At 46.0% G+C, this 286,685-nt stretch overlaps 8 protein-coding genes across 17 annotated transcripts; 4 read left to right on the plus strand and 4 right to left on the minus strand.

The window, feature by feature from the left end:
- The first annotated feature begins 55,463 nt into the window (after window positions 1-55,463).
- LOC115108275 (transcriptional repressor p66-alpha-like) lies at window positions 55,464-87,975 on the plus strand. Of its 6 annotated transcripts, none has more exons than XM_029632419.2 (11): window positions 55,464-55,703; window positions 78,122-78,434; window positions 81,109-81,238; window positions 81,382-81,513; window positions 81,602-81,676; window positions 82,169-82,303; window positions 82,885-83,064; window positions 83,210-83,477; window positions 83,649-84,058; window positions 84,213-84,438; window positions 84,902-87,975. In XM_029632419.2, exons 2-11 carry the CDS (start codon window positions 78,130-78,132, stop codon window positions 85,039-85,041), a joined length of 2,001 nt encoding a protein of 666 aa, XP_029488279.2. In that variant the 5' UTR covers window positions 55,464-55,703; window positions 78,122-78,129; the 3' UTR covers window positions 85,042-87,975. The 6 variants fall into 6 exon arrangements, with proteins under 6 accessions (XP_029488279.2, XP_029488280.2, XP_029488281.2 ...); XM_029632420.2 differs by having other exon boundaries at window positions 82,888-83,064; XM_029632421.2 differs by having other exon boundaries at window positions 82,169-82,288.
- A 948-nt stretch (window positions 87,976-88,923) lies between these two features.
- Window positions 88,924-89,727, minus strand: LOC115108276 (testis-specific serine/threonine-protein kinase 6). The gene has a single exon (XM_029632423.2). It carries the CDS (start codon window positions 89,725-89,727, stop codon window positions 88,924-88,926), a length of 804 nt encoding a protein of 267 aa, XP_029488283.1.
- A 1,424-nt stretch (window positions 89,728-91,151) lies between these two features.
- On the plus strand, window positions 91,152-172,204 carry LOC115108277 (yjeF N-terminal domain-containing 3). Its single transcript, XM_029632424.2, has 6 exons — window positions 91,152-91,424; window positions 158,159-158,267; window positions 164,332-164,442; window positions 166,805-166,918; window positions 167,136-167,286; window positions 171,465-172,204. The coding sequence occupies exons 1-6, from the start codon at window positions 91,369-91,371 to the stop codon at window positions 171,659-171,661; spliced, it is 738 nt and encodes a 245-aa protein (XP_029488284.1). The 5' UTR covers window positions 91,152-91,368; the 3' UTR covers window positions 171,662-172,204.
- Window positions 172,205-179,746: 7,542 nt separating this feature from the next.
- LOC115108278 (cartilage intermediate layer protein 1-like) lies at window positions 179,747-206,824 on the plus strand. The gene is made up of 10 exons (XM_029632426.2): window positions 179,747-179,977; window positions 189,891-189,989; window positions 191,074-191,343; window positions 191,588-191,770; window positions 192,628-192,786; window positions 192,916-193,233; window positions 196,985-197,093; window positions 197,235-197,392; window positions 199,149-201,565; window positions 201,651-206,824. The coding sequence occupies exons 1-9, from the start codon at window positions 179,914-179,916 to the stop codon at window positions 201,551-201,553; spliced, it is 3,765 nt and encodes a 1,254-aa protein (XP_029488286.1). The 5' UTR covers window positions 179,747-179,913; the 3' UTR covers window positions 201,554-201,565; window positions 201,651-206,824.
- A 31-nt stretch (window positions 206,825-206,855) lies between these two features.
- On the minus strand, window positions 206,856-210,729 carry si:ch211-212d10.2 (uncharacterized protein LOC557710 homolog). Its single transcript, XM_029632427.2, has 3 exons — window positions 210,389-210,729; window positions 209,784-209,899; window positions 206,856-208,899 (listed from the first exon to the last, which is right to left on the minus strand). The coding sequence occupies exons 1-3, from the start codon at window positions 210,570-210,572 to the stop codon at window positions 208,801-208,803; spliced, it is 399 nt and encodes a 132-aa protein (XP_029488287.1). The 5' UTR covers window positions 210,573-210,729; the 3' UTR covers window positions 206,856-208,800.
- Window positions 210,730-251,156: 40,427 nt separating this feature from the next.
- Window positions 251,157-255,697, plus strand: si:ch211-212d10.1 (mast cell protease 8). Its single transcript, XM_029630789.2, has 5 exons — window positions 251,157-251,287; window positions 253,716-253,878; window positions 254,545-254,674; window positions 254,895-255,122; window positions 255,266-255,697. Exons 1-5 carry the CDS (start codon window positions 251,230-251,232, stop codon window positions 255,395-255,397), a joined length of 711 nt encoding a protein of 236 aa, XP_029486649.1. The 5' UTR covers window positions 251,157-251,229; the 3' UTR covers window positions 255,398-255,697.
- A 4,669-nt stretch (window positions 255,698-260,366) lies between these two features.
- On the minus strand, window positions 260,367-267,923 carry LOC115108280 (cold-inducible RNA-binding protein B-like). 3 transcript variants are annotated; one of them, XR_003860329.2, is made up of 8 exons: window positions 266,771-267,923; window positions 265,738-265,852; window positions 265,512-265,618; window positions 263,785-263,938; window positions 263,019-263,109; window positions 262,737-262,771; window positions 261,940-262,046; window positions 260,367-261,408 (listed from the first exon to the last, which is right to left on the minus strand). XR_003860329.2 is itself a non-coding variant. In XM_029632428.2 (7 exons), exons 1-7 carry the CDS (start codon window positions 266,876-266,878, stop codon window positions 261,389-261,391), a joined length of 630 nt encoding a protein of 209 aa, XP_029488288.1. In that variant the 5' UTR covers window positions 266,879-267,923; the 3' UTR covers window positions 260,367-261,388. The 3 variants fall into 3 exon arrangements, 1 of the variants encoding a protein (XP_029488288.1); XR_003860330.2 differs by having other exon boundaries at window positions 266,803-266,853; XM_029632428.2 differs by lacking the exon at window positions 261,940-262,046.
- Window positions 267,924-268,015: 92 nt separating this feature from the next.
- Window positions 268,016-275,499, minus strand: cirbpb (cold inducible RNA binding protein b). 3 transcript variants are annotated; one of them, XR_003860331.2, is made up of 8 exons: window positions 275,393-275,498; window positions 274,275-274,384; window positions 272,434-272,540; window positions 272,211-272,346; window positions 271,916-272,105; window positions 271,687-271,754; window positions 269,142-269,209; window positions 268,016-268,445 (listed from the first exon to the last, which is right to left on the minus strand). XR_003860331.2 is itself a non-coding variant. In XM_029632430.2 (7 exons), the coding sequence occupies exons 2-7, from the start codon at window positions 274,372-274,374 to the stop codon at window positions 271,240-271,242; spliced, it is 615 nt and encodes a 204-aa protein (XP_029488290.1). In that variant the 5' UTR covers window positions 274,375-274,384; window positions 275,393-275,498; the 3' UTR covers window positions 270,290-271,239. The 3 variants fall into 3 exon arrangements, 2 of the variants coding, with proteins under 2 accessions (XP_029488290.1, XP_029488289.1); XM_029632430.2 differs by lacking the exons at window positions 268,016-268,445; window positions 269,142-269,209 and adding an exon at window positions 270,290-271,253; XM_029632429.2 differs by lacking the exons at window positions 268,016-268,445; window positions 269,142-269,209 and having other exon boundaries at window positions 271,260-271,754; window positions 275,393-275,499.
- Window positions 275,500-286,685: the final 11,186 nt, after the last annotated feature.

The following is a 286,685-nucleotide window of genomic DNA, read 5'->3' on the forward strand; positions in this document are numbered from 1 at the left end:
GCAGGCTACTGGAGTGCAGTCTACTGGAGTGCAGGCTCTGCACTGGAGTGCAGGCTACTTGAGTGCAGTCTACTGTGAGTGCAGGCTACTGAGTGCAGTCTACTGGAGTGCAGCTACTGAGTGCAGTCTACTGGAGTGCAGTCTACTGGAGTGCAGTCTACTGGAGTGCAGTCTACTGGAGTGCAGGCTACTGGAGTGCAGGTCTACTGGAGTGCAGGCTACTGAGTGCAGTCTACTGGAGTGCAGTGCAGGCTACTGGAGTGCAGTCTACTGGAGTGCAGTCTACTGAGTGCAGTGGAGTGCAGCTACTGCACTGGAGTGCAGTCTACTGGAGTGCAGTCTACTTGAGTGCAGTCTACTGGAGTGCAGGCTACTGGAGTGCAGGCTACTTGAGTGCATGGAGTCTACTGGAGTGCATTCTACTGGAGTGCAGGCTACTGAGTGCAGTCTACTGAGTGCAGGCTACTGGAGTGCAGTCTACTGGAGTGCAGTCTACTTGAGTGCAGTCTACTGGAGTGCAGGCTACTGGAGTGCAGGCTACTGAGTGCAGTGCTGCTGGAGTGCTACTGGAGTGCAGGCTACTGGAGTGCAGGCTACTGGAGTGCAGTCTACTGGAGTGCAGGCTACTGAGTGCAGTCTACTGGAGTGCAGGCTACTGGAGTGCAGTCTACTGGAGTGCATTCTACTGGAGTGCAGGCTACTGAGTGCAGTCTGCTGGAGTGCAGCTACTGGAGTGCAGGCTACTGTGAGTGCAGTCTACTGGAGTGCAGGCTACTGAGTGCAGTCTACTTGAGTGCAGGCTACTGGAGTGCAGGCTACTGAGTGCAGTCTACTGTGAGTGCAGTCTACTGAGTGCAGTCTACTGGAGTGCAGGCTACTGAGTGCAGTCTACTGGAGTGCAGGCTACTGGAGTGCAGGCTACTGGAGTGCAGTCTACTGGAGTGCAGGCTACTGGAGTGCAGTCTACTGGAGTGCAGTCTACTGGAGTGCAGTCTACTGAGTGCAGGCTACTGGAGTGCAGCTACTGAGTGCAGTCTACTGGAGTGCAGGCTACTGCTGGAGTGCAGGCTGGAGTGCAGGCTACTGGAGTGCAGTCTACTGGAGTGCATTCTACTGGAGTGCAGGCTACTTGAGTGCAGTCTACTGGAGTGCAGGCTACTGGAGTGCAGTCTACTGGAGTGCAGTCTACTGGAGTGCAGTCTACTGGAGTGCAGTCTACTGGAGTGCAGGCTACTGGAGTGCAGGCTACTGAGTGCAGTCTACTGGAGTGCAGGCTACTTGAGTGCAGTCTACTGGAGTGCAGTCTACTGGAGTGCAGTCTACTGGAGTGCAGGCTACTGGAGTGCAGGCTACTGGAGTGCAGTCTACTGGAGTGCAGTCTACTGGAGTGCAGTCTACTTGAGTGCAGTCTACTGGAGTGCAGGCTACTTGAGTGCAGTCTACTGGAGTGCAGGCTACTGGAGTGCAGTCTACTTGAGTGCAGTCTACTGGAGTGCAGTCTACTGGAGTGCAGTCTACTGGAGTGCAGCAGTGCAGTCTACTGGAGTGCATTCTACTGGAGTGCAGGCTACTTGAGTGCAGTCTACTGGAGTGCAGTCTACTGGAGTGCAGTCTACTGGAGTGCAGTCTACTGGAGTGCAGTCTACTGGAGTGCAGGCTACTGGAGTGCAGTCTACTGAGTGCAGTCTACTGGAGTGCAGGCTACTGGAGTGCAGTCTACTGAGTGCAGTCTACTGGAGTGCAGTCTACTGGAGTGCAGGCTACTTGAGTGCAGTCTACTGAGTGCAGTCTGCTGCACTGGAGTGCAGTCTACTGAGTGCAGTCTACTGGAGTGCAGTCTACTGGAGTGCAGGCTACTGAGTGCAGTCTACTGGAGTGCAGGCTACTGGAGTGCAGCACTGGAGTGCAGTCTACTTGAGTGCAGTCTACTGTGAGTGCAGGCTACTGGAGTGCAGGCTACTTGAGTGCAGTCTACTGGAGTGCAGGCTGGAGTGAGTGCAGTCTACTGGAGTGCAGTCTACTGGAGTGCAGGCTACTGGAGTGCAGTCTACTGGAGTGCAGGCTACTGGAGTGCAGGCTACTGGAGTGCAGTCTACTGGAGTGCAGTCTACTGGAGTGCAGGCTACTGGAGTGCAGGCTACTGGAGTGCAGGCTACTGGAGTGCAGGCTACTGGAGTGCAGGCTACTGGAGTGCAGGCTACTGGAGTGCAGTCTACTGGAGTGCAGGCTACTGGAGTGCAGGCTACTGGAGTGCAGGCTACTGGAGTGCAGTCTACTGGAGTGCAGGCTACTGGAGTGCAGGCTACTGGAGTGCAGGCTACTTGAGTGCAGTCTACTGGAGTGCAGGCTACTTGAGTGCAGTCTACTGGAGTGCGCTGCTACTGGAGTGCAGTCTACTGAGTGCAGTCTACTGAGTGCAGTCTACTGGAGTGCAGGCTACTGGAGTGCAGGCTACTGGAGTGCAGTCTCTACTGGAGTGCTACTGGAGTGCAGTCTACTGGAGTGCAGTCTACTTGAGTGCAGTCTACTGGAGTGCAGGCTACTTGAGTGCAGTCTACTGGAGCTACTGGAGTGCAGTCTACTGAGTGCAGTCTACTGGAGTGCAGTCTACTGGAGTGCAGGCTACTGGAGTGCAGGCTACTGAGTGCATTCTACTGGAGTGCATTCTACTGGAGTGGAGTGCAGTCTACTGGAGTGCAGGCTACTGGAGTGCAGTCTACTGGAGTGCAGGCTACTGAGTGCAGTCTACTGGAGTGCAGGCTACTGGAGTGCTACTTGAGTGCAGTCTACTGGAGTGCAGGCTACTGGAGTGCAGGCTACTGGAGTGCAGGCTACTTGAGTGCAGTCTACTGGAGTGCAGTCTGCTGGAGTGCAGGCTACTGAGTGCAGTCTACTGGAGTGCAGGCTACTGGAGTGTGCAGTCTACTGGAGTGCAGTCTACTGGAGTGCAGTGCAGGCTACTGGAGTGCAGCTACTGAGTGCAGTCTACTGGAGTGCAGGCTACTTGAGTGCAGTCTACTGGAGTGCAGGCTACTGGAGTGCAGTCTACTGGAGTGCAGTCTACTGGAGTGCAGGCTACTGCTACTTGAGTGCAGTCTGGAGTGCAGGCTGGAGTGCAGGCTACTGGAGTGCAGTCTACTGGAGTGCAGTCTACTTGAGTGCAGGCTACTGGAGTGCTGGAGTGCAGGCTACTGAGTGCAGGCTACTGGAGTGCAGTCTACTGGAGTGCAGTCTACTGGAGTGCAGGCTACTGGAGTGCAGTCTACTGGAGTGCAGGCTACTGGAGTGCAGTCTACTCTACTGGAGTGCTTGAGTGCAGTCTACTGGAGTGCAGGCTACTGGAGTGCAGGCTACTTGAGTGCATTCTACTGGAGTGCATTCTACTGGAGTGCAGGCTACTTGAGTGCAGTGCAGCTACTGAGTGCAGGCTACTGGAGTGCAGTCTACTGGAGTGCAGGCTACTGGAGTGCAGGCTACTGGAGTGCAGTCTACTGGAGTGCAGGCTACTGGAGTGCAGTCTACTGGAGTGCAGTCTACTGAGTGCAGTCTACTGGAGTGCAGGCTACTGGAGTGCAGTGCATTCTACTGGAGTGCAGGCTACTTGAGTGCAGTCTACTGGAGTGCAGGCTACTGGAGTGCAGTCTACTGGAGTGCAGTCTACTGAGTGCACTGGAGTGCAGGCTGGAGTGCACTACTGAGTGCAGTCTACTGGAGTGCAGGCTACTGAGTGCAGTCTACTGGAGTGCAGTCTACTGGAGTGCAGTCTACTTGAGTGCAGTCTACTGGAGTGCAGTCACTGGAGTGCAGGCTACTGAGTGCAGTCTACTGGAGTGCAGTGCAGTGCAGTCTACTGGAGTGCAGTCTACTGGAGTGCAGCTCTACTGGAGTGCAGTCTACTGGAGTGCAGTCTACTGGAGTGAGTGCAGTCTACTGGAGTGCAGTCTACTGAGTGCAGTGCAGTGCAGGCTACTGGAGTGAGTGCAGGCTACTGAGTGCAGCTACTGGAGTGCAGGCTACTGGAGTGCAGGCTACTGGAGTGCAGTCTACTGGAGTGCAGTCTACTGGAGTGCAGTCTACTGGAGTGCAGGCTACTGGAGTGCAGTCTACTGGAGTGCAGTCTACTGGAGTGCAGGCTACTGGAGTGCAGGCTACTGAGTGCAGTCTACTGGAGTGCATGGAGTGCAGGCTACTGGAGTGCATTCTACTGGAGTGCAGGCTACTGGAGTGCAGTCTACTGGAGTGCAGGCTACTGGAGTGCAGGCTACTGGAGTGCAGTCTACTGGAGTGCAGGCTACTGGAGTGCAGGCTACTGGAGTGCAGTCTACTGGAGTGCAGGCTACTGGAGTGCAGGCTACTGGAGTGCAGGCTACTGGAGTGCAGGCTACTGAGTGCAGTCTACTGGAGTGCAGTCTACTGGAGTGAGTGCAGGCTACTGGAGTGCAGTCTACTTGAGTGCAGTCTACTGGAGTGCAGGCTACTGGAGTGCAGTCTACTGGAGTGCAGTCTACTGGAGTGCAGTCTACTGTGCAGTGCAGGTCTACTGGAGTGCAGGCTACTGGAGTGCAGGCTACTGTGAGTGCAGGCTACTGGAGTGCAGTCTACTGAGTGCAGTCTACTTGAGTGCAGTCTACTGGAGTGCAGTCTACTGGAGTGCAGCAGTGGCTACTGGAGTGCAGTCTACTGAGTGCAGTCTACTGAGTGCAGTCTACTGGAGTGCAGGCTACTGGAGTGCAGGCTACTTGAGTGCATTCTACTGGAGTGCATTCTACTGGAGTGCAGGCTACTTGAGTGCAGTCTACTGGAGTGCAGGCTACTGGAGTGCAGTCTACTGGAGTGCAGCTGAGTGCAGTCTACTGGAGTGCAGGCTACTGGAGTGCAGGCTACTGAGTGCAGCACTGGAGTGTGCAGGCTACTGGAGTGCAGTCTACTGGAGTGCAGGCTACTGGAGTGCAGGCTACTGGAGTGCAGGCTACTTGAGTGCAGTCTACTGGAGTGCAGGCTACTGAGTGCAGTCTGCTGGAGTGCATCTCTACTGGAGTGCAGTCTACTGAGTGCAGTCTACTGGAGTGCAGGCTACTGGAGTGCAGGCTACTGGAGTGCAGGCTACTGGAGTGCAGTGCTGCACTGCTGAGTGCAGTCTACTGGAGTGCAGGCTACTGGAGTGCAGTCTACTGGAGTGCTACTGGAGTGCAGCTCTGCAGTCTGGAGTGCAGCTAGTGCTTGAGTGCAGTCTACTGGAGTGCAGGCTACTGGAGTGCAGGCTACTGGAGTGCAGTCTGGAGTGCAGGCTACTGGAGTGCAGGCTACTGGAGTGCAGAGTGCAGTCTACTGGAGTGCAGGCTGGAGGTCTACTGGAGTGCACTACTGAGTGCAGGCTACTGGAGTGCAGTCTACTGGAGTGCAGTCTACTGGAGTGCAGCTGCACTGGAGTGCAGGCTACTGGAGTGCAGGCTACTGGAGTGCAGTCTACTGGAGTGCAGTCTACTGGAGTGCAGTCTACTGGAGTGCAGCTGGAGTGCAGTCTACTGGAGTGCAGTCTACTGGAGTGCAGGCTACTGGAGTGCAGGCTACTGGAGTGCAGGCTACTGGAGTGCAGTCTACTGGAGTGCAGTGCAGTCTACTGGAGTGCAGTCTACTGGAGTGCAGGCTACTGGAGTGCAGTGCAGGCTACTGGAGTGCAGTCTACTGGAGTGCAGTCTACTTGAGTGCAGTCTACTGGAGTGCAGGCTACTTGAGTGCAGTCTACTGGAGTGCAGGCTACTGGAGTGCAGTCTACTGGAGTGCAGTCTACTGGAGTGCAGGCTACTGGAGTGCAGTCTACTGGAGTGCAGTCTACTGAGTGCAGTCTACTGGAGTGCAGTCTACTGGAGTGCAGGCTACTGGAGTGCAGTCTACTGGAGTGCAGTCTCTGGAGTGCACTACTGGAGTGCAGTCTACTGGAGTGCAGTCTACTGGAGTGCAGTCTACTGGAGTGCAGGCTACTGGAGTGCAGGCTACTGGAGTGCAGTCTACTGGAGTGCAGTCTACTGGAGTGCAGTCTACTGGAGTGCAGTCTACTGGAGTGCAGTCTACTGGAGTGCAGGCTACTGGAGTGCAGTCTACTGGAGTGCAGTCTACTGGAGTGCAGTCTACTGGAGTGCAGTCTACTGGAGTGCAGTCTACTGGAGTGCAGTCTACTGGAGTGCAGGCTACTTGAGTGCAGTCTACTGGAGTGCAGGCTACTGGAGTGCAGTCTACTGGAGTGCAGTCTACTTGAGTGCAGTCTACTGGAGTGCAGGCTACTGGAGTGCAGGCTACTGGAGTGCATTCTACTGGAGTGCAGGCTACTTGAGTGCAGTCTACTGGAGTGCAGTCTACTGGAGTGCAGGCTACTTGAGTGCAGTCTACTGGAGTGCAGGCTACTGGAGTGCAGGCTACTGGAGTGCAGGCTACTGGAGTGCAGGCTACTGGAGTGCAGGCTACTGGAGTGCAGTGCAGGCTACTGGAGTGCAGTGCAGGCTACTGGAGTGCAGTCTACTGGAGTGCAGGCTACTGGAGTGCAGGCTACTGGAGTGCAGGCTACTGGAGTGCAGGCTACTGGAGTGCAGGCTACTGGAGTGCAGGCTACTGGAGTGCAGGCTACTGGAGTGCAGTCTACTGGAGTGCAGGCTACTGGAGTGCAGCTACTGAGTGCAGGCTACTTGAGTGCAGTCTACTGGAGTGCAGGCTACTGGAGTGCAGTCTACTGGAGTGCAGTCTACTGGAGTGCAGGCTACTGGAGTGCAGGCTACTGGAGTGCAGGCTACTGGAGTGCAGGCTACTGGAGTGCAGGCTACTGGAGTGCAGTCTACTGGAGTGCAGCTACTTGAGTGCAGTCTACTGGAGTGCAGGCTACTGGAGTGCAGTCTACTGGAGTGCAGGCTACTGGAGTGCAGTCTACTGGAGTGCAGTCTACTGGAGTGCAGTCTACTGGAGTGCAGGCTACTGGAGTGCAGGCTACTTGAGTGCTGGAGTGCATTCTACTGGAGTGCATTCTACTGGAGTGCAGTCTACTGGAGTGCAGTCTACTGGAGTGCAGTCTACTTGAGTGCAGTCTACTGGAGTGCAGGCTACTGGAGTGCAGGCTACTGGAGTGCAGTCTACTGGAGTGCAGTCTACTGGAGTGCAGGCTACTGGAGTGCAGGCTACTTGAGTGCAGTCTACTGGAGTGCAGTCTACTGGAGTGCAGTCTTACTGGAGTGCAGGCACTTGAGTGCAGTCTACTTGAGTGCAGTCTACTGGAGTGCAGGCTACTGAGTGCAGTCTGCTGGAGTGCAGTCTACTGGAGTGCAGTCTACTGCTACTGGAGTGCAGTCTACTGAGTGCAGGCTACTGGAGTGCAGTCTCTGGAGTGCAGGCTACTGGAGTGCAGTCTACTGGAGTGCAGTCTACTGAGTGCAGGCTACTGGAGTGTCTACTTGAGTGCAGTCTACTGGAGTGCAGGCTACTGGAGTGCAGTCTACTGGAGTGCAGGCTACTGGAGTGCAGTCTACTGGAGTGCAGTCTACTGGAGTGCAGGCTACTGGAGTGCAGCTACTGGAGTGCAGTCTACTGGAGTGCAGTCTACTGGAGTGCAGTCTACTGGAGTGCAGGCTGGAGTGCACTGAGTGCAGGCTACTGGAGTGCAGCTGCAGGCTACTGGAGTGCATTCTACTGGAGTGCAGTCTACTGGAGTGCAGGCTACTTGAGTGCAGTCTACTGGAGTGCAGCTACTGGAGTGCAGTCTGCACTGGAGTGCAGTCTACTGGAGTGCAGTCTACTGGAGTGCAGGCTACTGGAGTGAGTGCAGTGCTACTGGAGTGCTGGAGTGCAGCTACTGGAGTGCAGGCTACTGGAGTGCAGTCTACTGGAGTGCAGTCTACTGGAGTGCAGGCTACTGGAGTGCAGTCTACTGGAGTGCAGTCTACTGGAGTGCAGTCTACTGGAGTGAGTGCAGGCTACTGGAGTGCAGGCTACTGGAGTGCAGTCTGCTGGAGTGCAGGCTACTGAGTGCAGTCTACTGGAGTGCAGGCTACTGGAGTGAGTGCAGGCTACTGGAGTGCAGGCTACTGGAGTGCAGGCTGGAGTGCAGTCTACTGTGCAGCTGCAGTGCAGGCTACTGGAGTGCAGTCTACTGGAGTGCAGGCTACTGAGTGCAGTCTACTGCAGTGCAGGCTACTGTGAGTGCAGTGCTACTACTGAGTGCAGTCTACTGGAGTGCAGGCTACTGGAGTGCAGGCTACTGGAGTGCATTCTACTGGAGTGCAGTCTACTGGAGTGCAGTCTACTGGAGTGCAGCTCTGCTGGAGTGCAGGCTACTGGAGTGCAGTCTACTGAGTGCAGTCTACTGGAGTGCAGGCTACTGGAGTGCAGGCTACTGGAGTGCAGTCTACTGGAGTGCAGGTCTACTGGAGTGCAGTCTACTGGAGTGCAGTCTACTGGAGTGCAGTCTACTGGAGTGCAGGCTACTGGAGTGCAGGCTACTGGAGTGCATTCTACTGGAGTGCAGTCTACTGTGAGTGCTGGAGTGCAGTCTACTGAGTGCAGGTGCAGGCTACTGGAGTGCAGTCTACTGGAGTGCAGTCTACTTGAGTGCAGTCTACTGGAGTGCAGGCTACTTGAGTGCAGTCTACTGGAGTGCAGGCTACTGGAGTGCAGTCTACTGGAGTGCAGTCTACTTGAGTGCAGTCTACTGGAGTGCAGTCTACTGGAGTGCAGGCTACTTGAGTGCAGTCTACTGGAGTGCAGGCTACTGGAGTGCAGTCTACTGGAGTGCAGTCTACTGGAGTGCAGTCTACTGGAGTGCAGTCTACTGGAGTGCAGGCTACTTGAGTGCAGTCTACTGGAGTGCAGTCTACTGGAGTGCAGTCTACTGGAGTGCAGTCTACTGGAGTGCAGTCTACTGGAGTGCAGTCTACTGGAGTGCAGGCTACTGGAGTGCAGCTGCTGGAGTGCAGGCTACTGGAGTGCAGTCTACTGGAGTGCAGTCTACTGGAGTGCTACTGGAGTGCAGTCTACTGGAGTGCAGTCTACTGGAGTGCAGGCTACTGGAGTGCACTGGAGTGCAGTCTACTGGAGTGCAGTCTACTGGAGTGCAGGCTACTGAGTGCAGTCTACTGGAGTGCAGGCTACTGGAGTGCAGGCTACTGGAGTGCAGTCTACTGGAGTGCAGGCTACTGGAGCAGTCTACTGGAGTGCTGGAGTGCAGGCTACTGGAGTGCAGGCTACTGGAGTGCAGGCTACTGGAGTGCAGTCTACTGGAGTGCAGTCTACTGGAGTGCAGGCTACTGGAGTGCAGGCTACTGGAGTGCAGTCTACTGGAGTGCAGGCTACTGGAGTGCAGTCTACTGGAGTGCAGTCTACTGGAGTGAGTGCAGTCTACTGGAGTGCAGGCTACTGGAGTGCAGGCTACTGGAGTGCAGTCTACTGGAGTGCATTCTACTGGAGTGCAGGCTACTGGAGTGCAGTCTACTGGAGTGCAGGCTACTGGAGTGCAGTCTACTGGAGTGCAGTCTACTGGAGTGCAGTCTACTGGAGTGCAGGCTACTGGAGTGCAGTCTACTGGAGTGCAGTCTACTGGAGTGCAGGCTACTGGAGTGCAGGCTACTGGAGTGCAGTCTACTGGAGTGCAGGCTACTGAGTGCAGTCTACTGGAGTGCAGGCTACTGGAGTGCAGTCTACTGGAGTGCAGGCTACTGGAGTGCATTCTACTGGAGTGCTGAGTGCAGTCTGCTGGAGTGCAGGCTACTGGAGTGCAGTCTACTGGAGTGCAGTCTACTGGAGTGCAGTCTACTGGAGTGCAGTCTACTGGAGTGCAGGCTACTGGAGTGCACTGGAGTGCAGTCTCTGGAGTGCACTGGAGTGCAGGCTACTGGAGTGCAGACTGGAGTGCAGGCTACTGGAGTGCAGTCTACTGAGTGCAGTCTACTGGAGTGCAGTCTACTGGAGTGCAGGCTACTGGAGTGCAGGCTACTGGAGTGCAGTCTCTGCACTGGAGTGCATTCTACTGGAGTGCAGGCTACTGGAGTGCAGTCTACTGGAGTGCAGGCTACTGCAGGAGTGCAGTGCAGTCTACTGAGTGCAGTCTACTGGAGTGCAGGCTACTGGAGTGCAGGCTACTTGAGTGCAGTCTGCTGGAGTGCAGGCTACTGAGTGCAGTCTACTGGAGTGCAGTCTACTGGAGTGCAGTCTACTGGAGTGCAGGCTACTGGAGTGCAGGCTACTGGAGTGCAGTCTACTGGAGTGCAGTCTACTGGAGTGCAGTCTACTGACTGAGTGCAGGCTACTGAGTGCAGCTACTGGAGTGCAGGCTACTGGAGTGCAGTCTACTGGAGTGCAGGCTACTGGAGTGCAGTCTACTGGAGTGCAGTCTACTGGAGTGCAGTCTACTGTGCAGTGCAGGCTACTGGAGTGCAGGCTACTGGAGTGCAGGTCTACTGGAGTGCAGGCTACTGGAGTGCAGTCTACTGGAGTGCAGTCTACTGGAGTGCAGTCTACTGGAGTGCAGGCTACTGGAGTGCAGGCTACTGGAGTGCTGGAGTGCATTCTACTGGAGTGCAGGCTACTGAGTGCAGTCTACTGGAGTGCAGGCTACTGGAGTGCAGTCTACTGGAGTGCAGTCTACTTGAGTGCAGTCTACTGGAGTGCAGGCTACTTGAGTGCAGTCTACTGGAGTGCAGGCTACTGTGAGTGCAGTCTACTGGAGTGCAGTCTACTGGAGTGCAGTCTACTGGAGTGCAGTCTACTGGAGTGCAGGCTACTGGAGTGCAGGCTACTGGAGTGCAGGCTACTGGAGTGCAGTCTACTGGAGTGCAGTCTACTGGAGTGCAGTCTACTGGAGTGCAGTCTACTGGAGTGCAGGCTACTGGAGTGCAGTCTACTGGAGTGCAGGCTACTGGAGTGCAGTCTACTGGAGTGCAGTCTACTGGAGTGCAGGCTACTGGAGTGCAGGCTACTGGAGTGCAGGCTACTTGAGTGCAGTCTACTGGAGTGCAGGCTACTGGAGTGCAGTCTACTGGAGTGCAGTCTACTGGAGTGCAGGCTACTGAGTGCAGTCTACTGGAGTGCAGGCTACTGGAGTGCAGGCTACTGGAGTGCAGGCTACTGGAGTGCAGTCTACTGGAGTGCAGTCTACTGGAGTGCAGGCTACTTGAGTGCAGTCTACTGGAGTGCAGGCTACTGGAGTGCAGGCTACTGGAGTGCAGTCTACTGGAGTGCAGGCTACTGGAGTGCAGGCTACTGGAGTGCAGTCTACTGGAGTGCAGGCTACTGGAGTGCAGGCTACTGGAGTGCAGTCTACTGGAGTGCAGGCTACTGGAGTGCAGTCTACTGGAGTGCAGGCTACTTGAGTGCAGTCTACTGGAGTGCAGGCTACTGGAGTGCAGTCTACTGGAGTGCAGGCTACTGGAGTGCAGTCTACTGGAGTGCAGTCTACTGGAGTGCAGTCTACTGGAGTGCAGGCTACTGGAGTGCAGGCTACTTGAGTGCAGTCTACTGGAGTGCATTCTACTGGAGTGCAGGCTACTGGAGTGCAGTCTACTGGAGTGCAGGCTACTGGAGTGCAGTCTACTGGAGTGCAGTCTACTGGAGTGCAGGCTACTGGAGTGCAGGCTACTTGAGTGCAGTCTACTGGAGTGCAGTCTACTGGAGTGCAGGCTACTGGAGTGCAGGCTACTTGAGTGCAGTCTACTGGAGTGCAGTCTCTGGAGTGCACTACTGGAGTGCTACTGGAGTGCAGGCTACTGGAGTGCAGTCTACTGGAGTGCAGTGCAGTCTACTGGAGTGCAGGCTACTGGAGTGCAGTCTACTGGAGTGCAGTCTACTGGAGTGCAGTCTACTGGAGTGCAGTCTACTGGAGTGCAGTCTACTGGAGTGCAGCTACTGGAGTGCAGGCTACTGAGTGCAGTCTCTGGAGTGCAGTCTACTGGAGTGCAGTCTACTGGAGTGCAGTCTACTGGAGTGCAGTCTACTGGAGTGCAGGCTACTGGAGTGCAGTCTACTGGAGTGCAGTCTACTGGAGTGCAGTCTACTGGAGTGCAGGCTACTGGAGTGCAGGAGTGCACTGGAGTGCAGTCTACTGGAGTGCATTCTACTGTGAGTGCAGGCTACTGGAGTGCAGTCTACTGGAGTGCAGCTACTGGAGTGCAGTCTACTGGAGTGCAGTCTACTTGAGTGCAGTCTACTGGAGTGCAGGCTCTGGAGTGCAGGCTAGTGCTGGAGTGCAGGCTACTGGAGTGCAGGCTACTGGAGTGCAGTCTACTGGAGTGCAGTCTACTGGAGTGCAGCTACTGGAGTGCAGGCTACTGGAGTGCAGGCTACTTGAGTGCAGTCACTGGAGTGTCTACTGGAGTGCAGTCTACTGGAGTGCAGGCTACTGGAGTGCAGTCTACTGAGTGAGTGCAGTCTACTGGAGTGCAGTCTACTGTGCAGTGCACTGGAGTGCAGGCTACTGGAGTGCAGTCTACTGGAGTGCAGGCTCTGGAGTGCAGTCTACTGAGTGCAGGCTACTGGAGTGCAGTCTACTGGAGTGCAGTCTACTGGAGTGCAGTCTACTGGAGTGCTACTTGAGTGCAGTCTACTGGAGTGCAGGCTACTGGAGTGCAGTCTACTGGAGTGCAGTCTACTTGAGTGCAGTCTACTGGAGTGCAGGCTACTGGAGTGCAGGCTACTTGAGTGCAGTCTACTGGAGTGCATTCTACTGGAGTGCAGGCTACTGGAGTGCAGTCTACTGGAGTGCAGTCTACTGGAGTGCAGTCTACTGGAGTGCAGTCTACTGGAGTGCAGTCTACTGGAGTGCAGGCTACTGGAGTGCAGGCTACTGGAGTGCAGGCTACTGGAGTGCAGTCTACTGGAGTGCAGGCTACTGGAGTGCAGGCTACTGGAGTGCAGGCTACTGGAGTGCAGTCTACTGGAGTGCAGGCTACTGGAGTGCAGTCTACTGGAGTGCAGGCTACTTGAGTGCAGTCTACTGGAGTGCAGGCTACTGGAGTGCAGGCTACTGGAGTGCAGTCTACTGGAGTGCAGTCTACTGGAGTGCAGTCTACTGGAGTGCAGTCTACTGGAGTGCAGTCTACTGGAGTGCAGGCTACTGGAGTGCAGGCTACTTGAGTGCAGTCTACTGGAGTGCAGTCTACTGGAGTGCAGTCTTCTGGAGTGCAGGCTACTTGAGTGCAGTGCTGGAGTGCTGCTGGAGTGCAGTCTACTGGAGTGCAGTCTACTGGAGTGCAGTCTACTGGAGTGCAGTCTACTGGAGTGCAGGCTACTGGAGTGCAGGCTACTGGAGTGCAGTCTACTGGAGTGCAGGTCTACTGGAGTGCAGGCTACTGGAGTGCAGTCTACTGGAGTGCAGTCTACTGGAGTGCAGTCTACTGGAGTGCAGTCTACTGGAGTGCAGTCTACTGGAGTGCAGGCTACTGGAGTGCAGGCTACTGGAGTGCAGTGCAGTCTACTCTACTGGAGTGCAGTCTACTGGAGTGCAGTCTGCTGGAGTGCAGGCTACTGTGAGTGCAGTCTACTGGAGTGCAGGCTACTGGAGTGCAGGCTACTGAGTGCAGTCTACTGGAGTGCAGTCTACTGGAGTGCAGGCTACTTGAGTGCAGTCTACTGGAGTCTACTGGAGTGCAGTCTACTGGAGTGCAGTCTACTGAGTGCAGTCTACTGGAGTGCAGGCTACTTGAGTGCAGTCTACTGGAGTGCAGGCTACTGGAGTGCAGTCTACTGGAGTGCAGTCTACTGGAGTGCAGTGCAGGCTACTGGAGTGCAGGCTACTGGAGTGCAGGCTACTGGAGTGCAGCTACTGGAGTGCAGTCTACTGGAGTGCAGTCTACTGGAGTGCAGCTGGAGTGCAGTCTACTGGAGTGCAGTCTGGAGTGCTGGAGTGCAGTCTACTGGAGTGCAGGCTACTGGAGTGCAGGCTACTGGAGTGCAGGCTACTGGAGTGCAGTCTACTGAGTGCAGTCTACTGGAGTGCAGGTCTACTGGAGTGCAGAGTGCAGGCTACTGGAGTGCAGGCTACTGGAGTGCAGAGTGCAGTCTACTGGAGTGCAGTCTACTGGAGTGCAGGCTACTGGAGTGCAGGCTACTGAGTGCAGTCTACTGGAGTGCAGTCTACTGGAGTGCAGGCTACTGGAGTGCAGTCTACTGGAGTGCAGTCTACTGGAGTGCAGGCTACTGGAGTGCTGAGTGCAGTCTACTGGAGTGCAGTCTACTGGAGTGCAGTCTACTGGAGTGCAGTCTACTGGAGTGCAGGTCTACTGGAGTGAGTGCTACTGGAGTGCAGCTACTGGAGTGCAGTCTACTGAGTGCAGTCTGCAGTGTCTACTGGAGTGCAGGCTACTTGAGTGCAGTCTACTGGAGTGCAGGCTACTGGAGTGCAGTCTACTGGAGTGCAGTCTACTGGAGTGCAGTCTACTGGAGTGCAGGCTACTGGAGTGCAGGCTACTGGAGTGCACTGGAGTGCAGCTACTGGAGTGCAGGCTACTGGAGTGCAGTCTACTGGAGTGCAGGCTACTTGAGTGCAGTCTACTGGAGTGCAGGCTACTGGAGTGCAGGCTACTGGAGTGCAGTCTACTGGAGTGCAGGCTACTGGAGTGCAGGCTACTGGAGTGCAGTCTACTGGAGTGCAGGCTACTGGAGTGCAGTCTACTGGAGTGCAGGCTACTGGAGTGCAGTCTACTGGAGTGCAGTCTACTTGAGTGCAGTCTACTGGAGTGCAGGCTACTGGAGTGCAGTCTACTGGAGTGCAGTCTACTGGAGTGCAGGCTACTGGAGTGCAGTCTACTGGAGTGCAGCTACTGGAGTGCAGTCTACTGGAGTGCAGTCTACTGGAGTGCAGGCTACTGGAGTGCAGGCTACTGGAGTGCAGTCTACTGGAGTGCTGGAGTGCAGTCTACTGGAGTGCAGGCTACTTGAGTGCAGTCTACTGGAGTGCAGCTACTGGAGTGCAGTCTACTACTGAGTGCAGTCTACTTGAGTGCAGTCTACTGAGTGCAGTGCAGGCAGGCTGGAGTGCAGGCTACTGAGTGCAGTCTACTGGAGTGCAGTCTACTGGAGTGCAGGCTACTGGAGTGCAGTCTACTGGAGTGCAGTCTACTGGAGTGCAGTCTACTGGAGTGCAGTCTACTTGAGTGCAGTCTACTGGAGTGCAGGCTACTGGAGTGCAGGCTACTGGAGTGCAGTCTACTGGAGTGCAGGCTACTTGAGTGCAGTCTACTGGAGTGCAGTCTACTGGAGTGCAGTCTACTGGAGTGCAGGCTACTGGAGTGCAGTCTACTGGAGTGCAGTCTACTGGAGTGCAGTCTACTGGAGTGCAGTCTACTGGAGTGCAGTGCTACTGGAGTCTACTGGAGTGCAGTCTACTGGAGTGCAGTCTGCTGGAGTGCAGTCTACTGGAGTGCAGGCTACTGGAGTGCAGTCTACTGGAGTGCAGCTACTGGAGTGCAGTCTACTGGAGTGCAGTCTACTGGAGTGCAGTCTACTGGAGTGCAGTCTACTGGAGTGCAGCTACTGTGAGTGCAGGCTACTGGAGTGCAGGCTACTGGAGTGCAGTCTACTGGAGTGCAGTCTACTGGAGTGCAGTCTACTGGAGTGCAGTCTACTGGAGTGCAGGCTACTGGAGTGCAGTCTACTGGAGTGCAGGCTACTGGAGTGCAGTCTACTGGAGTGCAGTCTCTACTGGAGTGCAGTCTACTGGAGTGCAGGCTACTGGAGTGCAGGCTACTGGAGTGCAGGCTACTGGAGTGCAGGCTACTGGAGTGTCTACTGGAGTGCAGTCTACTGGAGTGCAGTGCAGGCTGCTGGAGTGCAGTCTACTGGAGTGCAGTCTACTGGAGTGCAGTCTACTGGAGTGCAGTCTACTGGAGTGCAGTCTACTGGAGTGCAGTCTACTGGAGTGCAGGCTACTGGAGTGCAGGCTACTGGAGTGCAGGCTACTGGAGTGCAGGCTACTGGAGTGCAGGCTACTGGAGTGCATTCTACTGGAGTGCAGGCTACTGGAGTGCAGGCTACTGGAGTGCAGTCTACTGGAGTGCAGGCTACTGGAGTGCAGTCTACTGGAGTGCAGGCTACTTGAGTGCAGTCTACTGGAGTGCAGGCTACTTGAGTGCAGTCTACTGGAGTGCAGGCTACTGGAGTGCAGTCTACTGTGCATGCTACTGGAGTGCAGTCTACTGGAGTGCAGGCTACTGGAGTGCAGGCTACTGGAGTGCAGTCTACTGGAGTGCAGGCTACTGGAGTGCAGTCTACTGGAGTGCAGGCTACTGGAGTGCAGTCTACTGGAGTGCAGGCTACTTGAGTGCAGGCTACTGGAGTGCAGGCTACTGGAGTGCAGTCTACTGGAGTGCAGGCTACTTGAGTGCAGTCTACTGGAGTGCAGTCTACTGGAGTGCAGGCTACTGGAGTGCAGGCTACTGGAGTGCATTCTACTGGAGTGCAGGCTACTTGAGTGCAGTCTACTGGAGTGCAGGCTACTGGAGTGCAGTCTACTGGAGTGCAGTCTACTTGAGTGCAGTCTACTGGAGTGCAGGCTACTGGAGTGCAGGCTACTGGAGTGCAGTCTACTGGAGTGCAGTCTACTGGAGTGCAGGCTACTGGAGTGCAGGCTACTTGAGTGCAGTCTACTGGAGTGCAGGCTACTTGAGTGCAGTCTACTGGAGTGCAGGCTACTTGAGTGCAGTCTACTTGAGTGCAGTCTACTGGAGTGCAGGCTACTTGAGTGCAGTCTACTGGAGTGCAGGCTACTGGAGTGCAGGCTACTGGAGTGCAGTCTACTGGAGTGCAGTCTGCAGGCTGGAGTGCAGTCTACTGGAGTGCAGGCTACTTGAGTGCAGCTGGAGTGCAGTCTACTTGAGTGCAGTCTACTGGAGTGCAGTCTACTGGAGTGCAGTCTACTGGAGTGCAGGCTACTGGAGTGCAGTCTACTGGAGTGCAGTCTACTGGAGTGCAGCTGCTGGAGTGCAGGCTACTGGAGTGCAGGCTACTGGAGTGCAGTCTACTGGAGTGCAGTCTACTGGAGTGCAGGCTACTGGAGTGCAGTCTACTGGAGTGCAGGCTACTGGAGTGCAGGCTACTGGAGTGCAGGCTACTTGAGTGCATTCTACTGGAGTGCATTCTACTGGAGTGCAGGCTGGAGTGCAGCTACTGGAGTGCAGTCTACTGAGTGAGTGCAGTCTACTGGAGTGCAGTCTACTGGAGTGCAGGCTACTGGAGTGCAGGCTACAGTGCAGTCTACTGGAGTGCAGTGCAGTCTACTGGAGTGCAGTCTACTGGAGTGCAGGCTACTGGAGTGCAGGTCTACTGGAGTGCAGGCTACTGGAGTGCAGTCTACTGGAGTGCAGTCTACTGGAGTGCAGTCTACTGGAGTGCAGTCTACTGGAGTGCAGGCTACTGGAGTGCAGTCTACTGGAGTGCAGGCTACTGGAGTGCAGTCTACTGGAGTGCAGTCTACTGGAGTGCAGTCTACTGGAGTGCAGTCTACTGTGAGTGCAGTCTACTGGAGTGCAGGTCTACTGGAGTGCAGTCTACTGGAGTGCAGGCTACTGGAGTGCAGTCTACTGGAGTGCAGGCTACTGGAGTGCAGTCTACTGGAGTGCAGTCTACTGGAGTGCAGTCTACTGGAGTGCAGGCTACTGGAGTGCAGGCTACTTGAGTGCAGCATTCTACTGGAGTGGAGTGCAGTCTGCTGGAGTGCAGGCTACTGGAGTGCAGTCTACTGGAGTGCAGTCTACTGGAGTGCAGTCTACTGGAGTGCAGGCTGGAGTGCAGTCTACTGGAGTGCAGGCTACTGGAGTGCAGCAGTGCAGTCTACTGAGTGCAGTCTACTGGAGTGCAGTCTACTGGAGTGCAGCTACTGGAGGAGTGCAGTCTACTGGAGTGCAGTCTACTGGAGTGCAGTCTACTGGAGTGCAGCTCTACTGGAGTGCAGTCTACTGGAGTGCAGGCTACTGGAGTGCAGTCTACTGAGTGCAGTCTACTGGAGTGCAGGCTACTGTGCAGTGCAGTCTACTGGAGTGCAGTCTACTGGAGTGCAGTCTACTGGAGTGCAGGCTACTGGAGTGCAGGCTACTTGAGTGCAGTGCTGGAGTGCAGGCTACTGGAGTGCAGTCTACTGGAGTGCAGTCTACTGGAGTGCAGGCTACTGGAGTGCAGTCTCTGCAGGCTACTGGAGTGCAGTCTACTGGAGTGCAGTCTACTGGAGTGCAGGCTACTGGAGTGCAGTCTACTGGAGTGCATTCTACTGGAGTGCAGGCTACTGGAGTGCAGGCTACTGGAGTGCAGGCTACTGGAGTGCAGGCTACTGTGCAGTGCAGTGCTACTGGAGTGCAGGCTACTGGAGTGCAGGCTACTGGAGTGCAGGCTACTGGAGTGCAGGCTACTGGAGTGCAGTCTACTGGAGTGCTGGAGTGCAGGCTACTGGAGTGCAGGTCTACTGGAGTGCAGTCTGCTACTGGAGTGCAGGCTACTGGAGTGCAGGCTGGAGTGCAGGCTACTACTGAGTGCAGTCTACTGGAGTGCAGGCTACTGGAGTGCAGTCTCTACTGGAGTGCAGGCTACTTGAGTGCAGTCTACTGGAGTGCAGGCTACTGGAGTGCAGGCTACTGGAGTGCAGGCTACTGGAGTGCAGGGAGTGCAGTCTACTGGAGTGCAGTCTACTTGAGTGCAGTCTACTGGAGTGCAGCTACTGAGTGCAGTCTACTGGAGTGCAGGCTACTGGAGTGCAGTCTACTGGAGTGCAGTCTACTTGAGTGCAGTCTACTGGAGTGCAGGCTACTGGAGTGCAGGCTACTGGAGTGCAGTCTACTGGAGTGCAGTCTACTGGAGTGCAGGCTACAGGCTACTGGAGTGCAGGCTACTGGAGTGCAGTCTACTGGAGTGCAGTCTACTGGAGTGCAGTCTACTGGAGTGCAGGCTACTGGAGTGCAGGCTACTGGAGTGCAGGCTACTGGAGTGCAGGCTACTGGAGTGCAGTCTACTGGAGTGCAGGCTACTGGAGTGCAGGCTACTGGAGTGCAGTCTACTGGAGTGCAGGCTACTGGAGTGCAGTCTACTGGAGTGCAGGCTACTGAGTGCAGTCTACTTGAGTGCAGCTACTGGAGTGCAGGCTACTGGAGTGCAGTCTACTGGAGTGCAGGCTACTGGAGTGCAGGCTACTGGAGTGCAGGCTACTGGAGTGCAGGCTACTGGAGTGCAGTCTACTGGAGTGCAGGCTACTGGAGTGCAGTCTACTGGAGTGCAGGTCTACTGGAGTGCAGCTACTGAGTGCAGGCTACTGGAGTGCAGGCTACTGGAGTGCAGTCTACTGGAGTGCAGGCTACTGGAGTGCAGGCTACTGGAGTGCAGCTACTGGAGTGCAGTCTACTGGAGTGCAGGCTACTGGAGTGCAGGCTACTGGAGTGCAGTGCAGTCTACTGGAGTGCAGGCTACTGAGTGCAGTCTACTGGAGTGCAGTCTACTGGAGTGCAGGCTACTGGAGTGCAGGCTACTGAGTGCAGTGCATTCTACTGGAGTGCAGGCTACTGGAGTGCAGTCTACTGGAGTGCAGGCTACTGGAGTGCAGTCTACTGGAGTGCAGTCTACTGAGTGCAGTCTACTGGAGTGCAGGCTACTGGAGTGCAGGCTACTGAGTGCAGTGCAGTGCAGGCTACTGGAGTGCAGTCTAGCTACTGGAGTGCAGTCTACTGGAGTGCAGTCTACTGGAGTGCAGGCTACTGGAGTGCAGTCTACTGGAGTGCAGGCTACTGGAGTGCAGGCTACTGGAGTGCTACTGGAGTGCAGGCTACTGGAGTGCAGTCTACTGGAGTGCAGTCTACTGAGTGCAGTCTACTGGAGTGCAGGCTGGAGTGCACTGGAGTGCAGTCTACTGGAGTGCAGTCTACTGGAGTGCAGGCTACTGGAGTGCAGTCTACTGGAGTGCAGGCTACTGGAGTGCAGGCTACTGGAGTGCAGGCTACTGGAGTGCAGTCTACTGGAGTGCAGGCTACTGGAGTGCAGGTCTACTGAGTGCAGTCTGCAGTGCAGTCTACTGGAGTGCAGGCTACTGGAGTGCAGGCTACTTGAGTGCAGTCTACTGGAGTGCAGCTACTGGAGTGCAGGCTACTTGAGTGCAGTCTACTGGAGTGCAGTCTACTGGAGTGCAGTCTACTGGAGTGCAGTCTACTTGAGTGCAGTCTACTGGAGTGCAGGCTACTGGAGTGCAGGCTACTGGAGTGCAGTCTACTGGAGTGCAGGCTACTGGAGTGCAGGTCTACTGGAGTGCAGTCTGCTGGAGTGCAGTCTGCTGGAGTGCAGGCTACTGGAGTGCAGTGAGTGCTACTGGAGTGCAGTCTACTGGAGTGCAGGCTACTGGAGTGCAGGCTACTGGAGTGCAGTCTACTGGAGTGCAGTCTACTGGAGTGCAGTCTACTGGAGTGCAGTCTACTGGAGTGCAGGCTACTGGAGTGCAGTCTACTGGAGTGCAGTGCTGGAGTGCAGCTACTGGAGTGCAGTCTACTTGAGTGCAGTCTACTGGAGTGCAGTCTACTGGAGTGCAGGCTACTGGAGTGCAGTCACTGGAGTGCAGGCTACTGGAGTGCAGTCTGCTGGAGTGCAGTCTACTGGAGTGCAGTCTACTGGAGTGCAGGCTACTGGAGTGCAGGCTACTGGAGTGCAGTCTACTGGAGTGCAGCTACTGGAGTGCAGTCTGCTGGAGTGCACTGAGTGCAGGCTACTGGAGTGCAGGCTACTGGAGTGCAGGCTACTGGAGTGCAGTCAGTGCAGGCTACTGGAGTGCAGCTACTGGAGTGCAGTCTACTGGAGTGCAGGCTACTGGAGTGCAGTCTACTGGAGTGCAGGCTACTGGAGTGCAGGCTACTGGAGTGCAGGCTACTGGAGTGCAGGCTACTGGAGTGCAGGCTACTGGAGTGCAGGCTACTGGAGTGCAGTGCAGGCTACTGGAGTGCAGTCTACTGGAGTGCAGGCTACTGGAGTGCAGGCTACTGGAGTGCAGTCTACTGGAGTGCAGGCTACTGGAGTGCAGGCTACTGGAGTGCAGTCTACTGGAGTGCAGTGCAGTCTACTGGAGTGCAGTCTACTGGAGTGCAGGCTACTGGAGTGCAGTCTACTGGAGTGCAGGCTACTGAGTGCAGTCTCTGGAGTGCAGGCTACTGGAGTGCAGTCTACTGAGTGCAGTCTGCTGGAGTGGTCTACTGGAGTGCAGGCTACTGGAGTGCAGGCTACTGGAGTGCAGTCTACTGGAGTGCAGTCTACTGGAGTGCAGGCTACTGAGTGCAGTCTACTGGAGTGCAGTGCACTGGAGTGCAGTCTGCTGGAGTGCAGGTCTACTGGAGTGCAGGCTACTGGAGTGCAGTCTACTGGAGTGCAGTCTACTGGAGTGCAGTCTACTGGAGTGCAGTCTACTGGAGTGCAGGCTACTGGAGTGCAGTCTACTGGAGTGCAGGCTACTGGAGTGCAGGCTACTGGAGTGCAGGCTACTGGAGTGCAGTCTACTGGAGTGCAGGCTACTGGAGTGCATTCTACTGGAGTGCAGGCTACTGGAGTGCAGTCTACTGGAGTGCAGGCTACTGGAGTGCAGGCTACTGGAGTGCAGTCTACTGGAGTGCAGTCTACTGGAGTGCAGGCTACTGGAGTGCAGGCTACTGGAGTGCAGTCTACTGGAGTGCAGGTCTACTGGAGTGCAGTCTGCTGGAGTGCAGTCTACTGGAGTGCAGGCTACTGGAGTGCAGTCTACTGGAGTGCAGGCTACTGGAGTGCAGTCTACTGGAGTGCAGTCTACTGAGTGCAGTCTACTGGAGTGCAGGCTACTGGAGTGCAGGCTACTGGAGTGCAGTCTACTGGAGTGCAGTCTACTGGAGTGCAGGCTACTGGAGTGCAGTCTACTGGAGTGCAGGCTACTGGAGTGCAGTCTACTGGAGTGGAGTGCAGGCTACTGGAGTGCAGGCTACTGGAGTGCAGGCTACTGAGTGCAGTCTACTGGAGTGCAGGCTACTGAGTGCAGTCTACTGGAGTGCAGTCTGCTGAGTGCAGTCTACTGGAGTGCAGGCTACTGGAGTGCAGGCTACTGGAGTGCATTCTACTGGAGTGCAGGTCTACTGGAGTGCAGGCTACTGGAGTGCAGTCTACTGGAGTGCAGGTCTACTGGAGTGCAGTCTACTGGAGTGCAGTCTACTTGAGTGCAGGCTACTGGAGTGCAGGCTACTGGAGTGCAGTCTACTGGAGTGCAGTCTACTGGAGTGCAGTCTACTGGAGTGCAGTGCACTACTGAGTGCAGTCTACTGGAGTGCAGGCTACTGGAGTGCAGTCTACTGGAGTGCAGTCTACTGAGTGCAGTCTACTGGAGTGCAGGCTACTGGAGTGCAGTCTACTGGAGTGCAGGCTACTGAGTGCAGTCTACTGGAGTGCAGGCTACTGGAGTGCAGTCTACTGAGTGCAGCTACTGGAGTGCAGGCTACTGAGTGCATTCTACTGGAGTGCAGGCTACTTGAGTGCAGTCTACTGGAGTGCAGTCTACTGGAGTGCAGTCTACTTGAGTGCAGTCTACTGGAGTGCAGGCTACTGGAGTGCAGGCTACTTGAGTGCAGTCTTCTGGAGTGCAGTCTACTTGAGTGCAGTCTACTGGAGTGCAGGCTACTGGAGTGCAGGCTACTGGAGTGCAGGCTACTGGAGTGGAGTGCAGGCTACTGGAGTGCAGGCTACTGAGTGCAGTCTACTGGAGTGCAGTCTACTGGAGTGCAGGCTACTGGAGTGCAGTCTACTGGAGTGCAGGCTACTGGAGTGTGCACTGGAGTGCAGGCTACTGAGTGCAGTCTACTGGAGTGCAGGCTACTGGAGTGCAGGCTACTGGAGTGCAGTCTACTGGAGTGCAGGCTACTGAGTGCAGTCTACTGGAGTGCAGGCTACTTGAGTGCAGTCTACTGGAGTGCAGGCTACTGGAGTGCAGTCTACTGGAGTGCAGTCTACTGGAGTGCAGTCTACTGGAGTGCAGGCTACTGGAGTGCAGGCTACTTGAGTGCATTCTACTGGAGTGCATTCTACTGGAGTGCAGGCTACTGGAGTGCAGTCTACTGGAGTGCAGGCTACTGGAGTGCAGTCTACTGGAGTGCAGTCTACTGGAGTGCAGTCTACTGGAGTGCAGTCTACTGGAGTGCAGGCTACTTGAGTGCAGTCTACTGGAGTGCAGGCTACTGAGTGCAGTCTACTGGAGTGCAGTCTACTGGAGTGCAGGCTACTGGAGTGCAGGCTACTGGAGTGCAGGCTACTGGAGTGCTGGAGTGCAGTCTACTGGAGTGCAGGCTACTTGAGTGCAGTCTACTGGAGTGCAGTCTACTGGAGTGCAGTCTACTGGAGTGCAGTCTACTGGAGTGCAGTCTACTGGAGTGCAGGCTACTTGAGTGCAGTCTACTGGAGTGCAGGCTACTGGAGTGCAGTCTACTGGAGTGCAGTCTACTTGAGTGCAGTCTACTGGAGTGCAGGCTACTGGAGTGCAGGCTACTTGAGTGCAGTCTACTGGAGTGCATTCTACTGGAGTGCAGGCTACTTGAGTGCAGTCTACTGGAGTGCAGTCTACTGGAGTGCAGTCTACTGGAGTGCAGTCTACTGGAGTGCAGTCTACTGGAGTGCAGGCTACTGGAGTGCAGGCTACTGGAGTGCAGGCTACTGGAGTGCAGTCTACTGGAGTGCAGTCTACTGGAGTGCAGGCTACTGGAGTGCAGGCTACTGGAGTGCAGTGCAGGCTACTGGAGTGCAGTCTACTGGAGTGCAGTCTACTGGAGTGCAGTCTACTGGAGTGCAGGCTACTGGAGTGCAGTCTACTGGAGTGCAGTCTACTGGAGTGCAGGCTACTGGAGTGCAGTCTACTGGAGTGCAGGCTACTGGAGTGCAGGCTACTGGAGTGCAGGCTACTGGAGTGCATTCTACTGGAGTGCATTCTACTGGAGTGCAGGCTACTTGAGTGCAGTCTACTGGAGTGCAGGCTACTGGAGTGCAGTCTACTGGAGTGCAGTCTACTGGAGTGCAGTCTACTGGAGTGCAGGCTACTGGAGTGCAGTCTACTGGAGTGCAGCTACTGGAGTGCAGGCTACTGGAGTGCAGGCTACTGAGTGCAGTCTACTGGAGTGCAGGCTACTGGAGTGCAGGCTACTGGAGTGCAGCTACTGGAGTGCAGGCTACTGGAGTGCAGTCTACTGGAGTGCAGGCTACTTGAGTGCAGTCTACTGGAGTGCAGGCTACTGGAGTGCAGTCTACTGGAGTGCAGTCTACTGGAGTGCAGTCTACTGGAGTGCAGGCTACTGGAGTGCAGGCTACTGGAGTGCAGTCTACTGGAGTGCAGTCTACTGAGTGCAGTCTACTGGAGTGCAGGCTACTGGAGTGCAGCTACTGAGTGCAGGCTACTGGAGTGCAGTCTACTGAGTGCAGTCTGGAGTGCAGGCTACTGAGTGCAGTCTACTGGAGTGCAGGCTACTGGAGTGCAGGCTACTTGAGTGCATTCTACTGGAGTGCAGTCTACTGGAGTGCAGGCTACTTGAGTGCAGTCTACTGGAGTCTACTGGAGTGCAGCTACTGGAGTGCAGTCTACTGGAGTGCAGTCTACTGAGTGCAGGCTACTGGAGTGCAGGCTACTGGAGTGCAGCTGCTGGAGTGCAGTCTACTGGAGTGCAGGCTACTGGAGTGCAGTCTACTGGAGTGCAGTCTACTGGAGTGCAGTCTACTGGAGTGCAGTGCAGGCTACTGGAGTGCAGTCTACTGGAGTGCAGTCTACTGGAGTGCAGGCTACTGGAGTGCAGTCTACTGGAGTGCAGTCTACTGGAGTGCAGTCTACTGGAGTGCAGGCTACTTGAGTGCAGTCTACTGGAGTGCAGGCTACTTGAGTGCAGTCTACTGGAGTGCAGGCTACTGGAGTGCAGTCTACTGGAGTGCAGTCTACTGAGTGCAGTCTACTGGAGTGCAGGCTACTGGAGTGCAGTGAGTGCAGTGCAGCTTCTACTGGAGTGCTACTGGAGTGCAGTCTACTGGAGTGCAGGCTACTGGAGTGCAGGCTACTGGAGTGCAGTCTACTGGAGTGCAGTCTACTGGAGTGCAGTCTACTGGAGTGCAGTCTACTGGAGTGCAGGCTACTGGAGTGCAGGCTACTGGAGTGCAGTCTACTGGAGTGCAGGCTACTGGAGTGCAGTCTACTGGAGTGCAGTCTACTGGAGTGCAGTCTACTGGAGTGCAGGCTACTGGAGTGCAGGCTACTGGAGTGCATTCTACTGGAGTGCATTCTACTGGAGTGCAGGCTACTGGAGTGCAGTCTACTGGAGTGCAGGCTACTGGAGTGCAGGCTACTGGAGTGCAGTGGCTACTGGAGTGCAGGCTACTGGAGTGCAGGCTACTGGAGTGCAGGCTACTGAGTGCAGTCTACTGGAGTGCAGTCTACTGGAGTGCAGCTGCAGTGCAGGCTACTGGAGTGCAGGCTACTGGAGTGCAGTCTACTGGAGTGCAGGCTACTGGAGTGCAGTCTACTGGAGTGCAGTCTACTGGAGTGCAGTCTACTGGAGTGCAGGCTACTTGAGTGCAGTCTACTGGAGTGCAGGCTACTGGAGTGCAGGCTACTTGAGTGCAGTCTACTGGAGTGCAGTCTACTGGAGTGCAGTCTACTGGAGTGCAGGCTACTTGAGTGCAGTCTACTGGAGTGCAGGCTACTGGAGTGCAGTCTACTGGAGTGCAGTCTACTGGAGTGCAGGCTACTGGAGTGCAGGCTACTGGAGTGCAGTCTACTGGAGTGCAGGCTACTGGAGTGCAGTCTACTGGAGTGCAGGCTACTGGAGTGCAGTCTACTGGAGTGCAGGCTACTGGAGTGCAGTCTACTGGAGTGCAGGCTGCAGGCTGCTGGAGTGCAGGCTACTGGAGTGCAGTCTACTGGAGTGCAGTCTACTGGAGTGCAGTCTACTGGAGTGCAGTCTACTGGAGTGCAGTCTACTGGAGTGCAGGCTACTGGAGTGCAGGCTACTGAGTGCAGTCTACTGGAGTGCAGGTCTACTGGAGTGCAGGCTACTGGAGTGCAGGCTACTGAGTGCAGTCTACTGGAGTGCAGTCTACTGGAGTGCAGGCTACTGGAGTGCAGTCTACTGGAGTGCAGCAGTGCAGTCTACTGGAGTGCAGGCTACTGGAGTGCAGGCTACTGGAGTGCAGGCTACTGGAGTGCACTGGAGTGCAGTCTACTGGAGTGCAGTCTACTGGAGTGCAGCAGGCTACTGGAGTGCAGCTACTGGAGTGCAGGTCTACTGGAGTGCAGTCTACTGGAGTGCAGTCTACTGGAGTGCAGGCTACTTGAGTGCAGTCTACTGGAGTGCAGTCTACTGGAGTGCAGGCTACTGGAGTGCAGGCTACTGGAGTGCAGGCTACTGGAGTGCAGTCTACTGGAGTGCAGGCTACTGAGTGCAGTCTACTGAGTGCAGCTACTGAGTGCAGTCTACTGGAGTGCAGGCTACTGAGTGCAGTCTACTTGAGTGCAGTCTACTGGAGTGCAGGCTACTGGAGTGCAGTCTACTGGAGTGCAGGCTACTTGAGTGCAGTCTACTGGAGTGCAGGCTACTGGAGTGCAGTCTACTGGAGTGCAGGCTACTGGAGTGCAGGCTACTGGAGTGCAGTCTACTGGAGTGCAGTCTACTGGAGTGCAGTCTACTGGAGTGCAGTCTACTGGAGTGCAGGCTACTGGAGTGCAGGCTACTGGAGTGCAGCTACTGGAGTGCAGGCTACTGGAGTGCAGTCTACTGGAGTGCAGCTACTGGAGTGCAGTCTACTGGAGTGCAGTGGCTACTGGAGTGCAGGCTGGAGTGCAGGCTACTGGAGTGCAGGCTACTGGAGTGCAGTCTACTGGAGTGCAGGCTACTGGAGTGCAGGCTACTGGAGTGCAGGCTACTGGAGTGCAGGCTACTGGAGTGCAGGCTACTGGAGTGCAGGCTACTGGAGTGCAGGCTACTGGAGTGCAGGCTACTGGAGTGCAGGCTACTGGAGTGCAGGCTACTGGAGTGCAGTCTACTGGAGTGCAGTCTACTGGAGTGCAGGCTACTGGAGTGCAGGCTACTGAGTGCAGTCTACTGGAGTGCAGGCTACTGGAGTGCAGGCTACTGGAGTGCAGGCTACTGGAGTGCAGTCTACTGGAGTGCAGGCTACTGGAGTGCTGGAGTGCAGGCTACTGGAGTGCAGGCTACTGGAGTGCAGGCTACTGGAGTGCAGCTACTGGAGTGCAGGCTACTGGAGTGCAGTCTACTGGAGTGGAGTGCAGTCTACTGGAGTGCAGTCTACTGGAGTGCAGTCTACTGGAGTGCAGGCTACTGGAGTGCAGGTCTACTGGAGTGCAGGCTACTGGAGTGGAGTGCAGTCTACTGTGAGTGCAGGCTACTGGAGTGCAGGCTACTGGAGTGCAGGCTACTGAGTGCAGGCTACTGAGTGCAGGCTACTGGAGTGCAGGCTACTGAGTGCAGGCTACTGAGTGCAGGCTACTGGAGTGCAGGCTACTGGAGTGCAGTCTACTGGAGTGCAGGCTACTGGAGTGCAGTCTACTGGTGCAGTGCTACTGGAGTGCAGGCTACTGGAGTGCAGGCTACTGGAGTGCAGTCTGCTGGAGTGCAGGCTACTGGAGTGCAGCTACTGGAGTGCAGGCTACTGAGTGCAGTCTACTGGAGTGCAGTCTACTGGAGTGCAGCTACTGGAGTGCAGTCTACTGGAGTGCAGGCTACTGGAGTGCAGGCTACTGGAGTGCAGGCTACTGGAGTGCAGGCTACTGAGTGCAGTCTGCTGGAGTGCTGGAGTGGCTACTGGAGTGCAGTCTACTGGAGTGCAGGCTACTGGAGTGCAGTGCAGTCTACTGGAGTGCAGCTACTGGAGTGCTGGAGTGCAGGCTACTGGAGTGCAGTCTACTGGAGTGCAGGCTACTGGAGTGCAGTCTACTGGAGTGCAGGCTACTGGAGTGCAGGCAGGCACTGGAGTGCAGTCTGCTGGAGTGCAGGCTACTGGAGTGCAGTCTACTGGAGTGCAGGCTACTGGAGTGCAGGCTACTGGAGTGCAGGCAGGCTGGAGTGTCTACTGGAGTGCAGGCTACTGGAGTGCAGGCTACTGAGTGCAGGCTGCTGGAGTGCAGGCTACTGGAGTGCAGCTACTGGAGTGCAGTCTACTGGAGTGCAGGCTACTGGAGTGCAGTCTACTGGAGTGCAGTCTACTGGAGTGCAGGCTACTGGAGTGCAGGCTACTGGAGTGCAGGCTACTGGAGTGCAGGCTACTGGAGTGCAGGCTGCTGGAGTGCAGGCTACTGGAGTGCAGGCTACTGGAGTGCAGGCTACTGGAGTGCAGGCTACTGGAGTGCAGGCTACTGGAGTGCAGTCTACTGGAGTGCAGTCTACTGGAGTGCTGGAGTGCAGGCTACTGGAGTGCAGCTACTGGAGTGCAGTCTACTGGAGTGCATTCTACTGGAGTGCAGGCTACTTGAGTGCAGTCTACTGAGTGCAGGCTACTGGAGTGCAGTCTACTGGAGTGCAGGCTACTGGAGTGCAGGCTACTGGAGTGCAGGCTACTGGAGTGCAGGCTACTGGAGTGCAGGCTACTGGAGTGCAGTCTACTGGAGTGCAGTCTACTGGAGTGCAGGCTACTGGAGTGCAGTCTACTGGAGTGCAGTCTACTGGAGTGCAGTCTACTGGAGTGCAGTCTACTGGAGTGCAGGCTACTGGAGTGCAGTCTACTGGAGTGCAGGCTACTGGAGTGCAGGCTGGAGTGCAGTCTACTGGAGTGCAGTCTACTGGAGTGCAGTGCAGTCTACTGGAGTGCAGTCTACTGGAGTGCAGGCTACTGGAGTGCAGTCTACTGGAGTGCAGGCTACTGGAGTGCAGGCTACTGGAGTGACTGGAGTGCAGTCTACTGGAGTGCAGCTACTTGAGTGCAGGCTACTGGAGTGCAGTCTACTGGAGTGCAGGCTACTGGAGTGCAGTCTACTGGAGTGCAGTCTACTGGAGTGCAGGCTACTGAGTGAGTGCAGTCTACTGGAGTGCAGGCTACTGAGTGCAGTCTACTGGAGTGCAGGCTACTGGAGTGCAGGCTACTGAGTGCAGTCTACTGGAGTGCAGGCTACTGGAGTGCAGTCTACTGGAGTGCAGGCTACTGGAGTGCAGGCTACTGGAGTGCAGTGCAGGCTACTGGAGTGCAGGCTACTGGAGTGCAGGCTACTGGAGTGCAGGTCTACTGGAGTGCAGGCTACTGGAGTGCAGTCTACTGGAGTGCAGGCTACTGGAGTGCAGGTCTACTGGAGTGCAGGCTACTGGAGTGCAGCTGCTGGAGTGCAGCTACTGGAGTGCAGGCTACTGGAGTGCAGGCTACTGGAGTGCAGGCTACTGGAGTGCAGGCTGAGTGCACTGGAGTGCAGGCTACTGGAGTGCAGGCTACTGGAGTGCAGGCTACTGGAGTGCAGGCTACTGGAGTGCAGGCTACTGGAGTGCAGCTACTGAGTGCAGCTACTGCAGTGCACTGGAGTGCAGTCTACTGGAGTGCAGTCTACTGGAGTGCAGGCTACTGGAGTGCAGTCTACTGGAGTGCAGGCTACTGGAGTGCAGTCTACTGGAGTGCAGTCTACTGGAGTGCAGGCTACTGGAGTGCAGGCTACTGGAGTGCAGTCTACTGGAGTGCAGTCTACTGGAGTGCAGGCTACTGGAGTGCAGTCTACTGGAGTGCTACTGGAGTGCAGGCTACTGGAGTGCAGTCTACTGAGTGCAGTCTACTGGAGTGCAGTCTACTGGAGTGCAGTCTACTGGAGTGCAGGCTACTGGAGTGCAGGCTACTGGAGTGCAGTCTACTGGAGTGCAGGCTACTGGAGTGCAGGCTACTGAGTGCAGTCTACTGGAGTGCAGTCTACTGGAGTGCAGTCTACTGGAGTGCAGTCTACTTGAGTGCAGTCTTCTGGAGTGCAGGCTACTTGAGTGCAGTCTACTGGAGTGCATGCTACTGGAGTGCAGTCTACTGTAGTGCAGTCTACTTGAGTGCAGTCTACTGGAGTGCAGGCTACTGGAGTGCAGGCTACTGGAGTGCATTCTACTGGAGTGCAGGCTACTGGAGTGCAGGCTACTTGAGTGCAGTCTACTGGAGTGCAGGCTACTGGAGTGCAGTCTACTGGAGTGCAGTCTACTTGAGTGCAGTCTACTGGAGTGCAGGCTACTGGAGTGCAGGCTACTTGAGTGCAGTCTACTGGAGTGCAGGCTACTTGAGTGCAGTCTACTGGAGTGCAGTCTACTGGAGTGCAGTCTACTGGAGTGCAGGCTACTGGAGTGCAGTCTACTGGAGTGCAGTCTACTGGAGTGCAGTCTACTGGAGTGCAGGCTACTTGAGTGCAGTCTACTGGAGTGCAGGCTACTGGAGTGCAGGCTATTTGAGTGCAGTCTACTGGAGTGCAGTCTACTGGAGTGCAGTCTACTGGAGTGCAGGCTACTGGAGTGCAGGCTACTTGAGTGCAGTCTACTGGAGTGCAGTCTACTGGAGTGCAGGCTACTGGAGTGCAGGCTACTGGAGTGCAGGCTACTGGAGTGCAGTCTACTGGAGTGCAGTCTACTGGAGTGCAGTCTACTGGAGTGCAGGCTACTTGAGTGCAGTCTACTGGAGTGCAGGCTACTGGAGTGCAGTCTACTGGAGTGCAGTCTACTGGAGTGCAGTCTACTGAGTGCACTGGAGTGCAGGCTGAGTGCAGTCTACTGAGTGCAGGCTACTGAGTGCAGTCTACTGGAGTGCAGTCTACTGGAGTGCAGTCTACTGGAGTGCAGTCTACTGAGTGCAGTCTACTGGAGTGCAGGCTACTGGAGTGCAGGCTACTGAGTGCAGTCTACTGGAGTGCAGTCTACTGGAGTGCAGGCTACTGGAGTGCAGTCTACTGGAGTGCAGGCTACTGGAGTGCAGTCTACTGGAGTGCAGGCTACTGGAGTGCAGGCTACTGGAGTGCAGTCTACTGGAGTGCAGGCTACTGAGTGCAGTCTACTGGAGTGCAGCTACTTGAGTGCAGACTGGAGTGCAGTCTACTGAGTGCAGTCTACTGGAGTGCAGGCTACTGGAGTGCAGGCTACTGAGTGCAGTCTACTGGAGTGCACTGGAGTGCAGTCTACTGGAGTGCAGTCTACTGGAGTGCAGGCTACTTGAGTGCAGTCTACTGGAGTGCAGTGCAGTCTACTGGAGTGCAGTCTACTGGAGTGCAGTCTACTGAGTGCAGTCTACTGGAGTGCAGTGCTACTTGCAGTGGCTACTGGAGTGCATTCTACTGGAGTGCAGGCTACTTGAGTGCAGTCTACTGGAGTGCAGACTACTGGAGTACAGGCTACTGGAGTGCAGTCTACTTGAGTGCAGTCTACTGGAGTGCAGGCTACTGGAGTGCAGGCTACATGAGTGCAGTCTACTGGAGCTACTGGAGTGCAGGCTACTGAGTGCAGGCTACTGGAGTGCAGGCTACTGGAGTGCAGTCTACTGGAGTGCAGGCTACTTGAGTGCAGTCTACTGGAGTGCAGGCTACTTGAGTGCAGTCTACTGGAGTGCAGGCTACTGGAGTGCAGGCTACTTGAGTGCATTCTACTGGAGTGCAGGCTACTGGAGTGCAGTGCAGGCTACTGGAGTGCAGTCTACTGGAGTGCAGCAGTGCAGGCTACTTGAGTGCAGTCTACTGGAGTGCAGGCTACTGGAGTGCAGGCTACTTGAGTGCAGTCTACTGGAGTGCAGGCTACTGGAGTGCAGTGCAGGCTACTGGAGTGCAGTCTACTGGAGTGCAGTCTACTGGAGTGCAGGCTACTGGAGTGCAGTCTACTGGAGTGCAGGCTACTGGAGTGCAGTCTACTGGAGTGCAGGCTACTGGAGTGCAGTCTACTGGAGTGCAGTCTACTGGAGTGCAGTCTACTGGAGTGCAGGCTACTGGAGTGCAGGCTACTGGAGTGCAGTCTACTGGAGTGCAGTCTACTGTGGAGTGCAGGCTACTGGAGTGCAGGCTACTTGAGTGCAGTCTACTGGAGTGCAGGCTACTTGAGTGCAGTCTACTGGAGTGCAGTCTACTTGAGTGCAGTCTACTGGAGTGCAGGCTACTTGAGTGCAGTCTACTGGAGTGCAGTGCAGGTGCAGGCTACTGGAGTGCAGGCTACTGGAGTGCAGTCTACTGGAGTGCAGTCTACTTGAGTGCAGTCTACTGGAGTGCAGTCTACTGGAGTGCAGGCTACTGGAGTGCAGTCTACTGGAGTGCAGTCTACTGGAGTGCAGGCTACTGGAGTGCAGGCTACTGGAGTGCAGGCTACTGGAGTGCAGGCTACTGGAGTGCAGGCTACTTGAGTGCAGTCTACTGGAGTGCAGGCTACTTGAGTGCAGTCTACTGGAGTGCAGGCTACTTGAGTGCAGTCTACTGGAGTGCATTCTACTGGAGTGCAGGCTACTTGAGTGCAGTCTACTGGAGTGCAGGCTACTGGAGTGCAGGCTACTGGAGTGCAGCTACTGGAGTGCAGGCTACTGGAGTGCAGTCTACTGGAGTGCAGTCTACTGGAGTGCAGGCTACTGGAGTGCAGTCTACTGGAGTGCAGTCTACTGGAGTGCAGTCTACTGGAGTGCAGTCTACTGTGCAGTGCAGGCTACTTGAGTGCAGGCTACTGGAGTGCAGGCTACTGGAGTGCAGGCTACTGGAGTGCAGTCTACTGGAGTGCAGGGAGTGCAGTCTACTGGAGTGCAGGCTACTGAGTGCAGTCTACTGGAGTGCAGCTACTGGAGTGCAGTCTACTGGAGTGCAGGCTACTGGAGTGCAGGCTACTGGAGTGCAGGCTACTGGAGTGCAGTCTACTGGAGTGCAGGCTACTGGAGTGCAGGCTACTGGAGCTACTGGAGTGCAGGCTACTGTGAGTGCAGGCTACTGGAGTGCAGTCTACTGGAGTGCAGGCTACTGGAGTGCAGGCTACTGGAGTGCAGGCTACTGGAGTGCAGTCTACTGGAGTGCAGTCTACTGGAGTCTACTGGAGTGCAGGCTACTGAGTGCAGTGGAGGCTACTGGAGTGCAGCTACTGAGTGCAGTCTACTGGAGTGCAGGCTACTTGAGTGCAGTCTACTGGAGTGCAGGCTACTGGAGTGCAGTGCAGGCTACTGGAGTGCAGTCTACTGGAGTGCAGGCAGTCTACTAGAGTGCAGTCTACTGGAGTGCAGTCTACTGGAGTGCAGTGCAGTCTACTGAGTGCAGTCTACTGGAGTGCAGTCTACTGTGAGTGCAGGCTACTGGAGTGCAGTCTACTGGAGTGCAGTCTACTGGAGTGCAGTCTACTGGAGTGCAGGCTACTGGAGTGCAGGCTACTGGAGTGCAGTCTACTGGAGTGCAGGCTACTGGAGTGCAGTCTACTGGAGTGCAGGCTACTGAGTGCAGTCTACTGGAGTGCAGGCTACTGGAGTGCAGTCTACTGGAGTGCAGGCTACTGGAGTGCAGGCTACTGGAGTGCAGTCTCTACTGGAGTGCAGGCTACTGGAGTGCAGTGCTACTGGAGTGCAGTCTGCTGGAGTGCAGTCTACTGGAGTGCAGTCTACTGGAGTGCAGCTACTGGAGTGCAGTCTACTGGAGTGCAGTCTACTGGAGTGCAGGCTACTGGAGTGCAGGCTACTGGAGTGCAGTCTACTGGAGTGCAGGCTACTGGAGTGCAGGCTGGAGTGCAGTCTACTGGAGTGCAGTCTACTGGAGTGCAGCTACTGGAGTGCAGTCTACTGGAGTGCAGGCTACTGGAGTGCAGGTCTACTGGAGTGCAGTCTACTGGAGTGCAGGCTACTGGAGTGCAGGCTACTGGAGTGCAGGCTACTGGAGTGCAGGCTGGAGTGCAGGCTACTGGAGTGCAGGCTACTGGAGTGCAGGCTACTGGAGTGCAGGCTACTGGAGTGCAGTCTACTGGCAGTGCAGGCTACTGGAGTGCAGTCTACTGGAGTGCAGGCTGTACTGGAGTGCAGGCTACTGGAGTGCAGGCTACTGGAGTGCAGCTCTGGAGTGCAGTCTGGAGTGCAGTCTACTGGAGTGCAGGCTACTGGAGTGCAGGCTACTGGAGTGCAGGCTACTGGAGTGCAGGCTACTGAGTGCTGGAGTGCAGGCTACTTGAGTGCAGTCTACTGGAGTGCAGGCTACTGGAGTGCAGGCTACTGGAGTGCAGTCTACTAGTGCAGCTGCAGTGCAGGCTACTTGAGTGCAGGCTACTGGAGTGCAGGCTACTGGAGTGCAGGCTACTGGAGTGCAGTCTACTGCAGGCTACTGGAGTGCAGTCTACTGGAGTGCAGGCTACTGGAGTGCAGGCTACTGGAGTGCAGGCTACTGGAGTGCAGGCTACTGGAGTGCAGGCTACTGGAGTGCAGGCTACTGGAGTGCAGTCTACTGGAGTGCAGGCTACTGAGTGCAGTCTACTGGAGTGCAGGCTACTGGAGTGCAGTCTACTGGAGTGCAGTGCAGGCTACTGGAGTGCAGTCTACTGGAGTGCAGGCTACTGGAGTGCAGGCTACTGGAGTGCAGTCTACTGGAGTGCAGTCTACTGGAGTGCAGTCTACTGGAGTGCAGGCTACTGGAGTGCAGGCTGCAGTCTACTGGAGTGCAGGCTACTGGAGTGCAGGCTACTGGAGTGCAGTCTACTGGAGTGCACTACTGGAGTGCAGGCTACTTGAGTGCAGGCTACTGGAGTGCAGGCTACTGGAGTGCAGGCTACTTGAGTGCAGGCTACTGGAGTGCAGGCTACTGGAGTGCAGGCTACTGGAGTGCAGTCTACTGGAGTGCAGTCTACTGGAGTGCAGTCTACTGGAGTGCAGGCTACTGGAGTGCAGTCTACTGGAGTGCAGGCTACTGGAGTGCAGCTACTGGAGTGCAGGCTACTGGAGTGCAGGCTACTGGAGTGCAGGCTACTGGAGTGCAGTCTACTGGAGTGCAGGCTACTGGAGTGCAGTCTACTGGAGTGCAGGCTACTGGAGTGCAGGCTACTGAGTGCAGTGCAGGCTACTGGAGTGCAGGCTACTGGAGTGCAGGCTACTGGAGTGCAGTCTACTGGAGTGCAGTCTACTGGAGTGCAGGCTACTGGAGTGCAGTCTACTGGAGTGCAGTCTACTGGAGTGCAGGCTACTGGAGTGCAGTCTACTGGAGTGCAGGCTACTGGAGTGCAGTCTACTGGAGTGCAGTCTACTTGAGTGCAGTCTACTGGAGTGCAGGCTACTGGAGTGCAGGCTACTTGAGTGCAGTCTACTGGAGTGCAGGCTACTGGAGTGCAGTCTACTGGAGTGCAGTCTACTGGAGTGCAGTCTACTGGAGTGCAGGCTACTGGAGTGCACTGGGTGCTTGAGTGCAGTCTACTGGAGTGCAGTCTACTGGAGTGCAGGCTACTGGAGTGCAGTCTACTGGAGTGCAGTCTACTGGAGTGCAGTCTACTGGAGTGCAGTCTACTGGAGTGCAGTCTACTGGAGTGCAGGCTACTGGAGTGCAGGCTACTGGAGTGCAGGCTACTTGAGTGCAGTCTACTGGAGTGCAGTCTACTGGAGTGCAGTCTACTGGAGTGCAGGCTACTGGAGTGCAGCTACTGGAGTGCAGGCTACTGGAGTGCAGGCTACTGGAGTGCAGTCTACTGGAGTGCATTCTACTGGAGTGCAGTGCAGTCTACTGGAGTGCAGGCTACTGGAGTGCAGCTACTGGAGTGCAGGCTACTGAGTGAGTGCAGTCTACTGGAGTGCAGGCTACTGGAGTGCAGGCTACTGTGAGTGCAGTCTACTGGAGTGCAGGCTACTGGAGTGCAGGCTACTGGAGTGCAGGCTACTGGAGTGCAGGCTACTGGAGTGCAGTCTACTGGAGTGCAGGCTACTGGAGTGCAGTCTACTGGAGTGCAGTCTACTGGAGTGCAGGCTACTGGAGTGCAGGCTACTTGAGTGCAGTCTACTGGAGTGCAGGCTACTTGAGTGCAGTCTACTGGAGTGCAGGCTACTGGAGTGCAGTCTACTGGAGTGCAGGCTACTGGAGTGCAGTCTACTGAGTGCAGTCTACTGGAGTGCAGTCTACTGGAGTGCAGTCTACTGGAGTGCAGTGCAGGCTACTGGAGTGCAGTCTACTGGAGTGCAGGCTACTTGAGTGCAGTCTACTGGAGTGCAGTCTACTGGAGTGCAGGCTACTGGAGTGCAGTTCTAAACTGAGTGCAGCTGCTGAAAAAGAGCTACTGTATATATTGAGTGCAGTTTTTTTGGAGTGCAGTACTCGAAAAAAATCAAGAGAAAAGTGCAGACTCACTAGAAGTGCAGGAACAAACAAAAGACAGCTTTTGAAGAAGTAACTATTTTTCATAAAATTGTACAGTATCTTAGCTAGCTGATTGCTCAGTCTACTGAGTGCAGTTTACTTGTTGCTAGTGCAGTTGCTACTGGAGGACTCTCCTGGAAGAAGCTAGCTAGCTTACAAATAATAACAACAAAAAATATCTAGTTAACAGAAGAAAGGAAGACAGGCTAAGGACAGAAGAATAAGGAAAAGAAAAGGAGTGAAACCTCTAAAGAAACAAGAGACCATAATACTGGAGTGCAGAAACAGCACTATAGAGAGATAGAACAACAACAACGCAGCCACTGCCAGCTAGCCTACTTCAGCAGTACTGTATCATTTGAATTATTTTAGTCAATAAGATTCCTGCTACTGGAGTGCAGTCTACTGGAGTGCACTTTCTGAGTGCATTCGAGACGTGTAGTCCACTTGAATCTCCTTTGCATTAGTAGCCTCTTCTGAGTGTCAACTATGTGTCTGTCTATCCCTGTTCTCTGGAGTGCCTCTTGAGTCTGCACAGTACAAACGAGTGCACAGGTGCAGGCTCTAGTGCATCTGGTGGAGTGCAGGCACTTGAGTGACCCACGTGGAGTTCCAGGTCTCCGGCAGTCTAGTGCCTTTGCTCTGCGTGCAGTCAACAAGGCAGAGTTCATCTCAGCTAGTGCCTCCCTCCAGTCCTCGACTTCTTGGCACTGACGGAAACTGGATCACCACAGATAACACTGCTGGAGTACTCCTGCAGGCCACGTGTTCTCTGAGCTTCTGGTCAGCGGGGTGGTGGCTACTGGAGTGCATCTCTCCCTGTGAGTGCATTCTCTCTTGAGTGCCTACCCATCAGTCTACTGGATTCCATGCTGTCACAGTTACCAGCCCTTTCAGTGCTTAACATCCTTATCATTTATCGCCCTCCAGGTGCTGGAGTTCATCTGAGCTTGAGTGCCAGGCTTTCCTGAGGACGGCTCACAGGCTGCTGGAGTGCAGGCTCTGGAGTGCAGTTCTGGCAGACTTTAACTGGAGTGCACGTCTACCTTGAGTCATTCCTCTCTGCCTCCTTCTTTCCACTGTGCAGGCTCTTTTGACCTCACCCTCTCACCTGGAGTGCCCTCTCTCACTGGAGTGTACGAGTGCAGCTCATCTTTACTAGATGTGCTTACTAACCTCACTGCAACTCCCCTGCAGTCTCCGACCACTACCTTGTATCCTTTTCCCTCTTGCTCTCATCCAACACTTCCCAGTGCACTGCCCCTACTGGAGTGCAGTCCCTATCTTGGAGTGCAGGCTACTCTCTCCTCTTCCATCCTATCATCTCTTCCCTGGAGTCTGCTCAAACCTTCTCCAACCTATCTCCTGATTCTGCCTCCACCTTGAGTGCAGTCTCCTGGAGTGCTCCCTTTCTGCATCCCTGATTGCTATGTCCCCTATCCTCCAGGCCGGCTCGGAGTGCTCCGTGGCTCGCGACTCTTGAGCTCACAGTCAGGGCTCCGAGGCAGGCTAGCTGGAGTGCAGGAAAACTGAGTGCAGGCTCCCTGCGGACCTGGCATCCTTTCACTCCCTCCTACTGAGTGCTCTACATTTTCCTCTTCTGTCTCTGCTGCTAAAGCCACTTTCTGCACTCTAAATTCCAGTGCATCTGCCTCTAACCCTAGTGCAGCTCTTTGCCACCTTCAGTCCCTCCTGGAGTGCAGGCTACTGCAGTGCAGTCAACCATTTTGGAGGTGCATCCGAGGCTAAGTGCAAACTGGAGTGACAGTGCAGTTCTGCTCACACTGCCCTAGCTCTGACCTCTTTCTACCCTCTCTCTCCAGATGAAATCTCTGAGTGCAGTCTTGTGAGGCTACGGCCGCCCAACAACCTGAGTGCATTCCCTCTACTGGAGTGCAGACCATTACTGGAGTGCAGTCTACTTACCTCACCTGAGTGCAGTCTCATCCCTGACCGCTGGCTTCGTCCCTTCTGTGCTTCTACTGTGAGTGCAGGCTACTGAAAAAAGTGCAGATCCCTGGAGTGTCAACAACTACAGTGCAGTATCCCTGAGTCTACTGAGTTTCTCTGCAAACTCTGCAGAACGTGCAGGCTCCTTGGTGCAGCTGCATCTCTCTCAGAATGACCTACTGATCCAAATCAGTGGAGTGCAAGACTAGTCATTCAACTGAGTGCTCTTCTCTGTATCACGGAGGCCCTCCGCACTGCTAAAGCTAACTCTCTCTCCTCTGGAGTGCACTGGGTGCCTTCTACTGTGAACCATGCAGATCCTACTGGAGTGCACCCTCTGGAGTGCAGGCTACTTGGGCATCTACTGGAGTGCACGCTACTGGAGTGCAGTCTACCTGAGGTCGCTCCTACCAGGTGGCGTGGTGAGAAGTCTCCTGCAGGCTCACCACTGGAGTCCCCCAGGGCTCTGTTCTAGTGCAGTCTCCTATTCTGCTATACACCAAGTCACTTGGTCTGTCATAACCTCACATGGTCTCTCCTATCATTGCTATGCAGGAGTGCACAATTAGGCTTGATGGAGTGCTTCTCCTTTCCCCTTCTGAGTGACCAGGTGGCAAATCGCATCTCTGAGTGCAGACTATCAGTGTGGATGACGGATCACCACCTCAAGCTGAACCTCGTGCAAGACGGAGCTGCTCTTCCTCCCGGGAAGGACTGCAGTTCCTGGAGTGCACGGCTGACAACTCCATTGTGTCCTCCTCCCAGAGCGCTAAGAACCTTGGCGTGATCCTGGACAACACCCTGGAGTGCAGGCTACTGGGTGCAGGTTCTTACTAGGCATGCTCTACAACATGAGTGCACCCTGCCTCACTGGAGTGCAGCGCTACTGGAGTGCAGGCTACTTGTCATCTCCCGTCTGGATTACTGCAACTGCTGAGTGCAGGCTACCTGCCTGTGCCATTAAACCCCTACAACTCATCCAGAACGCCGCAGTGCCGTCTGGTGTTCAACCTTCCCAAGTTCTCTCAGTCACCCCGCTCCTCCGCTCTCTCCACTGGCTTCCAGAGTGCAGCTGGAGTACAAGGCATGGTGCTTGCCTACGGAGCTGTGAGGGGAACGGCACCTCAGTACCTCCAGGCTCTGATCAGGCCCTACACCCAAACAAGGGCACTGGAGTTCATCCACCTCTGGCCTGCTACTCCCTACCACTGCAGTGCAGTCTACTGGAGTGCAGCCCAGTCAAAACTGAGCTGCCCCCAACTGGTGGAACAAACTCCCTCACGACTGGAGTGCAGGACAGCGGAGTCAATCACCACCTTCCGTGCAGACACCTGAAACCCCACCTGAGTGCAGGAATACCTAGGATAGGAGTGCAGTAATGGAGTCTCAGGCCCCCCTTGGAGCATTTAGATGCAGGCTATTGTAAAGTGGCTGTTCCACTGGATGTCTTAAGGTGCATTTGTAAGTCGCTCTGGATAAGAGCGTCTGCTAAATGACTTAAATGTAATGTAAATGTAAATGAGTGCAGGCTACTTGAGTGCATTCTACTGGAGTGCAGTCTACTGGAGTGCAGGCTACTGGAGTGCAGGCTACTGGAGTGCAGGCTACTGGAGTGCAGGCTACTGGAGTGCAGGCTACTGGAGTGCAGGCTACTGGAGTGCAGGCTACTGGAGTGCAGGCTACTGGAGTGCAGTCTACTGGAGTGCAGTCTACTGGAGTGCAGTCTACTGGAGTGCAGTCTACTGGAGTGCAGTCTACTGGAGTGCAGGCTACTGGAGTGCAGGCTACTGGAGTGCAGGCTACTGGAGTGCAGGCTACTGGAGTGCAGGCTACTGGAGTGCAGTCTACTGAGTGCAGGCTACTGGAGTGCAGGCTACTGGAGTGCAGGCTACTTGAGTGCAGTCTACTGGAGTGCAGGCTACTTGAGTGCAGTCTACTGGAGTGCAGTCTACTGGAGTGCAGTCTACTGGAGTGCAGTCTACTGGAGTGCAGTCTACTGGAGTGCAGGCTACTGGAGTGCAGGCTACTGGAGTGCAGGCTACTGGAGTGCAGGCTACTGGAGTGCAGTCTACTGGAGTGCAGTCTACTGGAGTGCAGTCTACTGGAGTGCAGGTCTACTTGAGTGCAGGCTACTGGAGTGCAGGCTACTGGAGTGCAGGCTACTGGAGTGCAGGCTACTGGAGTGCAGTCTACTGGAGTGCATTCTACTGGAGTGCAGGCTACTGGAGTGCAGTCTACTGGAGTGCAGTCTACTGGAGTGCAGTCTACTGGAGTGCAGTCTACTGGAGTGCAGTCTACTTGAGTGCAGTCTACTGGAGTGCAGGCTACTGGAGTGCAGTCTACTGGAGTGCAGGCTACTGGAGTGCAGGCTACTGGAGTGCAGGCTACTGGAGTGCAGGCTACTGGAGTGCAGTCTACTGGAGTGCAGGCTACTGGAGTGCAGTCTACTGGAGTGCAGGCTACTGGAGTGCAGGCTACTGGAGTGCAGGCTACTGGAGTGCAGGCTACTGGAGTGCAGTGCAGTCTACTTGAGTGCAGTCTACTGGAGTGCAGGCTACTGGAGTCTACTGGAGTGCAGGCTACTGGAGTGCAGGCTACTGGAGTGCATTCTACTGGAGTGCATTCTACTGGAGTGCAGGAGTGCAGGCTGGAGTGCAGGCTACTGGAGTGCAGGCTACTGGAGTGCATGCTACTGGAGTGCAGGCTACTGGAGTGCAGGCTACTGGAGTGCAGGCTACTGGAGTGCAGGAGTGCAGGCTACTGGAGTGCAGGCTACTGGAGTGCAGGCTACTGGATTGATTCATCTCCAGATGTGCAACAGGACTTTAGCTCCAGTGATTCATGTTTTTAATGTACTGCTATTTCTGATGGTATTTGTGTGTATCCTTCAAAAGCAACACATGTATCTCCTTGTGCAATTGAAGCCATTTCAGAAGATGATATGTATGTTTTGGATGATTTTCCACCATTCCATGTAAAGTATTCCTAAGATTTCAGAGTATTCAAATATGCAACTCTGAGCTGTTCTCATCTATTGATGTTCTGTATTATGCCATGTTTGTGTTTTGTGTGGACCCCAGCAAGAGTAGCTGCTCCTTCAGCATCAGCTAATGGGGATCCTAATAAAATACTCAAATGCTAATACTATCATCTCACCAGTTATTTCCTACCATAAAAAAATATGTACTGTGTCTGTACAAATAGGTCTATCTTGAAATCATTGCTCCTTCATTGCAGAGCCATGTCAGGGCAGAGAGTCAAAGGAGGTGGTGGCGGACCATCCTGCCTCTCAAATCAAATCACATTTGATTTGTCACATGCTTCCTAAACAACAGGTGTAGACCAACAGTGAAATGCTTACTCAGGGGCCCTTCCCAACAATACAGAGATAAACAAAATAGAGAAATAACAGAAAAGTAAAGCACCTCATAATAAAAGTACTAATAAATACACAATGAGTAATGATAACTTGGTTATATACAGGGGTACCATTACCGAGTTGATGTGCAGGGGTACAAGTTCATTGTGGTAGATATGTACAGTACATATAACTACGAATAATAATACATAGTAGCAGCCTATGTGACTTCAAAAAAGTTAGTGCAAAAAGGGTCTATACAGATAGTCTGGGTAGCTATTTGGTTAACTATTTAACTAACTATGTAGCAGTCTTATGGCTTGGTGGTGGAAGCTCTTCGGGTTCCTGTTGGTTCCAGACTTGGTGCATCGATACCGTTTGCTGTGCGGTAGCAGAGAGAACAGTCTATGATTTGGATGGCTGGAGTAGGGCCTTCCTCTGACATCGCCTGTTATAGAGGTCCTGGATGGCTGGGAGCTTGACCCAAGCGATGTACTGAGCCATATGCATTACCCTCTGTAGTGCCTTGCGGTCGGATGCCAAGCAGTTGCCATACCAAGCGGTGATGCTGCCAGTCAAGATGCTCTCAATGGTGCAGCTGTAGAACTTTCTAAGGGCCCATGCAAAATCTTTTCAACCTCCTGAGAGGGAAGAGACATTGTCAGGCACTCTTCACGACTGTGTTGGTATGTGTGTGGACGATGATAAATCCTTAGTGATGTGGACACTGAGGTTGAAGCTCTCAACCCGCTCCACTACAGCCCCGTTGATGTGAATGGGGGCTTGTTTTGCCCTCCATTTCCTGTAGTCCACGATCAGCTCTTTTGTCTTGCTGACGTTGAATGAGAGGTTGTTGTCCTGGCAACACACTGCCAGGTCTCTGACCTGCTCCCTATAGGCTGTTTCATCGTCGTCAGTGATCAGGTCTACCACTGTTGTGTCATTGGCAAACCTAATGACAGTGTTGGAGTTGTGCATGGCCACACAGTCTTGGGTGAGTAGGGAGTACAGGATGGGGGTGGCTCGTCAGGAAGTCAAGGATCCAGTTGCAGAGGGAGGTGTTCAGTCCCAGAGTCTTTAGCTTATTAAGGAGCTTGGAGGGCACTATCGTGTTGAACGCTGAGCTGTAGTCAATGAACACAATTTTCACATAAGTGTTCCTCTTGTCCATGTGGGAAAGGGCAATGTGGAGTGCAATAAATATTGCGTCATCTGTGGATCTGTTGGGGCAGGGTGTCTGGGATGATGGTGTTGATGTGAGCCATGACCAGCCTTTCAAAGCATTTCATGGCTACAGATGTGAGTACTACTAGGCGATAGTAATTTAAGGAGGTTACCTTGGCGTTCTTGGACACAGGAACTATGGTGGTCCGCTTGAAACTTAGGTATTACGGACTGTGTCAGGGAGAGGTTGAAAATGTCAGTGAAGACACTTGCCAGCTGGTCAGCGCATGCTCTGAGTACCCTTCCTGGTAAATCCACCTTGCCCTGTGGCCTGGTGAATGTTGACCTGTTTAACAGTCTTACTCACATCGGCTAAGGACAGCATGATCACAAAGTCATCCGGAACAGCTGGTGCTCTCATGCATGGTTCAGTGTGGCTTGCCTCGAAGCGAGCATAGAAGACATTTAGCTTGTCTGGTAGGATTCCGTCACTGGGCAGGTCGCGACTGGGTTTCCTTTTGTAATCCATGATAGTTTGCAAGCCCTGCCACATCCAATGAGCATCAGAGCCGGTGTAGTAGGATTCGATCTTAGTCCTGTATTGACACTTTGCCTGTTTGATGGTTCATCGGAGAGCGTAGCGAGATTTCTTATCAGTGTCTGGATTAGTGTCCCGCTCTTTGATAGAGGCAGCTCTAGCCTTTAGCTCAGCACGGATGTTGCCTGTAGTCCATGGCCTCTGGTTGGGATATATACATAAGGTCAATGTGGGGATAACGTTGTCGATGCATTTATTAATGAAGCCGGTGACTGATGTGATAAACTCCTCAATAAATCCCTGAACAGTCCTGTAGCTTAGTATCCGCTTCATCGAACCACTTCCATATTGAGTGCATCACTGGTACTTCCAGATTGAGTTTTTGCTTGTAAACAGGAATAAGGAGGATAGAGTTATGGCCAGATTTGCCAAATGGAAAGCTTTGTATGCGTTTCTGTGTGTGGAGTTAAGATGGTCTAGAGTTTCTTCGCCACAGGTGACATGCTGATAGAAATCAGATAAAACAGTTTCACTGCATCAATTTGTAAGTCGCTCTGGATAAGAGCGTCTGCTAAATGACTTAAATGTAAATGTAAATGCATCAAAATCACTGGCCAGAGGCGACGTTATGAGGAGGCAGCACGGCAGCGCGGCTGGAAGCCCGAGAGGCAGCCCCAAACATTTATTGGGGGGGGCACACGGGGAGTGTTTCTAAGGCAGGTAAGAGACCTGAGCCAACTCCTCGTGCTTACCGTGGAGAGAGGGGGACCGTGCTATGCCCGGTGCGATACATAGCAGCGCCTCGTATCGGCCGGGCTAGAGTGGGCATCGAGCCAGGTGCCATGAAGCCGGCTCAGCGCATCTGGTCTCCAGTGCGTCTCCTCGGGCCGGGGTACATGGCACCAGCCTTATGCATGGTGTCCCCGGTTCGCCAGTACAGCCCAGTGCGGGCTATTCCACCTCGCCGCACTAGCCTGGCTACGGGGAGCATTCAACCAGGTAAGGTTGGGCTGGCTCAGTGCTCGAGAGCTCCAGTGCGCCTTCACGGTCCGGTCTATCCGGTTCCACCTCCACGCACCAGCCCTCCGGTGGCAGCCCCCCGCACCAGGCTGTCTCTCCGTCTCCTTCCTACAGGTGCTCCCGCCTGCTCAGCGCTGCCAGAGTCTTCCTCGTGCCTAGCGCTGCCAGAGTCTCCCGTCTGTCCTGAGCTGCCAGAGTCTCCCGTCTGTCCTGAGCTGCCAGAGTCTCCCGTCTGTCCTGAGCTGCCAGAGTCGCCCATCTCTCCTGAGCTGCCAGAGCCGTTAGTCAGCGAGGAGCTGCCGGAGCCGTCCGTCAGCCAGGAACTGCCGGAATCGCCCTTCACTCCGGAGCTGCCGGAGTCTCCCGCCCGTCCAGTGCTGCCGGAATCTCCCGTCCGTCCGGTGCTGCCGGAATCTCCCGTCCATTCGGGACCCGTGGCTTGGGTCCCCAGTTCGAGGTCGGCGGCGAGGGTCACCGCGTTAAAGAGGCCACGAGGCGGGTAAAGAGGCGGAGAAGGACTATGGTGAAGTGGGGTCCACGTCCCGCGCCAGAGCCACCACATATTATGTCTTTGTTTTAGTATGGTCAGGGCGTAAGTTGGGTGGGTTGTCTATGTTCCGTTTTCTATGTTGTGTTTGCGTTTGGCCTGGTATGGTTCTCAATCAGAGGCAGGTGTCGTTAGTTGTCTCTGATTGAGAATCATACTTAGGTAGCCTTTTCCCACTTGTGTTTCGTGGGTGTTTATTTTCTGTTCTGTGTTTTATTTCACCGTTCAGGACTGTTCGTTTGTCGTTTTATTGTTTTTGTTTCAGTGTTCACTATTCGTATTAAAAATCAAGATGAACACATACCACGCTGCGCTTTGGTCCTCTCCTTCATACGACGACCGTTACAATTGTCTACAACTTATCATGAAGTATTATAACTCAGGTGAGCTGAACCTCAAGACTTCCTTAATATTACAGATTGAGCACCAGGTGTTTTTAACAAAGAGACACACACCTCCACCTTGAGCTTACCGGGCGATTCCGTTCTGTCTGGCCGATGCATAAAAAAACAGCTTGATGCATATGATCCATGTCCTTGTTCAGCCACAACTCAGAGAAACATAGGATATTACAGTTCTTCAGGTTCCGTTAGGATAGGATAGCCTTGAACTGCGCTCATCCAGTTTGTTCTCCAGTGATACGTTCGCCAATAGAATGCATGGTAGAGGCAGTTTATGCACTCACCAACACATTTTTGCGCTGTTCTGATGTCCAGAAGTTCTTTCCGGTCATAGGAAACAATGGCAGAAACCTTATTTTCAAAAGAAGTTACAATCAGTGCAAAAAAACACAAAATAACAGAATTGGTCAGGAGCCCTTAAAAAGGCTGCTATCCATTGCAGCATCACTCCCGTTCCCTCCTGTCCAAGCGCTGGGGACAAGGCCACTATCCTGTGCTCATAGCCAGGAAGTACAGGAGATAAATGGTGAGGGAGGTGTAAACTCCTCTAAGAGTGTCAAGACATTCCTCAATAAACCGGTGAGGTTTCAATCAAATGTATTTATAAAGCTGTTTTTATATCAGCAGACGTCACAAAGTGCTTATACAGAAACCTAGAATAAAACCCCAAAAAGAACATGTAAAGCAGATGTAGAAGCACAGTGGCTAGGAAAAACTCCATAGAAAGGCAGGAACCAAGGAAGAAAAGAGGAACCAGGCTCTGAGGGTTGGCCAGTCCTCTTCTGGCTGTGCCGGGTGGAGATTATAAGAGTACATGGCCATTTAAGCCAGATCGTTCTTCAATATGTTCATAGATGACCATCAGGGTCAAATAATAATCACAGTGGTTGTAGAGGGTGTAACAGGGCAGTACCTCAGGAGTAAATGTCAGTTGGTTTTTCATAGCCATTCAGAGATTGAGACAGCAGGTGCGTTAGAGAGGGAGAGAGAGGGTCGAAAACAGCAGGTCCGGAACAAGGTAACACGTCTGGTGAACAATTTAGGGTTCCATAGCAAAAGGGCAAAGCAGCAGACCAGGTGGACTGGGGACCGGGCCTGGAGTCGTCAGGCCAGGTAGTCCTGAGGCATGGTCCTAGGGCTCAGGTCCTCTGAGAGAGAAGAGAGATACGAGAGAATTAGAAGGAGCATTCTTAAGTTCACACAGTACTCCAGATAAGACAGGAGATTTACACCAAATCGGACAGACTGACTCTAGCCCCCCGGCACATAGACTATTGCAGCATAGATACTGGAAACTGAGACAGGGGTTAGTCGGGGACACTGGCACCGTCCTACAATACCCCTGGACAAAGCACAGCCCCCACACTGCTAGAAGGATATCAACAGACCACCGACTTACTACCCTGAGACAAGGTGGAATATAGCCCACGAAGATCTCCCCCAGCTGGAAGGTTTGGAGGCCATTTTCATGAATGTGTTGAGAAATACAGGATAAAAAAAACTTGAGTGTCTCCATTGATCATACGTCCTGTCAGTTCTGTGCAGACTCAGGACAACTGAGTTTTGGAGAAATACGCATATTCAAAGAGGAGTCCGTAAAGATGCTGCTCTAAGAATGGACCATTATTCTCATACTAGATACCTCTGTTCCATGTGATGCTGCTGCCCCAGCACTGCGATAAAAAGAGGAGAGAGGAGTCTGACTCTTCTATTGTTGAGGGGATCCAGGAACATCCACCATCCTCAGCATCCTCGTGTCACAATGCTGTTGGCAATGCTGATTCCTTTGCCGAAACCCAGAGAGCAGTGGAGGAACCATCCAAGGCAGGTGATAAGTCCAACCTCAATAAACTGGTAAGGTTATATTTATATATATGGGTAAAGATGTATTTAATTTGAACTAAAGGTAATATAAGGAACCTCTGTTTCATGTGATGTTGCTGCTTTAAGAAGTCTGCCTCTATTGTTGAAGAGGTGCAGGAGAAGTCTGCCTCTATTGTTGAAGAGGTGCAGGAGAAGTCTGCCTCTATTGTTGAAGAGGTGCAGGAGAAGTCTGCCTCTATTGTTGAAGAGGTGCAGGAGAAGTCTGCCTCTATTGTTGAAGAGGTGCAGTAGAAGTCTGTCTTTATTGTTGAAGAGGTGCAGGAGAAGTCTGTCTTTATTGTTGAAGAGGTGCAGGAGAAGTCTGTCTTTATTGTTGAAGAGGTGCAGGAGAAGTCTGTCTTTATTGTTGAAGAGGTGCAGGAGAAGTCTATCTTTATTGTTGAAGAGGTGCAGGAGAAGTCTGTCTTTATTGTTGAAGAGGTGCAGGAGAAGTCTATCTTTATTGTTGAAGAGGTGCAGGAGAAGTATGTCTTTATTATTGAAGAGGGGCAGGAGAAGTCTGTCTCTATTGTGGAGGAGGTGCAGGAGAAGTCTGTCTCTATTGTGGAGGAGGTGCAGGAGAAGTCTGCCTCTATTGTGGAGGAGGTGCAGGAGAAGTCTGTCTCTATTGTGGAGGAGGTGCAGTAGAAGTCTGTCTCTATTGTTGAGGAGGTGCAGGAGAAGTCTGTCTCTATTGTGGAGGAGGTGCAGGAGTAGTCTGTCTCTATTGTGGAGGAGGTGCAGGAGAAGTCTGTCTCTATTGTGGAGGAGGTGCAGTAGAAATCTGTCTCTATTGTTGAGGAGGTGCAGGAGAAGTCTGTCTCTACTGTGGAGGAGGTGCAGGAGAAGTCTGTCTCTATTGTGGAGGAGGTGCAGGAGAAGTCTGTCTCTATTGTGGAGGAGGTGCAGTAGAAATCTGTCTCTATTGTTGAGGAGGTGCAGGAGAAGTCTGTCTCTATTGTGGAGGAGGTGCAGGAGAAGTCTGTCTCTATTGTGGGGGAGGTGCAGGAGAAGTCTGTCTCTATTGTGGAGGAGGCGCAGGAGAAGTCTGTCTCTATTGTGGAGGAGGCGCAGGAGAAGTCTGCCTCTATTGTTAAAGTCCAGGAGAAATATACCGCCTTCTTTGACTCAGTCAACCACAGTGTGGAGAACATGTCCAATAAGGGAGGCGACAAGAGCCCCGGTTCCTTCCATCCCGCAGGACACTGGTAATAATCACCATGCTGTTCTTAGTGTGAGTAAAGAGGATCTTAGAATGGCCACATACATGAGATACAGGATGAGATACAGTTAGAGCAGTCTGCCTCCTCTATCACCAAGGAGGCCCACAAGCAGTCTGCCTTTATCATTGAGGAGGCAGAGGAGCAGTTTTCCACCATTGCTGAGCAGATCCAAAAGCAACCTGCCTCCTCAGCATCATCCTTTCACAATACTGATGGCAATGCTGCCTCTTCTGTCCAAAGTCAGAAAGCAGAGGGAAGTGACAAGTCTTCCCTCAATAAACAGGTAACATTTAATCTACTACACTTACAGTGGGTGGACAAACATTAATTAAATGTGGCCCGTACAAATATTTGATGTTTCATGTGATGTTGCTGCCTCAGTTGTCTGATGAGGAGTCTCTTCAGAGTATTCCTATGGGCATCCAGGAGCAGCCAACTAGTGTGATCTTAGTGTGAGTAAAGATCCAACAAGACAGGCCCCAGCTGCCACATTAATGCTAGATACCTTTGTTTCATGTGATGTTGCTACATCAGGAATCTAATGAGAAGTCTGTCCCTGTCATTGAGGCCCAGAAGCTGTCTGCCTCCTCGAGGAGCAGTCGTCCTCTTCCACCTTCTCTGACTTCTTTGCTTCAACCAGGTACAGTGTGAAGAACAGGCCCATGACAAGGCCACCCATTCCCTTCCATCCCTCAGGACACGGGTGATAATCATTTTTATATGACTATTTTAATGTGAGTAAAGATGCTCAAAGAGTGGCCACATACTGATACTAAAATATCTATGTTTCATCTGGTGCTGCTGCCCCAGGAATAAATGCAGAGAAAGGAATCTACCTCTATCATTAAGGAGACGCGTGAGAAGTCTGCCTCATCTATTGCTAACACGGTCCAGGAACAGCCTGCCCCCTACACACTCTGTCTTTACCAGCTCAAAAAAAGTATGCTGAGGAAGGGAACAAGTCATCTAGGTCCCTTGCACATCCATCCCATGGGGAGGATTCCGAGATGGCTGCACTGAGAGAGGCTCTGAAGAAAAGGGGGGCAGCTAGCTGTTCTACAGGCATCACTGGACAAGGAGCATTGCACAAGCATGAAGCTTCAAATAGCTTCAGACCTCAAGATGGAGCAGAGCAAGATCAAGAAGCAAGATGAGAAGCTGGAGCTGAGCGCAGGAACAGAGTAATCTCTTGCCTTCTCTTATGCTGAAGGCTGACCAACTGGCCTCTGAACTGGCAGAGGAACACGGCAGGAGCCAGAAGCTAAAGTTAGACGTCGAGGCTGCCCTCTATGAGCAGCAATAACCTCTGGAAGAGTGTTTCCATCTGAGGCAGGCCATGGTGATAGAGATACTTAATCTGCAGATAAAGCTCAAAGTGAACAGTTAAATGAGAGAGCCGAAAGAGAGAGAGAGCCGAGAGAGAGAGATCTTTGAAAAGCGAGATCAGAGCTCCCAAGTGCAGGACCTGAGGGTTAAAGTGAAGGCCTTCCTGGAGGTCAATGCAGAAATGAGTCTGAGCGCTGTCAGAATGACAGAGGAAAAGATCAGGACACAGAAACTCCAGGCTGACCTGGAGGCTTACCTCGAGGCTGCCCTCTCCAAGCATTAGATTGAGCTGGAGGAGCGTCAAGAGACCAAAGCTATCTGCAGTGACTTGGAGGAAGCTGTGGCCTCAGAGATGGTCAAGGCTGAGAAATTCCGTTAATTTTGCAAAGAGCAAGCAAGAACAGAGTGACCTAGCTTCCAGCCTGCAGGCCGAGAGCAGTCGCTGCCACCGCCTATTTGTGGAAGGTGAGGCCATGGTCAAGGAGCTGAAGTCAGCTTTGGACACAGTGAAGGTCCACAGTGCTCAGCTGAGTGAGAGGCTGCAGACAGAAAGCTCAGCATGTGAGGCTCAGAAGTCGCTGCACCAAGCCCTGATGTTGCAGCACCAAGCCCTGATGTTGCAGCACCAAATCATCAGAACCAACCACTGGAAGTTCATCACCAGGCGCTAGAGGGGGAGCTTCAGGAGCTCCTCTCAGATCATCACAACCTCCTCGCTGAATACCAGGAGTTCATGTCTGAACATAAAACCATGGTCTCTGAACATGAAACCCTCCTAGCACAGCCTGCAGTCTAAGCTCCAGGACGTTGGGTTAGACTACCAGGGCCTCCAGACCAAGCTCCATTCTCTGACAAGTGAGTACCGAGTCATGTAGACAAAGAGCAAGGCCTTAAAGTCGCCTTGAAGTGCAAGAGCCTCTACTCTGACCACCATTTTCTGATATTGGTACACAAGGCTGTCATCTCACAGCAGCAGCCACTCCGGTCAGAGCTTCAGGAGCTGCACCATAAGCTGCAGTGGCAGCAGCAGCACTGCAGAGTAGCTGCAGCCCTATCCGAGGACTAGCATAACCTGGACAAAGTGCTGCAGATGATGCATGACCAGCTGACAGCTGACAGAGTGCTGGGCTAAATGCAGAACAGTGAAATTGGAAATTGTTATTAAGTTGTGGTAAACAGTTTGGTTTACTTTGTACAAATGTTATTTTACTTATGCACTGAATTTACTGATACAATTATGCAATTGCTGCTGCTAGTCAATTCCTGAGGATTTTCACAACTAGGCATAATTTTCTAGCAGAACGTTCTTTTGAATTCAGTAGTAAGGTTTGCATTTCAAGTGCAGTTATTTATTGGACCAGCAGGTGCCCCTTTTGAGCTGTGTTTTGATAAACCTGCTTTGAGACAGCAAACTTCTGTAACATTTGGCCCCTGTCATAAATACACATGTTCCTTTTTGATTATATACAGCACCAGTCAACATTTTGGACACACCTACTCATTCAAGGGTTTTTCTTTATTTTTACTGATTTCTACATTGTGTAATAATGGTGAAGACATCAAAGCTATGAAATAACACATATGGAATCTGTCACTCCCTGATCTGTTTCACCTGTCTTTGTGATTGTCTCCACCTCCCTCCAGGTGTCGCCCATCTTCCCCATTATCCCTGTATATTTATACCTGTGTTCTCTGTCTGTTGCCAGTTCATCTTGTTTGTCTAGTCAACCAGCGTTTTTGGATCAGCGCCTGCTTTTCCCAGTCTCTCTTTTTATCGCCCTCCTGGTTTTGACACTTGCCTGTCCTGACTCTGCCTGCCGGATCATTCTGCCTGACCCTGCCTGCCAACCTGCACCTCTGGATTATTGACCTCTGCCTACCCTGAGCCTGCCTGTCGTCCGTTGCCCCACCTCTGGTTTACTGACCCCTGCCTGCCTTGACCTGTCTATTGCCTGCCCCTGTTGGATTATTAAACCATTGTTCATTCTACGTTGTCTGCATTTGGGTCTTACCTTCATACCTGATATAATCATGTTATAACCAAAAAAGTGTTAAACAAATCAAAATATATTCTATATTTGAGATTCTTCAAAGTAGCCACCCTTTGCTTTGATGACAGCTTTGCACACTCTTGGCATTCTCTCAACCAGCTTCACCTGGAATGATTTTCCAGCATTCTTGAAAGAGTTTCCACATATGTTGAGCACTTGTTGGCTGCTTTTCCTTCACTCTGCAGTCCAACTCATCCCAAACCATCTCAATTGGGTTGAGGCCGATGATTGTGGAGGCCAGGTCATCTGATGCAGCACTCCATCACTCTCCTTCTTGGTCAAATAGCCCTTACACATCCTGTAGGTGTGTTTTGGGTCATTGTCCTGTTGAAAAACCAATGCTAGTCCCACTAACTGCAAACCAGATGGGATGGCGTATAGCTGCAGAATGCTGTGGTAGCCATGCTGGTTAAGTGTGCCTTGAATTCTAAATAAATCAGACAATGTCACCAGCAAAGCACGCCTACACCATCACACCTCCTCCTCCATGCTTCATGGTGGGAACCACACATACGGAGATCATCCGTTCACCAACTCTGCATCTCACAAAGACACGGCGGTTGGAACCAAAAATCTCAAATGTGGACTCATCAGACCAAAGGACAGATTTCCACCGGTCTAAAGTCCATTGGTCATGTTTCTTGGCCCAAGCAAGTCTCTTCCTCTTATTGGTGTTCTTTAGTAGTGGTTTCTTTGCAGGAATTCAACCATGAAGGCCTGATTCACGCAGTCTCCTCTGAATAGTTGATGATGAGATGTGTCTGTTAATTTAACTCTGTGAAGCATTTATTTGGGCTGCAATCGGAGGTGCAGTTAACTCTAATAAACTTACCCTTTGCAGCAGAGGTAACTTCCTTTCCTGGAGCTGTCATCATGAGAGCCAGTTTCATCATAGCACTTGAAGTTTTTTTGCGACTGCACTTTTCTGGATTGACTGACCTTCATGTCTTAAAGTAATGATGGACTGTCATTTCTCTTTGCCTATTTGAGCTGATCTTGCCATAATATGGACTTGGTCTTTTACCAAATAGGGCTATCTTCTGTATACCACCCCTACCTTGTCACAACACAACGAATTGGCTCAAACACATTAAGAAGGAAAGAAATTCCACAAATTAACTTTTAACAAGGCACACCTGTTAATTTAAATGCATTCCAGGTGACTACCTCATGAAGCTGGTTGAGATAATGCCAAGAGTGTGCAAAGCTGTCATCAAGGCAAATGGTGGCTACTAAAATATATTTGGATTTGTTTAAAGAGGATGTGGTTACTACATGATTCCATATGTGTTATTTCATAGTTTTGATGTCTTCACTATTTTTCTAATTCTACAATGTAGAAAATAGTCAAATAAAGAAAAATCCTTGAATGAGTAGGTGTGTCCAAACTATTGACTGGTACTGTACATCCCAAACTCAGAACTATTTTTGAAATTGCCACAGTTCAGGAAGGTGTCCCATGTGGAAATGTAAAAATATATGGACACAAAGCTTGAGTACTCTATGCATGTGTTTTTTTGATTACAGTTTTTTTTTTTTTTATAAAAGTCTGAATAAACATTTTTTTTTTTTTTTTACAACCAAACTGTTTGGAAATGTTTGTCAGGAAGTGTACTTAGATGTTTATTATAACTTTTGTAAAGCCTACATGAATTAGAATTAGAACTATATTCATATTGTGTTGTGAAATTGTTTGGAAACAACTTCTTTGAGCTTTTATGATAACACTTTCATAAAGTACATTTCCCCCAGCTAACTGCACATTACAATACATGATCCCAGACAGAAAAGACACCTTGCTTCTTGTGGGTCTAATGTGTGATTCAAAGTTGAGTTAGTTTGGGTAGAGTATCATTCAGGCAGAGGATAGAGGAGGGTACCTTTTTAAACCACCCTTTCCCTTTGACTTGACGGATGAGTCTGATTTGTAGTCCTTGTGAGGTGTTCCTTATCCAGGGGAATGCTGAAGCCCTCCTGATGGTGAATTACTGCAGGGATAAATACTGACCTCAGGGTCAGTGTTGCAGTAATGGTCACATTTGACTAGTCCGCCATGCAGTTGTTATGGCTGTCTTTCCTTTGATATGACTTGCACACTCAACAAGTTTACAATTGCTGGACACCCAACAAACTACAATCGTTTTACACCAATCAGCCTCACGGTTTTGTACGTCATTTTAGAAAGTAATATGTTGTTGGATTTTGGCTATGTTCATAAGTGCTGTTGGGGCAGTGATGCTTGTTAGGTGATAAGTGTCAGCATAAACAGTTCTGAAAGAAGTTGCTTCCTGCCAAATAGTGAGTACTGTTGATCATGACAGGGAGGGGTACTTCCTGCATTGATACTGTACTTCAGAAGGGATTAAGTTAATAGTGCCTTGTTGTTTACAGCCAGTGTCACACATAGTCCATATATTTCCTTTGTACTGATTTGAAGCAATGGATTCAAACCATTTTCCTTTTCTCTAAAGGCCAGATTTCTGACACTTCACATATCGCTTGACATTTGGCCCCAAATAGAAAGGATTGAGCAGAGTGCACTGGTACTGTATAATTTCTCCTGTTTCTCTAATTTCTCACTGCTCCATCCAGGAAAGGGAATGTCATCAACTCGTACAGAAGAGGATGCAAGCTTTATGCCACAGGTGTTCTTTTGAACTACTCTTGAGTTCACACAACAAATTAGATATTGAGAATACAGTGGCTAGACAAGGGCATTGATTTTGGTGCCCTCAGCTATTTATAGTTGGATGTATGCTTTGTTTTTGGTCCAGGCATAACATGCACTTTTGGTCAATGTATCCAATTTCATGTTTTAATTTATAACTGATTGTTATGAGGACACCAAGGTTTGAAGACACTTCAATCAGCCTTATTCAGGGTTTCCCCTCGGGTCCTGGGGCCCCCCATGGGTACACGTTTTGGGTTTTGCCCTAGCACTACACAGCAGATTCAAATAATCAAAGCTTGATGATAACTTGGCTATTTGAATCAGCTGTGTGTTGCTAGTGCAAAAAAAACAAAATGTGCACCCAGGAGGGTGGCCCCAGGACCAAGTTTTGGAAACCCTGGCCTAGTTGGTCAGTATAAGGTTTGGTTCACTTCAGATTGAAATTAGGTTCACAGCATGACTCAGTCACAGGGAAGTATTGGGACCGCTGTGGTGGGATTGTGATATTGATAAGGTTAAATTATAGTGATATTCAGGGGTTGAATTTTACTTTTGAATTGGTGCAATTTAGCCCACAATCTGATGCAATCTGATCTAAGTTCTCACTTATATTACTTGCATCCCATTCCCAGTCTCTCTCAATAAGTCTGCACTGAGATACTGTTCCAAGATCTGCATGTCCCCAATGACATGATCTGGAGAAGTATTGGTATTGGTCAGGACTCATTGAAAGAGAGTGGAGACATCATATAGCACATTCATAAGTCTGGTATGTCCCACATTGCTATGCACCAGTGTTGTTGTTGTAGTACTGACTTTCGAGCTGCTCATTATTGTTTTGTGGAGATTTCAAACTAAAGCAATGACTTGTCATGTGCCATGATGACAATAAGAAATATTTACAGATCAATAACCGTTTTCAATGACTATCTATTGGCCTATGCTTTAAAAAAAATAATCTGATAGTTACTGCTTATATATATTTATGACAAAACAGCAGTGTGGTGTAGACTGTGATGGCAGCTATAGTATTCAAAACTAGATGGGGGGGCTAAACACTGCGATGACGAGACAGAGGATGCAACTGAAAACGGTGGACTTTTTACATGTATGATATGATCAGTGGTCCTAATGTATGCTGACTCGGTTGCCCCTTGTGTGACCACATGATAGTGAAGTGACGCCTTGTTCCATGTGTGAGAGCAGCTCATTATTTGGCAACCGGTCAGAGTGGCAGCGGGCAGGGCTGAAGAGGGGATCCCCGGGATTTATTCTTTTTGTACATCGAATTACGGGTGTAAATTGTCTGTCAAAACAAGTGAAAAGCAAAAGGGACACCTCTTCTCCGTAAGTTAAAATATAATTTCAGTTGATGGGTAAAAGTAATATTGATTTTTTTATTTAATTAAGTCGACAACTTGAAGTTTTTTTTTTCTAGTCGTTAGCTATCATAGCTACCTAGCTTACTGCTGAGTGAGTGCTAGGTAATGGTTTGTGTGTGCCTCGCTAGCTGTAATTAGCTAGCCACACACACCTACCTAGCGACTGCCAAGAACACACCGCCTCAAAAGTCAAAGAATGCATGTAAACTTGTACCGGTTGATGTTTAAAAAGTCGGAGACAAGTATTTTCTTCACAACATCCATCCAAGCAGTCTAAAAACTAACATTTTAGTTTCGACTCTCACACATCGATTGTTTGTGACCGAATCCGGAGTGTCTGTCTCTGTCTGCAAGTGTCCGAGGCCGGGAGTTCGTTAGCTAGCCAGCCAGGAGAGTGGATTTGGTGTCCGAATTTGGTCAATCCCTATGGTCATTGGGTCAATATCACCACTTGCTGTTTTAACATACGAATTATTCTACATTGTAATAAGAGATTTAACCCATACGATCTCAGGACGTCTTCAATTTTCATCACCGTATGAATCCAATGCAGTTATGCTAACTCGATAGCTTGCTAGCCCACGACCTGGCTATATGTTACTACGTTAGCTAGTCAGTTGGACTGTGGGAGACAGGTTGTTGTTACTGAGCGACGAAAAAAAGTTTTGGGTTTTTACTTTAACACTAAATAACAAATGACATTAAATAATAGTATATGTTAGTTGCAGCACACTGAAGAAGCCGGCATTCTCTCATAATCGCTTTGAGTGGTTTTTATTTTGATAGGAAATTGGAGGCGTACGTAATGGTGGACGATGGTAGTGTCCCTTAGTGTGAGACCCCACATGACTGCCATAATAAAAATACCCCATTTACCATTTTACCTAAATAGTTGTTTGGACTTTATTTCCTTTCTCCAAAAAAGTTCTGCGCAAGGCAAGCTATTTGCTCAAGTCCTGAGACAAGACTCATTGCCTGGTAGTTGTTCTAATTTGCAGCCTTTTTCGAACCTCTCATTGAGGACCACAGAACTAGCACACCTGATTTAACTCTTCAACTAATCATCAGGCCCTTGACTATTTGAATCAGGTTCAGGGCTACACCAAAATGCCTAAGGTGCATAACGATGGAGGAATTCAGATATGATGTCATTGTTTTAGCACTACCACAGAGTTGTTAAACTACTGCGTGCAACATGGTTCAATATGCAAATAAATTACTTTATTGAAGTCTTGGAAGTATAATTGGGATCAAGTTAACTGCTAATGCAGATACAAAAAAAGAGTAATAGCGAACACTCTATAATATGGCAAATTTAGCGAATGAGGCATGCAAGTACATGGGGGTCGTCATCTTTATTCTTGTCCGCCATTGTGAAATGTCTGGGTGTCCCAGAGGAGAGGTTTGAAAAAGGCTGGTCTAAGGTATTTATGTATATTATGCCAATGTATTACATTGCACTCCATGGCCTTGTGGACATTTTTGAAAGTGCTCTTTTTTTCCAGATGTAATTGCCTCTGTGGGGGTCAATAGCCTCCAGATTAGGTACCATAGCAGTGCACATTCCCCCTCCTGCCAAGCGGCCTCCATGGAGACTGGGCACCCTTGGCTAGTGGCGGGAGACATGTCACTTTGCATCTTGTGACGGGCCATAGAGCTGCCCGAGAAGCGGTGTCCCTTGTGAAAAACCCTTTAAAGAATGATGTGATCAGACAAGCATGACTCGGCTGACTTGACATCCACGGGTGCTGCATCAGGTTAGAACTTTAGAGCTAACTACTAGACTAGACCACATTGAGAAAGAAAAGTTTAAACGAGTAAAGGTTAGATTTGGACTCTTAGTTTTTTTTTCTACCCCTCCATCTACACAGTCCTCAGCTTTTCGAACTCCTGGATTTAAGATAAGCTTTTCAAAATGGAATTTAGGTATTGTGGCTCATTAGCCGATTTCTTTACAGACATCATTAGAGAAATTAAGCTGCATTGAACTTGTTTAGAGGATTGGATTGCACTACAGGCCTCTACCAATGCCTCAAATGGGGGATGACTTTCACTTTCATTACAAGTCAGTGTGTCTGTCTGCCAGAATTCAGTGTTACCACAAAGTAACTGAATGTCTGTTTCAGTGTGAATTGTTTTGTGGTGACTTTCTGAAGGGACTTTGTCTCATTGCTGTCAGTTGAGCCACCAGATTGGCTTACCTTTTCCCATGAGATTGATGAGCTATGGACACTATCGACCTTGTTATGTCATTTAACCTCCTTGGGTCTGGGGGGGGGGGGCTGGTATGGGCCTAGTATGTTCATCTGTTGTTTAGAAATGTTACAGAATGCATGGGATAGAAACATTTTGTGTTTAGTGCTAAGTTAGCATCCATTTCAGCACCACAGTTGACAGAGAGCAGAGAGCAAGCTGGATGTCTGATTTCACAGCGAGATGTCAGCCGCTCTTCAGCTGATGAATGAAAGGCGATTCTCAGATAGAAAAGTGTCTCTGTGTGATAATAAAATGTTCAGCTCTGCATCGGTCTCTTCTAATGCTCCTCAATTTAGAGTTCATTTAGAAGCCTACTGCACTCTATGGAGGGGTGAATATTGTTTCCATCCATCCACATGTCTGGCTGATGTATTGTCATAGCACAACAGGGAACCTTCAAGGACTACAGTGAGCGTTGGAACAGAGTGATTGTTGAACAGGTCGGGCTGTGGTCATCTTGAGCGATGAGGTTATAAGGGACAGAGAGATGAATATGGAATGGCAGCCGGTCAGATGAGATGGCGCCTAGCGGGCTGGTGTCCTCTCTCTGTTGATATTGCTGGCCAGGGAATTGTACGGCGTCGCAGAGTGGTAAACAGGAAACGCAGGAAGGCGACACGTGGCCCGAGTCAACCAGTCAGAGGCTTCAGTTTCCCTGAGACCAGCTTCCTGACACTAGGGAGGATGGGTTCAGATTAATGTTCTATTACTCGGCTATACAGGGCCAGTGCAGGCATTCAAATCAGGATGTGTAGTACAAGGTAGAGCCAGCCTAAAGATACACATGCTCATATTATCTTCAGAAGACACTTCATTAACAAATTTAGTGTGCATGTCACGACTCGAGCTCCAGGGAGTGGAGCAAATGCCAAAATGTCCCTATGATATCTCACATGATGTGGCGCTTTTCAATAATTGATAAAATATTAATTTTTCATCTCTGTTACATCATTTTCCAGAGGGGAACACGTCAGGTTGTCTCTTTTCAGATCCGTCCTGTGGTGATAATGTTGTGTACATTTCTAGGGCATGTCTTGGTGTCATCTTCAGTGTGTGAGGAGTACAGATCCTGTCCATCCACATGTTTTCCTTTGTACTACTAAGAGTATACGTACCACAGTATGAGTCATAATACCCATAAAACCTAGTGGTTAAACAAGGAAATGGTTCTAATCTTTTCCCACCATTCATTTTTCCCATAGGGGATTTTAGAAACACTTGTTTCTTGTAGGCTTACCCTGGCGTGAAGTTTTGATAACTGTGTAAATCTCTTTTGGACAAGGTGACGTATCAATTACTGAACCTCCATTCCACCTCGCAAAGTTTGCATTTCCTTCTCATTTAACTTCTCTTAGTATTTGCCATACTGGACTTCGCTGCTGTTTTTCCAAGTTAAGGATATTGAGATGAGCAAGATGCAACACTCCCCCTTCAACTCGCAACAACAAAGACTAAATATCGGTTCTGCATCTATGACAACGGGCAGTTTCATCTCGCTATTAGCATTTGAGGTTTGGTCCAACAAATGTGCCACGTGCATAAAAATAAACATTTTTTATATAAGGAATTGGCAACTCATTGTCAAATAAGCATCTTATCCAGCTAGGCCACTTGATTTCAACATCTAAACAAAGTGAACAGGCTATGTTGTTCCAACAGTTGGGGATGGACAGGAGGGTGGATTAATAAGTTCTTCCTTGTTATCAAGCAAATATATCCACTAAATATAAAGATTAGGTGGCTACTCACTGGCACGTGGGTTTGTGCTTGAGAGATTTTTTGAGACCTGTGTTAATGTTCTATAATGCTTCTACCAGAAGTTGGTCATTATAAGGGCATGTGTATTGTGCATGGTTACATTTGTAACCTAAAGGGCATTTTCATAGACATATTTATTGTAACAAAGCAGGTTAAACAATTCTGATAAAATAATTCAATTATTAGTGGGTCTTATGGTTGTGGAAGGCTTATTTAGCCTAGGTATAATTTTACAAACCCTGATTTTTATTTGATTATTCCTGACAGTTTACATTTTTTATTTTTTATTTCACATTTATTTAACCAGGTAGGCTAGTTGAGAACAAGTGCCCATTTACAACAATTTATTGAGTTGTGAAATGCAGTGTATTGACCTTTAGTTGTGCAACAAAGTTTATTTCGAGAAAACACAATGTATGTGTGAGTAAATTAGAAAGATAATTTTGTTGGCCATATCGCCAGCCCTAGTTGGACTTCATGTTGACTCAACTGTGTGTGGATGTCAAGTTGACCAATTCCTCATGTCAGGACCAGAACAGCTCTAGCACTTGAGAAATGCTGTGTTTGTGCTGGATTCCACCTTCATCTGGTAATCCAGAACAGATTAGGACTTTGGTGATCAGGTGAGTATAGATGTGAACTCTGAGCAATGACCCTTAGTATCAGGAAGAAGTGAGTACTCCACTTCTGGTGCGTCTCAACAGTATATTCCTCTCCTCGACGACTCTGCACTGGTTTGACAGGTGAAAGCAGCAGGACAGATTTCTACCAAGGAATTGCTTTCACTTGACCTATTATTTCAGATCAGGGAGGAAAGGAGGTTAGGAGAGAAAAGTAGTTTATTGAAATGCCCCCTTTGGCTGTTGATGACTGAGTTGTATACTTAGTGGAGGCCATCATCTCCAACATGGCTGCTCATTCATAGCCCAGGGGTCAACGGGCAGCTAGCTCAATTCAAGCATGGTTCCTCATTGTTGCCTTATTGTGAATTCACAAATGAGAGGCTCCTGTCTTTCAACATGGAGCTGTAAAGCTGGTCAGACATTAGGGGTCGGTGCTGGTATTCCATAGGGGATTCGCCACCTGTTAACCAGGTAGGTAGGCCATAGGGGCTCTTGAATAATTATGGAGTATCTTGTCTACTAATGTGCTATATATTTTATTGAGTTGTGACTTTTTATGAGAACCAAATTACTTTCCTGTCTGCCAACAGTTATCCTTGTGTCCTATTTTCACATGAATAATGCGTGGAGTTGTTTTTGCGACATCATACATATCGTCAAACTCCTGAAAACTGTTTCAAAATATGATCACACATACTTCTCAGGAATGCCTCGAAACATTGCCAATCATTTTCCGACTGGGTATATTAAGAGTCGTGGATGAAGAAGTGAGGGCTATGACATTGCTACATTATTCCAGTTATTCTAACAATAGCGCCCACTGTCTGTTTTAACTGGCCAGCTCTGACATGGCAACTCTGGAACTCGGTGCGGCAGCCACACGTATACAGCATCAAGGCACTCATCCAGGAGGGGTACCAAGCATCCAGATGCCCTGCTGGCTGCCTGTGTCGCAAGCATGCCAGCTAGATGTTTGCTGAGCTGACGTTACACTAGTGGAGGTGCTGACTGCTCATCATCTAGCACACCTATAGTGTGTTTGACCGTCACCGCTTCAGAGGGTGTTTAATTAAACATGGCTGCCTGCGTCAACGCTCAGGAGTGGGCTTCCAGGTAGATAATAGTACTGGAGGTCAGATACTGGTTTTGTTGGTAGCTGTTGATTTGGCACAAAATGAGTGTATTGTCTTTTGTTTGTTGGGATCCCCTCTATCTGTTCAGTGCTGTGGGAGAGATTGTCTGCTCAGATTTGGGTGTTTTTCTATGGCCACAAGTCCCCACCCCAACAGGCCATTTCCAACAAAAGTAATCTGGTATGACTAGGCAATTTCTGTGTCCGTATGGCTGTCTAGATTTTTGGGAGATCACTTGTAGGATATTCAGTGCAGATCAAGAAGCCCCTTTCACCAGGAACACGTGTGGTTTGAAGGTTAAACTCATTATTTGGAAGTTCATCTCAAGCAGCCTTGTTTAGTTACATTTTTATGCGTTGTGGCAATATACATTACCCTTGTTGGGGATTCCTTCAAGGTTTGATGTGAGATCAATGTTACTAAATAACTTGTTTGTCAGACTTAACAAATACGTGGAACTTTTGTCGAGTTCCCCTATGGAGTGATTTGAATTCCATGATTTAGAATTTGTCTTTGGATTTTGAATTTGAATAACATATTTGTTTATTTGTAATGCACAAATTGAATAATTTAATAAATTGAATGGACATTGCATATTTTAAAATTCAATTTAATTGAATATTCAATATTGATATATTCAGTTTCAATATCGTAGATATTGCATTCATTGTCTGTATCAAGTTTACAAAATATAATTTCAAGTTGATCAAAATGTAATATATTCAACTTCCCCAACGCATTCAGATTCAGTTTCGGTTATCTAAATTCAGTTTCAAAACCAGAGACAACATTCTAGTACTTTGCCAGCCAGGAAAGGTAGAGGAGAAAAGATGGAAGCTTCTGGCTATTTCTGAAGCCAATGTTGCCTGTTGAATTGATTTTCTTTCTACAAATTTGCCTCTAGCGTTTGAACCGTTTTCGCTATAAGCTATTATGACCCCATTCCTGAAAGCTAAGAGACTGGCGCATGGACATGCCTTCTGCTGCCCTCTGATGATCACAGGCTGTGACGGACACGTAAGAAGGGAGTGTCACCAAAAAAACAACAATTTGGCCACAATAAGATTATAGTTGAATAGCCCTTCTAAGGATAACCGTTCCAATCCATATTTAATCTTGCTCTTGTAACTGACTGGGATTGAATCCGGTCTCTTGCATGTCACAAAATTGTGTTAGCCCATATAGCTAAAGCCTATAGGGATAAGTTAATGTAAAGGACTGCTTACTTGAAGGGTGCTACTTCCCCCTGATTCAACTCATTCGGATACTCAAATTTAGGACACGTTGGACACTGCCTCAAACACACGTGACCACCCTCCTGAAGCATTCCAACCCATCGTAGTATTTAAAATGGCCTTCTTCAATTGCGCAAGGGGAAAGCAACACTTCAGGCTGAGGAGTGAGTTACCCAGATCCCCATCTGCTACACTAATACAATTCTTCAAGATCCAGCAATGTTACTCATCAAAATAGTGTGGTTTGGTTTGCTTATGTGATGAACAAACTTGCCTGAGACGTGTTAGTTTCAAGTCTCCAGAAATGGGTAGTCATTATAATGGTAATGTGACTGACTGGGTTGACTGTGTTAGCCTGCTGAGCTAAAACCTAGGCATTGCTCCTGTGACTTGGATGGGTCTCCTCAAGGAGGAGGTCAAAGGGGGGTGAAGTGTAACACCGGAGGTTTGGTGACTACGCTTGTGTGATGAGTGACTTTTCTGAGATCCTTCTGCCACAGAAAGTGGTGGTGTTTTGCAGTAGGCCTGGTTTCGAGTACAGTCAGTTATATTGGTGCCGTGATCTCTGAGTATGAGGTCAAAGGCGGGTGAAATGTAAACGAGGGGGTTCAACAAACTACACATTTAAAAAAATAAAAAATAAACTTTTTTTTTTTTTTTTGAAGAGTAACCTAACTGGAGACTTGTTAGCCCACTTAGCTGAAGCCCACAGGAAACTAACACATTCTTGTGACATGCAGTAGACCTTGTTCGAACCAAGTCAGTCACAAGAGCAAGATTTAAATAGGGAGTGGATAAGCTATCCTTAGAAGAGCCATGACGGGGCTATTAAATTATATTCTTATGAGAGCCAAATTGTGGTATTTGTTACTCTCAGTTCTAACATATACTGCTCGGCCTGTGAGCATTATAGAGGGGAAGCCCAAACGGCTCAAATCTAATTTTACTTGTCCCATGCGCTGAATAAACAGGTGTAGAACTTAACGTGAAATGCTTACAAGCCCTAAACCAACAATGCAGTTCAAGAAAGTTAAGAAAAGATTTACTAAATGTAAAAACAAAAACAATAAATGTACATAACTAATAACAAGGCTATAAAAAATAAATAACGAGGCTATATACAGGTACCGAGAACAATGTGTGGGGGTACAGGTTAGTTGAGGTAATTTGTAAAGTGACTATGCATAGATAATAAACAGCGAGTAGCAGCAGTGTAAAAACAAAGGAGGGAGCCGGGGGGGGGGGTTCAATGTAAATAGTCCGGGTGGCCGTTTTGATTAGTTGTTCAGCAGTCTTATGGCTTGGGGGTAGAACCTGTTCAGGAACCTTTTGGTCCTAGACTAGGTGCTCCGGTACCGCTTTCGGTGCGGTAGCAGAGAGAACAGTCTATGACATGGGTGACTGGAGTCTCTGACAAGTTTGTGGGTCTTCCTCTGACACCACCTAGTATATAGGTCCTGGATGTCAGGAAGCTTGGCCCCAGTGATGTACTGGGCCGTTCACACTACCCTCTGTAGTGCCTTACGGGCAGATGCCGAGCAGTTGCCATACCAGGCGGTGATGTAACCGGTCAGGATGCTCTCTGGTGCGGCTGTGGAACCTTTTGAGGATTTCGGGACCCGTGCCAAATCTTTTCAGTCTCCTGAGGGGGAAAGGTGTTGTCGTGCCCTCTTCACAACTGTCTTGGTGTGTTTGGACCATGGTAGCTTGTTGGTGATGTGGACACCAAGGAACTTGAATCTCTCGACCCGCTCCACTACAGCCCCGTCGATGTTAATGGGGGCTTGTTTGGCTCTCCTTTTCCTATAGTCCATGACCAGACCCTTTTGTCTTGCTCACATTGAAATGTTGTTGTCCTGGCACCACACTGCCAGGTCTCTGACCTCTCTATAGGCTGTCTCATCGTTGTCGGTGATCAGGCCTACCACTGTTGTCGTCAGCAAACATAATGATGGTGTTGGAGTCGTGCTTGGCCACGGAGCCGTGGGTGAACAGGGAGTACAGGAGGGGACTGAGCACGCACCCTTAAGTGGCCCCAGTTTTGAGGATCAGCGTGGCACATGTTGTTGCCTACCCTTACCACCTGGGGGCGGCCTGTCAGGAAGTCCAGGATCCAGTTGCAGAGGGAGGTGTTCAGTTCCAGGGTCCTTAGCTTAGTGATGCGCTTTGTGGGCAGTATGGTGTTGAACGCTGAGCTGTGGTCAAGAACAACATTCTCACATAGGTGTTCCTTTAGTCCAGGTGGGAAAGGGCAGTGTGGAGTGCGATTGAGATTGCGTGACCTGTTGGGGCGGTATGCGAATTGGAGTGGGTCTAGTGGGTGTGGGTCTTATGGCATGATGGTGTGGATGTTGAGCCATGACCAGCCTTTCAAAGCACTTCATGGCTAGTGACGTGAGTGCTACGGGACGGGACGGTAATCATTTTGGCAGGTTAACCTTAGCTTTCTTGGGCACAAGGACTATGGTGGTCTGTTCTGAAACATGTAGGCATTACAGACTCGGCCAGGGAGAGGTTGAAAATGTCAGTGAAGACACTTGCAGTTGGTCCGCCCATGCTCTGAGTACATGTCCTGGTAATCCGTGTGGCCCTACGGCTCTGTGAATGTTGACCTGTTTAAAGGTCTTGCTCACATCGGCAACTGAGAGCGTGATCACACAGTCGTCCAGAACATCTGGTGCTCTCATGCATGCTTCAGTGTTGTTTGTCTTGAAGCAAATATAACAGGCATTTAGCCCGTATGGTAGGCTTGCGTCACTGGGCAGCTCGTGGTTAGGTTTCCCTTTGTAGTCCGTAATAGTTTAAGCCCTGCCATATCCGATGAGCGTCAGAGCCGGTGTAGTAGGATTCAATCTTAGTCGCACGTAAGTTCTTTTTTTTTTTTTGTCCATCCACACCGGACACGGGAATTTGAAATATCAAAATAAACTCTGGGATATAAACATTGGTTTGTTATTTTGCCTGAAATGGACAAGGTCCTCTACTCTGACAATTAATCCACAGATAAAACTGTAAACTGAATTTTAATTTCTAGTCATCCCTCCTCGTTCCTTCATGCTTCTTCCTTTGGACTTTATATGGCGATTGGCAACCAACTTTAAGGTGCATTACCACAACCGACTGGTGTTTGGACTTCAGTTCAGCTTTCAATCACCCACGTGGGTATATGCTCCTAAAAACCAATGAGGAGATGGGAGAGGCATGACATACTAAATAACCAAGTTTTAGCGCCTGGCTTCACAGACGCCTGCGAGCAGTGTGAGTGCAATGATTTAATAAAATGTATGTGTATAATTATTTTGCAACGTGTCCTGTCTGGTCAGCACGTTAGACATTGCGCACCAGCAGTTATTGACAAATAGACACGCAACCTCGTCTTACCAGACATAGCTGCTCTGTCCTGCCGAAACACAGAGAAGCCAGCCATCTCTATATTATCCGTGTTCTCGTTCAGCCACGTCTCGGTGAAACATAAGATATTACAGTTAACGTCTAATTGGTTGGATGGTCTTGATCGTAGATCGTCCAGTTTGTTTTCCAATGATTGGGAAAGGGGGATACCTAATCAGTTGTACAGCTGAATGCATTCAACTTAAGAGTCTTCCGCATTTCACTCAACCACTCTGAATCATAGAGTTGCGGGGGGCTGCCGTAATTGGCATCCACGTCATCAGCGCCCGGGGAACAGTGGGTTAACTGCCTTGCTCATGGCCAGAATTACAGATTTGTACCGTATCAGCTCCATTGCACGTTGGCCAATAATACAGAGGGTAGTGGTGGTTTACCTACTCGTCAGCGAATTCTTGCAAGGCACCCCGCCCTACTCCCCCTTTTTTCGGGCAGTATTTCTCTCACGTCGGACTCATTTTAAATAAAAAATATTTGTTCAGTTCGTGATGAGTAATCGCTGTTCTGATGTCCAGACGGTAGCAGCAACATTATGTACAAAATGAATTACAAACAAAATAGCACAGTTGGTTAGGAGACCGTAAAAACGGCAGCCATCCTCTCCTGCGCCATTATTAATGCTTGAGCCAAATATATAGGAAGAAATAAACATGCCACATTGTCTTTAAAAAATCGCCAGAAATCACACTGTTCATACTACTAGCTTTGGTTTTATAACAGAGAGAGCGTTTGAATCTATCTGTTCTCTTCTACTTTTCCTGGCTGGCAAAGTACCAGGATGTTGTCTCTGGTTTTGGATCTGAATTTAGAGAACTGAATTTCAAAACTGCATCAGGGAAGTTGATTATGAAACTTATAATAAACTTGAAATGATAGTTTAACTTGATACACAGACAATGAATGCTATGTATGTGTGTAAAAATGCTAAATTGAATATTCAATACAATTGAACAGAATGCACTTCATTCAATACAGTTTAAAATCATGTAATACAAGTTACATTTATGAATTCAATGATTCAATATCCTAATACAAATTCAAAATAATGGAATTCAAATACAATTTCTGTTGGCACAGAAATTGCTCCATATTCCCAGAGGAAAATTAATCCCTGATGTTGCTAGATTATGTGTACTGTATGATTTAAAGGAATACTTCGGGATTTTGGCATGAGGCCCTTTATCTACTTCCCGAGTCAGATGAACTCATGGATACCATTTAAGTCTCTGCATCCAGTAGGAAGGAAGTTCGAGGCAAAATCCCATAGTATGACTTTAAGGGAATTTGCATCAGGATTCACAAACACCTTATAACAGTAGAGATTTAAAGGGATATTTTACGCAAACATATTTGATTATTTTGTTCATTAGTCCACTGTTGATATGATCCCATGTCAGCAGTAAGTTTTCAAGATGTATCACTTTCAGTACAAAGTAAATAGTGTGGCGATGTGTTATATGATTGGGATAAAATATCCCTTTTAAGAAGGATATTTTTCCATATACTAGGGTAGAAATTATTTTTAGGCTACAGGTAGCCTGTGCCAAAGAATAACGTTCAAGTATTGTTACCAGCATATTGCCTCAAGTAGGCTATGTGCTAGCCTGCAGGGGTGGGCAACTCCAGTCCTCGAGGGCCTGATTTGGTGTCACACTTTTTCTCCATCCCTAGCAAACACAACTGATTAAATCAAATTGCATTCTAAACTGAAGATCATTATTAGCTGATTATTGGAGTCAGGGCTGGGGAAAAACTGTGACACCAATCAGGCCCTCGAGGACTGGAATTGCCCACCCCTGTGACGGGGAAGTTCTTTTAAGTTTAGTTAGTCATTGTGTTCTCTGAGTCAGCACAGACCTATAATGCAACCCTTCACTTTGAGTTTTGCAGAATCATGGTCCAGGTAGTTGACCTATTGAGCAGGGTAAACCCAACTTCAACAGTGCTGCCATTCAAATTCATGACTTCAAGCTAAAACGAGTCTAGTCTAGCTGATCAGTTTATCCACTGGCAGTATCATCATGAAGATCACATGGTTAATGGAATCAGAGGTACAGCGGCTGGTATTTCATACTAATTATGATCTATGAACTAATCTGCTCTTAATGTCCCAATGCATGCTGCGGCTCGATCGGCCTGCATCGTGACTGCAAACACTAATGTAAAGTAGTCCTCTTCCTCTCAGAAACTGGGATTGTGTGTGTGTGCGTGCGTGCGTGTATGTTTGAGGGGGGGCAGTGTGCTTGGTGTTTGTGATTGAGTCTTTTCCGTACGTGCACATTCCTTTGTGCTCACGTGTAGGGGGCTGGCTGCACCTCTTGGGCTTTGCCGTGGGTCGCCGTCCGGTTGCTAAGGGGAATCCAGGTGGAGCCTCACTCTGGTAGATGCAGGGTTAAAGGCCTCCATTTTGTTAGGTAACACCCTAATGGCCTGATCTGTCAGTTGCGTTAAAATGGCAGGGCTTAACCCCTGGTGTTCAGGACCGAACCAGTAGGGGCACCCTCCCTGCCTCCATGCTGCCACAACCAATGGGAGACGGAGAGTGAGGACGCTGAAGAGGAAAAGTGTTTATCAGTGTACAGTAGATCTATGGCCAGCCACTCTACCCTCCCCCACCACCCAGTCAGCTGGCTCCCTCTCTTTCACTCTTCTTTCTATGCTCTCTCTCCCTCTCTGTTTAGTCTCCATGTACTCAGCTTGGTGGAACCAGATTAAGCAATGTATTTTTTGTCACAATCAGATATTCCAAAGAAAATGCAGCGGGTTGAAGTTTTACTTTCTTTCTAAATTCATATTAGGAGTTGATGTCATTCTGAACCTAAAACACGATCTGTAGTGCTTAAATGAATAATTAAACAAATGTATTTTGCGTTATTCATATCTAGGACGATATGCCGATTTTAAAATGTGTATCACAGGGAACAGATGGACACTAATTGCATAGGAAGGAGATTTAATAGCTTTGTGTGTAGCCCATTTATTGGGCAATATTATTTTGTCTCCCTCTCTCACTGGACCCAATAGAGCCCGTTTTAAAAGTGTCAGTGTGCTGTTAATGTTCTAGCTCGCTAAATCCAATCCCTAGGGAAGGTAATTTACATATCAGATAGAAGAGGTTAGCTAGCAGCCTGAGGAAATGGAGCATTTTGATTGATCCTATACCCCTGAAGGATTTCGTATGAAAATAGAATGTGCTCACAGGAGAGTCATACCAGGTTCTCCATATTGTTCTAGCCAACTGTGTAATCGATCCATTGTTTATAGCAGGAATCGCTTAAAATGGAATGGGCCTAAACTAATTCAAAAGTGGTAAATTAGCATGCTTTCTGTTTTTCTAAAACAATACATGTATTACTATATAACTGGCCAAGAAACGCGAGGGCAAAGTCACACTTTCGTAGACTTGTCAATTCGACCAACTTCTACATGTGGCCTTTGGATTAAAAAACAAATAGTTTGTGTGACCACCCGCCAAAGTGGCTGGTGAAATACATTAAAATCAAATGTATTAGTCACATGCGCCGAATACAACAATACAACCTTACAGTGAAATAGTAACTTACAAACCCCTAACCGACAGTGCAGTTTCAAAAAATACAGATAAGAGTAAGAGATAAAAGTAACAACTAATGAAAGAAGAACAGTAAAATAACAGGGGGGTGCCGGTACACAGTCAATGTGCAGGGCCACCGGTTAGTTGAGGAAGCAGTGATGTACTGGGCCATTCGCACTATCCTCTGTAGTGCCTTGCGGTTGGAGGCCGAGCATTTGGCGGGTGTAATTTTCCAACCCTGTTGATAATGGATAGAGTGCAATGTATGAGCACACGTCATTTAGAAACCTGAGGTGACGGTTTGCCTTTAGATTGTGTAGATTAACGCTGTACATTACAAAGCCAGTTATCGAGTCCAATTAAAGCATTTGTTTTCTGATACATACTATGTTACACTTTATATCGTGTGATGTGCTAAGAGCATTTTGTATTATTCTGTACTTAAATCTGAGACATTCCATTTTAGTATGGTATGTATTAATTTATGGATGTCCATCCATTTCATATATGTTTTAAGAATGACAATGTATTATGTTACGAATTTGCATTATGTACAGTATGTTACTAATTTTCCTAACGTATGTTACAAATTGTAGCTAGGTGGCTAACGTTAGCTCACTAACATTAGCTAGTCTAGAGGCTAGGTGAGGCAAACAAACTTTTGAGATGTCACACATGGTGTTTTGCTTGTTTGAAATGCATAGCCTACTTCAGTCGGACCTGTTGATTCTTTTACATGACAGGTGTTGATCGACAGATTGGGGTTATTTGTGAGATGAAATTGTCTTCCAAATTCCACTGTATTTTACTGACTCTCACTGGAGTTGCCAGATGGTGCCTAATGACACTCATTGATTCTAGATCCATACTTGGCCCTCTGCCCACAGCAAGAATGATCTACACTCTATTTCAAACTAAACATGTTTTTCAGTGTTTTGTACTGGCCATTTTCAAGTAATGAAAGAAATCCTGAACTCGTTTTTTCCTGTCTTTTCATGATGAAATGCTTTTGTTTTCTTGAATGGAGGGTCATTGACTGAAAGCAAGGCTCAATTCTCACAGCACAGTCTCCTGATTGACACCCTATAGTGAGAGGCAGAAAGAAATGTCATCAATCTGTCCTTGTATGGGCTCTAAGCACTCTCTTCATTCCACTCCTTCCTGGTACCTTCCTGCCATCACCTGCTTCCAAAGTACTCTCTCAGCCCGTGTCAGTGCAGATGACTGGTTGAAGTACTGTTGCTATGTTATTCCCCAGTCAATCCCTCTCACGTTACTTTGAATGGCAGTGAATGGATAAACTCTCACTTTCCTACTTGGCCTTTTAGTACATACGTTTTAGCTGTACTCTACTGTTTATTGCTCTGTCTGTTTTCCCAGAGGTTGTCTAATGCAACATCTCCTGATTTTTCTCACATAATCCAGGTTTCCATCTAACTGTTTTTATGCGAATAAATTACATGTCAAGACAGGCCTGATGGAAACAGACGAGGTGGGATATTTTTGTCTGTAAAATTAACTATGCTAGAAATTGCAGTGAAACGCCTTTATTTGCTAATATTTATATAATAACCATCTTGACGTAAACTTGGAATCGCAATCACATGGTGATTGACGCTTGGCTGACATTTGACAAATAAAAGTAATCTGGCTCTTTTGTCCATAATAATGTCATCATGTAGGTAGCCTACCCACACTGTATCTGAGAGCTGTTGGCTAGAGAGCATGTGCCAAGACCAGAGTGGGCACATTTTGCTATTATAACGCAGACATTTTTGTGACAACCATCAAAGTTGGAAACGCATTTGAACTTTTATTCAGTAAATGGGAATTTAACGGCAAGTTATTTGTATGTGCACTACGTTATCACGCCCAGCCTTTAGTCAATTTGGTGGGAAAATGCACATATTGTTTAATGCAGATTTTGGAATATTTGCATGAAAATCTGTCGCCAATTGTATGGAAACCTAGCTATAGATAGACATTGCTTGGTGAATAGCAAATGAGCTTCAACAGGGTGGTAGGTAGGCGATGTGTGACGTGACATTTGAGGACGGGCACATAAGTCTCTCAAATGTTACATCTTCATGATGCCATCCATCTACTATGAGATGAGTCATGCATGCCTGAGCTACAAACAAGAATAGCTCCCTTAGAGATGACTCTACTGGATGTCATCAGCGGGGAGGGAATTGCAGAGGCCATTCTGGCTCCTATGATTCACATGTAGACCTACGTCAAGAGCAGGTAATACTACACTGTGCTGTGCCACTCAGGCCCTGCGGCCATTTTGAGCCCTGCCTTCCCTGGCTGCATTCAGGGAGGACAGCGACCACCAGTTCCCTCCAGTGTTACTAAGTGTGTTTGTGAATGTGTGAGCTCAGGGCATGATAGTAAAGAGCTGTGTGCTCTGTGGTTCATGCATGCTCCACCCCCTTCAGATAGATGCCCTTTGTGCTCATGGATGGGTAGAAACGGGGCACATCTGTCCTTGTTATGTCGCAGTGCTCAGTCCCTCTTAGCGCAACAGTGTTTCCACCCCACCATTTTATAGGCAGGGTCCCTCTTGCCTCCACCTCTCGTGCCCTCCACCTCTCTTGGTTCTGTTATCATTGCTTGAGCTTCCTAAATCTGGCCTCTGTTTGTTTTAGTTGAAAATGCCATGCCTTCCTGGAAAATAGGCAGTTTTAGTGAAACATTGAGCAGATGTGGGGGATATTATGAATCACTATAGCTCTGTGGCAATGCAAGTGCTGAGTGGGCGAAAGAAGCTGAGCTGACCAGTTTCAGCAGCCTGGCCAACTGGTTCCTCTTAGGGCTGGGCGATATGGCCTAAGAATAATCTATTTGATTCGATTTTTTTCAAATTTATGGCGATTCACAATATATATCAATGTATTATATTGTCTCTAAATAAGCTTTTGTTGTACAATTTACAGGTAAAATACGCTGCATTTCAAACAGTCAGCAATAATCTAATGAAGTCAGGGTTTGTGAAATTATACATAGGCTAAATGGTACAGTAGTTTAATCTGCTTTTTCTTTGTAATAATCACTGGTCTGGCTTTCAAGTCTATGAAAATACCCTTGTTAGAAACGTTACCAGAACCATGCATCTCGTAGCAGGTATTGGCTGTAGAAAATGAACACAGTTAGGTCTCATAATCTATCTGTCATTTTTTATTTTTTTATTTTACCTTTATTTAACCAGGCAAGTCAGTTAAGAACACATTCTTATTTTCAATGACGGCCTGGGAACAGTGGGTTAACTGCCTGTTCAGGGGCAGAACGACAGATTTGTACCTTGTCAGCTCGGGGGTTTGAACTCACAACCTTCCGGTTACTAGTCCAACGCTCTAACCACTGAGTCATGCATAATTCCACATGCTAGTGAGTAGCCAGATAATCTTTCATATTTAAAATCTAGCCAACTTGGATCTATTTGCTGGTTAACATGGTAGAACAGTTGAATTGTTATGAACGCATCCTTCTGTCCGTCTCCAACTGTTTGAACAGCATGCTGGCCTGTCCACTTTGTTCAGATGGGCCACTTGATTTCAATATCTTATTTCTCAGAATGAGAACGAGGTGCCAATTCGTTATATAATAGTTTTTTATGCGCATTGTACATAAAACACAGACTAGACAGCTAGTATAGGTCTGTGGCTAAACTGCTACATTCATTTTCCAGAATCAATGTTCATTGATAGTCTGTTTTTAGGGGTCTGCTCTTCATGCAGTTTGAGGAGTTGAGACATAAAGACTATAGTTAGAAAGGTTCAGTTGTCCTCCATTATAGTGAAATTATGTCTCAATGTGTTTCGGTGTCCATGTTCGAGGTTGACCGATTTAATCGGAATGGCTGAATAATTTGGCCCGATTTCATAATAATCGGTAATTGCCATTTTTGGACACCGATTATGGCTGATTACATTGCACTCCACGAGGACACTGCGTGGCAGGCTGACCACCTGTTACGCGAGTGCAGGAAGGAGCCAAGGTAAGTTGCTAGCTAGCATTAAACTTATCTTATAAAAAACAATCAATCTTAACATAATCACTAGTTAACTACACATGGTTGATGATATTACTAGTTTATCTAGCTTGTCATGCGTTGCATATAATCGATGTGGTGCTTGTTAGCTTGTCATCGAATCACAGCCTACTTTGCCAATCAGGTGATGATTTAACAAGCGCATTCGTAAAAAAAGCACTGTCGTTGCGCCAATGTACCTAACCATAAACATCAATGCCTTTCTTAAACTCAATACACAATTATATATTTTTAAACCTGCATATTTAGTTAATATTGCCTCCTAACATGAATTTCTTTTAACTAGGGAAAATGTGTCACTTCTCTTGCGTTCTGTGCAAGCAGAGTCTCAGGGTATATGCAGCCGTTTGGGCTGCCTGGCTCATTGCGAACTGTGTGAGGACCATTTCTTCCTAACAAAGACCGTAATTCATTTGCCAGAATTGTACATAATTATGACATAACATTGACGGTTGTGCAATGTAACAGCAATATTTAGATTTAGGGATGCCACCCGTTCAATAAAATACGGAACGGTTTCGTATTTCACTGAAAGAATAAACGTTTTGTTTTCGAAATGATAGTTTCCGGATTTGACCATATTAATGACCTAACATGCTGACCAGACCGGACAAGTCACGTGCGTGAGTGTTGCAAAATAAATGTAGAAATCCATGTTATTCAATTATTGCACCCACACTGCTCGCGCGTGCCAACGAGCGTCTGCGTTGCCAAGGGCTAAAATAGAAGTCATTCCTATTTCTGACGCAAATCGCGCTGCAAGTCCTGCCTCTCCCATCTCTCCCATCTCCTCATTGGTTTATAGAAGCAGGTACCCACATGCCATCGCCTCATTGGTTATACCCACATGGGTGATTGAAAGACTAACTGTTTTGCCGGTTGTCGTGGTAATACTATGAAAGTGTAGATGCCAATCACCATATAAGTTCAAAGATGAAAAAGCCTGGAAGGAGGCGCGATGACTAGAAACGATTCGGTTGACCGTTTTATGTGTGGATTAATTGTCAGAGTAGAGGACATTGTGCATTTCAGGTAAAATAACAACTCGATGTTTATATCCCAGGATAAATTAGTTAGCAACAGCGAGCTAGCTAAATAGGACAAATTAGCTAGCAAGTGCAAGCTAACTAGCTAACTAAATTGCCATATATGTTTAATGCTTTTTGAGCTGTCCCCAAATTAATCTCATTGTCAGTTCGTTTTGATATTTTAACCTGCGTGTCGTGATCGCGTTTGGTGTAGGGGGACTAAATAAATGTATGCACAATGGCGCACACGCGCGCAGCCGGTATGGGTTCCGTGTAAGGCTCGTATTTCTGTGTATTATTATAATTAAGTCTATGATTTTATAGAGCAGTCTATAACTGAGCGGTGGTAGGCAGCAGCAGGCTCTTAAGCATTCATTCAAACAGCACTTCCCTGCATTTGCCAGCAGCTCTTCACTGTGCTTCAAGCATTGCGCTGTTTATGACTTCCATCCTATCAACTCCCGAGATTAGGCTGGCAATACTATAGTGCCAATAAGAACATCCAATAGTCAAAGGTGTATGAAATACAAATGGTATAGAGAGAAATAGTCCTAGAATTCCTAAAACATCTTACCTGGGAATATTGAAAACTCATGTTAAAAGGAACCACCAGCTTTCATATGTTCTCAGGTTCTGAGCAAGGAACTTAAACGTTAGCTTTTTTACATGGCACATATTGCACTTTTACTTTCTTCCCCAACACTTTGTTTTTGCATTATTTAAACCAAATTGAACATGGTTCATTATTTATTTGAGACTAAATTTGTTTTATTGATGTATCATATTAAGTTAAAATAAGTGTTCATTCAGTATTGCTGTAATTGTCATTATTATATATATATATTTATTAATAATATAATCGTCCGATTTAATAGGTATCAGCTTTTTTGGGTCCTCCAATAATTGGTATCGGCGTTGAAAAATCATAGCCGGTCGACCTCTAGTTCATATGAGCGATTTTTATTCGACCAAACCCTAAATGCAAATTAGTGAGTTGAAACCACTTGTCAGAGAGAAAGAAGTGATCTTTCATCTTTGTTGTTCTGAGTTGCAGGGGGAGGAGCTTGGTGTGTGAATGGGAAGGTGCAGTCACAGCAGAAAGAGTGAAGGAGATGAGAACAATCAGAGCTACATTCTTGCGATACAGGCATTTGGAATATCTTGCTAAAACATTAATTAGATGTAATGCCCAGCTGTACTACTTCTCATGTTTGAGAGTTTGGGGGTGTTTGAATTGGAATCATGTTTAGGTAGTCTAAGCATCAGTGCTAGGAGTGGCTGGTATTGGTCTCCTGGGGTGAAATGTGTGTGTGTGTGTTCAGCTACCAATGACTCACTAAAACTCCAAGTCCAAGCATCTGTTTTTTTCTTTCTTCTTATGTGTGCTTTAAGTCAAGTGGGAATTGAACTCCCAACCAACATTGGAGAATTTCAGACTGATCCACTCAACTCAGTTACAGGTCCAACAAACTGGCAATCAAGTGTTGTTGTTTTTTGTCACAAGTGAGTTTGTTGTCAATGTGTGAACTGCATGAATTTATGGGCCTTGTGAGCATCATCGATTTAGTTTACAGTCATCAAAGCAATTTACTCTACATGTTTATTCTTAACCTTGACTGGTGAATGTATTTTTGTGCTTGTGTCAAGATGATATTACAATAGCCATTTTGCAGAAAGTAGCCTGAGTGACTGAGGGTTTAGGCTGGCCTTGTACACACTCCAAGGTACACAAGTGTGAAAATCAGTTCCTTGTTTGACAGGCAAACCCGAGGTGTGGTTCACCCATTCAGCTGTTTTGATGTGAGCCATAGCAAAGATGTTTTCATGTGTACAAAGTTTGTAAAGCCCTGATTCTAATGTGCCAGCACATTTTATAGGGCACAGTTTATGACACTAATTGAACATGGCCAACGTTATGGTTTCCAGATGTGAAAGGGTAAACACGATTCAGAGCACTGGTGGATGTTTTATTCTACAGCATATTGTGTCACCACCTGAATTAATTGAACACAGATCATACTGAAATCTAGGCGTTCGAATCTCTTAAGTCTCCTTTTTCCCCCTCCGAATTAATCTATTGATTCAGTGTGTGTGTGTGTCATTGACAATCAATGTTTTAAGCAATTAGACCTAAATAAAGTTGACATGTTATGGACATGGATCACTTCACTATTGATAGTGATTGGTTCAGTGTTATAGATTGATTGCCATTTTGCATCCTTCAGTTGTCTCTGTACATTTTTCAGTGGTGTCTGTGATGCTGTCCGCCTCCTGTTCTCTGGCAAACATTTGTGTTTTGGAATGCAGGCGACAGCATCTCTGTGGCGTCTCCTGCTGCCAGTCGGTCTCTCTGGGTTAAAACCTGCTCCCTCCAGCCTCTTCTCAACCCTCAGACTGGTTTAAACCGGTTCTCATGGAAAGGCTTTGTGTCTCCCATAGAATCTTGGGAAGGGTAATATGGAGCTCTGCTCTGGTGATGTCACAGTGGATGAGAAAGACCTTGAGTCAGCCTTCTTTATCTGATGGTAGAAGTGTGTACACTCAGGTAGTCTATACAGTGGCGGCCCCAATGATTGTTTACAACCTCTATAAGGGGAGTGATGAGGCAATTATATTTACTTAAGGGGAGACGGCAGACTAGAAGTACTGGAGTCAGCAGGCTTGAAAGGAGATAAGAGTAGGCCTAATGGTCTTCCAACTCCCCCCTTCCCTGTACTTCAACTCTAGTCCAGAACACACACACACACAGTGTCAAGTACACACTGAGCTCTGATTCTTGTTTCAGTTCATAACCTGTGCGTCTGTGAGATGTTCATGTCTGTGTGAGTGTATGCTTCATCCATGGTGTAGTGCCATAGTTGTGGGTCAGGCTGATGTTCAAGCTGAGTGTGTCTCCCTCCTGCTCCATCCTCTGCTATTACTTTAATGATGGGGGATTTGGGTCAGCATCTGGGGAGCTGGCACTGAGGCAGGCCTGTGCTGCAGTCAGGTCAGTCAGACAGAGAGCCCCCCCCTCTCCAGCACAGCTGGAGGAATTACTGACCGGCCCGCTACCACACATCCACACTGATATGGTGCCTCAGTGAGCATTTAGGCCTAGATTTGTCCGGTTTTCATTGGTCAAGTGCCTCACTGTTGAATTGGTCCAGTGTTTGTTTATCTTTCCCCGACAGTGGTGTTTGCATTGCATGACCACTCATTATCAGCCAGTGTTCAACTTCCATCTCATCTTGGGGTGGTGCGATGCTACTTAAGCCTGCCCGCCGCTGACACAGACCTCTGTGTTTGTTTATCCATATCTTTAACCCCCCCTCTCTCTCGTTCTGTGTCGCCAGGTAGAGCGATGTCGGAGGAGGCGGTGCGTCTGACGCGCAGCCAGAAGCGGGCCCTGGAGAGGGACGTAGTGGCCCCTGGCAGCCCCGGGGGGGAGCTGGACATTAAGAAGGTGAAGCTGGAGAACAGTGAACAGCCACCTGCAGCAGACGGCCCTATAGCTCTAGTGGCTGTGGGGGGAGGAGATGTGGTGAAGACGGAGCAGGCAGCCAAGGTGGCCAGCATGAGCATCCTGAAGACCGACGAGGTCAAGGCTACCATCAAAGTGGAGGTGCAGACTGGGGACGGGCCTGTCGACATGAGCACGTCAAAGAGGTGAGAAGAACACTGATTATGCACATGGTCTAAGCCTACACTCTTTCTGGCTGTACATTTGAACAAGGCCTAACTGGACTGTGGTACCCTCAGACGTTGTCTATTTTTGTTAATAATAATATTACCATCACTCTCTGGATTTAGTTTTAGAACATTGCTCTAAAATGTTATTTTTTCCATCTGGCCTTTGGTGCATGTTTACAATATGATGGGTTGTCTTGGAGTCTGCACATGGTACATTTGTGACTAGGGAATGTAGTGCTTTGTTATGACTGGAAAGGGACATTTGCTTGGAAAGCAAGTTTTAAAAGTGGAACATTGTAAATCCAAAAAGGCAAATATGGGATGATGTTGATAATGTCCTGAATTGATTATCCAGCTGTTAAGGTTTTGGTTAATTTTGAAAGTTGTATGTCTCTACTGAGGCAGTATGTGAGAGCGGCCTTGTCCAGATCTTCAGATATGGTTGGGTTTAAATTAGTTAGGAGGGTATGCATGGATGATCATGTGCTGTTGTTGATGGTGGGGGGGTTGGTTGGTTATGGAAAAAGTTATTTTTTGACAAGTTGAAGCCTAGGCTGTTCGTGTGTGTGTGTTGCAACAACTATGTGTAGGTGTGTTTGAACTGCTGTCTGCGTTAGCTAGCGAGTGGGCTTCTCACACAGGAAGTGCATGTCTGTGCTCCCTCTGTTCATGGTGGCCTGCACCCATTTTGAGAAGTCTGAGGCTTTGGCTGACGGGCTCCATTTTCTCCAGCACCTGAACTCTGCCTCACTTCATACAAAATGAAGGCTATGTGTCACAAACTGGTTCCAGCCGGTCGTTGCCATGGTTTCCACTTTGGAAGGAGCAGTTGGGGAAAGGAGGGGCCGTTGTTGAGTGTGTGTGTCACATGACCAAATGCCTGATATCATGATGTGATCTCTTCACTTGGTAGAGTCATTAATATACACTGGAGGTGAGAGCAGTAGTACGCAAGGAAGATAGCCGCCAAGGAAGGGCTTTGCAGTTATGCATTGTAGTAGTTCACCCTCATGTCACCTTTGCCCTTTTCTTCACCCTAAGCCTGTGCTGCTACTGTTTCCATGTTTTTTTTGTAGAACTTTTAGTGTTTGCAGAGGAGATCTAGCATTTTGATCCAACTGTTTCAGAAACTGGGTGCCGAGTAATAGAATATGCATTGCTTTCCAATGTCATATAATTAGAAAGATATAAAAACACTTATTTTGGCCGGATAGACCTTTTTATAGGCTAAAGCAAACGTTTGATGACATTTGTCCATGTCCAGTTTCATGAATAGTGGTTTGTACTGGTAGGAATACCTACCTCCCATGAGTTAACTCTTTCAGGGGAAGTGTGAGTCAACAGTGCTGAGTATTCCAGAGAACTAACGTTAGTAGCTTGTAGAAACGGAAGCTGTGGCCACTGGATCTTATGTAACCACGTACTTGGCTTTTGTTTTTGCTTGTCAAATCAGCTTTTAGGGTGGAGATGATCACCTCGTCACCATATATATAATAACCCTCGCTTTGCCCATTGCCTGGGCTAGGAGTTACTCCTGGTTAGGTCGTGTGTGTGTGTGGTCCTATCCATTGGTTTACTTTTTGCCCTACTTGGTCCATTGCTTTACAAGCCCTCTGTATCACAAGCTGTGGATTGTGTGATTGTAAACCATAGCTACTGTATCTTTCTCGGCCTGCCCTCTAAACAACGAGGCCTCAGCCCTGTTACCACCGCAGGGCCCTGGGATGTTTTGCACCAACCAGGATGACTGTGTCCTTGTTGATATGCCTGTGTCCTACCCTCTGCACCGTAGCCCAAGACACACAGTCAGTCAGGGTGTATACAATAGGCTGTCTCCTAGCCATGTTCCCCTCCCCCACCCCTCTCTCTCCCCTCCAGTGTCTCCTGCGGGCCTCTGCTCTGCGACTCTGGTGTCAGCAGCTGGGAGGGGTGGGGCCGCAGGCATAGCTACTGTCCGTACAAAGCGTCACCTACCCACCTCCCAGCCTCACTCCCCTACTGGGTACAAGCGGGACGCCTGCTGTGTAGGGGCCAGCGAGTTATCTCCTCCATCGGCCTTTCACTCCCCCTCTCCGTCACAGGCTCCACGCTGTATACCGCTGCTCCTCTTTGTCCTCCTCAGGCTGGAGGAAACAACAGCTAGCTAAAGCCACAGAGGGAGCTATGAGGCCAGATCTAATCACACAGCCGGCCTAAGTCTGCAACTTGTAGCTCGGGCCTAGAAGCTCACGTATTTTGGCTCTGTTTTGAATGCATTCATTTTCTCCTCTTATATTCCAGTTGTAAGGAGTTGGAGTCTGCTTGTTATTCAGACAGGGCTCTGAACAGAGCTCCCACTCCACCATGACGGCTCTATTGATCTCAGATCAACTTGGGTGTCCCACAACTGCTGCTCACTCATAGACCACTGAAATGTTAGAATGTACCGCCCTCTACTGGACCCATCTTGCTACTGTATCTTTTTGCATACACGCCCAAGTGGTTCTCATTTGCTAGGTGATTAGTGTTGTATGATCACACTCAAATTAATTTCCAAATTGTGTGAGGAGAGGGATTGTCACTCAAGGGGGGTTTTGCTCTCCATGTTTACATTTTGCCTAGTAGAGTTTAGCTTATAAAGTAAATTGTTTGTTTCTCTCTCTTCTCCCAGTGACTTAAAGAAAGAGAGGCAGCCCCTGTCACCAAACAATGACGTCATAGTGCTGTCAGACAACGAGCCGTCCAGCCCCGTCATGAACGGCCTGAACCATTTCAGGAAGACAGACACTGACCTGCTCATGGTACGACCCGACACACACACACACACACACACACAGCGACTCCTCTCCTTTGTACTATTCACAATGTTTCTTTATCTACCACTGCTGCAAATACATTCTAATGTAGTTGTGTGTATGACCCTCTGCTGTCTTCCCTTGTGTAGAAGAGCAGGCCAGATGAGAGGGAGTGCATCATCAAACAGTTGATGGAGGAGCTGAGACTACAGGAGGCCAAGCTGGTGCTGCTGAAAAAACTACGACAGAGCCAGACACAGAAGGAGAGCACTGTACAGAAGGTATCTAAACACACACACACACACACACACACACACACACACTGTTTGCGCTAAACCCCTAGATTGCCATGGTCTCTCTCTCTTCCAGCCAACCTCTGGCTCTGTAGCCACTCCTCCACCTCTGGTCAGAGGCAGCATGACATCAGGCAAAGGAATGCTACAGGTACAGGCAGCTACTGCTCACCACCACTACACAATACAATCATACAGATGTACATTGCTGCTGTTGTGTACCATACATTCACGCTCCTTGTAATAGTATACCAGTGCATCCATTCAGCCACTAAGCACATTCAAGCTCTGTACTAGCTTGTTGTCAGTGTGTCATCTGTTCAACCATGCTGTGCTGTCTGAGGTAATCACACGCAGTTAGTGGTGACACACTACAGCTGATGTGAAATGGCTCTGTTTAGCATTTACTGTATGTGACTTGACAAAACGATTTTAAATATGACATGACAGGGACTGGCCACTTGCCAGCAAATGTCAACACTGATCATGTGACGCTTTCATGGGCAAATCTCATTGCCATTAAATCATGATTTAGCCAAAGGTCTGAGTTACACGTGTGGCTTTTGAGTTGGGAATTGTCCCTCATCGTATGGGTTCATCATGTGGTTGTGTTGCGTGTAAACCCTGTTGTTTTTGTGTCCAGGTGTCGTCAGTCCGTAGCTCAGGCACAGTGATCCCTCCTCCATTAGTCCGGGGTGGGCAGCATGTCCCGTCCAAGCAGAACCCCCAGACCACCATGCCACCCCTGGTCAGAGGGGCGCAGGTAACTTATACTCTGGTACTTACCTTTTTTAAACATACTTTTGTTGTTGTCTGTTGAGTATGCCCCTTTGGTACTTGTGCAATGTCAGTTATTAATAAGGCAGGTAGCCTAGTGGTTAGAGCGTTGGGCCAGTAACTGAAAGGTTGCTAGATCGAACCCACGAGCTGACAAGGTAGAGATCTGTCATTCTGCCCCTGAACAAGACAGTTAACCCACTGTTCCCTGGTAGGCTGTCATTGTAAATAAGTATTTGTTCTTAACTGACTTTAAAAATTAAGAAATACGAATTCTAACATTCTCTGCATATTCAGTGTATATTTTCACATTTTTATGCTGCTTTCTAAACAAATTCCTTGGATGTGAACTCTCTGCAACCAATAGACCAAATGCATAACACACACGCTTGTCAGTCTTTTCCAGTAAATTAATTTTACAATTATATTTTGCATATCTTCTCTCAATCTCTCTCTCCACACCCTCTCCTGCCTCTGTCCCTCTCCCTGTGTGTGTGACTCCCCTCTCCCTTATGTCCATGCCGTACCCTATCTTCCTGTGTGTGTGTGTGACGTTGTCAGCCCATCGCGGTATCTCCCCAGCAGATCGCGTCCCTGCGGCAGCAGCAGCAGCAGCACTCTGGGTCGGGCCCTCCTCCCCTGCTGCTGGCCCCCAGAGCCTCGGTCCCCAACGTCCAGGTGCAGGGCCAGAGGATCATCCAGCAGGGCCTCATCAGAGTAGCCAACGTCCCAAACACCAACGTCCTGGTCAACATACCACAGGTCAGACCACTATCACCCAGGACAGTCAGAAACACAGGTCACTAAACGTACTGGCCAGCATTTTACATTAAGACCCCTTCGACTTCCAACAGCATTACTTCTCCATCGCTTTTCATCTTGACTAATATGTGTCTCTGTTCCACAGGGCTCTCAGAAGGGGTCGTCCGTGACGTCCCAGGCCGGGATGGGCAGCAGTGTGTCTACGGTCCAGGCCAATGAGTCCCCGGCTGCTCGCCAGGCGGCTGCCAAGCTGGCTCTGCGTAAGCAGCTGGAGAAGACCCTGCTGGATATCCCTCCTCCCAAACCTCCCGCCCCCGAATTCAACTTCTTGCCGTCAGCAGCCAACAACGAGTTCATCTACCTGGTGGGCCTGGAGGAGGTGGTGCAGAACCTGCTGGACACACTGGGACGGGGTGAGTTAAAACTTTAATTCAGAAATATTGATTCCTTGCATCAGCAGTTTTATACGCTTTTTATGGTAGTATTAGTAGCTAATCTCTTCATTCTACCTCCCTTGCTCTATTTGAAAGCTGCTGGCATAAGGTACGTAATACTGGCATGTCCCTTTTCTGTGTTTCTCTCAGGCAAGCAGCAGGGTCAGTCTGTTGCCCCGGAGACCCCCGTCCCAGAGGAGCCGCACACCTGTGCCCAGTGCAAGACTGACTTCACGTCGCGCTGGCGCTCGGAGAAGAGCGGCCCCGTCCTGTGCGACCACTGCATGTCGTCCAACCTGAAGAAGGCCCTGAAGGCAGAGCACACCAACCGGCTGAAGGCGGCCTTCGTCAAGGCCCTGCAGCAGGAGCAGGAGATAGAGCAACGCATCCTCCATCAGGCCGCATCTCCTGTCTCCAAAACACCCTCCTCTTCCTCTGGGATGAAGAGTGAGCACCAGCAGCACGTGCTGGTGTCACAGCAGTACAAGCAGGCCAGAGCCCAACTTCAGCAGCAGCATAGAGGCACGCCTGTGGCCCGCCACCACTCCTCCATCAAGCAGGTCAGCACTGGGACGCAACACTACACACAACTAACTTGTACGAAAGGGGAAGCTTGTCTGTACATTTTGATACCTTAAAAAAACAGTGGCATCCTTTTTAATTATATTAACACATTGGTTACTAAACTTAATATTTTCTCCCTCCCCTTCTCAGAGCCCTGGTCAGCTGTCCCGTAGTGTGCAGCAGGCGGTGGGGTCTCGCGGTGTCAGTCACTCGTTCCCCACATCCTCTCAGCAGCTGCAGAACGCTGTGACGGCGGCCGCGCTGGCCAGTAGGCCAGGTAAGCATGCCATGCGCCCGGCGCAGGGGACAAAGAGCAGCAGCAGTAACCCCTCGGCCAACCCCAACGCCTGGAGGAAGCAGACCACCGGGAACTCAGGTAGATGAACCTCTACAGGACAGAGACAAGACCCTGTCCTCACCTGCTTCTCTTTTTCTCTCCTCTCCCTCTTTCTCCTCTTCTCTCTCTCCCTGGCGACCTAAAATACATTCTAGTGACACAAAAGGTTGTGGAAGGTGCATTACTACCTCAATGGGGTGACTGTATGCTTGCCTAGTTAAATAAATAAATACAAATGGGGTGACTTAGTCTGAGAGGTAGATAGGCTTTAGCTAGCTGACCCTTTCTCTCTCTTTGCCTTTCCTCTGGTGGTGGATCAGACTCATTTGTGTGTTTTTAAAATGTAGAATCCATTCATTCCAATAAAAAAGTGTGTCCTTGATTTTTGCTGTAATGGCTGCAGACAGGCTAAAGGATGGTAGAGGGTGTTTGAGATGTTTCCTGTTTGTGTCCCTGGTTCCAGTCCTGTGTACTCACTGCTGTGGTTATCGTCTCCTTCCAGGTGTGACCATGGCATATGTGAACCCCAGCCTGTCTGTGAACAAGACCACCACCTCCGCCAACCTGGAGCGCCAGAGAGAGTACCTCCTGGACATGATCCCCTCCCGCTCCATCTCCCAGACAGCCAACACATGGAAATAACACCACCCCTCTATCAACCCTTATTATTAATCTGAATAATAGTCACTCATTATCAATTTAACAAAGGACTCCTCTCTGGAAAACAATTTCACATAATCTACCATTGACCAATGAAATAAAAACTAAAACGCACCTCTCCTTATGTTCTCTCCCTCCACCATCTATCTTCCTGTGAGTCTTCAGTTCTAGTGTGGCGCACTGGTGTTATACTGGGAGACTACAGGGCTCTGAGAGATGCTACATCTAAAAGGGTGGCATGAACTTAATCAATCTCAAACATTTATGGTGCCTCGCTGCCTTTCCTGGTCAGTTTTGATCTTCACACATTCACACCGAGAGGGAGGGATGTCCCAGTCCAGCTGTGTCTGTGGCTCTGATTGGCTATCCAGGTGACGCGACCGTCAACATTGTCCACTGTGAATGATGCGCCTTACTTCATCTCCCCCTTCTACCTGGGAGAGCCAGGACCGGGTCTCTCTCTGGCCTCAGTGGTAGCCTGGCATGGCTGGAGGCACAAGACTGCAGACAGACAGATGTCGTGACAGGGACTGTGAGTGATGCCTCGATCACACCGACGGTTTTATTGCATTTTGTTACACCAGAAGTACATTCATTTCCAATGGAACGCTGCGTTTGCCTTGCAGCATTGCGTTGCAGAGGCAGTTTCAGTGCGCTCTGTGTGGTGCATACGTTGGATTTAACTTGTGCGTCAAACTGTATGCATAGACAGCTTGACAGAAATGGTAGCAGATGGTGAATGTTGAATTTTTGTTGCACACATATCCAGATGATGCTGCGTACTAATTTGCGCAATGACTATCGGTGTGATCAAGGTGTGAGCCTAGAGGACCATCCAAGGAATACTAAAATAGCTTCAGCTTTGCAAAAAAAAAAAAAAGAAGACTTTTGGAAGAAGAACAAAATCTATCCACAGAATAGACTGCCTTGTCTTTGAACCGACGGTGTGCAGAACAGAGGAGCAGCCCGGAGTGTGTCTGGTTATTTTGTATGGCTGAATGTTAGAATATTTTTTGTTTTTTTTATAAGTCAAAAGATTCTGCTCCCTTCTATTTTGGAACTGGACTCTTTTGTGGAGGTCTCTGTTTGTTTGAAAGGTAACGTTACTGTTGAGGTGGTTTTACATCTGTTGGTTTAGTGTTTCATTTTGAAAGACTGTTTTCTAAGCTGAAAAAGGATTAAGTAACTAACTTAACTTTTTTAATATGTACAAACACGGAACACATTGTGGGAGGACTATTCTTGTAAATGGTAAAAAAACACTTTTAAAAAACTAAAAATGGAGCCTTCCAAAGAAATAGTGCAGCCCAAATGATCCTTTCATTCTACTCTTGTTTTAAATCCTGTTGTTCAAAATAGACAGGATGTGCTTTTTTTCTGAAATGCAAAAGGGGAGGGGAAAGGGACTTCATTTTATGAAGCCATTTTGCTTTTAGTCATAGATTGTGGGACATTACTTTTCTTACAGACACATGCTGTGTCTGGGTATATTTATAGGGTCACTAGTTAAGATGTATGCTTATGCCCTCAGTTCCAATGGATCTCCACTTTAGATTATTTTCTTGTGTCCAGTGTTTTCTACGCGCCCATTCATTGGTCTAAAGAGCTGGACAGCTTTCAGAATGTAGTTATACGAAACCCTAGAAACATTTATACTTTTATTTCTGTTTTCTTTTACAAGGGAGAGTATGAGTTATGTCAGATCCTTTAATTAGCTAGCTTGCTAGCCCATCTGGTGGAAATGCCAGCGGTATTGCATTTATATAGGTGGTGCAGTACAGGGTAAGAAAGTGTTGAAATATGCACCATGCTTACAAAGCTCCCTCTCAGAAGGAATAAGACAGTGCTGTGTCAGTATGAGGTCTTATGAGGTCGAGCTTCTGTATCCAAACATGGTTCAGAGCTACACAACAGTTCAGTGGCCTAATAGAAATTAAACTGAAAGGAAATTATCAAACAATGCTTTGAATTTAGGTTCTATCTTGTTTATTTTTTCACCCCTCCAACAAATGTGGAGTACATGCTTTCCCCTGATTTAATACGTTTTGATAGCAGTGTGTGTGGTGTTCCAGACCTCCGGATAAACCAAGTGTGTTTGTGTTAACAATGAGACACCGTAAGTGTTAATTAATAAAGTGCTGGTTCATACAGCAACTCCCCAGCTTGTCCTTTTCATATGAATCCCATTGTTTTCTGTAACCACCAAGCAATTTGGCTAATCTCCCATTGTTATAGATTCCCCCCCTTCCATACCTACCCTATTATGAGATTTCAGAGAGATAAATGGGCTTTCATCTCTAACATATTTGCCATATAGTGCACTACGTAATAGGGCTTTGGGTAAAAGCAGTTCACTATATGGGGAATAGGGTGTCATTTGAGATTTGCCTGTTCATCTTCTGGAGCCCTGCTCAGAGCCATGATGGTTGGGGTCCTTGGCATGCGTTCCAGGCATAGAGAATGATCGAGGCCTCTTAAGTCGCCAAAAGGCTGTATTAGCATGCACAGCGCCATTGAGGGCTTCCACCATTTTAATGTAGTCAACTCAGTGGGACTTCCAACTTAATTGGCTGATCCCTCCTGGTGACATGTCCAACCGGGTTATCAGGAGGGATCAGCTAATCGTGAAGAAAATAAATTTAACTACTTCCAAATGGAGATGGCCTCAATGGTGCTTTCCATGCTATAATGGCACAGATAGAGGACTCATCTTTATATCTCTGGTTCCAGGCTGCAGGTGCAGCAGCCATTAGTGTGCTGTCCTGACTACTCCTGTTTGACGACTAACACCATTCCGTTTTATCTGGGGTGCTAGCACTGTTTACCGTGTAGCGCCTCACCCTAAAAAAAAAGTTCCTATTTGTTTAGAATTGTTTTCTTGCTCTTATCAAGTAAAAAATAAACAATTTAACCCCTTTTCCTTTTTAGTCCAGGCTTTGTTATAGATTTTATAATGTTGATTTGAATGACTTTTCCTGACTAAAATGTTTTAATGATTTTTGTAGGCCTATACAAAAACGAATTAGATTACCTTGTAGTTTAATTATAACATGATCAGGCTTATTGCCCTGCCCTTTTCAAAGCCATATAAAAGGTCATCCGGGATTTAATATGTGTTATACCACTCACATACGTCATTGAAATTGCCCAAGAGTCGATTCATAAATGATCTAAAGGCATGATTTAGAATCCACATTTCCATCAATAGTAAAACCGCATAGGTGTGCGTAAAATACTCGCCATTTTGGAGAGGTACGTGTTGGCCGTCTGGTCATGCCGCTCCAAAGCAGAGTATCTTTCCACTTGCCGTGCGTTCTTGGGTTCGCTTTATGAGCATGTTTCTGGCTCACGGTAAGAGACCTGCGTCTCTCTGTGCTCGACATTTTGGAGCTGTGGGTGTGGTGTGTGCCTGTGTAGACAACGCGGCCAGTGCATCTGTCATCCTTTTTGATTTACAGGTGTAAACGAACCTTCAGATATTGTTACCATGGAATTAGACCGTTTTCTGTTTCAACAGGACAGTTGCCAGGTTAACAGTTAATCAGTGAACGGTTTGCTTCATGTTTGTTCATTATGAACGGCAGAAAAAAATAGGCTACGGCAAAGTAGCCAGACCTACGAACTATTGAATGTTTTACTTTTAGATTGCAGCGTTTTTGTATTGTTTGAGAATATAAAATCACTGTCCGTGATGAATAGGCTACATGTGAATAGCATATTATCAGTATTATTAGTAGGCTAGACCTACAATATTTCCAGCAGCTGACCGCTAATAACTTTTATTAGCCTACATGGGGAACAAACGAAAGTCAGAGATGTTCAATTGCACATGATTTAATCACTCATATTGTCCTGGCCTCTTGTTTATTGCAACCAAGACTGCTCTGCCACCTGTTGGATTGTCGGGCGGTTAGAAGGGCTGAACTGCATCAGATATGCAATTAACTGCTGGCATGGCTCTTCCACGGTGACGTCGTCCGGGTAGACCAAGGCCTTGCGCTGAGCCCGCGGGAGTTTGCTGACATTGGAATCGTCGTACGGCATACACCCAGTGACCATGACATAGAGAATCACACCCAAACTCCACACATCATATTTCTTAGGGTCGTATGGAACTCCGAGGAGTACCTCCGGTGGGGCGTAGGCCGCTGAACCACAGTAGGTGCTGCTCAGCTCAGGGTAGCCCTTAGCAAACCTCCCAAAACCAAAGTCTGTGATCTTCACTTGGTTGTCCCTAGTCAGCAGCACATTCTCACATTTCATGTCCCGATGGACGATGTTGTTTTGATTGAGATAGTTCACAGCGCTGACAATCTGGGAAAACATGGTTTTGGCTTGGGCTATGGGGATGGAATTGACCTCTTGGATTTTTTGGAGAAGATCCGTCGCTGCCGCCTCCATCACTATGTATAGTCGGCCGTTGCAAACCTCAATGAATTCGTGCACATGTACAATATTGTTATGTCTCACTCCCCTCAAAAGTGTCAGCTCCCTGGGTAGAAACTTGTGGACGAAGTCGTGGGGAGCCTTTTTGCGGTCCACAATTTTTATGGCCACCTCAGAATTGTGTTTCTGGGAGCTGGCTAATTTCACTTTGGAGTAGCTTCCCTCGCCGATTGTTGCTCCCAACTTGTAGCCCATCTCGCGCAGAACTTTCTCTGTGTACATTTTCAAAAAGGTATGGTTGACTTACTGCTCTTCAAAATTTGTCTTGCTGCTGCTCCATCAGGGAATAAACCCCGAGTGGTCACAAGCTCTTCGACCAATTTGAGGAACGTTAGGATGTTTCTCAGGTGGCGGTGACAACGTTGTGATATACTAGATACACTTATTGATAAGGTCACGGGCGTGTTAGCGCTTGCATTATGACGACATTGTGACAAACCGTGACGACATTCTGAGGGTCGCTAAGCTTCAGTGGCAGGCCTAGGCCACTGTAGCCCTCCTCTCTTACAGTACTATATTCGTGTTATGATTTATTGCATCTGAACAATAATAACTAGATTTCTATCACCTTATTTGGACTATTTAGCTGTATGAAATTAAACAAAATGACAGTTCTATTCCATAATCTAGAGTAGACTTCCGATAATTGGATACTGTTGGCTGTAATGTCTTCATATTACCTCCGGATGGCAGACTGCACCAAGAATCTCCTTCGCCTTATCCACCTCTCTCTCTCTCTCTCTCTCTCTCAAAAAAATATACTGGTACAGCTGTTTGGGGTTCCTTTTTAACAAGGGCTTACATAACTCAATAGGAGGAACAAAAAGGATGTAGTCCAATCTAAATTGACCTTAAAATTGGTGTCCAGAAGAGTGTCTTCCCATTGTCCTGTCACTCACCACTCTACAAACAGACCAAAAAAACTGTCCTTTCAATTGTTTGTAAAATGAGCAGACTTTATAGAGCAGGCCTGCTAGAACGCTGAACAAACAGGCTAGAATGTTGAGCGCAGCACTGACCTTTCCTGAAGAATGTGAGCTATTGTTTGTTAACATGACCCAGTTAGGAGCTGCAGCTCTTGGCTTGGCAGCTATTGGCAAGAGTTGTGCAAATGAACTATACTATATACAATTTTGCTTATGGAGGTTGTGCGTGTGTCTGTGTCATACACTTGCATGCATAATGTGTGGCTGTGTGTATGTGTGCTGTTGGGGATTTCCCTTACATTTTTTAAAACTTCTCTTTGATGCTTTAAACACATTTAAACCTGTTGTCAAATCCCATCTATTTCAAGTTTCAGGCAATGCAGATGAAACCATAAATGAATTAAATGCAATACATTTATCTGGTATTTTAGAATATACTGTACATATGACATTGTGAATGTTATATTATGCTCAGTGCCAGCAGATATGTACAATTCTATCTAAATACATATGCATTTCCTGCCTCCTCTATAAAGTGATTGGCATTGTTATTGTGTGTGAGTGCCACTTGCAGAGCTTTGAGTCATTCCCCACTCTGCTCCAGTTTCTCCACAGAGGGTTTGTTGGTTCAGCCACTTTCTGGCTGACTGAGCTGCTATGACTCACCGAAGGCTGGGCCAATAAACTGGCTACTCCCGTGTCTCCCTGCCTCTTAATTGGCTGCCTCGTCTAGAGAAGGGCTACTGATACAAACAGCTAGCTGGTTTCATCACAGAGAGAGAGAACAGGAGCCAGAGAGAGAGAGGAAGGTTCTGAGTGGGAGATAGCGGGCAGTTAGAGAGAGAACAAGAGTGTATTCTGTAAAGCAGTGCAACTCATTCTTCCCTTCTTCTTCTTCTTCTTCTTCTTCTGTGCTGAATCCTCCCAGGCTGACAAGATGAACCACAGCTCGACTGAACCGGCGGAGACCATCGAGCCCCTGCGCTATCTCAGGTAGGCACCAACAAAATCAGGACAACACAGCTATTCCTGCTCTCAATTCACTTAAATTCTCCAATACCCTCAGTAGTTTACAACTTTTATTATGGCTTGTGAAAAAACTCTGTTTTGCACATCCTGCTTATAAATATGAACTGACCTTTGATCACTGATGGCGTATGAGCTCTTGTGCATGTTTTTATGTTGTAGACATAAAGTTGGGTGTGTGACGCAGTTTTTCCATCCAGAGAGGTTCTCTGTGTAGAGACAGGTGTCCAGAGCAGTCCTGCCAGCGGCTGCATTCATTCACCTTACTTTTATGCAACAGATAACGGAACCTGTTGCACCAACTCATATTTCTATCTCTGCCCTCCACATCAGTGTGTGTGTGTGTGTGTGTGTGTGTGTGTGTGTGAGTGAGAAAGAGAGCGCGTGAGGGAAAAGAGAGAGAGCAAACAAGACAGTGTCTGAGAAAGAGATCAGGGGCTCAAATCAAGGCTGCAATGACATCTGCTGGTGCTTGATTTTTCTGCCTGCCTGTCAGGTACTGTTGAGGAGCAGGATGTGTAATCCCCTGCCCGGCGATCCCTTGTCTGTCTAAGACAGAAGGCAAAGTTCCAGGCTGATTTGTAATTACCTACACTCTGTGTCGGAATGAAGGATGATGATGGATAAGATTAACGTGTGTCCACAAACCTTTGGCTCCTATTGTGATTTGACACAGAGGATGCATAGGCTACATTTACATTTACATTTAAGTCATTTAGCAGACGCTCTTATCCAGAGCGACTTACAAATTGGGTACAGTGCGTAGGTAGGGCTATAGAGGTGTTGCATGAGCAAATCCCCTAGGATAATGTTTTCTATCACTCACATTATAATGAATGAATATATGAATATCAAATGGTTTCTCTAAAGACAATATGCATACATTGATCTTTGAGCATTGCTTTTAGTACATGTTTTATTTTTAATTTCACCTTTATTCAACCAGATAGGCCAGTTGAGAACAAGTTCTCATTTACATTTGCGCCCTGGCGTTGACATTGATAAGACTTCGGCAGAGACTATGGAACCCCCCCCCAAAAAAACAGAAATCAATCCCAGAAAATCTGCTGCGAGTTTTCTAGCTAGGTCCATTCTCTCTCCTCCTTTCCTCCTTAGCGGGATCAAGATGCCTGATTGAATTATAATGACGGTTTCTGTGATTGAGTCAGCTATTCATGTTTAATTCAGTGTTGTTATGCTGACCATGTCCCTGCTGCCATCCTAATGTCATTTCGTCACTTGTAAATCGGCCCTGTTAGTTAATCAGTCCATTACATAACACCATGACAATGACAATGGTACCTGGTGGTGGGCAACACAGCAGGTTGCACTCAGCCACATGTCCTCATAGTCCACACAGAGAGGGCTTGTTCCTCTATCTATAGAGCAGGAGACAGCTTAGCACTGCCAAAATAGGTGTTTTGAAGGGGCTTCTCCTCACGCATACTTGCGCGAACACACGCTGCACATAGACACATACACGCAGAGACACACACTAACACAAATGCGCACACACACTGATTGACACATACTGGCACCATGCAGTCAGTGAGGAACATGGGGGGACTTGCTTCCATTCAGCCACAAGCATTAGTGAGGTCGGGCACTGATGTTTGGTGATTAGACCTGGCTTGCAGTCGGCGTTCCAATTCATCCCAAAGGTGTTCGAAGGGGTTGAGGTCAGAGCTCTGTGCAGGCCAGTCAAGGTCTTCCACACCAATCTTGACAAACATTTCTGTATGGACCGCTTTATGCAAGAGGGCATTGTCATGCTGAATCAAGAAAAGGCATTATGCATTGGGGCAGGTAGCGCCAAACCCAGATTCGTCCGTCGTACTGCCAGATGGTGAAGCGTGATTCATCACTTCAGAGAATGCGTTTCCAGAGTCCAGTTGCGGCAAGCTTTACACCACTCCAGCCGACGCTTGGCATTGCACATGGTGATCTTAGGCTTGTGTGCGGCTGCTCAGGCATGGAGACCCATTTCATGAAGCTCCCGACAAACAGTTATTGTGCTGAAGTTGCTTCCAGAGGCAGTTTGGAACTCGGTAGTGAGTGATGCAACCGAGGACAGACGATTTTTACACATTTCAGTGGTCCCGTTCTGTGAGCTTGTGTGGCCTACCACTTCACGGCTGAGCCCTTGTTGCTCCTAGACGTTCACAATAACAGCACTTACAGTTGACCGGGGCAGCTCTAGCAGGGCAGAAATTTGATGAACTGACTTGTTGGAAAGGTAGCATCCTATGACAGTGCCACGTTGAAAGTCACTGAACTCTTCAGTAAGGCCATTCTACTGCCAATGTTTGTCTAAGGAGATTGCATGTCTGTGTGCTCATATTTATACACCAGTCAGCAACGGGTGTGACTGAAATAGCCGGATCCACTAAGGGGTGTCAACATACTTTTGTATATATAGTGTAGCTGACAGCCCATTGATATGCATTACTTGCCATGCTGTATTCATTTAGTCTGCATTAGCATGTAATGAACTTGACTAGTGAGATTGGTTTACATTATCCTCACATTCACTAGTGTCAGTCTTTCAGCCTCAGTGATGTTGTCTCAACATTGTCCATGTCCCCTATGGTAAACCTAATTGCCACTCTTTCTAACACACTCATTGTAATGAGTCCTGTAGTGCCACTGCCTTCCAGGCGTGAGCCTCATAGAGTAGAGAATTACCCTGGAGAGAGAGCTCCAGTCTCACTGATCTCCCCTGGATGTTTGCTGCCTGTGCAGGATAATGCTGTTAATGAAGCTATATGAAGCCATGCCAGTAACAGATTACACTGCTTTTATACCTCTGGGCTTTAGGTATACTGCAGGGAAACAGCCACTCACATAACCATGCTGATGAGTGGTTCATTTACCAAACACCAATAACTCCCTTCATAATGCATAGGGATAGGTTGCATTATGTAGTGTGTGATGTATATTTGACATATGCATCCATTGTTTTCTGTATTATTATAAGATTTGGAGAGTTTATTAGTTACATGCACAGGGTTACAGATATAAATGCAGGGTACAGTGAAAACCTTGAAAACCTTAAGCTCCGAGGTACAACGGTGCAGGTCAAAGGGAAGTGAATGAAATAATAATAATATACTGTATTTACAACTGTAACATGATAAATGACCATTGGGGTGGGGGCAAGGAAGATGTCAGTTGAGGGCGAGGAAAACATTTCCATAGGGGGAGCAGCAGGGGGGGGAGCGTAGCGGTTAAGAGTGTTGGGCCAGTAACTGAAAGGTCACTGGTTTGAATCACCGAGTTGGCTAGGTGAAACAAATCTCTGTCCCCTTGAGCAAGACATTTAACCCTAATTGCTCCTGGTAGTCGCTCTGGATAAGAGTGTTTGCTAAATGACTAAAATGTAAACATTTTGATGACTAGGGTGGTTATTCAGCAGCCTGATGATCTGGGGGTAGAAGCTATTGGCCAGTCTTTCAGTTTTTACCATGATGCTCCTATACTGCCAGTGTTCTCCCCGCTTCCATCAGTCTGTGGCTGGGGTCCCTGATGACCTTCTTGGTCTTCCTGCAACACCAATTTCTTCATCCTCCTGGTGTCCATGAGGTTTGACCATTTCAGCTCCTCGGAGGATGGAGGCGTGCCCAGCCTGGTTCCTCCTGAAGTCCACAATCAGCTCCTTTGTTTTACTGATGTTGAGGGAGAGGTTGTTTACCTAGCACCACGCGGTCATAATGCCTCCTCCCTGTAGGTCATCTCATTGTTGTTGGTAATCAGGCCTTCTACTGTCGTGTCGTCAGCGAACTTGATGATGGAGTTGGACCTGTGTGAGGCCACTCAGTGGGTATACAGGGAGTACAGGAGGGAACTGAGGACGCACCCTTGTGGGGCCCTGTGTTGAGGATCAGTGTGGAGGAGGTAATGTTGCCTAAGGTTCAGGACCCAGTGCATAGGGAGGAGTTCAGTGCAGTGCAATGACTATTGCGTAGTCCGTGGATTTGTCGGGACGGTAGGTGAATTGGAGAGAGTCGAGTGTGTCGGGGAGGGAGGAGATGATGTGGTCTTTGACTAGCTTCTCAAAATACTTAATGATGACGGAAGTGTGTGCTACGGGTCGGTAGTCGTTCAGTTACTTTCCCTTTCTTGGGCACGGGGATGACAGTGAACGACTTGAAGCAGGTGGGGATAACGGCCTGAGCTAGAGACAGATTGAAAATGTCTGAAAACGCAACACAACAGCTAGCTGGTCAGCACATGCGCTGAGGGTGCGGCTAGGAATGCCATCTGGGCCAGCAGTCTTGCGAGGGTTGACATGTTTCAGTGACTTCCAGACGTCCTCCGTGGAGACCGTCAGTACGTAGCCCTCATTGTCCTCAGGGGCTCTCTCTCTCTCGGCAGTGAAGAGTCTTTTGCTCGAAGCATGAGAAAAAGATGTTAAGCTCGTCCAGTAGGGTGGTGTTGTTGTCCGCAACGTGCCTGGCGATCTTTTTGTAATCCGTGATCGTTAGAAGTCCCTGCCACATACGCCTCATGCCTGACCCTCTGATTTGCTCCTCCACTTTTCCCCTATACCTTTGTTTCGCCATCTTGATCGATCTGCGTATGTCGTATTTGTACTGTTTAACTATACAATTGTCCCCGGTCAACTTTCCATGTTTATCAGCAGCATCTCTCTCCTTCAGTTTCCCGACAAGACTGACATCAATCCACGGCGACCCAGAACATATTCCAGTCCCCCTGATCAAAACAGTCTTGGAGAATGGATTCTGATTGGTCGGACCAGCATTGTACAGTCCTGACCACCGGAACTGTTATTGTCATAGCAACTATCTTCGAGGATGGGACGGATATGTGATGGCAATGATATATGTTGTTTAGAGTGGAGTGTTGTCAGTGTAATCGGCTGGGCTAGTTCTGTCTCTCTCTCGGTCTCTCTCTCTCTCTGTGTCTGAGCCAGTCGACCTGCGTAACACTGCTGTCCCAGACAGCTTTGCCTGCCTGTCCATCAGTCTGTCTTGTCCATCTGTCTCGACTGCAGCAAAGGCCTGATTGTTATTCCTCTGGCTTGCCTCCCGTTCGTTGCCACATTGGTAGCAGCTCTGCTGTAAAGCTCAATTTCTCTGTGTGACTGAGGGGCGGCTGAGCTGAGGGGTTTATTTATAGGTGGTTCCAAACGTATTAATGGAGACTGAGGAGGAGGGAAGGAGGGTGGAAACTCAGAAAGAGGGATGATGTATCATCTGTAATGGTTGCAGGCCATTAAAGTCAAATTAGGTGTAACAAGCACTTGATTTATTGTGTTTGAAGTGAGAGGGTGTGAGGGGTGAGGAGGTGGGCTGTGGGGGTCTGGGTGTGGGTGGGCGCGGAGCTGCAGATAGGCCGGCTTTAATTGAAATACGGGAGTGAAAAAGGATGCCTTCTCTGATCTGGTTTTTCATACAGTCTCTGGTTTACTGTGGCCTGCTGATTGTGTGCAGGGTTAAGAGACCCGCAGACAGGGAGAGGGACACTGTCTTTGCCAACAGCAGTACATCCATTCTGGGCAGAGCTAGCTAGCCGTTCCCAGTCCCCTGGGCAGGGTGGAATGAGGGACACAGCTGCCCAACATTTTCTGAGATGGGAGCTTTTGTTCTTATGAATGTTTAAATTCTGGATAGTTCCTGTCTTCTTTAGCTACCCTTGACAGAACACTGCTGAGTCTGGTTTATATTCGACCCAAAGCTTCATTCAGCAGGGTGTCCAGGCTTTCAACTCAGTAGAACAAGAGAATGAGTGAGAGAGAGGGTGGGAGGGAGGGAGAAAGAGAGAATGAGAAAAGGGAGGGTGGCAGGGAGAAAGAGAGAATGAGAAAAGGGAGGGTGGCAGGGAGAAAGAGAGAATGAGAAAAGGGAGGGTGGCAGGGAGAAAGAGAGAATGAGAAAAGGGAGGGTGGCAGGGAGAAAGAGAGAATGAGAAAAGGGAGGGTGGCAGGGAGAAAGAGAGAATGAGAAAAGGGAGGGTGGCAGGGAGAAAGAGAGAATGAGAAAAGGGAGGGTGGCAGGGAGAAAGAGAATGAGAAAAGGGAGGGTGGCAGGGAGAAAGAGAGAATGAGAAAAGGGAGGGTGGCAGGGAGAATGAGAAAAGGGCAGGGAAAATGCTTTCTCTGTACAAATGAACTTGTTCAAACAGGCAAACATTTATTTTAGATTATTCAAATGACTGAGAAAAATCTTGTTTATCTGACCTCTAAATATCAGATTTTTTTTAATGATGCTCTGGCCAAAACACCTGTGTGTATTCTCTGTGGACACTGAGCTAGGGGTGTATGAAGGGGGGGTGTATGAAGGTGATTAAGGAAGTAAAGGGTGATGCTACTCAGCAGGATAAGTAAGATGGACAGATTCTCTTCTCTTCCGAACCCCTCTAATAAGCGTCAGTAGAGCCTAAGTCTGTGTGTGTGTGTGTGTGTGTGTGAGAGCTGTGGGGGACAGGTAGAGCTGGAGAGGGGAGGAGTGGGAATCAGAGAGATTGTTTGTGATGGAAGAAAAAAACTCAGTACAGGCTCTTCACATCCTGGAAAACGTAATGTGATTGAGATGCCCTTGAGAAAATGCCCTCTCCTTCCCAATACTCTCTCCATTGTTGTTGTTCTCTGTCCTCTACCAATCAGTGTCCTCCTCATTATTTCACTTTCAAGAGGCAAAGTACATGATAATGTGCAGAGCTTGGGACAATTTCACAGAGCTTAGAGGTAGGTGCCTTCCAACCAAAAATAATTTAATATTCCCTTTCACCCTCTCTTCGTATATTGGTACGGTGGGATACTTGAAATAGCATTATATATTGGTTCCATGGAAACTTGCAGACTAGATATCACATTTCTTGCTGTATTGACTGAATCAGTTGTTTGGAAGGAGAAGTGCAGTATTACCCCTTTTTCCTTGATCCTTAGCATGAATACGGTATGAGTAGTAGTGTATTCGCAGACGTTTTTGTACCTGAGTATGTGCGTGGACCCCTGCTAACATTACGCCTAGTGATAGGTGGGGTTAACAGGACAGGCAGGACCAATGAGAGCAGCTCCTTGTCCCTTTGATGCCAAGGGCTCAGGATAAAGCTTGGCAGTATTTACTCAGGCTACTGCCTGTGTAACAACCCTTGTGGAGGGTACGAGCAGCTCCCTCGGTGAGAGACGTTTTCTCAGCTCCATATCTTCCTGAGAGTGGAATGTATAGTACCGTCACGAGGGTATAAGAGATAGTGGGCAGGACTGAAGTGTGTGTGTGTTTCCGTGTGTACATGGATAGCATAGAGAGGTGTGAAGAAGCAGTAAGGGGAACAGTTTGATACAGATTGGGAGCGACCCCCCCCCCCCCCACACACACACACCGATTCTTTTTTTTCTTCCCATCTCCATGACAACAGGAGGCCAAATTCCAGCACGGTGAGCACAGGAATATTCTAGCTTGCCCAGGGTTCTTTTAGGGAGGTCTCTGAATTTCTTTTTACGTACCTCAGATTTATAATGGTGTATAACAGGGGATTGTTTTCTGAGTCTTGTACTCCAGGAGAAGACCAGAGTTTAACCTGGGCCTGAAGTTGATTGTCTTTTGGTTCCGTTTTGTTTAAAACATTGTCCCTTTTCAATATTCCATTCTAACAAAAACCGTCCAGAGTAGTGATGCTAGTCGGGCGGGCGGGTGCGGGCAGCGATCGGTTGAAGAGCATGCATTTTGTTTTACTAGCATTTAAGAGCAGTTTGAGGCCACGGAAGGAGTGTTATATGGCGTTGAAGCTCGTTTTGGAGGATTGTTAAGTGTCCAAAGAAGAGCCAGATGTATACAGAGAAGTGTCGTCTGCGTAGAGGTGGATCAAAGAATCACCTGCAGCATGAGCGACATCATTGATATATACAGAGAAAAGAGTCGGCCCGAAAATGTAACCTTGTGGCACCCCCATAGAGACTGCCAGAGGTCCGGACAACAGGCCCTCCAATTTAACACACTGAACTCTATCTGAGAAGTAGTTAGTGAAACAGACGAGGCAGTCATTAGAGAAACTAAGGCTTTTGAATCTGCTGATAAGATTACGGTGATTGACAGAATCAAGCCTTGGCAAGGTCGATGAATACGGCTGCACAGTACTGTCTTTTATTGATGGCGGTTACGATATCGTTTAGGACCTTGAGCGTGGCTGAGGTGCAGCTGTGACCAGCTCGGGAACCAGATTGCATAGTGGAGAAGGTATGGTGGGATTTGAAATGGTCGGTGATCTGTTTGTTCACTTGGCTTTCGAAGACTTTAGAAAGAAAGTGCAGGATGGATATACAGTTGAAGTCGTAAGATTACATACACCTTAGCCAAATACATTTAAACTCAGTTTTTCACAATTCCTGACATTTAATCTTTGTAAAAATTCCCTGTCTTAGGTCAGTTAGGATCACCACTTTACTTTAAGAATGTGAAATGTCAGAACAATAGTAGAGTGATTTATTTGAGCTTTTATTTCTTTCATCACATTCCCAGTGGGTCAGAAGTTTACATACGCTCAATTAGTATTTGGTAGCATTGCCTTTAAATTGTTTAACTTGGGTCAAACGTTTTGGGTAGCCTTCCACAAGCTTCCCACAATAAGTTGGGTGAATTTTGGCCCATTCCTCAGAGCTGGTGTAACTGTCAGGTTTGTAGGCCTCCTTGCTCGCACATGCTTTTTCAGTTCTGCCCACACATTTTCTATAGGATTGAGGTCAGGGTTTTGTGATGGCCACTCCAATACCTTGACTGTATTGTCCTTGAGCCATTTTGCCACAACTTTGGAAGTATGCTTGGGGCCATTGTCCATTTGGAAGACCCATTTGCGACCAAGCTTTAACTTCCTGACTGATGTCTTGAGATGATGCTTCAATATATCCACATAATTTTCCATCCTCGTGATGCCATCTATTTTGTGACGTGCACCAGTCCCTCCCTCCTGCAGCAAAGAACCCCGACAACATGATGCTGCCACCCCCGTGCTTCAGGGTTGGTTTGGCCTCCTGCAAGCCTCCTCCTTTTTTCCTCCAAACATAACGATGGCCATTATGGCCAAACAGTTCTATTTTTGTTTCATCAGACCAGAGGGCATTTCTACAAAAAGTACGATCTTTGTCCCCAAGTGCAGTTGCAACCGTAGTCTGGCTTTTTTATGGCGGTTTTGGAGCAGTGGCTTCTCCCTTGCTGAGCGGCCTTTCAGGTTATGTTGATATAAGACTTGTTTTACTGTGGAAATAGATACTTTTGTACCTTCTTCCTCCAGCATCTTCACAAGATCCTTTGCTGTTGTTCTGGGATTCATTTGCACCTCCTTCCTGAGTGGTATGACGGCTGCATGGTCCCATGGTGTTTATACTTGCATACTATTGTTTGTACAAATGAACGTGGTACCTTCAGTCATTTGGAAATTGTTCCCAAGGATGAACCAGACTTGTGGAGGTCTACATTTTTTTTCTGAGGTCTTGGCTGATTTTTTAAAAGATTTTCCCATGATGTGAAGCAGAGGCACTGAGTTTGAAGATAGGCCTTGAAATACATCTACAGGTACACCTCCAATTGACTCACATGATGTCAATTAGCTTCTATAGCCATGACATATTCTGGAATTTTCCAAGCTGTTTACAGGCACTGTCAACTTAGTGTATGTAAACTTCTGACCCACTGGAATTGTGATACAGTGAAATAATCTGTCTGTAAACAATTGTTGGAAAAATTACTTGTCATTCACAAAGTAGATGTCCTAACCGACTTGCCAAAACTACAGTTTGTTAGTGGTTGAAAAATGAGTTTTAATGACTCCTACCTAAGTGTATGTAAAATTCTGACTTCAACTGTCAACAAGTCCTTAACAGTTTGGGTCTAGTGTCTCCCCCTTTGAAGAGGGGGATGACCGCGGCCGCTTTCCAATCTTTAGGGATCTCAGACGATACGAGAGGTTGAACAGACTAGTAATAGGGGTTGCAACAATGGCGGTGGATAATTTTAGGAAGAGAGGGTCCAGGTTGTCTAGCCCAGCTAATTTACAGGGATCTGATTTTGCACCTCTTCCAGAACATCAGCTGTCTAGATTTGGGTGATGGAGAAGCGGGAGGGGCTTGGGCAGGTTGCTGCGGGGCTTGCTGCAGAGCTGTTTGCCGGGGTTGGGGTAGCCAGGTGGAAAGCATGGCCAGCCGTAGAGAAATACTTTTTGAAATGTTTGATTATCGTGGATTTATCAGTGGTGACACTGTTTCCTAGTCTCAGTGCAGTGGGCATCTGGGAGGAGGTACTCTTATTCTCCATGGACTTTACAGTGTCCCAAAACTTTTTGGAATTAATGCTGCAGGATGCACATTTCTGTTAGGAAAGCAAAGGCTAGCTTTTTCTAACTGACTGTGGGTATTGGTTCCTGACTTCCCTGAAAATTTGCATATCGCGGGGACTATTCGATGCTAGTGCAGTACGCCACGGGGTGTTTTTGTGCTGGTCAAGTCTGGAGTGAACCTAGGGCTATATCTGTTCTTCGTTCTACATTTTTTGAAAGGGGCATGCTTATTTAAGATGGTGAGAAAAGCACTTTTAAAGAACAACCAGACATCCTCTACTGACGGGATGAGATCAATATCCTTCCAGGATACCCGGCCAGGTCAATTAGAAAGGCCTGCTCGCAGAAGTGTTTTAGGGAGCGTTTGACAGTGATGAGTGGTGGTCGTTTGACCGCGGACCCATGACTGACGCAGGCAATGAGGCAGTGATCACTGAGATCCTGGTTGAAAACAGCGGAGGTGTATTTAGAGGGCAAGTTGGTCAGGATGATATCTATGAGGGTGCCCATGTTTACGGTTTTGGGGTTGTACCTGGTAGGTTCCTTGATAATTTGTGTGAGATTGAGGGCATCTAGCTTAGATTGAAGGATGGCCGGGGTGTTAAGCATATCCCAATTTATGTCACGTAGCAGTAAAAACTCTGACGATAGATGGGGGGGCAATCAATTCACATATGGTGTCCAGGGCACAGCTGGGAGCTGAGGGGGGTCTAGAACAAGAAGCAACAGTGAGGGACTTATTTCTGGAGAGGTGGATCTTTAAAAGTAGAATCTCAAACTGTTTGGGCACAGACCTGGATAGTATGACAGAACTCTGCAGGCTATCTCTACAGTAGATTGCAATTCCGCCCCCTGTTGTAATTGGGGATGGAAGTTTCAGAATTTTTGGTGGCCTTCGTAAGCCAGGAGTCAGACATGGCTAGGACATCAGGGGGGGGTGTACCTAATAAACTGTGCATAGCTGTTTGAACTGTTTTTGTCTTGTTGTAATGTGCTGCCTGCCTGTATTTCCTTAAACTGGTGCATGCTTCTGGACAAGGGTGTTAGCCACAATAGCAACTCGGTAGCAGCTAGCTACCTGCGAAGATCAGGTGTAATGGTCCAGAGCTTGCGGCAGGAATCCGGTGATGTAGTAGAAAAAAAGCAGTCTGACATGCTCAGGGCTGATATTGCGCTGTGTAGACTGGCAGGTATTATTATCCAGGCTATCTGTGCCAAAGCGGCTGGTGTCCGAGCTAAAGGTAAAGACCACTAGCAGTGGCTAACAATGACTAAATAGCTAGTAGCTAATTAGCTGGCTAGCTTCTGATGGCTAGCTGCTGATGGAGGTTCCAGTTGTAAGGTCTAGGAAATAGCAGATCCCTACCACATTGGATGAGGCGGGTTGCAGGAAGGTATATTTAATTCGAAAATGGAAAAAAGAGATTTAAATATAATGAAATGTATACAAAAAACGAAAAAGACCTGAATTTTTACATGGAACTAAAACAAACACGTCTCACTGCTGCGCCATCTTGGAAAATAGTTTTTCCACTCCTCTATTGTCCAGTGTTGGTCCACTGGAGACACCTTTTCAATTAGTATTTTCAATGTTCGGAAAATACATCTTTTAAACTGCCTGAAAAGCCTTTTTTTCACCTTTCATTCAGAACCTAGCTTCAATGTCAGCAAGGGCTGGAATTTGTTCTGAATGCTCGAACAGCGTCGTGTCTTCTGTCCAATGTGTGTTGATCTAGCTAATTAGCTAGCTAGCATGTGTACACTCAATGCAATGCACAGCGCTACTTGCATGTGCATTGGCTGGGTTTAGATTCAACGTAGCTAACTATTTCTTAGCAAGACAATTTGTTTATCAACTACAGTCTGTGTTGTGAGAGGCTGGTTTTGGTTGAGGAAATGTCGGCTAGCTAGCAGTGTTTGTACTGAAACTGACATCTGGCTGCACATGTAAGATAAAAGCTTTCTAGCTGAAGTATCATGCCGGAGTAGCTAGATGAGCAATGCCCATTGCATGTATCATAAGTTAGCAGCATGGCAGTTTCTCAAAGTTTGATGTTGATTATGAACTTTACTTAGTTAGCTAGCAAACTATGCTTTATGGAAGAATGTAGCTAGCTATGATATATTGACAACATTGAATTGTGGTTGGTGCACGATCTATACAACTATGGTACAGTTTCATTGGCTTGTAGCTACTAGTTGGCTAGCTAACTAGCAATAATAGCAGTCAAGGACGTTTGTTATCTTATTTGTTTATGCTTTGATTTATTTTACACAGATGACGTCAGCCATATGTAAAAATCGTTCCATAGCAAAATATACCTACATATCTAGCTTCCTTTGCTTGTAGCTTGCTTCTAGATGCGGTTAGAGTGTTGGGCTAGTAACCAAAATGTTGCTGGTTCGAATACCCGAGCCAACAAGGTGAAAATCTGTCTGTGCCCTTGAGCAAGGTACTTAAACATAATTTGCTCCAGTGGCGCCGTACTACTATAGCTAACCCTGTAAAACAATGCTTTTCACTGCACCTATCTAGTACTTGACAATACGTCATTTTTCTTTTTACTGGTGTTAGCTAGCTACTGTTGCTGATGCTCCCAGTTTTTAGAACTCTGAGATTCGCCTGAAAAGATGCAACAAAAAGGCAGCACATAGTTGGTTCTTAATGGACTGAAATGTGCATGTGAGAGCGATTTTTTTAAATTATTCATTTGTATCAAAACTGTTGCACTTAAACGTATTCAGTCCAAATGGATCCAAGTCTAATTGTCATTTTATGGACGCTGTAGTCTCGTTTTAATCCAACGTCTAGAATTTGAGCTAGGTTTGGGCAACAAATTGTATGACGACCCTAATGCTAACGACCCTGTCAAAAATCTGGTATAGTGGCTTTCGGTAACGGCCAGACGGATGATGACGAGGCAGGGATCTGTTGCGAATTTACATTGACATTGGTGTCATATTGGCTTAGATATGACCGTAGGGAGATTTGAATTGAACCTTGCGCTTCAATCAATCCCTAATATAGTCGTACCGACCAGCGCAACTATAATCCAAATGGGTCAAAAATAAATATGTCTGCAACAAGATGTTCTCATATTGACCGAATGAGAGCATTGACCACTGATGTACTGTGTAGCTGAGGTACCATCACACACGCACACATCGCACCTTCCCAGAGAGATAGGACACATCCAGGACATGAGAGAAGCAGGCATCAGTTAATAAGATCTGTGTAGATCATTTGTCAGCAGATGTCGTTTTCTTATGAGCTTTTAACACTTGCCACTCACGTGTTGTATTTGATTGAGTCACCATAGAACCGTGGGCGTGCAACCAGTTGGGTGGGAGAGGGAAAAGTAGGTTGTAAGTGTGATGTGTTTTCTCCTTTCATATTTCTATATGGCTTTTCATTATTTTGAGTCAAACACAGTTATTCAGTTTAAGATAAAAGCAAGTACGTTTTGTAAGAACATTGTGGTATTGTGTAATCTTCAACTGCAATGTCCAAGAAGACACGAGACAGTAGGAGGATATCCGTGTGTGTGTGTTATGTTGCAGTAGGTGCATACACTGCATTACATTTGCCTGTTCCGACTATCCTCTTTCTCTTCATCTCTCTCTTCTCTGCCCCTGTGTGTCTGTGCATGTGATTGTGTGTGTGCATGCACATGTGTGTGTCATTTGTGTGCATTGGTGTAAGGTACTTAAGTAAACAATACTTTAAAGTATTTTTGGGGGGTATCTGTACTTTACTTTACTATTCATATTTTTTTTTACAACTTTTACTTCCCTACATTCCTAAAGAAAATAACATACTTTTTACTCCATACATTTTCCCTGACACCCAAAAGTACTTTTGAATGCTTAGCAGGTCAGCGAAATTGACAAATTCACACACTTATCAAGAGAACATCCCTGGTCATCTCTACTGCCTCTGATCTGGCGGTGTCACGTCTACTCCCGCTCCTCCCCTCCGGTGTTCGACGTCGCCGGTATACTGACCACTGGTCCTGCTATCCATCATTATGCACACCTGGATGTCATCATCAGGCACACCTGGACTCCATTACCTCCCCTATATCTGACACGCCATTCGGTTCTTTCCCCAGTCAGTATTGTTTGTGTTTCATGTCTTAATGCCACTCGTGTTTGTTATATTGTTCAATGTTCCAATTATTATTAAACTCACCACCTGCACTTGCTTTCTGACTCCCAGGGTATACTTTACAGAATACTGACTCCAACAATGGAAGCAGCAGCAACACAGAATGTCTACCAGACGGTCGACGAGCAGGGATATCTTCTACGTCAACATCATGACCAGCTGGCACAACTGAAAATGGCTATGGAAGAGGTTCTTCGCAGTGTACAACGTCTCGAACATACCCGGGAGGCGTTGACGTCAACTAGCGCAGGGTACTCTACAGCCAGTCAACCCAGCGAGCCAGCACAACAGCCCATTCAGCAATGCGCTCAGGTCAGCAATGCCCGTTTGGCCCTCCTGGATAAATATGACAGTACCCCATCTAAATGTTGTGGCTTCCTACTTCAGTGCTCCCTCTACTTTACACACCAAATGGGAGCCCCCACCACCAAGAGGTCCAAGGTTGCCACGGTTATTTCTCTGCTCACTGGGCGGGCGTTGGAATGGGCCACGACCGTCTGGGAGACGCGTTGGAATGGGCCACGGCCATCTGGACCTCCTGCGCGAGATGGAACTGGCCTGTCGAGACGACAATCTCTCCTTGGACGCACTCATTGTGATGGCCATCCATCTGGATAACCTACTCCGGGAGCGTCGGTACTCTCATCGCTTCTCTCCCTCCCTCAGTGAACACTCTGGATCAGAGCCTGAACCCATGGAGGTCTGTATTGTGGTCAAGGAGGACACCAGCTCCAGCGGTGTCCGGCACTTCCCAATCCAGGATCCACAAAAGCAGAGCGACTGTCACATGATCTTCTACCTCCTGGGGCAGAAGTGAGTATTCCATCTTCATCACTTTCTGCTAAACTCTTTTTGGTGTCCATCACACTAGTTGACTGTCCCTTGTGTACTGTGTCTACAACATTATTGGATTCTGGTGCCGTGGCGAACTTTATTGACCAGACCCTTGCCTCCTCTCAACATCATCTCATACCTGTTCCCCTCTCCTTTCCCGGTTCAAGCCCTCGATAGTCAGCCATTAGGATCCGGAACCATCACACACATCACCCAACCACTCACTCTCACCGTGGATTTCATTCATTAAGAGAACATCCCCTTCATTACCAGTTCACAAGATCATCCTCTGCCTCCGTTGGCTTCAATGCCATAACCCCACCATCTCATGGTTGAGGATGAGAATCACAGACTGGTCACCCAAATGCCGGAGGACCTGCTTCCCCATCCCCTGATGTTCCACGTCGGTTGAGAGTACTATGGTTGCCCTTCAGTCCAACATCCCGGAGGTATACCAGGACCCGTGGGAGGTATTTTCCAAGATGCTTGCCACCTGTCTTTCTCCTCATCGTCCCTGGTACTGTGCCATCACTTTCGCGCAGACGCATCTACCCTCTGTCGGTGGCTGAGACCCAAGCCATGGAGGATTACACCCAAGAGGCTCTCCAACAAGGTTTCATCCGCACGTCCACTTCTCCTGCGTCGGCTGAATTCTTCATGGCCAAGGAGGATGGAGGGTTACGTCCATGTATCGATGACAGAGGACTCAATTAAATCACCACAAAGTACCATTACCGCCAAGAAACCATTCGTCATCCTCACCGACAATCGGAACCCAGAGTACATACAGACAACGAGGAGGCTGAATCTGCGCCAAGCAAGGTGGGCCCTTTTCTTCACAAGGTTAGACTTCACGCTGACTTATCGGCCAGATTTTTTTTTAAACACCAAGGCCGATGCCCTGTCCCGTCTCTACAATTCGGGAGAGGGTCCTGTCCAGAATGCACCTATAATCCTATCCTCCCGACTCGTAGCTCCTGTGGTCTGGGTCATAGATGTGGACATTCGCCAGGCTCTGGAGAGGGACCGTGCACCCACTAACTGTTCTCCCGAGTGCATCTACATTCCCATGGCGATAAGGGATCAGCTGCTGACCTGGGCGTACACAGCTGTCGTCGCTGGACATCCAGGTATTTCTCGCCCAACCCAATCCATCTCTGAGGAAGTACTGGTGGCCCACCTTGGTGCAGGACATCACTCGTTACATCAACTCCTGTTCCGTATGTGCCCAAACCAATCCCCCCAGAACACTCCAGCAGGGAAACTCCTTCCTGTGCCTCAGCGTCCCTGGTCCCAGCGTCCCTGGTCCCATCTATCCATTGACTTTGTTACTGATCTCCCCTCCTCTGTTGGTTTCACCACCATTTTGGTGGTAGTGGATAGATTTTTAAAATCCTGTCGTATGATCCCTATTTCTGGTCTTCATACTGCTCTCCAGGTCGCTGAGGCACTATTCCAGCAGGTCTTCCCGCATTATGGCCTTTCAGAGGACATCTTCTCCGACCGTGGCCCACAATTCACATCTCGGATATGGAGAGCCTTTATGGAGATGCTCGGGGTCACGCCCAGCCTCCGTTCAACGGGAGGGTGGACAGGATGAACCAGGAGGTTCTTGAGGAGTCACTGTCTGGACCGGCAGGGAGATTGGGCTCGATTCCTTCCATGGGCAAAGTTTGCCCAGAACTCGCTACGTCACTCCGCCACTGGGTTGACCCCCATCCACTCGGTTTTCAGCCGGCCCTGGCTTCGTGGACCCCGGGCCAAACTGAAGCTCTTGCGGTTGATGAGTGGTTCAGGCGTGAAGTGTGGAGTGATGCTCACGAGACTCCAGCGCCCCGTCCACTGTCAAAAGGAGCAGGCAGACCGCCACCACAGTGAGATGCCCGTGTACCACTCTGGGGATCGTGTCTGGCTTTCTACCAGGAACCTCCCACTGCATCGCAGTGCTAGAGGCGTCACTACAGACCCTGGTTCGTTCCCAGGCTGTATCACAACCGGAAGTGATCAGGAGTTCAATTGGCCCAGCCTCGTCTGAGTTTGGAGAGGGTTTGGCCGGAGGGGCTTTACTTGGCTCATCGCGCTCTAGCAACTTCTTGTGGCGGGCCAGGTGCCTGCAGGCTCACCTCGGTCGTCAGGTGAACAGTGTTTCCTCAGACACATTGGTGTGGCTGGCTTCCGGGTTAAGCAGGCGTGTGTTAAGAAGCGCGGTTTGGCGGGTCATGTTTCTGAGGATTTGCTTAATATAAGGAATTTGAAATGATTTATACTTTTTTTTCTTTTGATACTTAAGTATATTTTACCAATTACATTTACTTTTGATACCTAAGTATATTTAAAACCATATACTTTAAGACTTTTACTCAAGTAGTATTTTACTGGGTGACTCACTTTTACCATTTCTGTTAAGGTATCTTTTACTTTTACTCAAGTATGAGAATTGGGTACTTTTTCCACCACTGTGTGTGCATACGTGTCTTGTACTGTATGTGTGTGTGTGTCACAGGAGACAGAGGAAGGCCATCGCCCATAATTGGGTTCAATGTCTTGCTCTGCTGAGCTTTGATTGTTGCTTTGTTTTGTTTCCGCTCAAGGAATACCGGCTCATGACTTGTGAAGGGCAGGACCCCATTTACATAAGCCATTTGTCGGACTAACACACAGAATGGAAGGGGCCACTCATTTGCATGAGCTCCATATCCCTCTCCCGTTTTCTGGCAGTACATAGATGCATTTAAAGCTTTTTGAGAGAGCATCAGCCTTTATCATCCCGCTGAATGAATATGATCATTACTGCTGCTCAGGCCTAGAGGTTTCAGCAGGTGCTATGAGCTTGCAGTAAATGGCCGGTATGAATGTTAACACAACAGTTTGTAGTGTAGCCACTAGCCAAGTCACAATTGGATTTATTCAAACCAAGCTAATCAATGATCCTCCTTATCTTTCTTGTGCTAAAAGTAGGCATGTGCATGATAGAGCATCAATGCCAGTTAGCACATATTCAAATATTTTATTTCAAGGCAGTGACAATTTTAATTCGCTATTTGGTTGCTTCTCACAATATCATTATATTATTCCAATTTAACATATGACAGATTTTGTCATTCATTTGAACAATCATCTCTCTCTGTTTGAGTTGAGAAACCATAATAACCATCCTATAGTTTAGCCAGATGATAACACTGATTCCAGAGAGGGTTGGCAGAGATCTAATTCCATAGGAGTTGTTACAACCCTTTACACTCGTACCTGTATATGGGTTGAAAATTGAAGACCTGGGCACTAATAGGTGCCTAAATTGGAATGTAGTGGCTGTACAGTAACATGCTATATGGGACGTCAGCGCTTCACAGCTTTTACTTCAGAGTATTTGGTGGTTAGAGCTTTGGACTCGTAACCGTAAGGTTGCAAGATCGAATCCCCGAGCTGACAAGGTAAAAAGGTGTTGTTCTTCCCCTGAACAAGGCAGTTAACCCACTGTTCCTAGGCCGTCATTGAAAATAAGAATTTGTTCTTAACTGACTTGCCTAGTTAAATAAAGGTCAAATTAAAATAGCTCTGTATGGGTTTTGACTGAGCACCGCGTGCAACAAGAAGTTGCCACCATCCCTCCCACTAATTTGGCAACTTTTGTAATTTTTTTGTTGTCTGAGTGAGAGAAATGCTGTAAATGAAGATGACTCGGTGCATTTTGAAAGATGAGATGTTGAGGATTATAATACATACCGCTTTTATGTCATACAAGCAAGCCAAAAACCTGTTCAGATGTGCACTTAAAATGTCCAAATCATAAAACGCATGTCATATAGTATCAACGTTTATGATCACTATGTTTGATGTACATTTACAAGATGACATGTCATCATACCCTGCGTTGTTCTGAACAGAATGAGCCTGTTTTTGTTTGTTTGAAGAAGATTCGCTGTGGCACATGCACCTGAATGCACTCATGTCTCCTTTCTATGTGCACCAAAATTACAACATTTTTACACTAAGATCGTGTTTTATAACTTAGCTAGTCATGTTGGCAATACAACACACTTTTTAAAATCATGCCCACCTGACCCAGATTGTGATTTATAATGGGCTGTTTTTGGATTTCGTAAACAACCGTAATTGTGTGGCGGCAGGGATGCAGGGTTGTGTTCCAAATTAAACCAATACAAGTGTGCTTGCTCTAGTTCCTCAATGGCACAGCTAGGGAGTTCAAAAAAGTACCTTACAGTTGACTCTTCTTTGAGGTTATAAAAGTGCATTGAAATGACTTAGGATATGTGCACACTTTGGAGAGGTGTGTGGCCACTTGGAGACACAAACCCCTGTTATGTTTTATGTTGCACCTGCCTGACATGTTCCAGGAATAGTCTTATCATGTTACTGAATGTATCCAGAGTATTTTCACATTACGTTATCAACAAATGTGGCGAAAAGTACAGTAAATGTCAGGCACAAACAGTGTAATGTTTGGTTTCAGTCTTGTCAGGTGAACTGTTGTGTTTGTTCTAATAATTTTTCCATGATCTCTAAACTGTTCCTTTCAATTGCTGCCATATTGATGCATATCCATTTAATATTTCTTCATTAAGAAACATTTTAATTTAGCTGTAGCCATATTGGCCAATTCCTGCGAGTGTTAAGGGATAATAAGTCACTCTTTTTTATTGTTGTCAGAAGACTTCTGTCAACACTTGCTTTTAAAAACTTAAAGGCCCAGTGCAATCAAAATGCAGTTTTCCTGTGTTTTGTATCATATTGTACAACAGCTAATTAAAGTGAAAGTGTGATTTAAAAAAATATATATATATTTCCTGGTCGAAAATACAATCTACACAGGACCTTTTTAATCAGCTTGTTTTGCATGGGTGGAGTTGGTGACATCACCAGGCGGTAAATTAGTTAATTAACCAATAACAAAGAGTTCCAAACCGCTCTGCCAATAAGTTTTCAGTTTTCCCCTCCCCACTCAGGCCACTAACCGATTCTTGCTTGAGAAAATTTTTGCCGACATTTTTTATGGAACACTATTACAGTAAGGTGCTTAATTGTTACCCATACATTATTTGATATAAAAATAAACTGCATTGGGCCTTGAAGCTTTAGCACATTTTATGCCCCTGTATTTAAGCAGTCTATCTGGTTAAGAGCATCTGCCTACTGCCTAATGATGAAAAATATAATCCTAATGTCATAGAAGCCCAAGAGAGACTCCACAGCTATTCTAGCCCAGTCTGGATCGATATAGACTGGTGTTGGTCTATAGGTGGAAAGCTAACTATACCCTCATGGCTGTACTCCTGTGGCTCAATCCATTAACCATGACTTTGCTCATCTCTCTGTTCCCAGCGTGACCAATAGACTACTATCCAGTTCAAACACACCAGAGACAACCGTCTTACAGCAGCCCGCAGGCACGACCTTCAATTACAGATAATTCCCTGCATCTCTCTCTCTCTTTCAAGTAAGGGGTGCTCCATTGCCTCCTTGTCAATATAAACACATGAGGGGTGTTTCCTTATCTGCAAGGATGTTGAGTAGTTTTGCTCAGCAGTTTTCAGATGTTTAATCCGCTGTAATGGTTGACATTTGTTGTGATATCATATCGCTATTTAATTTGTCTGACTGATGCCGTTAGTCATTTGTCTTATTTCACTGTAAAGCCTCCAACCCTGCTCAATATGCCTTAGCTAGCCCGTATGTTCCACCCCCCCACACACGCGGTGACCGCACCTGGCTTAAATGGTGCCTCTAGAGACAAAACCTCTCATCGCCACTCAATGCCTAGGCTTAGCTCCACTGTACTCACATCCTACCATACCCTTGTCTGTACATTATGTCTTTAATCTATTCTTCTGCACCCAGAAACCTGCTCCTCTTACTCTCTGTTCCAAACGCACTAGATAACCAGTTCCTTTAGCCATAGTCTTATCCTACTCCTCCTCTGTTTCTCTGGTGATGTAAAGGTTAACACCAGCCCTATATCCCCCAGAATCACTCCCACTCCCTAGGCGCTCTTATTTGTGGACTTCTGTAACCGTTAAAGCATTCGTTTCATGCATGTTAACATTAGAAGCCTCTTCTCTAAGTTTGTTTTATTCACTGCTTTAGCACACTCCACCAACCCGGATGTCCTAGCCGTGTCTGAATCCTGGCTTAGGAAGGCCACCAAAAATCCTGAAATTTCCATCCCTAACTATAACATTTTCTGACAAGATAGAACTGCCAAAGGGGCGGAGTTGCAAGAGAGCCTGCAGAGTTCTGTCATACTATCCAGGTCTGTGCCCAAACAATTTGAGCTTCTACTTTTAAAAACCCACCATTCCAGAAACTCACCAGAAACTCACCATTGCCGCTTGTTATAGACCCCCCTCGGCCCCCAGTTGTGCCCTGGACATCATATGTGAATTGATCGCCCCCCCATCCATCTTCAGAGTTTGTACTGTTAGGTGACCTAAACTGGGACATGCTTAACCGATTGTTGCCCACCCGACTAGCATCACTACTCTGGACGGTTCTGACCTAGAATATGTGGACAACTACAAATACTTAGGTGTCTGGTTAGACTGTAAACTCTCCTTCCAGACTCACATTAAGCATCTCCAATCCAAAATTAAATTTAGAATCGGCTTCCTATTTCGCAACAAAGCCTCGTTCACTCATGCCGCCAAACTTACCCTCGTAAAACTGACTCCTACCAATCCTTGACTTTGGCGATGTCATTTACAAAATAACTCTACTCTTTTGCACCCCAGTATCTCTATTTGAACATCATCATCTGCACATCTATTACTCCAGTATTAATGCTAAATTGTAATTATTTTCACCTCTAGGGCCTATTTATTGCCTACTTCCCTACTCTTCTACATTTGCACACACTGTACATAGATTTTTTTATTTACCTTTTCTTTTGTGTTATTGACTGTAAGTTTGTTGATGTTTAATTCTGTTGTTTTTGTCGCACTGTTTTGCTTTATCTTGGCCAGGTCGCCGTTGTAAATGAGAACTTGTTCTCAACTGGCCTACCTGGTTAAGTAAAGGTGAAATAAAAAATAAACACTCCCAGATATTTATTGAATGACTGAACCAGTGTTTTGACACACAATGCCTTCGTCAGGGTTGAAAGATGAGGAGTAATGGCGTTAGCTCATCTTCTCTTGGCCTATTGGGGATTGGAGGTCATGTGATTTTTTGTTTCTTACATAAGAAGAATACTGTTCTGTCCTCTGGGCTTGGGGCTGCCCTAGCCCACTATTACTGTAACCTAATAATGTAACCGGCCATATCAGGGCTTAGGCCTTGGACCTGGGACCATCCTATGTATCCACTACATCACTGATCCATGGAGCATATTCATCTCAGCCTGAGTAAGGGCCAGTGGGGCTGGGCCTGAAGTGGTGACATGGTGGTGATTGCACTGGATGGGAGATAATTTCACTCCCTGGGTCTCTGATGATAGATCAGGCCATGTAGGGAAATGGTTCCAGTCTCCAGGCTCAGTAGGTATTCCCTCATCCCTCCCACCCCTCTACCCCCCGCTGTACCCCCTCCTATGGCAAGTGATGTACACATTCCTGTACCTGTCCCTCCCTGCTGCTTCCCCTCCTAATCATCAGAGGGGTGCCAGGTGTGGTAGATCCTTCCTCCCCTGTCCCTCTATCACTCCCCCTTTACTACCCCCTCTGGCTCCCCAAGCACCTCTGCTGGTGACATTCTTTGCATAATGTGTCCTAATGGAAAGTGTGCATACATTTATAAGTGAGCACCACAGGCTTAGTAGAAGGTTTATGAGAGTCGAGTTTTGAAAAGATCAGAGGTGCCCTGAGTTTAAGTTTAACAGTACAAACACGTTCTCAGCAAGTGCTCTCACCCGTCATCTTATATACGTTGAGGGGAGCAGAACAGACTTTTAAAAAGGGTCGTAATTGGTCTTTAACAGGCCTTTTAACTGGACAGTCTTTGAAGCATAATTTGATTTTGTAAAGGTTATCTACCTGGAAGGTAATTGTAATTCGTTTGTTGTGGCCAAGTATTGAATCGCTGTTGTGTGGGTTGACAGGTTGATTGCCCTGCTGTCACACCATCTCTCTACTAATGAAACGTTAAACATCTCCTCTAGATGCAGTGAGATCTAATGGTCCTCTCCCCATTGCTCATAGGAGAAACCTTAGATACCAGGCATCTCTGGAGCATTATGCTGTCGTTCTCCTCCCCATTTCAGTCCTGTTCTCTTTGTGGCTTAACTGGCTTCCATCTGCCCTCCACCCACCTCCCCACTCCCATCTGCCAGCAGCTGTCAAAGGTCAGCGCCTTGCCAGGGTAGACATCCCGGGCCCCCACGCTCTGTCATGATCCCCCTTACTGCTCCTCTCATCAATTATACACAGGCCAGGCAGAGGTGGAGGAAACCCAGCACCTGGCGTGTGTGTTTTGGGAGGGGTGTGGGGATTGTGTGTGTGTGTAGCGGGTTGTATTGTGTGTGTTCTGCCTTTGTATCTGTAACGGCATAGTTTTCAGTCCACCACCCAAGATATTCTTCAGCTGTAATGTGTCCCATATGCCCTGCGACAAACCATAAAACAGGCAAAGCGTCAATACAGGGCTAAGATTGAATCATACTACACCGGCTCCGACGCTCGTCGGATGTGGCAGGGCTTGCAAACCATTACAGACCACAAAGGGAAGCACAGCCGCGAGCTGCCCAGTGACACGAGCCTACCAGACAAGCTAAATCACTTCTATGCTTGCTTCGAGGCAAGCAACACTGAGGCATGCATGAGAGCATCAGCTGTTCCGGACGACTGTGTGATAACGCTCTCCGTAGCCGACGTGAGTAAGACCTTTAAACAGGTCAACATACACAAGGCTGCGGGTCGAGACCGATTACCAGGACGTGTGCTCCAGGCATGTGCTGACCAACTGGCAGGTGTCTTCACTGACATTTTCAACATGTCCCTGTCTGAGTCTGTAATAACAACATGTTTCAAGCAGACCACCATAGTCCCTGTGCCCAAGAACACAAAGGCAACCTGCTTAAATAGCACTCACGTCCGTAGCCATGTGCTTTGAAAGACTGGCAATAGCTCACATCAACACCATTATCCCAGAAACTCTAGACCCACTCGAATTTGCATCCTGCCCAAACAGATCCACAGATGATGCAATCTCTATTGCACTCCACACTGCCCTTTCCCACCTGGACAAAAGGAACACCTATGTGAGAATGCTATTCATTGACTACAGCTCAGTGTTCAACACCATAGTACCCTCAAAGCTCATCACTAAGCTAAGGAACCTGGGACGAAACACCTCCCTCTGCAACTGGATCCTGGACTTCCTGATGGGCCGCCCCAGGTGGTGAGGGTAGATGGCAACACATCTGCCACGCTGATCCTCAACACTGGAGCTCCCCAGGGGTGCGTGCTCAGTCCCCTCCTGTACTCCCTGTTCACCATGACTGCATGGCCAGGCACGACCCCAACACCATCATTAAGTTTGCAGATGACACAACAGTGGTAGGCCTGATACCGACAACAACGAGACAGCCTATAGGGAGGAGGTCCGAGACCTGGCCGGGTGGTGCCAGAATAACAACCTATACCTCAACGTAACCAAAACTAAGGACTACAGGAAAAGGAGCACCGAGCACGGCCCCATTCTCATCGACGGGACTGTAGTGGAGCAGGTTGAGTGCTTCAAGTTCCTTGGTGTCCACATCAACAACAAACTAGAATGATCCAAACACACCAAGACAGTCGTGAAGAGGGCACGACAAAGCCTATTCCCCCTCAGGAAATGAAAAAGATTTGGCATGGGTCCTGAGGTACACAAAAGGTTCTACAGCTGCAACATCGAGAGCATCCTGAACGGTTGCATCACTGCCTGGTACGGCAATTGCTCGGCCTCCGGCACTTCAGAAGGTAGTACGTACGGCCCAGTACATCACTGGGGCAAAGCTGCCTGCCATCCAGGACCTCCAGACCAGGCGGTGCCAGAGGAAGGCCCTACAAATTGTCAGACACCAGCCACCCCAGTCATAGACTGTTCTCTCTACTACTGCATGGCAAGTGGTACAGGAGTGCCAAGTCTAGGACAAAAAGACTTCTCAACAGTTTTTACCCCCAAGCCATAAGACTCCTGAACAGGTAACGAAATGGTTACCCGGACCTAGTGAATGACCTGCAGAGAGCTGGGACCAAAGTAACAAAGCCTACCATCAGTAACACACTACGCCGCCAGGGACTCAAATCCTGCAGTGCCAGACATGTCCCCCTGCTTAAGCCAGTAGATGCCCAGGCCCGTCTGAAGTTTGCTAGAGAGCATTTGGATGATCCAGAAGAAGATTGGGAGAATGTCATATGGTCAGATGAAACCAAAATATAACTTTTTGGTAAAAACTCAACTCGTCGTGTTTGGAGGACAAAGAATGCTGAGTTGCATCCAAAGAACACCATACATACTGTGAAGCATGGGGGTGGAAACATCATGCTTTGGGGCTGTTTGTCTGCAAAGGGACCAGGACGACTGATCCGTGTAAAGGAAATAATGAATGGGGCCATGTATCGTGAGATTTTGAGTGAAAACCTCCTTCCATCAGCAAGGACATTGAAGATGAAACGTGGCTGGGTCTTTCAGCATGACAATGATCCCAAACACACCGTCCGGGCAACAAAGGAGTGGCTTCGTAAGAATCATTTCAAGGTCCTGGAGTGGCCTAGCCAGTCTCCAGATCTCAACCCCATAGAAAATCTTTGGAGTGAGTTGAAAGTCCGTGTTGCCCAGCAACAGCCCCAAAACATCACTGCTCTAGAGGAGATCTGCATGGAGGAATGGGCCAAAATACCAGCAACAGTGTGCGAAAATCTTGTGAAGACTTACAGAAAACATTTGACCTCTGTCATTGCCAACAAAGGGTATATAACAGAGTATTGAGAAACTTTTGTTATTGACCAAATACTTATTTTCCACCATAATTTTAAAATAAATTCATTAAAAATCCTACAATGTGATTTTTTTTATTTTTTTTATTCTCATTTTGTCTGTCATAGTTGAAGTGTACCTATGATGAAAATTACAGGCCTCTCATCTTTTTAAGTGGGAGAACTTGCACAACTGGTGGCTGACTAAATACTTTTTTGCCCCACTGTACATACTACCTCAATAAGCCGGACTAACCGGTGTCTGTATGTAGCCTTGCTACTCTTATTTTCAAATGTCTTTTTACTGTTGTTTTATTTCTTTACTTACCTACACACAAACACACACTTTTTTTCTTGCACTATTGGTTAGAGCCTGTAAGTAAGCATTTCACTGAAAGGTCTACACCTGTTGTATTTGACGCACGTGGCAAATAAACTTTGATTTAATCTTCTCTCCTGGACCAAACCCAGGAATTTCCCATTTTCCCATTTATTGGAGATTGGACTGCAGAAAAGAACATAAAGTAGAAGGCCAGCGATGAGAGAAATGCATTTGATACAGGCCCATAGGTACTGCAGAGAGGTGATTCAGAGTTGCTGAAGTAATCAAAATGCAGAAATTTATCCTCGAGTTTCTGAACCTTTCTTTTTTGAATCTGGGAATTTCCTGACAAAGAATAAGCTTTTTGGACACAGTATGCGTCTCACCTCTTTCAATACCTTTCTCTTTGTTGTTGTTCTGCTAGTGGCTTGAAGAGTCTCGAATAAAGGAAAGGTAATGTTCTGTGTGAACGATGTGTTATTGCCTTTTCTGTATAGCATTGGAATTGCCTTTTCATAGGATTATCTGACAGTGCTCTATCTGCGAATGACAACACCTTTAATATCTTCAGATTCGCACACATTTTTTCAAATTCACACATTCACACAAAACCAGTCAGATAACATTCAAAATAAACAATCCCATAAAATCAGATATGATTGAATGGAACACATGGGCAAGCATGAGCCAACATTGACAGACTGTTTTGGTTTGAAAAGACGAGTCAATATGTTAATGTCACACAGAGACCTACTGGGGAAAGACACTGTAGGACTGACTCCCAATGAGCATATTAATCTGCTTCTCTAGTAGGAACTGCCAGGGGATAGGAGAATGTCACAGGAGAGAGGTAGGTAGAGAGAGAGAGGGGGGGGAGTCTAGATAAGAATAGAGAACAAAATGGAGGGGTTACCTTTCAGTTGGTACAACACAGCTATGGGGAGTTCACATGCTAGCGCCCTCTAATGAAGAACATTAGATTCACGCCAGAAGGCCAATAACACCTTGTCTCACCGAATGCCCTGCCTTCCACCGGTGATAAACCTGGATTCATTCCTTAAATTCTTCACCTCGAGCTGAGCAGAACAATTTCACACATTCTTTCAAATAACATGGGAACCCGAAATCTATCAGGCTTTAATTTAACAATCCCACTGTGCTTCTTCTGGACGTTGTGTGTTAAAGCTTGGAATATGATTTTGTGAGTTTCCTACTGAATCTGTTAGCCAGGCTAAACAGGCAGAAGAACTAACTGGCTGAGTAAGATGGCTAACGCAAACAAAAAGGCTAACAAGCCGGGTTCGGGTACAACTAGGACTGTGGTGGTCATTCAATTTTGTAAGCCGGTGATTGTCAAGCAACTAACTGCCAGCCTCACGGTAATTGACCGTTGATTAACACTTTTAGCATCTCCTGGCTGCCACGCACAGCCTTCAAACCACTGTAAAATGGTGCCGGAAGAAATGGCAGCAGTTTTACGGGCACCTAACCAATTGTGCTATTATGTGGGGGGATTTTTCGTTATTTGTAACTTATTTTGTACATAATATTTCTGCCACTGTATCTTGAGGAAAAAAAAGAGCTTCTGGATTTCAGGACAGTGATCACTCATCTCGGATTAGACAGATTTTTTTCTTCAACAATCAAGAGGCACAGGACATTTTCCCAACATCCGACAAGGCCAACATCCCCGTTATTGACAAGAGAAAGAGATGAAGGTACAAAGGACACAGGGCGGGGTACCTCGTAACGATCCGCAGAAGGCGAGTGGGAAAACTGCCGTTACTGTCAATATTACTCGTACAATCATTGGACAATAAATTAAACGAGGTACGATCACGAATATCCCTCCAACGGGACATCAAAAACTGTAGCATGTTATGTTTCACGGAATCGTGGCTGAATGGTGACATGGATATTCAGCTAGCAGGATATACGCTGCACCGGCAAGATCGAACAGCACAGTAAGACGAGGGGGGTCGGTTTGTGCATATTTGTAAACAACAGCTGGTGCACGAAATCTGAGGAAGTCTCTAGATTTTGCTCGGCTGAAGTAGAGTATCTTATGATGAACTGTAGACCACACTATTTGCCAAAAGAGTTTTCACCTACATTTCGTGGCTGTTTATTTACCACCACAAACAGATACGGGGGCACTAAGACCACACTCAGTCAGCTGTATAAGGAAATAAGCAAACAGGAAACTGCTCACGCAGAAGCGGCGCTCCTAGTGGCCAGAGACTTTGATGCAGGGAAACTTAAATCAGTTTTACCTCATTTCTATCAACATGTTAAATGCGCAACCAGAGGAAAAAAAAACTCTAGATCACCTGTACTCCACACACAGAGACACGTACAAAGCTCTCCCTCACCCTCATTTGGTAAATCTGACCACAATTCTATCCTCCTGATTCCTGCTTACAAGCAAAAATTAAAGCAGGAAGCACCAGTGACTCGGTCTATAAAAAAGTGGTCAGATAAAGCAGATGCTAAACTGCAGGACTGTTTTGCTATCACAGACTGGAACATGTTCCGGGAGTCTTCCAATTGCATTGAGGAGTACACCACATCAGTCACTGGCTTTATCAATAAGTGTGTCGAGGATGTCCTCCCCACAGTGACTGTACGTACATACCCCAACCAGAAGCCATGAATTACAGGCAACATTCGCACTGAGCTAAAGGGTAGAGCTGCTGGTTTCAAGGTGCGGGACTCTAACCCGGAAGCCTATAAGAAATCCTGCTATGCCCTCTGAATCATCAAACAAGCAAAGCACCAATACAGGTGTAATATTGAATCATACGACACCGGCTCCGACGCTCATCTTATGTGGCAGGGTTTGCAAACTATTACAGACTACAAAGGGAAGCGCAGCTGCGAGCTGCCCAGTGACACGAGATTACCAGACGAGCTAAATCACTTCTATGCTTGCTTCGAGGTAAGCAACACTGAGTCATGCATGAGCGCATCAGCTGTTCCAGACAACTGTGTGATCACCCTCTCCATAGCCGGCGTGAGTAAGACCTTTTAAACAAGTCATTACATTCACAAGGCCGCTGGGCCAGACGGATTACCAGGACCTGTGCTCCGGCCATTGCTGACCAACTGGCAGGTGTCTTCACTAACATTTTCAACATGTCCCTGATTGAGTCTATAATATCATGTTTCAAGCAGACCACCAAGAAATCCTGCTATGCCCAACGAATCATCAAACAAGCAAAGCACCAGTAAGATTGAATCATACCTGTGCCCAAGAACACTAAGGCAACCTGCCTAAATGACTACAGACCCGTAGCACTCACGTCCGTAGCCATGAAGTGCTTTGAAAGGCAACACCCTTATCCCAGAAACCCTAGACCCACTCCAATTTGCATACTATCCAAACAGATCCACAGATAATGCAATCTCTATTGTACTCCACACTGCCCTTTCCCACCTGGACAAAAGGAACACCTACGTGAGAATGCTATTCATTGACTACAGCTCAGCGTTTAACACCATAGTACCCTCAAAGCTAATCACTAAGCTAAGGATCCTGGGACTAAACACCTCCCTCTGCAACTGGATCCTGGACTTCCTGACAGGCCGCCCCCAGGTGGTGAGGGTAGGTAGCAACACATCTGCCACGCTGATCCTCAACACTGGAGCTCCCCAGGGGTGTGTGATCAGTCCCCTCCTGTACTCCCTGTTCACCCACGACAGCGTGGCCAGGCACGACTCCAACACCATCATTAAGTTTGCAGACGAAACAACAGTGCTAGGCCTGATCACCAACAACAAGAGACAGCCAATATGGAGGAGATCGGAGACCTGGCCGGGTGGTGCCAGAATAACAACCTATCCAACGTATCCAAGACTGTGACGATTGTGGACTACAGGAAAAGGAGGACCGAGCATGCTCCCATTCTCATCGAGGGGGCTATAGTGGAGCAGGTTGAGAGCTTCAAGTTCCTTGGTGTCCAAATCACCAACAAACTACAATGGTCCAAACACACCAAGACAGTCATGAAGCGGGCACGACAAAACCTATTCCCCCTCAGGAAATTAAAAAGATTTGGCATGGGTCCACAGATCCTCAAAAGGTTCTACAACTGCAACATCGAGAGTATCCTGACTGGTTGCATCACTGCCTGGTACGGCAACTGCTCGGCCTCCAACCGCAACGCACTACAGAGGATAGTGCGTACGGCCCAGTACTTCACTGGTCCTGCCATCCAGGACCTCTACACCAGGCCGTGTCAGAGGAAGGCACTCAAAATTGTCTAAGACCCCAGCCATCCCAGTCATAGACTGTTCTCTCTGCTACCACATGGCAAGCGGTACCGGAGCGCCAAGACTAGGTCCAAAAGGCTTCTCAACAGCTTTTACCCCAAGCCATAAGACAACTGAACTGGTAATCAAATGGCTACCCAGACTATTTCATTGCGCCCCCCCCCACCCCTCTTTTACGCTGCTTTTACGCTGCTACTCTCTGTTAATCATATACAGTTGAAGTCGGATGTTTTATATGCACCTTAGCCAAATACATTTAAACTCAGTTTTTCACAATTCATGACATTTAATCCTAGTAAAAATGACCTGTTTTATGTCAGTTAGGATCACCACTGTAATTTAAGAATGTTAGATGTCAGAATAATAGTAGAGAGAATTATTTATTTCAGCTTTTATTAGAAGTTTACATACACTCAATTAGTATTTGGTAGCATTGCCTTTAAAGTTGTTTAACTTGAGTCAAACTTTTCGGGTAGCCTTCCACAAGCTTCCCACAATCATTTGGGTGAATTTTGGCCCATTCCTCCTGACAGAGCTGGTGTAACTGAGTCAGGTTTGTAGGCCTCCTTGCTCGCACGTGCTTTTTAAGTTCTGCCCACAAATGTTCTATAGGATTGAGTTTTCTCCAAAAAGTATGATCTTTGTCCCCATGTGCAGTTGCAAACCGTAGTCTGTCTTTTTTATGGCGGTTTTGGAGCAGTGGCTTCTTCATTGCTGAACGGCCTTTCAGGTTATGTTGACATAGGATTTGTTTTACTGTGTATATAGATACTTTTATACCTGTTTCCTCCAGCATCTTCACAATGTCCTTTGCTATTGTTTTGAGATTGATTTGCACTTTTCGATCCAAAATGTGTTAATCTCTAGGAGACCGACCGCATCTCCTTCCTGAGTGGTATGACGGCTGCGTGGTCCCATGGTGTTTATACTTGTGTACTATTGTTTGTACAGATGAACGTGGTACCTTCAAGTGTTTGGAAATTGTTCCCAAGGATGAACCAGACTTGTGGAGGTCTACAATTTTTTTCTGAGGTGAAATAACCTGTCTGTAAACAATTGTTGGAAATATTACTTGTGTCATGCAAAGTAGATGTCCTAACCGACTTGGCAAAACTTTAGTTTGTTAACAAGAAATTTGTGAAGTGGTTGAAAAACTAGTTTTAATGACACCAACCTAAGTGTATGTAAACTTCCGACTTCAACTGTAGGTGTTCAGGCAGGTGTCTTGGTCTGTCAGTGGATGGATGTCATTCTATGAGATCATATATGTATCTGTATAATCATGCTATTAGCTTTGTATTTCAGGGGTTATTTCCCAGCTAAACACAGCTGTTGAGGCCAGTTCTAGAATAAGTGTCCACTTGGCTGGAGAGGTTGATTGGTTGAATTATTTTATTTAAATTCCTTTATATTCTCAGAGCCCCTGAGGTGGTGGTGTTAATTGGGTTTGAGGTAGTGACACCTCTTTCTTTTCCTTCTCCCACTCCTTCCTTCCTTCTCCTCTTTTGTTAAATCTCCATGCACTGACAGCTCTACCGTTCTACTGCTCTCTCTCTCTCTTGCTCTCTCCCTCCGTTGCCATGGTCGCTTCTGCATCTCCCGGCATGGACTCAGTATTTCTCACAATTACTTTTATTACCAAGCCACTTACACATTCTCCACTGCTCCTGCATTTAGTCACATGACCACAGAGGGCCATGTGCCAACCAGCAGGAGGTATTTAAGACTTTTTGCAATGTCATTAAAGAGTGTTTTAGCTCTCTGATTTCTAACCCATGGCATTTAGTTAGATCGAATATTCCATAATTACCTTGCACTTTCCCAATCACACCTGTAGTTTCCTACTGTTCGAGCTGATATCAAATCAAACGTTATTTGCCACAGGCGCCGAATACAACAGGTGTAGACGTTTACAGTGAAATGCTTACTTACGAGTCCTTGACCAACAATACAGTTTGAAGAAAAATACCCTGCCAAAAAAAGAAATAAAAGGAACAAGTAATTAAAGAGCAGCAGTAAAATAACAATAGCGAAGCTATATACAGGGGGTACCGGTACAGAGTCAATGTGCAGGGGCACCAGTTAGTCGAGATAATTGAGGTAATATGTACATGTAGGTAGAGTTAATAAAGTCACTATGCATAGATAACAGAGAGTAGCAGCAGCTTAAAAGGGGGGGGGGGCAATGCAAATAGTCTGGGTAGCCATTTGATTAGATGTTCAGGAGTCTTATGGCTTGGGGGTAGAAGCTGTTTAGAGTTTAGAAGCCTCTTGGTACTCCGGTACCGCTTGTCATGCGGTAGCAGAGAGGACAGTCTATGACTAGCATGGCTGGAGTATTTCACAATAATTAGGGTGTTCCTCTGAAACCGGTATAGAGGTCCTGGATGGCAGGATGCTTGGCCCCAGTGATGTATTGGGCCGTACGCACTATCCTCTGTAGTGTCTTGCGGTCGGAGGCCGAGCAGTTGCCATACCAGGCAGTGGACACCAAGGAACTTGAAGCTCTCAACCGGCTCCACTATAGCCCTGTCGATGAGAATGGGGGCGTGCTCGGTCCTCCTTTTTCTGTAGTCCACAATCATCTCCTTTGTCAAAATCACGTTGAGGGGGAGGTTGTTGTCCTTGCACCACCCGGCCAGGTCTCCGATCTCCTCCATATTGGCTGTCTCGTCGTTGTCGGTGATCAGGCTTACCACTGTTGTGTCGTCGGCAAACTTAATGATGGTGTTAGAGTTGTGCCTGGCCGTGCAGTCATCAGTGAACCGGGAGTACAGGAGGGGACTGAGCACGCACCCCTGAGGGGCCCCCGTGTTGAGGATCAGCGTGGTGGATGTGTTGGTACCTACCCTTACCACCTGGGGGCAGCCCGCCAGGAAGTCCAGGATCCAGTTGCAGAGGGAGGTGTTTAGTCCCAGTGTCCTTTGCTTAGTGATGAGCTGTGAGGGCACTATGGTGTTGAACGCTGAGCTGTAGTCCAATTAATCGCATTCTCACATAGGAATTCCTTTTGTCCTGGTGTGAAAGTGAAGTGTGGAGTGCAATAGAGATGGCATCATCTGTGGAACTTTTGGAGCGGTATGCAAATTGGAGTGGGTCTAGGGTTTCTGGGATAATGGTGTTGATGTGACCCATGACCAGCCTTTCAAAGCACTTCATGGCTATAGATGTGAGTGCTACCGGTCGGTAGTCATTTAGGCAGGTTACCTTAGTGTTCTTTGGCACAGGGTCTATGGTGGTCTGCTTGAAACATGTTGGTATTACAGACTCAGCGCATGCTCGGAGTACACGTCCTGGTAATCCATCTGGCCCTGTGGCCTTGTGAATGTTGACCTGTTTAAAGATCTTACTCACATCGACTGCGGCTGGCGTGAATACACAGTCGTCCAGAACAGCTGATGCTCTCATGCATGTTTCAGTGTTACTTGATCATGTTGAAATTACAACCAGCAGCACAGTAGGTAAACTACAAACTCTAGCCTCTAAAGGCACGTATAGATCTGAAAACATTGGATGTGGCAGATGTGGGAAATGTTTTCAAAAATCGACCTGACCTAACCTATCCAGTCTGTGTTCATGGTTAAGTGCAGCTATGGTTCAGTGGTTGTTCTGGGGTCAAAGCGAGGTGGTGGTTGAAAGCCCAGCTCAGCCCTTCTAATCAGGGTGTCTGCCTCCTGCTGCCATCCAGGCGGGCACACGGCCCACCACACAGTCTGGTTTCTCTGCTTATCTCAGACCTGGGTGTCTGGAAACACATCCCAGAGTAGGGGGGAAGAGGGGGGGAGAGTGAGCGAGAGAGGGAAATAAGAAAATAATGAAAGAAGTGATTCAGCCCCAGAAGAGAGAGAGAGCCGGCAGCGAGAGGGAGAAAATGAGAAACTCAGACACTGACACGTAGCTAGACCCAGACTGTCTTTTCATGAAAACAGGACAGTAAACGTATTGTTATGTTTCAGGTTGGGTAGAAGTAGAGAAGGGTCATCGTCAGTCGGCTGTATCCAGGCCAATAGGTTTCTAAATTGAGTTAGCGATCCTGCTCACTGGTTCAGTACCTGCAGCATGTTTTAGGGTCACTAACTCAATGGGAAGTGACAAGATTATGTCTTTAAATTAATGTATCTGCTGATTCCCGATGCCTTGTGGCTGAAGAATTGTGTTACTGCTGATCAGTATAGGGTATTGTAACAGTAGCCAGAAGTTAGCGCTAGCATCGCCCGCTAAAATGATTACTCTTGATGTGGCTCACTCTTGTGTTCTGTGTAGTCATCCATCCAGATAAAAGTCCTTCTGTGGTGAGTTAGCCAGCTGAGCTGAAGCCTAATAGGATTTCCAGGTGCACCGGACACACACACCATCTCCACTCTCTCTGCCTTATTAAGTAGACCTGACTGAACATTAGTCATTGCCCTGCAGATCACCACACGGTGCTAACGCTGTATGCTGCCTGCACCTGGCAATTAATCAGGATATGAGATACCCAGCACCTGGTGGAATATAAATAATATATATTAATAATAATATATGCCATTTAGCAGACGCTTTAATTCAAAGCGTCTTCCAGTCATGAGTGCATACATTGTCCATACAATACATACTGTATATTGTCCACAAATGTCCATACAATACCTACATCCACCCCCAGGATCCATTATAGCCCTGAAATGAATTGAATTATGACTCACTGTTGTGAGTGGCACTGTGACTATAGATTTAAGACCCTGCTATCCAAGATATCCCAGTGCATCGTTCATGGGGGAGATGTGTGACAAGCTGAATCTTTCTATTAGATTTGAACTGAGCAAATTGAAGGTATAATACAGTTTTCTCTGTGCCAGCTGAGGCTGTAGGTGTGGCTGTGGGGGTACATCACGGCTGCTCCAGCGCCTGCTCCAGCCAAAAGCAGACACACACACACCTGATGTTTTCTACTCTGGCCCTGATCAGACACACGCATGCGAACGCGTGCACATACACACACACAAGCACGCACTCATATATATATATTTATATATGTATCTCTTTCTCTTTATCTTTCCTCGCTTCTAGCCCTCACACCACTAAATCATCTTGTTCCCCTCAGGCTGAGGCTGGACTGAGCCAGAGATGGATGGCCTCACTAATCTCTGTTCTCTATCTCTCTCTGTTCGGCTCACTGCTAACGTCTAATAACCCCTGCCTCTTCTTCCTCTCCTTATCCTGTGCTCCAAGATGGGATGCTTCCTGTGACCACACTTGTCTTGAGTGATGAGGAAAATGTACTTTGTCTTTTGTGTGTCCTTAAGTGACATTGTGCCTTAGTGAGCACACACATACGTACCTACAGTGCATTCGGAAAGTATTGCAACATTTTGTTACGTTACAGCCTCATCAATCTACACACAATACCCCATAATGAAAAAGCAAAAACATGTGTTTAAAATGTTTGCAAATGTATAAAAAAACACAAAAAAACAAAGCCCTTCTCCCCCGATTGCTCAGTTTGGCCGAGTCTTGGTTCCAAACTTCTTCTATTTAAGAATGATGGAGGCCACTGTGTTCTTGGGGACCTTCAGTGCTGCAGAATTTTTTGGGTTGCCTTGACACAATCCTGTCTCGGAGCTCTATGGACAATTCCTTCGACCTCATGGCTTGGCTTTTGCTCTGACATGGACTGTCAACTGTGAGACCTTATATAGACCTGTTTATGCCTTTCCAAACCATGTCCAATCAATTGAATTTACCACAGGTGGACTCCAATATGTAGAAACATCTCAAGGATGATCAATAGAAACAGGATGCACCTGAGCTCAATTTCAAGTCTCCTAGCAAAGGGTCTGAATACTTATGTAAATAAGGTATTTCCGGTTTTAATTTTTTATTTTTCAAAAAACCTGTTTTCGCTTTGTAATTATGAGATATTGTGTATAGATTGATGAGGATTTTTTTAATAAATGTAATCCATTTCAGAATAAGGCTGTAACATAACAAAATGTGTGAAAAGTCAATGGGTCTGAATACTTTCCGAAGGCACTGTATGCACACAAACAGGGCTATCTGTTAAGCGACATAAAATCTAAAATATTTTTTTATTATCCATTGTTATTATTGAAATATAAACGCAACATGGAACAATTTCAAAGATTTTCCTGAGTTACAGTTCATATAAATTAATTAGGCCCTAATGTATGTATTTCACATGACTGGGAATACAGATATGCATCTGAAGAAAAAACAATAGGTAGGGCCGTGGAACAGAAAACCAGCCAGTATCTGGTGTGACCACCATTTGCCTCATGCAGTGCGACACATCTCCTTCGCATAGATATGATCAGGCTGTTGATTGTAGTCTGTGGAATGTTGTCCCACTCCTCTTCAATGGCTGTGCAAAGTTGCTGGATGTTGAAGGGGACTGGAACATGCTGTTGTACACATCGATCCAGAGCATCCCAAACATAATCAATGGGTGATATGTGTGGTGAGTATCCAGGCCATGGAAGAACTGGGACATTTTCAGCCTCCAGTAATTGTGTTCAGATCCTTGCGACATGGAGCCGTGCATTATCATGCTGAAACATGAGGTGATGGTGGCAGATGAATGGCACAACAATGTGCCTCAGGAGCTGGTCTCAGTATCTCTGTGCATTCAAATTGCCATCGATAAAATGCAATTGTGTTCGTTGTCCATAAGTTATGTATGCCCCATACCATAACCCCACCTCAAATATGGGGCACTCTGTTCACAATGTTGACATCAGCAAACCACCCGCCCACACGACACCTAACACGCTGTCTGCCATCTGCCCGGGTACAATTGAAACCGGGATTCATCTGTGAAGGGCACACTTCTCCAGCGTGCCAGTGGTCATCGAAGGTGAGCATTTGCTCTCTGAAGTCAGTTACGATGCCAAACTGCAGTAATGTCAAGACCCTGGTGAGGACAACGAGCACGCAGATGAGCTTCCCTGAGACGGTTTCTGACAGTTTGTGCAGAAATTCTTTGGTTGTGTGAACCCACAGTTTCATAAGCTGTCCGGGTGGCGTGTCTCAGACGATCCCGCTGGTGAAGAAGCCGGATGTGGAGGTCCTGGGCTGGCGTGGTTACATGTGGTCTGTGGTTGTGAGGCCGGTTGGCTGTACTGCCAAATTTTCTAAAGCGATGTTGGAGGTGACTTATGGTACAGAAATGTACATTCAATTCTCTGACATCAGCTCTGGTGGATATTTCTGCAGTCAGCATGCCAATTGCACGCTCCCTCAGAACATGAAACATTTGTAGCATTGTATTGTGGGACAAAACTGCCCATTTTAGAGTGGCCTTCACTGTCCCCAGCACAAGGTGCACCTGTGTAATGTTTTAAAATCTGCTTTTTGATATGTCACACCTGTCAGGTGGATGTACATTTACATTTACATTACATTTAAGTCATTTAGCAGACGCTCTTATCCAGAGCGACTTACAAATTGGTGCGTTCACCTTAAGACATCCAGTGGAACAGCCACTTTACAATAGTGCATCTAAATCTTTTAAGGGGGGTGAGAAGGATTACTTTATCCTATCCTAGGTATTCCTGAAAGAGGTGGGGTTTCAGGTGTCTCCGGAAGGTGGTGATTGACTCCGCTGTCCTGGCGTCGTGAGGGAGTTTGTTCCACCATTGGGGGGCCAGAGCAGCGAACAGTTTTGACTGGGCTGCGCGGGAACTGTACTTCCTCAGTGGTAGGGAGGCGAGCAGGCCAGAGGTGGATGAACGCAGTGCCCTTGTTTGGGTGTAGGGCCTGATCAGAGCCTGGAGGTACTGAGGTGCCGTTCCCCTCACAGCTCCGTAGGCAAGCACCATGGTCTTGTAGCGGATGCGAGCTTCAACTGGAAGCCAGTGGAGAGAGCGGAGGAGCGGGGTGAAGTGAGAGAACTTGGGAAGGTTGAACACCAGACGGGCTGCGGCGTTCTGGATGAGTTGTAGGGTGTATTATCTTGATGTATTATCTTGGCAAAGGAGAAATACTCATTAACAGGGATGTTAACAAATTTGTGCACAAAATTTGAGAGGAATAAGCATTTTGCGCTAAAAGATCTCTGGGATCTTTTGTCAGCTCATGAAATACTTGACATGTTACGTCTTATATTTTTGATCAATATAGTTATTCTTTAGAAACTCAGTGTGGGTCTCAACGTACTGTTGAGAGTTAGAATAGTAGAATACACAAGGTGCAATTTCAAAATCCGCATTCTCCATTCAAATCTGTTCAAATTATTTCACAGTACTGATGACAGATCAGCTCCTAGAGAGACATTACCATCAATGGCTGCAAATATTGAGGTGGCTTATTCTAATGCTTATCCAATAAGAATGCAAAAAAAATCCCAGATTCCGCACATCATTGCACACACAATGAAATGTATTGAGACAAATTACAGACAGTAGCCTACAAGTAGCAAAATATAACTCAATTGATTGAACATGAAATGTATTTCAATATGATTGAAATAGGCCTATAGCCTACCATTTTCTATTTGAATGCAGTCCTCTCTGTTTTCATTTGAAGCATATTTTTTATATGTTGCTGGTTTTTATCCATTGCAAGACATTAACAACTTTTGTATTGTAGTCAACATTGTTCTGAAGATAACGGCGGTCACAGAGAGACGAATAAACCATCTGATTCTATGTTTAGAGGAGATCTTTAGTGTATAAAGTGATGCACATCTGTTCTATGAGGGGTCATCGGCAGGCGTTTAGATTACACCGTTTTGTTAAGTGCAGCGTTAATAACAATGCTTTTGGGAAACAGTTTGGAGAATTAACGATGAACTTAGCCTTAAGGTGCTTTTGGGAAACCGGGCCCTGGCACGCAGCGCACGTGTCCAGGGGCCCTTAATTCCACGGGACCCCCATTTGATTTTGTTAATCACTCCCACTCAAATATTAACATGGCATACGTCATAGCTAGCTTTAAAACTGCAAACATTTATCTTCACACCATGGCTAAATATGTAGAATTACTGGAAATGAGCTGCAAATGTTTCTCTCTGCCCTATGGCCGAATGAGTAGAATTGCATGATATTCATTATATAATTGCTACATTTTCTCTCTGTTCCATTTCTCTTTTGTTTGAGTTTGGGAAACACTGCGCTAGCCTCCATGATTTTTAACCCAGGAACTTCTTGAGTGCTCAGCAGAGGAAGCAATTCCACAGCTTTTCTCATCAGTCTCTAAGTGCTGCTAAACTCCAATATTCTATTTCCCCGGTCGCCTTTATTCTTATGACTGAACCCTTTTTGCTGTTGCACCACTTAATCACATTTAATGTCATTATGCGCTTATCTTAATGCTAATGCAAGGTTCTACAGGGAGAAATTAAGGAGACCGGCTGTGTGTGAGTGAGAGAGAGAGAGAACGGTCTGAGCGAGAGAGAGACATTCTGAGCGAGAGAGAGACATTCTGAGCGAGAGAGAGAGAACAGTCTGAGCGAGAGAGAGAGAGAACAGTCTGAGCGAGAGAGAGAGAGAACAGTCTGAGCGAGAGAGAGAGAACAGTCTGAGCGAGAGAGAGAGAACAGTCTGAGCGAGAGAGAGAGAACAGTCTGAGCGAGAGAGAGAGAGAACAGTCTGAGCGAGAGAGAGAGAGAACAGTCTGAGCGAGAGAGAGAGAGAACAGTCTGAGCGAGAGAGAGAGAGAACAGTCTGAGCGAGAGAGAGAGAGAACAGTCTGAGCGAGAGAGAGAGAGAACAGTCTGAGCGAGAGAGAGAGAACAGTCTGAGCGAGAGAGAGAGAGAACAGTCTGAGCGAGAGAGAGAGAGAACAGTCTGAGAGAGAGAACAGTCTGAGCGAGAGAGAGAGAGAACAGTCTGAGCGAGAGAGAGAGAGAACAGTCTGAGCGAGAGAGAGAGAGAACAGTCTGAGCGGGAGAGAGAGAGAGAGAGAACAGTCTGAGCGAGAGAGAGAGAGAACAGTCTGAGCGCGAGAGAGAGAGAACAGTCTGAGCGAGAGAGAGAGAACAGTCTGAGCGAGAGAGAGAGAGAACAGTCTGAGCGAGAGAGAGAGAACAGTCTGAGCGAGAGAGAGAGAGAACAGTCTGAGCGAGAGAGAGAGAGAACAGTCTGAGCGAGAGAGAGAGAGAACAGTCTGAGCGAGAGAGAGAGAGAACAGTCTGAGCGAGAGAGAGAGAGAACAGTCTGAGCGAGAGAGAGAGAGAACATTCTGAGCGAGAGAGACATTCTGAGCGAGAGAGAGAGAACAGTCTGAGCGAGAGAGAGAGAACAGTCTGAGCGAGAGAGAGAGAACAGTCTGAGCGAGAGAGAGAGAACAGTCTGAGCGAGAGAGAGAGAGAACAGTCTGAGCGAGAGAGAGAGAGAACAGTCTGAGCGAGAGAGAGAGAGAACAGTCTGAGAGAGAGAGAGAGAGAACAGTCTGAGCGAGAGAGAGAGAGAACAGTCTGAGCGAGAGAGAGAGAGAACAGTCTGAGCGAGGAGAGAGTCTGAGAGAGAGAGACAACAGTCTGAGCGAGAGAGAGAGAACAGTCTGAGCGAGAGAGAGAGAGAACAGTCTGAGCGAGAGAGAGAGAACAGTCTGAGCGAGAGAGAGAGAGAACAGTCTGAGCGAGAGAGAGAGAGAACAGTCTGAGCGAGAGAGAGAACAGTCTGAGCGAGAGAGAGAGAGTGAGCTGAGAGAGAGAGAGAGAGAGAACAGTCTGAGCGGGAGAGAGAGAGAGAACAGTCTGAGCGGAGAGAGAGAGAGAGAACAGAGCGAGAGAGAGAGAGAGAGAGAGAGAACAGTCTGAGCGAGAGAGAGAACAGTCTGAGAGAGAGAGAACAGTCTGAGCGAGAGAGAGAGAACAGTCTGAGCGAGAGAGAGAGAGAACAGTCTGAGCGAGAAGAGAGAGAACAGTCTGAGAGAGAGAGAGAGAGAACAGTCTGAGCGAGAGAGAGAGAGAGAACAGTCTGAGCGAGAGAGAGAGAGAGAGAACAGTCTGAGCGAGAGAGAGAGAGAGAACAGTCTGAGCGAGAGAGAGAGAACAGAGAGAGAGAACAGTCTGAGCGAGAGAGAGAGAGAACAGTCTGAGCGAGAGAGAGAAAGAGAACAGTCTGAGCGAGAGAGAGAGAGAACAGTCTGAGCGAGAGAGAGAGAGAGAACAGTCTGAGCGAGAGAGAGAGAGAACAGTCTGAGCGAGAGAGAGAGAACAGTCTGAGCGAGAGAGAGAGAGAGAACAGTCTGAGCGAGAGAGAGAGAGAACAGTCTGAGCGAGAGAGAGAGAGAGAGAGAGAAGAGAGAGAACAGTCTGAGCGAGAGAGAGAGAGAACAGTCTGAGCGAGAGAGAGAGAGAGAGAACAGTCTGAGTGAGAGAGAGAGAGAACAGTCTGAGCGAGAGAGAGAGAGAGAACAGTCTGAGCGAGAGAGAGAGAACAGTCTGAGCGAGAGAGAGAGAGAACAGTCTGAGCGAGAGAGAGAGAGAGAACAGTCTGAGCGAGAGAGAGAGAGAACAGTCTGAGCGAGAGAGAGAGAACAGTCTGAGCGAGAGAGAGAGAGAACAGTCTGAGCGAGAGAGAGAGAACAGTCTGAGCGAGAGAGAGAGAGAACAGTCTGAGCGAGAGAGAGAGAGAACAGTCTGAGCGAGAGAGAGAGAGAACAGTCTGAGCGAGAGAGAGAGAACAGTCTGAGCGAGAGAGAGAGAGAACAGTCTGAGAGAGAGAGAGAACAGTCTGAGCGAGAGAGAGAACAGTGAGCGAGAGAGAGAGAGAGAACAGTCTGAGCGAGAGAGAGAGAGAGAACAGTCTGAGCGAGAGAGAGAGAGAACAGTCTGAGCGAGAGAGAGAGAGAACAGTCTGAGCTGAGAGAGAGAGAGAACAGTCTGAGCGAGAGAGAGAGAACAGTCTGAGCGCGAGAGAGAGAGAACAGTCTGAGCGAGAGAGAGCGAGAACAGTCAGAGTGAGAGAGAGAGAGAACAGTCTGAGCGAGAGAGAACAGTGAGCAAGAGAGAGAGAGAGAGAACAGTCTGAGCGGGAGAGAGAGAGAGAACAGTCTGAGCGGGAGAGAGAGAGAGAGAGAGAACAGTCTGAGCGAGAGAGAGAGAGAGAACAGTCTGAGAGAGAGAGAGAACAGTCTGAGCGAGAGAGAGAGAGAACAGTCTGAGCGAGAGAGAGAGAGAACAGTCTGAGCGAGAGAGAGAGAGAACAGTCTGAGCGAGAGAGAGAGAGAGAACAGTCTGAGCTGAGAGAGAGAGAGAACAGTCTGAGCGAGAGAGAAACAGTCTGAGCGAGAGAGAGAACAGTCTGAGCGAGAGAACAGTCTGAGCGAGAGAGAACAGTCTGAGCGAGAGAGAGAGAGAGAGAGAACAGTCTGAGCGAGAGAGAACAGTCTGAGAGAGAGAACAGTCTGAGCGAGAGAGAGAGAGAGAACAGTCTGAGCGAGAGAGAGAGAGAACAGTCTGAGCGAGAGAGAGAGAGAACAGTCTGAGCGAGAGAGAGAGAGAACAGTCTGAGCGAGAGAGAGAGAACAGTCTGAGCGGGAGAGAGAGAGAGAGAGAGAGAGAGAACAGTCTGAGCGGGAGAGAGAGAGAGAACAGTCTGAGCGAGAGAGAGAGAACAGTCTGAGAGAGAGAGTCTGAGAGAGAACAGTCTGAGCGAGAGAGAGAGAGAGAGAGAGAGAGAGAGAGAGAACAGTCTGAGTGAGAGAGAGAGAACAGTCTGAGCGAGAGAGAGAGAACAGTCTGAGCGCGAGAGAGAGAGAACAGTCTGAGCGCGAGAGAGAGAGAACAGTCTGAGCGAGAGAGAGAGAGAACAGTCTGAGCGAGAGAGAGAGAGAACAGTCTGAGCGAGAGAGAGAACAGTCTGAGCGAGAGAGAGAGAGTCTGAGCGAGAGAGAGAGAACAGTCTGAGCGAGAGAGAGAGAGAACAGTCTGAGCGAGAGAGAGAGAGAGAACAGTCTGAGAGAGAGAGAGAGAACAGTCTGAGCGAGAGAGAGAGAGAACAGTCTGAGCGGAGAGAGAAGAGAGAGAGAACAGTCTGAGCGAGAGAGAGAGAGAACAGTCTGAGCGAGAGAGAGAGAGAACAGTCTGAGCGAGAGAGAGAGAGAACAGTCTGAGCGGGAGAGAGAGAGAGAGAGAGAACAGTCTGAGCGAGAGAGAGAGAGAACAGTCTGAGCGAGAGAGAGAGAGAGAGAACAGTCTGAGCGGGAGAGAGAGAGAGAGAACAGTCTGAGAGAGAGAGAGAGAGAGAGAACAGTCTGAGAGAGAGAGAGAACAGTCTGAGCGGAGAGAGAGAGACAGAGAGAGAGAGAGAGAGAACAGTCTGAGCGAGAGAGAGAGAACAGTCTGAGCGAGAGAGAGAGAGAACAGTCTGAGAGAGAGAGAGAGAGAACAGTCTGAGCGAGAGAGAGAGAGAACAGTCTGAGCGGAGAGAGAGAGAGAGAGAGCAGGGAGAACAGAGAGAGAGAGAGAACAGTCTGAGCGAGAGAGAGAGAACAGTCTGAGCGAGAGAGAGAGAGAGAGAGAACAGTCTGAGCGAGAGAGAGAGAGAACAGTCTGAGCGAGAGAGAGAGAGAGAACAGTCTGAGCGAGAGAGAGAGAGAACAGTCTGAGCGAGAGAGAGAGAACAGTCTGAGCGAGAAAGAGAGAGAGAACAGTCTGAGAGAGAGAGAGAACAGTCTGAGCGAGAGAGAGAACAGTGAGCTGAGAGAGAGAGAGAACAGTCTGAGCAGGAGAGAGAGAGAGAACAGTCTGAGCGGGAGAGAGAGAGAGAGAACAGTCTGAGCGAGAGAGAGAGAACAGTCTGAGCGAGAGAGAGAGAGAGAGAGAACAGTCTGAGCGAGAGAGAGAGAGAACAGTCAGAGAGAGAGAACAGAGAGAGAGAGAACAGTCTGAGCGAGAGAGAGAGAGAACAGTCTGAGCGAGAGAGAGAGAGAACAGTCTGAGCGAGAGAGAGAGAACAGTCTGAGCGAGAGAGAGAGAGAACAGTCTGAGCGAGAGAGAGAGAACAGTCTGAGCGAGAGAGAGAGAGAACAGTCTGAGAGAGAGAGAGAGAGAACAGTCTGAGCTGAGAGAGAGAGAGAACAGTCTGAGCGAGAGAGAGAGAGAACAGTCTGAGCGAGAGAGAGAGAGAACAGTCTGAGCGAGAGAGAGAGAGAGAACAGTCTGAGCGGAGAGAGAGAGAGAGAGAGAACAGTCTGAGAGAGAGAGAGAACAGTCTGAGCGAGAGAGAGAGAGAACAGTCTGAGAAAGGGAGAGAGAGAGAGAGAACAGTCTGAGCGAGAGAGAGAGAGAGAACAGTCTGAGCGAGAGAGAGAGAGAACAGTCTGAGCGAGAGAGAGAGAGAACAGTCTGAGCGGGAGAGAGAGAGAGAGAGAGAGAGAGAACAGTCTGAGCGAGAGAGAGAGAACAGTCTGAGCGAGAGAGAGAACAGTCTGAGCGAGAGAGAGAACAGTCTGAGCGAGAGAGAGAGAGAGAGAACAGTCTGAGCGAGAGAGAGAGAGAACAGTCTGAGCGGGAGAGAGACAGAGAGAGAGAGAGAACAGTCTGAGCGAGAGAGAGAGAGAACAGTCTGAGCGAGAGAGAGAGAACAGTCTGAGCGAGAGAGAGAGAACAGTCTGAGCGAGAGAGAGAGAGAACAGTCTGAGCGAGAGAGAGAGAGAACAGTCTGAGCGAGAGAGAGAGAGAGAACAGTCTGAGCGAGAGAGAGAGAGAACAGTCTGAGCGAGAGAGAGAGAGAGAACAGTCTGAGCGAGAGAGAGAGAGAACAGTCTGAGCGAGAGAGAGAGAGAACAGTCTGAGCAGTCTGAGAGAGAGAGAGAGAGAGAACAGTCTGAGCGAGAGAGAGAGAGAGAGAGAACAGTCTGAGCGAGAGAGAGAGAACAGTCTGAGCGAGAGAGAGAGAGAACAGTCTGAGAGAGAGAGAGAACAGTCTGAGCGAGAGAGAGAGAGAGAGAGAACAGTCTGAGCGGGAGAGAGAGAGAGAACAGTCTGAGCGAGAGAGAGAGAGAACAGTCTGAGCGAGAGAGAGAGAGAGAGAGAACAGTCTGAGCGAGAGAGAGAGACAGTCTGAGCGAGAGAGAGAGAACAGTCTGAGCGAGAGAGAGAGAGAACAGTCTGAGCGAGAGAGAGAGAACAGTCTGAGCGAGAGAGAGAGAGAACAGTCTGAGCGAGAGAGAGAGAGAGAGAACAGTCTGAGCGAGAAAGAGAGAGAGAACAGTCTGAGCGAGAGAGAGAACAGTCTGAGCGAGAGAGAGAGAGAACAGTCTGAGCGAGAGAGAGAACAGTCTGAGCGAGAGAGAGAGAACAGTCTGAGCAGGGAGAGAGAGAGAGAGAGAGAGAACAGTCTGAGCGAGAGAGAGAGAGAACAGTCTGAGCGAGAGAGAACAGAGAGAACAGTCTGAGCGAGAGAGAGAGAGAACAGTCTGAGCGAGAGAGAGAACAGTCTGAGCGAGAGAGAGAGAGAGAGAACAGTCTGAGCGAGAGAGAGAGAGAGAGAGAACAGTCTGAGCGAGAGAGAGAGAGAACAGTCTGAGGAGAGAGAGAGAGAGAGAGAGAGAACAGTCTGAGAGAGAGAGAGAGAGAACAGTCTGAGCGAGAGAGAGAACAGTCTGAGCGGGAGAGAGAGAGAGAGAACAGTCTGAGCGGAGAGAGAGAGAGAGAGAGAGTCTGAGCGAGAGAGAGAACAGTCTGAGCGGGAGAGAGAGAGAGAGAGAACAGTCTGAGCGAGAGAGAGAGAGAACAGTCTGAGCGAGAGAGAGAGAACAGTCTGAGCGAGAGAGAGAGAGAGAACAGTCTGAGCGAGAGAGAGAGACAGTCTGAGCGAGAGAGAGAGAGAACAGTCTGAGCGAGAGAGAGAGAGAACAGTCTGAGCGAGAGAGAGAGAACAGTCTGAGCGAGAGAGAGAGAACAGTCTGAGCGAGAGAGAGAGAACAGTCTGAGCTGAGCGAGAGAGAGAGAACAGTCTGAGCGAGAGAGAGAGAGAACAGTCTGAGAGAGAGAGAGAGAACAGTCTGAGCGAGAGAGAGAGAGAGAACAGTCTGAGCGAGAGAGAGAGAGAACAGTCTGAGAGAGAGAGAGAGAGAACAGTCTGAGCGAGAGAAACAGCCTGGAGAGAGAGAACAGTCTGAGCGAGAGAGAGAACAGTCTGAGCGAGAGAGAGAGCGAGAGAGAGAACAGTCTGAGCGAGAGAGAGAGAGAGAGAAGAACAGTCTGAGCGAGAGAGAGAGAGAACAGTCTGAGCGAGAGAGAGAGAGAACAGTCTGAGCGAGAGAGAGAGAGAGAACAGTCTGAGCGAGAGAGAGAGAAGAACAGTCTGAGCGAGAGAGAGAGAACAGTCTGAGCGAGAGAGAGAGAGAACAGTCTGAGCGAGAGGAGAGAGAGAGAGAGAGAGAACAGTCTGAGCGGAGAGAGAGAGAACAGTCTGAGAGAGAGAGAGAGAGAGAACAGTCTGAGCGAGAGAGAGAGAACAGTCTGAGCGAGAGAGAGAGAGAACAGTCTGAGCGAGAGAGAGAGAGAACAGTCTGAGCGAGAGAGAGAGAGAGAACAGTCTGAGCGAGAGAGAGAGAACAGTCTGAGCGAGAGAGAGAGAACAGTCTGAGCGAGAGAGAGAGAGAACAGTCTGAGCGAGAAAGAGAGAGAGAGAGAGAAACAGTCTGAGCGAGAGAGAGAGAGAGAACAGTCTGAGCAGGAGAGAGAGAGAGAGAGAGAGAGAACAGTCTGAGCGAGAGAGAGAGAGAACAGTCTGAGCGAGAGAAAGAGAGAGAGAGAGAGAACAGTCTGAGAGAGAGAGAAGAGATGAGTCTGAGAGAGAGAGAGAACAGTCTGAGCGAGAGAGAGAGAGAACAGTCTGAGCGAGAGAGAGAACAGTCTGAGCGAGAGAGAGAGAGAACAGTCTGAGCGAGAGAGAGAGAGAACAGTCTGAGAGAGAACAGAGAGAGAGAACAGTCTGAGCGAGAGAGAGAGAGAACAGTCTGAGCGAGAGAGAGAGAGAACAGTCTGAGCGAGAGAGAGAGAGAACAGTCTGAGCGAGAGAGAGAGAGAACAGTCTGAGCGAGAGAGAGAGAGAACAGTCTGAGCGAGAGAGAGAGAACAGTCTGAGCGAGAGACAGTCTGAGCCCAGAGAGAGAGAGAGAAACAGTCTGAGCGAGAGAGAGAGAGAACAGTCTGAGCGAGAGAGAGAGAGAACAGTCTGAGCGAGAGAGAGAGAGAGAGAGAACAGTCTGAGCGAGAGAGAGAGAGAGAACAGTCTGAGCGAGAGAGAGAGAGAACAGTCTGAGCGAGAGAGAGAGAACAGTCTGAGCGAGAGAGAGAGAACAGTCTGAGCGAGAGAGAGAACAGTCTGAGCGAGAGAGAGAGAACAGTCTGAGCGAGAGAGAGAGAGCAGTCTGAGCGAGAGAGAGAGAGAACAGTCTGAGCGAGAGAGAGAGAACAGTCTGAGCGAGAGAGAGAGAGAACAGTCTGAGCGAGAGAGAGAGAGAACAGTCTGAGCGAGAGAGAGAGAACAGTCTGAGCGAGAGAGAGAGAACAGTCTGAGCGAGAGAGAGAGAGAACAGTCTGAGCGAGAGAGAGAGAACAGTCTGAGAGAGAGAGAGAACAGTCTGAGCGAGAGAGAGAGAACAGTCTGAGCGAGAGAGAGAGAGAACAGTCTGAGCGAGAGAGAGAGAACAGTCTGAGCGAGAGAGAGAGAACAGTCTGAGCGAGAGAGAGAGAAGAGAACAGTCTGAGAGAGAGAGAGAACAGTCTGAGCGAGAGAGAGAGAGAGAACAGTCTGAGCGAGAGAGAGAGAGAACAGTCTGAGCGAGAGAGAGAGAGAACAGTCTGAGCGAGAGAGAGAGAGAACAGTCTGAGCGAGAGAGAGAGAGAACAGTCTGAGCGAGAGAGAGAGAGAACAGTCTGAGCGGGAGAGAGAGAGAGAACAGTCTGAGCGAGAGAGAGAACAGTCTGAGAGAGAGAGAGAGAACAGTCTGAGCGAGAGAGAGAGAGAACAGTCTGAGCGAGAGAGAGAGAGGAGCGAGAGAGAACAGTCTGAGCGAGAGAGAGAACAGTCTGAGCGAGAGAGAGAGAGCAGTCTGAGAGAGAGAGAGAACAGTCTGAGAGAGAGAGAGAACAGTCTGAGCGAGAGAGAGAGAACAGTCTGAGCGAGAGAGAGAGAGAACAGTCTGAGCGAGAGAGAGAGAGAGAACAGTCTGAGCGAGAGAGAGAAACAGTCTGAGCGAGAGAGAGAGAGAACAGTCTGAGCGAGAGAGAGAGAGAACAGTCTGAGAGAGAGAGAGAGAGAGAACAGTCTGAGCGAGAGAGAGAGAACAGTCTGAGCGAGAAGAGAGAACAGTCTGAGCGAGAAAGAGAACAGCCTGAGCGAGAGAGAGAGAGAACAGTCTGAGCGAGAGAGAGAGAGAGAACAGTCTGAGCGAGAGAGAGAGAGAACAGTCTGAGCGAGAGAGAGAGAACAGTCTGAGAGAGAGAGAGAGAACAGTCTGAGCGAGAGAGAGAGAGAACAGTCTGAGCGAGAGAGAGAGAGAGAACAGTCTGAGCGAGAGAGAGAGAGAACAGTCTGAGCGAGAGAGAGAGAGAACAGTCTGAGCGAGAGAGAGAGAACAGTCTGAGCGAGAGAGAGAGAGAACAGTCTGAGCGAGAGAGAGAGAACAGAGAGAGAGAGAACAGTCTGAGCGAGAGAGAGAGAGAGAACAGTCTGAGCGAGAGAGAGAGAGAACAGTCTGAGCGAGAGAGAGAGAACAGTCTGAGCGAGAGAGAGAGAGAACAGTCTGAGCGAGAGAGAGAGAGAACAGTCTGAGCGAGAGAGAAGAGAACAGTCTGAGCGAGAGAGAGAGAGAGAACAGTCTGAGCGAGAGAGAGAGAGAGAACAGTCTGAGCGAGAGAGAGAGAGAACAGTCTGAGCGAGAGAGAGAGAGAACAGTCTGAGCGAGAGAGAGAGAGAGAGAACAGTCTGAGCGAGAGAGAGAGAGAGAGAGAACAGTCTGAGAGAGAGAGAGAACAGTCTGAGCGAGAGAGAGAACAGTCTGAGAGAGAGAACAGTCTGAGAGAGAGAGAACAGTCTGAGCGAGAGAGAGAGAGAACAGTCTGAGCGAGAGAGAGAACAGTCTGAGCGAGAGAGAGAACAGCCTGAGCGAGAGAGAGAGAGAACAGTCTGAGCGAGAGAGAGAGAGAACAGTCTGAGCGAGAGAGAGAGAACAGTCTGAGCGAGAGAGAGAGAGAACAGTCTGAGCGAGAGAGAGAGAGAACAGTCTGAGCGAGAGAGAAGAGAGAACAGTCTGAGCGAGAGAGAGAGAACAGTCTGAGCGAGAGAGAGAGAGAACAGTCTGAGCGAGAGAGAGAGAACAGTCTGAGCGAGAGAGAGAGAACAGTCTGAGCGAGAGAGAGAGAGAACAGTCTGAGCGAGAGAGAGAGAGAACAGTCTGAGCGAAAGAGAGAGAGAGAACAGTCTGAGCGAGAGAGAGAGAGAACAGTCTGAGCGAGAGAGAGAGAGAACAGTCTGAGCGAGAGAGAGAGAACAGTCTGAGCGAGAGAGAGAGAGAACAGTCTGAGCGAGAGAGAGAGAGAACAGTCTGAGCGAGAGAGAGAGAGAGAGAACAGTCTGAGCGAGAGAGAGAACAGTCTGAGAGAGAGAGAGAGAACAGTCTGAGCGAGAGAGAGAGAGAGAACAGTCTGAGCGAGAGAGAGAGAGAACAGTCTGAGCGAGAGAGAGAGAGAACAGTCTGAGCGAGAGAGAGAACAGTCTGAGCGAGAGAGAGAGAACAGTCTGAGCGAGAGAGAGAGAGAACAGTCTGAGAGAGAGCGAGAGAGAGACAGTCTGAGCGAGAGAGAGAACAGTCTGAGCGAGAGAGAGAGAGAACAGTCTGAGCAGAGAGAGAGAGAGAGAACAGTCTGAGCGAGAGAGAGAGAGAACAGTCTGAGCGAGAGAGAGAGAACAGTCTGAGCGAGAGAGAGAGAGAACAGTCTGAGCGAGAGAGAACAGAGAGAACAGTCTGAGCTTAGAGAGAGAGAGAACAGTCTGAGCGGGAGAGAGAGAGAGAGAACAGTCTGAGCGAGAGAGAGAGAGAACAGTCTGAGCGAGAGAGAGAGAGAACAGTCTGAGCGAGAGAGAGAGAGAACAGTCTGAGCGGAGAGAGAGAGAGAGAGAGAGAGAACAGTCTGAGCAGAGAGAGAGAGAACAGTCTGAGCGAGAGAGAGAGAGAACAGTCTGAGCGAGAGAGAGAGAGAACAGTCTGAGCGAGAGAGAGAGAGAACAGTCTGAGCGAGAGAGAGAGAGAACAGTCTGAGCGAGAGAGAGAGAGAGAACAGTCTGAGCGAGAGAGAGAGAACAGTCTGAGCGAGAGAGAGAGAGAACAGTCTGAGCGGGAGAGAGAGAACAGTCTGAGCGAGAGAGAGAACAGTCTGAGAGAGAGAGAGAACAGTCTGAGCGAGAGAGAGAGAGAGAGAACAGTCTGAGAGAGAGAGAGAGAACAGTCTGAGCGAGAGAGAGAACAGAGAGAAGAACAGTCTGAGCGAGAGAGAGAGAGAACAGTCTGAGAGAGAGAGAGAACAGTCTGAGCGAGAGAACAGTCTGAGAGAGAGAACAGTCTGAGCGAGAGAGAGAACAGTCTGAGTCTGAGAGAGAGAGAGAGAACAGTCTGAGCGAGAGAGAGAGAGAGAACAGTCTGAGAGAGAGAGAGAGAGAGAACAGTCTGAGCGAGAGAGAGAACAGAGAGAGAGAACAGAGAGAACAGTCTGAGCGAGAGAGAGAGAACAGTCTGAGCGAGAGAGAGAACAGTCTGAGCGAGAGAGAGAACAGTCTGAGCGAGAGAGAGAGAGAGAACAGTCTGAGCGAGAGAGAGAGAACAGTCTGAGCGAGAGAGAGAGAGAACAGTCTGAGCGAGAGAGAGAGAGAACAGTCTGAGCGAGAGAGAGAGAACAGTCTGAGCGAGAGAGAGAGAGAACAATCTGAGCGAGAGAGAGAGAGAACAGTCTGAGCGAGAGAGAGAGAGAGAACAGTCTGAGCGAGAGAGAGAGAGAGAACAGTCTGAGCGAGAGAGAGAGAGAGAGAACAGTCTGAGCGAGAGAGAGAGAGAACAGTCTGAGCAGGAGAGAGAGAGAGAGAGAGAGAACAGTCTGAGCGAGAGAGAGAACAGTCTGAGCGAGAGAGAGAGAGAACAGTCTGAGCGAGAAAGAGAACAGTCTGAGCGAGAGAGAGAGAGAACAGTCTGAGCGAGAGAGAGAGAACAGTCTGAGCGAGAGAGAGAGAGAACAGTCTGAGCGAGAGAGAGAGAGAGAACAGTCTGAGCGAGAGAGAGAGAACAGTCTGAGCGAGAGAGAAAGAGAACAGTCTGAGCGAGAGAGAGAGAGAACAGTCTGAGCGAGAGAGAGAGAACAGTCTGAGCGAGAGAGAGAGAACAGTCTGAGCGAGAGAGAGAGAACAGTCTGAGCGAGAGAGAGAGAACAGTCTGAGCGAGAGAGAGAGAGAGAGAACAGTCTGAGCGAGAGAGAGAGAGAACAGTCTGAGCGAGAGAGAGAGAGAACAGTCTGAGCGAGAGAGAACAGTCTGAGCGAGAGAACAGTCTGAGCGAGAGAGAGAGAGAGAACAGTCTGAGCGAGAGAGAGAGAGAACAGTCTGAGAGAGAGAGAGAGAACAGTCTGAGCGAGAGAGAGAGAGAACAGTCTGAGCGAGAGAGAGAACAGTCTGAGCGAGAGAGAGAGAACAGTCTGAGCGAGAGAGAGAACAGTCTGAGCGAGAGAGAGAGAGAGAACAGTCTGAGCGAGAGAGAGAACAGTCTGAGCGAGAGAGAACAGTCTGAGCGAGAGAGAGAGAACAGTCTGAGCTGAGAGAGAGAGAACAGTCTGAGCGAGAGAGAGAGAGAACAGTCTGAGCGAGAGAGAGAGAACAGTCTGAGCGAGAGAGAGAGAGAACAGTCTGAGCGAGAGAGAGAGAGAACAGTCTGAGCGAGAGAGAGAGAGAACAGTCTGAGCGAGAGAGAGAGAGAACAGTCTGAGCGAGAGAGAGAGAGAACAGTCTGAGCGGAGAGAGAGAGAGAACAGTCTGAGCGAGAGAGAGAGAACAGTCTGAGCGAGAGAGAGAGAGAACAGTCTGAGCGAGAGAGAGAGTCTGACAGTCTGAGCAGTCTGAGCGAGAGAGAGAGAGAACAGTCTGAGCGAGAGAGAGAACAGTCTGAGCGAGAAGAGAGAACAGTCTGAGAGAGAGAGAGAGAGAACAGTCTGAGCGAGAGAGAGAGAACAGTCTGAGCGAGAGAGAGAGAACAGTCTGAGCGCGAGAGAGAGAGAACAGTCTGAGCGGGAGAGAGAGAGAACAGTCTGAGAGAGAGAGAGAGAGAGAGAACAGTCTGAGCGAGAGAGAGAGAGAACAGTCTGAGCGAGAGAGAGAACAGTCTGAGCGAGAGAGAGAACAGTCTGAGCGAGAGAGAGAACAGTCTGAGCGAGAGAGAGAGAGAGAACAGTCTGAGCGAGAGAGAGAACAGTCTGAGCGAGAGAGAACAGTCTGAGCGAGAGAGAGAGAGAACAGTCTGAGCGAGAGAGAGAGAGAGAGAACAGAGAGAGAGAGAACAGTCTGAGCGAGAGAGAACAGTCTGAGCGAGAAAGAGAACAGTCTGAGAGAGAGAGAACAGTCTGAGCGAGAGAGAGAGAGAACAGTCTGAGCGGGAGAGAGAGAGAGAGAGAGAGAACAGTCTGAGCGAGAGAGAGAACAGTCTGAGCGAGAGAGAGAGAACAGTCTGAGCGAGAGAGAGAGAACAGTCTGAGCGAGAGAGAGAGAACAGTCTGAGCGCGAGAGAGAGAGAACAATCTGAGAGAGAGAGAGAACAATCTGAGCGAGAGAGAGAGAGAACAGTCTGAGCGAGAGAGAGAGAGAGAACAGTCTGAGCGAGAGAGAGAACAGTCTGAGCGAGAGAGAGAGAGAGAGAGAACAGTCTGAGCGAGAGAGAGAGAGAACAGTCTGAGCAGAGAGAGAGAGAGAGAGAGAGAACAGTCTGAGCGAGAGAGAGAACAGTCTGAGCGAGAAAGAGAACAGCCTGAGCGAGAAAGAGAACAGCCTGAGCGAGAGAGAGAGAGAACAGCCTGAGCGAGAGAGAGAGAGAACAGTCTGAGCGAGAGAGAGAGAGAACAGTCTGAGCGGGAGAGAGAGAGAACAGTCTGAGCGGGAGAGAGAGAGAACAGTCTGAGCGAGGAAAGAGAACAGCCTGAGCGAGAGAGAGAGAGAACAGTCTGAGCGAGAGAGAGAGAACAGTCTGAGCGAGAGAGAGAGAACAGTCTGAGCGAGAGAGAGAGAGAACAGTCTGAGTCTGAGCGAGAGAGAGAGAACAGTCTGAGCGAGAGAGAGAGAGAGAACAGTCTGAGCGAGAGAGAGAGAGAGAACAGTCTGAGCGAGAAAGAGAGAGAACAGTCTGAGCGAGAAAGAGAACAGTCTGAGCGAGAGAGAGAGAGAACAGTCTGAGCGAGAGAGAGAGAACAGTCTGAGCGAGAGAGAGAGAACAGTCTGAGCGAGAGAGAGAGAGAGAGAGAGAACAGTCTGAGCGAGAGAGAGAACAGTCTGAGCGAGAGAGAGAACAGTCTGAGCGAGAGAGAACAGTCTGAGCGAGAGAGAGAGAGAGAACAGTCTGAGCGAGAGAGAGAACAGTCTGAGCGAGAGAGAGAACAGTCTGAGCGAGAGAGAGAACAGTCTGAGCGAGAGAGAGAACAGCCTGAGCGAGAGAGAGAGAACAGTCTGAGCGAGAGAGAGAACAGTCTGAGCGAGAGAGAGAGAACAGTCTGAGCGAGAGAGAGAACAGTCTGAGCGAGAGAGAGAACAGTCTGAGCGAGAGAGAGAGAGAACAGTCTGAGCGGGAGAGAGAGAGAGAGAGAGAGAGAGAGAACAGTCTGAGCGAGAGAGAGAACAGTCTGAGCGAGAAAGAGAACAGCCTGAGCGAGAGAGAGAGAGAACAGTCTGAGCGGGAGAGAGAGAGAGAGAGAGAGAGAACAGTCTGAGCGAGAGAGAGAACAGTCTGAGCGAGAGAGAGAACAGTCTGAGCGAGAGAGAGAGAGAGAGAGAACAGTCTGAGCGAGAGAGAGAGAGAACAGTCTGAGCGAGAGAGAGAGAGAACAGTCTGAGCGAGAGAGAGAGAGAACAGTCTGAGCGAGAGAGAGAGAGAACAGTCTGAGCGAGAGAGAGAGAGAACAGTCTGAGCGAGAGAGAGAGAGAGAACAGTCTGAGCGAGAGAGAGAGAGAACAGTCTGAGCGAGAGAGAGAGAGAGAACAGTCTGAGCGAGAGAGAGAACAGTCTGAGCGAGAGAGAGAGAACAGTCTGAGCGAGAGAGAGAGAGAACAGTCTGAGCGGGAGAGAGAGAGAGAGAGAGAGAACAGTCTGAGCGAGAGAGAGAACAGTCTGAGCGAGAGAGAGAGAACAGTCTGAGCGAGAGAGAGAGAACAGTCTGAGCGCGAGAGAGAGAGAACAGTCTGAGCGCGAGAGAGAGAGAACAATCTGAGCGAGAGAGAGAGAGAACAGTCTGAGCGAGAGAGAGAGAGAGAACAGTCTGAGCGAGAGAGAGAACAGTCTGAGCGAGAGAGAGAGAACAGTCTGAGCGAGAGAGAGAACAGTCTGAGCGAGAGAGAGAGAGAGAGAGAACAGTCTGAGCAGGAGAGAGAAGAGAGAGAGAGAACAGTCTGAGCGAGAAAGAGAACAGTCTGAGCGAGAAAGAGAACAGCCTGAGCGAGAGAGAAGAGAACAGCCTGAGCGAGAGAGAGAGAGAACAGTCTGAGCGAGAGAGAGAGAGAACAGTCTGAGCGGAGAGAGAGAGAACAGTCTGAGCGGGAGAGAGAGAGAACAGTCTGAGCGAGAGAGAGAGAACAGTCTGAGCGAGAGAGAGAGAGAACAGTCTGAGCGAGAGAGAGAGAGAACAGTCTGAGCGAGAGAGAGAGAACAGTCTGAGCGAGAGAGAGAGAACAGTCTGAGCGAGAGAGAGAGAGAACAGTCTGAGCGAGAGAGAGAGAGAACAGTCTGAGCGAGAGAGAGAGAGAGAGAAGTCTGAGCGAGAGAGAGAGAGAGAACAGTCTGAGCGAGAAAGAGAGAGAGAACAGTCTGAGCGAGAAAGAGAACAGTCTGAGCGAGAGAGAGAGAGAACAGTCTGAGCGAGAGAGAGAGAACAGTCTGAGCGAGAGAGAGAGAACAGTCTGAGCGAGAGAGAGAGAGAGAGAGAGAACAGTCTGAGCGAGAGAGAGAACAGTCTGAGCGAGAGAGAGAACAGTCTGAGCGAGAGAGAACAGTCTGAGCGAGAGAGAGAGAGAGAACAGTCTGAGCGAGAGAGAGAACAGTCTGAGCGAGAGAGAGAACAGTCTGAACAGTCTGAGCGAGAGAGAGAACAGCCTGAGCGAGAGAGAGAGAGAACAGTCTGAGCGAGAGAGAGAGAACAGTCTGAGCGAGAGAGAGAGAACAGTCTGAGCGAGAGAGAGAACAGTCTGAGCGAGAGAGAGAGAGAACAGTCTGAGCGAGAGAGAGAGAGAACAGTCTGAGCGGGAGAGAGAGAGAGAGAGAGAGAGAGAGAGAGAACAGTCTGAGCGAGAGAGAGAACAGTCTGAGCGAGAAAGAGAACAGCCTGAGCGAGAGAGAGAGAGAACAGTCTGAGCGGGAGAGAGAGAGAGAGAGAGAACAGTCTGAGCGAGAGAGAGAACAGTCTGAGCGAGAAAGAGAACAGCCTGAGCGAGAGAGAGAGAGAACAGTCTGAGCGGAGAGAGAGAGAGAGAGAGAACAGTCTGAGCGAGAGAGAGAACAGTCTGAGCGAGAGAGAGAACAGTCTGAGCGGGAGAGAGAGAGAGAGAGAGAACAGTCTGAGCGAGAGAGAGAGAGAACAGTCTGAGCGAGAGAGAGAGAGAACAGTCTGAGCGAGAGAGAGAGAGAACAGTCTGAGCGAGAGAGAGAGAGAGAACAGTCTGAGCGAGAGAGAGAACAGTCTGAGCGAGAGAGAGAGAGAGAACAGTCTGAGCGAGAGAGAGAGAGAACAGTCTGAGCGGGAGAGAGAGAGAACAGTCTGAGCGGGAGAGAGAGAGAGAGAGAGAGAGAGAGCAGTCTGAGCGAGAGAGAACAGTCTGAGCGAGAAAGAGAACAGCCTGAGCGAGAGAGAGAGAGAACAGTCTGAGCGAGAGAGAGAACAGTCTGAGCGAGAGAGAGAACAGTCTGAGCGAGAGAGAGAACAGTCTGAGCGGGAGAGAGAGAGAGAGAGAGCAGTCTGAGCGAGAGAGAGAACAGTCTGAGCGAGAGAGAGAACAGTCTGAGCGAGAGAGAGAGAGAGAGAGAGAACAGTCTGAGCGAGAAAGAGAACAGCCTGAGCGAGAAAGAGAACAGCCTGAGCGAGAGAGAGAACAGTCTGAGCGAGAGAGAGAACAGTCTGAGCGAGAGAGAGAGAACAGTCTGAGCGAGAGAGAGAGAGAACAGTCTGAGCGGGGAGAGAGAGAGAGAGAGAGAGAGAGAGAACAGTCTGAGCGAGAGAGAGAACAGTCTGAGCGAGAGAGAGAACAGCCTGAGCGAGAGAGAGAGAGAACAGTCTGAGCGGGAGAGAGAGAGAGAGAGAACAGTCTGAGCGAGAAAGAGAACAGCCTGAGCGAGAGAGAGAGAGAACAGTCTGAGCGGGAGAGAGAGAGAGAGAGAGAGAGAGAGAGAACAGTCTGAGCGAGAGAGAGAACAGTCTGAGCGAGAGAGAGAACAGTCTGAGCGAGAGAAAGAACAGTCTGAGCGAGAGAGAGAGAGAGAGAGAACAGTCTGAGCGAGAGAGAGAGAGAACAGTCTGAGCGAGAGAGAGAGAGAGAACAGTCTGAGCGAGAGAGAGAGAGAGAACAGTCTGAGCGAGAGAGAGAGAACAGTGAGCGAGAGAGAGAACAGTCTGAGCGAGAGAGAGAGAGAGAACAGTCTGAGCGAGAGAGAGAACAGTCTGAGCGAGAGAGAGAGAGAGAACAGTCTGAGCGAGAGAGAGAGAGAACAGTCTGAGTGGGAGAGAGAGAGAGAGAGAGAGAGAACAGTCTGAGCGAGAGAGAGAACAGTCTGAGCGAGAGAGAGAACAGTCTGAGCGAGAGAGAGAGAGAACAGTCTGAGGAGAGAGAGAGAGAGAGAGAGAGAGAGAGAGAACAGTCTGAGCGAGAGAGAGAACAGTCTGAGCGAGAGAGAGAGAGAGAGAGAGAACAGTCTGAGCGGGAGAGAGAGAGAGAGAGAACAGTCTGAGCGAGAAAGAGAACAGCCTGAGCGAGAAAGAGAACAGCCTGAGCGAGAGAGAGAGAGAACAGTCTGAGCGAGAGAGAGAACAGTCTGAGCGAGAGAGAGAACAGTCTGAGCGAGAGAGAGAGAGAACAGTCTGAGCGAGAGAGAGAGAACAGTCTGAGCGAGAGAGAGAGAACAGTCTGAGCGAGAGAGAGAGAGAACAGTCTGAGCGGGAGAGAGAGAGAGAGAGAGAGAGAGAACAGTCTGAGCGAGAGAGAGAGAGAACAGTCTGAGCGAGAGAGAGAGAGAACAGTCTGAGCGAGAGAGAGAGAACAGTCTGAGCGAGAGAGAGAGAACAGTCTGAGCGAGAGAGAACAGTCAGAGAGAGAGAGAGAGAGAGAGAGAGAGAGAGAACAGTCAGAGAGAGAGAGAGAGAGAACAGTCAGAGAGAGAGAGAGAGAACAGTCTGAGCGAGAGAGAGAGAGAGAGAGAGAGAACAGTCTGAGCGAGAGAGAGAACAGTCTGAGCGAGAAAGAGAACAGCCTGAGCGAGAGAGAGAGAGAACAGTCTGAGAGAGAGAGAGAGAGAGAGAGAGAACAGTCTGAGCGAGAGAGAGAACAGTCTGAGCGAGAGAGAGAACAGTCTGAGCGAGAGAGAGAACAGTCTGAGCGAGAGAGAGAACAGTCTGAGCGGGAGAGAGAACAGTCTGAGCGAGAGAGAGAACAGTCTGAGCGAGAGAGATTACAGTCTGAGCGAGAGAGAGAGAACAGTCTGAGCGAGAGAGAGAGAGAACAGTCTGAGCGAGAGAGAGAACAGTCTGAGCGAGAGAGAGAGAGAGAACAGTCTGAGCGAGAGAGAGAGAGAGAACAGTCTGAGCGAGAGAGAGAACAGTCTGAGCGAGAGAGAGAGAGAGAGAACAGTCTGAGCGAGAGAGAGAGAGAGAACAGTCTGAGCGGGAGAGAGAGAGAGAGAGAGAGAACAGTCTGAGCGAGAGAGAGAACAGTCTGAGCGAGAGAGAGAACAGTCTGAGCGAGAGAGAGAACAGTCTGAGCGGGAGAGAGAGAGAGAGAGAGAGAACAGTCTGAGCGAGAGAGAGAACAGTCTGAGCGAGAGAGAGAGAGAGAGAGAGAACAGTCTGAGCGAGAGAGAGAGAGAGAGAGAGAACAGTCTGAGCGAAAAGAGGGCAGTGGAGGTTGAGAGAGGAGGACAGAGAAGAGGAACAGAAAGAAGGAACAGAGAGGAAGACAGAGAGGAGGGACACCAGGTTTAATAGCACAAACTTTCTAAACCCAGTGGCCCAACGTCGCGATATTCCGAGAACGCTTCCGAAGCAGACTCCGCTGACCAGATAGGGTCGATGAGAGAATTTTGACAATTATTCTGGAAATCTAAAGGCAGAACCTAGATTAGAGTCAATGTCTTAAGTAGTTGAACATGTTATTGCTCAAACCTCGTGAAAGTGACAAACTGACCACTTTTCATTTTCATCAAAAACAAACTACACTGCTCAAACAAATAAAGGGAACACTAAAATAACACATCCTAGATCTGAATGAATGAAATATTTTTATTAAATACTTTTTTCTTTACATAGTTGAATGTGCTGACAACAAAATCACACAAAAATTATCAATGGAAATCAAATCTATCAACCCATGGAGGTCTGGATTTGGAGTCACACTCAAAATTAAAGTGGAAAACCACACTACAGGCTGATCCAACTTTGATGTGATGTCCTTAAAACAAGTCAAAATGATGCTCAGTAGTGTGTGTGGCCTCCACGTGCCTGTATGACCTCCCTACAACGTCTGGGCATGCTCCTGATGAGGTGGCGGATGGTCTCCTGAGGGATCTCCTCCCAGACCTGGACTAAAGCATCCGCCAACTCCTGGACAGTCTGTGGTGCAACGTGGCGTTGGTGGATGGAGCGAGACATGATGTCCCAAATGTGCTCAATTGGATTCAGGTCTGGGGAACGGGCGTGCCAGTCCATAGCATCAATGCTTTCCTCTTGCAGAACTGCTGACACACTCCAGCCACATGAGGTCTAGCATTGTCTTGCATTAGGAGGTACCCAGGGCCAACCGCACCAGCATATGGTCTCACAAGGGGTCTGAGGATCTCATCTAGGTACCTAATGGCATTCAGGCTACCTCTGGCGAGCACATGGAGGGCTGTGCGGCCCCCCCAAAGAAATGCCACCCCACACCATGACTGACCCACCGCCAAACCAGTCATGCTGGAGGAAGTTGCAGGCAGCAGAACGTTCTCCACGGCGTCTCCAGACTCTGTCACGTCTGCCACATGTGCTCAGTGTGAATCTGCTTTCATCTGTGAAGAGCACAGGGCTCCAGTGGTGAATTTGCCAATCTTGCTGTTCTCTGGCAAATGCCAAACGTTCTGCACGGTGTTGGGCTGTAAGCACAACCCCCACTTGTGGACGTCGGGCCCTCATACCACCCTCATGGAGTCTGTTTCTGACCGTTTGAGCAGACACATGCACATTTGTGGCCTGCTGGAGGTCATTTTGCAGGGCTCTGGCAGTGCTCCTCTTGCTCCTCCTTGCACAAAGGTGGAGGTAGCGGTCCTGCTGCTGGGTTGTTGCCCTCCTACGGCCTCCTCCACGTCTCCTGATGTACTGGCCTGTCTCCTGGTAGCGCCTCCATGCTCTGGACACTACGCTGACAGACACAGCAAACCTTTTTGCCACAGCTCGCATTGATGTGCCATCCTGGATGAGCTGCACTACCTGAGCCACTTGTGTGGGTTGTAGACTCCGTCTCATGCTACCACTAGAGTGAAAACACCACCAGCATTCAAAAGTGACCAAAACATCAGCCTTCCTGATAAGTGGAGGAACTGAGAAGTGGTCTGTGGTCACCACCTGCAGAACCACTCCTTTATTGGGGGTGTCTTGCTAATTGCCTATAATTTCCACCTGTTGTCTATTCCATTTGCACAACAGCATGTGAAATTGATTGATAAGTGGACAGTTTGATTTCACAGAAGTGTGATTGACTTGGAGTTACATTGTGTTGTTTAAGTGTTCCCTTTATTTTTTTGAGCAGTGTATACTGCTCGACTAAAACAGTCTCGGTCAACCAACAGCCTAATTGACCAGTCCACTAATTGGGGTCAGCCCTAGTGGAGAGGTAGGGGAGATTAACAAATGCTAAGGAAAAAAACATATTTTTTTAACCCAGTCGGGCTTTCAATTTACTCTTGAAAGTTGTAAAAATAGAATGCACAAAGTGTAATTTCGAAAATTGGGTAGTGCATCAGGAGTTTTCCTCTTGTCATGTCATCCATTGCAGACCTTAGAGAGCCATTTATAGAATTGTCCATTTGATCAACTAGCCCATGTCTGCTAATGTTTTTTAGCTTGGCTTTCTAGCCCATTTGATGTTTGAATCACTCAGATAATCCAGGAATATACCAGACATGGCAAAATGTGTAGAATTGTGTGGGATGTTCCCCAATTATGACAAACATTTTGGGAAGCACTGCATTAGAGAGAGTGTTGTGATGTTGAGTCATGTTGTCCACCCAGTCTTAATTGTGTGTGTTTTGTGTGTAGGCCCTACTGTACGTTTACATGTTGTTGTTGGAGTGACGTGGAAGCAAAGTGTTTTACAAGCAGCCCTCTGCTCATAATAATACAAATGCTAGTGAGTGTGTGTTTGAGAAGTGGTGTGTTTGTGTGTACTTGTGGCGCATACATGCATGTGTGTCTGTCTGTTCCCCTCAGGCTGGGGCTGTGGAAGTAAACAGCCTCATTAAGAGGCAATTGTTCACAGCTGAGCACCCTGAGCCAAAGCCTGAGTGGCGTGGAGCAACGCCACACCATGGGGACACTTTGGCCACCACACACACAGGGAAATGAATGGAGACTCCAGGGGAGGAAGGGAGGGGTGCAACACTGGGACTCTCCAGCTTGTTACCGTCTCTGCTGCTGCTACACTGGCAACAACAAAAAAGTATGTGAACCCTTTGGAATTACCTGGATTTCTGCATAAATTGGTCATCAAATTTGATCTGATCTTGATCTAAATCACAACAAGACAAAAACAGTGTGCTTAAACAAATAACACACAAATGATTGTATTTTTCTTGTCTATATTGAATACATAATTTAAACATTCACAGTGTAGGTTAGAAAAAGTATGTGAACCCATAGCTTTTGGAGAAGTCATTAGCCTATCAGGACTCAGCTTTCCTGGAGTACAATCAATGAGTCAAGATTGAAGATCTTGGTTAGAGCTGCCTTGTCCTATAAAAAACACAGCAACATTTGAGTTTGCTATTCACAAGAAGCATTGCCTGATGTGAACCATGCCTCGAAAGAAAAAAGAAGACCTAAGATCAAGAATGGTTGACTTGAATAAAGCTGGAAAGGGTTACAAAAGTATGTCTAAAAGCCTTGATGTTCATCAGTCCACGGTAAGACAAATTGTCTATGAATGGAGAAAGTTCAGCACTGTTGCTACTCTCCTGGCTGTTCTGCAAAGATGACTGCAAGAGCACAGCGCAGGATGCTCAATGAGGTTAAGAATAATCCCAGAGTGTCAGCTAAATAGGTACAGAAAATTTTTGGAACATGCTAACATCTCTATTGATGAGGATACGATATGTAAAACACTAAACAAGAATGGTATTAATGGGAGAACACCACGGAAGAAGCCACTGCTGTCCAAAAAAAACCTTTGCTGCACATCTGAAGTTCGCAAAAGAGCACCTGGATGTTCCACAGCGCTTCTGGCATAATATTCTGTGGACAGATTCAAATAAAGTTGAGTTGTTTGGAAGGAACACACAACACTATGTGTGGAGAAAAAAAGGCCCAGCACACCAACATCAAAACCTCCTCCCAACTGTAAAGTATGGTGGAGGGAGCGTCATGGTTTGGGGCTGTTTTGCTGCCTCGGGGTCTGGACAGCTTGCTATCATCGATGGATGAATTCCCAAGTTTATTTCAGACATTTTGCAGGAGAATGTAAGGCTATATGTCCACCAATTGAAGCGCAACAGGACAACGACCCAAAACACAGAAGTAAATCAACAACAGAATGACTACAACAGAAGAAAATACGCCTTCTGGAGTGGCCCATTCGGAGTCCTGACCTCAACCCGATTGAGATGCTGTGGCATGACCTCAAGAGCGATTCACACCAGACATCCTAAGAATATTGCTGAACTGAAAGTTTTATAAAGAGGAATGGTTGAAAATTCCTCCTGACAGTTGTGCAGAAAACTACAGAAAACCTTTGGTTGAGGTTATTGCTGCCAAAGGAGGGTCAATCAGTTATCAAATCCAAGGGTTCACATACTTTCCCCACCCTGTTACTGTGAATGTTTACACGTTGTGTTCAATAAAGACATGAAAATGCATAATTGTTTGTGCTTTACTAGTTTAAACAGACTGTGTTTGTCTATTGTTGTGACTTAAATGACGATCAGGTCAAATTTTATGACCAATTTATGCCAAAATGCAGGTAATTACGAAGGGTTCACATACTTTTTGAAGGACTACAGTACTGTGTGTATTCTGTTCACTGGGAACATGAACTACAGGGAGTTCTGTCTCATGATTGACCCAGCTAAAGAGATACAATAAGTTATATTGAATTCTGTCGACCCAGCACACTCAATATGGGTGCCATTTGGCCTGGTCTAGATGCCATGATCAGGGGTCTTGCATTCTGTATGCTCTACACTGCTTCCTAGTGGTGATACCTCCTTACTACCAAGAGAACTGTAAATAGTGGGGTAGGATGATGTTCCCCAGACTAACACAGATCTGAGGTCAGTTTTATGGGTGAGGGTTAGCTGACCCTAAATTGGTGCTTACGGGCAACACCTAACCAAGGTGACAAGGGTTAGCTTTACATTTTATTTAGCCCTACAGGCAGTGACCAAGGATAAATTCTACTCCATAGCATACTGTAAAAGTACTATAGTCCTATTATAAGAGCATCCATCCAACATAGTGGACAAAGGTGATCTTTGTAAAGACCATCATGTGTCAGTGAGCCAGGCAGTCTGCCCCAGGCTAGCCCTGGGTGACAGCTGTGATGCTCTATTGGCTGAGCTAAATGCCAAAAGCCCTGTTGGACGAGGTGGGTTTTAACACAGTGATCCTAGAGCCACAAGAGAAGGGAACGCTGGGCCAACCTTTAGCATTCAACTAGTTACAGTGAAATGAAGGTTCTGGTTATGATGGCTGTGTGTTGTTAGCCTGCAGGCTATTTATTTTCTTCGGATTGTGTTTTTTTCACCATCTGTTTTGTTGGTTAGGAGATGTGAATGTGGGGTTTGTCTGCCAGGGTGATTGCGTTTGAAATGCTTTCAACATATGACTTTCAGCCGTTGAGGACCTGAAATAACTATTAAAGCGTTTCGTCATAAGATGTAAGTCTGAATAAGGTTTGACATCCGAGACAAACTCCTTAGTCATTGTTGAGCTGCCAAGGGGCTCGATTCAATCCATAGCACAGAACATCTGCATTGTAGTGCGGTTCACATTTAAAAGTAATTTCCAATTGATCCGACCTATGCAGCGTTTACCTTGAATGCAATATCTGCGACTGTGCGATTGCCATTAATTGTCAATCGCGCTATAAAGCAGATCTTCAACGCTATGGATTGAATTGAGTCCTAATGCTGTTACGTGCTTTAGATTGTCTCTGTAGTCACAAATGGAGGATGAAAAAGGTTATGAGAAGAAGAGATGATTTGTGCTCCTTTATATTGTATGTGTGAGAGCAAAGCATCAACTGACACAGATTATGCTGTAAACAAAAATACTCCTGCTGGAAACACAAATGCCGCCTTAAAGGCAAACACGTGACACACATGTGCAAGCAGCAGTGACACACACCCGCGTGCGAACACGCACACACACAAACTGACCGTTAGCTCTATAGCTGGAGAGGTTCGAAATGGTTAGATCCCTCTGCTTCCACAGTATATTGATGTGATTGATTTCTCTCCTTCTCTTCCTCTCTCCCTTTCTCTGCTGAACTCATGCAAACTAAATGGATCTATGTTGTCTTGGTAACACATAATTTTTTTATCTGCGAACATTTGGGCAAATAGGACATCGACATTACTGACTGTTGTTATTAGAATGTTGTGACTGCATCGATCAATTCTCACTCTAATAAAATGTGTTAAATTGTTACACCTTATAAACACGTCTATTTAGATATGCTATCATACAATATGCTTCGATTATAATGTTCTCCATCGTCAAGAGAAAGTTGTGATGTAGTACTCCAGCTCTCCACCAGGTGTCCCTAGTGTGATAAGGAATACTGTACTTGCTGTGTGCCTACAGCAGCTCACGTGCAGACAACACAAGCCATTTTTTTTTGCCTTATAGGATCTGTTCACGTAGTGGATGAGAGGGGACATATCAGTAGCAGTGTCCCTGTCACCTGTCCTGACCTGTGACACACACAGTCAGACTAAAACCTGACAGGTCAAACCAGCAGACCAACCTCCCTCGCTCTGATACAGGAGCATTAGTCACACAGCCAGCATGCACAGAATGACAAATAGCACAGAAACAATGCATCCAGAATTCACATACACACATAAATGAGGCACATACGGCACGGCACACACGCGGTGCCATGTAGCTACTGTAGGATCGGTTTTCAATGCTCCCTTTCCCTCTCTGGTTTAACAGCACACCCCAGTATACTGACATCAGTTTACGGTCTGTTTTAACTTTAAGCCTTTTACATATACCTGTTTCAGAGCCATGCAACTACCTAATTCATAATTGACCATGCAGCGGTTCAAATCCAAGTGTAAATGCCGTTTATCAAACTCCAAGTGGTGCTATGGTCAGATGACATGAAAATAGAGCTCTTTGGCCACACACACCAATGGTGGCTTTGGTGTCGAAAAACAGAAGTATATGCAGAAAAGTATCTCATACCTACGGTAAAATATGGTGGTGCATCTTTGATGTTATGGGGCCATTTTGCTTCCACTGGTACTGTGACCCTTGTTAAGGTCAGCGGCATCATGAACCTGGTTGCCTCTGCCAGGAGGCTGGCAGTTGGCCGCAAGTGGATCTTCCAGCAAGACAACAACCCCAAGCTCACATCAACATCCACAAAGAAATAGTTCATTGAAAAAAGTCCCTGGACTTGAACCCCATTAAAAACCTTTGGTTTGAATTGAAGAGGGCCGTCCATAAGCGCAGACGAAGGATATCAAGGATCTGTAAAGATTCTCTATGGAGGAATGACCTAAGATCTCTCCAAATGTCTTCTGTAATCTCATTAAACATTTTAGAAAAAGACTGTGTCGTTAACCTCGCAAGGTTAGGGTGCCTCGCAAGGTTAGGGTGCTGCAGTACTGAAAAAAAGGGGTGCCAATAATCTTTACTCCTATCTTAAAAAAAAAAAAATCTTTCTCTGAGCAATTTATATTAATAAAAAATTAGCATATTTTATAACTCAGTATTTGTATTATTTATTATATACATTTGTTTTTGCTCATCTTTATCAAGGGTGCCAATCATTTTGTTCCTGACAGCACCCTCTTTCAGAGCCATGTAAATACCTACTTCATAAACTTAAACTTGGTACCGGAAAGACTTCAGGCCTCAGACAATCCCCAACCAAGCATTTAATCTAACACGCAACACAGCAACATGTGTTTTTGAGGTTTATTTCCAGTTTGCTGAGAGATGCATAAACAGTGCTGCCGTATAGTATATCATGGAATTGTGATTGACTGAATCTGATTGATGATGCTAATGCTCAGTGTTGTGTTTCCCTTACAGTAAAGTGGAGACAGCAGCCATTGAGACAGAGTTGCTGAGGGACTACAGGTTTGGCCAGCAGCAGCTCATAGAGATATGGGGGCACGCCTGTGCCATCGCCATCACCAAGGTATGTACCTTATTCTTTCTCCAAGTATCACCTTTTTTGGGACCATTCATCCATTTCATCCATCCCTCATTCCCCAGATTCTGATGCTGTTCCACCTAATAGTATTAATAGTATTTCAAACCCATGCAACTTTCTAATAGCTAGGAACCGTGAATAGAGATTTAGGGAACACACAGAGACGGTTCTGTTCTCTGTATTATTTTTTTATACCTTTTTTCTCTCCAATTTCGTGGTATCCAATTGTTTTAGTAGCTACTATCTTGTCTCATCGCTATAACTCCCGTAGGGCTCGGGAGAGACGAAGGTTGAAAGTCATGTGTCCTCGATACACAACCCAACCAAGCCAAGCCGCACTGCTTCTTAACACAGCGCACATCCAACCCGGAAGCCAGCCGCACCAATGTGTCGGAGGAAACACAGTGCACCTGGCAACCTTGGTTAGCGTGCACTGCGCCCGATGAGACAAGGATATCCCTACCGGCCAAGCCCTCCCTAACCCGGACGACGCTAGGCCAATTGTGCGTCGCCCCATGGACCTCCCGGTCGCGGCCGGTTACGACAGACCCAGAGTCTCTGGTGGCACAGCTGGCGCTGCAGTACAGCGCCCTTAACCACTGCGCCACCCGGGAGGCCCTGTATTCTTGAAAAAACAGTGAGTGTGGGTGTTTATTTACAGTTGTGGGAGAACTGTCCCCCTCAACAATGCTGTGTCTCTGCTCCATAAACCCTGAGGCACATCAGTGAACAGAGGCTCTATCTGGCCTGATTGTCTGATGAGAGACTAATCTGCTCAGCTGGGAGCCAGTCTGTCAAGTCCACATGCCCCTTATCAGTCCCTTTTGTGTGTGTGTGTTTGTGTGTGTGTGTGTTAGCACGTGTATGTGTCTGCTTATGTATCATGTGTCTGTTTTTAGCTTGTTTGTGTGTTTGTCTGGTTGTGTGTGTGTGTGTGTGTGTGTAAGTTCTCCAAGTCAGACTGCCTGTAGTCAGCGGTAGCAGCAGTAGTGTCTGGAGTGTGTCTCTGTGGAGCTGTCAGGAACACACGTGGTTCCTTTGACCAGACGGTTGGTTTAACCCTGCGGTCGTTTGCTCCACGGGCACCCAGTGTGGTGTGATAAATGTTCCCTGAGATTCCAGACATATGAGACACTTTCCTTTCAGAGAGAGAGAAAGTCTGATTACCTCAACCACATCCCCTTACCACCATTATCACCAGCAGCCAATGGTCCATGGCCAGAGTGGACACAGCCGCAGCACACATACCGTAGCTAGACAAACAGCGCCTGGCTCGACCCAGATCGGCCTGGGGCTTCTGCACACACATGCATGACATCACTGTTATTGAAGAAAAGTGCAGTAGTAGGGCCTTATGATTTCACTGCAGTCGTTGCAGTTTCCAGATAGATTAATTTTTCACCAAGTAATTCCCCCCCCCCATACGTCCAAAGACGTCCCCCCGGCAGCAACCACACGGGCCATGACGGGTCCATCTCCGGTGTGTTCCTCTGTGATCTGGGCTGGAGTGCGTGTGGAGCGGCGCCTGTGTTCAGCCTGGGTTGGGAAGCCTTTCAACACCTGGGGAGACGAATAATGTTCCGCTTCCATGGAGCAGTAAACGCTGGAGTGTGTTGTCCCTGGGTCCCTGTTCTGTCTACTCAGGATGTGTTCAATATGTCAACATGTCCGTAAAACATATTCATTATCCTGTGCAGCTTTCATTAATAGTGTGTGGCCGTATTTATGTGTGTGTGTGTGTGTGGGGGGGGTGTGTGTGTGTCTGTGTATCCTTGTGTATGTATTTTTCTTACACTTTATCATTTTTACCCATGAATCTTATTTATTCATTCCTAGTTTACCCCCTTTTTCTCCCCATTTTCTGACTTGTCTCATCGCTGCAACTCCCCAACAGGCTCGGGAGGTGAAGGTCGAGTCATGCATCCTCCAAAACATGACGGCCTGCTTTACCCGGAAGCCAGCCGCACCAATGTGTCGGAGGAAACATCGTTCAACTGATGACCGAGGTGAGCCTGCAGGCACCCGGCTCGCCACAAGGAGTCGCTAGAGCTCGATGAGCCAAGTAAAACCCCCCCGGCCTGGGAGAGCATAGGCCCACCCACTGGGGAGCCAGGTCCAGCCAATCAGAACGAGTTTTCCTCCATAAAGGGCTTTATTACAGACAGAAATACTCCTCAGTTTCATCAGCAGTCTGGGTGGCTGGTCTCAGACGATCCCGCAGTTGACGAAGCCAGATGTGGGGGTCTTGGGCTTGCGTGGTTACACATGGTCTAAATTTGATGGCACTTGGCATGAGAGGATTCCCTTCCAACTATGGGATAGGTGTGTGCATTGGTGCTGGCACCAGCGAGCCCTAGAAAATAGTGAAGATCCACCCTGTCACAGAGAGGTTGCACAGAAAATGGTACCTGTATATCATAGGATGTCAAATGATAACATCCTCAAAAGAATGTAGCACGGAGGAACCCAGAATGCAAAATGGTTGTCTGAACGCTGTAATATGGTTGCGATGCCCCAAAACTGTCTGAGGGAAAAAGTCACATTGACGGAGCAGGCAGTATGGCAGTAACCAAGTTCAATGAGGGAGCCACTGCTATATCAAATGTGATGAACAAATTGTGGCTTGACAGCACATTGGTGACACTGGAAGCAATCAGAGAGGAGGATGCAAGGCATGTTGCGAGAGCTGACTTTTCTTCAATGGAGTGTGCCAAGCGTAGGCGCAGGCCCCATGACACAGTCAAGAGAGTAAAGTGGCACCAGCAACAACTCAGAGGGCCTTACATATGGGGCAGGCATAGCTGATTAATGTTCTGCACATTTCAACAGCCATACAAAAAATCATTGTATGTGACAAATTGAGTAAAGTGATATGAGAATTTGCCCAGAACTGCCCAACAGACCAGTATTCAAAGCATATGCTCTATTGCTTGAAACAAATGTATCAAATGTGCTAATGTATTTTTAAATGTATATTTGATGTTTATTTGTCCATTTAGAAGATATCTATACATAAGAGTTCAATTAATGTGTCATAAATTGTCATATTTATGGAAAGTACATTTGAATTGCATTAGCATATCTTTATCAACCATTTTCTAAAATTGACATGTTCCCCCTGCCCCAATTCATTTCTCAGGCTTCAAAGGACGTGCATTTACATTATTCCACACACAGGGTCTTAGGTCTTATAGTCATATTTACAGAGGCTTTAAATTTTTTTTTAATCTTGTGTCGTTTTGATTTTAAGTGTCATTTTATGTGTAAATATATTCAAAATATGCATCCGTTATACATGTGACGAGATTTTTTAAATAATGAAATGACAATATTTTGATAAACTGATCTGTAAAAGTCTGACCATTGAGTGTCTTATCACAATAAAACAAAAACACCTGCCTTGAAGCAATGTGTTGAATAACAGGTTAACGCCATTTAAGGAGGGCTTGCCTATTTGCATATTTAAAATGTTTTATAAATAAAACTTGTAATACAATAATATATTGTATTCATGTATACTTTCAACTGGTAACGTTTCAGTCTGATGAGAGTAAAGGGAAAAACATCCCTATTAGCCTGTGGTGCCTGGCCTTCAGGTGCCTTTTGGCAAACTCCAAGCAGGCTGTCATGTGTCTTTTACTGAGTAATGACTTCCGTCTGACTACTCTACCATAAAGGCCTGATTGGTGGAGTACTGCAGAGATGGTGGTCCTTCTGGAAGGTTCTCCCATCTCCACAGAGGAACTCTGGAGCTCTGTCAGAGTGAACATCGGGTTCTTGGTCACTTCCTTCCTCTTCTCCCCTGATGCTCAGATTGGCCGGGCGGCCAGCCCTAGGAAGAGTCTTGGTTGTTCCAAACTTCTTCCATTTAAGAATGATGGAGGCCACTGTGTTCTTGGGGACCTTCAATGCTGCAGATCTTTTTTTTGTACCCTTCCCCAGATCTGTGCATCAACATAATCCTGTCTCGAAGCTCTACAGACAATTCCTTTGACCTCATGGCTTGGTTTTTGCTCTGACATGCACTGTCAACTGTGGGACCTTATATAGACAAGTGTGTGCCTTTCCAAATCATGTTCAATCAATTGAATTTACCACATGTGGACTCCAATCAAGTTGTAGAAACATGTCATAAATAATCAATGGAAACAGGATGCACCTGAGCTCAATTTTGAGTCTCATAGCAAAGGGTCTGAATACTGATGTAAATAAGGTAACCTGTTTTCGCTTTGTCATGATGGGGTATTGTGGATAAATTGATGAGATTTGTAATTATTATAATTGTTAAAAAAAAATGGATTAAGGCTGTAACATAACAAAATGTGGAAAAAAATCTAAGGGTTTGAATACTTTCCAAATGCACTGGATTAGCATTCCTCCAGATAGAAGCTCCTGGTCTGGGTTTGGAAGGGCCCTAACAGATAACCTGGTCTGGGTTTGGCTTCTCTGTTTATCGTGCTCCTCTAAAACTAGCTTTTTCTGGTTTCCCACTGGATGTGCATTATTGACATTAGCTCTTTAATCACTCTGTTATTGCAAAAATCCTAATCCTAAAACAATCCTAATCCTAAAAGCTGCTGTAAAAGGCACTCGGGCTTCCCACTGCACAGTATGTTCCTATTGAATGCCACTTCCACTCCTATCAAAGATGGCCGGTCATTATATTGTGCTTATTAGCCTTAGCATTTACCTCAGGGGAACAGGTCAGAGAGGGTGTCATCACATCGAGACACACACACCAAAATCCTGTTGCACAGTGGGAGATACACCAGGAAACTGTTTCAGCCACGCAGATAAGAAAATGGAGCCTATCTCCCGACTCATGGGCCTGAGCTGTCATTACCATCCTTCTTCCATCTAATTTAGAGTGTATCTGCTCCCAGACAGAATATTTATGTTAGAGATAATGGCTGCTGTCTCCCCTCTCCCAGCATCATTACTGTAATTAATGCTTTCAAGTCTGTATTAATTGAATACTGCAATTAGAGTACGGCTCCATTTGTTGCACTGTAATGTACCCCTCCATTTAGAGTTCCGGTTATAGTGGCCTTTACCCAACATTTGGTTTGGTGAAGGCGTTGCGGGGTGAGGTGAGACACTCTTGGCTGTGATGTAGCTAGCAACAGGGCGGCAGGGTAGCCTAGTGGTTAGAGGGTTGGACTAGTAACCGGAAGGTTGCAAGTTCAAATCCCCGAGCTGACAAGGAACAAATCTGTCGTTCTGCCTCTGAACAGGCAGTTAACCCACTGTTCCTAGGCCGTCATTGAAAATAAGAATTTGTTCTTAACTGACTTGCCTAGTAAAATAAAGGTACTTTTTTTTTTTTAAACAAACACTAGCTACATGATTCACTCCCCCACTGGTTCTATTTAGGTGTGTGAAGCAGAGGAGGCTGGTGGGAGGAGCTATAGGAGGATGGGCACATTTATAATGGCTGGAATGGAACGGTATTGAACACATCAAACATATGGAAACCACATGTTTGTCTCCCTGTTCCATTTATTCCATTCCAGCCATTACAATAAGCCTGTCCTCCTATTGCTCCTCGCACCAGCCTCCACTAGCGTGAGGAGGAAGATTAGACCACTTAAGTCAACAGGAAAGTGTTAGAGACCTGCTGCCTCATTTAAGGACGTGTGAGGGGATTTACTGGGATATGTGCTGTGCCCCTGTAAAACAGAGAGGTGGAGATGCCAGGGCCTAGTGGGGAAACTCATGGCTCAGGCCTGATGGAAAGTAGTGTGTTATTTAAAGGGAGCATCCTGCGGCGTCCGCCTCTGGTATTGTTTCCATTCCTGTCAGGGTTATTTTAATGCGTTTTGGGCTGTCTGTTTTTAAAAAAAGACCTGGGTGCCATTTCCCCTGGCCATGGCATGGACTTCCTGGCACGCGAAGGAGAGAGTCTCTGACAGTGATGGAAGGTCAGCCTCGCGGATAGAATGACCCGTCCACTGGACAATGAGTCTGCTAGGCTAGTTGGTGATGTCTGTCTCACTCTCTGTCTCCCTCCCTCCCTCTATCCGTCACTCACTCAATCACCTCCCTCCAGGCCTTTCCTCTGACCTCCCTGGCTAAGAAGCAGCCGACAGTGTTGGTGGTCTGTGGTCCTGACCAGAATGGCTCCATCGGCCTGGTGTGTGCCCGCCACCTGCGCATATTCGTAAGTATACCACAATAGACTTCACCCGCCAGGCATCACACACACATGGCCATGTGGACAATATCAGAAAATAGTTAGAAGTTAACAAATGGTTCACTGGGTTTAATTGCAGTATTAGGAGATTTTCATTTCAACTCCCATAAATAGTAATCTGAGTCATGATTAATTGATCCATTACGGGATTGAAAATGTCAATGACATCATTTCATTGTGACCCTCATTAAATACCGTTACCCTCGTTAAATACTGTCTGGTTACAGTTGGCAGCGGTAATGTAACATGATGTCATGGTCACATTAGTTTGCATGACTGTGGATAATGCTGTTCTGTGGTGTAAATGCATTAATTGCAATATTACAGACGATTACACTAACTAAAAACAATCTGAACAAGGATTTACCAGTGATCTACTGAGGAAAATCTACCATCTTTATTCTATGTGGTGGAAACCATAGACGTGCTTTGGTTTCCCTGCCTTGGAACGGAATGGATCTATATAACGTCTCCATATGTGTCGTGAGATGCCAGATTTATGAAGTGTCAATATCTCTGATTAAAACCATGTTGACAGAATCTGTTAAAGTTGTAAGATGACTGTCTGTGAAGTTTTTGGGGCAGCGATTGGGCCTGGGGTCAACACACGGATATATTTTACACCAGGATCCCAGGAATGCATAAAGCATTTCCACATAACTTTGATCCAAAGAAAACGTATCATCGGTCGATGAATCCCTGACCGTGGCATTACTCTTATTCCCTGCAGGATTTGCTAGTTCAGGTTTTAGAGGCAGTGCACCGCAGCAGATAAGACCATAGTCTTTAGCTCTGATCTGGGAACTGTAGATTAGATTAAACAGAGAGTAGCTGACTATTTAGCCCCGGAGCAAATTAACTAAGCCGGACTGATTTGCACCGCGGCCCTGAGCTGGCCGTCCGTGTTCACCGAGCTAGCATGTGTTTGGCATGCATCCTTGGTTCATTCCACTGTTAAATGCCAAACCAAAATATTGCATATGGAAAAGACAAATATTCCAAGAATCAAAGTTCATTTTGGTCAGATTCAGTCTGAATATGATTCATTATGACCGTGAACGTTAGTCCAGCTTGTTGTTCACGCAAGGGAGGATGCACATGATGTTCCACAGTTCTTTAAGATCATTATGTGGTTATTTTATGTTTCTAGTGAAGAAAAAACACCTTAGCCTCAACGTCTGAAAGAATCAAGTTGTTTATCACATGACACATGAATCCCGAGATTCAACAATGTGGTCTTTGTTTCCAATTTGACAAAACCACGTGAATCTCAATGGACTGTGACTAAAGGGATGATGCTCCTTCATGGCCAACCCAGAATGCTAGCCTTCAGGGAGAGGAAGTTCAATATCGGGAATGCTTAACATCAACAAGAAAAGGCTTGTGACCTGTCTGTAACCTGTAGTCATAGGCCTCATGTCTCCTGTATTCCTGCTCCATGACGCTTGTTGACGCTAGAGAGCATCCTGACGGTGCCTCCGTTCCTGAGGTACGTCTGTATGACGTTGATGATGTAACCTCTTCTAGGTCAGGGCACTAGGAGATCACAGAGGGGTCGCTGCCAACCCAGAGGGGACATCTCTCTCTGGGTACTTTAGCTGCAGCAACGAAAGATGGCGTCAGTAGTCCGTTCCCCGGCCTCTCTGGCCCGATGTTGAGGTCTGATTGGTTTAATGTCTCTCAGGAGCGTGTGGACTAACGTCTGGAGTGACAGACCACTTCCCCATCTGAATCTGACCAGGGCCAGTTAGTCAGAGATGGAGAGACCTGAACCTCTCACTGCCTAGTTTACAGTACCTCCTCCTTACGCAACCATCTAACCAGCCAGGCCTTCCACTGAAAGCACAGCAGCAGCACACTGAGGCCCTTTCACATAGACTATTAATTGCTGGGATTGAGGTCCATTAGCAGTGGAGATCACGGGTGTCCATTGTTTAACAACACAAGCCACAGGTGTCTGGCTTTCCATAAACGTCTATCATTAACCACAGAGGTCTAATTCAGTCATCCTCCAGACCTGAGGGCTAGAGGCCTACAGTGCTGTGCTAATCAGAGGGGAGCCTTGTCAGTCTGTGTATAGTAAATCAGGGCTGGATAGATAAACAGACAGACTAGAGAGAGGGCAGGAAAAACAGCAACGTACATCCTCTCATAAATGTTCTCCTTGTTAGAGGGCATGTATTCATTGCTATCCTTCATTTTGATATACTTGCAGTGCCTCTCTGTCATTCTCTCTCTCGCTCGATCTCTCTCTTTACCTACCCCTCGCTCGTTCTCCCTCTTTCTCCCCTCTCGCTCTCGCCTCTCCTTCCTTCCTTCCTTCCAAAAGGAGTACGAGCCCACCATCTACTATCCCAAACGCACTCCTAACACCATTCATCAGGACTTCACAGTTCAGTGTGAGAAGATGGACATCCCATTCCTCTCCTATCTCCCAACAGAGGTGAGCAACATCACAAAGGACTATAAGACATTTCTAGACACATTCATCCTTGAATTAAGCTTGACATTTGCAAATGTAACTGATTTATGCAAGTGCACCATGAGTTGAGCACCTGCATCTCACTGTAGGATTTGGCCCCGGCTGAGCTTGCTGGAGCTGGGAGAATAATGTAGAGCTCTTTTCTAGATATTGATCAGAGTTTGGGTTGTGTGTTCAGGTGCAGCTGATCAACGATGCCTATAACCTGGTGATCGATGCCATCCTGGGGCCAGAGACTGACCACACAGACGTGAAGGAGCCCTATGCTGGCATCCTAGTCACCCTCAAGCAGGTCAAGATCCCCATCGCCAGTGTGGACATGCCCTCAGGTAAGGCTGATAGCTTACAGTGCCTTTCAAAAGTATTCAGACCCCTTGGATTTCATCACATTTTATTGTTACAAACTGGGATTAAAATGTATTTGTCATTTTTTTGGTTCAAGACAAATACATTATATACTGTTATATCAAAGTGGAAGAAAATGTCAATTGTATTTTTTCTAGAAAAAAATAGTCATTGCATAAGTATTCGGCCCGTTTGTTTAAGCAAGCCTAAATTAGTTCAGGAGTCAAATTTGACTTCCTCAGTCAAGTATTGAATTTCAAACACAGATTAAATTACAAAGACCAGGGAGCTTTTCAAAAGCCTCATGAAGAAGGGGCGTGATTGGTAGATGGGTAAACAATAACACATCAGACATTGAATATGGTCAAGTGTGGATTATATAATTATATATATTTTTTTATTTTTACCTTTATTTTACTAGGCAGGTCAGTTAAGAACAAATTCTTATTTTCAACGACGGCCTAGGAACAGTGGGTTAACTGCCTGTTCAGGGGCAGAACGACAGATTTGTACCTTGTCAGCTCTGGGATTTGAACTTGCAACCTTTCGGTTACTAGTCCAACGCTCTAACCACTAGGCTACCCTGCCACATCGAAGATAGTCATCCCCTTTGAACCGAGCTGCAGGACAGGAATGAAACTGCTAAGGGATGTTACCATGAAGCCATTGGTGATTTTAAAACAACTACAGAGTTCAATGGCTGTGATGGGAGAAAACTGAGGATGGATCAACAACATTGAAGTGACTCCACAATAATGATCTAAATGACAGAGTGAAAAGAAGAATACAAATATACAGAATAAAAATATTCCAAAACATGCATCTTGTATGTAACTAGGCACTAAAGTAATACTGGGGGAAAAATACAGCAAAGGAATACACTTTTTGGTCTAAATGCAACGCCACATGTTTGGGGCAAATCCAACACAACAGATCACTGAGTAACTGCCTCCTTATTTTCAAGCATGGTGGTGGCTGCGTCATGGTATGGGTATGCTTGACCTCTGCAAATATTGGGGAGTTTTTCAGGATGAAAAGTAACGGGATGGAGCTAAGCACAGGCAAAATCCTAGAGGAAAACCTGCTTCGGTCTGCTTTATACAAGAGACTGCGAGAGGAATTCAGCAGGACAATAACCTACAACAAATGGCAAAATCTACACTGGAGTTGCTTACCAAGAAGAACATTTATTTAATTTAATTGTAATTTTAATTTCACCTTTATTTAGGCTAGTTGAGAACAAGTTCTCATTTGCAACTGCGACCTGGCCAAGATGAAGCATAACAATTCGACACATACAACAACATAGACTTACACATGGAATAAACAAAACATAGTCAATAATACAGTAGAACAAAATAAAATAAAAAGTCTATATACAGTGAGTGCAAATGAGGTAAGATAAGGGAGTTAAAGGCAATAAATAGGCCATGGTGGCGAAGTAATTACAATATAGCAATTAAAACACTGGAATGGTAGATGTGCAAGTAGAGATACTGGGGTGCAAAGGAGCAAGATAAATAAATAAATAAATACAGTATGGGGATGAGGTAGGTAGATAGCCCATCTGTAAACAGCCCATCTATGTACAGGTGCAGTGATCTGTGAGCTGCTCTGACAGCTGGCGCTTAAAGCTAGTGAGGGAGATATGAGTCTCCAGCTTCAGAGATTTTTGCAGTTAGTTCCAGTCATTGGCAGCAGAGAACTGGAAGGAAAGACGACCAAAGGAGGAATTGGCTTTGGGGGTGACCAGTGAGATATACCTGCTGGAGCGCGTGCTACGAGTGGGTGCTACTATGGTGACCAGTGAGCTGAGATAAGGCGGGGCTTTACCTAGCAGAGACTTGTAGATAACCTGTAGCCAGTGGGTTTGGCGACGAGTATGAAGCGAGGGCCAACCAACGAGAGCGTACAGGTCGCAATGGTGGGTAGTGTATGGGGCTTTGGTCACAAAACGGATGGCACTGTGATAGACTGCATCCAGTTTGTTGAGTAGAGTGTTGGAGGCTATTCTATAGATGACATCCCCGAAGTCGAGGATCGGTAGGATGGTCAGTTTTATGAGGGTATGTTTGGCAGCAAGGATCCTTTGTTGCTATATAGGAAGCTGATTCTAGATTTAATTTTGGATTGGAGATGGTTAATGTGAGTCTGGAAGGAGAGGTTACAGTCTAATCAGACACCTAGGTATTTGTAGTTGTCCACGTATTCTAAGTCAGAGCCGTCCAGAGTAGTGATGCTGGATGGGCGAGCAGGTGCGGGCAGTGATCGGTTGAATAGCATGAATTTAGTTTTACTTGTGTTTAAGAGCAGTTGGAGGTCACGGAAGGAGAGTTGTATGGCATTGAAGCTCGTCTGGAGGTTAGTTAACACAGTGTCCAAAGAGGGGCCAGAAGTATACAGAATGGTGTCATCTGCGTAGAGGTGTATCAGAGAATCACCAGCAGCAAGAGCAACATCATTGATATATACAGAGAAGAGAGTCGGCCCAAAAATTGAACCCTGTGGCACCCCCATAGAGACTGCCAGAGGTCTGGACAACAGGCCCTCCAATTTGACACACTGAACTCTATCAGATAAGTAGTTGGTAAACCAGGTGAGGCAATCATTTGAGAAACCAAGGCTGTTGAGTCTGCCAATAAGAATGTGGTGATTGACAGAGTCGAAAGCCTTGGCCAGGTCGATGAATACGGCTGCTCAGTAATGTCTCTTATCGATGGCGGTTATGATGTTGTTTAGAACCTTGAGCGTGGCTGAGGTGCACCCGTGACCGGCTCTGAAACCAGATTGCATAGCGGAGAAGGTAAGGTGGGATTTGAAATGGTTGGTAATCTGTTTGTTAACTTGGCTTTCGAAGACCTTAGAAAGACAGGGTAGGATAAGTCTGTAGTAGTTTGGGTCTAGTGTCACCCCCTTTAAAGAGGGGGATGACCGCGGCAGCTTTCCAATCTTTGGGAATCTCAGACGATACGAAAGAGAGGTTGAACAGGCTAGTAATAGGGGTTGCAACAATTTCGGCAGATAATAGAAAATTTTAATCATTTTTAGAAAAATGTATGTTCTTGAGTGGCCAAGTTACAGTTTTGACTGAAATCTGCTTGAAAATCTATTTTTACATTTTAATTTCACCTTTATTTAACTAGGCAAGTCAGTTTGTATTCTTGTTTACAATGATGGCCTACTGGGGAACAGTGGGTTAACTGCCTTGTTCAGGGGCAGAAAGACAGATTTTGACCTTGTCAGCTCGGGGATTCCATCCAGCAACCTTTCAGTTACTGGCCCAATGCTGTAACCACTGCTGCTCTATGGCAAGACTTGAAAATGACTGACTTCCCATGATCCCCAACAATTCTTTTGAAAATAATAATGGGCAAATATTGTGTGTGCAAAGCTCTTATAGATGTACCCAAGAAGACTGACAGCTGTAATTGATGTGAAAGGTGTTTCTAACATGTATTGACTCAGGGAGATGAATACTTATACAGCAACTATATTTTAGTTATTTCATTTGTATTAACCCCCCACCCAAAAATAAACAACATATTCCACTTTGACAGAGTATTTTGCGTAAATTGTCCCACTTTATAACACAATAAAATGTGAAGAAATCCAAGGGGTCTGGATACATTTGCAAGGCACTGTACAGTATGCTGTACACCCAACATTTGCCAATGGTGCACAGATGTACAGAAAACTGCCCAAAAAGGGGTTTACCTCTGAGCTAAACATGAATTAGTCATAAAAAAGAAAAGCCTGTACATGTACCACAATACACAACCACATTTGCAACTGCAATAGGTTTCGTCAGATCATCCTCAAGTCAACCTCAACACTGTCGAGCTAGGAGTGGTAAAGGTCAAGCTGGATGGACTGAGACAATAAAGCATGTAGCTTAGTGTAGTACATCTATTTGGCATCTGGCTCTGTCCATTACATCATACCCTCTCCCCATTTCTTTTGTTTTGGAATGCTGCTAGCCAGCAGGTTTCTCATCTGTAAGATATAACATGCCCATTTAAAGTTGAAAGGAGAAGATCAAGTGAGATACCCACTCTCTCCTTGCTGTTATGTCACATGACATTTAGCCAGTAGATGTCAACCGATTTGTTGCTCGAACTATGAAGGTGGAATTTAAATGATGATCATCGTTTGTCTGTCAAAGGTTGGGATGTGGACCAGGTGACCTCAGACGGGATCAATCCAGACGTCCTCATCTCGCTCACGGCACCAAAGAAGTGCGCCACCAGCTTCTCGGGGAAGCACTTCTTAGCAGGACGCTTCCTGCCTTATGACATCCAAAAGAAATACGATCTGAACCTGCCAGAATACCCAGGCACAGACTGTCTTATAGAACTGTAACATCTACAGTACACCCTGCAGTCCTCATTTTGGATAAATATGGATAATATATTTACATGTTTTGTATTTTCTAGATTGTTACTGTGCTTTATCGTTCATGTGCCATCTCTCCAATGGATGTAGACTAAAGGAGGTTGCGCCTTAACCAGAATCCACTCATATACAATAGAAAGATGATATTTAGAATCTGTGGGTGGTCTGAGTTGTATGTCTGTTTTGGAAATGGTTTGAGGAGTTTCCATGCGAGTTGCGACATTCTCCTTTTTGTGATATCTCCTTAGCATAGTTTCAAGATGTTCTTTCTCCCACAGCCTCAACTGATGAATGCAACCCTCGACTTAAGTGCTATTTTTTTTGTTTATTTTATTTTATTGAAGAATGTTTGATTTTTGGGTTACAGAACTGTACTTTCGATCAGCTGTTTTTTATTTTAATTGATTCAGTCTACACTACTGCATTTCCTGAATCCAAGTCACACCTGTTCATTGATTGGCAGTTGTAGAGTTAACTCTTTGTCCAATAAAATATCTAATTTAGTCGTTATTTGTTTTGATTTCTACGTGATTCGATGTAAGAAACGTAGGAAAGATGACAGCTGACAACATTGAAAGGTAATCATGAAACTAAAGGGCTCTATTCAATCCGCATCTCAGAAGTTCAACTGTACGGCGTGATTGAAATTTAAAAGTCATTTTCCCGCCTTAGCAGAGACTCACATTCACGGTAAACACAGCATACATTGACCCAATCGTAAATTACCTTGATATTTCTAGCGTGGATTACAGATTGAATAAAGCTCTAAATCTTCCACAGGAGTGAAAACTTGGTAGAATCTATACTGTGTTGGTGGATGCAATTTCCAGTATGCTTTATAACTATAGAGATCACACAGTAAACTATGCAAATCCATACAAAGCCTCAGATATTGTTAGAGGAGATCAGACAGGAGATTAAACAGATTATATGACATGCTGAAGCATTTCCCTCCTCTCTGAAACCAGAGTCGGAGTGAAGCATTTCCCTCCTCTCTGAAACCAGAGTCGGAGTGAAGCATTTCCCTCCTCTCTGAAACCAGAGTCGGAGTGAAGCATTTCCCTCCTCTCTGAAACCAGAGTCGGAGTGAAGCATTTCCCTCCTCTCTGAAACCAGGTCGGAGTGAAGCATTTCCCTCCTCTCTGAAACCAGAGTCGGAGTGAAGCATTTCCCTCCTCTCTGAAACCAGGGTCGGAGTGAAGCATTTCCCTCCTCTCTGAAACCAGAGTCGGAGTGAAGCATTTCCCTCCTCTCTGAAACCAGAGTCGGAGTGAAGCATTTCCCTCCTCTCTGAAACCAGAGTCGGAGTGAAGCATTTCCCTCCTCTCTGAAACCAGAGTCGGAGTGAAGCATTTCCTCCTCTCTGAAACCAGAGTCGGAGTGAAGCATTTCCCTCCTCTCTGAAACCAGAGTCGGAGTGAAGCATTTCCCTCCTCTCTGAAACCAGAGTCGGAGTGAAGCATTTCCCTCCTCTCTGAAACCAGAGTCGGAGTGAAGCATTTCCCTCCTCTCTGAAACCAGAGTCGGAGTGAAGCATTTCCCTCCTCTCTGAAACCAGAGTCGGAGTGAAGCATTTCCCTCCTCTCTGAAACCAGAGTCGGAGTGAAGCATTTCCCTCCTCTCTGAAACCAGAGTCGGAGTGAAGCATTTCCCTCCTCTCTGAAACCAGAGTCGGAGTGAAGCATTTCCCTCCTCTCTGAAACCAGGTCGGAGTGAAGCATTTCCCTCCTCTCTGAAACCAGAGTCGGAGTGAAGCATTTCCCTCCTCTCTGAAACCAGGGTCGGAGTGAAGCATTTCCCTCCTCTCTGAAACCAGGGTCGGAGTGAAGCATTTCCCTCCTCTCTGAAACCAGGTCGGAGTGAAGCATTTCCCTCCTCTCTGAAACCAGAGTCGGAGTGAAGCATTTCCCTCCTCTCTGAAACCAGAGTCGGAGTGAAGCATTTCCCTCCTCTCTGAAACCAGAGTCGGAGTGAAGCATTTCCCTCCTCTCTGAAACCAGAGTCGGAGTGAAGCATTTCCCTCCTCTCTGAAACCAGGGTCGGAGTGAAGCATTTCCCTCCTCTCTGAAACCAGAGTCGGAGTGAAGCATTTCCCTCCTCTCTGAAACCAGAGTCGGAGTGAAGCATTTCCCTCCTCTCTGAAACCAGAGTCGGAGTGAAGCATTTCCCTCCTCTCTGAAACCAGAGTCGGAGTGAAGCATTTCCCTCCTCTCTGAAACCAGAGTCGGAGTGAAGCATTTCCCTCCTCTCTGAAACCAGAGTCGGAGTGAAGCATTTCCCTCCTCTCTGAAACCAGAGTCGGAGTGAAGCATTTCCCTCCTCTCTGAAACCAGAGTCGGAGTGAAGCATTTCCCTCCTCTCTGAAACCAGAGTCGGAGTGAAGCATTTCCCTCCTCTCTGAAACCAGGGTCGGAGTGAAGCATTTCCCTCCTCTCTGAAACCAGGGTCGGAGTGAAGCATTTCCCTCCTCTCTGAAACCAGGGTCGGAGTGAAGCATTTCCCTCCTCTCTGAAACCAGGGTCGGAGTGAAGCATTTCCCTCCTCTCTGAAACCAGGGGTCGGAGTGAAGCATTTCCCTCCTCTCTGAAACCAGGGTCGGAGTGAAGCATTTCCCTCCTCTCTGAAACCAGAGTCGGAGTGAAGCATTTCCCTCCTCTCTGAAACCAGAGTCAGGAGTGAAGCATTTCCCTCCTCTCTGAAACCAGAGTCAGAGTGAAGCATTTCCCTCCTCTCTGAAACCAGAGTCGGAGTGAAGCATTTCCCTCCTCTCTGAAACCAGAGTCGGAGTGAAGCATTTCCCTCCTCTCTGAAACCAGGGTCGGAGTGAAGCATTTCCCTCCTCTCTGAAACCAGGGTCGGAGTGAAGCAGGAGTGAAGCATTTCCCTCCTCTCTGAAACCAGGGTCGGAGTGAAGCATTTCCCTCCTCTCTGAAACCAGGGTCGGAGTGAAGCATTTCCCTCCTCTCTGAAACCAGGGTCGGAGTGAAGCATTTCCCTCCTCTCTGAAACCAGGGTCGGAGTGAAGCATTTCCCTCCTCTCTGAAACCAGAGTCGGAGTGAAGCATTTCCCTCCTCTCTGAAACCAGAGTCGGAGTGAAGCATTTCCCTCCTCTCTGAAACCAGAGTCGGAGTGAAGCATTTCCCTCCTCTCTGAAACCAGAGTCGGAGTGAAGCATTTCCCTCCTCTCTGAAACCAGAGTCGGAGTGAAGCATTTCCCTCCTCTCTGAAACCAGAGTCGGAGTGAAGCATTTCCCTCCTCTCTGAAACCAGAGTCGGAGTGAAGCATTTCCCTCCTGTCTGAAACCAGAGTCGGAGTGAAGCATTTCCTCCTCTCTGAAACCAGAGTCGGAGTGAAGCATTTCCCTCCTCTCTGAAACCAGAGTCGGAGTGAAGCATTTCCCTCCTCTCTGAAACCAGAGTCGGAGTGAAGCATTTCCCTCCTCTCTGAAACCAGAGTCGGAGTGAATTTTTTCCCTCCTCTCTGAAACCAGAGTCGGAGTGAATTTTTTCCCTCCTCTCTGAAACCAGAGTCGGAGTGAATTTTTTCCCTCCTCTCTGAAACCAGAGTCGGAGTGAATTTTTTCCCTCCTCTCTGAAACCAGGGTCGATGGAGTGAAATCAGAACTTGTCATATCCATTTGAGAGGCCTTTTCCTTTTTTTCATATTCTGTATGAATTTGAGGAGGCCTTTTTTCATATTCTGTATGAATTTGAGGAGGCCTTTTTTCATATTCTGTATGAATTTGAGGAGGCCTTTTTTCATATTCTGTATGAATTTGAGGAGGCCTTTTATATTTTGGGATGCTACAGTAAAACAAGGTGTCTGTCTGGTTTATTGGTTTACAACTGAATTATATTTGGGAACCAATCTGGTAAACAAAAAGCAGTGTAGTGGTAATTAGTTGATTGATTGTCTAAACATGTTCATAATAGGCCAGTGAAGGGATGTAAATGGGGTACAGGACTGTTTATGTACGAGCTTGTGTATTTATAGCAAACCCTGCAGTGTCCTCTAAGTGTTACCGCCGTGTGTAGGAAGTCATAGTGTTGGAATATTGATCCCTTAATAAACATTGGTGTTAACCTGTCAAGAGCAAAGAGCCCAGAGGCTTTTGGAGTACAGCTGAACATTTACACCTCATATTTTTTATTCTGATCCTCTGCATTTTCAGAGACACTTTTTAATGTATTTAAGTTTCTGATGTTAAATTAAGGATATTTAAAGTTTTAAAAGTTCAAAGTCTCTAGAGGGTGGAAGAGAATTAAGATATATTATACAACAGGTGGGTCTAATCCTGGACGCAGATTGGTTAAAACTGCATTGTGTCTATTCCACAAGTTACCACCGGCTAAAGCTGTGACGTTGAAATGCCTATTTACTCTGTTCCATCTCTATGTGCAATCCACTGTCTTATCAGCCCAGCCAGACAATTTATAAACTTGATCTCCACTATAAAAAGCATCTAGACATTATCTCCCATTTCTTTTAGACTAGCAATTCGTTTTCAATAGCAGAGATTTGTATAAATTTGCTGTCTGGTCGTGTCTACACTTGACACTTACATGCAACTTCTGCTATCAGAACACAAAGATCGCATTGAAAAGACGGGTCTATATGCACCAAAGTTGCATTGTGTTCTGATTGTGTTCAGATCTAGCTGACCACTTCAGGAGGTGGTCATGGATGCATTGTGTGCAGATTTCTTCTCAGTCTGGATGCAATCAGTGGCGCAAACAGTGGGCGAGGTCATCAGTACTCCTCCCACAAGTCTCCAGAAAACTTGTGCTTTGGGACCGAGAGGCACCTATTCATTACACTTTCCTAGCGTGTGAGGAAAGTGTTTGCTAGCCTCAAATCCTAACCCGTTTGCAATCTATTTAGTGTTGCTTGCTAGCTAGCTACAAAAGTTAGCTACAGTAGTTAGCTACTGCCAACAGTCGTTGTTGTGTTATCATATTTTGCCTATTCCACCGTTTGTAGAATGCATACTGGCAATTGAACATAGCGCAGGAAAAGGGAATCCGGACACACTATGGACACGGTAGACACATTTAGATGTAGATGCATGACGCATTCTGAATTCCATGATCAGAATACTAAAGCTGCATGAACTGGCAAGTCTAGATACGCCCTCTGTCTCTCTGACAGTGTCTAGACTTTTCTCAGCCAATCGAAATCATGAATCAGCATTATTTTATGGATATATATGAAGAAATGTCAATAGAAAACAGGTAAAACAAAAACGAAATGCAGCTAGTTTGCAGTCGTTCCAGCTTCAGTTTGAAGTGAATGTGTTAGCTGTGGTGTTGGCTAGCTCCTCTGAACAAGTGTCCTGACGAGAGAGCACATTTTCTATGCCAGGTGAAATCGAGCATCATTGGCTCATTGTTATGGATGTTTTCAAATAAATGTCATTAGAAAACAGCTTAAACAAATGCAGCTACTTTGCTGTTATTCTGGCTGCAAGTTAGTCGTAGTTGGATTGATAGCAAACAAGGGATAAGAACATTGCCAGACCGTATGGCAATAGAACATTTAGACTGAATGACTGGGTCGCATCCATAAATATAGAACAAAAAGACTGAACAACTGGGTCGCGTCTCTGGCAACCGAAACGATAGAACAAACGACCAGTGGAGTTGGGTAGCAACCCTAGCTTTGTGTCGGGACTGTATCTCATGGAAGGATGAAATAGTCTGAATAAATTAATCAAAATAAATATTTGAATGAAAATATGTCAATCATTATTTGAATATGTTGATAACACCTTGTATAAAAGTGATAATGCCCTCGAAGCTGGTGTTTGGAGGATATATTAGCACGGTTTGCCGGCCCTCCACGAACAACACCCGTGCCAGTACTGTATATCCCACCGGCTTCTCTGGCATTATCACTTAAATAACCGATACTAATGTAATTGAGGATACATGTTCTAAAACAGTTCATCACCAGGCTGCTCTGGATTTCAGTGATATGAAACTAAGGGCAGATCATCTAAGTGAGGGTAAACTAGAACAGATTCTTTTACAGATCTGCATGGAATTATCCTGCCTGCTTGAGGGACTTACAGAATCATTCCTAAACATCATTACAATTGCTAATGATGCATTTGCAACTATTCAGTGCATTCCATCTCACAAGGATGTCTCTGTGTGTTTTGAAGTGAGTGTTTGTTGAATGGCATGAAGCCACTTCCCTATTTGGCAGCGCTCCATCTTGCAATCAGCGGTTGTTAAAGTTACAAAGCCAAACCAGAAATGGACCATCTGGCATTGTCATGCTGTCTGCCAGTACATAAACAATGTGCAGATCTGCTGTAAGGCATGGTCTGTGACAGGGAGACGACATGACAGTTTATGGAAGAGCTCAAAAACTCTCGGCATGACTACAGCTGTCCGGCTAATATAGGCAAGAAAAATATACTGAATGAAAATATAAACCCAACATGCTAAAATGTCAAACATTTTACTGATTAACAATTCTTATAAGGAAATCAGTCAATTTACAGGAATTCATTAGGCCCTAATCTATGGATTTCACAGATAGCTTTAAAAAAAAGTAGGGGTGTGGATCAGAAAACCAGTCAGTATCTGTTGTGACCACCATTTGCCTTATGCAGGTTGTTGATTGTTACCTGTGGAATGTTGTCCCACTCCTCTTCAATGGCTGTGCGAAGTTGTTGGATATTGGCGGGAACTGGAACACGCTGTTGTACACTTCAATTCAGAGCATCCCAAACATGCTCAATGGGTGTCGTGATTATGCAGGCCATGGAAGAACTGACCGTGTACAGATCCTGAAACATGAGGTAATGGCGGCAGATGAATGGCACGAAAATGGGCCTCAGGATCTTATCCAGGTATCTCTGTGATTTTAAATTGCTATAGACAATGTAATTGTCTGGTTGTGCATAGCTTATGCTTGCCATACCATAACCCCACCGCCACCATGGGGAACTCTGTTCACAATGTTGACATCAGCAAACCGCTCGCCCACACGACACCATACACGCTGTCTGCCATCTGCCCAGCACAGCTGAAACCAGGATTCATCCGTGAGAAGCACACTTCTCTAGCGTGCCAGTGGCCATCGAAGGTGAGTATTTGCCCACTGAAGTCGGTTATGACACCAAACTGCAGTCAGGTCAAGACCCTGTTTAATCAGCTCCTTGATATGCCACACTTCTTGGCAAAGGAGAAATGCTCACTAACAGGGATATAAACAAATTAGTGCACAAAATTATGAGAGAAATGAGCTTTTTTTGTGCATATGCAACATTTCTGGGAGCTTTTAATCCAGCTCATGAAACATGGCACAAAACATTTTACATGTTGCGATAATATTTTTTGTTCAGTGTAGTTAACTATCCGGGATCCTTGGGACGTCCCAACTCTGACATTATCTCATTGAAGTTGACGTTTAAAATGGATAGGGTTAGGTAAGGGTAGCGATGTCCCAAGGATCCCGGACAGCACTAACCTTTTCAGTTGTTTTGATAAATAGCACGACAAAAACCAAGCCACAGTGTATATTTTTGGTTATGGCCAATTTGATTGCTATTGTTAGGAAGTTGTCAGGCCTGTCTCTTGTTAGTTACGGTATCATCAATCACACTACACTGAGGTTGAGCATTTACTTACTGAACAATAGCTGTCAGTTCTGGACCCAAACACATAATATTACACTTTATCATAATATCTGAGTGTGTTTTCTCTGTATTCTGGAGGTTTATACACACCTGTTCTGAGAGGATACAACCTTCGGTACCAGCCCAAAAACACATTACAAAGCAGGGGAAATTAAGACTTTAAAGCAGTCAGAACAGGTTCAATCTTAATCTATGGAAAGTGAGAAAAAAAACTTGTATGTGAGGTAATTCCCCCCCACCCCCTCTCTCTCCTTCTGACTTTTTTGGGGAGTGGTATGGGGGACAGATGTGAGAGAGCACTGGCCAATGGTGAGCAAAGGGGGGATGGATTGGACTGCTCTCTGGGTGTCTCTTCTTTTAAAACTCCTGTGCTCTGTCTAACTCACAATTCTCATATGACTGGGTATAGGGACAGGAGCAGGCTTCCAACCAGCATCATCACACACCTGAGAACACTCAAAGACTCTGTAGCCATCCCATTTTGAAAATAAACACATTTTCCTCTTGACTTGACACTATAATACAGAGAGAAAGAAGTCATCCAAGTTTGTGATTGTGAGAGGGACACCATGTGGGACTTTACAGAGATGACACTACTCCTGTCTTTCCTGGTGGCAGTGGCTGTGGCTCAAGGTACGTCAAGTTAATGTCCTCACAATGGCATGTTTATTTGAATTAATTATTGATTGCTATAAATTAGCCTACATAAATCCGAGTTTTCAAATATATATACTTTTTTAAAGTGTGAACTGTGTTTTAAGATGTTGGTTAATCTATCCCACAAAAAGTAACTTACATTAATTTGTGCACCTATCAGCAGAATATTTTCCACAAATGTTTCATAATATATGACACTGTGTTTGTATCAGTGCCTTTGTTTGAGATGCCATTTAACTGTCACTGTGGTAAGCAACATCATTACTCAAATGAGAGAAGTCCATAAGAGCCAATTCAACCCTGCACCCTGAACAGCTTCATCATTCTGACACACTGTCAATGATCCACCGTCTCTAGTAGAGCACTCTTGGTTTCTACAGTGAATGAGGAAAATAGGGACAGCTCTCACGCTTCGATTTAAACGTTTGAAAATGTTGTTAGAATGGTGTTTATGGTAATTCAATACGTCTGTCCCCCTGAACTTTAGAAGGTGAGAAAATAGCCTGTTCCAGTGGATGTCAGTGTTGGACCAACAGTGGTCCTTTAAAGGCTTGGACATACCAATGCTGATTTTCCACTGTGTTACATTAGTGAATACGCCCTTATGTGAAACTAGGGACATTTTGTTTCCATAACTAGGGTTGACAGTGAGGACTTGTGAAGAGCAGAATCAACAACCTCTGCATCATCAAAACAGTAGCTTTATGAGAAGGTGTTAAAGTTCACAGTAAATATGGTATTGGCACTGACTCTGGCCCTGTATATAGCTTACTTACATTCTCGTGTTCTTATTTTATTTCTCGTGTGTTTTTGTTCTACTTGTCTTTTTGATTAAAACAATTCTAGTACTACTGCATTGTGAAAGCCAGCAAGAAAGGCATTTCACTGTATGTGACAATAAAAAAAAAAGTGAAACTTGAAACAGTGAGCTATTGTTATGTAAATGCAAGATGAAAAGTACCAGTGGCCTGGCTTTGGCCCCAATTGAGAGCAGGTCCACAGGAGCCATGACCCAGTGAAACACGGGTGCCGGCCCGTGTAGATGGAAACAGAAGTCTGAGCCTTTTTGGGTAAAACACTGGAGTAAATCCTATATGGAAATGCACCACAATAGGTTTTTCCGGCTGCGAGTACTCAGCACCTCTGAACAGAGCGACGGACGGAATTCTGCAAGCTGATTTTACATGTAGACTTGTGAAAATGTCAGCAGTCAGACATCCACCGGCGGGGTGGTCGACAAAAACACACACAGCGTGCCGAACGATCGACGGAAGAACAGCAGATCAACATTCAGTGTGCTGTGTGTGGTCTTTTAGGTGTTAGTGGTTTGATCCTACTGTAGCACCATAGGGATGCTGTCTGTCCCTGCAGGGTTATCCCACCTCTGGAGGTGTTAATCATGTGGTGTTAAGTCATCAGAACGCTCATTTCATTAACACGCTGTCGTGTTAATGAGAAGCAGATGGATGTTTGGGGCTTGCTCTGGTCTAGTGGCAACACGTGTTTCTCTGACGTTGATTGTACAACGTCCTTGTGGCTGTAGACTAGTTACAGTATACAGTAAGGCCTAGATTCAATCCGGACCGAGGACAATTGACATTGAAAGGTCCTTGCCGATTGAGCCTACATATGCAGCGTTTACCGTGAATGCAGTCTCTGTCGATCGGATTGAAACTAGCCTTGAAGCTGTTATAATGGATGGATAGCCCTGGGATTATTTTAGAATTCAGTGCGTGTACAGTCTTGTTTGTACAGAAAAAGTATCACACTAACTAGGTGTTTGATAGAATGGACAGTGACGAATTCACTCGCCAACACATTGTGGCAGATGTGGTATTTTGTCCCCATCTCACCTCAATACATTAATCAGTAGCTGCAGACTCTTCGCGTTACTCAATCTGCACTCCCCAAGAAAACCTTTACTTTTATTTCCCCTCCTGATGCCTCTATCTCACCTTCCCTCCATCATTCTCTTCATCATGCTCAGCATTCAGAGATTTATGACCTGTTTCTCTATTCGGGGAGACAGCTGCTCTGCTCCTGGATGCTGGGCGCTACTGAGGTGCCGAGACGGAACACTGTGACTGACATTACTCAGTCAGCCAGGCTAAACCTAGTCCTAGGTCTTAGTGGAGTGTTTTATATAGCCACATGCCAAGAAGGCTGCCTGTTAATGAACTGTAATGTTCTGTGGCCGTGCCAGTCTCGAGATAGAGGTGGGCCAACTGGGACCATGAAGACGTCGTCTCAGAACTCCAAAATCAATGTTGTCCTGTGCTAATCGGCCTCATTCAGAGAGACTAGCTAATTCTCCAGATGCTTCCACAGACTGACTGGAGAGCAGTGGGCCAGCTAAACCAGTCACCAGGGAGTCTAGCCCATTGACTTTAATGAGAAAGGGAGGGAGAAGAAAGAGATCAAAGTAAGTCCCTTGTATTCCCATCAATCGTCACATCAAGGCCCTTCAAATGAAATGACTCCGGTTTCTCTCCTACCGTTTGATCATGCTGATGTCTGCGTTGAAGGAGCTATGTACACTAGCATTACTTTCTGAGACATAGGAATAGGTTAAGGCTCAAGAAGCAGTTATTTCTCAAGCTCCTGTATAGCCATTGTAGAAGCATAGACAAGCACTTGCAGACATACTGTATTACTGGGAAAATACCACTGAGGCCATTAGTTGTTTTTTTATAGCTTGAATTAGTACATTTAGTATGGTAGAATAAGTTGACGTGAAGAACACAAAGCCTTTGTTATCCTTTTTTAAATCCCCCCAAATGTTGTGGTTGATTTGCATCATTAGTTAATGTCTGAGGGAAAACTGTGTTCAGGATAATGGACCACAGATGCTGCTGACCAATAATCAATCAGTAGCTCCCCAACCAGCCCTGCAGCCAAGAGGGAGGGAGAGAGGGAGTGGAGTGAGCGAGGGAGGGAGGGAGTAGAGTGGAGTGGAGTGACGGAGAGAAGGGAGGGAGGGGAGTGGAGGGAGGGAGGGAGGGAGGGAGGGGGGGAGTGGAGTGAGTGAGTGAGTGAGTGAGTGAGAGATGGAGTTAGGGAGGGAGTGGAGTGAGTAGAGTGGAGTGGTGGAGTGGAGTGAGGGAGGGAGGGAGGGAGTGGAGTGAGAGAGGGAGCAAAAGAGAACAGACCGTCTGATTCTTCCACTACAGTACATCTCAGCCAGAGTATGGGCCAAAGAAACAAAACAGCTTCCACATGTTTGCAAGGCCATGGCATAAACACTCACTCACAGACACACACACACATCAAAAACCCTTACTTTCTGTTCTGGGCAATCATTTATGTCCATTAATCCATACAGGACGGCAGAATTAACTTTTCAGCCCAATGGTTTGCCACAAACCCTTTTTTCTAAATAAAATGCTTCTGATTTTGGACAAATACCTCCTTATTACCTAAATCCAAATAAGGCCAGGCTCTGTAACAGATGTTTCCAGGGCTCTAATGCTTCACTGCACATGCCTGTTATTACACTTAACTGTGGGGCTGAGGCATGGCAAAGCTGCATCAACACTGTGTGGAGAGACGCTCAGCGTTCAGCCCAACGCTCATCCGCCACTCCATCCAAGCCATTTCATAACACAGAAAGGTGTTTTTACATTTTCTTCTTGTAAAGGCTCTGGAATATTTTAAACAACCTCCAGACCTGCTGAAAAGTCTGTGTCTCTGCCAACACACATCTGTCTGGGCTGCCTGTCTAATCTGACTGAAGTCTTTCTCTGGGTATCAAACTTCACAAACATATACTTTTATTTTCTTGCAAATTTTTATTAGCATGAGGCAATGGCCAAGTGTGCATGCTGCTCTGTCGAGGAAAACACCAGGCCGAGCTGCTGAGAAGGCAGCAGGAGAATGCCCTTTAGAAGACCCTGCAGTATTAATAGATGGTTTTGTCCTCGTGTACCCTTTATCTAAAGCACAGCACCACATTAAAAGCAGCTTTATGACATGAATGGGAGAATGCTGAACACACCTCAAATAGAAGTGCTACCAGAATAAGGAGCAGAGGCCAGTAAGTACAACAACGCCAGGCATACCAGACATTGGCACCAGAATGGGCAAGCCAAGGCAGTTCGGGTGCAGTGGGTTGCTAGCATTACAGAGACAATGCTGGGGCTGGAAAAGAAATTCCAACACCCAGTTGAGAGTCTCCCTCCATGACTAATAGAACATTGCCTGGTATTCAGCTTTATTAAGTTAAGCTAGCCTGTGTGTCTATATTAAGGGGGAGAAAGAGGGTCTGTTAATAGGTACAGAAACATACTTGGCGCCGTTGTTAATGTATTGTTTCCATTACATGGGACTAATCTTTGACCTTTTCCAATATCTTGTTACTGGGTTGGTGTTTTACGAGGGTCATGGCGGGGTAGGAGAGAGGCCTCTATTAGGGAAGGTTAACCAGGAGTATAGACCTCAAACAGAGGAGAAAATCCGGTTCAGTTTAATTGTGTTTCCTCACACATAAGTGTGTTTTAACACATTTTAGATGAAGTAAAGCCACTGACGTATCATTATCATGAAACAGCGCAGATAAAATCACTGGCTTTTTAAATTCACATATAAAGTGTTAACAAGGCACTCAAAGGAACGTTAACTAGTCAAAGTCAACCACTGGAGCCGAGGCCAGTGCACTTAGACACCTGCCATAGCTGAATACAGAACATAATGTGGCCCTTTGATCAAATATGAATTCCTATATAAAATGCCCTAATGCACTTCATAAAACTACTCTTGTAATCTTTTAACGGTTGAGGTTGCATTATGAAACATCTTGAAGTGGTAAGTGTAAGCAATGTGTCCCTGTTGGAGTAGCCACAGCCTGTAATAGTGCAGTTCTCTGTCCAGTAGATTGTTCCATCAAAACCCTGCCCCTTCCAACAAAAAACCCAAACAATATCCGTTTCTAATTTCCAAAAGCAGGAAGTAGAATAGGCACAACCCCACACAATTAACTAATGATGGCATTGGTACTTACATACACTCCCTGTAACAAACTGCTCCATCAAGCCACAGCAGTGACTGCAACCCACACATCTTTAAACTCGAATCAAATCAACGTTCATTTAATGCGACAAGGTCACTTGGACGTGTGTCCAAACCCAACATGTATCCACTCATTAATGTTGGAGTTGTTTTCCTCCACAGTTCATCTCGTAATGATTAGGAAAGCTACAGAGAAAGTAAGAGAAACTGTTAGAGGTAGTTTGCTGCATAGGCATTCACATCTGCGCTGCAGAGGTTATGTGGAGAGGCATTTGTTTCTATTTATCCAGTCATTCCATATCAAGGACGGAAAACTGATATCAAATATGAAAACCCCTGTTTATGATCGACAGTATCAAGCTAGATATGAAAAGCCCACCTTGCATTTACTGCAGCCCATTGCTTTCATGTTACAGATACACCTGGTTTAACCAGACTGTGAAGACTGACCTGGAACTTAGTGTACGTAATACAAATTAGAAGACAAGCCATTCCCTGGGGTGACCAGCATACTGTGAGAAAATGCTCTAAAGCCATGAAATTGGAAGAGAATCGTGTTGGCATAACAAAAAAGAGCCACAGTCAGCAATAACAACCAGAGGGACTAGACTGACGCTTGCCCCTGCATTGGGTGACTTAGTGAATGTGTCCAAAAACTCTGCAGTGTCCCTCCTAAAGCGGTAAGCGCTCTCACAGACAGCCAGTCAGGCCGTGAGACAGTCCATGGTGTGAATGGCTTTCTCAGGCCGCAATGGCTTCAGACACTTGGTTGGGAACCGAAATAAAGGACTCCGCTGTTAGCCCTTTGATGCCTAATGCTGCCGCATATGTGGGGAGTGACTAGAAGTGTGTTTGTGTGTGTAATATCAAAGGGAATGACTGCTGTCTGTAAAATTCAACCAGCATAATGACAAGATCAGATGCAGATATAGAGAAGGCAGATGTACAGATGACAAAAAGGGACAGATGGATCTGCTGTGGTCAACTGGACCCAGTTCATTGGCTCCTGGTTCTGCAGGTCCGTGCATTCGGAAAGTGTTACGTTACAGCCTTATTCTAAAACTGATCAAATTATTTTTCCCCCTCATCAATCTACACACAATACCCCATAATAACAAAGCAAAATCAGGTTCAGAAATTTTAGCACATTTCTTAAAAATAAAAATATCACATTTACATAAGTATTCAGACCCTTTACTCAGTACTTTGTTGAAGCACCTTTGGCAGCGATTTCAGCCTCCAGTCTTCTTGCGGTATGATGCTACAAGCTGGGCACACCTGTATTTGGGGAGTTTCTCTTATTCTTCTCTGCAGATCCTCTCAAGCTCTGTCAGGTTGGATGGGGAGCATCGCTGCACAGCTATTTTCAGGTCTCTCCAGAGATGTTTGATCAGGTTCAAGTCTGGGCTCTGGCTGGGCCACTCTGAAGGACATTCAGAGACTTGTCCCGAAGCCACTCCTGCGTTGTCTTGGCTGTGTGTTTAGGGTCGTTGTCCTATTGGAAGGTGAACCTTCGCCCCAGTTGGAGGTCCTGAGCGCTCTGGAGAAGGTTTTCATCAAGGATCTCTCTGTACTTCGTTCTGTTCATCTTTCCCACAATCTTGACTAGTCTCCTAGTCCCTGCCGCTGAAAAACATCCCCACAGTATGATGCTGCCACCACCATGCTTCACCGTAGAGATGGTGCCAGTTTTCCTCCAGATGTAACACTTGGCATTCAGGCCAAGGAGTTCAATCTTGGATACATCAGACCAGATAATCTTGTTTCTCAAGGTCTGAGTCCTTTAGGTGCCTTTTGGCAAACTCCAAGCGGGCTGTCATGTGCCTTTTACTGAGGAGTGGCTTTTGCGTGGCCACTATAATATAAATGCCTTATTGGTGGAGCGCTGCAGAGATGGTTGTCCTTCTGGAAGGTTCTCCCATCTTCACAGAGGATCTCTGGAGCTTTGTCAGTGACCATTGAGTTCTTGTTTACCTGACATGCACTGTCCACTGTGGGAACTTATATAGACAGCGGAGTGCCTTTCCAAATCATGTCCAATCAATTGAATTTACCAGCTCAATTTTGAGTCTCATAGCAAAGGGTCTGAACACTTATGTAAATAAGGTTTCTAAAAACCTGTTTTTGCTTTGTCATTATGGGGTATTTTGTGCAGATTGATGAGAAGAAAATATGTTGTATCAATTTTAGAATAATGCTGTAACGTAACAAAATGTGGAAAAAGTCAAGGGGTCTGAATGCATTGTATAATATACCATATATACGTATACCAGGGTATTTGGAAATAGCCACAGGATGGTTTTTCCAATACCGAAACTACAGTATTTCTTTAACATATTTTATTTGTTATACATTTTAATAATTGTATATACTGTAGCGACCCGCACAGACAGCTGTGTGTTATGTGCTAGGCTAGGAGGTGGTTGTGTTGTACTGACCAGTACCCGGTGTTCGCGGGGTCCGACATGTCAATCAACCGGCTATCTGCCAATCACGGGAATGCCTGGAATGTTCTGATGCCGGGCATCCTGGTGGTTGGCGGAGTGGCGTGGAGGGGGGTTGGGCATTGGAAGTTAAGACCAGGTTCAGCCTTTGTTCTCTCTCTCTTACGTCTGGGTTTCACAAGAGAAGGTCACGATTGGCTTGTGGGTTATCTGTCATCTATTTGGCGTGTGCTACGGCCCAAACAGTAGCCTGTGTAAAGTTGGTTCAATAAACCGTCAATTCGCAAACTCAAGCCTCTGTCTGGACAATTGTTCATTTATGATCTAGTCAGGTCATTACAATACTTTAAGTAAATATCTGCAGTTAATTCATGCAATTTGTTAGGAGATAAAGAAGATCGCGTTCTTCATTTCACCTGTCACATAATTTTTCATTATGAAGTTTACTGGTTGTTCCCAGTCACATGGTGTTTGTTTAGAAGCACAACGACAACAGACTGGATGGAGCCTTGTGAGTTACTCACTGTTGTGCAGCATGTTCCCGGTGATCTAGTTACAGTATAGGATTCACAGCTAAATGTTTGCCAGCTAGATATCTTATAAGTATTAAGTTAACTGTCTAAAATGTGCTAAATGCTCCGCAGTTGTGTATTTGGTTAGCTAATTTTGTAGCTAGTTAGCCTCCTAGCTAAGTAGTTAGCTTCTTCCAAAATCAAGCTTCGCTTGGCAACAGCAGAGAACCCCTTGCTGGCTTATACTTGTTTTGTGCGTGGAGCAAACGGTGAGTAGCATTTTTTTGTTACTTGTATAACTTTATGAACTGGGATGTCTGTCCCGGAAATACTTTAAGTCAGAGACTGTATAAAATGTTCGTAATGCGCTCATTAGTATTTAGTTAGCATTCTCTATTGGATTATACATGTACTTGTTAGCATTGGTAATCTTCGAAATACAAAGGCTCACGAGGGTTTGAAATGAGCGCCCCTTGTGTTCAGTGCCGGTATTACCGAATATCCCGTATGACAATCTGGATACCGCCCAAGCCTAACACACACACACACACACACACACCTACATCACAACTGCTGCTACCAGACTCTTATTATGATTTCTAAATACTGCACAATTTAAACACTTGCCCCCAGTCCCCATTTCCCCTAAACAAACGTGTAAATATTGGACTATAAAATGTGCCTTCCTTTATTATACTTGTGCTAAAATCATTATTCTATTCTACTGAGACATTTACTTTATGTTCATATGTTGTTGCGTTGTCGAGAAGGAACCTGCAAGTAAGCATTATGTTGGATCGTGTATAACGTGTATCTCGTACACGCTAGAAACTGAGGAGACACATAGTCTGCTGATCCTAGATAATACACAAACAAAATAATGCATTTAGCTAAGTGCAGGAAGAGCAAGGGTCTTGTCATCATTATAATCCGACGGAAAGCAGGTATGGGCGTTATTGAGCTGAACAAGCAGGATGCACGGATTGGAATGTAACGTAATTTACATGTGGGATGGGCTCATATGCAATATGTGGATAAATACTGGAGCCAGGGCTCTGGAAAAGGGGTGGGTCCCGCGGGGCACTCCGACTTGTTATACTCTTGTATTAAAAGTCTATAATTTAATTCAAAGTTCTTCATTGTGTCATATTTGAACCGATTTTCCACTACATAAGCATTATGTTGGATCGTGTATAACATGTGTATCTCGTACATACGACTAATAAAACTTCAAATTTACTCAAACCCTAGATCCTAATCCGAGCACTCCGTTCCACCACCTCTGTTCTCTTGACCATCCCAACCCTATGTGAGGGCAGCTCCTACTGAGTCCAGTCAAAGCTCTTCTCTGTCCTGGCATCCCAGTAGTGGAACAAGCTTCCCCCTAAAGTGAGAACAGCGGAGTCCCTGCCAATCTTTCGAAAACCTCTGAAACTCTACCTCTTTGAAGAGCATGTTAAATAACTCTCACGGAAATGCAAATGTAAATCTGGATGGAGCTTTTCCAGACTGATTGCTGACATTTCCCTAGCTTGCAGGGGCGGCAAAATAGAGTCCGGCTTGTCTTTGTTTTCTGGAAACCCAGACACCCCAGGGGCAGTGTACCGAGATCGGGTAACCCACCCCAAGACTACCCTGTGGCCTTCAACCACGGCCCGCGGAGTGAGACGTAGACATTCCTCTCACATTCACAGACACTCAGATAACCTGATGAGAACACGCCGATCACCCACTATTCAGACATGTAGCTCCGCAAACTAGAAAACCGTCATGCTTCCGCCCCCATAAATCTGGTTCTCCCTGTTGTAAAACGTGGTGGATCCATTGAACAGAGCTCCTGAGGTCACTGTTTTCAGTATGGTCGTGGTGCAGGTAAGGTTGGTGGTCATGATGTAATGGTGTATTCACGGTGTGGTTTTCCCCATCCAGGACCCATCTGGAACAGCTCTCTGTTTAAGAAGTGGAGCCAGACAGAAAGGAGCAGGAAGCTGGCCTACAACACACTGACCGAGCCACAGCAGACCACAGGTGAGTGAGCTCAATACTAATGCCACCTGGTTTACCAATAGAACCCGGGAGGGAAGAACTCACACAACACTGTCTTCTGCGCCAGACAGAAGGGTTTTCCCCCCTTTGATGTACTGAAACTCCTAGACTTTACACACCCATGGTAAGAGCAGAACATTGACTGTTAATATGCACAGTCTTATAACATACTAGTAACATTAACATACAACCTATCAGAGTTTGGGGTCAAGTCCAATTTTTTGCAAAGGCCAAGGGTGAGAATCCATGAGGTTTTTCCCCAATTTCTCGACTGAGTTTGAATTGATTTCCAGAAAGGAAATGACCTGCCTGTATTGTGTAATTAATGTTCAGTTCCAACTAGACATTCACATTCCATTATGCTTAGATTCCGTCTTGTTTCTTTGATTGAGCAGTCTGGTGAAACAAGACAATGGTGTTAACTTGTCAGGATCATAGCAGAGCAAAAAAATTGCTTGGAAATAAGAGTCTATTTTATATTCACGAGTTCAGTTTAACTATTCATTACAAAGTAAGTACAGGAAATTAAAACTAAGTACCTAATGTCACCACATGGATTAAAATGCACTGGATTTTGATAAATTTGCAAGTGTTTTTAATTGAACAAAGAGACTAGAGGTCACTAGGTCTGTGTTGAGATTGTCTACCTACAACAGCATAGAGAACACATCCTGATAATGTCCCTCAATAGATCACCTCACTTCGCTCCTGATCCCTCCCAAGGGTCTCGTTCCAATGAAGCAATCTATTATTCAGAGAAAGAAAGATCCATGGTATGTTGCTAATGGAATGTAGTGAGGTTGTTTCTTCACATCTTTGGAAATCCTCAGAGCTGAACATGTGGCAGACGAAAGCTAGACAGAGTGCCTCTATCCCTCCCGCCCTCCTCATCTGACTGCCTGAGTTGAGGCCGCAGGGCTTGGAAAGAGTTTGGTCAACGCAGGCCCCCCTGGGTGACTCAACTCAGCAGAAAATGGCAGTAGCAGACTCTTCTCTTAAACGTTGTGACCTCCCTCCTGGTTGTGACCCGTATCTCCCTGTCTGTCTCCCTCTGCATGTATGGCAGGTGTGACTGAATGGACGTCCTGGTTCAACATCGACCATCCAGGGGGGAATGGAGACTACGAGCGGTTAGAGGCCATCCGGTTCTACTACAGGGAGAGGGTGTGTGTCCGGCCTGTGGCCATGGAGGCCCGCACCACGGACTGGGTAGCAGCAGCAGAGACTGGGGAGGTGACCCACTCCAGCGTAGAGAAGGGCTTCTGGTGCATCAACAAGGAGCAGCCCTACGGACGCATCTGCTCCAACTACCACGTCCGCTTCCAGTGCCCACCAGGTACCCACAGACCACAATAGTCCCTTCACGTGGGTTACAAGAGCCACTTAACACAGTAGCAGATGCATGGCTTATGGACACTAATGATCTGTTCGTCTTTTCCCAAACTGTGAAAGAACTGTGCTTGTACGTAGTTAAGTAACAGTTATTTTGCAAACTTCAGGCCAGCTTACTTGAGTCCATTCTATCTCAACGTGGAGAACTCTCTCACCCTTGTCACTCTGTCTTGTTCCTGTGTGTCTAGTTCAGGCCTACTGGACAGACTGGGCCACCTGGGGAACCTGCTCTGCTACAGCCTGTAATGACGTGGGCATCCAGGTGCGCAAGAGGAAGTGCATGAGCATCCAGCCCCTGCCCCTGCTGCTGGTGCCCCCATGCCAGGGCCATCACACAGAGAGGGCGGAGTGTGCCACCCCACCATGCGAAGGTACCCTCCCAACACAATCTATACATAGACCTACAGCAGGGGTGTCAAACTCATTCCATGGAGGGCAGAGTGTCTGCTGATTTTTGGTTTCTCCTTTCAATGTGTCCAGTTAAGACCTAGACAACCAGGTGAGGAGAGTTCCTAACTACTGTAATCAGTGACCTTCAATCATGTACAAGGGAGGAATGAAAACCCGCAGACACTCGGCCCTTTGTGGAATGAGTTTGACACGTGACAGTACAGTGTACCGCGCTAGTCTAACATCAAGCCGAATCATTATCATGGACCTTTTACCTAATTCATCCTCTGCCAAGAGACATTCAGCTGATCAGAGTCATCACTGACATGAAGACAATCAGTATCATTCAACTGTAGCCAACAGATCTGAGATGTGGCAGTAGGTACATTAGCCGTTCGGTTGTTTAATAAGTACAAAGACTACGCCCACAGTAGAGCCTTTGGCAGCAGTATAGTTTCTCATACATAAAAGCCTCTTCTCTCTAGCTGTCACATTTCTCCTAACTTCTCCCGAACATGGGCTTCTTTCAATTATCTGTCACTGTCGTAAACACACCTTTTGATGTGTTTAAGGCTCCAAGGGCTTTGATCAGGAGGAGGCTGTCACGGTGCACTTTGCTCCCTAAGGGGAATCAGTAGCAGCACCGTCTCTGCTCTGTCCCATAGAGAGGAGGAAACCACCAGACACGTAACACTTTCATCAGTTGACCAGTAGCCTGGCAAAAGTCCTGTGATAATACTTTTACAATGCCTCTTTCCTTCCTCCTTGCTTTAAAGTGACAGTTCAGTTACAGTTTATCATCTGGATCATTAATGTTTACTTTCTGCTATTTGACCAGCCAAGTGGACTCCTTGGAGTTCATGGGGAGCATGCTCGGTGACCTGTGGCAAGGGTCGCAGGATCAGGAGGAGGACCTGTGTGAGAACCTCTGTGACAGTGCAGTGTGTGGGACGAGCGGTGGAAATCCAGAAATGTGGGAAAAATCCATGCCCCCCACGTAAGTTGTAAATCTAAAGAGACAGAGAATATGTCTGTGAAAACAAAATAACAATTCTAATCTAATGTGTACTGTGTATACTGAATGTATTGTGTGTGGGTGTTTATGTGTATGTCTGTGTATCTGCAGCCAATTGTAATCGCGAGTGTCCCAAAGGTCGGCCCAGTGAGGACTGCAGTCGCTGTGTGTGTGAGGGCCACGTGCTCCAGGGAGAGGTCCTCAGTATGTCCGGTGTCCCTGTAGCGGGGGCCAGGATAGCGCTGGCCAGCCAGCCCAAGATCATCCACGCCCGCACTGACTCCAAGGGCCTCTTCAGACTCCCAAGGGTCTGCTCCAGCTCCCCCACCCAGCTCTACATTCACAAGGAGAAGTTTGCCCCCATTACCACCTCCACCTCCAGCAACAGCACTGGGTCATCCTGGGTACGGGTGGTCCTAAAGTCTGCAGGCGAGTCACGCTTAATAACATTAACAAACAAAAGCCCAATGATAACAAGCTTACAGAACGAGACCGCAGTGTGCTGTAGTGTGTACAAATCGTCTGTCCTCGGTTGCAAAACTCACTACCGAGTTCCAAAACTTCAGCACAATAATTGTTTGTCGGGAGTTTCATGAAGTGGGTTTTCATGGCCGAGCAGCCGCTCACAAGCCTAAGATCACCATGTGCAACGCAAAGTGTTGGCTAGAGTGGTGTCAAGCTCGCCGCCATTGGACTCTGGAGCAGTGGAAACATTCTCTGGAGTGATGAATCACGCATCTGGCAGTCCGACGGACAAATTTGGGTTTGCCAGATGCCAGGAGAACGCTTCCTGCCCTAATGTATAGTGCCAACTGTAACGTTTGGTGGAGGAGGAATAATGGTCTGGGGCTCTTTTTCATGGTTTAGGCTAGGCCCCTTAATTCCAGTGAAGGGAAATATTAACTTTACTCTACAATTACATTTTAGATGATTCTGTGCTTCCAACTTTGTGACAACAGTTTGAGGAAGCCCCTTCCTGTTTCAGCATGACAATGCCCCTATGCACAAAGTGAGGTCCATACAGAAATAGTTTGTAGAAATTGGTGTGGAAGAAATTGACTGGCCTGCACAGAGCTCTGATCTCAACCCCATCGAACACCTTTGGGATGAATTGGAACGCCGACTGCGAGCCAGGCCTCATCGCCCAACATCAGCGCCCGACCTCACTAATGCTCTTGTGGCTGAATGGAAGCAAGTTCCTGCAGCAATGTTCCAACATCTAGTGGAAAGCTTTCCCAGATGAGTGGAGACTGTTGTAGAAGCAACGGGGGAACCAACTCCATATTAATGAATGAGATGTTCGACCAGCAGGTGTCATGTAGTGTATATACAGTGAGGCCTGGAATTATTGGATCAATTGATTAAATATCAGCAGAAAATACTGTAAAATAAACATTGCAAATGTATGCCAAACAAAAAACAATGATTACAAAGTTAAACAAACCATAGAACTCTATGCAAAAAGACCACTTCTAACAATTTCCATTTAACATTTTTACAAAAACATATTTACTTGAAAAACTGTGCAGATGCAAAGTTTGATAACAGAATGACTGTACCAAGAGCAAAAACCATCATTCTGTTACCAAACTCTGCAGTGTTGTTCAAGTAAACTATTAAAGGTAGTCCTTGTGCATAGAGTTGAATGGTTTGTTTAACTTTGCAATCATTGTTTTTTTTATTTGACAAACATTTTAAAGTGAAAAATCTGAGTCTCAGCATAACTGTGGAATTGCCTTGAGCTATATTGCATGCTCATTTAATTTTTTTGAAATTAATTCATTTTATTTTAATACAATTGCTAAGAGAAAGATTTTGTTTAACAGGTAATTAAAAAATATCTCTAAATGATAGGGTCCCCTGTTTTCAATACTCCAGTACCCTTCCCTTACGAGGATAACGACACTGAGACTTTTCCCCAAAAAATGTATGAGTTGGAGAACACATTGGGAGGGATCTCAGACTATTCCTCCATACAGAATCCTTCCAGATCCTTGATATCATTCGTCTGCCCTCTTCAATTCAAACCACAGGTCCGGAAACTGAGATGGCCATTGCAAAATGTTTATTTTGAGGGTCAATTAACAATTTCTTTGTGGAATTTGAACCACAAAATCAACATTTTGCAATGGCCATCTCATTCTCCAGACTTGAGCCCCATTGAAAACCTGCGGTATCAAATTGTATTAGTCACATACACCGAATACAACATTTCACCTTCCAGTGAAATGCTTACTTACGAGCCCCTAACCGACAGTGCAGTTAAAAAAACAAACATATAAGAGATAAAATTAACAAGTAATTAAAGTGCAGCAGTAAAAAATAACAATATATACAGGGGGCTCTTAAGAGTCAATGTGCAGGGGGCACCGGTTATTTGAGGTAGTACGTACATGTAGGTAGAGTTTAATTAAAGTGACTATGCATAGATGACAACATTACATTTTACATTTACATTACATTTAAGTCATTTAGCAGACACTCTTATCCAGAGCGACTTACAACAGAGTGGCAGTGATGTAGTCTCTGTAGCCATTTGACTAGATGTTCAGGAGTCTTATGGCTTGGGGGTAGAAGCTGTTTAGAAGCCTCTTGGACCTAGACTTGGCGCTCGGGTACCGCTTGCCGTGTGGTAGCAGAGAGAACCGTGTATGACTAGGGTGGGTGGAGTCTTTGACAATTTGTAGGGCCTTCCTCTGACACCGCCTGGTATAGAGGTCCTGAATGGCAGGAAGCTTGTCCCCAGTGATGTACTGGGCCGTCCGCACTACCCTCTCTAGTGTCTTGCGGTTGGAGGCCGAGCAGTTGCCATACCAGGCAGTGATGCAACCAGTGCTCTCGATGGTGCAGCTGTTGAACCTTTTAAGGATCTAAGAACCCATACCAAATCTTTTCAGTCTCCTGAGGGGGAATAGGTTCTGTCGTTCCCGCTTCAAGAAGGTCATGGTGTTCTTGGATCATGTAAGTTTGTTGGTGATGTGGGCACCAAGGAACTTGAAGCTCTCAATCTGCTCCACTGCAGCCCCGTCGATGAGAATGGGGGCGTGCTCGGTCCTCTATTTCCTGTAGTCCACAATAATTTCCTTTGTCTTGATCACGTTGAGGAACAGGTTGTTATCCTGGTACCACATGGCCACGTCTCTGACCTCTTCCCTATAGGTGGTCTCGTTGTTGTCGGTGATCAAGCCTACCACCGTTGTGTCATCGGCAAATTTAATGATGGTGTTGGAGTCGTGCCTGGCCGTGCAGTCATGAATGAACAGGGAGTACAGGAGGGGGCTGAGCATGCACCCCTGAGGGGCCCCTGTGTTGAGGATCAGCGTGGCGGATGTGTTGTTACCTACACTTACCACCTGGGGGCGGCCCGTCAGGAAGTCCAGGATCTAGTTGCAGAGGGAGGTGTTTAGTCCCAGTGTCCTTAGCTTATTGATGAGCTTTGAGGGCACTATGGTGTTGAACGCTGAGCTGTAGTCAATGAATAGCATTCTCACATAGGTGTTCCTTTTGTCCAGGTGGGAAAGGGCAGTGTGGAGTGCAATAGAGACTGCATCATCTATGGGTCTGTTGGGGCAGTATGCAAATTGGAGTGGGTCTAGGGTTTCTGGGAATTGAAGATGGCTGTCCATAAATGCAGATGAAGGGTATCAAGGATCTGGAAGGAATCTGTATGAAGGAATGGTCTAAGATTCCTCTCAATATGTTCTCCAATCTCATTAAACATTGTGACAACTGCTGACGTAAAAAGGGCTTTATAAAATACATTTGATTGAAAAGGCTGGGTTTTGTTATTCTCGCAATGGGAGAGTGCTGCACTATTGAAAATGAAGATTAAGGATTTTTTTGTATTACTTGTTAAACAAAATATTTGTAAAAATCTATGTTTTTGAGCATACAATATAGTTCAGTATTTGTATTTATTTTATAAAGTATTTTTTGCTCATCTTTATCAAGGGATCTAATCATTCCCGACCTCGCTGTATGTGGAAACTAAACACAGGTGCCGTTACAGGGGCAGTATTTTAACCATAATCACACCAATCATTTTTCATAAGTACGGAGACCAACAAGAGTTTAAACTGTAGGCCTGATGAAGTTTTATGGAATCATGATGCCTCGGTGGTACCATTCACAACAGTTTCGGAGCCAGGTTTTTAAGGATTTGTTTCCTACTGCTTTGCAGAGAAGCCATATGTTGTAAAGCACCCGGAGGACAAAGTACGCTACGAGGGACAGCGTGTGATGTTGTGCTGCAAGGCAACAGGGTCGCCCATGCCTGACAAATACTACTGGTAAGATAATGCATTTACTTTTAAATTCTGGAAAAATCCTCCGTTTTATTTTAATCATGGCTAGATGCCATTATTTTAAATGTTAAAATGGCTTATTAGAATGTTCTGTTTAACTTTTTAATGGCATGTTCTCCTTTCCAGGTACCACAATGGGACCCTGCTAGATAGGAATGTGTTTAAATACGAAGAGGATCTGCTGTTGAGAGGCCTGAAGCCAGAGCAGACTGGACATTACTACTGTAAAGCCAGCAGCCAAACAGGCAGCAGCAAGTCTTCACAGGCATTCCTCACTGTTATCGGTATGTATAGACCTTATCCATCAAACCCTATACTAACTGTACCTATACTGTACTTGTAGAAATGAACAGTAAGGGAAGGATGCTGGAGTAAACTGAATGAGAAAGAAAAAAAAAAAAAAAACTTCAGCAAATTTGACTGTATCTGTTACAACAACAACAAAAAAAAAAATACACCCAAGGAAAATAAGATCATTAAATATCAAGGGCCACAGAATCTGGCAGCACGTGGAGCAGTAAGGTTTTATTATGTTTACATTGGTCGAAAGCAGCCTTGTCTAAACAAATCTTCTTTACCGAGAAATCCTGGACACAGTAAAAACCCAAATCCCAGTTCTCCAGAGCTCCCCGTATTGAAGTGAAATCCAAGATTGTCAATAAATCCTGTTCCTTTTTTTTTTTTTTTGCCAAGTCAGAGAAGAATGCTTTTCCACATCCTTGCGGGATAGATACACATTGTGCATATTCCCCAGTTGCTTGTTAGCCACGATATAGTTTGACAAATGGGGTTTGCGGAGGAGTGTGCTAAAGCAATCAGCCCCGGGCTACAGCCTGAGAGATTTGCCCCTGTGACTAAACCAACAACACCTGGAGCATCAAGGCTCTTAGTGGTGAATGATGAACCTGCTTCACACTACCAGCCCAGTGTGGTTCCCTACACTAGGGAACATTAGGCTACACTCCAGTTAATTAATAAAATATTCAATTCAATTCATTCATATTAAAAAGACAGGACTACAGATGTAGGGTCTTTCCTGAAATGCAGGAAATGTCAAACTTTTGAGGTTTAAGAAAGCTTCTTAAGTTTGTCATTTTCACTTTAAAATGTCAGACTTGATTTTCCATTAGTAAAAAATGTATTAACCCCTACAAAAATATCCATTAATTATAATCCACATAATTCAAATATCTTATTGCTGCAGGATTATTTTCCTGCTGTAGCAAACTGTCTCAATTTAAGATCTTACATCTGTACCATTTTCCTATCGTTTCTTTTAGTTGTTGTCATTTTAATTAGTTTTTGAAAGAACGCAAAGGGACCAGGGACGGAAATTACACATTGGGCTAATCAGACTGTTCCATCTGTCTGCAATAATCTCATTATTTGGAGGATGGGGGGTTTAACAGGAACACTGGAGCATATACTCAGCCATGATGTCATGCACATGAATCATTTTGCCAACATTTGGGTAAACAAAAATCTTTTCTTTCCAATTTCCATCTGGATGGTTGGTGAACAATTGTTCTCCCGAAGTTCACATCTAATTACCCCATTATGAATGATTTGTTGCGCAACTTGGCTAATCGTGGTTGTCGCTCAGCATGTGGACAGAGAGAGAACGTGTGTTTTAAGTGAACACTTTACATTGCGTATCCTTTACCATGTAGTTACCTTCATTGTACCTTGATAACCACAATGCAATTAACCAGCTTTGCATAACCACCAGATACCTATAAGAACAACACTACTCTTTTTTTCCCACTGAGAATAAAGGAAACCTCTAAATGTTGTTCATATTACCATAGTTACAGGTATTGTTATTGCATACTAATTACACTAATGCTCCCTATGAAAATGAAATTATAGGTAATTACATGTTAATGTGAAGTATGACAGAGTGGGCCATTTGCATCTGTTCTTTGTATGAAATAAGTGAATGAGTAAATGTACTCCTGTATGCGCATATGCTTGTATGTTTACAGCCATAAAACACAAGTGTATTCTCATTGCTAACTCTATGTGTTGTGTATTCCACAGCTAAAGGCACACCGGCATGCAACCCCACTCCTGAGAACCACCTCATCAGACTGCCCATGGACTGTGTTCAGCCTGGGACGGACTCTATGTTATACAACGCCGGCCGCTGCCCCCACAACAAGTGTGCAGGCTCCCTGGACTTTGACCTGCGCTGCAGGGATGGAGGTGGCTACTGCTGTGGGGTCCAGAAGATGGAGAGCCGGGTAATAGACTGTGGGAGCTACAGCCTGCCCATCAAAGCGGTAACTGAGTGTGGCTGCCAGAAGTGTGTAGTGCCCAAGGTGCTGGTACGTGGCAGGGTGGTCACAGCAGACAACGATGAACCACTGCGTTTTGGGCACATGTACATTGGCAAGGAGAGAGTAGGCACCACAGGGTACAAAGGAGGCTTCACACTCAATATAACCCCAGACACAGAGAGGCTAGTAGTCAACTTTGTGGATCCCACGCAGAAGTTCATTGACACTCCTAAGGTGTTTATCTTCGACAGGAGAGGGGGGTCTGTTTACCATGACGTGAAGGTGATGAGAAAGCAGGAACCTATTGATATCAATGCTGGAGAGACAAATACCATTGACTTAGGAGAAATTAAAGGGGAGGACCCTATTGGACAGATCGTCATACCTCCAAATTCTTTCCACAGGAATAATGGGGAGGTGTACAAAGGTACAGTGAAAGCCAGTGTCACCTTCATTGACCCCAGGAACATCACCACAGCTGCTGCTGCTCCTGGTGAGCTCAACTTTGTGGACGATGAGGGTGACATGCTTCCACTGAGGACATATGGGATGTTTTCTGTTGACTTCAGAGATGAGGCGAACCAGGAAGTCCTGGGGGCTGGAGCGGTCCAAGTACTCCTAGACACGCAGCACGTCAAAATGCAAGCTCACATTCCCAAAATGAAACTGTGGTCCCTCAACCCAGACACAGGTATCTGGGAGGAGGAAAGTGACTTTCACTACACTCAGACCACATCTGGTGGTAATGGGAGGAGCAAGCGAGAGGAGCGCACTTTCCTCATAGGTAACATGGAAATCAGGGAGCGTCGACTTTTCAACCTGGACGTGCCTGAGAACCGCCGCTGCTACGTCAAAGTGCGGGCGTACATGAATGACAAGTTCCTGAACACTGAGCAGCTGGAAGGTGTGGTCATCAGCCTGATAAACCTGGAGCCCAAGCCTGGCTTCTCCTCTAACCCCAGAGCATGGGGTCGCTTTGACAGTGTGATAACCGGACCCAATGGAGCCTGCCTGCCAGCCTTCTGTGATGCCCAGGTGCCTGATGCTTACACAGCTTATGTCACAGGAGTTATGGGTGGTGAAGAGCTGGAGGCAGCTCCCTCAACCCCAAAGATGAACCCAAACATCATTGGAGTGTCTCAGCCATACTTAGACAAGATCGACTACCAGCGATCAGACCACGATGATCCAGCTCTCAAGAAAACAGCCTTCAGAATCAACTTGGCAAAACCCAACCCCAACAATGTGGAAGAGACCAATGGACCAATATACCCCTATCAGAGTTTAATAGACTGTGAAAATGCTGGAGTCGATGCCAACCACTTCCGATTCTTCAGAGTGGAAAAGGACAAATACGAATACAATGTTGTGCCCTTCCAAGAGAACGACTTAACATCGTGGACGGGTGACTACCACTCCTGGTGGCCCAACCCTCAGGAGTTCAGGGCTTGCTACATCAAGGTCAAGATCCAGGGGCAAAAGGAGGTCATGATAAGGTCACAGAACCATGGAGGCACCCACCCTGAGACCGCAGGTCAGCTGTACGGTATAAGAGACATCCGCAGCACCCGTGACATGCATGTGGCCAACACCTCCGCAGCTTGCCTCGAGTTCAAGTGCAGTGGCATGCTCTTCGACCAAGCCGCAGTCGACAGGTCCCTCATATCAGTCCTCCCACAGGGAAACTGTCGGAGAGTGGGCGTCAACAGCCTGCTAAAGGAGTACCTGACCAAGCACCCCCCTACCTCACCGAACAACGAGTCCCATGCCTTCAACATGCTGGGCCCTGTCGACCCCTTGGGGCACAACTATGGCATTTACACGGTCACAGACCAGAACCCTAGGGTGGCAAAAGAGATCGCCATCGGGCGCTGCTTTGACGGTACCTCTGACGGGTTCTCCAGGGAGATGAAGTCAGACACTGGAGTTGCTCTGACCTTCAGCTGCCCAGAAAGGACTGTGACCAGGGAGAGTCTCTTCCAACGCCTCCAGACGAACCCCAGCCAGACTCTTTCTCAGATGGCCCGGGACATGCGAGAGGCGCAGGGGCTGCAGGTCCGGGGAAGGTCCTCCCGGGTGGTGACCTACCCCTCTGGTTCCAGCAGCCGCAGATCCAGCTCCTCTACCAGGAGAAGATCCACGATGCGTGCACAGGACAGGCAGTAGATCTGCCGTTAAGTGAGTTACAAGTTTTCGTTGAGCCACAGAATGAAAATTGTTAGTGCGTGTAAAGTTTTCCTAACACCTTTCAATCTACTCTTAGGTCTTTGGGTTGGAAATAAAGAAGATGGATTCCTCACAACCAAATAATGAAATGTCAAGTTGGGTCAGCTTGGTGATGTTGGATGTGAACTTTCTCTGAACAGCACGGTACTCTATTGAAACAGTAACCATTCCGGCAAAACCACACGGAGGAGAGAAATTAAGACATGTATTTTCTCTGAAACTTACTTGAAGGGTTTGGCAATAAATATCAATATTAATTTTATTATTTGAGAAGAACTACATTTCTTTAGCTTCCATCAGTCCAGCAAAGGACATTCATTTAATTGGCGTTAATAGGCTTTTATGAAGGAAACGACCAAATCAATTTCTGAGAAATCAAGTTTATATTTGGATTTGTAGCGTTCCACATTAACCATTGTGGCCGTCTTTTCTGATGTCTATGATCGCATGAGTTATAACCAACTGTAAAAGCCAGTCTAAATGCTAAACACTTCCTAATTGGCCAAAGCTTTCCATTGTACTCACGAGTCCCTCGAAATCAGAGGAACATCAGGTCCGAGTGATCCAGTCTGTTTGTAACAGAGAGTGGGCCCCTTTTATAGAAACCGGGAAGTATTCTCTGCCAAGAAGAGGCCTATTTAAGATGCATTGGGGTGCAAGGAATTATCGTTCTCTATTCCACGGACGCGCTTTTTAGTACCCTTGTTTCTAGGTTAAAAAAAAAATGTTTAGCATGTCACATTGCCAACTGCGATCCAGACAAACTTTACTGTAACTTAACTACAACATGCATCAGGACCCTAGCCAAGACAAGCATCCCTTAACAGATTTCACCAGTAGACTAAACAGGGCCTGCGGTATGGGACCTGGGAGAAGAGATTATGAGGAATGACACAATTAGCTTCAGCCCTCACTTCCCACAAAGTCCCCAAGTACTCATCCAACACACCTCTGTCTGTTCTTCAACATCCCTTGTACGTTACTGTCAGGAATGTAAAAAACAAAACAAATAAACAACAGACATGAAAACCCTATTTATACATAGCAGAGAATTAGCTAGACTAATTCTGAGACTATATTGTTGTTTGGTGTGGGGGGGATGTCTGTCTTTGTCTCATGAAGTGCAATAGCTATATTCCATTTTGACTTGAGAGCCCTTGCAAATCATCATGTGACAAGCCAATATACTGTACTTGGTACTGCTGGTAAATAGGGTAAATCCTTCAGTATACAGTGCATTCGGAAAGTTTTCAGAGCTCTTGACTTTTTCCATATTTTGTTATGTTACAGCCTTATTGTAAAATTGATTAAATTAAATTTTTCCTCATCAATCTACACACAATGCCCAATTATGACAAAGCAAAAACTGTTTTTTAGAAATCGCCATAGATTTGCAAATGTATAAAAAAATAAAAAAACATACCTTATTTACATAAGTATTCAGACCCTTTGCGTTGAGACTCGAAATTGAGCTCAGGTGCATCCTGTTTCCATTGATCATCCTTCAGATGTTTCTACAACTTGATTGGAGTCCACCTGTGGTAAATTGAATTGATTGGACATGATTTGGAAAGGCACACACCTGCCTATTTAAAATCCCACAGTTGACAGTGCACGTCAGAGCAAAAACCAAACCATGAGGTTGAAGGAATTGTCCGTAGAGCATTGATACAGGACTGTGTCGAGGCACAGATCTGGGGAAGGGCACCAAAAATGTTATGCAGCATTGAAGGTCCCCAAGAACATGGCCTCCAATCTTAAATGGTTCCTCTGTGAAGATGGGAGAACCTTCCAGAAGGACAACCATCTCTGCAGCACTCCACCAATCAGGCTATTATGGTAGGGTGGCCAGATGGAAGCCACTCCTCAGTAAAAGGCACATGACAGCCCGCTTGGAGTTTGCCAAAAAGCACCTAAAGGACTCTCAGACCATGAGAAACAAGATTCTCTGGTCTGATGAAACCAAGATTGAACACTTTGGCCTGAATGCCAAGCATCACATCTGGAGGAAACCTGGCACCATCCCTACAGTGAAGCATGGGGATGTTTTTCAGCGGCAGGGACTTGGAGACTAGTCATGATGGAGGGAAAGATTAACTGAGCAAAGTACAAAGAGATCCTTGATGAAAACCTTCTCCAGTGCGCTCAGGACCTTCCAACAGGACAACGACCCTAAGCACACATCCTAGACAACACAGGAGTGGCTTTGGGACAAGTCTCTGAATGTCCTTGAGTGGCTCAGCCAGAGCCTGGACTTGAACCCGATCGAACATCTCTGGAAAGAACTGAAAATAGCTATGCAGCTTCGCTCCCCATCCAACCTGACAGAGCTTGAGAGGATCTGCAGAGACGAATGGGAGAAACTCCCCAAGCTTGTCGTGTCATACCTATGACTCAAGTCTGTTGAAGCACCTTAGGCAGGGATTACAAAGTACTGAGTGAAGAGTCTGAATACTTATGTAAATATGATATCCGTTTTTTTTGTAATACATTTACCAACATTTAAAAAAAAACGTTTTTGCTTTGTCATTATGGGGTACAGTGTGTAGATTGATGAGGGGAAACAAACAATTTAATCAATTTTAGAATAAAGTTTTAATGTAACAAAATTTGGAAAAAGTCAAGGGTTCTGAATACTTTTCGAATGCACTGTACTTAAGCAATAAGGCCTGAGGTGGTGTGGTATATGGTCAATATACCAGGGACAGGGCTGTTCTTATGCACAACGCAACGCAGAGTGCCTGAATACAGCCCTTAGCCGTGGTATATTGGCAATATACCACAAACCCCTGAGGTCCCTTATTGCTATTATAAACTGATTACCAAGGTACTGTAATTAGAGCATTAAAAATACAAACCTGTGGTATACAGTCTGATATACCATGGCTTTCAGCCAATCAGCAATCAGGGCTCGAACCCCCCCAGTTTATAATAAAGATATTTATAAGGGAGCTTGTAGAGGATTCCTTTGCATTACAGTGAATAACCATAATTCAAATGTTAGGTCATCGTTTTACATAGTCTGTGTCAAGTATACTTCGGCAATCTGCTCTGATAACGTTTCATATCTTGCTGCATGACTCATAAACTTTTAGCATTAATTGTACAATCATATTTTCAGCTACAGAGAACACAGTACCTTTCCAGAGGGAAAAATACATCTCAACTGTACTGTTTTCCAGTAGCAACTAAACAACTTATTACTAGAGTTAAGTTGCAGACACACCTTAGTCTATTACAGGACCAATTCCATGTGTTTCCCAATGGGAAAATACATTCTGAAAAAATGAATCTTTATTTTAAACAATCCCTCAGTAGAACCAATATTGAGCATACCATCTTTCTACCCCTCACTGAGTATGAGTTTTTGAGGCTCTCCAGTGCTTTGGCTGTACAGTGGCAAGTGGGAAGATGTTCAAGGAGGCCTATTTAATTGGATTCTGTAATTGGAGGAAAGTTCCCCATTGATAATAGGTCCAAACTTGTTTATCTATGTAGTGGGTGGCTGTGGGTCCCTTCAGACCGTTGGAGAGCTCCTAGAGCTGAACTAATCCAAACCCAAATGAGTGTCTGTGGACTACAGAGGCGGCAAACAGGTCTGGCACGTTATTATCAGCGCAGTCGTTAATTAGGAAATAAATGACAAATACTCTTGGGAGCACATTGAAGAGTTTGACCAAGTCTTTCATAAAAAGCCAAACAAGTTGATTTCCAGACTGCTGTTGGATATGATTTAGGCCCAAGAGGTCAAGTCCATTCAACATTAAAATGACCCTACTATTAAATTAGCTGAAAAATCAAAGTGTTTTCTTACATTTCAGTCAGCAAAACATAAGCCAAAAATAGGACAATTAAATAGATGTGCCACATTTACTTTGAGATCAAATAGATTATACAAATCTATTGTAAATTGCCTATGAAGAGCAACATGTGGAAATGATGGTTTATGGTCCTCTAGTCATTATCAATGACTTCTGCCATCATGGGCCTGTTAAACCCTCGTAGCATGGAGAGTCCACCTAAGCAGATTGTTGCAGCCGAGTTGCATCTGTGATGATCACTCCCAACTCCTATTCACCACTGAATGGTGTCAGAGCTATTGGGACAACTGGAGGACATGTAATACCAAATATATCCAGAGGAGTCATTTGTGAGAGAAGGATGAGATTATCTTGTGATAGTTTTTAATAAGAGGGAGCTGTTGGAGAGAGAAGAAAAAAAAGTGTTCTTTGACCTTGCTGTCAATCACTTATCTGAAGCAGAAGCAGTCTGGTATGGGAGTAGACCATTTAAAGGCAAAGTGCACTGACATGTAGAATGGTGGATGTTTCATAGAGAGGCTATGGGGGGAGGTTGAGATACAAAGCAAGTCTTAACTGCCAATGTTACGTAACACATCAAGTGAGAAAAATAGTAAGGAATATCCAAACAGTCTCTTTGTCTTTCAGAGGATTTCAAAGTAGATCTTTAAGAGCTGGATGACTTTGTTTAATGAGTTGAAAATAATGTTGGGAGTTTCCTAACTCATAACGAGGAGAAAGAAAGTTTTCCCATTTCAAATTTAGAAGCTTAACAATTTGTGGGGAAAAAAATGATTTATTTTTTAAATAAATAAGTAATAGCCAAATGACATGATTCCCTATGACTCCAGATACTGTTTCAGGTTCTAACAATTCCAAGACAGGCCCATGCTTCACAATTCACATAGGTGATTAAATAACATTTCACATTTACTCCCGGTTTTCACCAATTCTCCATTGCAATTCAGCAGTCTTGTATTACTACTCGTCCTGTCGAATACTAGACACTATACAGCCCTGCCTTGGCCTCGGGTTGTTTTCCGAGTGTGCTTGTGCCATCAGCATGATGAGTGCATGCATCTGTCCTCTCCTGTACTGTCTGGCTGCTCTGAGGGAGACTAACTTACTTTGGAATATCCTCTGGTGAAGCGAGCAATGGATATTTCCACCATTGCCTAGCCTATAAAGAGAGACTTGTATAGTTGCCACTGTGCTCTGGGAGAAGTCTTGGGCCCCCATCAACCCATTATATAAATCAATTCCTGAGAATTCTCTGTAAATCATTATGTAACATGTATTGCATGGCATTGCCCATTTGTTTTTCTTTTTCATATGCTTTTTATGTGTAAATTGTGTATTGTATGACATTTACTAAATGTATGAGGAATTGTAAATAAACCTTTTGACTTTTCTGGTGATATTATGTCCTGATTTGATACGTATTAATGATCGTGCTGGAAACATATTTTATTTGGAAAAAAGTAATCAGCAAAAGGACATATTCCATTTGACTGTAGTACTAAGACGTGACGTACCGTGAGATTACATTTAAATAAAACACAAAATTAAGGGATAACTTAGTTTGCATAATTCATAACATCCACATCAATAACAAGACAGTCATAACAATGAATATAAAATGGTATGAAAAACCATAAGCAGCTTAATGACAGGCATATACATTTGAAACAGTAGCAAAAAAACAAAATATAGAGCTTTGCATATGAGAGACAAACATTATGTAATAGCCTACTTTGAAAAGTTCTGACATCAACGATGGGTCCTCTAATGTCTAAGGACAAATTGTGAATGCAATCCAATACAATAAACCGATTATTAGGAAACGTCTGGATCCACAAAATGAGAAAACCACTCATGGACTGTGTGCACGCCAGACCCAGTAGAAGGTGATTGTTCTACCAAAACACACAATGGCTGCATCTCAATTGTCAGTGAATATTACCCCTCAGGTGATTAATAATTCAACACGAGGCACAGGTCCTATCCACACAGCACTCGACACCAATGGAAATATTATTGTAAAAAGTCGCACAACAGGAAAGGCTATGAGGTGGGAAAACTATAATGGCAAGCCACACTTTTACTGACACGTTTTTGGCAATCTCTGTAATGTCAGAGTGAGAACATGTAGTGGATAGAAGATGTAGTGAATGTTGTTGCCAGTGTAGGTGAAGAGGAGGCATAAAAAACACAAGTAGCTACAATAACACATTTCTCTTGACTGAATAGTGCATTTCAGTCCTGAGTCTGCTCTGCAGCCTGTTTACCAGTCTCCCCTTTGCCATTGCGTCAGTAGGGAAGAACACGTCTGTGCATCGGCCAAAGGGGAAATGCTGACAAGGCTTTAATAAATACTCATTACTGGACCATAACCAGTAATAATTACAGGACCCTTCATGTGTGTTCCCTAGGATCTCAGCTAGGTACTACAAATGGCAGGCACCAGTTTAGGTGGGTGTCATATAGCTGAGCTGTGGTTTCTATTCTCTCTCTGGGCTACTGCAGGGATCACTTTATTCCATTCGAAACCTCACCACTCAGCAAAATGAATAGATGTTTTACTGTAGCTGTAACGTTACAGTAGCCAGAGGTGAACCAAATGCATTGACGAGTTGTATGTGAGGTCAGATACTGGGCAGTGTTTAGGCTGTTGTTATATGTTCGCTGTTAAACGGTTGAGGTCAAATAATGAAAAGCTTCGCATATAAGGGCATTTCAAATTTGGGACCATGTTTTGAACCTCAATTACATCACATCGGTTCCAGTAATTATACTCTTGCACCTTACAGTAATGCATTTTAAAGGTGTGAAGATGGGCTGTTGACACTTCTCTACTAAAATGATCTATATTCCCAGTAGCCCCTAACGCACCAGTCAGATGTACATATTGGACATATCATTTAGAACATACAATATGTGTAAACCTCCACAGATTTCATAAGAGCCAGTTACAGTAAGGATTTGTGATATATTGAGGGAAGGGAAGAATGAAAATATACTTAAGTTGAACAGTGGCTAATACATAATGTCTGTTGAATGTCTGATCGGTTATCAAGATCAGCAGTGGCCCTTCAACCTCTTCTCTATTTCACTGCCAGCAGATGGCTAACGTCCCAGTGTCTCCGACAACAAAAACCTCAAACAAAAAGATGATGTCATATCTCTTCCCTTCAGACGATCCTCTTGATAATGACCCAGAGTACAACATTGCCAGAGCCGAGTGGAAAAAGGTCTGTGATGATCATATAAGGCAAGGAATGCCTCAGATGGCTTGGGTTTGTAGAATAAATCTGAAAGAATTGCCAGGATTGCTACAGGCCATTCCATATGGATTGCCCAGGCTTACAACAGGTTTTAGGCAGCAGTTCAGTTCTTCTTGCCTGATGGGAATGTCTGTAATGAGAGAGGGCTTGCGTGCTTCACATACACACTGCCATCCTCCAATTTGACTTTGTACACTTGTTGCTAAAACAGATAAGCACATAAAACAAGGACATGTGACGGCTGGTAAAATTGAAAACAAACAACACCTTGACTGTGAGCTTTACCATGAGCAGAGAGCACACTCAGGGCAGAACGTGTCACAACACTCAATATTGCTGTCACACTTGCTAGTGTAGCCTGGGCCAATTTTGTTTTTCACACACTGCACTGATTAGGAATAAACACTTTGAAATGTTGAGCAAGTCAACACAAGAACATACCAACACCTTAGCTACTGGCGTTTTGAAAAGGCAGCAGACATGCAGTCAGACCACCACTGTGAGTGGTTCCAACATCCAAGACACCGCCAAACACCTCATCTGACAGCTATGTTAACTTTGGACATTGGATCATTACCCCCATTGTAATTGTAACAAATCAATGTATAACATTCACAGGCAATTTGATCATTGTTTTTGCTCCTGCATGGAATTATAAAGACAAACAAATTGCTTGTATTTCCAGCAATTAATTGACATGAAGGGGTGGTGACAAATTGATTGAAAAAGTGACGTCCCTTTTGGTACATTATAGGAAACGCAGAACCTTCCCTCCCTCCTTGAATGAATCATTGACCAGGGTAGTGACCGTGAAAATCTCTCCCGGCACCACTTTCTCCTATCCAGTCATGCCAGCTGAATTTCAAGGAGGAAAGGGAAGGGAGGGAAGGAGACTATTGTTGTCATGGATCGTGTGCCATATAATAGGCTAAGCACATAGGCTGCAGATCTTGGTCAAGGCTTAGAGAAGTGTTCATTGCAACTGCGGTGAAGTTTGTTTCATTTTTAGTTGAATTGCATAGCATTCTGGGATTGTAGAAGTGTAGGTTGGTTTATTGGTTTGTCTACATTAGTTGGTAGACTCACCTGTAAACCAGTCCCTGAGTGTCCTGTCCTGAGGTTAAAGTCATAGTCATGCCAGGGGCAGAAGACCTGCAGAATACCATCTGCATCCTCAATGTCTCCATCACACAGTGGACCACCTGTCAAAGACAGCACACTAACGTTACATGAATAACAGTTTCCTCTGGAAATCAATGATTTGATGTCATACTTCATTTCGTTGAAGAGCAATATTATCAAAGAGAGTTAAACTCCAGAAATGTTGACATTACTGGAAAGAAGGGGAGTTGAAATGCAATACGGTGTAACATCTACATGCAGTTTACTTGATTTGTCTGGCCTTTTGATACACTACTTTAACTCATTTCATAACAGAAATCATGCGTATGAGTGAGCACTTGCCTTCCATGCATTTTTCCATTCTTTCAGTATCTTACCATTTTATACCCAAAATGAATGTACCAGTTTTAATCTATTTCCTACGAAAACAGTTTATTAGTGTTTTTGTTATTCATAGCTTCAAAAAAGTATGATAGGCTAGTGATTTCTATAGAATTTCAGCGCATTGTGTCTAGCCTATAGCCCTGAGATATAGCGAGTGGAACGTAAAGTGAGGCATATGTGGTTACCGGAGTGAGCGCAGCGAGCATCCATGGCGAAGAATTCCCCTTTCACGTAGAACAGGCAAACATCGGAGCCGTAGCCGAGGGAGGAGTGCATCAAACGGCACTGCTTCTTGGAAAGCTCAGAGGCTGGGCCTATTAGCCTCCATGAAACGCTACCCGCACTTTCCTCTTCATTCCCAGACGCCATTTAAATAAATTGGGAATATCCGTTATTTGCACTACTCGTTATAAAGTCCCTTTACCGCCTACTGACTGCGCATTTTAGAATTGACTGTTTTATGTGAGAATATTCAATAACATAAAACGAACTGGCATCGGGATCCGGTAGTCTTGTCATGTTCTAATGTTCTGATGAACGCGGATGACAGCCTATGATTTCAAGACGCAGGTCAAGCGATTGGCCAGAGATGACAGATTATTTTTAATTGGGTCAAATTAATGTCAGATCATTTATTTTTTGCACACCTGTTCAGTAAGCCTAATACATGTTTAAAAAAGGCATTAGATTTTAATCAAACTGCCATAGGTTACCATATGTTTGTGCAAAACAGTATGGAACAGGTGCTACAGTTGTTTTTTATTTCATACATTCTAAATCAGGGCAAGGTAACAAACAGGAGCACAGGGCACGTGCCCTGTGGCCCCATCTCCAGGGGTTCCCCTACCAAAGATTATTATTATTTAAATGTTTTATTTTGGGGGGGGTCGGGTCTCCCCATATAGCATATGATAGCAAAACATGTAGAATTGCAGGACATTTGCTTTAAAACGCCATATTTCTCTTTCAGCCTCATGGTAAATGTGTAGAATAGCAGGAATTTAGCATGATGTGAGCTATAAAACAGCACATTTGTATCTCTGACCAATAGCTAAAAGTGTAGAATTGCAGGAAATTAGCTTTAAAACTGCAACATTTTCTCATAACCTCATGACAAAATGTGTAGAAGCTGCAAGCTCGTGGTATCATGTTTCAGGTAAAACCCAGATGCAGACAACGTCGAAGTAACACCAGTTTATTAATCGAACAGGGGCAGGCAAAAGGCAGGTCCAAGGCAGGCAGGCTCAGGGTCAGGGCAGGCAAAGGTACAGGATGGCAGGCAGGCTCAGGGTCAGGGCAGGCAGAATGGTCAACACCGGGAAAACTAGGAAACAGGAACAATCGAGAGACAGGAGCAGAGGGGAAAACGCTGGTAAGATTGACGAAACAAAAGAACTGGCAACAGACAAACAGAGAACACAGGTATAAATACACAGGGGATAATGGGGAAGATGGGCGACACCTGGAGGGGGGTGGAGACAATCACAAAGACAAGTGAAACAGATCAGGGTATGACACCTGGACTTCCTGACGGGCCGTCCCCCAGGTGGCGAAGGTAGAAACAACACCTCCACTACGCTGATCTTCAACAGAAGAACCCCACAAGGGTGTGTGCTCAGCCCCCTCCTGTACTCCCTGTTCACCCATGACAGCATGGCCACACATGCCTCCAACTCACTCATCAAGTTTGCAGATGACACAACAGTAGTAGGCCTGATTACCAAGCAGACAACATAACAGTAGTAGGCCTGATTACCAAATATGACGAGACAGCCTACAGGGAGGAGGTGAGGGCTCTGGCAGAGTGGTGCCAGGAAAATAATCTCTCCCTCAACATCAACAAAATGAAGGAGCTGATCGTGGACTTCGGGAGACAGTAGAGGGAACACACACCATCCACATCGATGGGACCACAGTGGAGAAGGTGAAAAGCTTCAAGTTCACCGGCATACACATCACTGACAATCTGAAATGGTCCACCCACACTGTCTGTGTGGGTGGAGGCTGAAGAAATTTGGTTTGGCCCCTCACAAACTTTTACAGATGCCCCATTGAGAACATTCTGTCGGGCTGTATCACTGCCTGGTACAGCAACTTCACCGCCCGCAACCGCAGGGCTCTCCATAGGGTGGTGCAGTCTGCCCCCACTGGGGGTATACTGCCTGCCCTCCAGGACACCTACAGCCCCCGATGTCACAGGAAGGCCAAAAAGATCACCAAGGACATCAACCACCTGAGCCACGGCCTGTTCACCTGGCGATCATCCAGAAGGTCATCCAGAAGTCTTTACAGGTGTATCAAAGCTGGGACCGAGAGACTGAAAAACAGCTTCTATCTCAAGGCAGCCAGACTGTTAAATAGTCATCACTAGCCGGCCTCCACCCAGTACCATGCCCTGAACTTAGTCACTGTCACTATCCGGCTACCTCCCGGTTACTCAACCCTGCACCTTAAAGGCTACTGCCCTATGTACATAGAGATGGAATCACTGGTCACTTTAATTTACATTTACATTTAAGTCATTTAGCAGACGCTCTTATCCAGAGCGACTTACAAATTGGTGCGTTCACCTTAAGACATCCAGTGGAACAGCCACTTTACAATAGTGCATCTAAATCTTTTAAGGGGGGTGAGAAGGATTACTTTATCCTATCCTAGGTATTCCTGAAAGAGGTGGGGTTTCAGGTGTCTCCGGAAGGTGGTGATTGACTCCGCTGTCCTGGCGTCGTGAGGGAGTTTGTTCCACCATTGGGGGGCCAGAGCAGCGAACAATTTTGACTGGGCTGAGCGGGAACTGTACTTCCTCAGTGGTAGGGAGGCGAGCAGGCCAGAGGTGGATGAACGCAGTGCCCTTGTTTGGGTGTAGGGCCTGATCAGAGCCTGGAGGTACTGAGGTGCCGTTCCCCTCACAGCTCCGTAGGCAAGCACCATGGTCTTGTAGCGGATGCGAGCTTCAACTTAAAGCCAGTGGAGAGAGCGGAGGAGCGGGGTGACGTGAGAGAACTTGGGAAGGTTGAACACCAGACGGGCTGCGGCGTTCTGGATGAGTTGTAGGGGTTTAATGGCACAGGCAGGGAGCCCAGCCAACAGCGAGTTGCAGTAATCCAGACGGGAGATGACAAGTGCCTGGATTAGGACCTGCGCTGCTTCCTGTGTGAGGCAGGGTCGTACTCTGCGGATGTTGTAGAGCATGAACCTACAAGAACGGGCCACCGCCTTGATGTTAGTTGAGAACGACAGGGTGTTGTCCAGGATCACGCCAAGGTTCTTAGCGCTCTGGGAGGAGGACACAATGGAGTTGTCAACCGTGATGGCGAGATCATGGAACGGGCAGTCCTTCCCCGGGAGGAAGAGCAGCTCCGTCTTGCCGAGGTTCAGCTTGAGGTGGTGATCCGTCATCCACACTGATATGTCTGCCAGACATGCAGAGATGCGATTCGCCACCTGGTCATCAGAAGGGGGAAAGGAGAAGATTAATTGTGTGTCGTCTGCATAGCAATGATAGGAGAGACCATGTGAGGTTATGACAGAGCCAAGTGACTTGGTGTATAGCGAGAATAGGAGAGGGCCTAGAACAGAGCCCTGGGGGACGCCAGTGGTGAGAGCGCGTGGTGAGGAGACAGATTCTCGCCACGCCACCTGGTAGGAGCGACCTGTCAGGTAGGACGCAATCCAAGCGTGGGCCGCGCCGGAGATGCCCAACTCGGAGAGGGTGGAGAGGAGGATCTGATGGTTCACAGTATCGAAGGCAGCCGATAGGTCTAGAAGGATGAGAGCAGAGGAGAGAGAGTTAGCTTTAGCAGTGCGGAGGGCCTCCGTGATACAGAGAAGAGCAGTCTCAGTTGAATGACTAGTCTTGAAACCTGACTGATTTGGATCAAGAAGGTCATTCTGAGAGAGATAGCGGGAGAGCTGGCCAAGGACGGCACGTTCAAGTGTTTTGGAGAGAAAAGAAAGAAGGGATACTGGTCTGTAGTTGTTGACATATTAATAATTTTTACATACTGTTTTACTAATTTCATATGTATGTACTGTATTCTAGTCAATGCCACTCCGACATTGCTTGTCCTAATATTTATATATTTCTTAATTCCGTTCTTTTACTTTGAGATTTGTGTGTATTGTTGTGAATTGTTAGATACTACTGCACTGTTGGAGCTAGGAGCACAAGCATTTCGCTACACCCACAATAACATCTGCTAAATATGTGCATGTGACCAATAAAATAGGATTTTATTATATTTAGAACAGCATTATAAAACAGAGAATGTGTTTTATAATCTGGCCCTGATTCTAATCTCATTCATTATGCCTGGGATCAGTGACAGAACCCACTACTGCCTTTTCTGTTTATAGCTCAGTTAAACATGGTTTAGGCCTACATGTCATATGTAACATATTTGGTCATTTTATGTCTCAGATTAGAAACCCCCATACACAGTAGTTGTCATTCAGTAATGTATCTGGCCACTGAATACAAAACAGCTGAGGACAACACTATTTCAGGGGTAGCAACAGCACATTGGAAGCACTTTTGTACTGTGTGGCACATTTTATATAGTGAGCAAATAGTTCAAAACAATTTTCTCAATTATCAATTATAGTGCTTATTGTTCTCTTTGGATTTCAGACTTTCCATAACTTGGTAGAAGCCAGACTGGCTCTCAATCAAATGTATTTATAAAGCCCTTCTTACATCAGCTGATGTCACAAAGTGCTGTACAGAAACCCAGCCTAAAACCCCAAACAGCAAGTAATACAGGTGTAGAAGCACGGTGGCTAGGAAAAACTCCCTAGAAAGGCTGAAACCTAGGAAGAAACCTAGAGAGGAACCAGCCTATGAGGGGTGGCCAGTCCTCTTCTGGCTGTGCCGGGTGTAGATTATGTCCAGTATTTGGCAAGGGGACATTCCGGGCGGCTGTACCGGGTGAAGATTATGGCTCTGTCCAGTATTTGGCAATCGGACATCCTCAGGTTGACTTTCCCACACCATGGACTGTTAACATGAATTAATGTGCTATTTCTGGGAGCTTTTAATAGTCCAAATGCTTTGTTTCTAACCTATGACATATTAGTTATGAAGAGACTATAACTATGATGCCATTAGATCAAATCAATCAAATTTTATTTGTCACATGTGCCGAATACAACAGGGACCTTACTGTGAAATGCTTACTTACAAGCCCTTAACCAACAACGCAGTTCAAGAAATAGAGTTAAGAAAATATTTACAAATAAACTAAAGTTTAAAAAATCAAATCAAAAAGGTAACACAGGAAAATGACATAACAATAACGAGGCTATATACAGGGGGTACCGGTACCGAGTCAATGTGTGGGGGTACAGGTTAGTCAAGGTCATTTGTAAAGTGACTATGCATAGATAATAAACAACGAGTAGCAGCAGTGTAAAAACAAATGTAAATAGTCCGGGTGGCCATTTGATTAATTGTTCAGCAGTCTTAAGGCTTGGGGGTAGAAGCTGTTAAGGAGCCTTTTGGTCCTAGACTTGGCGCTCCGGTACCACTTGCCATGGGGTAGCAGAGAGAACAGTCTATGACTTGGGTGACTGGAGTCTTTGACAATTTCTGGGGTATTTCTCTGACACCGCCTAGTATATAGGTCCTGGATGTCAGGATGTTTGGCCCCAGTGATGTACTGGGCCATACACACTACCCTCTGTAGTACCTTGCGGTCAGATGTCGAGCAGTTGCCATACCAGGCGGTGATGCAACCGGTCAGGATGCTCTCGATGGTGCAGCTGTGGAACCTTTTGAGGTTCTGGGGACCCATGCCAAATCTTTTCAGTCTCCTGAGGGGTAAAATATGTTGTTGTGCCCTCTTCTCAACTGTCTTGGTGTGTTTGGATCATGATAGTTTGTTGGTGATGTGGACAACAAAGAACTTGAAACTCTGGACCCGCTCCACTTCAGCCCCGTCGATGTTAATGGGGGCCAGTTCTGTCCTCCTTTTCCTATAGTCCACGATCAGCTCTTTTGTCCGCAGAGTACGACCCTGCCTCACACAGGAAGCGGCGCAGGTCCTAATCCAGGCACTTGTCATCTCCCGTCTGGATTACTGCAACTCGCTGTTGGCTGGGCTCCCTGCCTGTGCCATTAAACCCCTACAACTCATCCAGAACGCCGCAGCCCGTCTGGTGTTCAACCTTCCCAAGTTCTCTCACGTCACCCCGCTCCTCCGCTCTCTCCACTGGCTTCCAGTTGAAGCTCGCATCCGCTACAAGACCATGGTGCTTGCCTACGGAGCTGTGAGGGGAACGGCACCTCACTACCTCCAGGCTCTGATCAGGCCCTACACCCAAACAAGGGCACTGCGTTCATCCACCTCTGGCCTGCTCGCCTCCCTACCACTGAGGAAGTACAGTTCCCGCTCAGCCCAGTCAAAACTGTTCGCTGCTCTGGCCCCCCAATGGTGGAACAAACTCCCTCACGACGCCAGGACAGCGGAGTCAATCACCACCTTCCGGAGACACCTGAAACCCCACCTCTTTAAGGAATACCTAGGATAGGATAAAGTAATCCTTCTCCCCCCCCCCCCTTAAAAGACCTAGATGCACTATTGTAAAGTGGCTGTTCCACTGGATGTCATAAGGTGAAAGCACCAATTTGTAAGTCGCTCTGGATAAGAGCGTCTGCTAAATGACTTAAATGTAAATGTAAAATGTTGTCTTGCTAACATAGAGGGACAAGTTATTGTTCTGGCACTACACTGCCAGGTCTCTGACCTCCTCCCTGTACAGTGAGGGAAAAAAGTATTTGATCCCCTGTTTATTTTGTACTTTTGCCCGCTGACAAAGACATGATCAGTCTATAATTTTAATAGTAGGTTTATTTGAACAGTGAGAGACAGAATAACAACAAAAGAATCCAGAAAAACCCATGTCAAAAATGTTAGAAATTGATTTGCATTTTAATGAGGGAAATAAGTATTTGACCCCCTCTCAATCAGAAAGATTTCTGGCTCCCAGGTGTATTTTATACAGGTAACGAGCTGAGATTAGGAGCACACTCTTAAAGGGAGTGCTCCTAATCTCAGCTTGTTACCTGTATAAAAGACACCTGTCCACAGAAGCAATCAATCAATCAGATTCCAAACTCTCCACCATGGCCAAGACCAAAGAGCTCTCCAAGGATGTCAGGGACAAGATTGTAGACCTACACAAGGCTGGAATGGGCTACAAGACCATCGCCAAGTAGCTTGGTGAGAAGATGACAACAGTTGGTGCGATTATTCGCAATGGAAGAAACACAAAAGAACTATCAATCTCCCTCGGCCTGGGTCTCCATGCAAGACCTCACCTCGTGGAGTTGCAATGATCATGAGAACGGTGAGGAATCAGCCCAGAACTACACAGGGGGATCTTGTCAATGATCTCAAGGCAGCTGGGACCATAGTCACCAAGAAAACAATTGCTAACACATCATGCCGTGAAGGACTGAAATCCTGCAGCGCCCGCAAGATACCCATGCTCAAGAAAGCACATATACATGCCCGTCTGAAGTTTGCCAATGAACATCTGAATGATTCAGAGGACAACTGGGTGAAAGTGTTGTGGTCAGATGAGACCAGCATGGAGCTCTTTGGTATCAACTCAACTCGCAGTGTTTGGAGGAGGAGGAATGCTGCCTATGACCCCAAGAACACCATCCCTACCGTCAAACACGGAGGTGGAAACATTATGCTTTGGGGGTGTTCTTCTTCTAAGGGGACAGGACAACTTCCCAGCATCAAAGGGACGATGGCCATGGCCATGTACCGTCAAATCTTGGGTGAGAACCTCCTTCCCTCAGCCAGGGCATTGAAAATGGGTCGTAGATGGGTATTCCATTATGACAATGACCCAAAACACACGGCCAAGGCAACAAAGGAGTGGCTCAAGAAGAAGCACATTAAGGTCCTGGAGTGGCCTAGCCAATCTCTAGACCTTAATCCCATAGAAAATATGTGGAGGAAGCTGAAGGTTCGAGTTGCCAAACGTCAGCCTCGAAACCTTAATGACTTGGAGAAGATCTGCAAAGAGGAGTGGGACAAAATCCCTCCTGAGATGTGTGCAGACCTGGTGGCCAACTACAAGAAACGTCTGACCTCTGTGATTGCCAACAAGTGTTTTGCCACCAAGTACTAAGTCATGTTTTGCAGAGGAGTCAAATCCTTATTTCCCTCATTAACATGAAAATCAATTTATAACATTTTTTACATGCGTTTCTATGGATTTTGGTTGTTGTTATTCTGTCTCTCATTGTTCAAATAAACCTACCATTAAAATTATAGACTGATCAATTCTTTGTCAGTGGGCAAACATACAAAATCAGCAGGGGATCAAATACTTTTTTCCCTCACTGTAGGCTGTCTCATCGGTGATCAGGCCTACCACTGTTGTGTCATCAGTAAACTTAATGATGGTGTTGGAGTTGTGCTTTGCCATGTAGTCGTGGATGAACAGGGAGTACAGGAGGGGACTAAGCACGCACCCCTGAGGGGCCCCAATATTGAGGATTGTCATGGAAGATGCCTACCTTTACCACCTGGGGGCAGCCCGTCAGGAAGTCCAGGATCCAGTTGCAGAGGGAGGTGTTAATCCCAGGGTCCTTAGTGATGAGCGTTGTGGGCACTATGATGTTGAACGCTGAGCTGTAGTCAATGAACAGCATTCTCACATAGGTGTTCATTTAGTCCATGTGGGAAAGGGCAGTGTGGAGTGTGATTGAGATTGTGTCATCTGTGGATCTGTTGGCGCCGTATGCGTATTGGAGTGGGTCTAGGGTTTCCGGCATGATGATGTTGAAAGCACTTCATTGCTACCGATGTGAGTGCTACCTTCACTTTCTTGGGCATAGGGACTATGGTGGTCTGTTTGAAACATGTAGGTATTACAGACTCTGTCAGGGAGAGGTTAAAAATGTCAGTTAAGACACTTTCCAGTTGGTCCGCGCATGCTTTGAGTATACATCCTGGTAATCTGTCTGGCACCGCGTCTTTGTGAAAGCTGATCTGTTTAAAGTTCTTGCTCACATCGGCTACGGAGAGCGTGATCACACTGTCATCTAGCACAGCTGGTGCTCTCATGCATGCTTCAGTGTTGCTTGCCTCGAAGCAAGCATAAAAAACATTTAGCTCATCTGGTCGGCTCGCTTCACTGGGCAGCTTGCGGCTGGGTTTCCTTTTGTAGACCATAATAGTTTTCAAGCCTTGCCACATCCGACGAGCGTCAGAGCCGGTGTAGTAGGATTCAATCTTAGTCCTGTATTGACATTTTGCCAGTTTGATGGTTTGTCTGAGGGCATGGCGGGATTTCTTATGAGCGGACTGGCCACCCCTCATTGCCTGGTTCCTCTCTAGGTTTCTTACTAGGTTCCGGTCTTTCTAGGGAGTTTTTCCTAGCCACTGTGCTTCTACACCTGCATTACTTGCTGTTTGGGATTTTAGGCTGGGTTTCTGTACGGTACTTTGTGACATCAGCTTATGTAAGAAGAAGGGCTTTATAAATACATTTGATTGATTGATTGATAAACGTACGGATTAGTGTCCCGTTCCTTGAAAGCGGCAGCTCTAGCCTTTAGCTCGGTGCGGATGTTGCCTGTAATCCATGGCTTCTGGTTGGGATATTTACGTACAGTCTCTGTGGAGATGAAGCCGTCGGTGCACTTATTGATGAAGCCGGTGACTGAGATAGTATACTCCTCAATGCCATTCTATGAATCCTGGAACATATTCCAGTCTGTTCCAGCAAAACAGTCCTGTAGTGTAGCATTGGCGTCATCTGACCACTTCCATATTGAGCGAGTCACTGGTACTTCCTGCTTTAGTTTTTGCTTGTAGGCAGGAATCAAGAGGATATAATTATGGTCAGATTTGCCAAATGTAGGGCGAGGGAGAGTTTAATATGCATCTCTGTGTGTGGAGTAAAGGTGGTCTAGAGTTGTTTTTTCTTCCTTTGGTTGCACATGTGATATGCTGGTAGAAATGAGGTAAAACTGATTTAAGTTTGCCTTCATTAAAGTCTGACTGGGATTTGGGCCTCGTCTCGACAAAGTAGTATATCCTTCGCATTGGACTAATTAAAGATAATGTATAATTTCCTGCATGGCCCAATGTAAGATATAATCCATATAATTGAATTATGGTATTTAAATCAAGTCTGCTGGATGATTAACTTTGATATAGTTTTCTGGACTGGACAGAGACATGATTATGATGTGATTGAAACGCTTGGAAGGATTTCACTTCATAAAGACCACAGTTATTATATTTTCTCTTATAGCCTAAACAGGTCTACTCCGGATTACAGTTTATATAAAGTGTCCCGTATGGTGAAAGTCATTCATCATCAAAAAATCCAAAGACCCAAAACCAATTAGTCATGAATACATAAAACAGACGTTATGGTTTTCCTTCGGTACCAAGATACATTTTTACATCTTCTTATGCTAATCACAATTTTATGTGTGATGTCCAAAATGTACATATTGGCTACTTCTTATGATCTGTGTTTCTTCAGCTTTTATTCACTCTGTTTCCATCTCTATAATGGTAATAGCCCTATGGTATGCTGGCAATAGCTAAGTGATATTAGTCGGCAACTGTCTAGTAGCACAACCCAAAACAGAGGCCCCTTGTTCTGACCTCTTAACTACTTCCACAGGCAGGCTGGTTTGACCTCAATGAAAGCACATGCATTTAGTAGTAATTCTATATACTGTGTGGAGAAAAATATGCATGGAAAGAATAAATCAGTTGCAGTATCCCAGAACATGCTGTGCAGTAATAACCTGTACCGCTGGCGCCCATAATGACAGTCATTGCCCCACCTCAGGTGTTTGACGATGCTAGAACGTGCTGGTCAGATTTATGGAGTATAAATAACGTGCGGAAGAGAATTAGACAGTAGGGCTTTTTATTTGCCCATCATACGACCTTCAGGCCCTAGCTGTCTGAGAAGGCTGAATCTGGGCTTGTCAGTGGAAGCTTTATTCCAGCACTGGATGTTGACTCAATCCATTGAAGGAAAGTAAATGTCCACTTTTCTCCTTATTAGATTAATTACTATTAAAGGAAATGGTGTCGGAATACACTCATAATAACTCATAATACTCATAAAACAGTCCTAAAAATCCCATTAGGTTTATAACAAAATATCTGTTATGGAGAATAAATGATTGTCTTGGAGACTAATTTGGAAGACACAACGATCAAATTGGGTTTACTTGTGTAAGTGCATGTGCCAAAGGCATTTATATTAGCTGTGATGCAACGCAGCCAGACTCTTGGGCTGCACACTGGAATTTCACAACTTTGCACAAAAGGCTGTCTCATTTGTTTTCCATCAACCTTACCCGCTGTTCTAGCTAAGCACTCTGCGTAACAAGGTAGGGTTCTGAATTCATCAGTCATAGAGCATTCTTCAAATACATTCCTCTGGTTCCCAGTCACCCACAATACAATGTTGTGAAGTGGGTGAGGTGTCTTTGACACCATGACAGGCTACGGTCCAAAGCACTGACTTGGCAAAGTGTCCGCTGTGTATAAAGTGGAAAAATGTAAAGGTCCAGACTGTGGCTGAGTAAGAACTACTAAGGCTCCAAATGTTCTATTCAGAAAAAAAGATGAAGGCTGAGGTTAAAACAAAATGCATTTTAGAAAATGGAGAAAGCAGTCCAGAACGTAACAATAAAAGTAAATATAGGTGCAAGCAAGGAACAGCCACCGAGGTCCAAATGTATCACAAGAGCGTAGCAAGTTGTCTATAAATTAACTTGGCTTCTACAAGCAAACAACTGTCGCTGCCACTGGTCAGTGTAACTTTTTTTAACAGGGCTAAATTTGGCCCACATAGACCCCTGCTCAGACAAGATACTTAGGAGCTAGCGAGGCCCAAACTCATCCATCATTAGCCTCCTAATGTTTCCAAAAACACTGTCGTCATCCCAGCAAACGCCCTCAAACGTCTCCTAACTCATTGGTCAACCTTGGAGTGGGGGACGGTTTTCCAGCTAATATGGTTTTCATTACTTCAGAGCACCAGCTAAAGGCTAACAACAGTACCTGCTCTACCAGTAAATATATTACCTCATTCTCATCATTTACAATTAGCTATGAAGCTATTTTTCAGTTTTCAACAGGTGAGATGAATTTGAGGTACAAGTAATAAACTTGTTTGGGTGAGGTATGTCCACGTCCCTTATGGCCCGATCACCAGAGTTCTGGAGGTATATATCCATCCTCATTTGTTGCTCCTATGTTCTGCCAGACATGACCTTGACATAGTGGGAATTCAACACGAAACTGAACCCTGGGGTGAACTCTCCTGTAGCTAGTTTCCTCACCGCACCTCTGGAAATAACAGTGTGTCCTGAGAGAGCACATTGATTAGAGCTCACTTACTGTACTTTTTTGGGTTCAGGACAGATCAAGCTGTACATCAGATAATAGTAAGACCTGTTTTGCGGAGTGTCAACCTGACACTGTACCTTTTGTATTCAATATACAAAACTATAATAAAAAGGATACACTCCTCCAAAAGGTAATTGCGGGTTCATCTGCACTCAGAAATGAGAAAATGCTTTAAAAAATGACTTTTGGTTGGCCTTGCTCCTCATATATGCTGGATGACAGAGCTATGTGAATGCATAGCAATAGACCACATCACTGCAATAGAAGGTGCTGAAATACAACATTGAACACATACTTCCATCTCCTCCATCGAACTACTTGACCTGTCAACGTTGCCGTCTCCAAACTTTTTGTTGTAATCTACATGTTCTCTATTGACTATGGCTCTCTATGTACAAATGTTAGCGCTGAAAGGTGGAGATATAACTTGACACAGAAAACAAGTGAACTTGATGTTACACAGCTGTCATTGCTCGCTTGCCAACAGCTGAGATGGAGTGTGAAAGAATGAGAGAAGAGGAATAATCCTCCCCTGATGTAGAAGTGTGGATCCAGTCTAGAGGGAAGTGTTAACATCACAGATGTGTATGTACACATTTCCATTAGGTTCTAGGTATAAAAAAAGGACAAGTTGAATGCAGACATCACATTTTGGGAGTGTTCCAGATGATTGTGCTCACGACATGAGTAAGGCTGTAACTAGGGCCAAGAGTTTTCCACAGTCAGGTCTTATGGTCAGGAAAAACTCCAACTCATGGGGGATCAGAACGAAGGTATTGTAGCGGGTGTACAGACTGCATCATTCCTACGGTTATGTCTGGGCCCTGTCTTCACCTCTCTCAGTTTCTGCTGCAGGTCTGCAGGAGCGATCAGATTCAACTGCATTCCTGTCTCGACATCTCCTCACTCATGATCATATCCAGACACAATGTGCCTTGTTCTCCAAGCTGCTGTCTGCAGGGCCCAGCAAAACAGAAGGGAGGGAAGTGAGGAGTGAAGGAAGAGGAGGGGAGAAATCACCATGTAAAAACATAGAGGGAGACCCAAGGTGGCCATATTGATCTGTTTTGATGCTTTCATGGTGTGGCATATAGGTTAGGTTGGTCAATTATTGGTGGAGAGTAATAGGCTACATAAAATATGCATTGTATGAGTTAGAATGATTGATTGATCATTGGCCTGTTAATGCCAATTTGGCCTGGCATATACAGTGGCAAGAAAAAGTATGTGAACCCTTCGGAATTACCTGGATTTCTGCATAAATTGGTCATCAAATTTGATTTGATCTGATCTTCATCTAAGTCACAACAATAAACAAATACAGTCTGTTTAAACTAATAACACACAAACAATTATATGTTTTAATGTCTTTATTAAGCACACAGTGTAAACATTCATAGTATAGGGTAGAAAGAGTATGTGAAACCTTGGATTTAATAACTGGTTGACCCTCCTTTGGCAGCAATAAACTCAAAAGTTTTCTGTGGTTGCGGATCAGACCTGCACAATGGTCAGGAGGAATTTTGGACCATTCATCTTTACAAAACTGTTTCAGTTCAGCAATATTCTTAGGATGTGTGAACCACTCTCGAGGTCATGCCACAGCATTTTAAAATCGGGTTGAGGTCAGGACTGGAGGCGTATTTTCTTCTGTTGAAGCCATTCTGTGGATGATTTACTTTTGTGTTTTGGGTCGTTGTCCTGTTGCGTCACCCTACTTCTGTTGAGCTTCAATTGGCGGACATATTCTCCTGCAAAATGTCTTGAGAAACCTGGGAATTCATTTTTCCGTCATGATAGCAAGTTTGTCCAGGCCCTGAGGCAGCAGAGCAGCCCCAAACCATGATGCTCCCTCCGCCATACTTTACAGTTGGGATGAGGTTTTGATGTTGGTGTGCTGTGCCTTTTTTCTCCACACATGTGTTCCTTCAAAACAACTCAACTTTAGTTTAATCTGTCCACAGAATATTTTGCCAGAAGGGCTGTGGAAAATCCAGGTGGTCTTTTACGAACTTGTGCAGCAATGTTTTCTTTGGGTAGTAGTAGATTCTTCCGTGGTGTCCTCCCATGAACATCATTCTTGTTTAGCGTTTTACGTATCATAGGCTCGTCAACAGAGATGTTAGCATGTTCCAGAGATTTCTGTAAGTCTTTAGCTGACACTCTAGGATTCGTCTTAACCTCATTGAGCATTCTGCACTGTGCTCTTGCAGTCATATTTGCAGGACAGCCACTCCTAGGGAGAGTAGTTACAGTGCTGAAATTTATAGACAATTTGTCTTACTGTGGACTGATGAACATCAAGGCTTTTAGAAATACTTTTGTAACCCTTTCCAGCTTCATGCAAGTCAAACAATTCTTAGTCTTAGGTATTCTGAGATCTGTTTTGTTCGAGGCATGGTTCACATCAGATAATGCTTCTTGTGAATAGCAAACAAACATTTTCGGAGTGTTTTTTATAGGGCAGGGCAGCTTTAACCAACATCTCCAATCTCATCTCATTGATTGGACTCCAGGTTAGCTGACTCCTGACTCCAATTAGCTTTTGTAAAAGTCATTAGCCTAGGGGTTCACATACTTTTCCCACCCTACACTATGAAAGTTTAAATTATGTATTCAATATGGAAAAGAAAAATACAATAATTTGTGTGTTATTAGTATAAGCACACTGTGTTTGTCTATTGTTGTGACTAAGATGAAGAGCAGATGAAATTATATGACTAATTTATGCAGAAATCCAGGTAATTCCAAAGGGTTCACATACTTTTTCTTTCCACTATAGGATCTCTATGAGGAAAAAGTACTGTGCCTGTGTTCCTGATTATTTTATCATTATAATGGGTTGAATTCACAGTATACATACTGTCTAGCAGTTTTCCAGTTGCTTAAGGGCTTACATTGTACGGGATAAATTCACATCCCATACACAAGTGTAGCACTCTCCAGGGTGATCACTCACCCTAGGATGAGGCCACTGAATACATGAATCATTTATCCAAAACAAAATGCAGACTACGCCATGTTATGCCCATGTTCAGGCCTCCACAGTCTCAGGCCACAGATCGGAACCACAGGCAATCTCTAAACACCTCGTTGACTCCAGGCTGGGCCTGCCTCTGCCTCCGGATGCTCTTACCTTTGGCTCCAGCACAAAGTCAACTCAAATGAACAACAGGCTGTCTGTCTGTGGGGATAATGCATTAGACTAAGATGAAATGTTGTGGTTTACGTTCAATTCCAATTGGAGTGCATTAATGTTAACTTAAATCTTCATTTGAATGGGACGGGCTCCACTGGGTCCATTTCTTACCCACTTGAGTCACACGTCAAAACAAGTCTGTCTTCGGGAATATGGACACGTGAAGACTCCATACATTTTCAGAGGCAAGCTGACATGAGAAGGTTTTTCCCCCTGTTAATTTTAAGGCTGCGTGCCATCATACCTCATCATGGCCAGCTCAGGAGACTAGCAAGAATAGTACGCTGAGTTACATTACAGCATCGAATTGTCTCACTGGTCTCACATACTCTCCAGTTCTCACCAGGGGGAAAAATGGTGAGGAACAGAGCTCCGTCAGGGTCCAGGAGACTATACATATCACCCATAAAGATGCTTGGTGGGAGCAGACTTATTTCTCCATTCATACATTTCCCCTCATGTAACTGTGTTATGGAGCTGTCTCAGATAGGCTTATGGGAATAAATGTGTGTGTGTGGTAGACATGTAATGGGGGTTATGGTTGCAGGTTGACCCCCCCCCCCCCATCTGGGTAAGTGAGCATTGCTTAGGACCAAATAGCAACAGAGAATGAAGCAGAGAAATTAAATAGAAAATGAAATGCAGCATGTGGCCTTCCATCTCCAGAAAGGGCATGGGGGAGTGCAAGCATTAATCATAGCAATAATATTTCTCTGATGCCAGTTCTCCCTATTTTTCTATGTTAATGACCCAGTCGGTCTGTGCTTTTGAGCGGAGGTCTTTGGAAGGTCAACGAGTCATGATGATTTGAAAATATTCTCCCTATGAAATTCAGATTAAATGTTTTGAGAATGTCTAGATTACGTTCTACAGGGTCATCAGTGTCAAACGACAAGTCAGCAGTATCCTGGTTAGATATGGAAGACTAATGGATATGAATGATAACAGTGTTTGCCACAGAAAACATGCCAGCACCTCATTAGAAAACAACATGCCTCTTTTGCCTCTTGAAGCAAAGGTATTTATGGTGCATGTGCCCTTCAAAACCTCAATTACAGAGTGCTATCACCTGTTGAAACTAGGTAAACTCACGGGGCTAGGGTGGTTGAGGAGTCTGAGCCAGAGAATCTTCACCTCAATCTGACATTCTTCTGAGAGAGCTGAAGCTGGAACATCTCTGTGGAGTCAGTTGATGAGGTGCTGAATGTCTTTCCAGCCAGAGACCTTCAGAGTCCACCATCTCTGCTAGCTCCAGCCTACTGCAGTCTGCAGGCACAGGGAAGGGACACCTCCACCTCCCCGTCCTGAGGTTCTCATGACCTCCTCAGCTTTTCATCTATTTCTGTTTCTGATGGCTCAGGTCAAATCATAAATAATTGTTGCAGCTGCTCTGGCACTATAAGATGACCTCGTACATTCCCTCTCATTCTTCTTTCTGCTGGATGGTTGGAAATGGACAAGTTTCTACATTCAACATTTCTTTTAATTTTTAATTTTACCCTTGCCAATGATAACCATATTTGTCTTGAGAGTTTCTGCACTTTGTGTTTGGTGAGTACTTTAACGGTAATTGTTTTAAAGATATATAAGGCCTTCTATGTCCTTCTAAGAACAAATGTCCATTACACAAAAAAGTCTCTATAAAATCAAAAGCAAATATATCAAAAGGACCTCCTTCCATCTCCTTTCAGATGAAGCCAATATGAATATAAATGGTTGCATCACTAGCAGCATGTACTCAGAAGACAGCAGGGAGTTTAGAAAAACATCTTTATAGTCAGTAGCACAGCTATTTAGTTCTTCCATTAGTTGATAAATCACCTGACTGCTGAAGGGCTTGATTATTACTGTGATTAATTAGTTCATCATAATCTCACTCACTAGGCAGGAAATTAGCAAAGAGGCACCCATAGACCCCTACGGTGCTTCCCCTAATCCTCTATCATATTACATTCTTATGATGTCAAAGTGACAGCTGTTGATTTCTACTCCTTTCCTCCCAGAGATATATCACATGCCTGCCTCGCTGCCCTCCTGCTACTGGGAGCTGTGGTCATCAGCATCAGCAGTGTGACATTACGGAGCAGAAGCCTTCCATTTCACTTCTGTCATGTCCCTAGCCGAGCACACTCTCGCTGGACCCCATTCCTCAACTCCAGACAGCTTTCCCGTTAGAGAGCGCTTTTCACATACAGGTCACTTGTATGTGCAGTTACACCACCGGCCCACTCTCTTTCTCGTCCATCCCTCCATCCTTTCACCCAATCAAAGCTTCAGCCCCTGTCCCAGGTATTTCACGAATGTTTCCCACATTACTAGCGCACTGTAATATAAAAAACTTCTTGTCCGTCCTCCATAGGAATATCATATTAGTGTTGTTGCTAAATGCCAGTGGTCAGAAGCATGAATCATTCAGGCAGAGCAGAGTATTGTTCCCAAAAAAGTCTGTGAAAATAAAACAATAATGCCAATAGGAATAATACATTTCCTCTCCGGAACTCACAGTCCTCTCTTCCTCGGCTTATGTGAACACTTTTACAGTCCTGAGGATCAGGCATTATTTCTCTCATGGCCCATATAACTTAATGGATTCTCCACTATCCCTCAATGTGGTCAACAGTTATTATTTTGGTCATGGGTTTGGGGTTCACTGGGAGCAACAAAGTCATGAATAAGAATACCATCGAAATTGAATTCAAGGGCACTTATACACGGTGACAGACAGTCGCACCAGAAGCTAGCCTCAACATTACCTCATCCAATCCCACCGCTTCCACAAACAGCACCTGACCTCAGTCCCAGTTCCTCACTTCAAAATACTACCTTCGCTTCAAAGATTGCTGAGTCGAATTTGGAGTATATACTATTAGTAACACTCAGCCTGTACAGAGTTGTAGTTTATGTGAGGAAATTACTTCAACAACGTGGCATTTATGTTGGAATGGAACAAGCGCTGCTCACCTTTATAGTTAAAAAAATATATATATATATATACATCCTCCATTCCCAAGAAAAAGGAACTGCTACCATAAGACTGTCTGTCTGGCCTTCCACAGCTAGTTTATTCTGATCTCCGGGGGCTCTAAACCATCCAGTCTATGCACCTTTCACTGAGACCCTTCTTAAAATCAACCTCTGGAGCGCTGAGGTGAGTGGAAACAGCTCTCATCACCTGGTGTCCAAAGAAAGCACTGTCCTCAGTGTGAAGGAATAGACACCATTCTCTTGCTGAAATATGGAGTACAGGGGAGCAGGGTGCTTACGTTAAGACCAGCGATGGGGACGGACCGACGGCCAACTAGCAGGAGAACTCTGGACCAGACAGCCGCCAAGGCCCTGATCAACAGGATTTACCGCGGGTCCAGGAAACACTGTTGAGAACACCAAGGCCCCGCCTCGACATCTGCTCTCGCCGATGGATTCGCCATATTAACTCAGACCACCTCCCCTCTTCTCACGTTGGAGGGCCTTCTATAACAACGGGAAGATTTAGACAGTGTTCTGTGTCATCATTTAAGCCAGAACAGCGCTCAAGCACATTGGCACATTGTCATGGCGTCCGAAAGAGAAACCAGATATAAACCATCTCAGAGAAGGGGATAAACACTGCCTGTCACGTTCGTTGTAAGGATCGGACCAAGGCTCAGCGTGGTATGCGTACATTCTCTTTTGATAAATGAAACACTTAACAAAAACAACAAAAACAACAAACAAAACGTGAAGCTATACAACTTAGTGCAGACAGGCAACTAAACATACTCAAGATCCCACAACACAAATGAGGAAAATGGCTACCGAAATATGATCCCCAATCAGAGACAACGATAAACAGCTTTCTCTGATTGGGAACCATATCAGGCCAACATAGACATACAAAAACCTTAGACATACAAAAACTAGAGTACCCACCCTAGTCACACCCTGACCTAACCCAAATATATAGAAAAACAGGTGTGGACTCCCAGCCACAAACCTGAACCTATAGGTGGAGGGTCCGGGTGGGCATCTACCCTTGGTGGCGGCTCCGGTTCTGGATGTAGCCCCCCCTCCTTACACTGATCCCTCCGCTTCTGTGGAACCGGACCGTGGATCATCGCCGGAGGCTCTGGACTGCAGCTCGTCGATGAAGACTGCAGCTTGTTGCTAGAGGCCCCGGACTGGGGACCGTCGCTGAAGACCCCGGACTGGGGACCGTCGCTGGAGATCCCGGACTGGGGACCGTCGCTGGAGACCCCGGACTGGGGACCGTCGTCGGAGGTTCCGGACTGGGTGGGAACCGTCGTCGGAGGTTTCCGGACTGGGTGGGGACCATCGTCGGAGCTTCCGGACTGGGGACCGTCGTCGGAGGTTCCGGACTGGGTGGGGACCGTCATCGGAGGTTTCCGGACTGGGTGGGGACCGTCGTCGGAGGTTCCGGACTGGGGACCGTCGTCGGAGGTTCCGGACTGGGTGGGGACCGTCGTCGGAGGTTCCGGACGGTGGACCGTCGTCGGAGGTTCCGGACTGTGGACCGTCGTCGGAGGTTCCGGACTGTGGACCGTCGTCGGAGGTTCCGGACTGTGGACTGTCTTTGGAGGTTCCAGACTGTGAAACGTCGCCGGAAGCTCTGGACTGGTGGTACCAGGCTGGTGACACACACCTCAGGGTGAGTGTGAGGAGGAGGCACAGGACGACCTGGACTGTGGAGACGCACTGCAGGTCTATAGCGCAGAGCTGGCACAACCCTTCCTGACTGGATGCTCACTCCAGCCCGGCAAGTGCGGGAAGCTAGCACAGGATGCACTGGGCTGTGAAAGCGCACTGGAGACCTGATGCGTGGGACCGGTACAGGTGGCACCGGACTGATGACACACACCTCAGCACTCCCGCTCTGCAGCGCTCTCAATGCCAGCACCTCTCTCCAGAATCTTGAGTCGAGCTCCTCACTCGACTCCCTGACTGGCTCCATGTGCCCCTCCAAAAAATGTTCTTGGGGTTGCCCATCTCCTTGTGTCGTCGCTGTTCTGCTTTCGCTGCCTCCATCTCCTCCTTAGGACGACGATACTCCCCAGTCTGCGTCCAGGGTCTTTTTCCATCCAAGATCTCTTCCCAAGTCCACTCCTCCTGTACAAGCTGCTTGGTCCATTTTTGGTAGGATCTTCTGTCACGTTCGTTGTAAGGATCGGACCAAGGCGCAGCGTGGTATGCGTACATTCTCTTTTAATAAATGAAACACTTAACAAAAACAACAAAACCAGCAAATGAACCGTGAAGCTATACAACTTAGTGCAGACAGGCAACTAAACATAGTCAAGATCCCATAACTCAAATGAGGAAAATGGCTACCTAAATATGATTCCCAATCAGAGACAATGATAAACAGCTGTCTCTGATTGGGAACCATATCCGGCCAACATAGACATACAAAAACCCAGAGACATACAAAAACCCTAGACATACAAAAACTAGAGTACCCACCCTAGTCACACCCTGACCTAACCAAAATATATAGAAAAACAGAAATATCTATAGTCAGGGCGTGACACTGCCAATGTAAAACTAAAAACCTTACCTGTTCTTTAGCACTTCCCTCTCTATTTGGTTCCAAATGGTCCCAAGTTACCAAGTTATCTGCTCTCTGCAGTCAGATCCAGGTCATCGTATAGCAGGTGTGATAGTGAAATATAGAGGACATTACGCAAAGTGTGGTGAAGCTGTTTATATTTACATTTACATTTAAGTCATTTAGCAGACGCTCTTATCCAGAGCGACTTACAAATTGGTGCATTCACCTTATGACATCCAGTGGAACAGCCACTTTACAATAGTGCATCTAAATCTTTTAAGGGGGGGGGGTGAGAAGGATTACTTTATCCTATCCTAGGTATTCCTTAAAGAGGTGGGGTTTCAGGTGTCTCCGGAAGGTGGTGATTGACTCCGCTGTCCTGGCGTCGTGAGGGAGTTTGTTCCACCATTGGGGGGCCAGAGCAGCGAACAGTTTTGACTGGGCTGAGCGGGAACTGTACTTCCTCAGTGGTAGGGAGGCGAGCAGGCCAGAGGTGGATGAACGCAGTGCCCTTGTTTGGGTGTAGGGCCTGATCAGAGCCTGGAGGTACTGAGATGCCGTTCCCCTCACAGCTCCGTAGGCAAGCACCATGGTCTTGTAGCGGATGCGAGCTTCAACTGGAAGCCAGTGGAGAGAGCGGAGGAGCGGAGTGACGTGAGAGAACTTGGGAAGGTTGAACACCAGACGGGCTGCGGCGTTCTGGATGAGTTGTAGGGGTTTAATGGCACAGGCAGGGAGGATAGGGGACATAGAGAGTCAAAGGATGCAGAAAGGGGGAGGAGAGGAGGGTTGAGGAGGCAGAATCAGGAGATAGGTTGGAGAAGGTTTGAGCAGAGGGAAGAGATGATAGGATGGAAGAGGAGAGAGTAGCGGGGGAGAGAGAGCGAAGGTTGGGACGGCGCGATACCATCCGAGTAGGGGCAGTGTGGGAAGTGTTGGATGAGAGCGAGAGGGAAAAGGATACAAGGTAGTGGTCGGAGACTTGGAGGGGAGTTGCAATGAGGTTAGTGGAAGAACAGCATCTAGTAAAGATGAGGTCGAGCGTATTGCCTGCCTTGTGAGTAGGGGGGGAAGGTGAAAGGGTGAGGTCAAAAGAGGAGAGGAGTGGAAAGAAGGAGGCAGAGAGGAATGAGTCAAAGGTAGACGTGGGGAGGTTAAAGTCGCCCAGAACTGTGAGAGGTGAGCCGTCCTCAGGAAAGGAGCTTATCAAGGCATCAAGCTCATTGATGAACTCTCCGAGGGAACCTGGAGGGCGATAAATGATAAGGATGTTAAGCTTGAAAGGGCTGGTAACTGTGACAGCATGGAATTCAAAAGGAGGCGATAGACAGATGGGTAAGGGGAGAAAGAGAGAATGACCACTTGGGAGAGATGAGGATCCCGGTGCCACCACCCCGCTGACCAGAAGCTCTCGGGGTGTGCGAGAACACGTGGGCGGACGAAGAGAGAGCAGTAGGAGTAGCAGTGTTATCTGTGGTGATCCATGTTTCCGTTATATAATTCAATTCACTTCCAAAATATGGTAAGGAGAAGAAAACAATAACAACGGTAATCAAGGAGAACTCCTCAGTGAGTAAACATTAGAAAACACATTTTGACTGATGAGAGTGGTTAACTCAGGAGAGCAGACAGACTAGTACTACACAAACTAAGCAATGTAGTGCATTTTACAGTGTTATTATTGATGATAACATCCTTAATCAAATAGTGGAGCCCATATGTCGAATGAGAGATTGTTTGTGCATGGGGAAGGGATGAGACACACAGTGTTCTCCCTAGCCCCATCTCGTAGCCCTCCTCCTATAGCTCTGGGAATCTTCAGCTGAAATCCACAGTCTGTTTTCTCCATCCTCTAAAGCAGGGTTTTCCAAACTCGGTCCTGGGCCCCTGGGTATACGTTTTGTTTTTTGCCCTAGCACTACACAGCTGCTTCAAATAACCAACTAATCATCAAGCTTTGATAATTTGTCCTGATTCCAGTCCCCGTCCTGGGTCCATGCTTCCCATGCCCAGGCTTCCCAAGGTTTGCATACTAAATGCATTCATTGCTAGTAAAATGTTCAATTGACTGAAATTGACTGTTCCGTTCCTTACTGGTCTTTACCCCTTCTCCCTAGCCATTCATCTTTTGTGCCCAATTCCAAATTAAACCTTAGGCCAGGGTTGGTTTGGATTTGGACATTGGTTTCTAGTTAGTGTTTGCATATTTGGAGGTTCTAGATTTGTGTCAGTAATATGGCAGAAGTGTCCCGGAGCCCATTACACAGCCGTGTGGAGTCATCACCATATTGCTTCACCTATCCAAGCCCCATCAAGTCAAACCCTGAAAAGATAGAGTAGGGAGTTAAAGGCCTTAAACTGGGTAAAATAAAACAAAAACCTTCTCTCTGCCTGTTCCTTGACTTGGTGAGAGGGTTTTCAACTAAACCAGGCCCATGTTATTGAAAACGAAGTAACCTTTGTGTTTGCTTTTTCACCCCGCTACCCCTGACTCCTCCCCTTTATCCTTTACTCTGCTGTTGATCTCAAGACGACAACCTGCTTGAGCAAAATGTTAGCCCCCCTTTCCGCGACTGGCTGCCTGTCGAGGACAAGTGACAGAAAGAACTAGCTGCAGAACCTCCTTTCTCTTGATTCTGCCTCTTCCCTCTCTCCTCATCCTTTAACTCTTTCTCTCCTCTCCCTCCGGACGAAATTCTACATCTAGTGACATCTGATTGCCCAACAATCTGCACTCTCATCTCCATCTCTGGAGACCTCCTCCCATTCCTTTACCGCCCTCATCAACCCCTCTGACGTCACAAATTACAGACAGATATCCTTTCATTCTTTTCTTTCATTCTTTTCATTTCATTATTGCATGTCTAATCGAGCATTTCATTTGAATTAAATCAATAAATAACTGTAGTTTTTACCTGTGTGTTTGCTTGTTTACGTCTGTCTCCTCCCTTGTTCCCTTTAACTCTTCTCCTGTTCTCCAGGATATGTGAGATGCACAGATGAACTAAAAGCACTAGCACTGCCAACACTCAGAACAAAGACAGCAGCAGTACCTGGACTTCGTAGACTCCCTCTTCGAGTCCTCCTTCTGAGACTGGCTGCCTGTTGAGAATAAGTGACAGGCAAAACCTCCCACCCACACAGCACCCACCTCCTCTCTATTCCATACACCAAATGCAGTATTTCAGTCTGATTGCCCTGTGAGTCTACAACAAATCTGTCAAAATAAATTAATGACACACCTGTACCACAATATCAAAGTTTATATATGTAAATCTTAAATATTGCCAGGTTGGTTTTCACAGCTGTTTAACAAGGAGTTCATTGCTTTAAACTGTAACTGTATCCCTTGATGGTATTTTTTTGTTCAACATCATTCATTGTTGGAGCCTAGGACCTACAACAGGTACAAATATATTTAAGTGATAATGCCCTTGAAGCTGGTGTTTGGAGGACATATTGGCACGGGCCCGTGTCAATATATCCTCCAAACACCAGCTTCGAGGGCATTATCACCTTTATACAACGGGTTACCAACATATTCAAATAATGATTGACATATTCTCATTACAAATGTTAATTTGATGAATTTATTCATACTATTTCATCCTTCCACAAGATATAGTCCTGACACAAATCCAGGGTTGCTACTCAAGCCGGCTGGTTGTTCGTTCTATCGGCTCGGTTGCCAGTCGCTCAGTCTTTTTGTTCTGTGTCTATGGACACAGCCTAGTCGTTCATTCTAAATGTTCCATTGCCATACTGGCTGGCAACGTTCTTATCCCTTATTTGCTAGCTAGCCAACTACTGCTAATTTACAGTCGCGTCAAAACGTGCAGCCAGAATAACAGCAAAGTAGCTGCATTTGCATTTGTTTAAGCTGTTTTCTAGTGACATTTATTTGGATACATCCATAACAATGAGCTACTGCGGCCCGATTTCACCTGGCATAGAACATGTCCTCACTCGTCAGGACACTGTTGTTCAGAGGAACTTGCCAACGACACAGCTAACACAATCACTTCAAACTGAAGCTGGTAGGACTGCAAAGTAGCTGCACTTCGTTTTTCTGCCTGTCTGTCCGTCTCGTCCCGACTCCCGACACGTTCGTTACTATGGGACAGCTGGAGATCAAATGAAATATTGAAACAATGTTGCAAATGTCAGAGAGACAGACAGCAAGGTTTATACAAATATCCGCTGTTGAAAACCAAATGTTAGTCTAAAAGAAATGAGATAATATTTTTGTAGTGGAGATTAAGTTTGTAAATTGCTTGGCTGGGCTGATGAGACAGATGCAACAGAGTAAATAGGCATTTTAACGTCATAGATTTAGCCGGTGGTAACTTGTGGAATAGACACCGGCTGGGATGCATTTCTAACCAATCAGCATTCAGGATTAGACCCACCCGCTGTATAATCAACCACAAGGGTATACTAATGAGCTATGCTAATGAAATAAATCATAATAGGGGATGACTGAAATAATATTAGACAAGACAAGGGAACAATACAAGGGAAGGGATGCTCAAAATAAAAACATGCCAGCCAGACAAGGCAGTGTATGAATTGGATTTGCATATAAATGCAGTGGAAATGAGTTGACTTGGTGATCTGTAAGGTAAGTAACATTAATGTGTCAAGCAGATTACATACGTTCTTTGCTATTTCCGAAACGTAGCAACGTTTAAGACTGTCACGGCCGTTGTTGGTGGAAGAAGGTGAGGACCAAAGCGCAGCGTGGTATGTGTTCATGATGTTAATATTTAATGAATCAAACTGAACACTGAAATACAAAACAACAAAGTGAACGAACGAAACAGTTCTGTCTGGTGCAGAATACAAACACTCAACAGAAAATAATCACCCACCACTCAAGGGTGAAAACAGGCTACCTAAGGTTCTCAATCAGGGACAACGATTGATAGCTGCCTCTGATTGAGAACCATACCAGGCCAAACACAGAAATCCCAAATCATAGAAGAAAGAACATAGACACCTCAACTCACGTCCTGACCATACTAAAACAAAGACAAAACAAAGGAACTAAGGTCAGAACGTGACAAAGACATCGATTTCATGCTGTTAAAATATTAACAAGTTACCCAAAAGTAGCTTTGAATGATGTTTTCATGGTATTAGCAATAAAAAAAACGGCTTTAAATAGCGAAATTCTTGCAGATATCAGCTTTGTTTGAAAAGGTCATTTTTTGTTGTAATTATCTCAAATTCTACGCATTAGGTCATCACACCGTTGACATAGCAACGGAATCGAATCCCATTGTAAATCGAATCCCACATGTTAGCAGGGGGACACTATTTGGCATGACAGGCCCCAGGATAGAGATAAGGAAACCCTGCTCTAAAACCCGATAATGACCAACACAGACGGTCTACTCTGCTGTTTCCACCCCTTAACAAGACCTAAAGATATCCTTTCTTTTGTTCCCCTCATTCCTTCCCTCTGTCTATCCACACTACTCCTAAATATCTGCCTCTCCTCTCAGTCACAGCCAAATACCCAGGATACCAGTGTGTGTGCTGCCTGTGGTGAGAGACAGCCTCTCTCAGGTGGTACCACTGAATTCAAAGTTCTGACTGCCTCTAAGGTGAACCAAGTGGATTCCTTTACTCAGAAACCCAATCTCTGTCAAAAGATCTACATTTCATAGGCTGCAGTTTTCTTTTCACATTTCAAATGCAGATGTGATATCTCCATTTCATTTCAAATCTAGAGATAAACATTGAAATGGAAGAAAAAAAAACATATTGCACAATCTTGTCATGAAAGCTTGAGGAAGTGTGGAGAGGAAATATAATACATCTCTAGCTGTCTATAGAAAAATGATATTATATCGCTCTAGAAAATGAGAATATAAGCACTCAACGTAGCTCAAGAGGGCGCCACACATGTGGCCTGTCAAATGAGAACAGAGTAGGGTCTATATTGCTAGGAAGTAGCAACGAATCAACCCATTTAGAACCGTGGAAAATGTGACTGTCATTCTCTCATGTAATACAATTTGGGTTCTTTAGAGAAATGCCGGCAGAGAAAATCTAACATGTTCTGGCTTTTAAACTTGCAACACATCATTGTGAGAGGCTGAGAGGATGCCTGGTTGTCTGTCATTCTACGTGGCAGTGGGAATGGGAACAGTCAGTCACCTGTCTCCATGACGGCTCCCTCATTTCCTCCTCCGACTGTCCTGCAGCCAGAATAAACAGGAGTTCAATTTCTATTCACTCAACCACAGAAATTAATCCTCTACAGAACAAGTTTCATGAAGAAAACCCTTGAGCCAATACGACATTTGTCCACGACTGGACAAGCTAGGCCTACATCTGGATGTCTGTTTATCCCCCTTGTCTCAACTGAGGATCAAGGAAATGTCTAAATATAGGTATCACCTTTCAGTGCCTATTAATTACAAACGACCCCTACTAAATGACTAATACATTGGAGTCTCAGGTCCCCAATTGCCTAGTTAAATAGAGGTTAAATTAAAAATTAAAAAATTAAAATGACAAACTTCATTGTCTTTCACTGAAATCTATACAATAGGTCTGTTTTCCTTTTCACACTGTTTGGCCGCCACCTTAGCATTTCAGGGCCCTTGTCTGTAGTCAGGAACACTCAATATGTCTACAGACAAACAGGGAGACAGAGTGGGCTCTTTAGAGTGTCCACTGTGGGTCTATATCCCATGGTAGTTCCCCTGGGGCTTTGTATTTCTCAGACAGAGCTGACTTTAAAGAAGATTCAGTTTCATGATGTGCATGTATTTCTGTCAATAGAATGAGCGGAGGAGTGAGGAGGGGGCTCTAGCTCCTCTAACACAACCATTATCTTGTGGTTGCATGATGAATCGGTTTAATTTTCTCTCCGATTGCTTTAAAACCAATACAGAAGTGCAAAGCTGCAAAGTTTGTCAGTCAAGATCCCTGATAGGTTTATCTCCTTGTATCTCTGACTTCTGACAGGGCTTCACCTCTGTTAGTTTCTTGTTTAATCAGTGGCAAGTTTATTTTTCCTTCAATTTCCTCTTTTCTGAGTAGCCACACAGGAGATGAAGTCTCAAGTGTACGATGCTTTCAGTTTGACATTCTGCCGCATTCTCTGCATGGTCTCACTGACTGAGAGTTAGAGGAGCCTCATTTGCAGAAATGTTCCCCATCTCCTATTATTCTGCTGTATAACTGATACCTTGGAATATGTACACCATATGCTTTGCAGATCACAATGCTTCAAGCAGAACACCAAAACATCCACACAGGAAGACATGATTTGTATCCTTCAGGCCCCAGACAAGGCTATGATACCTCTATTATTTCTCTTCTAAGCATGGCATGACACTTCAGACTGAGTCAGTTCTGTCTGTCTGTCTGTCTGTCTGTCTGACACAGACAGTGGACATTCTTCACACTCACACTGCGGTTGGGTTAATTGGTCACACTTCATTCGAATTGTCAAGATTTTCCATTTGTAGATGCTCTACAGATGGTCGTACTATCAACAAACTGTTGATATCAACTGCTTGCTAAGGTTGCGGTTAGGGTAAGGTTTAGAATAAGGGTTAGGGTAAGGGTTAAGGTTAGGGCTATGGTTAGTAGATAGTTAGTTGAAATGTTACTGAATCTGTAGATAGTCTATCTGTAGATGCTCTACAAACTATCCAAATAAAGTTACAGTTTTTTTCAAATGATCATTCTTGGTCTGACTCCTATACCTTAAAAAACATTTTGCCATTTTGTTAGGGTTCCCTGATTCATGTGGAATAGGGTAGGTGATGCTGGTTGTTCAGTCCTTTTGACCAATCAGACACGTCACAATACCTATAAAACCTAGCAGTCAAACATGGATATGATATGGTTCCCATTGTTTTTTTACCATTCATTTTTCACATTGTGAATTTTACAAACACTGCTGCTGCTCCAGTTTCAACTGTTCTGCCTGCGGCTATGGAACCCTGACCTGTTCACCGGACGTGCTACCTGTCCCAGACCTGCTGTTTTCAACTCTCTAGAGACAGCAGGAGCGGTAGAGATACCCTTAATGATCGGCTATGAAAAGCCAACTGACATTTACTCCTGAGGTGCTGACTTGCTGCATCCTCGACAACTACTGTGATTATTATTATTTGACCATGCTGGTCATTTATGAACATTTGAACATCTTGGCCATGTTCTGTTATAATCTCCACCCGGCACAGCCAGAAGAGGACTGGCCACCCCTCATAGCCTGGTTCCTCTCTAGGTTTCTTCCTAGGTTTTGGCCTTTCTAGGGAGTTTTTCCTAGCCACTGTGCTTCTACACCTGCATTGCTTGATGTTTGGGATTTTAGGCTGGGTTTCTGTACAGCACTTTGAGATATCAGCTGATATAAGAAGGGCGATATAAATACATTTGATTTGATTTCAAACTAGGTATGTGTTTGGTGTAGGCTTACCTTGGCATGACATTTTGATAACCGTGTAATTCTCTCTTGGACAAGGTGATGTTTCAACAATATATTTGCCTCAATTTACTAAAAAAAAAAGTGAAATGCTAATTAGCAACAGACAAGACCTCAGGAAGACTACAAATTCTTGCAGGAAGCTACCGTTCACCAGTGTGATCAGAGACATGTGTCCAATCCATGATGAATCCATGTGCTGTATTGAAATTAATTTAATAAAGTGTTGAACTTCTTCTGTCCCCTTTCTCTGTCTTAGCTAGGCGATGACTACACTTTAGCTAGCTAGTTAGCAGAGCAGTAGATCAAAAAATATGTTGTATTACTTAGCCTAGATAATTGTTTGTACAATATGTCGACTTTGGTGTCTTTCAGAACCTTTGGCATTTTTCAAGGATGAGCATAAGAGCATTAAAAGTGTAGAAGACCGCTATAAGTCTGGCCATGTGGAGAAGTATATATTAAATAGCAAATTTCTCACAACAAATACATTTCAAGGTGTTCAAGGTCATGCTTTGAAAGGCATGTGGCACTTAACATCCTTCCTCTTGGGAGGTTTATGTAGGTGACCAAGGGATTCTCTATACCACATACAAATGCCTCCGTGGAGCTCATAAGTGTAGCCATGCAGCCTATTTTGGTGGTTGACAATATTGGCCGTACGGATGTGGAATGGGAGGGGAGGAAGCCAGCCGTGCCCAACCAGGTGCAGTCAGTGGAGGACCTGTACCGGCCTGAAGACTACAACCGTCTGTCCTGAGAGCCCACAGAGGAGAATCTTCATTGGCTAAGGAACCGTCTCTGGGGTAGGTACAGTAGAACGTCTCATTGAACCTGAGCCAGAACAACTGCTATCCTCCCTGTCATCCCTGTCTGTACTTGACATTGCTAAAAAACAAGGGCACCTGGGGCATGCAGTTATCCTGGCTGGCATGGCGCTGTCAGTGAAGCAACAGAAGGCTATATGGCAGGCAACATTTGGACAGCGCACCAACCCCAAATGGCACACTGCGACGAGAGGGAAGTTGACGGCCAGCAATTGTGGAGCAGTGGTTAGGGCCAAGTGCATTACTCCATCGCTGCTAAAAAGGGTCCTCAGATCACAGTTGTTTAATGGGGTGTTGTCTGTAAAGTGGAATACAGATAACGAAGAGGAGGGCATCAAGGCATTCAATATGGCTACAGGGATGGATGTGCAGGAGTCAGGGCTTTGGGTCACAGGGCCTGGGATCCTGGGTGCCTGGTGGGCACCACAGCAGTTGGGGAGATCAAGTGTCCCTACGGTGCAAGTTACATTACCATTGAGGAAGCAGTGACGTCAAAGGATTTCAATATCAAGGAGGGAGGGACATACTGAAGATCATCCGTACTGGCAGCAGGTCCAATGTCAGCTCAACATGACTGGAACACCTGTCACTTCTCGTTGTGTGGACCACAAAGACTCCATCACCATCCCCATTCAGTGCGATGACCTCTGACAAACTCATATTGCGCCTCCTTACCTGTTTCCAGGGAAGCCAATGGTCCAAAAATATTCAAAATATTCCACATAGTAATGTAGTTAACGTAAGTTCAATTACAAAGGCTGGTCTGAGTGCATCTCCTCACAGTTTCATTCAGTAGTACAACACAATTCATATCACATTTTATCATGGGCACAGTGGGAATTTACATCTGTGATGTTTAAATGATGTCTTACCCACAGAGTGAGAGAGTGAGCGAGTACATACCTCATCCCCGTATTTGTTTTTTCTGCTCTTTTGCACACCAGTATTTCTACTTGCACATCCTCATCTGCACATCTATCACTCCAGTGTTAATTGCTAAATTGTAGTTACATCGCCACTATGGCCGATTTATTGCCTTACTTCCTTACTTCATTTGCACACACTGTATACATTTGCACACACTGTATACAGATTTTCTATTGTGTTATTGACTGTAAGTATGTTTATCCCATGTGTAACTCTGTGTTGTTGTTTTTGTCGCACTGCTTTGCTTTATCTTGGCCAGGTCGCAGTTGTAAATGAGAACTTGTTCTCAACTGGCCTCCCTGGTAAAATAAAGGTGAAATAAAAATAAATGAAATAAAAATGACAAACTTCATTGTCTTTCACTGAAAATCTATACAATAGGTCTGTTTTCCTTTTCACACTATTTGGCCGCCACCTTAGCATTTCATGGCCCTTGTCTGTAGTCAGGAACACTCAATATGTCTACAGACAAACAGGGAGACAGAGTGGGCTCTTTAGAGTGTCCACTGTGGGTCTATATCCCATGGTAGTTCCCCTGAGGCTTTGTATTTCTCAGACAGAGCTGACTTTAAAGAAGATTCAGTTTCATGATGTGCATGTATTTCTGTCAATAGAATGAGCGGAGGAGTGAGGAGGGGGCTCTAGCTCCTCTAACACAACCATTATCTTGTGGTTGCATGATGAATCGGTTTAATTTTCTCTCCGATTGCTTTAAAACCAATACAGAAGTGCAAAGCTGCAAAGTTTGTCAGCCAAGATCCCTGATATGGTTTATCTCCTTGTATCTCTGATTTCTGACAGGGCTTCACCTCTGTTAGTTTCTTGTTTAATCAGTGGCAAGTTTATTTTTTCTTCCATTTCCTCTTTTCTGAGTAGCCACACAGGAGATGAAGTCTCAAGTGCACGATGCTTTCAGTTTGACATTCTGCCGCATTCTCTGCATGGTCTCACTGACTGAGAGTTAGAGGAGCCTCATTTGCAGAAATGTTCCCCATCTCCTATTATTCTGCTGTATAACTGATACCTTGGAATATGTACACCATATGCTTTGCGGATCACAATGATTCAAGCAGAATACCAAAACATCCACACGGGAAGACATCATTTATATCCTTCAGGCCCCAGACAAGGCTATGATACCTCTATTATTTCTCTTCTAAGCATGGCATGACACTTCAGACTGAGTCAGTTCTGTCCATCTGTTTGTCAGACACAGACAGTGAACGTTCTTCACACTCACACTGCGGTTGGGTTTTTTGGTCACACTTCATTCGAATTGTCCAGATTTTCCATTTGTAGATGCTCTACAGATGGTCATACTATCAACAAACTGTTGATAGCAACTGCTTGCTAATGTTGCGGTTAGGGTAAGGTTTAGAATAAGGGTTAGGGTAAGGGTTAAGGTTAGGGCTAGGGTTAGTAGATAGTTTGTGGAAATGTTACTGAGTCTGTAGATAGTTTGTAGAGCATCTACAGATAGACTATCCAAATAAAGTGTTACAGTTTTTTTCAAATGATCATTCTTGGTCTGATTCCTATACCCCTTAAAAAACATTTTGCAATTTTGTTAGGGTTCCCTGATTCATGTGGAATAGGGTAGGTGATGCTGGTTGTTCAGTCATTTTGACCAATCAGACGCGTCATAATACCCATAAAACCTAGCAGTCAAACACGGAAATGGTTCCCATTGTTTTTTCACATTGTAAATTTGACAAACACTACAAACTAGGTATGTATTTGGTGTAGGCTTACCTTGGCATGACATTTTGATAACCGTGTAATTCTCTCTCTGACAAGGTGAGTTTCAACAATATATTTGCCTCAATTTACTCCAAAAAAGTTAAATGCTAATTGGCAACAGACAAGACCTCAGGAAGACTACAAATTCTTGCAGGAAGCTACCGTTCACCAGTGTGATCAGAGACATGTGTCCAATCCATGATGAATCCATGTGCTGTATTGAAATTAATTTAATAAAGTGTTGAACTTCTTCTGTTCCCTTTCTCTGTCTTAGCTAGCCGATGACTACACTTTAGCTAGCTAGTTAGCAGAGCAGTAGATCAAAAAATATGTTGTATTACTTAGCCTAGATAATTGTTTGTACAATATGTCGACTTCGGTGTCTATTTCAGAACTTTTGGCATTTTCAAGGATGAGCATAAGAGCATTAAAAGTGGAGAAGTGTGGAGAGGGAAGTTGACGACCAGCAATTATGGAGCAGTGGTTGGGGCCAAGTGCATTACTCCATCGCTGCTAAAAAGGGTCCTCAGATCACAGTTGTTGAATGGGGTGTTGTCTGTAAAGTGGAATACAGATAACGAAGAGGAGGGCATCAAGGCATTCAACATGGCTACAGGGATGGATGTGCAGGAGTCAGGGCTTTGGGTCACAGGGCCTGGGATCCTGGGTGCCTGTTGGGCACCACAGCAGTTGGGGAGGTCAAGTGTCCCTACGGTGCAAGTTACATTACCATTGAGGAAGCAGTGACGTCAAAGGATTTCGATATCAAGGAGGGAGGGACATACTGAAGATGATCCGTACTGGCAGCAGGTCCAATGTCAGCTCAACATGACTGGAACACCTGTCACTTCTCGTTGTGTGGACCACAAAAGCTTCCATCACCATCCCCATTCAGTGCGATGACCTCTGACAAACTCATATTGCGCCTCCTGTCTGGGTTAGGGAGGGTATGACCGGTAACCAAGGTAGCCAGGTGCACGGTGTTTCCTCCGACAAATTGGTGCGGCTGGATTCAGGGTTGGAGGCAAGCTGTGTTAAGAAGCAGTGTGGCTTGGTTGGGTTGTGTTTGGGAGGACGACATGGCTTTCGACCTTCATTTCTCCCGAGCCCATACGGTAGTTGTAGCGATGAGACAAGATAGATAGTAATACTAACAATTGGATACCACGAAATTGAGGTGAAAGGGGGTAAAAATTAATTAATAAATAAATACAATAAAAATACCTTAACCCACAGATTTGATCATAGCCACAGTAAAATAGACTGGGCTTTGGTCTATCTGCACATCTAAAATCCTACTATGTGGTTGGGATATTTCTGCTGGGATGGAGGAATTATCTGGAATGTTCAACTACATGATCAGGACAATCTAGGGTACTAATTTGCTTAAAGAGGTGAAGTATTGCACTATGAGCTATACTACACTCAGCTTTGAGGTCACTAAAGAGGACCAACTGTTATAAGGATTCATTCAGGGATGGAACATAAGGATTTTGGGCACTGACCACGAGTTCTACTAGCACATTCAATTCTTAAATCTGTGGCATGCGATGGTTATAAAGGTAACATTTCACTGATGTGTCCGGCTAGTTTGCACATTTTCTACTAGCCATTTCATTGCAGTGTCAGGCTAGTTTGGCACATAGTCTACTAGCCGAGTGTGAAATGTACCAGCCTCAGGCTAAATTAATTTCCATACTGACATGTATAACTGACTTGACACGTTATTTGACTAGTCATGTACAGCAGATGCACTCGTGGAACAAAACCATGTGTTTTTTATTGGAAAACATTTAGCCTACAAGTCCATTGTGTGCTAGCTAGCCAGCGAGTTATTCTCTAGTGCACTGTTCGTGTAGTAACCATTTTCAATGTGGTAACATGCTAGATAATGTTAACCCAACAGGGCACGGATATTTATTTAAGGTTTAGCTAGCTAGTTACGTTAAATCATTGTTTGTATAGTCAGACTTTTTCCCAGACCCCACAGGTGGTGACATGCTAGCTAGTCCATCAGGGAAGGGATATCATCTAATCGCTAACATTAGGCACATTCGCTAGCATGTCACCGTTTATTGGGGAAGTTCGACTACACCACGGTGATGTAGCCAGCCAACCAATGTGCCTAAGGCAATATTTAGCTAGCTATATCCCTGCCCTGGGCTAAAGTTAGTTAAAACTCTAGTCAGAGTGCGTGTCTGTGTCTCTGCAGACGGAGGAGAACGAGCAGTAGCAGGTTTTCTATTCTTAACCACATTAATAACAACATTAGCTCATCATGTTAATTCTCTCTGATTACTGATCCAATCAGTAAGAAACCTTAATCCCATTCACTGTGTTGATGTACAGATAATTTGCAAGTATAAAAGCTACATTTAGTTCAACAAAAAAACATTTTAACCCGTGACTTGGAGATCATGTATTGAAATCGCAGGTGGATCTCTGCTATTTCCCTGGCCTTCAGTAACTGTAGGAAAGCATGAGCTACCTGAGTAGCCCCAGTACATTTCCAGCTGTGTAAATAGGATAGAGACTTTTGCATGAAGTCTTACTTTCATCAGACGCTGAGTGCTGGACAGTGGGATGTCAGGTAATATCCGCTTAGTGCCTTGGCAACCCTTGTGGTGTTACCATGGCGACAGGCATACATCTAGCTGACTTGGCCAAGAGGGTCTGGCACACAGACAGTTGAAGGGGCTAATTAATCACCATGAAGCTTTTGGCCTATTGCCTTTGCGAATTCTATTTACTTAATTTCTGTTCTTGCTTGTTTTTGTAAATAATCACAGTAAAGATACACTATGTGCTGAAGCGTGGCCAGTCAACTCATGATAAACGTTTAAAGTGCATGACTTTCACAAAGACACATTTCCTGAGTGTGTTACTCATCCAAATGCTGAAAGATGTTCAGGACGTACATTATATAGCTTGCTGTGTGGTCCTGTCAGATGTCATTTTGAAACAAATTTAATTTGTGTTTGAGTGGACTGAGCCGTGTGCATAGCGGTTACATGACAGATGATATAGATACTTTTTTTGTCTGTGTCACAGGAGGGGTAAGGCCTAATAAACCTGTATATCTCGTGAAGCGATACAGATATCAGCACCTGATCAGATAACTTGTTTTTTAGTACAGTACGGTTCACCAGTCTCACCATTCATCAGAAAACGCATGCTACTGTTAATTGCATGCTTTCGAAACGGTTCCAAGCACTTTCGTACAGCAGGAGTCATCTTTGGAAACATACAGCAATGATAGAATGGAGTGAGGAGGGCAGAGGATGTGCACTTGGCCTCGGTCTCGACATGATACTTGGTGAAAAGAATCACAGGTGACCAGCTGTCAAATGTTATTACCATTTACTATTACCATTAATATTTTGTTATTGATTCTGTCATAAAGAAGCTTATGAAAAACATCAGATGAAGTCATGCACAGAGGTCTGCCAAGAAGCTTAACAGCATAACCTCTGGCTCTCTAAATAGTCCAGGCTGTCAAACAAATAGCAATTACCTATGATCGTGTAGAGGGAGTGCATCCACCCCCATTTTTTTTCTCTATACAGGGGAAAGGCATGAGTTCCTCCTTGGGTAAACCTACTTAAACTAGCATTTTCATTGGTTCAGCAAGTGGAAAGGGGTAAGGGACCATTTGGGAACACTGGCCTAGTCACGTCCCCTGGTCTCGTGATTGGGGTAAGCTACTACTCTGGGCTCCTCTCTCTGTCCCGTGGACTAGTCACGTCCCCTGGTCCTGTGGTTGGGTTGAGCTACTGCTCTGGGCTCCTCTGTCTCTCCCCTGGCCTAGTGTGCATCTGTTTGGCAGGGCCCTCTTCCAGGGCCCGGCGGGACCCCAGCAAACATGGGCCTTTCTTCTTCAGCTCTCCTCTCAGAGAGAGAGAGAGAGAGAGAGAGGGCAAAGCGTGCATAACTATGGCCTGATTTCACCCTGCTCCTCGAAAAAAAACACCCTCAAATACATACGACTGGGTTTTACAAAGTTTTCATTGTTGATAGTGTGAATGGGATTTTGAAACACACATCTGTGGAATTGTGAAACACCAAACTTTAGAAACAATATTTCAGTTTATGTGCCCTATAAAAAGTTTTACTGAAGTTGTCTTTTCCCCCCTCATCTAAAGAACAGCATCTAGACTTTAGATATATTTTTTATTTTATTTATAAAAATATATATATTTTTGCCTTTATTTAACTAGGCAAGTCAGTTAAGAACAAATTCTTATTTACAATGATGGCTTACACTGGCCAAACCCGGGAAGATGCTGAGCCAATTGTGCGCCGCCCTATGGGAATCCCAATCACGGCCGGTTGTGATACAGCCTGGAATTGAACCAGGGTGTCTGTAGTGACGCCTCTAGCACTGAGATGCAGTGCCTTAGATCGCTGTGCCACTCTGGAGCCCCTACAGATTTTATGTCTATTGATTTTTACTTTCTCAACCAAGAGTCCCATAGACCACTCAGCTGTCATGTGAGCCGCTTCAGAGGCCACGATGGACATGTGGCTAAAGGATTACTTCTATAATAAACATGGCATGATGTCAGTCAGAGGCTGGAGGCATTGTAGCTAGTTATCTGGACAGACAAATCAGAACTGAGCTAATGGAGGACTCAGGAAGTCAGTCTTCAGTACCTCTCCATCCTATCAACACAAATCAAATCACATTTTATTCGTCACATGCTTGGTAAACAACAGGTGTAGACTGACAGTGAAATGTTTACTTACGGGCCCCTCCCAACAATGCAGAGACAAATAAAATAGAGAAATAATAGAAAGGTAAAACACGTAATAATAAAAGTACTAATAAATCCACAATGAGTAACGATAACTTGGCTGTATACACGGGGTACCAGTACTGTGTTGATGTGCAGGGGTACGAGGTCATTGAGGTAGATATGCAAATAAAACTACGAATAAAGTAACAGATAATTAACAGTAGCAGCAGCGTATGCAATGAGTGCAAAAAAGGTCAATGCAGATGGTCCGGGTAGCTATTTGGTTAACTATTTAACTAACTATGTAGCAGTCTTATGGCTTGGGGGTAGAAGCTGTTCCGTGTCCTGGTGGTTCCAGACTTGGTGCTTCGGTACCGCTTGCCATGCGGTAACAAAGAAAACAGTCTATGAATTGGGTGGCTGGAGTTTTAGAAAAGGTTTAGGGCCTTCCTCTGACACCGCCTGATATAGAGGTCCTGGTGTACTGGGCCGTACGCACTACCGTCTGTAGCGCCTTGTGGTCGGATGCCAAGAAGTTGCGGGGATGCAGCCGGTCAAGATGCTCTCAATGCTGTGGAACTTTTTGAGGATCTGAGGGCCAATGCCCCAAAACAATTTCCTTCGGAGAGGGAAGAGGCGTTGTCGTGCCCTCTTCACGTCTGCGTTGCTGTGTGTGGACCATGTAAGAACTTAGTGATGTGGACACAGAGGAAATTGAAGCTCTCGACCGGCTCCATTACAGCCCCGTCGATGTGAACGGGAGCGGGCTCAGCCCTCTGTTTCCTGTAGTCCACGATCAGCTCCTTCGTCTTGCTGATATTGAGGGAGAGGTTGTTGTCCTGGCACCGCACTGCCAGGTCTCTGACCTCCTCGCTATAGGCTGTCTCATCGTCTTCGGTGATCAACCACCGTCGTGTCGTCGGCACACAGATCCGGGTGTTTCTGGGTGTAGCCCTCTTTATAACATGATCATACTACAGAGATAATGCCACATCCACAACTCTACAGTGGGCCAGGAATGAATCCCCTGCCTACCACATATGTGATTTCAATAAGATGGTCAAGGAATGTCAGTTTTTTGGTCCTCATTTTAGTGTTGTCGTTTTTGTTTTCTTGTAATTTGTAATTTGCAACATGATTTATGGACTTTTTACGACTGTAACTACTTCCCCCCGCTTTCTACCTCAATGGCCAATGGCTAAACCAGGCGGAGCTCAACCCCCGCAGTTCCAATAAAGCTGACAGGCTGACGGTAAAGGCCTCTCCTGCTGGGCTGCCTCTTTGGCCAGCTCCTCTCTGCCTCCTCCTGTGATTCCCATTACGCCATCACACAGCTCCCAGAGCCCATTCACTTCTCCCTGCCACTTTTCTCCTCACAAAATTCACTGTTGCACATTATTCCAAACAATTAAAATAAAAAGCTTGTGGCTCAGGTATGAAAGGGAGTATTATTCAGTCTAGACTCTGGAAGGTATGTAATAGACATACCTGGGGCTATGCGGTCAGTTTATTTGCATACCAGAAACAAATGGGTACCCTTTTCAGCCAAGGGAAATAGGTTGTTACCAAATCACGTTTTTTTTATGCATTTCTGGTTGGTAGGTTTTATACATCCCATAAAGGTATCTGGAACAGCTTAACAGGAGGGTCACTTAGGGAGAAAGGAGGTTCATGTGGTTTGAAAGTATCAGAAAACAGACCTTTGGTTTCGATTTGCATGGCAACCAGAAGCAGCTTCAGCATCCCTGTGTGTGGGTGTGAGAGACAGTACAATAATAGATATGTTCACATGGGTCATAGGGAGAAGAGGAGCCAACTGTTTCATTGCTTTTCTGGCTAATAGTAATACTAGTAATACCCCGCTATTATTATGTTATGAACTAAAATCAACTGAAGCAATTGGAAACAAATTGCACCATGCCAATGTGGAAAATGCAAAATGTGTAAGATTAATGGACATGATCTAGATTTAAATCCTTGAGGCAGCTCTGATACTTGTGTGACAGTCCGTGGTCCAATCATTGACCCTGAAGTTGAATTCCAATCTAAAATAATTTTTCCACTTGAATAAATGGAACATCCTTCAAATATTATTTTCAAAGAGAATAACAATGTTGAGCGCTGGTATTTTACGACCGAGGGTACCCATACCTTTCAAGTCAGCTTCTCCTTTACTTTTCCCAGGATACATCATTAACTGCGCTTGATTTATGCCATCCATTAATATTTCTAATAGTGGTATAATTTTATTTGGATTTCTGGTTGGAAGTAGAATGATTGACCCTGATGCTCACTGTTGTCTGTGAATGTTAATATAATATACTGTAAGAGAGTCACTTGATCCTCTTGATTTCTTCCCAAAGGACTCTAATGCCTTCTTCATACCAGACAAATGACCCAGATCAGAAAGCACTTGGTATAAGTAACCCTTATATCAAACCAATCCTATTTCGATACACTCTCTTTTGACTGGGGTTACGTTGAAATAGCGTTACCTCTGGAGCCCGATGGCAGACAAAGAGGCTCTTACAAGAGCCATGACTTTGAACAGGCAATGGGAATCTTCAAAGCTGCCTGCTGCTTCTACCTCAGAGACATTGAATGGTAAATTATGACGGATGTATTTGGATCACAGTCGGCCAAATGGCCTGATTTATGCTAAAGGATGCACCAGTAGACTCAATTATAAGTCAGCCTTGGGTCACACACTAGAAGTGGCTTTTCACATCGTATAAACCTATCAAAACATAAATCATCATCATAGGATATTTGTTCAATGTCACCCGCAAGGGTCTTCTCTCGTTACAGCAGACAATAGTTCTCAAAAATAATTCATGTGTCAGTGTTCTTTCCTTTCAGTCCCATGATATTCCCGAAAGACCCCTATAGTCCACAAAAACTAGCCTAGCTATAGTATCACCATTTCAAATATTTATGTGTTGCTTGTAGTGGTTCAGAGGCAGTAGGCTACATGCACACAACAGGAAAAATGGCAGGCACACAACATGAAAGGGTTTAAGCTCTGTCATTCATCACTCTCAGTGTCAATCGCTCATAATATATGCATAGATGATTAGTTCCTGGTCTGTCTCCCCCAAGGCCTATTTAAAGCTGGAGTGTAGTAAGAGACTGAAGGACATTTCTCACAGGTCTCCAACCACATCAATTGCTCAACTGAACTCCATTCACTATGGTTATTCCATTGAACCTGGGTACTCTGGTCCTAATGCTCATTTTCTACAGCGAAGGTAAAGAAAGCAAATACCTAGACTTTAAATGTATGTATTGATTCAGGGTCTTGATGTACTTTTGCAGTCTACTACTACCAATCCAAACTTGTACTGAAGGGAATTCAAGGAATGTACAGTAAGAAAATGTGTCTGAAATGTGTTGATAAAAGACAGCTGACGCGCTCCCCTCCATATGTATTTGGACAGAAAGTCAAAATGTTAAATATGGTTCTATACTCCAGCGTTTTGGATTTGAGACTAAATGTTTGGTATGAGGTGAAAGTACAGAATGTCATATTTTAAATAAGGATATTTTCAAACATATCTGTTTTACCATTTAGAAAAGAAATACATGTATCTACAGTTGAGGTCGGAAGTGTACATACACTTAGGTTGGAGTCATTAAAACTTGTTTTACAACAACTCCACAAATTTCTTGTTAACAAACTATAGTTTTGACAAGTAGGTTAGGACATCTACTTTGTGCATGACACAAGCAATTTTTCCAACAATTGTTTACATACAGATTATTTCACTTATAATTCACTGTATTAAAATTCCAGTGGTTCATAAATTTGCATACACTAAGTAGACTGTGCCTTTAAACAGCTTGGAAAATTCCAGAAAAATATGTCAAGCTTCTTATAGGCTAATTGACATAATTGAGTAAATTGGAGGTGTACCTGTGGATGTATTTCAAGGCCTATCTTCAAACTCAGTGCCTCTTTGCTTGACATCATGGGAAAATCAAAATAAATCAGCCAAGACCTCAGAAAAAAATGGTAGACCTCCGCAAGTGCAAAGTGCAAATCAATCTCAGAACAACAGCAAAGGACCTTCTGAAAATGCTGGAGGAAACAGGTACAAAAGTATCCATATCCACAGTAAAATGAATCCTATATCCACATAACCTGAAAGGCCGCTCAGCCAGGAAGAAGCCACTGCTCCAAAACCGCCATAAAAAAGCCAGACTACGGTTTGCAACTGCACATGGGGACAAAGATCGTACTTTTTGGAGAAATGTCCTCTGGTCTGATGAAACAAAAATAGAACTGTTTGGCCATAATGACCATTGTTATGTTTGTTGGAAAAAGGGGGAGGCTTGCAATCCGAAGAACACCATCGCAACCGTGACACACGGGGGTGACAACATCATGTTGTGGGGGTGCTTTGCTGCAGGAGGGACTGGTGCACTTCACAAGATAGATGGCATCATGAGGATGGAAATTGTGGATATATTGAAGCAACATCTCAAGACATCAGTTAAGTTAAAGCAAGGTCGCAAATGAGTCTTCCAAATGGACAATGACCCCAAGCATACTTCCAAAGATGTGGCAAAATGGCTTAAGGACAACAAAGTCAAGGTAGTGGAGTGACCATCACAAAGCCCTGACCTCAATCCTATAGAAAATGTGTGGGCAGATCTGAAAAAGCGTGTGCGAGCAAGGAGGCCTAAAAACCTGACTCAGTTACACCAGCTCTGTCAGGAGGAATGGGTCAAATGTCACCCAACTTATTGTGGGAAGCTTGGGGAAGGCAACCCAAAAAGTTTGACCCAAGTTAAACAATTTAAAGGCAATGCTACCAAATGCTAATTGAGTGTATGTAAACTTCTGACCCACTGGGAATGTGATGAAAGAAATATAGGCTGAAATAAATCATTCTCTCTACTATTATTCTGACATTTCACATTCTTAAAATAAAGTGGTGATCCTAACTGACCTAAAACAGGGATTTTTTTACTAGGATTAAATGTCTGGAATTGTGAAAAACGGAGTTTAAATGTATTTGGCTAAGGTGTATGTAAACCTTCGACTGTATCTAGTACCCCCATCAGTATTTGGACAAATTCACTTATAGTGTATTAAGTAGTTAAAAGTTTGGTAGGTCCCATATTCCTTGCACACAATGACTACATCAAGCTTTTGGCTTTACAAACTTTTTGGATGCTTTTACATCTTGTTTTGGTTGTGTTTCGGATTATGTTTTGCTCAACAGGAAGTGAATGGTTAGTAATGTATTGAGTCATTTTGGAGTCACTTTTATTTTAAGTTAGAATAGTTTCTGAACACATCTACATTTATGTAGATGCTACCATGATTATGAGTAATCACAAATGAATTGTGAATGATAACAAGTTAGAAAGTTACAGAGGGACAAAGATCATGGGGGACTAGATATATAAAGTTCTTTCATTTCTAAATGGTAAAACAGATAGGTCTGAAAATACCCTCGAATAAAAGGTGACATTCTGGGCTGTCTCCTCATGTTCTATCTTAAATCCAAAATGCTGGAGTATAGAGCCAAATTTGAAATGTTAGCTTCAATGTCCAAATAGATATGGAGGGGGGTGTATATCAAGTATTGCATAACCTTTATGAGGGTAAGATAAAAATGCACATCTATCGTTAAATATTGTGGGTCCTGATTTTTGGTGCTGTCACAGTGCATGCAGGGCGCATCTATGGGGGCAAGAAGGCCGTTCCTTACAGTAGACCCTACATGGTCCTCCTGGAGAGGGCTACCACCAACATCCTGAAGCCCAAAAACTGTGCTGGCTTTCTAGTGAGAGAGGACTTTGTGATGACTGCTGCCCACTGCAATGGGAGGTCAGTAATGTCCGCTTATCTAGTGAGAGAATACCAGGGGAAAACATATGGGGAGATATAAGCCATTGTCTGCCCTATAAATCATGCAACTGTTTCTCTTTCCTACCTTATATATGCAGGGAATTAGATTTCAGCCAAAACAAGTGCAAAATTATTGCTAGTCAAACACTGATATTTATTGCAATCCGACCTATTAAAAGGACATTTTAATAGGCCACCATTTCAACGTCTCTAGGTTTTTCACACCGGAATATTTTTGACTGTTTTTAGGCTAGGGCTATCCTACGCTACCCCATGTTTCACACAGCTCTTCCTAATTTTGCATTTACACATTTTGACATCATGCATTTCTAACGTCCCCTTTGGAGAATGTAGATGTGAAACACAACTTAGCCCAGGGCTAAGAGCTCCAATAGCCAAACAAAGGTCCACTATGAAAAACCTACCGATACATTGGATCCTGCACCATTAAGATGTATTGCAGACTGTTGAAATGTCAAGCCACATGCTAAAACAAAGGGGAGTGAAAGAATATACTGTAGATTGACATGACATAGATTAACATTATGTTTCCAATCAGCCTCTGTGATTAACCCACTACTGCCTGCTGCCGATATGTGTAAGACCACAGTATGTTGTATTACATTGTGTCTGTGTATGTTACAGATCCATTAAGGTCAAGCTGGGAGTCCACAACGTGCAACAGGAAAGCGCTCAGGAAATGTTTGTGAAACAGGCATTTCCACATCCACATTATGATAATAAAGAACATGATAATGATATCATGCTACTCAAGGTAAATCTCCTAAGCTAGGACCTAAAGTTACGCATTCTGTTTTTATGTTTAATTGTGCAATGCTTGTTTATGTGACTACAATGTCAAAGTATGCAATCTCTTTGTATCAGACATGCCACAACAAATCATTATTATTAGTTTACCACTATTAAGGTAGGTTATAGAACATCTAAGGTTGTAAGTTGTAACATTTGACATCCCCGCTCTTTCTGCCTCCCAGCTGGAGAAGAATGTGCTTGTCACCGACCGTGTGAGACCCATTGGCCTCCTGCAGACAGAAGATGAGGAGGTGCCCAAGGACTGTCTGGTGTCAGGCTGGGGCTTCAATATCAGGGGAGTAAACAAAGGATCCTCTGTGCTACTGGACCTCAACGTGACACTGGTTGCGAGTCAAGTATGCTCAGACAACCATGCGTTCTGCTCTTCAGGACTAAATGGACCTGCTCAGGTAAGTGGCGTCTTAAAGTATGTCATTTTGAACATGGGGGGAAAGAAAACAATACTTTCACCTTGATGGATAGCATGAATCATTCCAAGTGAAATGTGCCTGTTCATTTGTTCAGTATCGTGGTCACCATGTGTTATTTCCAGGGAGACTCCGGAAGTCCATTGGTCTGTAACGGTGTGGCCTATGGGGTGGTGTCCTGCACTATAGACAAACTCTACATTTACACACGCATCCCTGACTACATGGACTGGATCACCAAGACCATGAATAAGTGATACGACACTGACCAGAAACCTCTACAGTTTGTTAATTTGTTCACCCAGGTCCTTAGAAGCATGATTATGATACTGCAGAATCTGAATGTGTTTATGATGCTTTCTGATTGATTTAACGGTGCTGGTTAATGTCTATGTGCCTTCATGCAGTAAGCCAAAGATTGTTAGTATAACCTCCTTGTTCTGTGTTGAAGCCTCTGAATTTCCATCTGTCAAACAATGCTTTCAAATCCTGCTCTGTACTGCAGCTGTTTTAAATCTTAAATTGTGAATCGTGGGATTAAATAAGTAGAGAGTTGATGTTATTGAACACATTTATTTTGTGAACAAACTGAGAAGAGGTGCTTTGATCAAGTTGTCCCTTAAACAGTGAGGCAATCAAACAATGCTTACTGCATTTTGGAGTAGGCTATATTGAAAATATATGAGCAGTAAAAGACATCGAGCATACCAAAAACCTTAACAAGACTGCCCCCTTGTGCACATCTGAATAACATACAGTCCATGTAAAATATATTAAAGGCCCAGTGCAGTCCAAAACGTGATTTATTGTGTTTTATATATATTTCCACACTATGAGATTGGAATAATACTGTGAAATTGTGAAAATTATGATAATGCCCTTTTAGTGTGAGAGCTGTTTGAAAAGGCTGCCTGAAATTTCAGCCTGCCTGGTGACATCAGTTAGTTAATAGACCCGTAAGAAAGAGTTCCAAACCTCTCTGCCAATAACAGTTAGTTTTCAGTTTTCCCCTCCCCACTCAGACTCCCAGACAGTCCTAGTAAAATTCTTGCTTGAGAAACTGTTATTTGCTAAGATGCTATTTTTGTTATTTTTTTGACAATTTTAATTGAAAACAGGTACTTAAAGGGTATCCACCCCAAACCACAAATGCCCATGATTAACAGTGTTAAATAACACTAATATGTGAAAACAATATTTTTGGTGAACAAATGTTTCGTTTTCTCATTATAATAAGCTTGGTAGCAACATGAGAAAATCGTTGTTGAAATCGGTTGAAGCTAAAAAATTGACAACAAAACCCACAATGCAATACCCTCTCTGGGCTGTCTATGTAGCTAAGCTAGCAAACGTATAATACCAAAGTCAATATCAGCATGTGAATTAACTAGCTAGCTGTAAAATCGCTTAAACTGCACTATCAATTTAGGAGTCTATTTCACCGAATTCAACCTGCAATTATCTATGCCTAGAGCACTGAGATACAATAAAAATGGCCCAGAGCAAGGGCAGATGACGTTGCTATGGCAACAATTGCCTTTCCCATGTTTCCCACAGACACACAAGGCGCATTGCGAGAAGGAAAAACTGAGTTGAATAATTGATTGAGCACATCTAAACGAAATATATACTTTGTCATAATGATATAAACGGATGGATGTGTTATAGACACATATGCCCATACCATATATTGGCTGATTTGGCGATCTGGAGTGCAGGTAATTGTTTTAAAAGCTTTATGAAATGTGATAGCATGTTATCCTCTATTTCCAATGAAGAGAACCATGTATCTATGACGCATTCCTACACGATTTCCTGATTTCACCGTTTTTTTTTATTTGTACTTTTTTGTATTAATTAATATATATATATTTAGATTTTTTATAAATTTTGAACACATAAAAAAACAGAAATATACAAACAAGAGCACATAAACCTAACAGACAAGGGGTATTACATATCGAATACATTTTAAATTTGTCAAACACTTTTATGGTGCGTATTGCTTTTTTGCTTTTACATTTACTGATCATTTAAAAATAATATCTAAATTCTATCTTAAATAATGTGAAGAGGGGTTTGTTCTCTGCCCACTTCATTTTATGGATAAAGAATCTTCCATGAAAAATAAACAAATGAACAATGAAAGTTAAATCAGGGTCCATATCATTTGGATCAAAATAAAACATAACATCAGAGTCTCTCAGATTAACATTAATAGTCGTTTATTTTCAAATAAAATCTAACTCTCTCCTAAATCTTTTGACATAAGAACAGTCCCAAAATAAATGGTCAAGAGTTTTTGGGTCACAACCACAAAATACACACTTGTTATCAATAGCTATTTTGAATCTGTGTATAATAAAGGTCTTTACAGGGTAGATTCTATGAATGAGTTTGTATGATACTTCTTTCACTTTATTAGATGTAATGGAATGCAGCCCTAGGACAAGTGAACTGGAACAAAGTATTGTCTGGCAAATATAGTATATCTAATAAAGTGCAATTTGATACTCCTCGGGAGTAAATGTAACATTGAATTCTGGATAATCATATAGAATAAAATCATCATTATTCAATAATTGTTTAACCCAGATAATGTTGTCAAACCAGTTCTGGAAAAACAAAGACTTGTTTTTGTATTTTATGTCTTTATTATTATTATTATTTTTTTTTTATTTCACCTTTATTTAACCAGGTAGGCTAGTTGAGAACAGGTTCTCATTTGCAACTGCGACCTGGCCAAGATAAAGCATAGCAGAGTGAACAGACAACACAGAGTTACACATAGAGTAGACAATTAACAAGTCAATAACACAGTAGAGAAAAAAAAGGGGAGTCTATATACAATGTGTGCAAAAGGCATGAGGAGGTAGGCGAATAATTACAATATTGCAGATTAACACTGGAGTGATAAATGATCAGATGATCATGTACAGGTAGAGATATTTGTGTGCAAAAGAGCAGAAAGGTAAATAAATAAAAACTGTGGGGATGAGGTAGGTGAAAATGGGTGGGCTATTTACCAATAGATTATGTACAGCTGCAGCGATCGGTTAGCTGCTCAGATAGCTGATGTTTGAAGTTGGTGAGGGAGATAAAAGTCTCCAACTTCAGCGATTTTTGCAAATCGTTCCAGTCACAGGCAGCAGAGTACTGGAACGAAAGGCGGCCGAATGAGGTGTTGGCTTTGGGGATGCTCAATGAGATACACCTGCTGGAGCGCGTGCTACGGATGGGTGTTGCCATCGTGACCAGTGAGCTGAGATAAGGCGGAGCTTTGCCTAGCATGGCCTTGTAGATGACCTGGAGCCAGTGGGTCTGGCGACGAATATGTAGCGAGGGCCAGCCGACTAGAGCATACAAGTCGCAGTGGTGGGTAGTATAAGGTGCTTTAGTGACAAAACGGATGGCATTGTGATAAACTGCATCCAGTTTGCTGAGAAGAGTGTTGGAAGCCATTTTGTAGATGACATCGCCGAAGTCGAGGATCGGTAGGATAGTCAGTTTTACTAGGGTAAGCTTGGCAGCGTGAGTGAAGAAGGCTTTGTTGCGGAATAGAAAGCCGACTCTTGATTACTCCAGATTGTATACCTATGTGGGGAAAAATTGTGTTTGTACATGAGTTTCCAAGTTAGAAGTACTTGTTTATGAAAGTTTGCAAGCTTAATAGGGATTTTACCCACATCAAAGTTGCATTTGAGTAAGAATTCTAGACCACCAATCTGTTGGGCATTATATTCCAAATGCAATCCTTATTTTTTAAATAGTTTTGTATCCATTTGATCTTAAAGATTATATTAGATGTTTTATAATACACCTGATTTCACAGATGGACCACAAGTTAAATCATGGGGAAAATGTGTATTTTACCCAATGATAGAACATAGGCTTTCACCAAATTGACAGGAGTTTTGTGATTTGTATTTCTGGGGTTGGATTATCCCTTTAATTGTTACCCAGAAATGATTTGATATTGAGATTTAAAAAAACATATTGGACCTTCAAAACAGTCTGGGATGTATTCCAAGGGCAAAATGTATTGCAATAAATGAAGCAACTTCTCTCGTGACTTGTTTACATAGGCCTAACGATAAGATCGCTAATACTGTGACAAACAGAAGCCATACAACAGAAGAAAAGTCAAATATCAATGCGGTTCAATGGAGCATGATAGCATTCCAACCGACCTACATAATATTATCCCCGTTATCAGCCCTGGCATGCCAGGCTAGATCTGTTGAATACTGGTGAATCATTGGTTTGATCGGGACCTCAGGTCGACAGAATACTCTTGAGTTCCAGGGTAGTTTTGTCTGCACATGGAATAGATTACAGGACAACAGCCTCCTCTGCTGGAATTATTTTATACATGCATGGCCTATAAACCCTCCAACAGTGAACTACTACATTTCACTGTGACTTTCCAGAAAATCATTAACTCTTGCCTGGATGTTCCAATAGCTAGCATGACTTCTATTTATTCATTAGCATGTGAGTACCTTTAAAAAATTATATATATATACACACACACACTTCTACCCAGATAATCCTTTCAATAGAATCTCAAGTACTCAGTGGTAAGTTTATTAGGTACATGCATCTAGTACACCCTGAATTCTTTGGGGCATGGAAACATGCTCAATTGTTATCAAGGGACTTCACGTATGCCAGGAAAACATCCACACCAGCCTGTACCGTTGAGGTCATCTGCTGCAATAGCCCATCAGTGACCAGGACCGACGAGTTGTGTTCCGAGACGCTGTTCTGCGGCGTTATTTACGGCCCTCCTGTTGGCTTGCACGGTTCTGGCCATTCACCTCTCATCAACAAGCTGTTTTCCTCCACAGGACTGCATGTTTTTAGTTTGTCACACCATTCTCAGTAAATCCTAGACATGCGTGAATAGGCCAGATGTTTGAGATACTGGAAACCGCACACCTGGCACCGATGATCATACCACACTCAGTCGCTTAGGTCACTCGTTTTGCCCATTCTAACTTTCAATCGAACAGTAACTGAATGCCTCAATGCCTGCTTTATATAGCAACCCACAGCCACATGACTCATTATATGTAAGAGCGAACCATTTTCGTGAATGGGGTGGTTTACCTAATGACCCAGCCACTGAGTGTATAGCTATTAAGTCACCTCTTTTTTTAAACACTTGCAGATGACTAGATTATGGACATGCCTATGTAATGAAACCTGACCAAACCAGCAACAGATTTGTAAATGTTTTTTTAATTTTTTATTTAGGAAAAATACAACCATGAAGATACAGAACGCTTAAAAAAATCTAATACAAAACCAATCTGATGCTATGATGAGAACAGTTGTGAAATCACTCTATTTGTATCCTCATAGAAAGTATGTTTGTTGAAAAGAGCTTGCAAGCAGTAGAACTGTCCCGCTTCACATTAATTCAGCGTTGTGTGTACTTGAAACCATTGTGTGACTCAGATACACACACACACAAAAAAATCCTTATTTAAAATGTGCAGCTAATAAAATAAAAACCATTCTCAGTAGAAACCAAAATAAATTAGACAAGAACCTGCCATAGACAGGACAGTCAAGCAACAGGTCAGTGCTCCAGAAAACCAATGAGTAAGTTCTCATTTACCGGAACCCACAGCGATCCTAGCAAGCCCAGTCGATTAGAGAACGTCTCGACTCATACTCTCCTCTCTCGGTCAGGAAGAACAGCGCAGACATGGTGGTGATGGTTTCAGACCTTTGTGTGCATTTACCTCATTCAGGCTCATCACCATTATCAGTTGGCAAAACAGTCAATCATAAACAAAATAAATGCAAGCATTTTTGTACTTTGTTACAAAGCAGAGTTAAAACTACAAAAGCGTTAACATTATCTATCCCAAGATATATTCCTTGTCTTTTAGGTTGTGCCTCTTTGCGTGCACGGCCCAAAGTGAGGCAACGGCCTACAGCACGAGCTTTGCTCTTTTTCGAGCTACCCACAAAAACTGTCAAATTAAAAAGTAGTTCTCTGCAGTTTTCAATAACAAATAAGGAGAATCAGAAAGTTAAAAAACAAAAACTTGGAATAGACCAGTGGTGGGTGGCTCGGAGTGCGAGCCAGCCCTCCCCGCACGTATCCAGGACTGCTCTTATCTACATGGTCGGTTTCAGAAGATTTAAAGTGTTGCGGAGCAGCAGGCCCTGGGCTGGGACCAGGCCATGCCAGGGGCCGTGCCCAGACGACAGACATTCCGGTCGTCTCCGTCCTACCAGCCGCCCTCGTCACCTGTAGAGGAAGTCGGAAAACACACAGGTTACCATGATTCTGTGGAAGGTATGAGGCTTGTCTTTTGAAAGGGGCCCTGCTGCTACTGAACGCTAATCCCTTTTGAAGATACTTAAGATTTGGTAGCAATTTATGCTGCTGTGAACGGCACTGTGACAAAAACATCTGAAGGCAGGCCATCCGAGTATAAACTCATTGTTTCCATTGAGCAAACAGTCGCTCCACAAAAGCAATATTACCTTGGTATATTCCACGGACAGATTTTTTTTAAAGAACTAAACAAAAGCAGACAGATAGGACAACTGTCCTCCTACTCTTGCAAATAACAGATTACATCAACCAGAAAGGTGACTGACTCCACTGTGTATGCAGATCCTAGTACTGCAAGGTAAAGAAGAAAAGTAAAATATACCTCTACAAACAAGCTGCTGCAAGACAGAAAAAGCTTATGACAAGAAAAGCAGGAAGTAGAGAGCTAATGCTATAACCCCTGACAGCTCGCGCCAAGACGGTTGCAGACCGAGAGCCTACCTTGGCTTTTTGCAGTGCTAAACTGGGGCATCAACATATTGTTTCTTCAGTTCAACATATTTCAACTACAGGAGGCAGCCTCACTGTGCACCAGAGAACAGCACCGCCTGTTCAGAGAAGAGAAAGCCCAGTGGTTAATGACGAAGTCCCAGGCTCTCCAAAAAGGAGGGAAACAAGTACACTAAGGCCCATCTGCAGACCCTCTCTTCCACTGCTACTCCCTAAAGGAATGGATGCTGAGCTGAAGTGGCATCTTGGGTCTTTCATATACTACATACCTTTAATGAGCACCAATGACTCATTTTACAATACTAACCAGGTAGGGCATTTGTTCGTTGGAAATGCCCAGTGAACCCACCACTCATTTGCAACCCTTCTTTAAGATGAATTATATAGCGCATATTGTGAAAGACAAAAGTGTAACTTGGGAGGGTGTATTTCTTAATACAGTGAGGCAAGAATGGAAATAGGGAACCTGTTTCTCCATTACATATGACTAAAGGAAAGCTTCATACATTGAGAAAATGACTTATTTCATTACTTTAACGGATATTTTCATCCATCGGTTGGCCCCAACACCAGAGGGGGCAAACCCAGTCTGATTGAAGTCCATCCAGCTGCTATACAGGTCAAGGACCTGCCAACGCTCTGGTGTCGATTGGCCGAATACATATCTATGGCAGCTTGCAGTGATGTGGCTGTCCAGGCACCGGATTGGCCGCCTATCCTGACTCCCTACACTTGTGTAAGCTTATAAGAAGCCTTGCCATAGCTATCGTAGCTGTCTCTATACGAACCTCCAGAACGATCTCCGTATCCTCCTCCTTGCGCTCTGTGGGCAGAAGAAGAAAAGTACATCAGTAAACAAGAATTGGATGAGCATTTCAGTAATATCAAATTGAAAAAATGTTATTCCTAAAAAGTGCTTGCTTATTATCAAAAGTGGGCACATAAGCTTCTTGAAATGTGTTAAGATTAATTTATAGAATCTATCCTGTCTTTTCAAATTCCAGCGATTGTCTAACAGATATGTATATGCAAATGTAACGTCTATGTATCTGAGGTGGTGTATCAGTCACCTGTCTTTGTTGTAGTAGCCTCGGTCTGATCCGTATGAGCCACCACTTCTGTTGTCGTAACGTCCACCGCCATATCCCCTCTCCCCACCACCTATAATAGAACTTGTGGTCAACAGCTGCCTCAAGGTGGACTAAACATGTACGGTATTCATATTATGGTTCAATTAGTTGATAAGAGAATATTGGACACTAGTGTTGACATGCTATCACTAGGCTAAGAGATGGTTCAATCAAACCTCTACAGCTACCAGACAACGGCAACAGTCACTGCAAAACAAAAACAAGACACGAGGACAACCCACTGGGCACAGGCATCAGTTCAACTTCTAGTTTCGACTTACAATAGGTTGAGTTGTTAACTAATATAAAATCAACAACAAAAGATTCACCATGTCATTGGATTTCTTTTTTTTAAATGACAAAATCCAGGTTGATTACTTTTTTCAAATCCAATCAGTTTTCTACATTGATTCAACAATGATTATTTGTTGTGGAAACATTAATTCAATCCATTTTTGCCCAGTGGGATAGGAGTGGTTATTAAGGATGAGGGACCAGAGGGTAGGGTCAGAGCACAGGGTGCACACACTGACTACTTCTGGTTAGTTCTGCAAGTCACAGAATCCCAGGCTAGCGAAGGTGTGAGGACATCTTTGTAGGGTTGGGACTGGGGTGTCTGTCAGTCACTCCAAGGCACACATGGGAGGGAAACTGGATGCTGGAGGATAGAAAACAACAAACTTGCCTCGTGAGAAGCCACGCCCACCTCTTCCACCACCACCACCACCTCTGCCTCCACGGAAGTATCCTCCTCCACCCCCTCTGCCACCCGACGAGCCCCCTCGGAATCCGCCCCCGGACCTGCCACCACCGCCAGACTTGCCAGCCTGGTCGACACGGATCTGTCTGCCGTCAAGTGACTGACACAGATAAGGTTGGGTGGGAAGATAATACACCATTAAGATCATCATTGAACAGTCAAAGAGTTGTGTTCCAGGGCAGAGTTTAGGTTATTTATTTATTTCACATTTATTTAACCAGGTAGGCAAGTTGAGAACAAGTTCTCATTTACAATTGCGACCTGGCCAAGATAAAGCAAAGCAGTTCGACACATACAACAGAGTTACACATCGAGTAAAACAAAGATACAGACAATAATACAGTAGAAATATAAGTATATACACAATGTTAGCAAGTGAGGTGAGATAAGGGAGGTAAAGACAAAAACAGGCCATGGTGGCAAAGTAAATACAATATAGCAAGTAAAACACTGGAATGGTTGATTTGCAGTGTAAGAATGTACAAAGTAGAGATATAAATAATGGGGTGCAAAGAAGAGCGCGTGCTACAGGTGGGTGCTGCTATGGTGACCCGCGAGCTGAGATAAGGGGGGACTTTACCAAGCAGGGTCTTGTAGATTACCTGGAGCCAGTGGGTTTGGCGACGAGTATGAAGCGAGGGCCAGCCAACGAGAGCGTACAGGTCGCAGTGGTGGGTAGTATATGGGGCTTTGGTGACAAAACGGATGGCACTGTGATAGACTGCATCCAATTGATTGATTAAGGTATTAGAGGCTATTTTGTAAAAGACATCGCCAAAGTCAAGGATTGGTAGGATGGTCAGTTTTACAAGGGTATGTTTGGCAGCATGAGTGAAGGATGCTTTGTTGTGAAATAGGAAGCCAATTCTAGATTTAACTTAGGATTGGAGATGTTTGATGTGGGTCTGGAAGGAGAGTTTACAGTCTAACAAGACACCTAGGTATTTGTAGTTGTCCACATATTCTAAGTCAGAGCCGTCCAGAGTAGTGATGTTGGACAGGGCAGGTGGCAATCGGTTGAAGAGCATGCATTTAGTTTTACTTGTATTTAAGAGCAATTGGAGGCCACAGAAGGAGAGTTGTATGGCATTGAAGCTCACCTGGAGGGTTGTTAACGGTGTCCAAAGATGGGCCAGAAGTATACAGAATGGTGTCGTCTGCGTAGAGGTGGATCAGAGACTCACCAGCAGCAAGAGCGACATCATTGATGCATACAGAGAAGGGAGTTGGTCCAAGAATTGAACCATGTGGCACCCCCATAGAGACTGCCAGAGGCCTGGACAACAGACCCTCCGATTTGACACACTGAACTCTATCACAGAATTAGTTGGTGAACCAGGCGAGGCAATCATTTGAGAAACCAAGGCTGTCGAGTCTGCCGATGAGGATGTGGTGATTGACAGAGTCGAAAGCCCTGGCCAGGTCAATGAATATGGCTGCACAGTATTGTTTCTTATCGATGGCGGTTAAGATATCGTTTAGGACCATGCGTGGCTGAGGTGCACCCATGACCAGCTCTGAAACCAGATTGCATAGCGGAGAAGGTATAGTGGGATTCGAAATGGTCGGTAATCTGTTTGTTGACTTGGCTTTCGAAGGCCTTAGAAAGGCAGGGTAGGATATAGGTCTGTAGCAGTTTGGGTCAAGAGTGTGTCCCCCGTTTAATTTGTCACCTTGCCGTTCATGGCCAGCATAGCATCCTTGGCCTCATCCGGGTTCTCAAAGGTGACGAAACCAAAGCCCCTGGACCTCTGAGTTTCCCTGTCTTTAATTACAACAACTAGACAGAGGAAAAAACATTTTAAAAGTTAGACCATAGACATTCAAACCACTTTCAAATAGCAGACCACATGCCCAAATAAAGAATTACGGTGCATCCAATATCCAACAGTTAGTTACCTTCAGATATTTGCCCATATTTGGAGAACACATCTTCTAATGACTGTTCATTAGTGTCAAAGCTCAGGCCACCCACAAAAAGCTTCCCTTCGTCAGACATCCTTCCTTTTAACCACTGTAGAAGGGAATAACATGTTTATTATGTGGTTCAGATTGTTAACTAGTAGCAGGTTATTTTTGGATTCAAACACCTGTTCATGTTCTATTCTTGCAATGGTGCAAATACACGCAGTAATAACATTAAATTCTAGCTAGCAGTTGATGGCTTGATTTAATAAAGTATTTTGTATTGCGAAAATTTAAAAAAATTAAAGTCAGCGAGATCCTAGCAGTTTGAGATAGTCGAGCGAGAAGCACAAACGCGTATGGGGGTTTACGTCGGAAAGGCCCAAGATCATCCTTCCCCCGGTAACTAGCTAGTTCTGCCGTCTTCCCTTTCCAATAGACCGTAGTTAGAGCGCAACATTACGGTTGCTAGCGAGCTACCTAGCCAATGAAATGTGCGTTCTCACAAAAAAGCACGCCTAACTGGACAAGCGGATGACCGTGGTGCTATTTTTTTTTATTTGAATCAGTAAACTAGCCAACTCTTGTATGTACACAATGCAATTCCAGCCCCCATGTGTACTATGCCTAGCTAGATTCAACTGCATTTGTTCAACATTGTCCAGCTAAACCACAACGGCCTTTACAATAGTGCTATAGTAATGTAATGGGAGCCCCTCGTAGCCAGCCATCACTGCGTCATTGCATCGACTAGTGAGCGCGCTCGCAGAGTAAAATGGTTGGCATTGCCTTGCTTTAACGACGAATGCAAGAAAGGGGGACTTTCGCATGCCACCACAATATAATTGTCCATACATTGACTTTGAATTAAATTTACAATCATGAGAATGTTATCGTAGACTAACTACTAGTTACATATAGAGCCACGTTCAGACTTCTCGGGTGTCAGACCGTAATTTACCGCGACACCATCTTGTTACTGTCCCAAACTTAGAAGTTTAAACAAAAGGCTATTACAAGCGCTTACCGCCGACAAAAACCGTGAGACTTCCGACCGACCTGCAGTAGATGGGAACAGATGAGTTGCGGGCCCTCCTGGTTTATGTATTGATGAGACCTTTGCGGTTACGCCCATCTTATTAATATTTAGTAGGTACACGCCATCTGACCCAGCATATCAATTCATCTCGATTTGCTTTTAATCGGTCAATGGTCGCGAAATCATGCATGTTAAATTGTAGCATCAACTAGACGGATACGTAAACTCAAAAGTATAAATGCCCGTGCCGTGGTCTCATTTAAGTCGATGCCTTTTTTGGGTCAATATGAATGTCAAAGATTTCTTTGTTCCCAACATTAAGTCCTCTAAATAACAAAGTATTACATCTTAGTGTCCTGTACTACAACATAGCTAAATGTTGACATTAAAGGAATGTCCTATAAACTATACCAGAGAAGCAAAAACTTTAAAAATGAATGGATCACTCAGTTAATTTGATGACTTAATACCAAAAAATGTCAGTTATGTATACTGGTATAGGTATTTCATGTTGCATCTTGTGACATAGTCAGTAGCAGTGCGTGGTTAAAACCACAACCTGTGTTGTGATAAGCGTGTTTACTTGATAACCGGTTAATTCATAAGCCTTGCCTAAAGGCTGAGATAAGACGGTTGCAGAATAAATTACACTACATCTTTGTTCAATCACAAAACCACACAGCAACCTCTGTCCAGTGAAGTCCAGAGCATATTACAACATGTACACTAACATGACCTACAGCATGGTCAAGCAACTTAATTTGACAGACTTAGAACCAGAGTTCCGTAAGACGCAAAGAAAACATGCACTGCCGCCACTATTCCAGAACCATTTTTTGCCTAGTCTAGTGACAACTAAAAGATCAAAAAGTTAGTCCAATCAACGTAAGCCAAATGTGGCTGTCCATGGTTCCGATTGTCCACACGCGTGTTCATGCAAGTAAAAATACATGTAAACTCACACTACTTGTATAGCAACGACAGTGCCATCCTTTACTATGTTGACGAAACAGTCTCACCATGTCATGTAGTACACATTTATTTGTTTGGGCTACCTGGCTAAAATTCTTGCTCTCCTAACTTCCATTCATGGCTAGTTAGAGGCAGCAATGTCACTGTTTGGAACAGACAGCATCCGATAACCTACGCATAGAGGCAGTGTTTAGCTCCCTCGGACGCTTTCTTCTGTAATAGTCGACTTCTGAGGAATTGAAGAAACAATTTGAAACAGACTAACATGTGTTTTGAATTTTATTTCTTGAAGCCTGGCTTCCTTTGGCATCCATGAATACACATCACTGCATACAGCATTTAATTAGCATGCAAACATGACAGTATTGTCCATGTTGGTACCAGATTTGATTTCCAATCCAATTTTAAGGCTGGTCTTGACAGAGTCAGGGCCACGTTCAGGTGCCAAATGTCTAAAGCAGATAGAAATGCCATGAATAAAGCAGACAGGATTCCTTACTATACTTGTCAGAGTGTAATGTTTGTTCTACATGGCATATTTCCATCGCATCTTTCAAAGACGCTGCATCCTGCTGAATTACACCCCAGGTCCAGTTCAGCAGCACATCTAATTCAGCCTTCAAGATCTCTCCTGGTAGCAACCTCCCAAGGAGCAGTTTGCCGTTTCAGGGCAAGCCATCCTGTGCTGAATCTGGAATAGAAGCCACAATTAGCACGAGAAGAAACAGTAAAGTGACATGATTGTACATAGCACTGCTATATTTGTAAACCAAGTCAGTTTTACCATGCAGAGTATATGCTACTGCTAATAGTCGAGGCTGGTGCACAAAATGTCAAGTCGGTGCTTCTGAACTATCACTAATGAGTAATGATCTATTATTCAAGGTGATTTGCAGATCAGTCTTGACTAGTCTGCTGCAAGGTTTCTCTCCAATGGGAGTCATCCATTGCCGGAAGAATGGCAAGATTCGGTGGTCTGACTTAAAGCCCCTTAAAACAGTCCATCTCGACAGCCGCAACTGTCTGAAGTTGACCTGAGGACAATGTAGGTTGTAAACGATTGAATACGCATTCATGCATCCACTAATGGTTGCATGCCACACTGGCGACTGACAGTTAACTGAAACGCAAAATACAGGCGTAGTTCTGGCAGGCATTAGCCACACCTGTGCAGAGGAACACACCCTCCATACTTCAATTCATGTGGGGGCCATAGAGCAGTGATAAAGGCACCTGCCTAAAGCACCGATAAAAGTAGGGTTCCACAACACTGCTTTCAGCAATCCATTCACGTCAGATCAGTGATTTCATAATCAAGGGGGAACACAAAACGGGGCCTATGACTTCAGCGGCAAGGCATTCAGTACACATGCCAGAGGACACCCACCTAGAAAGCATCGGCAGGAACCAGTTGCAGTCAGGCCTCGAGTTAGTTGCTCACATCCAACGCTTAACCTAATCGTGTAACGAGAAGGGTAATTAGTTTGTAGTACAGTCTGAGGGCAACAATGACAAGGCATGCATTTGCTTATCAATATCAAGCTAGCAAAGAACTACAGATGTGTTGAACAGCATTAACTTTTAGCATTAGACAATATTAACAAGTTTTGAAAGCTGGACATTTACTAAACTGTACATAGTGATACTTGACAAGAAAAAAGGTGAGTCTAGAATTTAAGATGAAGACAACTTTGCAATCACTGGGAGAACAGTACAAAACACTGGTTTCACAGATGGATCAAACTTAGAATATTGTGATTTACACTAGGGATACTTTTTAGCAATGACTGCTCATGGAATTTGCAAAAGCTCAATGTTGATTTGAGGCTCTAGCAGTCCCCTCGGTCTAATGGGGGACAGGGTGAAACGTTTCTCCAAAAACTGGATACTTTACTGGACGTTCTCATGCAACTCTGGGTATTGAACAGTAACGTCTAGGGCCTGAGGAAGTGACAGCGGTGCTTGGGCAAAGTTGAAGGTAGATAAGATGGACATCAAAATGAGAACTGTTTGAGGGATGCGAACAGGAGAGCAAAAGTCGTTACCTCACATTACTGGCCTATATCCACTTATGAACTAGCCAAGAGAGCAGCATTCACCAGAGAGGATTCACATGTCGGTAGGCACAACACTTCATTCTCCAAGGACTTTGTTGATTTCCAAAACGATAGTAGAGCTCTTGGGCGCAATGAAGCGTTATAAAAGAACCAGTGCCAGCACCAGGATGACATTTCATTTCTATTCTGCTTTCAACACCCCCAGCCCCCCCGTACATTGACTAGCTTCAGCATCAGGGTAGACCCTTTAGCATGTTTTGAGTATTAATTCAGAGGACCTCCCAATATTCCTAAATGAGACTTACACCCAGCCACCCTTTCATAATGAAATCCTGCTTTGCAGAATACCCTTTCCAGCAGACTATGCCATCATTTCACTCAACCCACTTACTAAACCCCTCGCTACCACTGACATTACATAACATTCAGCTGGCTTAGTGAGCAGGCTATAGTTCTTTGAAGGCACAATAAATCAGAGCATTTTCAACGGGGTTGTTTAATAGGCTTCATGAAGCCAGGATATACAAAAAAATCTTAGGTGTTGGTTAACAGAACAGAGAGCACATATCCTTGAAGTAACATTGAGAGTGAACGTTCAGTCCATCAGCATATTATGCACATGTTTGCAAAGAGCAAAGTACCTTAGGCCAACTGCAGAAGGCTGCAACTAACACCTAGAATACAGCCCAAAGAGCCGAAGTAGGTTCACCAGTCAAAGTAATTCACTCTTTGGATACCGAGTATTGACAAATCTTTAGCAATATCAAGGTGGTCTGCTGGAAACTAGTGCTCCCACTTAGCATTCCTACCTTGCTACACTAAAGGAATGCATTACAGAACTGAAGGAGCAACATGTCTTTAGAGCACAATCACAGCTTTTCCAGCTTCTAGTGTAAATTTCATAGATTTCATTTTTTAAAGACCAGAATTCACTACAACTCCAGTTAAAAATGAGATTAAATGGAAACATGTCGCTACTGATATTTGAGTCTTTCGATTGAGCAGGAACATCGTCAAGATTGAATTTGTCTTAGAAGCTATCAGGCTGTGTTGAACAGGTTACGATTCAACAGTAGAAACAGGTTTAATTGCAAACAAAGGCATTTTTATAAAATTATCAAATTTGATTTTCTCCCAGTGCATTCTCCCTGCAACAGGAGGGCATATTGAGCTTAAGGTACTCAGACCCTTACTGAGCATCAAGGCTTACAGTAATTAAATGCTACAGGATTTCAGTTACTGCCATGAGGACAGAGATCCTGAAGAATACTTTCAACACGATAAAAAAGGACTAAAGATGCTGATTTGTTAAAGAAAACACTAGAACCAGATACCACAAACAGAAAAAAAAAAGTCTTCGAAGAGCGCATCTTTAAAAAAACAGCCAGCGATGGGACGATCTTGCAATCAGGAAGTTTGTTTTTGTTTTTACTCGTGTGTAGCTGAGGACAAGAAGTAGGCACAAGTGTAAAGGCACTGCAGCATTCTGACATTTCTCACAGTAGACTAGATCCCATTTATATTTTGTGCCACAGTTATCATTGCAACAGGAAAGCACCAGGACAAGGGCATTGAAAGAATCTATGCCTCTTCAAAAGAAACTGAGTGAAAAAAATCTAGGAATGTCTTTCTGCTTTTGGATAGGGTGGTAGAGGGCTGGATATCCATCGTTTCAAAGAAATGTTTGATTCTTTGAGCAGACATGAGTATTTTAACATACTAATCCAAGAGGGCACAAGCTTTCGGTTTCTGAGCAACAGTCTTACAGGGGTCGTTCTGGGAGTCTATGCAATCATGTCCAGTTCCTCCTAAACATTTCTAGTTCGTACTAACAGTGAGATCATGGCAACAACTAGGCTACATCTTTATACTCACCATAGCTGTCATAGCTGTCTCTGTAGGATCCCCCAGAGCGGCCACCATAACCACCTTCTCCTCCACTCCTAAAAAGGGGGACAAATGAAAGCCGGTTAACGGAAACCAAGGAAAATACATGTCGGCTCAGGTACATGATTATCCTAGAAATAACTTTGTTTTAATAGCATAGTATTTAAGCTACCTAAGAGACTGATCACTTAAGAACTAAACCATGCAACATTCTTACCTGGCCTCTCTGTAACCTCCGCTGCCACCCCCAGAGGAGTATCCTCCTCCACCACCACCACTCCTGTAGCCACCCCCATAGCTGCGGTCCCCACCACCCCCATAACTGCGGTCCCCGCCATAACTGCGATCGCCGCCATAACTGCGATCCCCACCATAGCTTCTTTCTCCCCCACCATAACCTCCACCACCTAGGACAAAATTAAGAGGATTTCAGTCAAAGGACCTTCACTTTGGAGCAAGTAACACTAAAAAGGAGGGGTGTGACGTGGAGCAAAATGACGCTAACCACTTACCTCTTCCTCTGCCTCCTCTGAAGCCACCAGAACCGCCCCTGAAACCACCAGAACCGCCCCTGAAGCCACCCCCGCGGTCAGATCTTCCTCCTGATTTGCCAGCTTCATCCACACGAATCATCCTGCCATCGACCGACTAAACAAGAGGGCGAAAAAACATCTATAATACCAATGATTCGCATCAGTCAAAGATATTCATGATTCTGGGAAACCATCCCCTCACCTTGCCATTCATTGCAGCCATTGCGTCTTTGGCATCTTCTGGGTTTTCAAAAGTCACAAAGCCGAAACCCCTGGATCTCTGCGTCTCACGATCTCTGACAACGTCGACTGAAACAAAACCACCCACTAAATATTGACACAATATGGCCTAAGTCCACTAGACTACACAAGTAGAAACCAAATATTTTTTCTGGCTCAAAAGGGGAGTGGTCAGCAACAATTCAACTTTTGTTCCATTTAAACTAATAATTTTGCCATAAGCAGAGATTCTCAACTTGTTTACTGCAATTATATACATTCTGTTATGGCGCTGAGAGAATTTGTGTGTAAATGTTAAGTGACGAGACACTGACGTTATGCAAGAATTCTACAAACAGCAGTAAACAAATCCATTATCACTAAATGCCAATTAGGCATCAAAATGCATAAATCATTTGAACACATGCAGTAGTTACCCATGACCAAAAGTATCAATACTGTACTTCATGAAATGTATGTTATATGAGCCCAAATGAACAGCAAGTGACTTGCTATGGTTGAACTGTGGGACAACCCTTTGGTGAAACCTGCAAAATTGGTACTAATCCTCACCATTGGCGGAAGGTATCCCTCAACCTACCAGACTAAGCTCGATGTGACATATTGCTAAGTAGTATTGGGGAAGTCCTGAGCACATGTGTCATCCTTGGATTGAAATCATTTCAAATGTTTATTTCATTCATTGAATTAAGTGTCTGGAGATAAGATGATCCATAAGATGGATCAGGAAAAAGATCTATTTTTACACACCCCATTTATCTTATGACTGATAGCATGGACTTTCAGACTAGGCTTGTAGGCATCAGAGCAAAACGGAGAGCACCATTGTGTTCGTGAGAGTCTCAGCTTTCCAATAAGGTATATTAGTGTGCTTCTAAAACCGGAGACACTACATACGGAAGTCAGCAAAAGAGGCTGTACCAACTTCAGACGAGTCTTGTTGGTGTCCTAGAGCATGAAAACCAATGTGTTCAAACAAAAATGTTTGAGGTTACCACTATTTGCCCATACAAACACCTTGAATAAAAGATTCACTACAAGGAACAGATTGTTCTCCCCCCCCAAAAAAAAATTACACGAGGAAATGTGTTCTGGAGTGTAACCTATATCAGATAAGACCAGAAAACATTTGTTTTTACATGCATTTACATCAATTATTTCATGCATTAAACAAACATTGGGCGGATTTACTATTATTCTTCAAACAGTATACAAATTACAGAAATTGTTACAAATCATTTCGCATTAAGATTTGTGAACATGCCCACCATAACTTAAAATTGAGCTTAATTAAGTTACTGTAATTCCTCACGTACTGCTAATACGCATATTAATTTCATAAAAGTATATTTTATTTGAATTATGTGTTCTATCACCTTGAATTTCATTATATGTACAACCAAATCTTAAGATATTGGACAAAATGTGATGGGGGGGAATTGTCATTCAACTGTCCACAACCCTTGTCACTTAAATAAGATCAATGGTAAATCCTGAACATATTCATTAAAAGCTGTTCTATAACATTGAATACAAAGTATAACAGCAGAACCAAAGTCACCTTTGAACCATTAACGCCACATTAAGTGCATTTTCCCATGGCTAATGTGTCATTGTAGTTTTGGAATTAAATTCACTGACTAGATATATTGGTGATTGTTATCAGATTGAAAAATATATAGGTCCAGTTTAGTCATTTAATTTCACACGTTTTTCCCACCCAGATTGTAATTCTCTTTATTTTAATCCGGCTGGCCCAAAGATTACAATGGCTAAAAAATCCCTGATCTGGATGCAACATACCTTTAGCGATGTTTCCATATTTTGAAAACGCCTCTTCCAGTGAAGTTTCATCGGTGTCAAAACACAATCCTCCAACAAAAAGCTTCCCCTCGTCAGACATCTTGGATTATCTAGAAGGGAAAAATTAAGAGTATGACCTGCAAACATAGTTCATAAATCTGAGCATGGCAACACATGCTCGCTGTTTGAAGGTGACCAAGTCCTGTAAAAAAATGTTAGAAAAGCACCAACTGGCTTTCACATGCGGATGGCACCACGAGATACCATACATTTTAAGCGATGGCACGCCATTTTCTTCCACCCATCGGTTCATTTTCAAATGCGTGGAGTAGCCATGTTTTAACCCGTGCAGCAAAGTTAACTACCTAGCTACGCAGAATGTATAATTTAGCTGGCCAATTTAACTAGCTATTTACACGGGAATGTTGGAAATTCTCAAAGATGGCGATTAACTAACTAGATAGCGACGCTAGACAAACACCCACAGCTCCCCGTCTCAAACAAAGCCAGACCAGTTAACTAGCCAACGTTAGCAGGCCAAACCAGTCAAATTAGCCATTTCAAGCCACTCGGTACACATGGCCTTGGCCAGATATTGCCCACCCTGCAACGTAAACTACCGTATTAAAAGAACGGCAGTAAGTAAAATTACTTGCCACGCAGTGTAAAAATGGTAGCCAGCTATCGTAGGCGACGGGATTGCTGGCTAGCAGCGTGCATTACCGTACTGTAGCGAACGGCCATTTTGTAGGGAATGTAGTAACTGACGTTTGCTAGTTAATGCTGCTTTTATACTTTGGAATAACATCCAGTTGTAACGTCAAATAGTGAAAATACGAATAAAATTGTCACTCAAAAGAGTAAGGTTGAAGGACAAGTTACATGCGAACTGGGGTCGAGTAACGTTAATCAAAGGCTAACGTTAATCTATTCTCAATCGACTAGTAAACGTTAGCTTGTCTAAATTGCAGAGCTAGCTAACGTTGGCTAGCAAGTAATTTGTCAAAGACAATAACTTCCCATAGGAACGCAAACTGCAAGGTCGAAATGAACATTGCAATTTTAGTAGGCCTATGTTTCCCCCACTAATTGTTAGAATTGGGTGGCTCTCTACTCACCTCTGTGTAGTTTGGCGCCGTCTGAGAAAGATGTTAAAATGGCTCCTGTTTATGAGCTCTTCTTCTTCTTCGTGTGGTCTTCCGGTATACTAGACGCTTTGTTGGGTATTGCTGCTTTTCACAGGTCAGAGTGTGAATTGCACATTTTGTTCACAAAAAAAGGATCTACCTGCAGACCGCTGTTATTACATGCTTACATTCAGCGCCCACTGCCAAACACACCAAGACAGTTCAGGAGACTGAAAAGATTTGGCATGGGTCCCCAGATCCTCAAAATGTTCTACAGCTGCACCATCCTAGTATGGCAACTGCTCGGCATCTTGACCGTAAAGGCGCTACAGAGGGCAGTGCGTATGGCCCAATACATCACTAGAGCCAAGCTTCCTGACATCCAGGATTTATATACTAGGCGGTGTCAGAGGAAGGCCCAAACAATGATCAAAGACTCCAGTCACCCAAGTCATTGCAAGCGGTACCGGAGCGCCAAGTCTAGGACCAAAAGGCTCCTTAATTAACTTCTACCCCCAAGCCATAAGTCTGCTGAACAATTAATCAAATGGGCATCCAGCCTTTTTATATTGACCTCACTTTAGTTTATTTAGTAAATATTTTCTTAACTCTATTTCTTGAACTGCATTGTTTGTTAAGGGCATATAAAGTAAGCATTTCACGGCGCATGTGACAAATACGATTTGATGTGCCAGACTAGGTAGATACTGCACCGGATGTATAAATGTGAAGCATCCGTTTGGCGTTTCCACTCACTACCAAATATGGTGATGATAGGAAGCCCATTGGCCGGCAGTGGGAGAAGACGGAGCAAGATGGATTTTGGACGACATTTTGCAAAAATAAATGATTGATGAAACATTTGATAGCCATAGTCTTCTTTTTCCAAAACTAGAATCTGTAACAGAGTGGACTGCGTTTTGTAGACTTTACCCTTTGCCAAATTTTCCCCAAAATTGTGTTATTTTTTATTTTATAGTGCCACGCAGAGTTGGATTGGCTACACTAGCTAGCTACTTCCCTCGCCGTAACGTTACCAGAACTGTGGGAAAGCTGTGTTAAGCAGGCGGGGGAAAAGGACGCTAGGGTTTTCTCATTTGGAAAATGTCCATCCTCCGTCCTTGTGTTTTCAGTTGTGAAAATACTACTGTACCGGTGTCCCCTAGCTAGCGGCCTCCTTTAATGTTTTTTTTTGTGCGGTTGGTATCCAACATTGGTGCATTACCGCAACTGTGCGTAGTGTGGGCCAGAAGAACCACATATAGTGCGTGAGGCATGTAGTAAAGGACATCTAAATTGACTGAGGAGGGGGTCAGTGGTCCAAAATATTTATTTTTTATTGAGCAGTGTGTAGTGTGTTTTGACCCTGGTTTACATTCACCTTTCTACTCATTTTTTCCCTATAAACAATGGCTTGACTTACTTTTTATATTACCATAATACAGTTTAGAAACGTTTGTGAAGGCTTGGTATGGTGTGGCTATTATTAAACTTTAGCTACTGCAGGGCTATGATATGAAGGCAGTGTGCCCCAGCGCTCCAACTGGCTCAACACTTGAGGTGAGGAAGTCTGTTTCAGGCCTACCAGAGTTACTCTTATAGTCTAACAATATAACGCTAGTCTTTTATAAAAAAACATTTAGATATCATTTTTATGAATTAGCCTCCTTCTGTACGTCTAAATCGCAGTCGCAGTAGCCATCTGGCATAAAGACATCTCGGTGTTGAAGCATGCCCCTGGCATATCTCTCTCTATCTCTCTGGGGTTAGGCCTAAGCTTCCCTTCCTTTATATAGGCTATATACAGTGCATTCGGCAAGTATTCCGTTTTTCCACATTTTGTTACGTTACAGCCTTGTACTTTGTACTTGTCCTCTTGCTCAGTTGTGCACTGGGGCCTCCCACTCTTCTTTCTATTCTGTTTAGAGCCACTTTGCGCTGTTCTGTGAAGGGAGTAGTACACAGCGTTGTACGGGATCTTCAGTGTCTTGGCAATGTCTCACATGTAATAGCCTTCATTTCTCAGAACAGAAATAGATTGACGAGTTTCAGAAGAAAGTCCTTTGTTTCTGGCCATTTTGAGCCTGTAATCGAACCCACAAATGATGATGCTCCAAATACTCAACTAGTCTAAAAAAGGCCCGTTTTATTGCTTCTTTAATCAGCACCACAGTTTTAAGCTGTGCTAACAATTGTAAAAGGGTTTTCTAATTATCAATTAGCCTTTTAAAATGATAAACTTGGATTAGCTAACACAACATGCCATTGGGACACAGGAGTGATGGTTGCTGGTAATGGGCCTCTGTACACCTATGTAGATATTCCATTAAAAATCAGCTGTTTCCAGCTACAATATACATTTATTATGTTAACAATGTCTACACTGTATTTCTGATCAATTTGATGTTATTTTAATGGACAAAAAAAAACGTTTTTCTTTCACAAACAAGGACATTTCTAAGTGACCCCAAAATTTCAAACAGTAGTGTACGTAAATAAGGTATTTCTGTTTTTTGTTTTTTTATATACATTTGCAAACATTTCTAAAACCCTTGTTTTCGCTTTGTCATTATGGGATTTTGTGTGTAGATTGATGAGGAAAAAACATATTTGAATCAATTTTGAGCAAGACTGTGACGTAACAAAATGTGAAAAAAGTCAACGGGTCTGAATGCTTTTCCGAATGCACTGTATATATATTTATTAAAATATTTATATCATACAGTGGACACCTAAGCCTATATGCCTATGTATGCAATGCCCTGATACATTTAGTACTCAAATCTCTTACAGGTGGACCATTATTATTTTAAGAATAGTGTTTTTTGTCATTGTTATAGCTGTTTTTAAGGACACGTTAATCTGGCTCATTTGGCCAACATCCCTCGTTTATTAATGGAGCTGTCTGCTCCAGGTCCGATCTGAATGCATATGGATGTCCGGTCAATATCTCAAATGTCTTAAAATCAGCGCTTAATTTTCCTAAATGAAACTCTGAAATGTTTTTATGAAGATTTTAGAATATTCCCATGAAAATCTGTCGCAAATTGGATGGAAACTTCGCTATAGACACCCTAAAGACTCTGGCAATTGAGCTAGTCCAATGTCACTTTGATTGTGCACATCATGGTTCACCAGGATTCCCAAACATCTAAAGAATAAGTTACCAGCCCAACAAGCTTGCAAGAATTGTAAGTTAATTAGTTGCATATATTTTATATCATTGTAAATATTGAATCAAAATGTATAAAATCTGATTCCCCCTAGCTGATAATTGTCTGCAGTCGGCTCTGATAGTGAAGTAATGAAACAGGCTGGGAGAGTGAGCTTGTCTGTGGAGGTCCACAAACTCAATATTCTGACCTGTAGCCCTGTGTGGCATCGACGGTGCCACAAAAGCATACTGAAGTGGCCATATCCACATTGGTAAACACAGGGTCGCTACAGTTATTGTTGTTTTTGGTCATACACATAATTTTGAGGTCATTCTAAGCAGGGAGAGGATGTTCAATTTATTTTACAGTACAAGGGGAGGGTCATGTGAAAATATGTTTAATATTGGGGAATGGAATTGCATTTTGTTTTATGACTCTTTGAGTCACTCTGTACTGGCCTACTACTACTTACAGGGATCCTCTCAGTCTCCCTCACCCTTTGCACATCATCCATCTACTTTCCTCACTGCCTCAACATGACACTTTCTTCACTGCTCGAACCCTGGCAACCTCAAACTATCTCTCTCGCACCAGACATTTCTGATCAGCAACATGATCACCCCCACAATTGACATACAGCTTTTTCTACTGAAACAAAACCCTCCTTTGGCCTTTGCCCTCCTGCACACTTAAATCTCAGAATCTCCCTCCTACACACTTCTGCAACATTACCATAAGTTTGACAGCTAAAATACTGCAGTGGATCAGGAGCAAAAGCTCTCATTGGATAACATATCCTAGCATGAAGTGCTAATTCTTTCTGTGCGGAGGACACACAGAACATCAACACTAATTATTTCTGGGCGGAGGACACACAGAAGATCAACACTAATTATTTCTGGGCGGAGGACACACAGAACATCAACACTAATTATTTCTGGGCGGAGGACACACAGAAGATCAACACTAATTATTTCTGGGCGGAGGACACACAGAACATCAACACTAATTCTTTCTGGGCGGAGGACACATAGAACATCAACACAAATTATTTCTGGGCGGAGGACACACAGAAGATCAACACTAATTATTTCTGGGCGGAGGACACACAGAACATCAACACTAATTATTTCTGGGCGGAGGACACACAGAACATCAACACTAATTATTTCTGGGCGGAGGACACACAGAACATCAACACTAATTCTTTCTGGGCGGAGGACACACAGAACATCAACACAAGTCCACGTTTGGTTTCTTTGACTGAGTTAAAAGTGCCCAGCTTCTTGTGGCTGATGATGTGGACATTTCGAGCTCTTCACTAACCAATTCCATCTTGAGTTTTTTTGGAGAGGAGCATGTAAACATCACTCCCATTGTTGATTCATACGTGAGATTAGTAGGCTTGTATTCGGGAGACTAAGGTTTTTACGGTTTGCACTTGGCGCCATTCTTTCTGCATTGCGTCATCCTCCCTTCCCCTCCCTGTTTATGAGCATCTGTGTGAGTCATGAATAAATAACTAAAGTTGTGTGTATGCATGCCTCGAGTAGTTTCTCCGCAGTCCAGTGGGTGGCGGTAAAGCAACAGTATAGTTCACATCATAACCACCCTGTTGTGGACAAGTAGGTCAAATAAAATAAAATCTTGTGGGTAGGCTAGGTCTACTGTATTTTCAATCATTCTCTTAAGACGTGTGGTATTATTGTCATGTTATTTTGACTACACTTGGTGTAAGAGTTAGACTGACAGTTGCAGGAACCTGAGTTCGAGCAAATATTAAACTAACCCAAGAAAGGACATCTGCTTTGTTTCAAATGAGAGAAAGGACGAACTGTGAGCAGAACAAGCCAGTTTCCCCTTTAATTTATTTGTGATTTGAGTCAGGGCGCTACTTCTCAATTCGCTGCATTGTGGTCTGGGATGGCACCATGAGGTGCACATGGACGTGAGACAATGGAGGTATACCTGGGGGGCATGTTTCCTGAAGATAGGGATTTTACATTTTCACTTGTTCTCTGAAATAAGCCAAAGCTACTGTATGTAGGCTACATTAAGTCTACAAACCAAAGGCAAAGGGACCAAACAGAATAAAACAAGCCAGAGATAAGCATGCCATTCAAAACACCTATTCACCAGAACTGTCTGATCAGATTGACAGTTTTGCAGCCCCTCCAATGTTGCTGTTCTTGCACTACACAAGACAGAGGAGCATATTGGTGCCGACCACAGCCAGGCTATAAATACCAGAGCTGCCGGGCCAACGTGAGTGCTGCTATCCTCTGCCTTACCTCCTACACGCTCTGCGGCTTCCTGTTCGTTACCACGGTTTTCCACCCAATGCTGACTGCTTCACCGCCTCCTCATACTCTCTCTCTCTCAGCTATAGGCTGGTTCACAATGTCCCATTATTCACTCAGGACCCCAAAACATTAGTAATAATTCAACTAATGTGAGAGAAGAGTGATGAATGCCACAAAACGTGCACATTTAAACTTATGTATTAGTATGTGTGTCTGTGCAACCTCAATTAATGGAATGGAATGCAGATGAAATTAACAGAATGTTTCATTCTAGTATAGCTGCACTAACATACAGTCAGATGTAGGGGGTTGCTGTAAGTGCCAGCTGCCTGGACCAGTTCTTCCAGAAGTTTATTGACTGCAGCAGATAGTGCTGTGTCCTGGCAGTGGATTCTCTGTTAGATGTTGATTGCTATTATGTGAATGCAGCATTGCAGAGGCTGTGTGAACCTGGATGTGTTCAGGCTTAGCTGCCATATGTGTTGCTTAACTCATACTGATTATCCCACACAACAGAACTGTCTGCTCTGGTTCTGAGCTCCACTGCCAAGTCAAAACGGATGACGAAAGAAAAAACAAGACCTCTGCTAAAATAGGATCGCAATGGTCATTCTTGAATTGCGGTGGCATTTGGGCATGGCATTTTGGGGAAAATGAACATCATTTATGTGTGTTTAAATCAGCTAATACGGCAAAATCATTCCGATGGTAACACCAATTCAAATGTTTAGGTTATCAAGGATTTTCTTAAACGGAGGCCACATATTCTCTAATATAAGGTCTTTAAACCCTTTAAAAATAATTTACTGAGGTGATATGATTAATCATTTTTGCTAACAATGTAATTAACGTTAATTAAAATTGACTAAAACCAAGTGACACTTTGATTTAGACACACCAATTATCAATGGAATCCTCAAATTTATGTCGTACTAAAAGGGTGTGATTAGCCAATAACAGTTTGCCACGGGAAGGAATGCTCAAGATCATTGTATGTCTTTGTAATGAGTGATTAACAAGGCTTTAACATTTACCTATGACATAAAACTGAGGGATAAAAATAGTTATTTTAATTAATAGCCTCCTTTGTTTTTATAGATTCTTACAATATATTCAATATTTTTGTTCACTTTACTGCATTCAAAATAATATATCTCTTAATCCCTTGTCACTTGTCACTACAACTCTACACATCACTACTGGGACATGCCAATTTGCTTACCCCCAGTACTTTAATCAAACAATGAATAAACATAACATTTACAGATATGCATCTGTTGGTCACGCAAAAAGGTAGGGACGTGGATCAGAAAACAAGTCAGTATCTGGTGTGACCACCATTTGCCTCATGCAGTGCGACACATCTCCTTCGCATAGAGTTGATCAGGCCGTTGATTGTGGCCTGTTGAATGTTATCCCACTCTTCCTCAATGGCTTTGCGAAGTTGCTGGATATTGGCGGGAACTTGAACACGCTGTCATACACGCCGATCCAGAGCATCCCAAACATGCTCAATGGATGACATGTCTGGTGAGTATGCAAGCCATGGAAGAACTTGGACATTTTCAGCTTCCAGGAAATGTGTACAGATCCTTGCAACATGGGGCTGCGCATTATCATGCTGTAACATGAGGTGATGGCGGAAAATTAATGGCACTACAATGGGCCTCAGGATCTCGTCACGGTATCTTTTTGCATTTATATTGCTATCGATACAATGCAATTGTGTTGTTGTGGATAGCTTATGCCTGTCAATACCATAACCCCACCTCCACCATGGGGCACTCTGCTCACAATGTCAATGTCAACATCAGCAAACTGCTCACCCACACGACGCCATACAGGCTGTCTGCCACTAGTTGTAATCGGCAGATGTAATCGGATTCATCCGTGAGGAGCACACTTTGCCAGCGTGCCAGTAGCCATCGAATGTAAGCATTTGCCCACTGAAGTCGGTTACTACGCCAAACTGCAGTCAGGTCAAGACCCTGGTGAGGACAACAAGCACGCAGATGAGCTTTCCTAAGACGGTTTTCTGACAGTTTCCTCAGCTGTCCACGTGGCTGGTCTCTGCAGGTGAAGAAGCTGGATGTGGAGGTCCGGGGATGGCGTGGTTACACGTGGCCTGCGATTGTGAGGCCGGTTGGACGTACTGCCAAATTCTCTAAAACAACGTTGGAGGTCGGCTTATGATAGAGAAATTAACATTAAATTATCTGGCAACAGATCTGGTGGACATTCCTGCAGTCAGCATGCCAATTGCATGCTCCCTCTGTGTCAATGTGTTGTGTGACAAAACGGCACATTTTAGATTGGCCGTTTATTGTCCCCAGCTGTTTAATCAGCTTCTTGATATGCCACACCTGTCAGGTGGATGGATTATCTTGGAAAGGGAGAAATGGGATGTAAACAAATTTGTGCACAACATTTGAGAGAAATATGTTTTTTTTGTGAGTATGGAACATTTCTGGAATCTTTTATTTCAGCTCATGAAACATGGGATCAACACTTGACATGTTGTGTTTATATTTTTGTTCAGTGTATTTGTCCATTTTAAAGTTTTTCACAGTTGCAAAGGGATACAAATGCCACTGCAATTCAAGAACGTTGTACAATCAGAAGTCACTGTATGTAACAAAAGTACAAGCACCAATCACACAGATAGCATGCCTTTCACATTTGCTCCCCCTTTAAGCTGTATTATACTGACCACACCTCACAGAAGAGAAGAATACATCTATCAACGTTGAAAACGTCCAGATACACAGCTGAAATAGCAGCTCCTGACGCAAACCATGGCCATGTCTCTTTAAGAGGTAAAAAAGATCACATTGTTATTCTGGGTTTGTCCACATGCTGCTTGTGGAGGTGGACGGATAGTGGTGGTGATGGTGGTGTGGAGATGTGTAGGAGTCTCGAAACATGTGTCTCCGGGGGCAATATGGATTAGGGAGGGAGAGGGGGGTCCTTTCAGTGTCCTCTCTGCTTTATAGATCTTCCATGGTGGAAATTGGATAATTTCCCCAAAGATTCTCCCAAGTGGTGCTGTGCCGTGACTAGTCAAAGCTATTAGTAGACCTCTAATTCTGTCATTATGTGGAGACCACAGCTGATGCCTTGGATGCTACACTTCCCCGATTTCAACACTGCACTGGTCATTTTCACTTGTTATTATAAAGCTAACTTGATCCATTGTTTTTGAGATGTAGGCATATCCTGGAAAAGGCTTTGCATTTTTTCCCCACTCACCTTAGAAAGCCCATTCACAGCAGGCTCAATGCAATAAATCAATGTATTAAGTGTGTTGAAGTATGTTCAGGGACATGCTGCGGTCCCTACCCCTAAGTGTAAGACTAGTGATTAAAGCTAATAGTAATTATTGAAATTCTCTACAGTGGAGCTGGAGTGAATTGAAGGGCTCACGCAAATGAAGGGGGTGGAGGCTGGAGAGGGTTGGCAGTACTCCAGGTGAAGAGGAGGTGAGTCATGCTTAACTCAGACAGACTATCCGTGTTTGTGTGTGTGTGTGTGTGTGTGTGCGGTGTGTGAAATCTGTGCATGGCTCTGTGTATGTGTGTGCTTGTGCCCATTTGAGTGAGGATGTGCGTGTGAGCATGTGCAAGAAATAGTCATGGTCCATGTGACCTATATCAAACTGCTAAGGGACGGAAGAACCTGTAAGTACACACACACACACACACACACACAGCTAATAAAAACGTGTACGGTATCTGTCTGAGGGGGACAGAGAGGTGACTTGGAGTTGGGAGGCCAAATCTGTTCCTTGTCACTTATACAGATTTACCACTCACCCCAGGTGCTGTGTAGAGAAGGTCTGTCTGGAACCTGCTACGGGGACCGTGTTTCTCTAGCTGTCTCATAGAAATGGATCTGCAGGAGAGGTTTGGAGGCAGTGATCAGTTCTGGGGTTTGGAGAGTCATTGCAGTGGCTGGGTTTTCTGGCACAATAATATGAAGACTACTGCCATAGGCCCACTTGTTTACCGCCCCTCAATAGTAGTATTGGGAGTGTACCTGGACCGCAGTGCAAGAACTCTGTCCTTCTTCAACATCTGACAGAATGATCTTCCTCCACAGAGTCCAGACCCCGTTCACTGAGCCCCTCTATCCTGTGTACTTTGTCTGGGATGCATCTGTCTGTGAAGATAGTGACACCCGTACATTGAGGAACTTGCATGCAGTATGACATGCTCAAACCCCTAAATCAATTGATTTGAATATTTCACAATGTTGAAATAAATGTTTACATGGATACTCAAGATTGTGTTGTCCTTGTGAATTATTGCAAAAAGGTTTATTTTGAAACTCCTAAGTTCACCAAGTCTTCCATGGTCAGCATCAACCCTCTATCAGAGAGGAACAAAAATGCAGGTTAAAATATTGACCCCATGTCGGCTGCCCACATTGGGGCAATGTGCCCTACTCATCCACTCCACATTAGCGCCAAGGCATTGGCCCAGGGCAGCCCAACTCTATGCCAATTCAGCAGTTTTCTCTATTATTTAATAGGATTTGTATTTATCACAATTTAACTCAGTGCATAAATTGCATCATTTTCATGTCTTGACCTATTTAGGAAATGTGTTACAATGCATCAGAAAGACAACCAAGTTGTTGTTATCACATACTGTTTATGTTTTTTTATAAGATAAACACTTTTTGAGCGTTACACAACAGAACACTTAAAGGGAAATGTCACCTCAATATGATTCTGGGTTTGTTTTGATTGTGTTCGAGGCACTACTAAGTCAGTGAGATGTGTTTCACACATAATTGGCTACCAAGAAGGCGTGTCTGGGTTTGATACACCCACTGACCGCATCCGGTGTATTGACAGGGTGGACGAGATCTGAAAATGAATGTAGTCCTGCTTTGTGGCATTTCGCGAAGCCTCTATGTTATACTGATTGCAGTATATGTTAGTGTGCGTGTAGATATGCTTGTCCTTTTTCGATAGAGCAATTGGACATCTTTCAGCAATGTTAAATGTAAATGCTCCTATTCAGGGTCGCAACTTTGGAAGTGGGAAGGACAACTTTAAAAAAAAAATAATAATAATAGTAATCCAGTCGGATAAGCACTCCAAACAGCCTACCCGGCCACTCCGGTGGCGTCCACATGGTCCTAAAGCACACCGTTGCCTCGTTTTGTACAGCTTGGTGTGGGGCGGTGCTTCCTTCTCTGGCCCCGCCGTGCGTCGTGCATTCACCATGAGTGCGGGAATACACAGGAAGTTGAAACTCTTCTAGTGAAATTTAAATTCACTTCTTCTAGCTTGTGGTGTGGTGATTTTTTATGTTTATGACAAAACATAATGTTGTTAATATAGTAATGACTATATACAGTGCCAGAGCCAAGGTGAAATTTCCCTTTAAACTGGAACAACACTCTCAGTAACGGTTACACAAAAAGAACTGTATGCAAGAACCCACGCACAAATATTTGAATGAGTCCCCGCTTCTAAATTATGAAGTAGTTGACAAGCTGGGCTTGGTGTTAGCTAGCCTGTGCTGGGCTAGCCCATGTTGGTCTGGTCTGGACTATGCTTGGTGTGAACTAGCCAGTGTTGGGGTTCGTGTGAGCTAGCCCATTTTGGGCTTGTGTGGGCTTGGTGTGGGCTAGCCCATGTTGGGCTTGGTGTGGGCTTGCCCTTGCTGGGTTAGCCCATGTTGGGCTGGTGTGGGACAAACAGTCCCAATGTGGTTTGCTGGGGTATTAGTGTTGGAAAACAAGCAGCGAGTCGGTAAGTTGGCTGACAGGGAGGGGTGTGTACAAAGAGGACATTCTGTTCTAGACAAAGCCAGC

Source organism: Oncorhynchus nerka, linkage group LG24, assembly GCF_034236695.1.
Source record: "Oncorhynchus nerka isolate Pitt River linkage group LG24, Oner_Uvic_2.0, whole genome shotgun sequence".
Lineage (NCBI taxonomy): Eukaryota > Metazoa > Chordata > Actinopteri > Salmoniformes > Salmonidae > Oncorhynchus > Oncorhynchus nerka.

Bases quoted from the DNA above. Each gene is read 5' to 3' on its own strand.
- LOC115108275 (XM_029632417.2), top strand. From the start codon at position 78,130: ATGTCGGAGGAGGCGGTGCGTCTGACGCGCAGCCAGAAGCGGGCCCTG. The intron at 78,435-81,108 runs GTGAGAAGAACA...CTCTTCTCCCAG, and splicing joins GACATGAGCACGTCAAAGAG to TGACTTAAAGAAAGAGAGGC. The intron at 84,439-84,901 runs GTAGATGAACCT...GTCTCCTTCCAG, and splicing joins GCAGACCACCGGGAACTCAG to GTGTGACCATGGCATATGTG.
- LOC115108276 (XM_029632423.2), bottom strand. From the start codon at position 89,727: ATGTACACAGAGAAAGTTCTGCGCGAGATGGGCTACAAGTTGGGAGCA.
- LOC115108277 (XM_029632424.2), top strand. From the start codon at position 91,369: ATGAACCACAGCTCGACTGAACCGGCGGAGACCATCGAGCCCCTGCGC. The intron at 91,425-158,158 runs GTAGGCACCAAC...TTTCCCTTACAG, and splicing joins GAGCCCCTGCGCTATCTCAG to TAAAGTGGAGACAGCAGCCA. The intron at 167,287-171,464 runs GTAAGGCTGATA...TGTCTGTCAAAG, and splicing joins CAGTGTGGACATGCCCTCAG to GTTGGGATGTGGACCAGGTG.
- LOC115108278 (XM_029632426.2), top strand. From the start codon at position 179,914: ATGTGGGACTTTACAGAGATGACACTACTCCTGTCTTTCCTGGTGGCA. The intron at 191,344-191,587 runs GTACCCACAGAC...CTGTGTGTCTAG, and splicing joins CCGCTTCCAGTGCCCACCAG to TTCAGGCCTACTGGACAGAC. The intron at 197,393-199,148 runs GTATGTATAGAC...TGTATTCCACAG, and splicing joins GGCATTCCTCACTGTTATCG to CTAAAGGCACACCGGCATGC.
- si:ch211-212d10.2 (XM_029632427.2), bottom strand. From the start codon at position 210,572: ATGGCGTCTGGGAATGAAGAGGAAAGTGCGGGTAGCGTTTCATGGAGG. The intron at 209,900-210,388 runs GTAACCACATAT...TGTCTTTGACAG, and splicing joins TGCTCGCTGCGCTCACTCCG to GTGGTCCACTGTGTGATGGA. The intron at 208,900-209,783 runs GTGAGTCTACCA...TATCTGTTTTAG, and splicing joins ACTCAGGGACTGGTTTACAG to CAACAAGTGTACAAAGTCAA.
- si:ch211-212d10.1 (XM_029630789.2), top strand. From the start codon at position 251,230: ATGGTTATTCCATTGAACCTGGGTACTCTGGTCCTAATGCTCATTTTC. The intron at 251,288-253,715 runs GTAAAGAAAGCA...GTGCTGTCACAG, and splicing joins GCTCATTTTCTACAGCGAAG to TGCATGCAGGGCGCATCTAT. The intron at 254,675-254,894 runs GTAAATCTCCTA...TCTGCCTCCCAG, and splicing joins ATGATATCATGCTACTCAAG to CTGGAGAAGAATGTGCTTGT.
- LOC115108280 (XM_029632428.2), bottom strand. From the start codon at position 266,878: ATGGGCGTAACCGCAAAGGTCTCATCAATACATAAACCAGGAGGGCCC. The intron at 263,110-263,784 runs GTGGGCGTGGCT...GTTCTATTATAG, and splicing joins TGGTGGTGGTGGTGGAAGAG to GTGGTGGGGAGAGGGGATAT. The intron at 261,409-262,736 runs GTTCGTATAGAG...CTTCCTCTACAG, and splicing joins ATACGGAGATCGTTCTGGAG to GTGACGAGGGCGGCTGGTAG.
- cirbpb (XM_029632429.2), bottom strand. From the start codon at position 274,374: ATGTCTGACGAGGGGAAGCTTTTTGTTGGAGGATTGTGTTTTGACACC. The intron at 272,541-274,274 runs GTATGTTGCATC...GTTTTGTTTCAG, and splicing joins ATATGGAAACATCGCTAAAG to TCGACGTTGTCAGAGATCGT. The intron at 272,106-272,210 runs GTAAGTGGTTAG...ATTTTGTCCTAG, and splicing joins CAGAGGAGGCAGAGGAAGAG to GTGGTGGAGGTTATGGTGGG.